The 246,092-nt window shown below is 40.0% G+C and overlaps 5 protein-coding genes across 9 annotated transcripts; 2 read left to right on the plus strand and 3 right to left on the minus strand.

Annotated features, from left to right (window-relative positions):
• Positions 1-30,622: 30,622 nt before the first annotated feature.
• On the minus strand, positions 30,623-58,621 carry kcnj3a (potassium inwardly rectifying channel subfamily J member 3a). The gene is made up of 3 exons (XM_073473717.1): positions 57,944-58,621; positions 56,131-56,347; positions 30,623-31,218 (listed from the first exon to the last, which is right to left on the minus strand). The coding sequence occupies exons 1-3, from the start codon at positions 58,619-58,621 to the stop codon at positions 30,623-30,625; spliced, it is 1,491 nt and encodes a 496-aa protein (XP_073329818.1).
• A 15,316-nt stretch (positions 58,622-73,937) lies between these two features.
• galnt13 (polypeptide N-acetylgalactosaminyltransferase 13) lies at positions 73,938-118,137 on the minus strand. Of its 2 annotated transcripts, none has more exons than XM_073473787.1 (12): positions 117,816-118,137; positions 110,644-110,914; positions 100,011-100,179; positions 97,770-97,936; positions 96,641-96,848; positions 94,990-95,160; positions 94,166-94,283; positions 92,396-92,576; positions 90,122-90,261; positions 86,990-87,088; positions 86,179-86,313; positions 73,938-74,720 (listed from the first exon to the last, which is right to left on the minus strand). In XM_073473787.1, the coding sequence occupies exons 2-12, from the start codon at positions 110,783-110,785 to the stop codon at positions 74,580-74,582; spliced, it is 1,671 nt and encodes a 556-aa protein (XP_073329888.1). In that variant the 5' UTR covers positions 110,786-110,914; positions 117,816-118,137; the 3' UTR covers positions 73,938-74,579. The 2 variants fall into 2 exon arrangements, with proteins under 2 accessions (XP_073329888.1, XP_073329890.1); XM_073473789.1 differs by having other exon boundaries at positions 118,045-118,129.
• Positions 118,138-126,985: 8,848 nt separating this feature from the next.
• rprma (reprimo, TP53 dependent G2 arrest mediator candidate a) lies at positions 126,986-127,294 on the plus strand. The gene has a single exon (XM_073474384.1). The coding sequence runs from the start codon at positions 126,986-126,988 to the stop codon at positions 127,292-127,294; it is 309 nt and encodes a 102-aa protein (XP_073330485.1).
• A 32,800-nt stretch (positions 127,295-160,094) lies between these two features.
• On the plus strand, positions 160,095-179,342 carry prpf40a (PRP40 pre-mRNA processing factor 40 homolog A). 2 transcript variants are annotated; one of them, XM_073473904.1, is made up of 27 exons: positions 160,095-160,144; positions 163,560-163,640; positions 163,791-163,934; positions 166,364-166,447; positions 167,091-167,109; positions 167,213-167,232; positions 167,370-167,411; positions 167,575-167,685; positions 168,321-168,441; positions 168,725-168,749; positions 168,951-169,166; positions 169,387-169,492; positions 171,563-171,627; positions 172,008-172,172; positions 173,186-173,294; positions 173,381-173,531; positions 173,697-173,830; positions 174,035-174,149; positions 174,519-174,610; positions 174,791-174,907; positions 175,893-176,030; positions 176,146-176,241; positions 176,335-176,421; positions 176,800-176,890; positions 176,990-177,051; positions 177,132-177,287; positions 178,736-179,342. In XM_073473904.1, exons 1-27 carry the CDS (start codon positions 160,142-160,144, stop codon positions 178,823-178,825), a joined length of 2,640 nt encoding a protein of 879 aa, XP_073330005.1. In that variant the 5' UTR covers positions 160,095-160,141; the 3' UTR covers positions 178,826-179,342. The 2 variants fall into 2 exon arrangements, with proteins under 2 accessions (XP_073330005.1, XP_073330006.1); XM_073473905.1 differs by lacking the exon at positions 163,560-163,640 and having other exon boundaries at positions 160,102-160,144.
• A 178-nt stretch (positions 179,343-179,520) lies between these two features.
• Positions 179,521-242,172, minus strand: fmnl2a (formin-like 2a). 3 transcript variants are annotated; one of them, XM_073473563.1, is made up of 26 exons: positions 242,059-242,172; positions 219,942-220,025; positions 216,441-216,521; positions 211,195-211,271; positions 207,271-207,354; positions 205,183-205,338; positions 200,305-200,413; positions 200,031-200,107; positions 198,669-198,762; positions 196,581-196,655; positions 194,803-194,913; positions 194,118-194,267; positions 193,629-193,730; positions 193,086-193,401; positions 192,779-192,970; positions 190,781-190,905; positions 190,499-190,701; positions 190,132-190,366; positions 189,969-190,037; positions 189,799-189,879; positions 189,581-189,710; positions 189,221-189,384; positions 189,005-189,106; positions 187,350-187,445; positions 186,790-186,913; positions 179,521-182,691 (listed from the first exon to the last, which is right to left on the minus strand). In XM_073473563.1, exons 1-26 carry the CDS (start codon positions 242,170-242,172, stop codon positions 182,582-182,584), a joined length of 3,261 nt encoding a protein of 1,086 aa, XP_073329664.1. In that variant the 3' UTR covers positions 179,521-182,581. The 3 variants fall into 3 exon arrangements, with proteins under 3 accessions (XP_073329664.1, XP_073329663.1, XP_073329665.1); XM_073473562.1 differs by having other exon boundaries at positions 182,601-183,140; XM_073473564.1 differs by lacking the exon at positions 179,521-182,691 and adding an exon at positions 183,844-184,483.
• Between the last annotated feature and the right edge of the window lie 3,920 nt (positions 242,173-246,092).

The raw sequence follows: 246,092 nt of genomic DNA on the forward strand, positions 1-246,092 counted from the left end.
TTCTTTATTCACATTTCTACACAGCACTAATCTGAAAGAGGAAATTAATTTATTCTAAAATCAGGATCAGTGTAAATTGTTTTCTCACAGGGAAAGATATACGAGACAGCATTTAGGGTAATTCCTCACGCATAAATAGCTATGAGCCTAATTTGAGCTGATTTGGGTTGTTAGGTTTATGGCCTAAACGTGCCGAACGTTTGACGGTAAAATTTGGACTGGCCACAGAAATGTAAAGACACCATTCAGTTTGTAAAACTCCCCATATGGTAACACGGTAAACTGCTCTTTGAATATGATGAAACAATTAACCTCTCACTGCATCCCCCTCCTCAATAATATGAAGTAGTTTTTTTATGATTTAAATGTTTTTTATTTAACAATTAAAATCAATCTCTGATACAAAAAAATTGTTACACCAGAAAACGTCATTTTAACATTTTGGGCTTGGACATAAAAACAATTCGGTATTTACTGTTAAAAAATGTGTTTAACTTGAGTCTTATTTTCCCCACAAGAAAAAAAAAACATCATAAAAAATAAGAAAACCGTTAATGCTCTAAGGGAAGTCCAGGCTGTAAATGTGCACAATATTCCACATTATATACATGTCATTTCAGAGTGCACTCCAAGTGACGCAGTGTCAAATCTGTGTGACAGATTTAGGTGAACGCTGGTGAAGGGAGCCCTGCGTGGGGAGAGCGGCTTAGGGCTGACTCAAGCAGCCAGTACAAGATCTCCAGCAGGCAGAAAGGAGCCCTGCTCACCGCGGAGCCGCCGCCTGTCCAGCCCACCAACGCTGACAGCCAAGCAATAACCTGACACCATTGCCATCTTCTGACTACAGTCACACATGACTCCTTGTGTCAGCTTCACACACATGAACTTCAGACTAACTTAGGAGGCATTTTCTAAGACACTGACAAGAACACAAAACATTTTATAATTCTACAAGGACAGGGTCGAGCATAGTCTGCAAATTTAAAAGAAGCATACAAACATATGTACATATGCAATAATCTGCAGACTGATTTGGTTTTTAAACTTAATGGTCTTTGGAGTTTAAGGTAATGAGAACTGAGACACTGCATCAGACACTGCGTATTTGGAGGTTTTAGATGTGGAGCTTGTGTTTTTCTTTATTTTTAATGTAATGTCTCCCTCTTTTGGTGGTTGCTGTAGAAAGAAAGCAGGACAAGAAGTAACAAACACCTTCACCTATAACAGAACTTGAAAATATGAAGACTTAGATCATAGCAGCCCCTTAATAACATTCTGATTTATAAACTGTTCATCAGTTCTTGTAATTATCAGAATAATCACTGTGTTTATGTATTTTTTAATGTGTATGCAGTGAACTTTGTATTTAAATATTCTATTTTTTTTTCTTCTCCTAAAATCACTTGAACATGGGGGCATTTTAATTGAACACATGATGAGATGTCATAGTTTTCTTTAGTTCTTTGATGAAAGTAAAGGTAAGGGTACGGTTCCACTGAGAGTCTGATGCTGGTAAATTTGTTTTCAAATCTGGGAGCTCCCTGACATCTAGTGGACAGAATCTAGACTGCCTCCAGAGTAGTACAGGACAGCACGTGTTTCAATGGCCATACAAAATGTTACATTTACAGTACATGTATGGCTCAAACATTCATACAGACTACCAGGACAGCCCTATATTGCTTATGGTTAGTGATTACTTTTATTTCCTTTAATAAACTTGCACTTAAATAGGATCAATGTCCTATAATATCCACACTTCATAGTTATTTTATATTATGGATTTATGAATCAGCTTCTGCGCCAGCAGCATTTAAAGACAGAGAGCTGTGCTCTGCTTTAAATATCCAAGTGAGCCTTTATAGTATATTACTTGGAGAAAATATTAAATAAATAACATTACAGCTCTTTTGATGGTTTGGGGGAAATCAACTTACTACGAAACTAGAGCTAGTGTTGTTAATTTGTGCTTGCATAGGTTCAGTACCAATATGGGTATATATCTGTTTGTTACCTCTGCCAAGGAGGTCATATTTTCACATGCATCCATTTGTTTCTTGGTTGTTTACTTGGTTTGTCAGCAGAATTACACAAAAACTACATAGCAGATTTCCATGAAACTTGGATGAAGGATGGGTCTCGACCCAGAATAGACTCAATTAACTCTGGGTACAGGATCCAGAAAAAGGATTTTTTTTCTGCCTTTCTTCAAACTGTGAGATATGGCATTTTTCAACATTTTTGTTAATTTGTCAATTTGATGAAAAAAATTAGGCATATTTAGGTGGCTGGTGTCTATGAGTGAGACCCTAATAAAAATCTGGATCTAGCAGATTTAATATGTTTTCATAGAGGGCAGTCTTTTTTCAGCCACCATACAGCAACAAATAGGAACAGAGACCTGAAACTACCACCAATGTGCAGCTGAGATTATGGGGAGTCAGAAACGTACCAACAATGATTAGGCTTGATTCAATCAAAGGGGACTGTTGGGTCTTGGAGGTCCATCGGAAAATAATAATAATAATGTTGGTGTTATGATGTGGCCTCAGTACACACACTTCTGCATCTTTGCTATGTAAATAAAAAAAACACAGAAAATAAGTGTTGATTTTATTGTACCTTGAGATTTAGAAGTTGTGTGTGTAAGTAAGTTGTTCCCTCCTTCCCATCATGCCCAGTAGACTAACCTAAATCAAACTAAATCAAGTTAGACCACACAACCACAAACTACTCCCTGAAATATTACCACCAAGTTGAATGAATCTCCAACTGACTCAACAACACCATAGGCTTCACATTTAGTGTTTACAGCAGAGATATTTGTCTGAATTGGAATTTTATATTACACAGATGTTGCTATTATTCTGTTCACATTTTGAACAGAAGACCTTAAATAGTCAACAACATTGAACACTAAAGCTAGATCCAGTAGATTTAGAACTGAACCTTTGCCAGAATCAATACAGGAGGGTTTTTGTGCAGCCAATTTCAAGATTGGAAATGAGTAATTCAGGCCAAGAGGTTGCTAAATAGAGGTAGGTTTGTGCGGGCCAATAACTGTTACTTACTGAGACATCTAGGTTATAGGCTTAATAAGTATACTTTTCACAGCCTTTGGAAAATTACCTGAGAAAAGGGAGCAGAGCTGTTGGTTGCCAAGCAATTATAAACATATTATGAAGCTCAAAGGCGTATTATCAAGGCAGCAGGTTGAAGGTCTCTTGAGAGTGTAAGGAATTTAGGCGTAATGTTGACCTAAAAAGTTCAAATTAATATTTAGGTGTTTTAAGAAGGAAATACTGATGGACTGATGAATTCTGTCAGCACATCAAAGTCCTACATGACCTACTGCAAAGAGTGCAAAGAATATTGGCACTTGAAAGTGGCATATATTGTGTGACAAAAAAAAATGTTTTCTTCAAGGATAACATTTTTTTCCAAATCTATTTTAAAGCAACATTATATAGCAATTCGTATTTTGTGCAGTTTGGTTCCCACCACGGATTCTGAGTGCCAAACAACTGTCGAACAATACAAATCCCAGGTTTCTGTAACAATTTCTCACACATAATGTAGTATTGTGTTAACTACAAACAAAACTCAGCACCATCATAACAATGTTATGCCTCATAAGTGTATGTCGAACTAAACACGCATGCTTAGCCATTTTTGCCTGCCGTGGCAGTCAAAGTTCACACAAATGTTGCACCCAACTTAGGACAGTGTTCAAAAACTAGGGAGTCAACAACTTTGGTAACGCAGCCAAACACAAGACATATAACTTAGCAAGCCAGCCAATATTACTTACTATTCAACAGCACAAGTCCAGCATCTGTTGTTGGCTTCTTGCTGTTTTTAATTTAGTGGAGCTGTCGACAACAACTGAAAGTCAGTCTGAGATTTACTCGTTTCTTGCTCGGTCACTGTCTCTATTAACTCTCTTTTGCCCTCTTCGGCAATGTTCTCTACTGTCTCTTTGCCTCGGTCACAATGTACATAGAGGCTGCTGAGCCCACTTGTGTTGCCCGCTCGCCCGGCTCCGGTTCTGGTGTCTATTCTGGCCCCGGACCTGAAAAGCTTCTCCCCCTAGTGGTCAGAGGCTGCTGTAATAGCAGTGTAAACACCAGCAAAGAAGTGTTATTTTAAGGTAAAATAGTTGGATAATGTTGCTTAAACACAACATTGACATGCCAACATACTCCATCTGTTAAGTTAGATCGTGTGATTATGCACAACATTTACATGGATGTTGTGGCGAAATTGTTGAAATTTTAACCCCATCATTAGTGAAAGGTATCCAGGGTAATAGTGTTCTCACTTATATTACTTTTTTTCAATAATAACTGATTAAATAAAGGAAATCTGCAAGGATAATCCAAAAAGAACATACAAAGGAATGATATATCTAAGTATTAGCCACCACCGCCTGAGATATAACACCCTTACTAGAGCTAATCCAATTCAAGATTTTCCTTTGCTGTTGATGGGATTAGTTAACTTTTTATTATTAATCCCAGAGGGGAAATAGTTTGGTTCGCCCAACCACAAAGACAAATAACAAAACAGACAAAAGTCAGACAGGTCACAGCCGACAGCAGAGGAAAGACAAACCAACACACATTCAGAGGACACTAGTGAAGGCCAGGGGCATGTATAGCCAATGAATAAAAAAAGAAAATCAATTAATAAACCTTATAAAATGAACAATAAAAAAATACTAAAACTTTAAGATGCTCATATTTGGAGTATCTTGTCATTCATAACAGGACACTCAACTAGGACTGCAATGATTAATCGATTAGTCGATTGACAGAAAATAAATTGGTTGATTTGTCTGATCAACTGATTTATCATGTTAGACATAATCATTCTCTAGTTCCAGCCTTTAAAGTGTGAGGATTTGGTGTTTTTCTTGGTCATATATGACAGTTAACTGTATCTTTAAAATGCACCGCAAAAATCAAAAGACATACTTGTGAAAAAGTAAAGATATCATTATAAAATATTACTTTAATTAAAGTGAAAGTCGGCCATACATAAAGTACTTGAGTAAAACACTTGAAGTACCAAAAGTCATTTTCTGTCAATAAACATACTTAGGTATAAAAAGTTCAAGTAAAAGTAAATCATACAGTAAATATATATGCACAATATATTATATATATTAATATATACATACTATGGTAAGGTTCAACGGATTATTGGCCTGCCAGTTAACAAATCCAGTATTAAGCATTTTTCTGATAGTTTTTTGTTGGGGTTTTTTGTTATCTGAAATAAGTTAATGAGTGAGATTGTAGTAGAGTAAAAGTACAATATTTGCCTCCGAAATGTAGTGAACTATAAAGTTGCAGAAAATCGAAATACTTGAGTAAAGTACAAGTAACTAAAATAAATGCACTTAGTTACTTTCCATCACTGCCTTTCTCCAAAACCTTTTTTTTTTTTAATGAATCAAGGGTCAAACCTTTTAACCAACCATTAATATCCACTATTCAAAATTAGTTAGGGATATTGGGATATTTTAGTGTTTATTTTGTGTTTTGTGAATATTTTTGACATTTATTGCATATCCATGCACATGCATATATGCACCCATATCCCAATATCCCTAATTTTGAATAGTGTATATGTTTCTGTAAGAGACTGCATCAACGTTACTACCAATGAAAGGTTACATACATACAGACATACAACAACCTAAAACAAGGCAACAAGCTCATTAAAGCTTCCTGTTGACCACACAGGACTTTAGTTTCAAGGGGCAAACAACACCACGGCATTAACATTTTATAGACGGTTGAATCTCATTCACATTCTCAGAAAAGTATTTAATTAACTTAAGTGGAATTAAGTTATAAAACTTCACCAGGCTAACATGTAATCAAACATTTAAGCTAACTTTAAGCTACGTGATTTCGTCCTTCTTGAGACTTTTGCATTCGGTCTTCACAAACCTTACATAACTTACATAAGCCAAAATAGGTCGTTTAAAGTACTTACCGCCGTTTTTTAAACACATTTCCAGCCTCCTCCAGAACTCTTCAGTCCCCATCGAAAAAATATCATGAACATTGATTTTGAGCCAGTTGATAACCGGAAGTGACATACATCCTTGCTCACCTTGCAAAGTGCGTCACCAAAATTGACATTTACTTGTCAGGTTAATTAACGTATTCAAATTGTGATGTTTTATTATTATTATTATTATTTTTATATATATACATTTGCCAATTGGTCTTGGGGTAACTCTTGGGAAAAAACAGTGACAAATTACACCAACATACATTTAAACATACAGTATGCAAATTTCAGCCTATTGGTGGTACTGGAGGTGGTACTGTGACAAGCAGAGCTGTCACCTAGATCCAAACGGTTCATCCCTCTAGAGCACATTTTTGTTAAGAAAATCTATTGTATCGACATTTCTTGTTTTAGCTCGTCAAAAAGCATCAGGACCCATCCTATAAGGACCATGATTGTCCACAGCATTTTGATGGAAATCAGTTTCAAATCATCTTATCAAGAACCATCATGTTAAAAAACAGAAATTGTCTTTGAGGTATTTGAATATATCCTCTGGAAATAATATCCATACCAAATGTCAATGGGCAGGTTTGCATGATCTCTTAATCCTCACCACTTGTAAAGTAAGTGTTTTTTTCTGTTGTAGATACCATAATACTGAGCGAAAGCCAAGTGATAAACTACCTCCCCTCTGGAGTCTCTTGCTCCCCACAGCCTGAGGTCTGAGTCACACAAGAACTTCTCTCGCCTGTCTCTCTCTTGTAGTAATTGCTAGGCTCAATTTGTCCTACAGAAATCACAGTTATAAAAAAACTGCAGGGACAGCCCGGTGCTAGCACACCAACTCCCATGATAATACACCGGTTTGGGTGGTGCCAAAAGCATATGTATAAGGAATGGTATCAGACACTATAAGGATGTTGCTACAGCATGGTAGAAGGGGGGACATAAGTGAACAAACGGACAGTTTATAAATGACCAAAATGCATCACCCTTGTTAACCTGCTGTCCCCCCCTCTCCATCCCCCAGTAGCAGATACAGTGCATGGGCAGAGGAGTTTTTTGGTTGAATACATGAATCTGCCTGACTCATTTATCCTTTTTCTGACTGAGGTTTGTGAAAGTTATATGGCCCCGACCATGGTTCTGAAATAGCTCAGTAGCCTAACTGTGCTGTGTATTGATAAATCCATGGCTCTGTCCATGGTGCTAAAGTAGCAGACAGATTTGTAATTGGCTATTTTCTTTCAATCCGGCCCTTCAGTCAGTTTTCTCTCGGATCTATAATGTTCCTTAAACTATATACGATAAATACCCAATTCCATACTATATTGTCACCTATACTCTCTTGATTAGTGTCACCTTCACTCTGGAAGAAGCTGCATGTATTGCATGTGATGTCACTTGGTGGCTAAGTTGCATTGTGGGTAATGTAGACACCAGGTTTTAAAAGGTAATTTGATCATTTGCTTTCAAACTGTCCATAATGAGTACAACAGTGTTATAGGAGTGCAATGCTTGCCGAGTGGAGTGCTTTTCTAACGTGGTTCCTCCATTACCCACAATGCAACTTGGCAACAACAACTGGATGCAATTTATCAGATTACATGCAGCTTTCGCTTTGTACTACTTTTTTCCACATTTGCAGTAGTGCTCCCCACAACCTGTAAACACCCTTTAATGTGTAAAATTAGTGGAGTTGCCCTTTAGTTTCCACATATACACACACACAAACACACTCACAGAACTGATCAACTACCAACAAAATCAGCATATCCAAATGATAGCATTCATATTGCCTGTCTCTTTCTTTATACTTAAAAAGAAGATCCAGCACACTGCTCTTGCTCAGTATCACAATTTATTCTACTGTTGTTTCTGTCCCTCTGGATCTTCCTCAAGAGTGTTTCAAACTATTTCTACAACAACACATGTGTAGGTTAGTTTCTCAGTCTCAATCTCTCAGTAATTATCTCTGACAGGTGTATTCAATCTCCTCACATTTCACTACCCACAAAAGAAAGGTAAACATGAAGTGAGATACCCCAACACATGATCTACAGTATTTACAAAAATATTTACATTATGCTTAACTAATAAATGAAAACATCAGCTCTACAGCTTTCATAAGTCATTCAGAGTTATTTATGTAATTATATGAACTGGTTATATCTCGAGTGTGCCATATATACGTATGTTTGTACAATCCAAAGAACTCCAGAATTTATTTATTTGGCCATAATTTTCTTTTTTTCAAGACACTTTCAATGCACCTGCATCTGAGTTGTCTGTATTTCTTCTTTGGTAAAAATCTCTGATTTGAAATAAGTTAAGTTCATCTGAAAAATTGTTCTGAGGTTCTGTATTGCTATATTTAGAGAACCTAACAACCTTTATGTGGACAGGAGTGCTGTCAGTCACAGTACTGTCTGCATTCAGCAGACTCCGCCAGCCACCACCTCCGTCTTCAACATGAAAGTGGCTGGGAAGAGTGAGATAGGTGGAGAGACTCTGGGGGACTGCAGGTAACATCAAACTGCGGTCACCAGCAAAGCATCTACAAATGATATACCTCAAGCCCAGAGGGAGATGAGAAAAGGAAGACAGAGGCAAGAACAAGACTGGCCTTCACTGATATTAAGTAATATTTTTATTTTTAAGTGATAATTCAGAGAGCAGGGATAGATGTCACTGATTTACCTCCACACCTAGAATGCAACACATTTTTTCTTGATAAAGAAATATAAAGTGCTACTGACAGTAATGTTTGCATTATTAATTCTTACAAGAAGAAACTGAAAAGAATAATACTTCAACACTGCAGAGATGTCCTCCAGTCCTCCTTCTGTGCATTAGATGGCACTATTGTCCTTATAATGTGGAGGATAGTCCTACAATCAAATCTGAATGTTCTAAAGTCAGCATTACTGCGACGAGCAGCCAGCGTAACTGATATCAACAAGTTGAAGATGGTTTCTATTTTTAAACATACTGCATGCTGTGAATGTTATTATGATATGGTGACAGTTTTGGTGTCATTAATGCAAGTTTCAATAGCGACGGCTGACATGTTCACATAAAGACTGCAGAGTAAGGGAGAAACGCTGTCAACACCAGAAGGAAGCCATGAATACAAATGGTTTGGAACATGGTTGTCACAGATTGCTGCAGGAAATTAGCATATTATTATTGCAATAATTAAAACAGTAAAACCTCCTGTGAAGATTATGACACCAATATGAATAGATGATGTTGCTCATGTTCATCATTTACTCAGAGGCACCTAAGATGCATCTGAATAAATTTTGATGATGATGTATCTTGAATAGCCTCTTTTCTTGTGATACCTCCTGCCTTTGTAAAGGCTGCCGGGTTTGCCTCGTGTACCTGGACTTAATATTGCACAAGCCCCAATGTTGTCATTTTAAATGAAGATGCATGATGCTAACAGGCTTACATCCTGCAGCCACTTTGCCTCCTTGGTGTACTGAAGGATTACCTTGCATTCCCTGTCTTATTATACATGCTATAGGCTCCCAGTTCTCTATAGAGCTGCAATCGTAAACACGCCGAATGTCTTGATTGTGCTCATGTATTATCTGTTATTATTTGATCACAGAGGAGTGGGCTTTAAAAAAGACAGATTGTGGTAATCCCATTTGCTTGGAAATATCTTTGAAGGTAAATGAAAGTGTCAAGACTGCCTCATTATAAATGATTCAGAAAGCGGGAGAAGAAGTAGGAAGCCACAGGAATATGGTGTGCAGAACATAGAAATAAACAGCATACATAATAGAAGAAGCACGGAAACATATATACATCTCTGTGATGTACCTAAAGATTACAACTAATCTTTTCTAAAATTTCATTCAATATTTTATGTGAAGACAGCTAGTTAGATGGATAATAAAATTGTACAGAGAATTTAAATAAGTTGCAAAATTATTAAAGGGTAACTCCACAATAAAATGTGTCTGCAGGTCTTGGGGAGTACCACTGCATATGTGGGTGAAAAAAATCCTTTTGCGGCTCCAGAAGAAGCTGCATGTAATGTGCTGCATGTGTCTGATAAATTGCCTTCAGTGATGTCACTATGTGGCTAAGTTGCATTGTGGGTAATGTAGGCGCCGGGTTTTGAAAAGGAAGAAGAATGTGTGGAATAAAAAGGCAATATCGATTTTGATCATTTGTTTTTAAACTATCCATAATGAGGAGTGTAATACTTGACCAGTGGACTGCTTTTCAAAATCAATAATACAACATAAATACATTTTATAAACTCTCACATAAAAAGGGTAGCACAATATTTAGACTTGGACAATGGATGTTTTTCTTTTTCACAAAAGTGCTTTTATTTTATGGAAGATGTAAGGTTTTTGACCCAAGACCCTGTTGAGTGCATGACAAACACACTGCATTAGGTGTGTGCAGCATGTCCAAAACGACAAAAACACATGTTGTTCATACAGGCTGCATGATTGAAATGCCTGCTGCTGTATGAAGGAAGGTTCTGACAATTCATGAATCATTCTTCCAGACTGATGTCCACCTGGGGCGATATATTCTGAATTATTCCTCCACAAATTGGGAGATCAGTTTCAGGTGTACAGTATGAACATCAGAAAAACACTTTCTCACAGCCCCTACAGAGCATGGGGGCCCGCGCTCCACATCAAAATAGAAAGTCTCCTGCACCTGACAGAGCTCGTCTGACAGGAGAGCTGTGTCTCATTAAAGGTGACTCATTATCTGATCTACTAGGTGTGTGTATGTGTGTGTGTGTGTTTACCTGCTGTAACACGTGTGTGCACATCTGTGTGACATGACATTTTCCCTTCGAGCATACATGACAATTACGGTGGCATTATGCTTTCTCCAAACATGCTGTGGGCATCAAAGGAGAGGCCAGTTTTATAAATTGCCCATAAAGTAGCAATCCTCTGACCTTTACTGCATGTCTATTGTTGTAACTCACACACATCTAAAAATTAGACAACCTCTCTCTCTTCCTCTTGCTGTGAACTTTCCTCCTCTATATGTATAACTCTATCAGTTTAGAGAAAACCTGTTCAGACCCCCTCCCCCCAGTTTTTTGATTCAAAAGAGTGGCGTGGATATGTGAGCAAAATGCCACGTTTCTCATTGGAGTGGCTGTAAGGATGATATTAATTAGCATAATTGCAATGACCATGTGGACTGAGATTATTGTGTGGCTGCTAGGCTGTCTGTTCTATTGTAGCTCCTCTTAGAGCCTGTGGATTGCTCATTGACTCACCCAGCAGTAGCGTTTCCTAGCAACGCCTCTTGAATGTACTGTACAGTACTTCCCCATCTCATGGGCGCCTTTAATAATCTGCTTTGCTATTTCCATGTAAGCTTTGTCAAAAAGATTTATGCTGCATTCGAAACTGGAATGTTTTGCCGCTGTTCTCTTAGTGCATGGCAGTAAAAAAGAAACGTGTGCATTCATGGGATAACATGCAGTTTACAGCATGGCTTTTTCATGCATGACAAGAGAACAACATGTATGCAAAGATGTAAGAGTTTACACAATGAGAGGGGAAAATGCTGACTAGCTTCCCCAGCTTTGACTGAATCACCCCAGAATGATAGCAGTGTTCTGCTGAAGAATGGCTTTGACCCGGGCAATTTCATTAACTGTGGTAGCGCACTCCTGATAGACAGTTTTAATAAGTGAAGATAATTTCACTGAGGGACCTCGTTGTCATGACGAAGCCGGCTGAATGCATACATCATGGTGTTACACAATGAGGCTATGCTTTGGCCTCAATCAGGTATATTCTGCTGCACATTTCTACTAATATCTAAATGTAATAGTCCAGGTTCACAGGTTCACAACCGCAGGCAGGAGTGCAGTGGAAAAGCTGCGAGCTGAGGGCAGCCGGAATTGTGAAAGGTTATCTGCTTGCAGGTGATGAATCCTGGCGTTACATGTATTGTTGTTGCCTGAGTCCGGCTGTGAAATTTATGGCCCATATAAAGGCTCCTCATCACGTGGCTGACAGACAGTATATATTCTCCAGGACAGGAGATCATGACTCCTGATGCCTCGTGAAATTGTGACTGAGATCTCTATGAATCACCGTGCGGAGAATCTGTCTACATGTGGGCTGTAGACCTCAAAGCTTTGGTCTTGGTTTGAATTTCAATCCCCTTGTGTTTTTGTATTTTTATTACCCGACCTCTCACCTTTACAACCTTCTCTTTAAGCTGTGTGATAAATTTGAAATCCCTTATTCATATACCCTGACCAGCCCCTCCATGCACAAGCATATCAACTGCTACAGTCTCAAACTAACTCGACATGTATAAATATTAGGGTGCACAGCTTCTCAGCATGCAGCAGGAAGCCTCTCCGGAGCGCAACATGTTTACCCGCCTCGTGTTCACCTCTTCACATTGTTTTGTTTTATTCATGTCTCATATTGAAGTTCCTCTCCTGTCACCCATAGCTAACCTAGACCTGTGATCGCCGCTTGACTGCAGCATCCAACATCCCTGTGTCAGACCCGGAGTTAGCCCCTCTAATTCTGTTTCAGTTCTCCCTCTCATCCTCCCTCTTTCTTTCTTTCTCTTCACCTGTTTCCGTCCAGTGCTTTTCCCTGAGGTGAGGAAGATGTTGTCTCCCATCTGGCTGACTTCACAGCAGACTGACAGTCTGTTGCAGTCCTCTTGTGACTGCCTGCTGCATATAGTGTTCAGCCCACTGCCAGGAGCCCCAACTGAATTAATCCAGGCATATTTATTTTTAATGCAAACACAGACAGACACCTGACACAATCCTACTTTGTCGTATTAAAAGGGCACTATGTAGTTTTGGAAAATGAATTAAAACTAATAAGTTTAATATTTACAATATTAATAAGGTAATAATACAAACCACTAGCACAGGAGCTTTGGACCAGGACAGGCCAAGGCTAGCAGGTTAGCATGCTAACATTAGTAGATATCTTTGCAACACAACAGATAGACGTCATGATGTCATAACTGTTATTTCGGCACATTGATAATTTCATTTATTTATTTATTTTTACATTTTCAAATAAAATCTTTACTCGTTGCACCTTTATGGTCAGTTTGTTTATTCAGATATGAAAGCAAAGAGTTTGTTTAGGCCTAAGAAGATCTTTCTCTTCTCTCATAGTGCACCTTTAAGGAAGAGAAAGTCTACATTGGTGTTGGTAAAGGTAAAAAAGCACATTATTTGCTGTCTGTATCTGAATGGTGGATTTTATTAAGTGTCTGGGATAATAAAGGATGTTAACTGAGTGTGCAGTGCAGTTTTTTTTTCTTTCCTTTGAATCGACAGTCATCTCGCAAGCTTAATCGCTCTTTAGCGTCAGTGACTGCGGGGAAGAAATGTGACACTGATATTACCCCACTGAGATAAGATTCTCTTCAAATCTGTGCCTATATTTAATTTGTTTAGCCCCCCTCGACTTCACATTTGGAGCCGGAGAGTTTTACAAGGGTTTCTGAAATCCTGTGACTAATGGCTGAGCATATGGCTCCCAGCATTAGTAAATGTTTCCCCTCAAATATTCTCAAAACACATTTTCTTTTAATTCATGTTCATAATGCAACAACTGGATGTTATGGTGCTGCCATGAACCGAAGAAGAGAATTGTAAAACGAGAAGCCTTTTCCTTGAGGGTAGATTTTTATATGTAAATAATCTGAGATCAAACTGCTACAGTAAAACTTGCAGCATAACACCTTGCAATCCAAACCGAGCAGTATGTCTTGATTAAGCCATTAAGAGGCACATTTCCCGGACCTGGACATGTCTGGTGTTAATGAGCCACCTCAGCTGTCCACTGTGGTTACTTTCAAGGCCGTGTGGCTCTCTTTGGGCGAGGATAAAATGAAATGAGGAAGCGTGAGTCAGCAGTGAGACATCGCAGCGAGGTGATTAAAGGTAGTAGTGAAGGCCCTTCCTGGGAGCAGAAGATTAAGACGATGCCACTCTCTCATCTCCCTCAAAGCCCGAGCCATTTGATGTGGCCCCTACAGGCTGCACGTCCAGAGCCAGCATTTCTCGGCAGCAGATCACAAATGAAAATACACATATTCAAATATGTTTTGATGAGAGTGGCTATCATTAGACGATAAATTGAAAGATTGGCTTGGCACATCACAGAGTGCATTTGAAATTCCTCCTGCTGAGAATCTGGCGAGAGAGAAGATTTTATGTCCAGTGCCAAACGTTTGCAAATATATAAAGTAGCGTAGCTCTTCTGACACTGGTGTATCAGCTATTTATACAATCTGTGCATGTATTACTCCAATGGCAGAGGAAGCAGAAAAGGCATAATTAGAGCTGAAATGTTTAGACAATAAATCATTTAGAAGATAGACTGAAAATTAATTGGCAACAATTTTGATAATCAATCATTTTAGTCATTTAGTCATTAAGCAACACCCCAAAATGACAGATGTTCTCTAGTTTCAGCCTTTTTTAAATGAGGAAATGAGAGGACTAGCAACAAGCTGTCAGTTTTTTCGTTTTGTCTTTGCCTCAACGCGTCTTAGCCTTAATATTAGTTTTGTTGTTTACACTTTTAATACAGTAACAAGGCTCAGAATGTCCTGTGAACATTACCTGTACCCCTGGAGCTCCTCTACCCATCAAGATATTTGCCCCTTGTTGGAAACCTGTGGATGCACAAGCAGATACATTCCCAAAAACATGTAAAGTAAAACTAAAATACAAAGTGATGACTCGTCCAATGGGACACCCTGACTTTTCTGTCCATATGCTTTAACATTGAATATCTTTTTCGTTTTGAGCTGTCGGTCGGAAAAACACGTAATCAAGACGTTACTTTCGACTCTTGGAACTTGTGCTGGGCATTTTCATTACTTTCCGGCATTTCATTATTTAAAGGTGTAATTTGTTAAATATAGCCAGAAGTTGAAGGTAGCTACAAAGAACAGAATATCACCAGAGTAACCAATAACTGCTGCTCTTTGCTAGCCATCCTTGGCTGTAGCTAGCCACTGTTAGCTAGTTAACTCGTGGCTCAGTTAGCCATGGTGCCAGCAGCCCTAGAGTTTGTGTGGACCAGGACCTCAGATCACAGGGGTGATCAGGTGACAGGGCTTAGCTCAACTGGATTTGGCAGCCTGAGAGTGAACATGGCTGGACACCAAACTGGGACTGAACACAGCCTCCAAGACTGCCGGAGGTCAGTTTGAAGAAAGGGGATACGGTACAGAGGTGATTTACAGCGGTTCTGACCAGGACACACACGTGAAACACATCCAGTTGCCTACAATACAGCACTTAGAATTACCATGACCTGGATGACTGAGAACCTTCATCAACATGACCAGGACTATGACTTCGGAGATGATAAGACACAGCAGACGGGGATAGGAGAGGGGCGCAGCGGGAGAGAAGCGGCAGAGAGTCCGACATCAGCAGCAGGTAAAAACGGCACGTAGAGCTGAAATATTTTCATATCTTGCTCAGTGAATTGAGGATTTTTTTCTACTAATGCAGAGGTGATTCGTGGAAAGCTTTATTTAGTTAATGTCGAGGTCGAATGAAGTGTGTTTTATGATGACTTAATGAGGCAATTAAACTCGTCTTAGTTCAGTAAAAGAGAGAATCTTGAATTCAGAAGGTCTAGTGTTGTATTTTTCTGTTGAGCAAGGAAAAAGAAGAAAGTGTATTTAATTTTCTGACATATTGTGAGTTTATTTTTTTCATTTATTATGCCAACAGCTGGCATATAGGCCTGTCTGCAGCTGAAACTAAGGGGGCTATCAGACCATCCCCTCTTCAGGTACAAAGTGGTATTATGAGACAGTAAGGACCGGGGCTTGCTGGTTGGCATGCTAACTTCAATAGATATCTCTGCAACACAGTAAATAGATGTCTTAACGTCAACACTGTTGTTTCTACACACTCTTTTGATAATGTTAGTTCATTTTTGGAATGTTTTTAACTAAAATTCTGACCACATCTTACAAATTTCTCCTTTAAGCGATTAATGAATTAAGTGAAGAAGTAATGAACAATTAAATTGATCATTAGCGGTATCCCTATGTGTCATCCAGACCTTACAAACTTTCTATAAACCTCCTCAGTTTTGACTTCGCCTGGTTTATCTTCAATAGACACAGTTCCAGAGGTGACAGGCCTTAAGGACTTAAAATTCATAATCCTTCTGTTGGGAGCCTTTTCCCTATTTGGCGATAATTTCCCCCTCATCAGAGGGAGGTCAGAGCCTGTTCAGAAACCTACACAAGCAGCTTCATGAAACAGCTTGTTTGTGAAATTCTGCTCACGTGTTTGATTTGTGATCATAAAATGTGTATGTGAACATGTACTCTGTGTGTACGGCACAGTATGTGCGTGGGTGTATGTGTTGATGTGCATGTTTAATGTTGTATGAGTGAATGTATGAGCAAATGTGCCTGAAAGGCCTTTATACATATTCCACTTCCATATGTCCCTCATATATTTCTCAGGGGGTTAATCACATTAGAGTGAGTCACACTTGACCTCCCTTGCAGAGGATTTAAATAGATCATAAATACTGCCGCGGTGTGATCAAATTACTGATATGTTGCGAACATGTATGTTTGATAATGTGGCATTTGGATGGCAAAGTGGTGAAATTGTACTGTCCTTTAATTCATGTAATATATTTCAGAAGGACGATTATTCCTGGTCATTGTCGTGATGGAGCAAATGATTGAGATAAAAGCTTGTTTTGAAGGCTTTCATACAGCCAGGGTCTCCCTCCTTCATTGCGTTCGCTGATTTCCTGATGCAGAGATGGCCATTGTACTGTACGTAGATGATGCCATTAGCACAGATACATTAAACATGAGCCATGAGCCCGGCGCTGGAATAAAATGGAACAGATGGTAAGCATATTTTGAGCTGAGCCAGAATGAATAATTCCCCCAACTGATGACACAGCAACGCCAGCAACAGCTTTGAAAACTCCCAACTTGTTTTGAGCAAAGTTTGTATAATCAAGTTCATCGTGTTTGTCTCTGTGCCACAAACCTTGGCAAACACATTTTTAATAGATGTTTTTTTGACAGATCTAAAAATGCAAAAACATGTCAAAGTGTGAAAAAAAGAAAAAAGAAAATTTACAAAATCACAACACCCACAAGCTCATCCTGAAATCTAATCCCTTTAGTTTGCGTTCCCCTCACTGTGATGATCTTTGGTTTACCTTTGTAAACAAGCTGCTGCTGTGTGTGACATTCTGCTTTTACAGCAGCTTAGCTTTCCCAGGTTCAGACGCTGGATGTTTGTCCTTGAGGGGACAGTTGCCCTCAGACCTACCTGTCAGTTTGAATAAGAGGTGGCAGACCATTTTTGCGGTAGATTTCCTCGAAGTACTCAGGGTATAATCCATTTCCAAAAAAGGCACTGTGACTTAATAGAATTTTTTTCCCCCTGCAAAGTGAGTATAATGTTTTTGTACTATTTCATGTAAAGCAACCCCCATATATTTTTGCTTTGACAAATCACTTCTTCATGGAGTCAATGATGTGGTCAAGCACATTATGTGTCCAGGAAAAGCCCTGGCTTTTGTCACTCCACTGGTCACTAACAAATCAGGATGTGACCTTGCACTGGCAACCATTTGCTTTCAAAAGATTACTACTGTCCATAAATTACTACTCAGTTCATGGCTCTCACGAGCATCAGCATCAGCTGCTTCTATCTCTTTGTGAAATCTTATTTTGTTTGCTGTTTATTCTGTTTCCCTCCTTCTCAATGATGATGGGCTTTGACATTTGATGAAAAGGCAACCCCACCAAACCACCACGGTCATTAGTTACCCCCGCGTGGGAATATTTTTCGCACTAAAGTTTTGTTTGACTGCATTATGCATTACAGTTGCTGAATGATTTATTCCGTCTGACAAGTAGCCCATAATTGAATGTGGCCTTCAAACGCAATGCTGTGAAAGCTCACACTCACCCACGTTCGACTTCATCGCCTCCAGGAAGCCTATACTCCCTTTTCTACCCCAATTAAGATTGTTTCACTGTGTTATTACTTTCACTCTCTAATAATGAAATACTGGGAAGATGGGAAACAAAAATAAGGGTCAAATGTAAGTTTGAGCAAACCAATTAAGTGGTGTTTTTATGCTTCTCGTGAGAGTTTTTGTTTTTATTAGATGGGCCGTTCAGTCATTCAATTGTATGGACTTACACGTGTGTTTGCTCTACTTCTGTATTTTTCTTCTAAGCCAATTAAATCGGGAAACTATTGATGTGTAAGTTGAATTAAAATACTTTGGTGAGTTATCTTTGGTAAGTTGCCTCTTGATATACCTCACACGTACGGGGACCTCATGTCAAAAGTGACCTTACCTTCCTCGGCTTATCTTTATCTTGATTGTCCTAGCGCCTGTCACCTATTGATCTCCTTCAAAAAATAACAGCAGGGGGAGGAACATTAAGCTCTTTTGTGCTTACATGACCCCGACAAGAAAGTAAGACAGAGCAGGAAAGAAAACAGTGCTTCATTCTGCAACATTTAGTCCAATCAGCTCCCTGAGGCTGAACGCCGATGGGAGGCTCGGCTCCTGTGGTGAGGGAAAGTGGAGGCTGTAAGCGTGCTCTATTTTTCTATAGCATCAAAAATGCATGTGGGTGAAGTGCATTATGAATTACATGCAGGGCTACCTCGAACATATCTGTATAGCCTATAAGCACGCAGTTTACTGACAGACTGGAGTCTTTATCATGAAGCATCCAGTGTGGATTATTATGGAGGATTTTGTAATGAAAAATTCATCTGAAGAGACACAAAGACCAGACTCTGTTATACACATGTTTGCTTTGATAATGATTTATGCCCAATTTCTTCAAATTCAATCAGCAGAATACGTTTTGGCAATGTACATACTGTACAATAAGCTGAAACTTAATATTTCTTTGGATTCAATTTTTAATTTTATGTTTTGCCAAGGTGATGCTCATGGTCTGGTGTGGTTAAGGCACAAAAAACACTTGATTATGGTTGGGAAAAGATCATGTTTTAGCTTACCTGCCACAAACCAGCTGAAAATTGGCCTGACATCTCGTCAAAAATATCTCGTTATGTTGCTGCAATCTTGGATAAAAAATGTCCCTACGTCTCATCAAAAATATCCATTTTTTTTGCCACTAACATGGCCAAAAATGTCCTAGTTTAGATCCGGTTTTGAATATCTTAATGTCTCATTAAAATATTTGGTAATGTTGCCACTTAAATGGCTAGAAAATGTCCGACATCTTGACACAAATATCAGGTTTTGTTGTTGCAGACATAGCTGGAAATTGCCCTGACATCTCGTCAAAAAAATCTGGTTTGTTGCCACTGAATGTTTGGACGTCTCGTTAAAAATATCCAGTGGTTTCACGCTTACAAACTCCATCTACTGACTTGAATATCAGCTCATATATACGTCATGTGAATGTGATGTGACACTTGTTGAAGACATTTTGATACGTATAAAATATACACATTTGTTAATGTATCAGTGGTTTGCAGAAATGTAAAATGTCAACATTTTATTTGTTGTTTGATTCTTCAGTAGTGATTTTACGTTGTTGTTGTCTGTACAATTTTGTAATAACTGCAGAGTAGGTGAAAGAAATGGTAGAGAATACAAAATGCAGTTGTAATAATAGCCATCAGCCAAGTGTTAGTGTGCAGAGAGTTTTTTGGCAGGGTGTAAACACCTAACTATCTGAGGAGGAGTCCAACACTGTACACTAACAAATGGAACAGAGTGTCGACTTCTGAAATATTCATCCCACTGCCACAGCAGACACTGAAACGGCGGCGGCAGAGACAATGATGAAGTGAACGACCAACAGCAGGACAGAGACTTTGCCCAGCCAAGCGAAGCCACCCTTGAATCCACCGTTGGTCTCACTCCTGCTGTTCAAAATACGGAGAGGAGCCATGAATCAAAAGCTCGCTTTTATAGAAAACATGCAGTACACAAAATAAATCTACACTTAAATTAAAACATGGCAACATGCGGACAAATGTATTCTGGTTGCAGTTGCTAGGTAACAAGTGCTTCGGGGGAAACCCTCATTATGAAGTATTTTTTACGCGTCATTAATTGCTAATTTTCAGATAGAAGTATTTGAATACTCATCTTAAATACTATTACCCACATTGGTAAGAGCTGGTGAGCATTTAATGTTATGGTTTTTTTTCACAGTTTGGATCTTTATCAAGCGAAAGGATGTTTTTTTTTCCATTTGGGATGTGTTGTACGGCTGGATATTGTACTCCAGCTAGATCAAAAACCATCATGTATTGTATGTCACGCTTGCAGAGGAACAGAGGCACACGGTTACGTACAATCTCTTTCTCATAGCTCCACACTTATCAAACAGTTGCCTCCACAGCCAGAGCTGAGGATGCAACTGCCGAGAATCCACCACCCTCGTCTGAACAGGCTTATTTTTAGCAGGCAGGGATTGTGAGAGAGCACTTGTTTTATTTCAGTCCTACTGGCTCTGCCTGAAGCACCACAATTATTTGGTGCCCTTCGAGTATGCAGAGTCATTTTCCTCAAGCGTACATCCAACACATGGATGGACAAAAGGTGGTAGGATTTATGAAGGTTCACTGCAGCTCAAAGACACATTCCTCGTGGCCGTGGATGAGCCTGTTTTTTCTGCTCATTCTGTAATATCACTCCAGTGAGTTAATGATGTGGTCATTTGTCATAACTAGTATCTCACCAATATGGATTCATTAAAGTCTTTTTTTAATCCTAGGCATAAATAATCCTTCAGTGCCAGATTGCTTTACTAATGAGAGCCAAATCATCACAACTGGATGACATGCACAGGCTTCCCATGGCTATATCGAGAAAAAAATAGATCCTCCACACTACCCGTGCTCTCAAAGCAATATTTTTGGCAAAGGAGGGCGACAGTTGCTCACTGATCTTAAAGCAAACACGAAATGGAAGGGAGCAGATAAAGCGAGCATCAGGCAAACAGGCTCAGTTCTCTACAGAGAGAGTGGGCTCGGTGTGATGTGTCCTCCTCAGCTCCTTTTTCCCTGCGCTGTTGGCGACTAAAGCAGAGATAGATTTTGACTCAGGTGCAAACTGAGCTGTTTTGCAGACGCCCACACCAGCCCGTTATCTTACAAATACAATACACCAGAGACTAGGCATCTGTTGTGGCTGTGCGTGTGTGTGTATCTATGTGTGGGTGTGGGTGTGAGGATGTAAAAGTATTTGTGTGTCTGTCAGTGTGTGGATTTTTAAAACAGTGGAAGACAAACAGATGATCGACCTTTTTCTGTTGCCATATATAATCCAAACTTCTGATAATACACTGGGGAAATACATACATATATACACATGTAAAAATAGGATTGATCAATGTGTAAACGTCAGCGTGTGACTGTCTTGATAGTGGCTGCATTACGCTGTGGCAGCTGTTTCCACACTGAATTAACAAATGTATTTGTATTGCCAGGATAGGAGCTAAGGGATAAAGAGGGAAAGTGTAAATGTAAAACAAGTCATGACAGAATCTGACAAGAGACAGAAATATCCTCTCTCCCCCTCTGGTGTTCTCTTTTACACTCTCTCAGCCATTTTAATCTCCCCCTTAATACCATCCCTTCCAGACTCAACTTTGATCACTGTCATTTTGCAAACTTACAGGATTGGAAGGATTGAGACAAATGCATTATTCATCCCACACACCAATTTGGGTCTCCTCTGCTGCCTGTAATGCACTTCTCTCATCTCCCTGTCAGTTTTGTCTTTTGTTTCGTTTGCTCAGTCGTAGGACGGCACTGATCTTCGGGGATCTGTAATGGACTGCAAAGTTTAAAAGGGAAAAATTACGGAATCACATAATTTAATATTTTAGAAAGAATATAAATAAATAACACATTCATAATTTGTAAAATTATACTGAAATGTGTTGATTTGGTCGATTTTCAAGGAGCCTATTGCACCTTTTAGTTTTTTTCCTTTCCCACAGTTTTTTATATAGGTTCTTGTGCATGTAAAAGGTCTGCACCAACAGAAGCTCCTCGCTCCCACAGAAAACACTGCTCATGAAAGGCCTCGCCAGTAGCCCCGCCCTTAATTCTGCGACTTTGTGACATCACACTTTATCACCATGTCACACATTTGCATAATTTGATGTCTTGCAACTACTTTGGCACGTAAGAATTAATTCAGCACAGCTGCTCTGTTGTTGTTAGCGATGCTAGCTCAGGCATGTGTGAGCTGACCAATCAGAGCAGACTGGGGGCGCCTTAAAAAGAGAGGAGCTAAAACAGAGCGTTTCAGACAGAGGGGGGAATACATTGCTGCAGCACTGGACTATATGAGATAACAGATTTTTTTTTTAGCATCAAATGTGCAATATGTAAGAATTTTATTTATAACTATCAAAAATGAACTGAAATTATCAACCGAATGTGAAGAAATAACAGCTTTGACATTATGTCGAGGACATCTGTATATCCTGTTGCGGAGATGGTGACATGCTGCCCCCTGTTTGTTTTGAGTATGAATTTGACAGGTGGGCAATTCTTACATATTGCACCTTTAAACATTTAAAGCTGAACGTGAAGCTGAACGTGAATAGTACTTAATTTAGGAAAAAAATATAGACACGTGTGAATTTTGTAATTTCATTCCCACAAGTATGGCCCCTCTCCAGAAATGTAGCTTCAGTTTATGTTCAGTGTCAAAAAGCATGTTGAACAACAAGCCATTATACCACCGTCAGATTTGTTTCATGGTGCAGATATTGTCTAACCACCGTCACGATCGCCTTGAGCTGCAATGAGCACAAAGCTTCCATGCCCGACCTGCACCTCAGTAAATCACACCCAGAGCTCGTGAGTCAGGAGCCGCTGCAATAAAATCGAATTGGAAATCACTACAGAGGCCTTGGAATGTTGATATACTCTCTCGTCAGATGGACTAAAGACTAATCTGACGCCATGTAAAAGCACTTGCCACAAGTGTTTGCCAGTGACAAAATCTGACTGTCAGTCCTACAAGGTTACATTTATACACAAGAGCCGGGCTCATACTGACAGATATTATAGATCTACTTCAATATGTGATAAAAACACAATGACAACAGGAGTTCTTTCTGAAGTCCCACACATCCACTGGCAATCTCGGAGAGGGAAGGAAGAATTTTTAATAGGATAAAAGAAACACGCCTTCATCCATGGGTAGAGTGCACAATGTATGTGCAAACATTTCTATCCATGATTCAAGTCCCACCGCCTTAGTTACTGTTAAGCTTTCAGTTGTCAACCACACACATGACAATGGGACAGATTTGCTACTAAAATGTTCAGTGGGCTATATTTTTTAAACAATGGGTCCTAGTATCACCTGTAGTCACAGTTACAGTAGCTAATAAAGCTAGCATTAGCTCCGTGGGTTGTTCCTGGCTAACTTTTCAGTGCTGCCAGCTGATTCTTTTTAAAGGTGCACGTGTAGTTTTAGGAAACACATTTTGATTGAATGTTTTTTTAATGCATAAACAAACTAAATATACAAACTCTCTTTGTTTTCATGACTGAACAAACTGAATAAACAAACTGACCTTAAAGAACAACACAGTAGCTTCAAACAGTGTTCTGGGGACCTTATTTCGCTCTGAGAACAGCTTGTTTATTCAGTTATGGAAAAAATAAATATTTCTGAGTTTATCACCTCATTAATATTGTAAATATAAAAATTCTGAGTTTATCACCTCATTAATATTGTAAATATAAAAATTCTGAGTTTGAAGTTCTTCTCCAAAACTACATAGTGCTCCTGTAAAACAAGAACCATGTAACAAGGTCTTAAATTAGCTCTTGATGATTACTGAAAGTAAGCAGGGTTTTAATTTTTTCACACTCAAGTTTTTTTCTTTTTTCATTCTATGCACAACTATTTCTGTCTCTTTTTCTGTGTAAAACAAAGTGCAACACTATGAATCCTCATATTTGAATGTTGTGTTCTGCCCCTCTCTCCAATGGCCAGCTTTTCATCCTTTCTTCTAGCGTTGCGGTTCAGAAAACACCTATAAACACTTTGGCTTTCTAATACAGTTGGCACACATGTGCACAAACTCCTTTTTTTTAAGCAAGCCAACCATGAAGCTGCATGTTCAAGAAAAAAAAAATAAGTATCCTTACTCCTCGATGGTCCATGTAGAAGACGTGGAGTGCAGTGTAGAGCTAGTTAGCCCCACAGTATTATTGATTAGGAAAAGCTTAAGGTTGGACTGACATTTTATAGTAGGTTACTGTTACATAATGCTGGTTGATGGCCTAGCTGACATACTTTATTGCTTGATGAACAAATTCCCCGAATCCAGTAGAGAACAACAGAGCTGCCAAAATTTGTTAGGAGTGGAATAAAGAAAGGTTTTGTAAAGATGAACAGATTTTATGTCAAATTCTTTCTTTTTTTAAAAAAGATAGGGGTATTTTGCAATGACAGTTTTACTTTATTCTGGTGGCTTTTTGCAGGTTAGGGTTAGGCATTAATATTCATCAAAAAACACAACAAAAAACACCACCCTTAGAGATTCAACAGTCAACAACAAAAGATAGAAAATCTGTTTGTTACGAAATTCGGTTTCCCAAATCTGTCCCAAATTAACCTCTCCTCAACCAAATCAATAACGGATCTCTGCAAAAGAGAATACACCGAGCATCTCCGAAATTGTCTCAGCTTCCTCCAGTGGTTATGCACACAGGATCAATGTCTGGAAGTCAAGCTGCTGGCTACCGGTAAGCTAGCTGTGTCGTCTTTGAAGTGTTGTTTCCTTTTTTTCTCAGAACGTGCTCAAGTAGCGGGTGTTGTGAGAAGAAAAGTACTGGGAGAATCGCCAATCCTGCTGTTGATTTCAGTGATTTAAATTGAAAGTTGATCAATTTTCAAATTAAAATTAAAATTAAAATTAAAATCAAAATCGTGACATCCCTTAAAGTAAGCACTCGTTCCAAAAACTGACCTGAATTTAACCCTATTCGTTTTTCAGTGTTTCCAAAGCACGCTCCCTAGCAAGCTCATGAAATGGCTGACATTTATTTTGTACAATTTAACACCTCTAATGAATCTTGACAGATATTTTATGTTGCTAGTTTTAGTTCATGTTTATCATAAGATAATAGCTGGTTAGATTTCAATTGTGGTTAGCTAGCACAAGCAACACTTCAGCTACCATAACCTACATTTACCTCAACCTAAAAGTGGAAGACCACGGGTGGAGGATCAGAGTGGACATGAGCACTTCGGTGTGGGGTTGAGGTGTAAATACCTGAACCATGACCAGGTTTCAGCTCTGGTCTTGCCTGATAGCACGATACTGTAGGCCTATGAATGAAAGCAGATAGTGGATGAATGCAATGGCTACTTTGAACACTTGTATACTTTCTGCCAGATTTCTCTCCCTGCAGGAGGTCAAATGAGTTTCTTTGAAAACTGCCCATTCAAGGAAAAATTTATCTACCCTCTTCCTGGACATGTTGTATAATAAACTGTTCTGTTAAATGCAAATGATTTGCTTGCATATTTTGCACTATTGACCAAACTTTTTTCTTGACTTGAGTTGAGCAGCTGCTGGCATTCATTGATATTCACTTGATGTCCATGTTTATTTGAATGTTTTAGCATGAGATAACATTAGGATGCTCACCAGCAAAAGAGAAATGATTAACACATACCACACTTTAGGTGTATACTTTGTTAAGGAAACAGTCCACTTGCCCTCCAAGATTTAACACCAAAAAAAATGGATTAATGCTGTCCCTATGCCACTCCCCAGAAATATATATAAATATAAATGTAGTCAGTAAGTAATCAATGCACGTTATGTCTTAAATTCACTGAAATGTGTTTCAAATATAGTTGCCGCTGCTGGACAGCACTTAGAAAGGTTGATCCAGATTAAAGTGTCCCAACTCTCTTTGTCAACAGACCATTCACAAGGCAGCCATTATCCTCTGACGTCACGCTCAAATGTTGTACTGCTGTGTTCCAGGTTGTCTTATAAATGTAGGAAATCTGACAAATTGTAATCATTTCACCACTTCCTAATATATCAGCGACTGAAATGATTGGAAAGTGAAATTCTGATGGAAAGATGATGGAGACTGAAAATCTGGAGATACATCGAGCCATATTTCAAGGTAAAACAACAAATTTGTTAATCGTTAGCTAACGTTAGCATTCAACCACCTATTTGCGAATGTTACCGTTTGATTACGTCCAGTGCATTTCACTTTCAGGCCTAAATAAATGTGTCAAACGTGCTGCTAATAATCCAGAATGTATTTACACTTTTCCTGTCCGATCATTTCACACTCTCAAACAGTGAAGTTAGCTAGGAAGTGGTTGAATGCTAACATTAGTTCCTCCTCTAATAGAAGCTGATGGGTTAGCAATATGTTGTTTTACCTTGAAATTTGGCCCAATGTCCCTCCAGATTTTCAGTCTCCATCATCTTTTCAGTTGCAGAACAATCAATAAACGGTCAAATGATAACAATTTGTTAAATTCCCAACATTTATACGACTTACAACCTGTAATACAGCTCCGTAACATGTTCCCAACCAGAGTGTGACGTAAAAGGAAAATGACCGCCTTGTGAATATACTTTACCTAGTTATGGTTGCTAAGCTATGATTGGGCAATTACTCACCAGGAGGAAGGGGCTTAGCAAAAGGTCAACCTAATGGCTAATTAAAAAGCCTTTAAATAAATGCAGTATCACACATTTGACTTCTTACTAGTAACCTTGGATGGCAAAAGGCATGTTTTTTCCTTTTTGAAATTACATGATGGGACACATCTTGTACTTGAATTGGTAGACTGGGCTTGTTACATTAAAAGGGAAACACAGCAGACCACTGTGATGGTGTGAGGACATTTGTCTAGTGTTTCATGCAGTGCAAAGTCGCCAACAGTTCAGTCGTATGTTGCACCGTTTCTCATTTTTGATCCGTCATGTATCATCCCATCTTGGCGCGAGAGGTGAGAGAAGCCAATCCAAACAGCCAGTCAGCATGCCATATTTAATTTTGAATGTTCAATGAAGTTTCACTCTCGTGTCTTTCAAATCACACATTATTTGGAAATTCCTACCTTAGAAAACTGTTTCTCGGGAGGTGAATAGATTTGATTGTGGGGCACCGAGGGGAACCATTCTGTTGGATTCAACAGAAGCTGTCGAAATGCTGCCATTTTAATGCAAAATTGTTTTTCATTTGTCCTCTCATCAGCCAGCAGTGCCAGCTGTTTTCTTTACCACTGGATGAGTCTTTGTCAGTTATTATTTGTCAAGGAACCCGATGATGGAAATTATCAAAACATCTCTCCAAAAAAAATGACATTTTTTCTGGAAAGCTAACAAGATTTTAAACTCTGAATAACCATTTTCTTGCCTCCTACTACAGTCCTCCCACATTTTCCAACTACACATGACTCAATTATTTTAGCATTGTAATGCTATTTCTGTGGAGAGGCATTAATGGCTCTGCTGGAGAGACCGCACATGACAGAAGACAGAAAAAGACAAAGTGACATCTAGAGCAAAGATCTTGGTGATAAAGGGCGACTGTTTTCTGGCAGAGCAAGCACTGATTTAAGGTGGCCTTAAGGGATTTGCACCTGCTTACCGAGGAGTCAGAGGATAATGCCATCAGCAGTTTTGATATTCTGATCCATCCCATGGGTTTATTTAAGAGTTTCAGAAGAAAGGTCTATCTCGGGATAAAGACAGAATTAACCCAACTGCTTGCGATACTGGCGGTCATGGCACTGACTTTATCTCAAGTCCTTTAAGGTATCTCTTGAAATACAGTTATTATTTACACAGCGTATTTGACAGCAACAAAGAGTTCACTGTGAAATATGAACAGCAGCAGTGATTACACAGGGTATGATCAAAACAATGAGAGCGGCAGAAGAAAAGACTTCTGGCTGTGACACTGGCTCTGTGTCGATGTGGGATCCTTTATCTGGCACAGTTTTGGTCCAGATTTAGAAATAGATCACATCAATTTGCAGCTGTGCATGTGTTGTCAATAAGGCAAGATAAACGTACAAAAATAGCACGAGCAATCCAGTGTGAATGATGTGTTTTCGCAAAAGGCCTGCAGACTGTACCACTGAATCTGAATAGATAGAATCGTCTGCATCTCTGCCCCTGAGATTTTTACAGGGTTTTGGTCCAGTTATCTACGAGGGACATGTTCAGCATCAAGCGACATTGGGAGTATATCAGTGTATCATTTTTACTTGGGATTGCTCAATAAATGTATACATGCGCATGTGTTCTGTGACACTTACAAAGAAATAATTGACAGTTGTTAATATGTAGCAATTATGGTATAGATTTTCAGGTATGTAGTGGCGTTGTTGTGTACATTTTTACATAAGAAGGAGATCGATTACACTTTCATATCTGCACGGTGAACATTAAGCTACAGCCAGCAGCTCAGCATAAAAACTGAAAACAGGGAAACAGCTAAGTCAACACAATCTGCGCATTATACGTTGTTTTTACACTTTATGTTGTTTTTGTATGATTAAACAAACAATATAATGTGTTAAATGCACAGCATGTAATTTCTGCTTCCAGGGGTCTCAAAACCAAAGACATAGTTTGATGACGTTGTGAAGTAGCACAGGATCGGGGGAGTTGTTGTCTCCATTGTTAAACAACCACTACTGCTGATGAAAATCTATTTGACATGTCTCAGTGGTAAATGTTCATGTTTGCTGACTCCCTTCCTCCCTCTCTGATGTATCACCTGCCGTTTACCCGGAAGATTAAGCGACTGGCGAAACTCACCGTTACCTTGAGCGAAGCTTATTTTCGGCGATCTGAGTCCAATGCTGAAATCCTATAGGCTTTGTGTAGAGGGAACCAGGGTGATACTAACTTTTGGGTTAGCCTAAAAGTACGTCAGCGCTACACCACTCTATGCTAGGCTAAGCTAACCAGCTGCTGGCTGTAGCTACAGACGTGAGAGTGGTATCGACCTTCTCATCGAAACCTTGGCAGGACAGCCAATAAGAGATGAGCGTGTTTCCCAGTCACAATTGTTTTGTGCACATTTGAATACACTTTTGGTGATGACCAGACTTACTACATGGTTGCATAGGCTTATTCCAGCTCTTTACAGTGAGCATTGTTGGCCTTCCATAATTTTTACCACCCCCGTTATACTGTAAGTATTTTTATAACATTTTATTGGTCTGAACGGGTAAAGCATGCATTATATCTAGTCAAAGTAGCAAGATGTTAAACACTTATGTTAGATCTTTATTCCTGAAGAGATTGGGTATCATACAATGTCTTTGATGCATTTAGAGAAAACCAGATTTCATGGCATGGATTCAGTAAACAGAATGAATGTGGGGCTGTGGTAGACCCTGTGGCTATATAAAGATTATAGTCATTATAATATTATTGCTTTCATCACAGAGGAGGGAGATTATGGGCCCTTAAGACAAAGGTTATGATTTCCTTACAGGACCACCTCTAAATCTAACCAGTAACACCTAAGTTGAAATTCTAATGGTGTGTTTTGTACGACCACACAGGCCTACTGTAGATTAAGTTGATTCTGTTATATAATGAAATAAAGTGATTGCACAGTACTGAACTACTGCTCTAAGCAGTTAATTAATGACAAAATGCCCATAAATGCTTTCTAATATCACTGCGTTAGTATATAATGATTGTGCTTATCAAGTACAAGTATCGACTCTTTCAACTTAAGTGTTACTTTAATAAGCAAAGTGAAAATTGTGGAGCATTGTGCCCAGTTCAGATGGGTCATATGATGCCTGTGATGCATTTTCAAACGTGAAATGCATCACCGAGCAACATATTCTGTATTTGATCAACTAATAAAGTCATAAAATCGCACATGGTAAAATAGTCTATATATGAAATACCAAAAATCCAGCTGTGAACAAACAATGAGAATGGAAACAAGGTAATATATTTAAGGCTAAACATCTTTGTCTATTACCTTCGTATAGCTAAGTCAATAAGAGGAGCATGCAATCAACATAACATTTGCCACAATTTTACATTAAACAACAAAAGCAATCAACTCAAAACAAATGTATGTGCCTTTCGTCACCACAACTTAGAACCATGTAATGTTGGTTTTCCACGTGGTAAATCATATGGCTTTGTGCAATTTTTCCACTGTCAGTAAATTCACTAATGAAATTGTTTTTGTAAAATAATATATCAATAAATGTCATGCCGGAAATTATTGAGATTCTGTTCTACATGCGCTGTTTCTTACATGCCGGATTGTTCTAATTGTACATCATCATCCTAAAAAAAAATATCAGAGGTCTTCCGTCATAGCATGTACACTTACATCCAGGGACAAATGTGCTCAATTCCATCACCCTACTTTATATAAGGTATTTGTGCACATATTCTACATTTCTTTTAATATAAGAATATTGTCCATTAATAAATTAGGAATAGTACAAGGACTTCAGGTAGGGAAATAAAGGTGGATGGCATAAGTTAAAATATGTAGCCTGCTTTATGTAAAGCGATCTGAATTCATCTTTCTGAGTTTGGGCGGCAGGTGTCCGTCCATCCTGCCCCCTCCTCCCCCAGCCAGTCGCTGCAGCTTGGGAGGTAAGTCTGCCACTGACTTACTCATGGGCTCTGTGTTGATCTTGGAGGCCTTACCAGCCTGCTTATCATCAGAGACACCGGGAACAGAGCTGATTCGCTGCAGCTTCATGGGCAGGTCTCCGAAGCTGTAAGTCATCTCCGAAGTGGTGGAGCTCATCCTTAGTAGCTTCTTGGGCAGGCCATCCCGCCCTGACATCTTCTGGAGCTTGGTGGGCAGCTTGGTGGTGCTGTCATTGTCCTCCAGGGTCTCCAGGCAGTCCAAAGAGCTGTTCTTCTCCCCGCTGTTGCACAGGGACGGAGCCATGAGGGGCGAGGAGAGGAGGAGAGCCTCCTCTTGCTCCTTCACGCTGTACGGAGGGGTGGGCACCTCGAATGTGGCGTGGAACTGGGAGTAGTCCACCTTGAAGAAGCCCTCCTCCAAGGAGATGACCGGGAAGAAGCGGTGTCCCCACAGAACCTCGTCCTCGGTGTATGACGTCCTCGCTTGGCAGGTCATCCCTGTCAAAGAGAAAAAAGAAAACGGGATGAATAGTCAGATTTGCTTCTACAAATTAATGTTGAAGCATCAGAAATGAGGACAAATTATGAGTCATTATGTTGCAGAAGCCCAGCACAGAGATTTTAAGATGAAACGTTTCATGAATGTAGTGTTAAAGGGGCACTACGCAGTTTTGGAGAAGAATTTCAAACTCAGAAATATTTATTCTTTCCATAACTGAAGAAACAAGCTGTTCTCAGAGGAAAATAAGGTCCCCAGAACACCGTTTGTAGTTTCAAGCAAAACAGTATGAAACTGTGGTGTCCTTTAAGGTCAGTTTGTTTATTCAGTTTATTCTGTCATGAAAACAAAGAGAGTTTGTTTATTTAGTTTGTTTGGGGCGTAAAATATAAGTCAGTGAAGATCTTTCTCTTCTGATCTTCTCAAAACTACGTAGTGCACCTTTAAACAACAGAGCCCTGACTTAATTATATGCTTGGCACCGTTCCATAAGAATCAACAATACGGCATCACCAGGACTCTTGCCATTTTCACATCACAAAGCAAACAAACAAAAGTGCCTCAATAAATGAGTACTTACAGTATTACTGAGCCAGCTGCTTAAATAAAAATCCTAATTGATTTTTCGGTTTCCAAATGCGACGTTTACGAGCAATTTCCAGCCTAACTTGAAAAATAATTAAAAGTACAGCTGAGTTATCTGCTGCGTGTGTTTTATAGTTGATAATTATTTACAGTTTTATTCAGCTGGTTAAACACATTTCGCCACACTGAGTTCGCTCTCTGAAAACTGTTCCCTGTAACGACAGGCAGCTTGGCACAACAGTTAATCTCACAGCCGACGTGCACTAAAATACTTCACATCTCAGGATCAACTCTTCTGCCAAAACACTGACAACGTTTCTCAGCCAACAGTAACACTTTGTCACTCATTACACAATGACCTCAAACACTGACAACAGGTAGGATTGTGTCACTATTGTCTTTGAAGTATTTTCACTTGTGTTTTTATCATAAACCAAGATTCCATTACTAAAAAAGTATTTGCCACGGAAATTAATCAGAAAAGCTCAAATATGCTTCAACAGTCTGTTTTCGGACAGAAATAAATACACAAAGAAACTAAATTAATTCCAGTAATGCAATACAAAGCTACACATACTGACTATACATACATACATACATGTGGAGGTATGTATGTATGTAGGTATGCATGTCCTCTCCTGTAATCCACCTGGATAAAAATCATATTGCAGCCTGATCCATCTCTGATAATCTTCTGCAGACTCTGCATGTCCACACACTGCATACACTTCGTCCAAGATGGATATCTGAAAATGTGGATGGTGGTCATAAACTTTCCACCTCTATGAGGAATAGATTTCTTATATGAGTAAGGTGGAAGGAAAAGTGACACCATCCTGGGATGAGCTATAAACCACCCTGAGCCAGGAAGAGAACAGTGAAACACCACACCGCATTTTTATGTCTTTTTAAATTTCTTTTTAGATGTAAATGTAGCAAAATGAGGCAAGAGACACATTTAACAGTTTTTACTAAAGATGTGTAAATTTGGAGTGTAAATACACTAATTGTCGGTGGTGGCTGAGTTCGAAAGATGTGGTCATTGAATGCATTTTGTGTCAGAGCAATTCAAAGTGATCCTCAGCTTTTTTTTCCATATTGCTTTCTTGTTTTGAAAAAGTGAACAATTGCGGAAATTGTACAAAACTGTATTCATAAGAGACCAGATTCATTCTGAAATTACTGTTCATAAAGAACCGGAAATGTACATGTCATATATTCACAGAGTAAATTCAATATCAATATGATGTCGAGCATGGTGGCAGCACAAGTGGTTTAGTGGTTAGCACTTTGGCCTCACGGCATGAAGATCATGGGCTTGATTCCTAGTTGTTGAAGGACCTTTCTGTGTCGAGTTTGCTTGCTATTCTCTTCACAACGATCGAAAACATCACTGGGTTATTTCTCCAGTCAGTGCCTTGACTTAGGCCTTGTCCACATGAACACAGGTATTTTGGGAAACTGACAAAAAATATTGTAAGCAGCATCATTGAATTGTGCATTTCTCCATTTGTGTCTTTCATATTATAAACAATATAACATCCATTTTGTCACTGTACAAACTCAAATACTTAAATACTTGAACAGATACTCAGGGCTCCCATTTGGTAATGATGCTACAAACACTGGAAAACGTCTGTGTCTATGTCATCGTTTCCAAAAATCTCTGTTTCTGTCCGTCCAGACGCAAACACCGAAAACAGAGTTTCTGAACATCTCCACCCTGGAAGGAGTTTTCCAAAATGTCCAATTTCTGTGATCTAAAACGGCCTTCACGTGTGTCCGAAAGGCAAAAAACAGGGCATTAGTCATGGATTAAATGTGGAGTTGGTTCCCAGGTGCCGTACGAATGCTGCCCACTGCTCGTTAGGGATGGGTTAAATGCTGAGAACCAATTTCTATTTAGTTCTTTCTGTTTTGTTTACCTGAGGCTCGACATGAATGCATACAAATCGAGCAGAGGCTGACGAAAGACAGGTAACAACCCATAACATTCAACGCATTTAATGGAGAAAAAAAGTACTGTTTGTTTCAGTTCGTCTTCCCCACAGCACCTCTTATGCTACTTAACAGTTCAGTCCACACCTTAAGCTTGGCTCGTAGCTACAAAAGATAGGGGATTAAGATAATCAAATTGCTGGAGAGGCAAGCCCACAAGAGTATCGGCTGCTGGCAAAGGCTTCTTCAGAAGGTCTAAAGCTCACACACAAATTTCTTAAGAGCTTTCTGACAAGAGAAAGGGAATCTAATTTAATCCAAAATACAAAAAGTAACATGAAGAATCTGTTACGTAATATTGTTCAGCTGGAGAAAAGCCTGAACGAGCGTGACAACTTGGTTAACAGCGTTAAATTCTGTCATTTGGAGATTACAAATTAAAACAAAATATCCTATTTCGCATGTTCTGTGCTTGTGTGCATACCCGTAGCTACGCTCTGCAAATTCGGCACAAGATAGAAGATTATGATACACTTTGAATAAATTCTCCCCTCACAGGGGACTCTGAATTAAATCCCTGCTTAAAAACTCCCTGCATGTCCTCCGAAAGCAAATTAATGCAATTAGCAAAATCATAAGGTTTGAATTAATGATCAGCAACCGTTTTTTTCATGCAAACTTATTGGATGCTTATTAGTGATTGCTCATCACCATTATTCAGCAGCTGCTATCATAACTGCCTATGTCTGTATCATAATACACTGCTAACAGCGAAGCCCTATTCATCTTAGCGTAGTTAGCGTTCTAATGAATAACACAATGTTCATTTCTTATTGAAAGTGAGCTTAGAAAATCTGTAATTAGGTTTACCTCTAAAACAAAACACAAAATTGGTTATATCAGTCCTTATTTCAGTGCGGAGGAATGGCTGGGGGCACTCATGTTAAGGCTTGTTGAAATCCATTAGGAAATCAGCGACCGCAGAAGGTAATTATCACAAGTTTTAATTACCAGCTTAATATTGTTCTTGCAGCGACAGTTGGGTCCAAAACTAAGATGAAGAGCTCATTCACAGCAAGACACCGCTGCTGCTGATGGCCAGGAAGTGATCACCAAAAAACCAGAGGCATCTGTGATTCCGCCCGATTCCCAAGGTCATAAAATAATTCACTGATAACAGCTCTGTACACAATCGCAGATGTGCAAGAGGCTGAACATCAAGTGCGTTTGGGGTATTCAAAGTATTACTTCTGCACTAATGCTTCAGAGTCCCGGAGCCTTTAGGCAAATGGAAGTGAGCTGCAGTGAATAAAGCGGGGGATGCTAATGAGAACTTTAGGGCCAAAGCGATTGAGATTTAAGTGTGAATGGAAATCTTATTGCAGTGTGAGCCTTTTAGGCTGCCTCCAGTCAAAACACAGTCCCCATTTGATCATCAGCAGGCTTACATACACTGATTCTGAGAAAGCCGCGGTGTAAAACGCTTTCTGTTTCGGTTTTATAACAGTGAATCACCACCAGAAGTCAGCCTCACCTGCTTAATCAAATGGTACAGTCGATGCTGCTGGGTTAACTGGACATCCATACTGTAAATACAGGATTAAAACATAAATAGCAACTTTACTGTTGCGTGATAGGGAAAAAAAAGGTTTGAACAAGTGTGCCTGAGGCAAAAGGTTGCTACAGTAATACAGAAGACCCAAATAGCCTCATCTTAAATCTATTAATAATGCTCCATTGTTCCTGCAGATGGTGTATGAGCTACTGTAAGACCTCGTGAACCCTGCAGGCCTGAGGGCTGAACCTGTTTTCCCTCCTCTGCAGCTACTCAACACACAATAAAAATCTCACTGATGTGATTGGTGTAATCAGCTGCACCCTCCTTCAAATCCAAACAATGCTATCGGTGCACTCGACTTAATCATGGTCACTAATATACATTTAATTTCCATACATTATTCAAGGCTTTAATGCCTGAGCTGTGTGTAATTATAGACACGGTTGCATCACATATGTGCAGTTGTGTTGCTGAAGACCAGCTGTTCCGCAACACCCACATTCATATGGCACACGAACTTGTGTGCCTCGGCTCATACTGAGGCCACGACACAGTTCGGTTTGTGATGGCAATTTAAATGTTATGGAGAAGAAAATGTGAGACAGCGACCTCAAGATGATAGCAGAGTACAGTTAAACAGCTAAAAATAGAACAAGTGTGAAATATTAAACCATGATTTCTGATGTTTTACAGTTATTGAATGTTTTTTTCTTAAAATAGGAATCCAGTCAAATGAGAATACCCATGTCGGTGTGTATTTCGTATTACTGGTAAAGGCTTATGTAACTCTAAAAAACAAGCCTGCCCGGGACTCAGTGTTTCTATGGAAACAAAACTGTAGGAATGTGTGCATGCGACAGCCATAAACCTTCTCACTGCTGAGTTTGGTCAAAAGTAACAGTGACAAAAGAAAACAAAAGTCTTTCTCTTTTGGATCACGACAGCAAAAAGAAGAATCCAAACTGCTCAAAATGGATTTTCAATTGATGGCAGGATCATATCATCCATATGACTCCAGAGTCAGACCGAATAGATTTAACTCAAAACTGACTTTTACAAGACAAAACCCCAGCTCTGAGTGCCTTTCTTTTGGTTCAGTGGGTAAATCATATATGTTGGTGATTTCTTATCAGGGAAAGGCGAGGTTAGATTTAGTAACCAAAACTAAATCTAGGTGTGAAAAAACTGTTACAAAAATTTAAACTAGACGTTAGAAAAAACAAACTAAAAGGATATTGTGCATTTATAAAACTACCTATAACTAAATAAAAATATACAGGAAATGTCTTTAGTTTAAGTCTTTGTCAATTTGGTCAAGTTTGTCAACAGAACAAGCAGGAGGAGGCAATGGTGCATATGTGTATTGAGACTGGGATATCTACATGACTGTGAGTCAATAATCTGTCTGATATCTCCATGTTGTTCAGAAAACACCATAATTAACGTTGTTCAAGGACCATCATTTAAACCTACCAATCACACTGCTGTGATGTCATAGCTTTGCGACTCATGATGGTGTTGTTTCCTGGAACATCATAGATAATGTTCAAGGACCATTGAAAGCAATGAACCCCATTTCAAGCAAGCCCTTGTGGTTGAAAGGACAGAGAATCCTGTTGGGAACATATTATTATTCTACTAAGTTCCCTTATTATTCTCTGTGTGTTTATAGTTTTCTATTGAAGTTAGGTTTAGGCAAAAATAAATATACTTGCTTAGGTTTAGGGAACTAAAAATACCTGCTTTGGTTTAGGGAACTGTAGCAACATTAATTATTATGTCCAAGTAACAAAACAAACACAGAATTACCAGATTGTGTGTGAGTCAATTCCCTTCTCTAAGTGCTATTTTTGTATTGTAATTCTCAATTTCTTAATACTTGTTCGGACAAATGCCTTCCATATTATAATAATATTAAAAAAACAAAAACCTTTCTAAAGAACAAAAACTAAACTGAATTGAGCAAACCCACACCGAAAAAAAGAAACAGATTTATTGAATACTAAAAAAAAAACTATAATAAGTTTGAAACTCATATTACAAATGCCATCTTTATTAAAGCACAGAGCCATTTTCTCTTCCTCTGTCATTTATCGTTCTTACAGTATACTGCAGCATTTTATGTCCATGTCATCTTCATGACACCTAGTTCTGTATCATATCAGCATTGTGTCATAAAACCTAAAACTGCAGGGAATAAAAGACAAAAACACATCCTGAGTCTGCTGCTGGGAACATACAATTGTATCACATCACATCAGTGGAAAGGAAACACCTCGGATGTGTGGCGTACAGTGTTGTCACAGGCAGTTAGGGGTGTTAACAGTTAACGTACATCACGATGTCAAAAAGTGAAACCAAACAGACACACACATGTATTGTACACATTTTGATGCTCTGTACCAGGTGCACATGGCTGTATATCTATTTTAAGATATTTTACACAGTGTTTTTGCCTTTATTCAACATAACATAGAGAAACAGGGTGGTGACAAGTACACACCACTATATCTAATGGAATCCAGTAAATCAGCCAATAAAGATGAGAATAAACATGACCTGAAAGTACACATTAGTATTTTAATAGATATTTTGCAGCTGTTTTGTTTACGTCATGTACCCAGGGCCGGATTAAATGGACGAATTACTCTAGGCAGACTGCATTTTTTTGCAGTCATGTACTTACAAGAAAAGTATATCTGACATTGTGTGTGTTTAAAAAAGATTTTTTTAAAGTTTTTAAAATGTATATTACACATAATTTAAAGTTGGCAGTTCTTTCCTCCTCTGTTGGGCACCCCTAGTGGCAGTAAAGCCCTGGGCATGTGCCTAGAATGCCTATGCCAGGATCCTGCCGAACATGTACCTCCAAAATATGAATTTTTAATGACCCCTAAGGAATCAGATGTTTCTCTTGCTTTTTTTAAGGCTCTTCAAAGCTTTGTTAAAAGCTTTGTGAGAATGCATGCCTGAATTTCATCCAATGGCTGTATTGGCCTTCGACATAGGAGAGTATGTTTAATCCTTCAGGTTACCTGAAAACTTCAGAATGATCAAAATTGCAGATATTTTAGTTTTTTCCTGGATTGAAACGTTACTAGCTCTCAACCATGACAATCAGCACATAACAAAAGTTGAAAAAGACACAGAATGGTATTTTGATTTAAATTAAGAAACACTTTAATAAAACCTGAAAGCATTAGTCTATTAATTGACAGTAACTTTAAATCAAATGAATCTGCAACAATGTGAATTATCGGCCAATCATTTGAACAATTTTTAAAGGAAAAATGCAAAAAGTTTTCTGGTTACACTTTGAGTTAAACATTTCTGGGCTTAAGACTGTTGTTGAAAAAAAACTGAATTGTTACACTTGGCTCTGGATGTTTGTGGTTGGCATCTTTAACTATTTTCTGACATTTTATAAACAAAAAATAATAATTGTCTTGCAGGAAAAGTCAGATTAGAGGTGTAATTTGTACAATATGGCCAGAAAGACAAACCAAGACTGTTTTGGAGATCTTTATTTAGTTAATGCTGTGTACGATGAGTTAATGTTATGATTCAGTGTCTTTTTGTTGTGTTTTATGTTGAAATCAGGCCCTGGTGTGTCTCTTCTTCCTTTTCAGTTTCTCCTTTGTGTTCTTCCCTCTGTGTTTTTCCCTTCGTTACCTCACCTGTCCTCTTCCCTCCTCACTCTCCTCACCTGTTCCTCGTCTTGTCATTAGTGTGTCTGTATATAGTCTTTGTCCTCCCTCTTGTCTTTGGCAGTTCGTGCTGTCATCCGTCAGCCTCTGTCTGTGATGTCCCCTGTTACTCTGTCAGTCTGTCTGTTCCTGGTGTCTCCCATTTGGTATGTTTTTGGGTTCCACCTCTCATTTTGATTTGTACTTTGCTTTTTCTTTGCACTTTGCTTTTTAAACCTTTTAGTTGCTACTTTGCATTTTGTCTTGTTTTCTTGTGGGTCTAGGATCCCTTGGTTTTTGTATTTTGTCAGTTTTTGTTAATAAAGCTTGCTTTTGTTTCCCCCATTTCCTGACTCCTGTGTGTGTATCTGCATTTGGGTCCTAAGATACAACCTCACCTTAACAGTTAAGATGCCAATTAAACTCCTTAGTTCGGTAAAAGAGAAATGTGAGACTTGAGAGTTTGGTGAGGAAAAAAGAAAATAGTGGAGTGTAGAGTATTTCCTTTCTTGAAATTTTGGTTATTTTGTTCATTTATTACACTACAAGGTCAGAGAGCTTGTAAAATGTAGCCAGCTGAAACTACAATTGCTATCTGACTACCGCCTTTTTGTGGTATTAAGGGACGGGTAGGACGGGGCTAGCTGGTTAGCATGCTATTTTCAATAGCCATCTCTGCAACACACTACATACAAGTCATTGTTATGACATCAACACTGTTGCTTCTTCACATTCTGTTGATAATGTTGCCCCTTAAATAGATGATTAAAATAATGTTTTGGTGCAGCTCTAATCAGAAGCAATACCATAAAAGCAAATCAACACATAATCGGATTAATTTGACCTTCAAGTAATGAACAAAAAAAAACTAGAGTTAAATCACACCAGGTCTGTTGGAGGAGAGAGGGGGGCAGATGAAACCAGGAGGAGCAAAACATCATTGGAATCAATGAGGAGACGATTCCTCATTCAGCCCATTAGTGGAGAAATTTGTAACTCTGTGGATCCATTACACTTCTAATTCCAGTAAATGGTTATCTGTTCCCCTCTGTGACTCAATATGAGCCAATACCAATACATTTTAAATCCTCAATGGAGTGGCTCCTCTAAATAAAGCGCAACACAGTAAGAGATTCCGTACTTGTTTTAACAGTGTTACATATGCTTCACAGTCAAACAAACACTGTTGTGTGTTTGACTACAACGTACACGTACATTATATTTCACACCAGAGAAAAAAATCTTTGTGCAGATGATGATTCTGCAAATTACTAAATCACTAGTCTGTCAGTCTTCTCAATAGGCTACAGTGAGGTTATTTGAAGGCTCAGTTGAAATTATCTGCTATCAGCCCCGGTGTTTCAAAATAATCAATCAACAGAAGTGGTGGAAGAAGTGCCAGAGACCTTTTCTCAAGTAGAAGCAGATAAAAAAAAAAAAGACAATGAGTAACAACACCTGGGACACACAGCATGTGTGGGCAGCACAGGTCACGCATGTCTGCAGCAACGCGTCATTGGGAGATTCTGCGCCCCTGCCAATTTTTTCTGCATCACAGGAGTCGTTCTCAGAGAAAACAGACGATCAAAATGATCTGTTGATAGTTGTATCGACATAATAGCAGCATTTCACTACAGTTTGTACATGTCACAGAAACAAAGAAAATAAGAAACGTATCAGGTGAAGGGCAGTATTTTTCCAGTCTGCTCTCTCTCTCTCTCTGAACAACGGTAAAAGAAATTCACATAATCACAGTTATCGATCCTTATCGAAGACACTAACTCCATGTAGAAAGATAGGGCTGGCAGTAGACAGCAGTAGACAGCAACACTGTCTGTGGAGACACTACAGGCGTATGAACCACAGCAGCTCAGCCAAGCACATAGAAGTAGGCAGTGTGTCCCATTTATAATGAGAAAGGGGTCCGTTGTTTTGATAAACCTATAGAAAGTTACCGTCTCTGCAGTTACCCTCAGCTCTAGACACCATTTTAGCATCTGTCAGCTGATGGTTTTGGTTTTCTGGCCTGCAACTTTACTGTTTGATAAACTCTAATCTGAGGTTGGGTAGGTTTCCGGCTTCAACCGGTTCGAATCTGTGCCACCTGACATTTGTCACGTGTAACGTCAGGTGAAGAGAACATCAACGTTTAATCTTTTATCATATTTGTCTTTGATTGTATGGAAATTAATGAAATCTTAAGGTGTACGTACAAATTACAATCAAATTACGAAGAAATAACTGCTGGACGTGTTGCACAACACAGAAATTATAGTAAACATCTTAAGACAAAACCATTTAAATGCAGCAAAAATCTTAAAAATGAAAGGATATGTAAAGGCAACACTTTTCAAAAATAAAATATCATCTGACACATTGCAAATAATGTTATATGTCAACCTGTGACAGCTCTTCCATGACATCTCTGACTATAAATACAGTATACAGGATAAATGATCTTTCCTGACTGGCCAATCTGCCACAAGTGTGAAATCCCCTTAGAAGTCCCTCATCGCTTAAGTTCACCAGGCAGTTTTATTGCTCTGCTCATACTGTGTGCGATATCCATGTGACAGCATGAGCGGCATTAGAATAATCCTCTGCTGAATCCACAAGTTCAAGACAGACATAAAAAAAAATGCATCTCATTAACGGTAGATTTCAGAGGAGAAAAGAAAAAAGAAACATTTCTGCTCTGGTGTGCAGGTGTTTTACATCTCAGCAACAATTATGTTTTTGAATTAAATCTCCAGGAATAATCCAAATATGAAAATAAAAAAAAAAATGACTTTGGAAATGACTACGTAGCACTGAGATGCCTGTCTGGAGATTACAGGTGCTCTATCTGCACTGTACAGCGTATGCAATATTTCACACACTCCCAGCTGATTCTATTATGGGCTGAAAAAAGAGGCAGCAAAGAGGCAGGAAGTGTCGAAAATAAACTTTGAGATTTAGATGCCCAAAAGCCATCTCAGCTTGAGACTCTAAATAAATGCACTTTTCCTTGATAACACAGAGCTGGTTTGCTTCTCTGGTCTGACAAAGTGAAGCCGCCGCAGACTCAGCAGAGTGACAGCAAAGATAAAATGGGTTCTTTTGGGGGGCTGGAATAGAAAAGCACTGTAAACTCGGAGGCAGCCTGCCAGTGTTTCTTGATAGTAGCTGAAAAAAAAACCTAAGCGGTATTCACAGACAAAGAAGCTCATCCAGGTTTGCAGAGGCCGGAGGATCATATCCGTTTGGCGCCCGGATCAGTCAAATTCTCAGCTGCAAATCTGCACTTGAGGACAGAGGGGCAGATCTGAGAGCAGAGGTCTGTTTATCACAGCTCTGTCAAACCATTTAGGCAGGGCCTCAATCTAGATTTTTGCGCAGAAGAAAAAAAAATCAGTGCTATTATATGATTCAACAACCCACAGGCACCAAGCAAATGACACTCAAAATTGACTGCTATGTGAAAATGAAGGTTTATTCAAATGACTTCTCCAGATGAACTCTAACAATGCGAGTCACCGGAAAAAGGAAGGTGGGCGTCGAAAAGTTCTTCGTGAAAACCTCCTATTTGGTGACAAAATTACAAATAACCCCCCCCCCCCCCCCCCCCCCCCTCGTTCTGTCTGGCTCTCTCTTTCACTCAGTCACACAAATGACCACACACAAATTCAAAATCACTCACCAGTGCAGTGCTGTCAGCAAAGTCCCCTGACAGTCTATCACGGCTGTGGAAACAGCTCAAGTGTTATGTATGAGAAGAACGCTAGCGAAAACAAGCATGAGACTCTGGACGCTGCACACACAGAGCACCACCAGCACACAGCACCGTCCAAGATTTCATCCTGATCTCATTGTCGGGCGCTCACTGCGGCCAAGGCTATGCACAAAATGCCACCGCTACATCGCTTGATTGTGAGGAAGAACAATTAAATTATTCTGTATTTTTTTGTTTGTTTGTTTTTACAAAACAGGAAGCAGAATTTCCCTTTGTCTTATTTTTAGGATTTGTGTTACAACATATGAAGCTGTTGCGCTGAATGTGCTGATGGAGAAGCTGAAGAAAAAGGGGAAAATAAGGATGCAGTGAAGAGAGGAGAGTTCAGTACACAGGTCTGAATAATATGGTTCCTAGTAGTTTGGCTGAATTGTTATTCTTTTCAGTGAAATGTTAAAAAGGATAGAACAAATTGTACCTATAAAAGAATAAAAAAAACTCATTTTGATACAGACACTGCTATTGTTGCCACAAGTCCTGTCTGATCATCTGTTTCTATGGTGACCACCATCAAGTGGTAAAGTGTAGAAAAATGCAAAAGCATTCAGTGACCTGCTTTTCAGAGTTTGATTTGAAATAAGCCCCCTCCCTCTGTTAAATACTGTTTGGGAAGGTGACGTCCAGTCGTTTGCTCTGCTTTATTCCACCCGTACAGCAATCGCCATCGGCTGAGCGATGAGAAGAAGGAGGAAGCCGACGGAGGGAAAAGGCAGGAGAAGTGCGCTGCTGTGGGGGAGGGGAGAGCCTGGATGCTGAGGCAATTGCTTGAGTGTGGAGGCTGTTGGAAAGGGAAGGAAAGGGAAGGGAAGAGGAGCAGGGGCTGCCAACCATCTCCACACAAGGCAAGGTGGGGTGTCAGGCAGGCTAGAGGAACATATGGCTGTAGGCCATTAACACAGCCAGGAGAGCGCATATTACCAAGTGAAGGCAATTCTGAATACTGTTGTACAGGGAGCCAGTTGAGCAAAACGGCAATCTATGGATTTCCTTTAGGCCAAACGAGCACTATTGGTCATACAGGAAAAAAGCCACTGGGGATGTGTCCAAACCTACCAGGGCTGTGAATGATTTTCTCTTTATTATAAATCGAGCGAGAAATGATCAGAAAGCCATTTTCCTTCCATAAAACAGACTGAATGAGTGAGAGCTATAATCTCATATTGATCTAAGCTATTAAATCTACTTAAGTCATGAAGAGGAGTTACGCAGCTGAAAGCAGGGAGACAAGAGAGGGGTTTTTAAGCCTTAAGAGATCTCTGGCTCAGATGGTGCTAAGGAGAGGTAACTCGCTATTAAGAAGTAAGTGTCCCTATTGTTTCTTTCAAGTTTGTCACTTGAGCTGGAGAGCAGATTATTCCTGTAAACTCAAGCATGTCTGAGTGACAAAAACATTAAGAGACTTCCCGGAGGAAGGCTGGAAGACGACATGTTCATGTGGCATTGTGTTTAGGCCGCAGGATTGATTCACCTGCACTTCAGGGACGGTTGCAGCTCCACCAATCAATGCTAACACTGCAAGTGCATCACAACCTTTTTCATAACCTTGTAAATATCCCTTATTATGCTCATTTTAAGGTTAATACTTTTATTTTGGGTGTCTACGACAAAATCATAATGCTTTAAACCTTTGAACTCTGCAATATAAATGGTCCACCAGTGCCTGCATTGGTATTTTTTCCTATTGTGATGTCATTTCTTGGAGTATCTTCAAATGCTTCGTATCCCTGAAATCGATACAACCTAAGCTAAAGGTTTTTTGAAGGCAATAAACATTTATAAATGAATTTACTGTATTGAAATTAATTTACAAAATATAAAAGTCAGATGTTTTTTTTCCTCAGATTTTTGAAAATGTTTATATGCTTAAAATGTTTAAAAAACACATTATTTTTCTCTCTCTAAATGAACAGTTTTAGCGCCTGTCTCTTCAAGGCTCCCACTCCTGAAATGCTCAATCTGCTCTAATTGGTCAGCTCTCACAGGCCTGAGCAGGAAACACCCGCTGTGTTTCCGCGTCAGCTCTGCTGTTTATGTGAAATCATGGTCATGTCGGGGATATAGCTGAGCTCTGTGACAGTATAGCAGTGACATCACAACCTTACGGAACGGCATGTTTTAAAGTAACGTTTCTTAATATGTGCATTTTGACACTTTGACTGTATTTATATAACTGCATTATAATCAAAATGGGTTAGGGTTAGGGTTTACACAAGTGGAGTCACCATATTATCTCAGTTATGAATGTATAACACTTTGCCCTTTGAATGTCCAACCATCATCTCGACAGGGGTTAATACAGGTCCACAGTTTGTGTTATTAATTACCATAAAAGTGTCCTCCTCACAACAACATGGCATGCACGTCCTCTGAGACAAAGGCAACTGAGACCTGGTCAATTATTTCTATCTCCTCGTGGCATGAGGAGACAACTGAGGCATTGTGGGGAATGGGAAACGTTTCTGGTGCTTTTCATCACACGAGTTCATCCCAGGTCTTCCGCCACACCTCCTCTCCCAATGATTTATTGCCATCCAACAGGGACTTGACAAATCCCTAAAGACACAATTACCGTGCTCCCCCTTGGGAAGCCTGCACAGTTCATCTAAAAGGGATAATGAATCCAGGATGTCATAGCTGGTGCGCTGCAATGCCCATTATGTGGAGTTCATCCCCAGTGCAATTACTGTATGTACAGTAGACGTAGCAGGTAAATCTCACCGATGTGTGGAGAATACCCGTGTTTGTTTATCTGAAATTAGTCATGCTAATTTCAGTTATTCGATACAACAAACTAGAACAGGCTGCCTTCATGGAGAGCGGAATGGGTAGCTGTTCAGCAGACGCCAATATACAGGGGGTGGACAAAATATCCCGAACACCTTTTAATAAAATTACACATCCTTGCATGAAATCTTTGTAAAGCTGATGAAGTTCGGTTCATTTTTAGACTGTGTGAGGTGTTGACTCATCTCTGTGGTGATTTTGAGGGTGTAATGTTTCTTCTTGTTGTAATGAACTGAATTACAGTGAAAATATAACCATTATGTATGCGACAACATCACAAAAAGTTAGAAGAACCAACACCTCTATGACAGCCTGTCTCATAAAATGGAACATTAAGCAACATAACGTCAGTATTCATTGCAAGTCTATTGTAACAGGCTGCATTATATTATAGAGATCTTCATGATATTGTGTCCATTCTTTTGCAAATGTACAGTATGTGGCATAGCCTGGAAAACATCAGAATCAGAAAGTGTACAGAAAGAATACAATCTTGACATGTGGAAGAAGTATTCAGAGCTGTTACTCAAGTAGTAAAACCACAAAATAAAAATGCTCCATTTTGAGCAAAATGTACTTTAAGTTTAAAAAGTAAAACTCAATTTCTTCTATTAACATGAATTATGTTTAATAAATGAACATGTGGTTTGTATGTAAAATCTTAATCTGCATCTAACCAACAGCTGTCGAACAAATGTAATCCTTTGGGGCAACTGAGACCGTCAAAGTTACGCCCACTAAAAGTGCTTGTTTTTGCCACTGACAAGCTGAGGTTGTTATTTGTGTCTGAGTGTCAGACAACATGATGGAAATTATTCTTAAGTGTCATTCTGAAATCTCGCACGAGGTGAGTTGTTACAGTTGTTGCCTCATCTAGGTTGTCAAAATCATTTTAAATATTGAGCCATGACTTGAAATAAATTCTTGCTGGCATTTTTTTCAAAGTAAACCCTAAACACCTCTCTCCAACTCTGACGTACGTTTCTACCATCGCCTTTCTGCGACAACTCACCTCTCATGAGATTTCACAGTGACACTTGTGTTTCTGATTACAAAAAGGTTCTTATTATTTAACAAAAAGGTCTGTCTCTGTTGCAATCATTTCCATAATGTTATCAGACTACCTCAGCCTGTCAGTAGCAAAAACAAGCATTTTTAGTGGATGTAACCTTGACGGTCGCCGTTGTCCCGAAGGATTACATTGAAGCCGTTACAGCCGTGTCGCAGCTGCCAGCTGAGGCATTCTACAGAACCTATTGCAAAACTTTTGGTTAGTATGAATCATTAACACACCTAAACAAGTAAATACAGGACCCAGGTTTTAAAAAAATAGCAGAATTCCTCTTTCCCCATGCTAATTTTGCTTTAATTCAGCACTGGTGAAACTTTAGTAACTTTTGATAAACATAATAAATATTAATAATAGGCTGTCAGCGTTGTTTAGATAAAGATTACCAGCAAAGTGTATCAGTATATTATTGAATTCAGATCCAGATTTTTTTATCACTACACCTCTTTGTGACACTGCAAACATTACTCATGTTTGTCATGCTGCAATATTCAAGGCAGGCAGGTAGTAAGGAAAACATACTGTACTGTTAATACAGTCAAATGAACCAAGAGTGAAATACATCTCAACAAGAGAGCTGTGAGGTATCCAAGCACGTGGAGTATCGCAGGTGGAGCTCAGCAGGGACACACACTTCTCTCCTGAGTTCTCACCCTGAGCACATTATATTTAATTGGAAACTCCTGCTCTCACCTGATCTGCAGCTTCCCCGCTGAAGCCACTTTAACCCTTCGACCCCGCAGGGCTGTGGCAGAGAGCACGACACCGGGAAGGGACGACACGCTCTCGGTGTAATGATCCAGAATGAATAATGGTCAGTGTATCCGGGGGACGGTGCAGCCTTTCACAGCTGGCTCATATCCGGGGGTTCACTCGCGCCAGTGTTTACCGGAGCTCTGGAGCTCCCGACGTCAGGCGACCCCGGAGCTCCGGGGCTACGGCCTCTTACTCAAATGATTGGAACTATTAGGCCTCGGGCGCAATAGAAACCTCTCTATTTTCATTTCAATTACTGCTGCTGATGATAAAACATAGATCGGGCCATGACATTGGCTGCTTGGCTAATCAGTGGCAATAGATGTTTCCAATTAATTATGCTGGCTGGCTTCAGTGCGAGACAGAGTTTGCATCAAAGCAATAATCACTCTTAATTTCATTTAGTAAATATAAGCTTTATGTATATTTGTTGCACAACAGCAATAACTTAATTGAGGCTATGATGATTGTATTATATAACCCTTTTTTTCCACAACATAGGCCAGGTAACTGATTTTTTATTTACCCACCCGGTGGCAAGACTCTCAAAGAATTACTATATGTAATCATGACTCTTTATCTCTACGGTCATGTTAAATATTTTCTGCCTCTTTTCCTCAGTCTTTAATACTACACAGGTCCAAACATCTAAAAAATACAGCTGCAAGAGTTCAAATATTGAGCACACAGGTAGATGATTCATTATTCAAAGCCGCTCCAGTCAAATACTGCATCTATGCACACATAAACACATGAATAAACATTACCAGTTGATCCAGTCTATATGCAACCAACCCCCTGCCGCCCACACACACACTTTAAAATGAGCAGATAGCTGGGATATTCTATTTTTTACCCTATAGCAGTGAATCACAGGAAAGCCTTGTAGCGCTATGAAAAAGAGGGGGCTGATAGAAACGTCTGAAAACAATCAAAATCAACTCATGACTTTATCGAAGAGAAGAGAGTTTTTGTTCTTTGTGCCGTAGTTTGCCTCATGACCAAATCAACAGATGAAATGTGACATTATGTTTCATGTACAACACAGACAGTCAGTGGAAAAACATATACAAACATGGAGATTATTAGTTCAGTAAGCAGAGAGCAGAGAGTAATTGTTACCTGGAGTCAACAGAAAATAAATGACTTGAGACTCAACTTGGACTTGAACAGGAACAACAAATCTGCACACATATGCGGCTTAAGAGCCTGAATCTGTTCTTAACAGAGATATTCTGCAAACAGCAGACAGACGGACAGGGCTGGAATGTAACAAGGAGGAGAAGAAGAACAAGAACAAAAAAGAAAAAGATGAAGAAGGAGGTGATGATGAAGAAGAAGAATTGTGTTCCATTACATTTATTCCACTGAATATCAGTAATTATAATACAACCTCAATTAATTTTGAGGAGTTGGAATTTGTTTGAGACGTATCTGGCAGAGAGCGCCTGCACTACAAATGTGCTGTGTCACCAGAAGAGTGAAATAAAATCTCAGAGCAAACAAATATAAGCACTTAAATAAACAGCGTAGTCTATCATGAAGTAACTTTCTGCCTACAAATCCTGGAAAACACATCTAAGTATGACTTATTTGCAGAATTTCTGAATTCCACTGCAAGTGCAATGATCACACACACCACACATTTGCATGAAATTCAAATCACTCTGAAAAGAGGAAAAAAAAAAGGTTTATGCTGATGATACAGTTTATGAATAATTGCTTTTCATAGCTGATGAGTGAATTTAAAAACACTTCTCAGAGCTTGTGAAGATCTTAACGCTGTGTTTTGCCACCATGTTAGACCCCAACAACACTACACAAAATGTCAGGGACTCATGTGTTGACAGACTTGCAATGAAAATGAGTTTCCCCGTGAAATAAATCATCAGCTCTTTTTCTTTTTTGGTGATTATTTCTCTAATCTGGAAACTGCCTCGTCTTAAATTACATAAATACACATTCGATCTTCAGCATACACGAGAGGTTTGGGTAACTGCATCCTGTAAAAAATCCAACCCTGGAATTCATGAAATTAATTTAGTTGCAATACACTGATTGGCTTCACGGTTGGGAGAACCTAAACGTCTGTTACTGGCAGCTACAGTTTATTTTGGGTCCTCCAGAATCAGCTCCACTAATGAACAGATTGCCTCTGGCTTGGTATTTAATCCTTTGTAGTGGTGAACAGCATTGCTGGTGTTAATGGGACATTTATCTAAACTCCTGATGTATTTTAAGACTGCACGTACTGTAGTACGTCTGAATCAGATGATGAGTCAAAGTCAGGTCATCAGCAGCTCTGTGGTGGTACAGTCTAAATAACCCTGCAATGCTATTAAAATACCGTTATTTCACTATTTGTTTTTCACATGTTCATGATGAAGAGGCCGTTTTGTCACATAAGACTTTTTACACAAGTCACGTTGGTGAATTCACAATGGCTAGATTCCATTTAGCTGCTTCCTTTCATGATCCTGCTATCGTGCATGCCGGCTCACTTAGGCCCCGTTAACATGACAACAGACAATAATAAATTCCAAGTTCAGGGCGGTAAGGGTGGCGTTTTCAAAAGATTACACCCTGGAACCCATTTTCAAAAGTTTTTGTTTCCAGGCCCCCGAAACGCTGTTGGCGTATGAACAAATGGCCAAAACGCAACAGAAGTTGACCATTTTATGCAAAAACCTCATGTGAACAGCCCCTTCAAGTACATTTCCATCAACCTGTTTTTATGCACAACTTTAATTTGAAGCAACATGTGACTTAAACGTCCACTGAAGCTTCCACACCACTGGAGAGACTAAAAAGAATGCAGGCAAAAACATCAGGTTTGTGTGTGGAGTAGGGGCGGAAATTAGCAAGTAATTCTTGATACGATATGATTCACGATGTGTGCCCATGACAGTTATGGTTTCGCGATACAGCGATTATGATTTTCGACCTGAGACGAAACAAATCAAATTCATACTCATAACAAATAGGGGGTAGCTGCTGTTAACTAGTTAGCACAATATAGATATCTCTGCAACACAATATATAAGCATCAAAACGTCAAAACTATTTTTTTTCACATTCTGTTGATGATTGTAGTCCATTTTTGTGTTTTCAACTAAAATCTTACATATTGTGCCTTTAACACACACACACACACACACACACACACACACACACACACACACTTACTGCAACTTCATGTCAAGTCATGTCCATGTGATCCATCATACCAATGTACAGTTGCCATAAACTGGCAAAAGGCTGGAGTTAAAATGTTTAAAAGAAGATTCATTTTCCCTTTTTCTTCTTATTCTTTTCAATCCGTGTTAATCAAGTTAACAGAAGTTTACACAACTGGTGTTACAGAGAAGTGACTCTGATAGGTCACATTGTCAAGGGAATCTCTTGAAAGCACTGCATCTTTTGATAAAAAATATCAATATTTGGCTCCAGTGTACTGATAATCTTATCACGAGAGAAAGCAATAAGATATATTGCAGCATCAACATTTTGTCCCGACCCTGGTGTGGAGACTGTAACCTTCTGAAATTAATACATGAGACAAACAGAAACACCATATTTCCATCACTTTTTCTACATTGTTTTCCGCCTTTTGAAGTTTGATTGGCGCTTTTTTAATTATGTCATCATGTTCCGCATTCTTCCTACAATGGTTTGACGGCACTGGACTGGAAAATTAGTGCCACGAGCTGTTTCTCTCGAAGAGCCTACTCATAATCATCACATAACAGTAGCTGGAGAAAACATGCATTAATTTGTATTTTATTTCCGCAATTCACAGTTATAATTTTTCGTTTAATTCATGCATTCACTACAATCATGGCTTACTGGAACACTTGAATAGAACAGAGCCATCGTTATGTAGTAGTAGTGTAGTATTACCTGTGCTATTCCTACTATGACCAGTCAGCATGTCTGCTGTGAAATAACGGTTGCCCACACAGGTGTCTTCAATCATTCTATCTGATTTGACAGGCTGAAGTTGGGTGGAGCTTTGCGAGTGATAACAGGGAAAGCTGTCTCGCCCTAAACGGTGCTACACAACTTAAAGTGGAGTCAGGCAGCTGTCAGTCAAGCTCAGTTCATACACGCCCACGCAGTCCCGAGAAGACGTCTAATTAGGAAACAAGTGAAAACGTCCGTGTGGTGTTTTAGCTGAAAGTGGCTGAAGACGAGATCACCCTTTGTCCTAAAAATGACACTCACATAAACAGTATACTGATAATATACTATCAATATGTTTTAAGTTGCCAACGTGTGTTTGTATAGGAGTCAAATTTATGGTCCAGCATGTGGTTATGTTTAGGCAACAACAGTACCTTGGTTTCAGTTACATGTTGATCAAGTAAACATGTCGTGTACCTCAAGTCACTTCTGACTTTCTAGGTCTTTGAGTGCCTTAAAGGGGCAATATGTAGTTGTGGAGAGGAAATTCAAACTCAGAATTTTAATGTTTACAATATTAATAAGGTAATAATAGAAACTCAGAAATATTTTTTTTTTTCTATAACTGAATAAACAAGCTGTTCTCAGAGGAAAATAAGGTCCCCAGAATGCTGTTTGAATTGATTTGCTCCTGGATATGAAGAACTTATTTCCTCTTAATTGTGTCCAGATATATACAGAGTAAGAATGCATGATGAAGTTACATCACGTACATAATGTAACATAAGGAACCAAAGTAACATAGAAACATTTGTAACTGAAAAGGTACAGAAGTAACATATATTTAATGCTAAACCAAAACCTTTTCAGAATCCTAACAAAGCAGTTTAAGTCCCTAATGAAGGTGATGATGAAGGTCCGGTATAAGAGCCATGTTAATCCAGCTTGGTTTAAGGCTGCTCCTGGCTAATGTCTGCTTACGGGAAAAGGAAATGGACAAAATGAGACTTAGGCTGGCAAAACAACATGAAATCAGAGACTATTGTGCCCACAGAGACCTGTCTCCACCACAACATCTCAGATCAAGCTGTTGCACTCGACGGGCGGACCGCGTTCTGAGCCGAAGGAGCGCAGGCGTACGAGAAGAGGTGGACTCTGTGTTTATAACATCGATGCTTGGTGCTCACACACAGTCAAAGGAGATGGACAGTGTTTCCCAGATGTTGAACATTTGATATAAGGATGCCGACCACATTATCATCACCATCTGGTTGCTGCTGCTTACATAAACTCTGATGCAGATTCAGAAGATGCACTTCGTGTTTACGTATATGTGTATATAAATGCTGTCTATACTTATGTTCTGTAATTTGTGGAGCATGAAGGAGTTTTCAAACTTTCATTTCGTTATGCAACCCTGTGTTGTATAATGACGAATAAATTACATTGTACACCTGTCACTGGTAGGCTGCAGTGGTCATGTTGTTTTGAGAGCCACTGGCAATTGACTTATTCAGTCATTGTGGTGTGAGGATGTGCTGGTGTGGCTCTATCCTGGTGCAGCAGTTTGATGTTATTAGTGCAACTACAGCATGCTGCACTTTTTCTTCTTCTCCTCCATGCTGCGCTTGGTCAGTAAATGATTTGGCTTTGTATTATTGGCTGGATTTATCGTGTGGTCTGATGCATATCATCCCTAATGCATATATTATAATTCAAAGAAACAGTATTGAGAAAAACAGAAGAGAAACTGTGATCAGTGTGTTCAACAGACCATCTCACGACTGAGCAGATGTTACTGCACTGCGGACTCTGTGAGAGTTAAGGCAGCTTGTTGTTCAACCTATTTCTGCAATATATAACTCCCTAATAACAAAATTTTAATTTCTTGCACACAGTGTATTTATTATTAATTGGCATTAGCGCTCCACACAATATGAGCCGGGCTGCACTCGTTCCTTGTTTTTCACTCTCGCAGTGTTAAAGTCCTCTTTTGTTATCCAAACACCTGTCATGCCTGCAATGCACAAACAAGGCAGAAGTAACTCAGCTAGGTGTTATTGTGCTGAGAGTCCCATCAACAAAAGTAACAAGAGGATAAATCACTCACACGCAGAGCCTGACATTCACATGCATAAAATGACACTGTAGTAACAATAAAGGTACGTGTTGGGGGGTGGATTGTGTTGCTTATCGTGTCAGGCATTATACCTGTTAGTGCTGTTACCTCAACCAATAACTTCACTCTTGTTTGTGCCTCCCCCTCCCCTCCTTCCAGCCTGTTTTTCAGGCCGAGCAGCCTGTACAGTACATTAATTGCAACGTGATGTAATGCCAATTTATCCTCAGCAGCACAACATCTCCCCGCAGCCGCGTTAGAAAACCAACTCGATACCACAAAGCCACAACTGGCATCACTCCAGGAGAAAATATGCTGCTACCAGACATCCTACATGTCTCATTTGGAACGTGCATCATACTGAGGTGGTGATCAAAAGCGCCTTGGGCTCCTGTTCAAAAGGATTGAGGAACAGCTCATGCCTTTTTATACAATGTAGAGGTTGTCAGAGGTTACAGCAAAGAGGAACAATTCTAAGTTCCTACGTGCTCTCTTCCAACATACACACACCTCTGTTTTCTTTTCTTGTGCCTAACTTCAGTCAGTCCGAAATATTTGGCGTGTGATCTCTGGGAACAAAAGGTTACTATGTCAGAAAAGGGTACACAGTTTTGTCTGTTATTATCCAGCAAGAAGGACAAAAGAGCCAGTAATTGTGCTGATTTAATGTGCAGCGGAGAGTATTTTAACTCGTGTTCCAGACAGTGCTTTTTTCCACAAGTAACAACGATAAAAAAAACACAGATCTGGGGAGTTGGGCAGCTTCCTCGCTAGTAAACAACAAGCCTCATAAATATTTCATCTTATTCTTTCTCTGCTGTATCACCTGTTCTGGCAGGCGCTCGTACAGTAACGCCTCCGTGTGCTTTTTCATATTTCAGAGGAGATCTTCCTTAATACCAGGTGATGCTGTCGACAGAGCGATTTCATTTCATGTTCCAGCATCAAATGTTTGCCCCGGTTTATTACTGAAATCATTCCTATACCATAGGAATAAAAAAAATAAAAAAAACAACCTAAGTTTAGGTGCAGTGCTGCAATCCTGAATACTCAAGGAGAGGTTGCCATGGAAACAGAGTTACATTGGCCAGAAATGAAAGCGTCTGAGGATTTAGACTTTCACTGTACATAAATTTTTAACCATAGATTGTTTCTACATCAGGCTTTTCCACCGACTTCACATGACCACGACCGGCTCCTCTGTGTGTCTGTGAGGCACAAAGGTGGGCCAAACCATCCAAACCAGTTTAATTAACGCTGATCGGATCACACATGCTCCTGTGACACAAACGCCTGCTAATACACCAACGATAATCCAATCACATCGCTGCACTGCATATTTTCATACCTTAAAATCGAGGCGACCTGCACACAACAGCAGGCTGCTTCAGGTTAATTAGCTGCACAATTTAATTACTCTAATTCTGATTTCTGCACCACATGTTTACTTGTTATTAATTAGCTGAGTCAATAAATAATTAAGTGAAATAAAAAAGAAGCAAAGCAAGAAGCTGTAGTAGAGAGAATCGGGCGTACAAACGCAGAACGACTGACATATCTCACACTATACACTGATACTTCATGCTTTAAAGGGACACTATGTAGTTTAGGAGAAGAAATTCGAACTCAGAATTTTCACATTTACAATATTAATGAGGTAATAATACAAACTCAGAAATGTTTATTTTTTCCAGGACAATAAGGTCCCCAGAACACTGTTTGAAGCTAAAAAGGTGGCAGAGTCCGCCAGACAGTATGAAACTGTGTTGTCCTTTAAGGTCAGTTTGTTTAGTCAGTTTATTCAGTCATGAAAATGAAGAGTTTGTTTATTTAGTTTGTTTAGGCCAAATTAGATTTCAATTTCTACATAGTGCGCCTTTAACATCCATGTGCACCATGCACGTCATAACCTCAAGAAGCAGATAACGCTCAGCTGCAACCTCAAATAAAACTGCACTAAATGCCTCTCTAAACCATCTATTTGCAGCTGAATATCTTTTTTGCTAATTGCTGTCTGCAGTGTCAGCCTGTAAGCCTCTCTGTCACATCTCCATATGCTGTTTTCTCTGAACCAACCCATTACAACTGTTCCCTCCGCAGCCCTGAAGGAGCTCTCCCCTACACTATATCAGCTGTGTCAAATAAACGGTTGAATTTAAAATGACCACAGTGGAAGAATTTCACCCGGGGCATTACTCATCTCGTGGAAATGGAATTCCCTAATTCCAAAGGGACCTTAGAAAGCAAATTATTATCCCCTCTGAGAACAGCAGCAGCCACAAGGTAGGTGCTGTGCGTCCACAAAGGCAGAGGAGTGAAATTTGTTTCAGACGAGGAAAAGAAAATACTGCATATATAGCCCTAACGGTGACCTGCCAGAGTTTCAAAGTGTTTGACGTTCATATTTAGCTTGAAACTTTAATACACAGATGAATAAATGTCTTCACAAAATCAATCATCTATGATCTATATACAGTATAAATGCTAACCACTGCTATAACAAGCTCCTCTGCATTTTTGACACCAAAAATCAATAAAATGCAATCAAGAGCTCAGTAGTGAGTCCATTTGGGTGTCAGCTGTCAACACTGATGAAAGAGCTCGAAATTTTCCTAAGATTCGTTGCTAAAAACGATGTTGCGGCACCTCAGGATCATCGAAAAGACAATAAAACATCCTTCAGCCTGCAGCACCTCACCATGCAGTAAAACAGGCCTGTTAAAGTGTTGTTGTGTACTCACCTGTAGTCTCTACTATCCCTTCTAGTATCACCACGATTTCAAACTGCTCTGTTTGCATGGACCTCTGGGAGAGGTCGTAGAAGGGGCTTTTGGTGTCAATCACATGGCAGATCGTGAGTGGTGAGACGAGAAAGAGCTGGTCTGCCCCGGTGCTGAAACCCACGTCCAACTCCAACTGATCCAGCGGAAGAAACTCGCCTTCGGGCGTCTGGCGAGACTACGGAAGCGTACAGGAAGAGACAGAGACAAGAGATGTTTGGTGGTGGGGGGAGGAAGGGGGTAAGACAGACTTCTCTACAGCTTCTCAGGAGGATTTGTGCGAGGCTTTTACATTTTCTGTGCAGTGCAACAAAGCAAAAAAACTTACACTACGTCTATAAAGGCATCTCTACTGCAAGAACATCCTCCTCAGCTACGGTTGCTACTAATTCATTTTCAGATTAATCGATTAGTTGTTTGGACTTTAAAGTGTCAGAAAATGTTGGTGAAGATGACGTCTTCAAATGTCTTGTTTTGTCCTCCACAACCCAAATGTATTCAGTTTACTGTCATGGAGGAGTAGTGGTGTCACGATATCACGATATTCACGATAACCGTGATATTGAAACATGAGATATTGATATCATGTTTATGATAATATTGGGTAAGTAATCTAATGGAGATGTTAGGTCTTGATTTACAGTTATGGTTACAGACTCTCTCCACCTTCCTACACTCGTACTTTGAGGGTAATGTTTTTTGCCAGAAAAGCGAGAAAAAAAACATTAAACAGAGTTAAAGATGAAGTCGATGATGGTATTCGATCGGCCACGATAATCGTGTGGTGAAAATAAAGATTAGAAACATGTAGAATGCTTCTAAAACATTTTTAATTACTTGTGAAGGTGCTTGGTAAGATTGCAGTGTGGCTGTAGTAAAACTTACACGGCTTAGTTTATACTTTTTTTATTTAGATCCCGACCGATCGGCTGATCACACATACTGTATATCGGTATCAGCGTAAACGTTGTCGATATCAGACGATATTAAAACTTTTTAGTTTTTTTTAAGAACAGTGCAGAAAACGATTGTGGTGATTCATGATTATTACATTTCAAATAAAGTTCGCTGTTTCAGTGCACTGGTTAAGGTTAATGGTTAAACTGTAAAATATCTTTGTCACAAGTGTTTGATCACCACACTTGAGGGATCACTGCAAAAACTGTGTGTATATCGGCCAACGTATAGATATCGGAATTTGTCGGGCTCTACTTTTAATCGCCTATACTATCAGTGTATTGTATATTACCAAAATAATTGGACCATTAGCACGTTTTCTATAGTTTTACTGTAAACTTTTAAGAAGCCAGGAGGTGGACAGCAGGGAAATCCATAGATGATGATCTCCTAACAAAGACCAGAAGCACATTTACACCAAGCTGTGACACTTAATGAACATGTTCTCCTCAAAGTCTGACGTAGGGACACATTGTTGAGGCGAAGGCCTATAAGGAAACTTTATTGATTATTTGTCCTCTATCACTTGTGCAACATATGTAATTTGTGACATAGAAGCTATGGCTTGGTCAAAACCATTTGCTGATGGTTTTATGGTTACCTACAGTCTGATTTGCCTTATTTTAATGCAGAAAATGTGAGTGAAGCTTTGTCTTTTGAAGGATACCTCTTCATGAACAGTTTGGAGTAGGCTTAAATGTCAGTATGTGGGCCTTTCAGTGTGAGTTTCCTAAAAAAAGAAGAAGAACATGGACTGGGCCATGATGAACAATGTAAAAATATTGGACTCCTCTCGTCTAAAAGTGGCATCACTTACTTTGAGCAATTTGCAGCGGATCTGTGCAGAGACCATATGGCTGTTACGCAGGTTGCCGACCCTGAACATGAGAGTTAGTTTCCCATCTCGCATAGAAATCGCCGCATGTTCACTGAACATCAATGTCTCGGCCCTTTTCTTGGGCTGAGACATCTTGATGAACATGCAGCCGATCAGAAAGGCATCGACGATCGATCCGAGGATCGACTGGAAAAGAAAGAGAATGATCCCCTCGGGGCATTTGTCTGTGATGTATCTGTAGCCATATCCTATAGTGGCCTCGGTCTCTATGAAGAAGAGAAAGGCTGAGGGAAAGTTATAGACATTGGCCACACATGGAGTGTACTTGTCGTTGTGTGCTTTGTTGAGGTCTCCTCTGATGTACGCGATGAACCACCACATAGAGGCCATGAAGAGCCAAGCGACTGTGTAGGTGAGGATGAAAATAAACAGATTCCAGCGCCATTTCAAATCTACGAGTGTTGTGAATAAGTCTGAGAGGTATCTGCTGGTTTCACCACCCAGGTTCCCATGCTGGACGTTACATCGCCCGTTCTTGTCCACGAACCGCTGCCTCTTCTTCTTTTTCTCCGGGGGAGGCTGATTGAATCCAGACCCGCTAGATGAGGTGGTCACTACCTGATAATCGTCCCCAAATTTCTTTCGAAGTGCAGACATACTACGATGACAGCAGCGAAAGAAAAAACAACAACAAAGGATTCAATGATGGAAAAAAAAAAAAAAAAAAAGTCTGGGTTGTAGTTGCTGCAGTCGTCAGTGCCCGTGCGCAATGTCTCCTGTTTTGGGAAATAAGGCGATAAAAGTGCGCTGTCTTCGTTCCCAGTTAGTCTTGCATCGTCCTCTTTCGCCACACACCACTGTTGCTACACTCTACAGCCATGAAATATCAAGAACGGACGAGTAGTGTACAAACCCCGATGGTAGAAGCCATATGAAACAATAATAAAAAAAAAAAAATACGAGACGCACAGGATAAGGTATCCAAACGCGCCAGTCGCAGTCCGGGTTTCACAGGTTTATCAGTTGCTGCGTCGTGGATTACTCATCGCCCGTGAAGGTTGGGGCTGTATCGACCTGCTCAAAAATGTGCTCACAGAGTAAGTTCTCGTGCGAAAGTTCACAATCCTTCAGCGGCCCGTAAAGCACCAATATCTCTGCGTAATTAGGAGGAATCCAGGAGGAAACGTCTCTGTGCGCACTTGCGGCTGCAGTGTTGGAGTAGATTCGGTTTCCAGTCCTTTCTTTTGCGAGCTGTATACATAGGAGATGAATTGCATCCAAGCATATGACTGTAAAAAATGTCGAGCCGGAGGAAGAAAATCACTGTCCCACTGTCGTCATTTTTGGCTGCGCGCATCGACGCTGATGGCCAGGCTCTTTTCAGGGCACCGTATCCCCCCCACCCTCCTCGCTCAGACAAATGTCGACTGGATTCTCATGGTTCAGCGGTGGAGATCCAACACATTGCTTTTTTTGGCTGGTTAGATCCTTTCTTTCCCTTCGATTTCCCTGCGCGGCTCCTGCGCACTTCCACGTTTCCAGTGATGCACTCACTGTTGCCTAGTGGTACTACAAAGACAGACAATTTGGTGGTGGAGAAGCAGGAGGAGGAGGAGGAGGAGGAGGGAAGAAGAAGACGAGGGTTTGCCTGATTTGACAGTTTTTCTTTTTTTTCTTCTTCTTCTTCAAGAGATCAAATATGTGAAGCTGCAGCCAAGATGTCATGATGACTTTCAGCTAATCACCCTGTACGCCACATTTTAGCTTCTGATAAGAGAGTGAAGAGGCCTCTCTCTCTCTCCAAATCTGTAAATACAAAAAATGGGAACTGAAAATAATAGAAATTAACACCTTTATCTCCACATTTTTTGTGCTTGACAAATATATTTCCCAATTTCCTCCACAGGAAAAGCCCTCCCATCTGTAGTGGACATTTACAAATGCACCATGTTATGTTTGCTGCTTGTTTTTCTGGGTCACCTGTGCTAAGAGCCACGGGTGACCCCACTCCCATCCCACGGGTGACTGCACCCACTTTACTCGGTGAATGCTGCACACAAGAGATCTTAACAGAGTAACAAGTTCTGCAGGAAAAAGCTGCTGACAATCACAGCGAACAGTATTGGATCTCAGGGGGGCCACAGAGCTGTAAACCGGGATGCACATACTCAGAATTCACTCATCATATTACCGAGATCATGGCCACAGAGGAATACACCCACACCATAGTTACCCAGGATTACACGCCATCTCTCAAAACACACATGAGGCAGGCGGAGGAACATACCACCACCTCCCTCTCTCACACATATTTACCTCTCTGCACCCCTTTCTTTCCGCTCCTGATGTACTAACACGCAGGCAAAAAGAACAATTATCACTTAATCAGGAAATCGCAGATGACTGCTGCTTTGAAATCAGCCAGTTTTAGTTGGAGTCATGTTTGGGGATCAGTTCTGATCATTTTCACCCCAGAAAGAGTAAATAAATATCGGTTACACTTTACAATGAGGTGCATAAAATTGTGAGTAGTTACTAAGGAGCGAGTCAGGAATGAATCAGGAATGACTTGATAGTTAATGAATCGTTAATGAATAATTCCTGAATAACTGTGATTCAAATAATGCTACGTTATTAGAAAACGGACTGGGAGATACTATATTAACAAATCATTAGGTAATGATTAGTTCATAAACATCTGTAAATAGACATACTGACAACTTTCTTCTTGAGTTGATTTCCTGATTAACTATGAACAAGTCGCTAATCTAATCATTAGTTACTCTCTTTTAAGTACCTTAAAGAAAAGTGAAACATAATACTGAGTAGTTATCTAATACTCATTAAATACTAATTACTTAATCATTAGTTACTCTTTTTGTGCACCTTCACGTAAACTGAAACAATTTTACACAGCATTACTTAATGATTAATTAATTAGTATTAAATGAGTATATTGGGTAACTACTCAGTATTCAGTTTCACCTTACTTGGAGTTACACATGAAGAGTAACTAATGATTAAGTAATTAGTAATTAATGAGTCATCACTAGCTCGTGACAGTTTATAGTTAATCAGGAACAGCTCATGCAGAATGTGGTCAGTATGTCGATTTACAGATATTTATGAACTAATCATTACCTAATGATTCATTAATGTCATATCCCCCGTCTGTTCTCCAGTAACTTGTCATTATCTACTAAATAGTCCTTCAATCACAGTTATATATAGGAATTACTCATCAACGATTTATTATCTATCAAGTCATTCTCCTCAGTAACTACTCACATTCTTGTGTACCTTATTGTAAAATGTTCCCTAAATATCACTACAAAATAAATGCTCTCCAATTGGCCATCCTTACTTCTGATTCAAGCTTATTACTCATGGACGAGACAGGGTTTTCTTTTCTTTACACTCTTCTGTCATGTCATGCAGCATCTGTTGATCCTTCAAATGTCTACAATAGCTGTTTAAAAACCATTTTTGGATCCATTGTCTGAGCTCACAGGGATCAATATGTCGTCGAGTCAGTCTGGTTCCAGGCGAAATCTACCGCTCCTATTATCCTGTAGCTCCCTGTGGTTTACGCATGATATTCCACGTCCAGTCTGAGCCAAGCGTGCCCTACTGTAGCTTCTAAAAACAGCACCAAGGCCTGACATAACCGTTTCCAAATGAACGATTGCATGGCAGCTCAGTGCAACGTTGATGTGCCTGAGAGTGTTGTCTGCAAGGCTCTCTGATTCAGTCCTCTCGAGGCGGACAGACAGGAAAAGATTTCCCCAACAGTCACCAGGCCATCATAATTGCCAGGTGAACATTAGCCACAGCTTCTTGCAGGACTCTATGCTTTTTATAATGAGTGCAGGGGGACACGGGTCATCCACCATGCATTCTGGCCCTCATTAGGAGGAAAGGGCTATTCACATATTTGCAGAGCAAAAATAAGGCTATTAGCTTGGATGGGTCAACAGCCAGTGAGTGCTAACTATGAGCTGACATTTTTTTAATTGCTGTGTTTCGCAGATATAGTCAAAGTTTTTCCACCACTCTTGTCAAAGTGTCTTTGCTGCACGTTCATTTAGAGAAAGCAATTAACTTCAGGATGCAGTGGGTTGTTTGATGACACAATCTGTCTGCATTACTGTCGAGTGTTCTTGAGTCTCAAAGTAACTTTAAATCAAAGTATTTCTCTATAAGTTTAGATATTCACGCCTAAATACGCTGCAGTCAAAGTTGAAAAACAAAAACATCTTTAAGGTGTTGTTTATCAAGAGTTTGACTGTCAAACTTGCAGCTAATTTGCTTCATCAGGACTGTGTGGATGCGGATTGATTACATTTGATTGACAGCGAACAAACAATCCACCAGCTGTCATCAGATTCTGATTCAAATGATGCTGGTGCACAGTAAGGAGGTGACATTACCGCCCTCTTCAAACCAGCAGAAAGCACATAGAAGAAACAGAAAAAAACACCAACACTGCAGAAAATTGTGTGTTCATGTAGGATCCCATCGCTCATGGTGAGAACTTGATTAGGAAGATATTTTTTTTCAGAGCCTCTAAAGCTAAATGTTGTTATTATTTTACCTTTAAAGGGGTCCTGTATAATAATTTGAAGCAATTTACATGTACCAATCGCTTTATTATTGGCCATATGTAACCTGTATGAAACTTTCTACGTCTCTCTCGGTTGCCTATACAAGCCTGTGGACAATTTGTTTAAGTTGTTTCATGCTGCTGGACTGTCGACTTCTTTGTGAAGGACTCGGGTCGGATTTCCTGCGATTTCCTGGATGTGACTTTATGAATTAGTGCTTTGTCTCAGTGCCTCTCTCTGCTAATGTTAGTTTAGAAATGTCCGCTAACATAAACTAGCGACTGGCTTCCAGCACAACACAGACGTTCACAGAACACCTTTAAACAAAGCTTGAAAATCATTTTGATCATACACTGACTTGTTTAAGAGAGAAAGATGACTGTCTCTCCCACTCTCCTCCCCAAATGCCTGTTATTTCACTGTATAACTTGGGTGAGAAGGTACGATCCCCCCAAGAAGAGTTTAGGGCCTTAAGTCACACACTACCAACGATGTCGGTGAAAGTGGATCATATTTCAGGGAGAAAAAGTTTTCTGGTTTTCCTTCTGATGTCCTCCAGCTGCTCTTGGACTGGATGTGGAGGTACCAAAAGAGTGTTGGCGTTCACAGTGCTGGTTTAGTAGCTTTGGATCACCAGAAGGAAGGCCTTTTTTTAGATCTGGAGCGGGTAATGGTGACGGGGAGCAGCTCTGGAATGGGCATGTGATGCATTTGTCTGACTTTGGCAGAAAATTGTGTGTTCTTGTAGGATCCCATGACCTACGAAGTAAGAAGTTGAATATTTAATATATTACATATAATTTTTGCAACTATTCCCTGTGATTTACAGCGCTTACTGATGGACAGATAGCCTTACTTGTTGCTAACTAACTGCTGCTTTACTAGTTTAGCTCAGTTAGCCATGCAGTTAGCAGACTTGGAGCTCAGAGCACCGGGGGAATGTTGGTGTTTACAGCGCTAGCTCATGAGCAGGCCCGGAGCGGGGAATGCTGATGAGGAGCAGCGCCAGAATGGCACCAGTACTGGAGCTGGCCAGGCGGGAAATGAAACGAGGCTCAGAAGCCTCTAGGGACATTATGACAGAGGCAAAGAGACCCAAGAGGAGGTTGATAGAGGAAGCATAGAAGAAGAAAGAGAGAGTGACCCACCAGGTGGCAGGAGACGAGTAAATCTCGGGCTGGCTTTAAGTTGTTGGCAAGAGCTTCGTAAATTAAAAGCCGGCAAGACAGACTCCAAGCTGGCCCTCTTGCTGTTGGATTAAATGTAATATTAGCGACAGTGGTGCTTAAGTGAACTGCAATCCGAAACTGTAGGGGCAGAAATATTGGCAAAAATACCAATTTTTCTTTCTTTAAACGAGCAGCAGAAAACAGTATGTAACAAGCCTGATTCAAATAAGACTCCATTTCCATGTGGATTAATTTCAGGATCAGTAACAATCACTGCGACAATTACACATTATAGCATGTGGTGTAAAGAGAATGTCTCTAGAATGATCAGCCATAAGGGAGTCTGTAGAAAAACCGTATTTGAACCATCATTCAAACATTCCCAACCCCACAGAAACACTCTTTTAATTCTGCTCAACACACAGGCTTTGTCACTGACAGCTTAATACAAGAAAGAGGTTAAGGTCCGGGCTTGTTCTTGTCACACACCAGGAGGCAGCTGATGTGTAACACTGTGAAACACTAAACTGGAATATGCAGATGAGTTCTTATCTAATAACGGCTGCTTTTGGAAAAGCTGCACATTTTATGAAGAGGTTATTTTGGCATTGTCTCCAGAAAACCACCTTTTTCACAATGAAAAAACATCTTACAGCTCCATCATTGATCAGCGGGCTGTAAATGGTTCTCACATAAGTGCATGTCAAACTGCCGTTAGCCAATGATCAGAAATACTTTGCTGATCTTCTGTAACCCATTTCACAAAAATAGCCCAGGCAAAACCTGATGGGCGGGTGGGGATGGAATTGATTTATTAATCTAATCAGACCAATGTAGGACACGAGATGCATTTGTCCTCCTCTCCGAATCAGCCAGGATAGCACTTGAGGTCATTCTCCGAGAAGATCAGCCAATCACTTCAGACAATCTTCTCTAAATTTCCATCTTCCTTTATAATCTCTACAATCAGAGAGAGAGCAGGGACAAGCGCCTCAGCTTTGATGCTGACTTTGATGGATTTGTTCTTCTATTCACCCAACATCAAATTTACGACTTCCTCACTAAAAAACTCTCTTTAATCTTATTTTGCTGCCACAGTATTGATTTTCCAATTTCAAACAAACAATCCTCTCTGCATGAAAGACATGACTTTCTCCCATCTCCCGACGATTAGGTTTTAACATGATCTGAGGCATGCTCGCTGGATGCTGGAGCTCTAACAGGCTCCCCTTCATGCTTGGCATGTAATGTGAAACCATGTGGTGGATGAGCAGCATCTCTAAACCAGTGAATCCACGGGGGTACAGCAACTGGGTCAAAATATGGAGCCTCCAAGGGACATATGAGATTGTCAGCATCTTGTGGTAATCAAAGGACATTACAGCTGTTTATGAGCGACTGTGAAAGAAACAGCAGCATTTAACCACAAAGTGAACCCTCAATGGAGGCAAAATAATCAGATGAAGAAGCATTATAGACACAATCCTGAATAGATGCACTTTCAAAGCAAATGGAAATATTGTTCTGGTGTAGCCTGTTGGTTTTTCTTCCCCCCGCTGAAGCCAGACCTTATTAGTTGTCGTTGTGGTCAAAAATAGCAACCGAACAGGAGTGTGTTGTGGAGCAGCTCCTGGAGATTGATGATTGATTACTATACAATTACTGTTGAAAGCAGCAGGGCCCCTCCTACTAATCACTGCTTTCGTCGCTAAAAGGAGATTATCACATAGGAGAAGCTTGTTAGAGCCACTTCCTCCCTGCAAATCAATAAAAATTACTCAAGAGATTGCAAGCATACATCAGAAATGTCTCGGTTGAATCCCTAGGCTGCCTCGGCACAAATGAAGACAGGTACTGTACATTATTCTGTGTTTGTGCGTGTGGGGGTGTGCGCCTCCTGTGGCAATAGATCTGACCCCCACTGAGATACTGGCCTCAAACCATGTCTAATTAAAGCTGCTTTTCAATGCAGGCGCTCTGGAACTTCAGGTCCCCTCAACAATTAAGTGCAGGATTTCTCCTCTGGTCTCAAGTGAGACGAAAAGGCACATCCAGGGGGTTGATTATCTCCCCCTCTCTCCCCGACTCTGCCACTACCCATTATTGGATTCACTTAGTTGATGGAACCCTATATATCGAGCAGGAAGAGGCCGGCATACAATCAAGCACACGGGAGACACGTGGAAAAATAGGACAGAAAATGTATAGCATCGTATTTTTAAGTCGAGGCACGAAAGCATTAAGAGCTTCTTGTCACAATTGGTCAAATGGAAACAGGTTAGAGAGAGAATCACATAACCAGAAGGTAAGAGGTTCAATTCCTGCCGCTGTGTCCTTGAGAAATGGCCTGGATAATAGCATCGGTGGAGAAGGTAAGTGGGAGCTTTGGTTCGAGAGCAATGAAAAACAAGAAAAAAGGAGACCTTCAGTGTTTTCAGCTTGCCTGGGTTTATATACTTGTATGTAAAACAGATTAAACGTTACATTAAAATATTACTGCTTATAAACTTGTTTTTTAATCATTTATAGATAGAAAAAACAAATAAAATCAAACTTCATTGATGTACTTCAATGCAGCATTGCTATCTTTTATTATTAAGCCTTGCGAGGCCGTAAACATAGTTTTTTTTTATTCTTTGACGTGCAAGATGCAACACAACGGCATGTGGCTGCTAGCTTTTTTCAATCTGGTTAGGTTTAGGAAAACATGGTTTGAGTTAAAATCCACCCATTCACAATTTGATAAACAAGCTTCTTCCATGTGTAGATTTTTCCAATTTCTTTCCCTTAATGGCTAAGCTATGACTGTCATGGTCCTGTCACTTAACTTTCTAGCTTTTGTAGTGTATTTTGACCCTTTTTCCAGTGTTTTGTTTCCCTCCTGTTTTCTTTCCCTCCACACCTGTCTTGTATTTGTTTAATAAGCCCAGCCATGTTACCTGAGTTCTTCCCCTATCTGCTTTCCCTTCACACCTGCTCTTCACCTCCCTCATTAGCGCTTCCCTCTTCCAGTGTTTTTCCAGCTTTTTCCAACCTATCAGTACCTTCCCTGTGTCCAGTGTTTTTCCTGTTCATTACCCTCACCTGTGTTTCTCTGCCTCACTCCACCTGCACCGCATCATTTAGTTTGGATTTAAGTCCAGTCTTTTGTTCAGTCATCGTCGAGTGATTTGCTTAGTTTCCATTATCCTGCCGTTCCTGTTTCCCTGATGTTACTCCGTGTTTGCCTGTTCTTTGTATTGCTGTTATCAAGATTAAAACCTCATCCATTGTGCTTCCTGGCTGCCAACAAAAAAACACGATTGGTCAGTTTCAGCACCAACACGGCATCAGATCTTGCTGGGTTTTAGAGCCACGTAGCCCTGGTCCACAGGCACACCACGCTGTTTTGCAATGTGCTTTTCCAAGCTGTCTTTCTGTGCCATGTATTGATAAATCCAAGACGCTGTCCATGGTGCTGAAGTAGCAGATGGATTTGTAAGTGTGCCTTTTTCTTTCAGTCCCGCCCCTTTTGTCAGTTTCCTCTTGGATCTACAATATTCTCTAATATACATAAATATCTAATTTACATATCTAATAAGACGGACCACTTGTAGTCTGTCTTGTTAGGAGGGTGCTCCCTTTGGTTCCCATTCAATGAGTCATTGAAAAAATTACAGACGTGAAGAAATCAGAAGATTGTCATTGCAAAACACATCATGGATGCCCCTAGGCTACTGTTGCTTCTAAATGACAGACACTTACACAAATTAGTCAGCCAAAATCACAGTAATTGTCTTGTGTTCATTGCAACATGGCTGTTTGCCCAGCCTGCAGCGTTCCACTGTACCAATGACCTCTGAGCTAGCTTTGTCACTTTCACACCCCAATGCTGCTTTTAAATAATTTGACTGAACACTTGGCACGGAAAATGTAATTATCATCATCAGCTGCTTCGGATTTGTCTTCATTTTCTGAATTTCTGTTCCCAGAACTCTCCAGTATCACAGACAGCGTTGCTCTGCTGCAGTGAACACGACACACGCATGCTGCGCCGTCATGTTACTTTCAGTGGAGGAAAGTAACTAACAAGGATTAAAGGAAGGAAAATTTGTGAGCATGAAAAGTTGTCCAGGAGGAACTGAGCACAATGTAGTGAATTCAGTTTTATTGTGAATTTAAAACTGCTCTAAGCCTGAAATCAGGTCGTGCCCTAAACTAAGTAAATATACACAAGTACTGTTTTTAAAGGGTAAATCCACCAATTGTAAACAATTTTACATTAAAGTGTGTTTACAGGTCTTGGGGAGCACTACTGCATATGTGAAAAAAACTAGTATAAAGCCTTTTGTGACTCCAGAGGAAACTGCATGTAATCTGATAAACTGGCTAAATTGCATTGTGGGTAATGTAGGTGCCAGGTTTTGAAAAGGAAAAAAATGTGACATAATATCTCTGGTTTTGTTTAGATTGTGATCATTTGTTTTTACACTGTTTATAATGAGTCCAACAGTGTTATAGAGTGAAATGCTAAACCAGTGGACTGCTTTTTTAAACCTGGAGCCTACATTACCCACAATGCAACGTCGCCAACAAAACATTTACAAAATCGCAAGATTTTTTTTAAATTTAAAATCTTCAAATCTTGAAGAAATTACAAACATATTTAACATAAAAACTAGAACAATATAAACCTAGGTCAATAACTCAGTAACTTCAACAATGCATGTAAGTGGGACTGACAGGGTGGGGCCCTCTTACAGTGATGTCAAATCGTCCATCGCTTATTTCTGAGGGAGAAGGGTTTTCAGTCACTGTGGATGCCACATTTTGAGACATTTCTCTGGGGTAAAGTTGCTGCTTCTTCCTGATCTTCCCACTCTCCTAGAAGTTATTTATTATAGTTGTTACAAAATGTGCCAATAAGAGTGCCCGTCAGGGCTCCCTCTTCCCCAATTATTTTATGGGACCCCAAACATTTTCCAGGCTGCCTCTCCTGATGGTGAATTCTTTACATTGTTGTACTGGTGCTTTAACCTCAGGTTTTGAGTCCTTCTTCACATCTGGTTGCTGTGTTGTAAAGCAACACAAAGAAACTTATATAACCTTTTATATGCATTGATTTATAGTATCAGCAACACAGAATGAAGCCAAACAGGAAAATAACCTTCCTTCGTTCGTCAGGTTTCTAAGGAGCCTGTGAACGTTTACAACAGAAACACAAGAAAAATGTTCGAACAAAGAGCTGTAGGATGAACTTCAGGGCTTAACTGAATAAAATGAGGGAATTATACAGCATGTTATATGGTCCTTGGTCTCTGAAGAACCAAGGTGTGCATTTAAGACACAGTTATACAACTCCTGAGCTTAGATGAGCTCATGCTTTATATAGTCGAGAACTGTACAGCCTCCATGGTGTGAAGCTCTGATCATGTACTACCTTCGAGAGCCACAGGGAGCCACAGATAAGGCCTCCATTAGAGCTGTTATTTTAAAGCATCTCACCCATTAATGGACTCCCCTGGCCCCGCCACAGACCCACTATCTTATCCTCCCAGGCCCAGTTAACCAGCCTGGGTTTTGCTTACAACAGGTGTGAGACTGTCTAAAACCACAGTCAGCGTCCCTGCTGAGAGTGTGGTGAGGCACCGATGTGTTGTCAGCGCCACAACAACAACTATTAATACCTCTGCAGTGGCAAGCTCGGAAAGGTTTGCAAATATTTATTAAGAAGAGAAACGAAGTGAGGGAAATGAAAATATACGGTATATATACAGAAACACTGAGTTATTAAAAAGGGAATTCTTTTTTCTGTGTCTTGGAGAATGTTAACAGCTTTTCTGCATTTATTAATATGTGCCATGAACAAAATAACTTTTAACGCAATATCGCAATTTTTCACTTTTTCTACAGAGATGTGACTTCAAATGATTCTGTAAACATTTATTACACATTTACATTACATACATTTTGGGAAATACACTTCTTGGTTAGCTTAGCTTAGCATAAAGACTGGTGGGGTGACAGCTAGCATGCCGTTTTCCCACTTAAATAAGAATAAACAAGATATAACAGGCTCTAGGGCTCTGGCACTCCAAGTTCAAGGCCATCGGTGAGCATCGGTGGCATTTAGTTTTTGTGGTATGTCCTGAAATGTTGGCATTCGTCTCTGCCTCTTTGCCAGTGTGATTTTCATCATTTTATCATTTAGAAGCGATGATGTTGGCGAGAGTGGTGTTGGAAAACGCTGCTTTATCATAACAATTGTTTGCATTTGCACTCCTGAGGCTTTCGGTGTCTCTTTTGAATAACGAAGACAGACTACCACTTCCTGGTGGTATATAGAGGTATTTCCTTTCACGCAGAGGCAGAACGGAGGGGCTAGCTGGCCGTCAGCTGAAGTCTTTACAGTGCTGAAGTCGAACTTCGTGGCCACTAGATCGCTGATGTTGGTTTGGTGTGTCTAAGCACTTGGAGGTGCCTCAATAGCAATTTTCAACAGAGCCAGGCTAGCTGCTAGACAGACAAAACAACCAATTCAAAGAAGTCTTCTTCTTCTTCATCATTTTTTTTTAACAGTCTTTATTAGTCATTTCACAGATGTCACCCTATGCTCTTTGAACTGGTGAAGGGCATTTTGACCACTTTTATGCTTGAATAAATCATTAACCAATTGATGAAAATACTGAGAAATGAAACAGTAGTGAAAGTAATTATAAGTTCTGAACCTTTTAATATTCACAACTCTAATTGTCATCTGGGTATTCCCTGCTCTCCATCCCCGTTGCCCTCTATTGACCCTCTAGCTTTCTCTTCCTTTTTTCATGTCCCATTCAGAAGGAGTCATTTTGCCTTTCAGACTTTAACAAAGCCAGAGTCACTTGAAAGGTCAGGCCTTTCTTGCTTCAATGTACAGAATAATGAGCTGTGTCAGAGGTACCTTCATCAGCTGATCCTTCAGCAGTGGACGATGTCAGGTGTCTTTACAGATACTGGACAAAAGAGGAAGCTATCACCCATCACAATCTTATGGCATCCTGTTGTACACGTTACCCGGTCACCGCAGAACAGAGGCTGTAATTTACCACATTTAAAAGCCCACACACTGAAGCAGGGTAATGACATGTACGGGGGTCTTAAAAGCTTCAAGAACAAGGTTTATTAAACAACTGATGTGTTGGTGTGATGTGCCAGTGTTCACATTTCCATCAGCTGCTTGACACTGAAATTAAATCCATGTTCAGTCAAAGTTCTTTTTCTACAAAAAAGGCAAAATGTACAAACAGGTAACATCACTTTGCAACCAGTACATTGAAACATTACATTCCTATTTTAACACCATGCACTTTAAGATAATGAAAAACAATAAATGTGTGTGCGTAACACAGAAGAGGTGATTGAATTTGAGTCTGAATGCCAAGCAGGTACTCGGCAAGGATTCAGTATTCAAGCAGCATTGATAGTATTTCACCATTAGTTGCTCCCTCATGTATGCTCGCCTAAGGTCCTTTAGGTAGTCTGAGAATTGGTTTCGTGGGGCTGATGATGATTTCCAAAACACACCGCAATTTCAAAACCCAAGGTAAGCACTCGTTTTTATTACCCCGATTCCGAATGAAACATACCTTATGATCTTTTTACCATTCAATGTCTTTTTCTCTGAGGAGTGTTCAAGTTTTACAGCATCTTAGAAAAATAATTGGTTCTGTATGTACAACAACAATAATGGTGATAGAAACATGTTAACAGCATTATGTACAATAGCATCTGTTGCCTGATCCTGATCGACGATGTAGTGAAGGGTACCTGTCGCATTTGCATGGGTGATGGGTGAGTATTGATATGCTGAATATTGACTAAATGTTTGATCAGGAATTGATGACATATGAGATAGTATTTAATATTAATATGCAGTAGTTCTTTTTGTTGACTCATGATGAAAAACAGATGTGAACACGTAATTTTACAGGCCAGGAAGTTTCATAGTAAGTAGGTTGTAATTACCAAGCAGCAGATTTCTTTGAGATTAATAATAGTTCTTGTCATTTCTTTAATACTTTCTTTAACCCCCAAATGGTTTCTGCTCAACTTTTGCCGATCATGCCATTTTAATTTACAACTAGTTTCTGTCTAATTTCTGCAGGTAAGTAAACTGAAGCACTTAGTTCTTCTAGTAGTTATTACATCAATAATCAGGCTCTCTCTCACTCTCACACACACTTTTTTTATATGTAGGCACTTAAATGATTGTAAATAGTAACCTTTTTACCCTGTTCTCAATATTTTGCTAATGTATTGTGTGAGTGGTGTGAAGATATTACTAGGCCTCAATAGGTAATTTAGGAATTAAACTTTTAAATGGGAAATTAGTAACTTGATTCTTGATTTTGAAGTAGTATTTGTTAGTTATTAGCAATTTATGGTGGCAAACAACTGTATAAAAAATGGAAATGTATATGATTAAAAAATAAACTTCAATTTATACTTCAATCCAAGTTGGACAGAAACTAGTTGCCAATTAAAATGGCATGATCAGCAGAAGTTAATCAGAAACCAGTAGGAATTTCCCGGGAAATGTATTGAAGAAATTACCTGATATTAACAGCTTCATGGAAAATTGCCACCCACTTACCATGAAATTTGCAGACCTAAAATGAAAATGAAGCACCACCAAGAAGACTTTACATTCTCCTCTCTCATCACCAAAATAAATAAATCATCTAAAAACCAATTAACCAAATACAAAACAACTTTCTAAAGGCACACGTCACTATTCAGCTCCAAGACTTCATGATCTCTCATCATATTAAAAAGAATTTGAACATCTTACTAGCAGGAATCTGATAAAGGTGATGTGTTTTCGTTTAGCGATGACACTCTCAGACAACCGTAATAACACGGTGCAGAATACAGTCATCATCATTTAGGGAAAACTCTTACATTCATTTAAAATCAATTACATCCACTCGGAGCAGATTCTCGATTATTTTCCATTTCCTTCCCCGCAGCCTCTCTTTCGTTTTGTCAACCAGCCTGATGTAAATAATCCTCCCAACAGTTTGTCGATCCAAACAGCTACCTCACATTTTCATCTGTGCGTCTAACTCTATATGGAACATCATCAACAACATCATTCAAGTCATTTTCTTGCCTTGCAGTCTATACATTTTTTAGATGATGGTTTGAAATCTTCAGCTTATTGCTACAAACTAAAGAAACCCAATAAATCCATAAAATCCGTAATAAATAGAGCCCAACCAATGAAGCCCAACCAATGATATCTGTGAAGGGTATCACAGATATTATCTGCCTAAATGTCAGATGATAACTAACAAGAATTTGCAGTAGAGAAATGCCAAAGATAGACCGCTGATGAGTAAACCTGCTTGGTACATAATTGTTGGCAATTCTTGAACAACCAATTTTTAAAGGGATGTTAAAAAAAACATTGTTTAATTTGTTTATTCAAACCGAAATAAAAAATGTCTCATCTGTGATTCCCGTGCTCCCTCTGTGAGGTTTGACAATCTGAGCCAGCTAACACTACCCAGGCTGTTTCCTTTGTTTAACGTTGGAAGAACACAGTACTGAGCGGGGCCGCGATCAAATACAAATTTATGGGTCCTTTCACAGGCTGGATGTTGTGATGAGATAAGTGACTTAAAAAGGTGTAATTTGTAGAATATGAAGATTTGAAAGTAGCTCCAAAACCATCCGCTGCTCTGGCTGCAGGTAGCCACTTAGTTAACTCAATTAGACAGAGTCCCTCGAGTTTGTTTGGACTGGGACGTGTGACGTTAGATCACAGGGGGAGTCACCACGGATGACGGGAATCTCAGACTATCACCTCTTGCCGGTACAAAGTGGTATTTGCGAGACAGGACAGGCTGGGGCTGGCTGGTTAGCATGCTAACTTCAGTGTAAAGTATATCTCTGCAACACAGTACATGGACCTCTTTGACATAATGTCAGCACTGCCGTTTCTTCTGTTGATAGTGTTAGTTCATTTGATGTATTTTTATATTTGATATTATTTTTGTTTTATATTATTGATGTTCTATAACATCAAGGTTTGAGGCACCATTGACACTGCAACGCAAGTGTGTTTAATCCTAAAAACTACACAATAGCTGTAGTATCAATCGAATTCAAATTTCAGTTTGACTTTAAAACCATATTTCATTGTATCTACAGCACTGTTATGAGATATTTAACTGTAAAATATAACATCAGTGTCTGCTTCCCAAATCCAGTACTGGTCGGGCTCTATTAACAGCATCACTTCCCCGTTATCTTAATGTAACACAGACACTGATATGGAAAGAGGTGAGCAGCAGTTATAACAACAGTCTTGCTTTTAAGATTGTACCTACAGTGAGAACCAAAGCACTGCATGTACTGTTCACAGCACGGGGAAGGAAGGTCATTTACAGAGCAGACCATCGCGGAGACGTGCCTTGCAGGATTCTTGTTATAGATGTTCTTCGGTTTGTTTGTCCAGCAGCTAAGCAGCAGTCTGAGCAGCACAGTGGATGCAGGGCCAGCAGCTGGCTGACTGGAGAGTGCTTCGATTTCAATGTTCTCCATAAACAGACCTCTCACACATCGTTGTCCCTGCCTGGACATGACGAGGTCCCCAAAGCCACAGCTCGTCATGGCTGGGCCAGCCTCTCTCAAACCTGTAAAAGGAGACACTTCCATAATGGAAGATAAGCCGCTGCTGCTGCCTGGATCTCTGCATTCACTGGCCAGGCTGACACAGGAAGAGGCGTATGATGTGCGTGGTAAGAGCCACCTGGTGAGGGTGTGGAGAGCCAGGACTGGTTAGGATGAGAGTGGTGGGGGCAGAGGCGAGGCGAGGGATCAGACGCTCAGGGTCATGTTACGGAGCAGCCACTGCTGAGAGCGGCTGTCGTTGCAGTCTCTCAGGGTGGGCACCATCTTGTCCTCCTCAGACGGCATGTCCAGACACTGGTTGCTGTTCACATGCAGCAGCGTGAGTCGCTGGAGAGAGGAGGATGAAGAGAATTAGACAGACGTAAACATGTCCACATTAATGTAGAAACTCAAGCAAATAATCCAGCACTTTATAATGTTTTTAAAGGGGCTCTATGGTACAATTTGTAGCGATTTACATGTTTTAATCACTTTTTTGTTGAGGGGTTTGTAACGTGACATGAAAAACGAGACCTTCCCCATCCCTTTTGGTCGCCTATACATGCCTGAGGATGATTTGTTTGAGTTTTGGCTGCTGAGGTCAGTGTATCTTTTTGACATTCAATTTTCTTTTCAGAAACAGGTATTAAAAAAAACAAAAATTGAGCGGTTATTTGATTTTAGTTAAATATTATTTGTTTTCTCAAGATCACAAGTTATCTATGTCATTATCAGGTAATAACAAAAGTTGTTTTCCCAAGAGAACAAGGTCATTTTCTCAAGATCTCATTAAAAAGTTCATCCGGTTCTCTTTTTTTTCTCCACAGAGCAGTATGTGTATCTAATGATCCACTCTTATGAATCTTATGAAGTCATTTTCTCATAATAAATTATCTCGTTATCTCAGGAAAAGAGGGTGGGTCCTAAGTTCAGTTCCCATGACTGAATGTGCAATCCTACATTTGGCTGGCTTTACTTGTCAATGACCACATCTGGTCTTAGAATATGAAAAAAAAACCTTTTAACCACAAAAAAGAAAAATGGCTTGTATTTCAATTCTAATATTCTTATTTTTAAAACGAAAATCAAATAACCACTTTGTTTTTAATACACGATAAGAAGATTAAAAAGACCAAAAGACACTTTGACCAGCTGTATAGTGGATTTCTTTGTGAAGGACGCTGCTAACAGTTAAAGTTTAGTTAGAGCCCACTAACGTAAACAAACGACCGGCTTCCAGCACAACACAGAAGTTCTACAGAGCCCCTTTAATATATTGTCTGTTTTTGAGAGTTAGTGTTGAAGTTTTTCAGTTATAGTTTCCCTCAACCTGCCTCATCGACTGTAGTCCAACTCCTCTGTGGAGAAAGTTGAATCCACCTGGATGACTAAGACAAACCTTCACAGACACACTTCAACTATTGATTTCCCACATTTCACAAAAATACCTCTCGACACGGTAAACGGCCTGAGCTTGTTACACTCGGTGACTGTAGCTGGAGCAAGAAAAAAAAAAAAAACAATAGGAACATCAAGAGAGCAGGATGTTCTAGTCGAGAGAAAGTGAGAGTTGAGCGCCTTATACAACACAACACGCAGTGAGGCTGCTCGGAGAATTGATGCTCCTGTTGGTGAGGATACTGTTATCACTGCCACTTTATAGGGAGGATTTCTCTGTGAGCGACTGTTGAGCAGACAGTTTTTTTGTTGATTTTTAACAGGGGGGATGGCTCAATACGAGCACCACCCTGCCCCCCACACCACCAACACCAACACACACATCAATGTACACCTCCCGAAGGATGTTGTTGCAGGAATGCTTTACACCAAAAATCTATAATAGAAACCTGACCATGATCTGTAGTCGTGTCTCCTTTTAAATATTTTATTACAGAGGTGGTTTGATCTGCTGGATTATTTTCAGCAGCAGAGACGCTACTCAGGAAAAGTCAAACTTAAAAATAAAGATATTCTGTTAAAATGAACACCCGTACGAATAGTACAGGTGTACAAGTACATTTAATATCCCATACTTTTACTAAAGTATAAAAAGAGCACAAGTGAAATAACAAATACATATATTTACATGCATGTACATAGTGTAATCTTTAATCCAACTGATGATAAAATTAATTAACTTGGGAATGGTTAATGCTCTGACGCAGCATACAATCTGCAAAGTAACTAGTAACTAAAGTTATCAAATGAATGAATGAATTGGTGAGTAAAAAGCACAATACGTGCAAAATGTGAATTACAAGTATAAAGTTGCAGAAAATGGGGGGGATATGTGGGGATAAACATCTAAAAAAAAAATGGCTGATTTTTAACAGTAGGCGCTCAGCATACTGTACTGTCTAATGTTAGCCAGGTAGCGTTAGCGACTTTAGCTAGTGCAACAAACAAACCGCCTGAGGGGGCAGATGATTCGAACAACAGCGGTGTTGTAACTTGCGAAGGAAGGGGGAGATGGAATGCTACATTTAGTGGCTGAATGTGATCAATAACACCTTTAAGTACAGTACTTGAGTAAATGTACTTAGTTACATTCCATCACTGATGCTACTGAATGATCATAGCAATATTATAGGAATACTACAGGCACAGTGAGTCTATGATCTTCATGTTCTGTGACTGCACATTGACGATGACACTACTATAAAGTGTTTAGGCAACAATATAGCATACGATATGGCATCTATAGTATATAATATTATAGATGCAAGGAAAAAAACTGAGAGAAGAGGAAGGATTGAGAGAAAAAAGGGCACAATTACAAATCAATCTGCTATTTAAACAGCACGGACAGCACCATGGATTATCAATACACAGCACAGTCGGGCTCCTGATATTTCAAAGTTTCAGGGCCAAAGATTCTAACTTGCACAAACCTCAAGGGATATAGGATCAATGAGTCAGGCAGAATAGACTAATATATTCAACTAAACAACCCCTCTGCTCCAGCACTCTATCTGCTACTAGTGGATAGAGAGGGGGCATGACAGGTTTACAAGGAGGATTCATTTCGGTCATTGTTGCTAACAAGGTTGATGGCATCTCCCTCAAATCGTCTAATGCTATTTAACATCAGAATAAAAAAAAATGTCCAACAAAAAAAGCCTGAAAGGAACTCGTTTCTCTACTTGGACTGAAACCAAACAGCTGCATAGGTAATATCGTGGACATTTCGGATAATCTAATGAGTTGTTGTAATGTAAATGGATGGCTAGTAGCACCAATCCCACTGATAACCAACACCCCAGTCTGCAGCACAGAGCGGTTTTCTGTCCCTTTCATCCCAATTTACACTCCACACATTGTCGCCCTGTCTGTGCTCTGTTTTATCACATAAACCAGAAGAGCCAGAAGACAGGAACAAGTGCTTTTAAAATGTCCAGACTGGAGAAGCACACCTGTTGTGATGAGCTGAACTCAAGCGTCACATGAGCCTGTACCAAAGAAATCCTCCGTGGCTCCAGAGCTCCAGAGAGAACACCCCCCACTAACAACTGGAAGACAGCTCTCAATGGCCTTGATTAACCATTTATGTTCATTCCCTCAGAAGTAACACACTTCCGCAATTTCGTCCCTCACTTGAGTTGCTTTTCTGGTCCTAATGATCGCATGCAGAGAAGTAGAGAAACAGAAGTTGGTTTGTGAGGAGAGGAAGAGCTTCTGCTGAGGAAAACAATGACACGAGAGAAAGTGGGAAAATTATGTTAAAAATGATGTGTGTAGGATTTAGGGGAATTTAGGAGGATCTAATGGCAGAAATGGGATATAGTATTTATAATTATGTTTTTAATTAATGCCTGAAGCTAAGAATTAAGACAGTAGCCCAGAAAAAAACAAACAAACACCGGCTCTAAAGCATCCTTTGGCGTTTTCTTTTTTTTACATTTTAGTGGCCACCTAAGGGGAGGGTGAGGTGAGGGGTGTTCAGCTGGTTTCAATATGTATCCAGACCTGCTAGATGCAACTAAATCCTACACACTGGACCTTTAAGTGTTGTGATGTTTGTAAAAGAGTGGATTTTAAAGGGGCTGTGTGTAACAATCTGAAGCACTTTACATGTATTTATATCTTTTTGATTGGGCATGTAAGGGCGAATTGCAACGTGACATGAAAAATGAGACCTTCCACATCTCTCTCAGTTGTCTACACAAGCCTGTGGATAATTTGCTTAAGTTTGTTTATGCTGCTGGACTGTGGATCTATTTGTGAAGGCGGGGTTTTCTTCGACAGTCCAAAAGGATGTTACTTTATGCACCTTCAAGTGCCTCGTCTCAGTGCTGCTCTCCGCTAACAGCAGAACCCCTTTAAGAAGAAAAACTTGCAACCTACATGATGTAGATGATAACACAATGTGATATAACTACAGTTTCACCAGTCTGCACGATGTTATCTTCTAAATTTAAGTGGCAGAACACACATATGAAGAAAAAACAAGTCAACAACTAAAATACAAAAAAAATGAAATGTCAGGAGAATGTGTTATGATATGGCTGCTGGTCATTTTCAATTTTTTTGGAAGTATGCTAATATTCATTTTTACTGGCTAGACTTTATGTCAGAGATCAGATATTTAATTTCAGTGTTATGTATTTGCCAACAGGGTCAATAAAGCAAGAAAGATATTTATTACACATACTACTAGCAGGTAGGGAAAAAAGCAATAACCCCGAAAAATCTAGGTACATAGTCTCCAACAATCCCTGATTGGAAAGAAATAGTTCGCGAATTTTGTATTATGGAACGAAAAGCTAGAGATCTTATTTGAAGTGATTTCTTTACTTCATATTAATTTTGTTTTGAGAACCGTTTTATTTTCTCTGCACTAAGGGAACGAGAATGGACAATCATACCTACAGGACCTGCAGACCTTGTTACTGCAATGTAACCCAGCATCTTTTCACTTCCTGTTTTACATGATGTCATACATTTTACCTTTCCTTTGATGAGCCTCTCTACTGTGCCCTCAGCTGTTTTTTTCTGTTTTTGCCACAAAAAAGAAGGTAAGAAAAAAAAAGGTGGCATTAAAACACGCACCCTGGCACAATTTCTCTTGTGGTCGAGTCGTAATTCTTCATTAAAACCAGATTATGCTTCGACTGTTGACAGAGGATATTCAGACTAATGAGCACACAGAGACACTCGGGCCATGTTTGATCTTAAGCTATAAAACAGGAGGGCCTGACATGCTCTGCCTGGAAACAAAGAAGTGCGCGCACACACACACACACCAACACACACACCTTTCTTGAAGTACACATCGCAGACCGCCCTACAGGCACATTTGTTCAAATAGAGCAAGAACAAAGAGAGCAGGTGGTGTTCGACCTTACACACCTGTCAAAAAACTAAAAGGAACAATAAAGTGGCTTTACAACAGACATTTTACTTTTACTTTTTTTATTCTTGCTTTATTAAAAAAAATGATTCATTTTTTTAACAGCAGCCTTAACTCAGACTGAGGTGTTGCTCTCACTGCACAGTTTTAATAAGAAAATTAGAAATGTTAATTCTTTGCAGAGTGTGCAAATGACACATAGTATAATCAACAGATACTTTCTCTTTAAAGGCATATTCATGCATGGAGCTTCTCCCTGCTGGAAGTAGATCTACATTGCATTTATTTATAGATCTTATCTATAAATCATGAGAACCTGGCTTAGGCAATAATGAGAGTAGTATTTTTTCTTTCATTCAAAAGATCCAAACCTATTCTCGTGGCAGAGATGGAGACGAGGAGCGTAACGACGGTTGGGGAGAAGAGCCATCCACATTTAATGAAAATACTAGAAATGAGGAGGTCCTGTCCTTTGCTCATCATTATTTCACGCCTCCTTTGGGGCAGACAAAAGTCCCATCTCAGCCTCCCAGCAAACCAACCAGTGTCTCTTGTGCAAGTGTGTGCACAGCTGAGACTGGCTAATTAAATGAGGACGGTTACTAACCATGAGGAACATTACCCTCCGTGTCACCAGGCAGCACGCTCGACTTGCAGAAAGGTACGAGAGTTCCTGTTTGATGTGATCTTTGTGCTGACTCTGGAAGGAGATCGAGAGGGATGTGCGGAACAGCGGATTTCTTTTTGTCTCAGGGCAGATTCAGGCAGCAGTCTCATTTGCTGTAATGGTGCTCTGCTCCTGTGTACGTGCTCTCCTCTTGTGCAGGCTATGCCACGAGCACCTCCGAGTATGAACAACAAATCAGGCCATCTAACAGCAGGTCACTTTCCTGCCGCAACTCTGACACACACCAGCAGCCCCGGGAGCTCCTTACCCAATTTACCCTGCTTGGACACAAAAACTGTGGCATGCTACAGTGAAATTGCTCTTTAGCTTTTTGAGGAAAACAACAGTACAGGACTGAGGTGCAAACTCTGTATAACTCAGCAGAACAGAATTGGAGAGAAAATGACGGGAAGAAGCAGAAAAATAGAAACAGTAATGCTGAGCCTACAAATAAATGGAAATAAGCAACCAAGTGGTGAAAAGCACTGATTTGATTTGGGATTCGTTGCTTTGATAACATCTACGTGGCACACTGTGTACACAGCTGCTTCTGGCCAATAGGAGAGTGGCCTGAGAGGCCAGGGCCGTGAAAGGCCGGTTCACAATGAAGGATCACTTCAAAGCAACTTGTAAACAATAGCGAGCCCATTTCAATCAGCCCTGCACGTACATAATCAGCTAAAAATAAACACGTCCTCCTCCATCTCAGGCATCATTCACCAAACGCTGGCAGTCCACGGGCCAGCCGGTGAATTCTCACATCAAAATAAAATATTTATGTTGGAAAATAAATGTCAAATGAGATCTAATTTAGCATGAAGACTGGCTAAAGGTCTCGAGAGAGCATCTTATACACAGAAGCATCATGATGGGATATCTGTAATTGTATGATGTGCCTCTAAAAGGTCACATGTAAAAGCTACTTACTTCTTCCTAAAACAATTTTCATGCCCATTCTGACCAACACCTGAAAGATCATAACAACCAGCTCTGCATTTATCTGCTCTCACTGACAAAAATGAGATAAACAAAGAATACTCAGCTACGACAATCAGCTACAGAAAGTCTGAACGGGTCAAAACAATCTACACTACACTCACTACACAGCAGCTAAAACTACCACCAGCTTGTACTCTCAGCCTGATGTTTACCAACCTGCTCACCTACAGCAGACAGGAGCTTAGAGAAAATAATCAGTGGGACTGAAGTAGAGGCGTCTGGCCACCTCCAGACGGGTGTAGTTGTGGAGGATCCAGTTCTGTACGGGACTGTTGTTACAGTACTCCACTGTGGGGCCATAGGTGCCGTCCTCCAGACGGCTGATGGTCAGACATGATTGGGTGATGATGTGGAGGAAGGTGTGCTTCTGCGGTGGGCCGGGAGTGAAAGGGACAGATGGTGGTGAAGGTAAGTCTGAGAGTCATCAGGTATCGTTAAATTGATCCATCTGTTGTTCACAGCCAACTTTTCCAGTTTAATAAAAGGTGATTGTCAATGACAGTTAATTTAAACAGAAAGTTGTGTTTTTAATCTAAGGTGTTCAAAGCCTTCACAGATGACCTTTAAATTAAATTGGACAATTCTGCTGCATCAACGTGACAAATATATCAAATATTTACTGCAACAGGAAACAACAACAACATTAAACTAAAGCTACTGGATGTAACAACTAATCAAAAAGGGGAAGAAAATATCAAAACATCTGAGCCAAATTTCACCTGAGACAATTACCGCACCGATAAATGATAAAGCGTCCTTAAATGAGACAATGCCTTCTTCACCTTTTTGAAGATAAAGCCTATTTAAATTTTGTAAAGCAAAAGTAATATTTACCTTCTCTATTTTTGTTCTGTATGGTTTTTGACAGATTGTGATTGTGTTTTGTCTCACAATCAGTGGGAATGGTCATTTTCGCTTTACAATTTGAAACTATAAAAAACAAAGATTTGTTTGTTGTTGATTTGTTGGGGTCTGTACCAAACACACATGTTTTCTTACATCTGGAGAACAGGATTTACAGGCCAGGACATCTCTGCATATCTACAGCACTTCATTATAATGTTGTTTGCTACACATTTTACCATCATATAAATTCAAAATATATATTTTGAATCATTGTGGAGCCCCAACACTTACTCACACTCACCAGAAGAGCCTTAAAACAAAACAAATATGGACGACTCGAGCCGTCAGGCAAAGTTCAATGTAATGAAAGCAAGCAAGCTCTTTAATTGATATTCGGCTGCCTTAACAATCAATTATCAGTTTATCATTAATAATATATGAAATATGTTGGACGTTTTCCCATTCCAACAGTTTTAACCACTGACTATGGTGAAATATTGATCTATGTTTGATGGAAAATCAGAGAGGGGGTTAAAAGTACATAAAATAAACGCCAAGTTATTGAATAATAAACTAAATGTAAAATAATGACTTCATTTTAATTGTGGTTGTCTGTAATCTGTTATCACACCAGTTTTTTCGTATTTTATTTCAAAATATTTCATAGGCAAGTATTTGTAATTTGTGATGTAGTTGTGCCCATCAGGTTGTTGATTAACACATTTTTAATCAATTAAATTCTTAACGGCGATTAATTGATTAATGACTAATCGTTAACACCCCTAAATGAAAGCCACATTTAATGGACATGGTGTTAAATCGTCAATGCACAGTATTTTAATACTGACAAAACAGCTGTGCAGTCAAACTGTCTCTGACAGTTAACCCTCACAAGTCGTGAACATGGGAATCTTTCTTGCCTCTACCATCCACTCCGTGTGACCTGAACAAGACTTTGGTATAAAGATGCTGTTGTTGTTTAAACACATTTCAGAATTTAACCTTTTCTTTCACATGACTCCATCTTCCTACACACCTGTCCACCAGGTGTGAATTAGATAACACTGAAGAACACGAGCTTTAATTAATCTCTTTTGGCTGAGGCAACCTGACACCTCTCGACTGGAAAACTACAGTAATTAAACTATCAGTGTCTACAACACTAACACACTTCACATGTATACCAAAGTAAAAAGTGCAGCTGAGCATGTGGAAAATTCTGAAGATTTTAACTGAAACTCTTTGACTGCCGCTGTGTATGTATCCATATATTCACTGTGCAGAGTGAACACAGCTTATTTTGGGCTGAAACAGCAGAGCAGGTATTAAAGAAGGAAGTGCTGTCCGTCACAGTCGTGAATGAATACAGCAGGAATATGGAAAAGTCAGGTATTCATGTGGAAGTGAAACTGATGAGCAGATTAAATGTTAATGGTACTGTAGACGAGGACTCAGCCCTCTGTCTGTCTGTCACACTTGGGCTAAAAATAACCCCCAGCCACCGACAGCGGTGAAACCCCGATGCTGTTTACAACAGAGACCAGTCCTCTTCGTTTATGAATTATTCACTTTCTTCATATTAAGAATGCACCCAGAGAACAAAGTGTAATGACAGGATTTCTCCTTGGGTTTGTTCGCTGCTTGATGGAAAGGCCTTCAGGCTTCCTCACCTTGTCATATCTACATGTCAGAGAGAGGACATCTCAATCACTGACAGATAACACTGTATTCACTGCTCTCTTTTATAACTGTCCCCTGAATAGAAAAGATGCTTTTTGAGTTGTATAATCCATAATGTACTTTGAGTTCTGAGTCAACAGGGCTTGAAGAGAATATTTTTGTTCTCCTGTGAGATTCAAAATGTCTCTGTTTTCCATTTACGAGCCTGTAACATCTGTTTCTGCTTTTGATTGAATACTGAAATTATAAGAATATTACAGCGTGGATAAGCAATTCTTTATAAAGTAAAATGAGAGCTGGCTGTTCAATACGCAGTTTTTTTTGGCTGATATGATTTATTTTCATGTCGGTGCAACAAATGAATAAACTGACTCACTCACACAGTTGTATGTTGTGTCACACAACATAAAATGCCTCAGGGTTAGGTTATTTGTTTTTCATCCTCAAAGACCATCACTGTTGCTTTGTTTTGATTTAGTTAGTTTTATTTTTAGCTCTGACATTTGGTTTTACAGACTGAATATCAAGTTTCAATCATGACTTGGCTGCTTATTGTTTGATTTTTAAGTGGCAGATATGGAAGATCAATGTTGACTGTAAGCTAAATGTGTGCACCCCATTCATTTCAATGAGGGCAGATTAAGAAACAGACACACCTCTCCGTCTAAGGCAATACAGTTCAACAGCATCTAAAACTGCAGCCTTGAAAATGACCATAAAGTTGAATCAACACCTTTTTTTTACAAAAGCTGAGCATTATAACCCTCATGAAGGTAGGATTTAATGCAGAACTGAGTGCATTTCTTTACTGAATTTTGTGTGATGAGAAATTAAATATGTGGATAGTCCACATGCAGAGAGTTTAGTATTTATAACATTTCAACAGCTTAATGATAAAAGAAACAACATGTAGACACGGTGAAACATTCGCTGAACATTTGTTAATATAATGTTGAAAAACTGTGTTGTATAGGTTAGAGTAGTCAAAAAGACATGATTTTTAAAGGCCTGACCTAAAATGAAAAACAAGTTTGTAAAAAAATTTGCTAAATTTAAAGCAACATTATGCAGAAATTGGTATTTTGTCGATTTGGAGCCCCCCACAGTTTGTGAGTGCAACACTACTGTCGTGAATACAAATCCCAGGTCTGTAGTTGTACCATTGTAATTTGTCAGATGTAATGTGGGTGCTGACTACAAACAAAACTCATTACATCATCACAATGTTATGTGTTGAAAACGTGTATGTTGAAGTAAACATGTATGTAACGCTCCTACCCTCTCACTGAAGTTACATAGTGCAGAAACAAGTGATAGGGGGGCAGAGTGGCTGAGACAGAGACACCATTCACCCTGTTACAAGACACTGTACCATCAACATGATTTTAAAGCTGCTATTTTAAGGTAAAAAAGTTACATAATGATGCTTTAATGTTTACTCATGCTGCTGTTGCCAAGAAAAGAAAAGCCGTACCTCGTTGTAATGTTATAGCCTTGGTATTTTTAACTTTTATTGAAATAATCTCACATTTTGTGCCCTCAGTAGGTATTGTATCGAAATGAGAAACTCCAGTATTGTCATTCAACAAAATTAATCTGAAATTATGCAGACATGTTTATAAATAGTCACATATACTCTACATCTACAGAATTGTTGAACGTCAATTAATAAGCTGTTGAAATGTCACAAATACTGTGTAATCTCTCTGTAGGCGAACTCTCCAGAGAAAGTCTTCTAAACAAACTACTAATTACATTCGGATCAGAATCCATCAAAGATTAGACTTCATTTCTCTACAAAACGGCTCCAGTTCACATCAAGATTTAAAAGATCTATACTACTTCACAATCCACACGGTGTAACAGGACAACACAAAACTGTATGCACAGGAAACAGTGGGGCAATTTTTAGGAGCGATGACTTGGAAAGCTTACCTCGGAATCATATTCCCACTTGCCAACATACTATGTGAAAGGAGAAAACATGAGAGGAGAGACACAGCTGCTGGGTGGAAAACAGCGACTCAGCTTCTAGGCTGCTAAAAGACTGACACACAGCGCCATCTGGTGGCGGCAAACATGTACTCCAGTCTAACACAATCCTCACTGTGCACCCAGAAATCTCCTCATGACAGACATAAACGCAATCAATCTGCATTTCTTCAAAGTCATTTTCATTTTCAGCCATTGGGAGTGAAGAACACCCACCTCCAATAATAACAACGGTCTGTTTATGAATTAATTGGCTGCTTTGTGAATCCTACCTCGGCATCGTACTCGAACATCTGATTGCCCCTCATGTGGTGACACTTGAGCATGACGACAGGTCCGTTGAGGCGGGAGACGTCCAGACAGAGGTCGTCCGTCCTAATTTCTTTATCCGCTGTGTATGAGAACACCTGGAAACAAGATGTCTCGCTCAGAAAGGACGACATTATTCATCATTTTGCACTCAAGAAATGTAAACTATGATTGGTTTGAAAGTCAATGGGTATGTGCATATATCTATTTTTTATTTTACTTTGATTAACAGCGCAACGTCAAAGACGGCTTGCAGAGATATCGGCTGAAGTTAAGATGCTAACCAGCTAGCACCAGGCCTGAAAACCTCTTTTTTCACAGCTGTCCAAAGCTCCTGTGCTGGCGGTGTAAACACCAACAGTCCCCTTGTAGTCCGGCTAGCTGCACAGCTAACTGAGCTAACAGGCTAACAGTAGCTACAGTCATGTCTGTTTAAACAGAATACAGCGAGCAGCAGGTAGCGGTTACTCTGGTGACATGCTGCCAGTATTTATTGGGAGTCTGAAAGTCTTAAAGGTGCAATATGTAAGAATTGACCAAATCCTGAACTTGAATTGTGTTGAAATGATGTGTTGACTTTAATTCACTTTTTCTGTCCAACCTTATTGAGCTGAAGCTTTCTAGAAAATTATTATTATTCTACATTTCCATTTGCAGCTCGAAGAAAATGTTCTTAAAAATTTAGTACTACTTAGTACTTTTAGGACATTGTGTGTAGGCCATTTTAATCCAGACTACAAATAATAAATATTTTATTGAAGTGTTTCCCCTCACCTGGTTTCCACCCATGCCGTGACAGTTGAAGAAGCCGACTTTCTCGTTCTCCTTTCTCCCCATGTTGTCCACACACTGGTTGGTCTCAACATTTCTGATCTAGAGGCAGGGATAACAATTGAAAGATTACAAGTTACTTGACTAATACACATATTACATTTAACAATCATTCTGTGTCAGTTTTCACAACTTGGAACATATATTTTTGAATACAGTTAAAAACTTTGCAGATCTTGTGTTTCAGTGTTTTATGAACGTTTACAAGGCTAACACAACAACAACAACAATTGCCTTGAGTGTTAAGGTGTGTTTTATTTATGCCAGGCTACAATCCATATAATGTATGCATGGCTTGACAGTTCTCCAGGCTGCATGTCCAAACAGCACAACAAATGTATTATGCTCAATGCCAAACAGAAACCAGTCAGGTCTTCATTAAAATTAAACATATTTCTCATCAAACATTAATCATCTCTACAATACTTTTCCTGCAAATGTTCAGGACTCTTCCACTTCTTTGTTGCTAAGTTTCAGTTTTGGATTCCTGGGATCCTTCACCATTACTCTCACATTTTCATATAGCTAAACAATTATTTTGTTAATGGAGTAGTTGATTGACTGAAAATTAATTGGCATCTAGTTTGAAAATCAGCTTATAGCGGTTCATGTTTTTGATGATTTTCTTTTCCTTCTATTTATGATAGTAAACTAATCTTATATTTGACAGCTTGTCAGATAAAACCAGAAATTTGAAGACATTACCTTGAACTTTTCTGACATTTCACAAACAAAATGATTATGTGACAGAGTAACTTGCAGGTTGATCAATAATGGAAACAATCATTAGTTGCAGCCTAAGTTTTACAAATGTTTTATCTGGCTTCACTTGAGATGCTGCTGACGTCGAAGTCTGTTCACACACGAGTCACAGCTTGTTGGTGTTGTACAAGCTTTCTTTACATAAAATTTAGGTGACACACAAAACTGACAGTTACAGTTTTATCCAATTACTGAGTCAACTGTGACTGGTGATTCACTTCCAAACAGAGATCATAACAAACTTATCTTTATCACCATGTCTATCTGCCCGATTCCAGCAGACTTTACAGATATAGCATTGGAGCTATGATGTCTTTCTTTCTTTATTTCTTCCTGTATTTCTGTATTTTGGTATTTCTTTCGGTCTTACCCTCTTCCATCTTTCTTTCTTTCCTTCTTGGACAAAAACTGACACTAATATTTTTACAAAGTACAGACATTTTCACCAGATGGCTTGAATAGCTGTATTATCCCTTTCAGTGTAAGGCTTATTTTTAGCTTGCTGTAAACACCTTTACTATATTGTAACATATTTTATAAAATGGCCAAGACTGCTTTACTTGACATTAACATTTCTGCGATATGACCATTGTACATGCGCACACTGCAAAGTCAATGCTGAAGCGATATATTGTGCAGCTCTACTTCCTCCCTTCCTTCCTTCCATGTCTTCCTACCATATCTTTTAGATCCTTTTCACAGGAAACCCACCCACACCTACCTACACGCATGCATACTACAATTACACAATCTAAGCCGAACATTATATCCTTTATTTATTCATTTTTGTTTGTTTTTTGTTGTTTGTTTTGTTTTTCTCTCATCGTTCCTGGTGTTAATGCTCCTCCTGTTTTTTGTTACTCTTCTCTCATTTGTCTTGGCTTGTTTAAGTCCGGTTCTCCTTAATGGACATCTCTCATTATTTTGGACGTTTTATAGGCATAATGATTAATTGTTAATGAAAACAGTTTTAAGTTTCAGCTCTAAAATCATGTATAAACAGATATTGTGTCACCAAATTATCTGAATCCAAATTCTACTCATTATCTTCACGTTTAAAACTGAAATGGAGAAGTGATCTGACTGCCCAGCCTGAGAAACTCATCTTCCACTAACTTTACAGTCGACTCAGCTCTCTAATGAACTGATACATTCACAGAGCTTAAAGCTGAGCTGGCTCTATATGTTGCCCAAGCAACTTATTATGCCTATCGTGCAGGAACAGAACGTTCATAATTAAGTGATATAAAACCTAATGGTTCCAGCTGTTAAAGAAAGGCTGACTGTGTGTTCTGGGGGCTGAGAATCAGTCAGGAGAAAGTGTGGTTTGGAGGAAGGAAGCTGGGCTGCTGCAGTGGCGAGAGAGAGAGAGAGAGAGAGAGAGAGAGAGAGAGAGAGAGAGAGAGAGAGAGAGAGAGAGAGAGAGAGAGAGGGCTTGTGCTGCAGTACATCAGAGCAGCACGATGAAAAGAATCCTCTCATCCTCCAGCTGTATGAATGTTGGAGGATTACAAGCTCATTTGACCATGAGTTCTTCAACTGACATTACTTTTAAATGGCCTCCGTCTATCGCTCAGACAGCATGTCAGCGCCGGCTTTACCCCGTGCTGCACTGCTGTCGACACGGAGCCGAGGGCATCAAGAGGCAAATTCAGGTCGCTTAGAAAAAAATCTTTTTTTCTGTGTGAGGGGGAACTTTGTCATAGAGGAACTTTTATTATCTTGAAAAACAATTAACTATGAATTCTAACGCCTTAGCTGCAAATTATCCTACAATTCCCACAATCCCCTTTTAATTTTCTGAAGGAGCAGCTTTGTAAGTTCCATCTCTGGCTATTACAGTAATCATCTGATGAAATATGTCTCCTACTGGTTCAGAATTCTAGAAGAGATAGTCAATATTTTCAAAATAAAAAGCACAACTTGCTGCTTAACAATTTATAACCCTGCCTCAGAGATTTGACTGATTCTACTTTAAATTCATTTTTGTATACATGAGCTTTACCTCACCCATGCAGCATTCATAGCATAACTGTGTAAACATGTGACTGGGATCGATACTGAATGCACGAACATCCCCGTATTTGTTTATCATGCACGTTCGATACCAATAGCTGGGGCTGTTTGTTTTTATCTCGTTTCGTTTAGCCTTTGCTGGGTCCTGAGATTTTCTGACTTATCTCGCAGCAATCACATCGTCTTTCTGAAAACACAACCCAGAGGCTAACAGCACAAGGACATATCTGACTGAATGCAGAAGGAGGCAGCATATCTGTTGCATTAAGGGAGATCAGAGAAGGAGAAAGCTCATACTTCACCAAGTGAGTAGTATCTCCTTGGGATCTGTGAGTCTGGGTAGACATTCTCTAGATACCAGGAAAAAGGTTTGCACTGCAAGGCCTCGCGGAGGGCTTTACGGGAAGAGACGTCTCCGTAGTCCACCCGCATCACGCCTGCAGATTAAATACGAGGACAGAGAGTCAGCCACATGTTTCACTTGTCAGTTAGTACTTACATTAGGACTGCACAATTTATGGAAATGTTAAACCTTAATTGAAATGCTGTAATGTTAAAAAATACCATTCCCACTAATCATGAGTCATATCACAATCATAGTAACTTTCAAAATAATCCCAATATGATTGTTTTACCATATCCTGTAGCCCTAATTTATATCTTTGGGTCAGTTTAATTAATTTTCTTGAAATAATTTATGTAAAAAAAAATGAAAGAAATTTTCAGCTAATTTATTAAGAGCTGTGGCACACTTTTTTGTTCATTTTTGAAAAAAATGAAAAATTAATTTGATAACTGTCATGAATACCTGTTACAAATCACCCAATAGGGTTTCTTGGACATTCAGGACTAATTTAAACCTAATCCAGTGAAAAATAAGCAATTAGTGTATTATCAATTGTATTTGTGGTTGATCTCATACGAGATGCACTCACATCTCTGATCAAATGCAATAATGCTGTAACGAAAGGCAAAGTTAGGAGCTCTCTGAGAAAATCCTCAGATTGTTTGTGAATACAGCACCTTAATTCTGTTTGAGCTGGAATTACTTTTTGATCTGAAGTAAAAAAGGACAGACGTGTTTTCTTGCACCACCGAAACTAAACACCAGAGGGACCCTGTATTAAAAAGACACCTGACAACCCTACCTGAATATATAGATTATGTGGGTGGTCATGGAAGGACTTTCTATGTATTAATTCAGGATTAACCCAATTACTACAGGAAGGGCATGTAACGAAACCCTTTATACACTAATGGTCAGATATCTCCTTCAGAAATGCACAAATGCAACAATTGCTGGAATATTGCATGCTATGATGTGCCTCACTGCAGCCAAATGGGTACTGCACGATGCATCAGCCTCAATGCAACTGAAGACTGAGGAAGGATCAGGCAGCGACTGGGCACAGACACTTACGAACACATTAGGCAGATGGTTTCTCCCCAGAGTGCCTCGTAGCTTGCATGTAGATAGATCCACTGGGGTAATTCATCACAAAAGAGCGTGATTGCAATAAGGGAAAATAGAATACAATAATTTTGAAAAAGCCAGCCAACATGTAAGACTTGGAGCGTTAATTATCCATCACACACGAGCCAGACAATGCAAACGGCACCTTCTGCAATACCAACGTCTTAGACTTGTGTGAAAGAGAAATGTTGGGTGATAAAAGCTATGAGCTGAAGGCCAATCATCCTCCTCTGGCTCTCTATTTCCCCTTCCTCTCTCCAGAGGGTCTGAGCAACACATGTTGCAGATGATGAATAGCCTCTTTGATCTTGAAATCACCAGTGCAGAGGAGGGGACGAGGTGGGAGACGCACTTTTAATGGGATCAGTGGATGCCACTCCCAAACTCCAGCCTGAGAAACACACTGTGCTCCTCGGTGCCAATAAGTGAGGTCTGGCAGCAGCGTGGCCCAGATCATTCTCCCTAACGTCCTCGAGGAGAAGACAGTCATTGTGGGGCCACAATACGCAGAAAGAGACTCATCCATCACAATGCCCGGTTCAGTCTGCACACCTGCCCGTGCACCATCCTGCCAGACTGAGTGGAGGAGAAGGTCACAATTTGTGCCGTAAGATCGTCAGATTACGGATGATCCCTTATAGGTTTGTTGGCATCTAAAAACACTTAACCAGAGATTTCTGGGACACTGCTGTCTGCTAAAGGGTAATCATATTACTAAGTTGACAGATGGAGGGGTACTCATCTCTCAATCTGCACCATCGTATTGTTCTGGTTTGTCCATATGCGTTTGAGCTTTGTTGGAGATCATATTTGACATATTTATAAACTCAAATGCACCAAAAATGTGTCTGAAAGTAAGAAATAATTAATCCCAGTTTGGAAATGACAAAATCAGCATTTGATTCCAACATAGAAGTGAAAGGGAATTTCTTAAATGAGCGATATGAAGAGGAATGCAAGAGAATGAAACAATAAAAGAAAATAGACGTCTTCCCTTTTCGCACCCATTTGTTTAAATGTAATAACAGCGGAGGAGTCTGTTCATGAGGATTGTTTTTATCTGCATTTGAACAGCAGCCAGACGGTGAGCTCTGTACCTGGTGATATGATATAGAAGAAATCTTTGAAATCATCCATCCAGACTTCAGCCAGGCGCCTGTTGTTCTTGTTGATGACTTGGCCCGTTCCTCCAGGGAAGCTGTACGGGGTGGCCTTCCGGAAAACGTGGCCCACGTGAGAACATGTTACAATTTCCAACGAGCCGCCGCACTGCCAGATCTGCAGACACATTCAATGTACATTAATATAGTATGTGGCATGAAAGCAGGCAAAAAGAGTGTTGTAGTTTGTAGTCCTCAAAGCCAGAAACCAGTCAGCATTTTTGCACTTTCGGTTCCCTTGTCTCAAAGTCAGTGGGTTATTTGAATGGGTTTTCAGTAAAATGCCTGAAATAAATATCCCACATTTGAATTATAAATCATCACTTACATGTCTTAAAAACGTTGGTTGCTAACAAGTGGCTAAATGAGACTACAGAGGTTTCACGGACATTAAAAGTCATCACGCCAGACACGGAGACTCATTTGCTCACTAGTCCATCTTCACAGGTCAACTTTAGTTACTACTATACTATTACTGACCATCTGACACAACACGCTCCTTACAGAGAGTCTGCCTTTGAAGCTACAGCAGTTTTATACCAACAAACACAGTCAAGTTATTCACCATTTCATGTGTTTTCTCATTCAACATCTAATTATGATAATAGTGGCCACATGTTACCTTTAAAAAGAAAGCATTCATTTATAATATAGTCCAGGAGAGCAGGCGGTTATTAACACCTGGATTTTTTTTTGGTTTTATTTTTATTTTCTTTCATGTGAAGCTGCAAATCAATCACCATGTGACTGGCAGGAAACACACTTTGATGTGAGTAATAATTAAATCCTTTGGTTTTCTTTTCACTAGAACAGTAAAAATAGATATAATTATGACATTTTCATATCGTCCCATGCCTAGACTTGACATGTATCTTGAACAACCGCTTGTGACCAGATCTCACTTGCCTGCTAAAAATGCAAATAACTGTATACCACTGGGACAAACAGACAGGTCTCTTTTACACAAAGAAATAAATAACTTCATGTATAACATCTGCTGAATTTACAAGAAGGCCCAAATGATTTAGAATTTGTCACAGAGATCATTTCACAATTCAATAAAGTTTCTCCTGACTCAACAACTCACAAAATTGAGCGATTTTATAAGGGAGTCTGGGGAATCTCTCACCCTCTTCATCTCTTTCTTTTTGTTGACTGTGTAGTTTCTGTGGCTGCTTTAACCAAATTTAAAGTTTGAGTTTTGTGTGTGCTGTAGTGCAAGATTGTGTCAATTGTTGTTATTAAATGTTATATATGTTATCCTGGCCATTCTAATTAATACCAAAAAGATTCATGTCCCGCACCATTTACTAAGACAACATTATGTAGACTGACTCCTCAGCACCCCCAACTGTGAGTGACTTCCAGCATCCCTGGTGGAATCATGGGAGTTGTTGTCTTCAATGTTAAACAACCACCAATGCAAATACTAATCTATCTGATGTGAGTCAGGCAGAAATGTATTAACATTTTGTTCAAGTTACGTTTAGTCTTGTTTGTCGACTTCCCTCCTAACTCTCTGACCCTCTCCTTAAAAGTTATAACGAGCACATGAAACGCTCTATTATCTTAAGTAAAATTACTGATTTCTCTGCTTTGAACATTGTTGGAAACGCAGAAATGTAATTGCATGTAATCACTGACGTCAATCAAGTCTGGTGACATGATAGCATCATGATGTCATCCTCCCCCCGGTCTGTTACTCACTCTAAAAGACATTTCCAGGTTCTCTCCTCCCCAGATATCCATCCCTGGATCGTAGCTTCCAATTTCTTCAAAGTATGTTTTGTCTATAGAGAACAACCCTCCTGCCATGGTGGGAGTCCTGCAGGAGACACAACAATTAAGACATAAAGCAAACAAATCCTTTTCTCTTTGAGCGGTATTTATTAGTGTAACTCCGAGGAACATTCAGAATATAATAAAAGACCAATTTGTTTGACAATTTGAAACAAAGCCTTGGAGGGGTAATTACCTCTATCTTTTAATTCGCTCTATGTTAACGCCGGCCTTTAATTTAGGATATTGTTTGTTGCTGGGAGTAATTTGCATACGGATGACAAATTGCCAAAAAAAGAAAAAGCCAACTGAGAGCAGAGCTTCTATTTTTTTAATTTCCAAATTAAATGAGCTCATGCATACTTAGACTTCAACGGAGCACAAACACAACAATCAGGATGCTATTTAGGAAGTTGCTTACATCAGAGGGATACACAGAGGAAAAGGATCTATTTCTATCTGCAGATAAAAATGGCACATCTCTTAAGAGGAGTTCTTGTGAAGACATCTAGCTATCCATGTCTTCTCTGTAGCCTGCTGCCATCACACATAAACCCATTATCAGCTCAGGTGAGAAACTGAGAACTAACATATTTTAAAACTTACAAAAAAGTGTCTCTTCACCTTTTTCTGTGTAATTTGACCTCCTCTCTGTCAATTCTTAATCAAAGGACATTACACACAGTGGAAAGTCAGTCACAGATGATCTAGATTTAGCTTCAGAGGAGGAAACAAATATCTTCTTTGTGTACCTGACAGGAAGTGTTCTGTCCCCCTTGCGTCGATCCATCTCCCGCTGGGGAACAGGGTACCAGCGGAAGTTCAGCTTCCAGTTGAATCCACCGTAGGTCATATCTGAGCCTGCCATGTATTCAAACGTCTCGTCGCTGATGACATCGATGATGGGGCACACCACTGCCGTCCTGAGAGACACAAAACATAAAGCGCAAGATTCAAAACTGACATTAATTATATAGAAAATGCATTATTGATATGTTGAAAAAAATATATGACATACACGGAAAGGTTTGGTGAGGGATATCCACATGCCTGAATAATTGGAAATTATTCCTAGATTATAATTATCAGGTTATTAATTGTTTTCTCAAGCTTCTTATTATGTTCAATTTAATGTGATTATATTATTTCTAAAATGTGCTTTGTTGAAAACCAATTATAATTGTAGTTGTCTTATCTCAGTACTGTACTTAATTAAAGGTTCTGATTATGTGGCTTGTAATGAACGGCTGACAACCTGCTTCTTTCAGGGGTCACGCAGTCACACACATGTCTATTTTCCTCTGAGAATAGCTTGTTTATTCAGTTATGGAAAAAAATACATATTTCTGGGTTTGTATTAAATTTATTCTCCAAAACTACATAGTGCCTCTTTACCAAGGTATTAAAAAGGTAACACTTTATAATAACCATCGTAATAAATAATAAACGGTATATTTATAGGCAATTAAACTTTGGTAATAGTTGAAGTTGAATTTTGACGTATCCTGATATGATTCATATCTACAGTATATACGACAGACACAAACATGATGTCGACCAGCCCTCCTGTAACAACCTGTATCATCAATCTTGTGAATTCTGTTTCCTGCACCGCCTCATCTCAGTCTGCGCTCATACTTATAGACACCGATACATCTGCAGCAGCGTTCAGTAAAAGTGTAATGGCTCAATAATATAATATTCTGCGTCATATGATACTGATTTCTTCCTGAGGGATAATTAAAATGTCTGACCTCAGATAAGAGATGGATCGCAGGAGAATCATTATCAATCCATCCATCTGTTGATGTCACTCTCACAGGCAGCAGATTCGCTCTGTGTTGTTTTTCACAAGCAAGCCAAAGCTCGAAACGATAGTTTAATGCTCTGATAAATAACAGCAGCCACATAAACACTGTCACTTTGAAGCTGATGAAAACATCCACATCTCCATTTCATATTTGTCCCTAAACATGTATGTGTTGTAGCGAGTAAAACAAGTCCTTTTCCTCTTTAATCTTGACTTTACCAGCATAGTTGTAGCAGAGTTAACACAAAAACAGAGCTACAGTAATTGGACCTAGTTTCCCTCCGAGGCAGCAGCAGAGGCGGACGATGCAAAATGATTATCTTCTCCTATCAGCAGCGTCAGACTCGAGCATTGTATTCATAACTGATAGTCTGCTGTCCCATCAATATTCAGACAGAGCTTTGGCTCAAACCTCCAATGATGCAACTCAAGTGTAATGTGATAACAACAGTATATTTAATGTGTGCTTCAGGACTGACACGAGATTAAAATGATCGACAGTGAGAAGCTCATTAGCAGCAACTATTCATTGTTTCATATCAGTGCCTTAAATGTCAACATTACATTTGAAACATTCAGTTTTTTGCTCCCACCTGTCTTCTTTGATGCGTGCCAGCAGGGGCTCCAGCCAGCCGATGGTACACTCGCAGTGAGCGTCCAGGAAGGTGATGACCTGGCCTTTGGTGGCGGCTGCCCCTCTCAACCTGGCTCTGATTAGACCTGAACGCTGCTCCATCCTCAGGATCCTCACCGGCACCTCCAGTGTCCTCACGTAGTTCTCCAGCTTCTTCTTCAGGAAGTCTGAAACAAAACATCAGACACTTTTCAGCAACAATGCACTTGTGGGATAAGGACTTTTACATATAAATGAACGTCCTTTTCAGTCAAGCCTTTGCCAAACGTCGCATCACATCGCATTCAAAATACATGTTTATTACCTGACTGTCATTTCAGGAGTTGGAGGGGACGATTGTGAAGTCAAGCTGGTGACCGCAGTTCGAGACTACATTTCAACGTTTGTAATTGTGACTTCCCTGGATGTTTTCATTGAGACCTCAGGACATTTTCCAGCTATGTTTGTGGCCACAAACCCAGATTTTTTTAAGAAGACCTCAGGACATTTCTAGCTTTGTCTGTGGTGACCTAAGCAGGTGACTTGACTTGATGAAACATGATCTTTTCTAACCATAACTAAGTGGTTTTCTTGCCTTAAAGGTTTTATTTGTAAGAATAATCAAATAATGAGGCTCTGGGTTTCCCAACACATTAAAAACTCTGATGCTTTGCGATTGTAGGATGGGTTGGCCGCCATCCCAAAGTGTCAGTTCTTGACGAATGAGACTCAAAAATCAACTTTTCTTACAAATAGCACCTTTAACCTAACCAGACCATAAGTCTGGGTTAGTTCACAATATAAATCAGAAAACTGAATCTAAACTTGCAACATAAAGAAATGCAATCTTTCAAAATATCTGTGGTTTGCAATAAAATGTTCAACATTTATTTTGGCGAGTGGGTTGCCAAACAAGCTCACAAAAGCTCAAAGCTTTTTGACCCACTGATCCTGGTCCAGCCTGGATAATTTCCACATTGTTCACATTGATTGCCAGCCTCGTTCAAAATGTCTGTATGTCCTGTATGCTTGACCAGAGCGAAACCTTTCTCCCTGACAGATACCTACTGTATGCCAGCTGCTTGTTAGCTCGAGTGCAGACTACCAACCTCGCTCGCTGGCATCATCGACCAGTATGAGCTCCATCAGTAAGTGTCTGGGAGAGCGGTTGATGACGCTGTGAACTGTCCGCAGCAGGGTGCTCCACGCCTCGTTGTGAAACACGATGACGATGCTGGTGTTTGGTAGGTCGTCTGTATACACCTTGGTCTTACAGCTGATGGAGCACCAGGAAAGGAGAAAAAAAAAGTGTGTCAAATTAAAGTTACACAACCGATTTTTTAAATCTAAACTAAATTCAGCCATGGCTAATACCTTAATATAATAATTTATTTCCTAATACCTAAACCTGAAAAGATACCCAGTCTAAAAGTACAGTGGTGTTTTCATACTGCAGTCACAGTGGTTCTCTACGCTTGCAGCTCTTTATACTGTCTGAAAAGTGTCTGAGGAGAGAATCTGAGTGTGTTTTGCTGCTATCCAATGCTGCCGTCAATGCAGAAACATTGTCATATGAGATTTACTAGCAAATATCTCCAAGAAGAAAAGCAGTAAAAGTAAAACCAGTGTTGACAGCCATGTCAGCATGTCCTTGGCTTGACGAGATGTCTGTCAAACCCAAAGAGTGAGAATGTGGCAAACTTTGGACAGCGTTGCAGCGGATGATGTTGAATAAGGAATGAGCTGCGTTACAGAAGTGGAGGAGGTGGACGTTCAGGGCAGGAGGAGGGGTGGTGGGAGGTGGCGGAGGGTGAAAGAAGCCATCGGAGCAGACAGCGCTGCTGGTGCAGTCCTGTCTATTCAAAGTGACAGCGCTGACTGACACAACTAGGCCAGGAGGCTGCCTTCAAGACAAAATGTTATTGCCCTTCGGAGGCAGCGGCTGACAATTCTGCACGGCTCTGGATAATTTTAACCACATAGCTGGTGAAATTCTGCAAAGCTAAGGTGTGTTCTGTAATGAAGCTGATGTAATATTTATGTTAAGGAGCATGGAGCCATAAAGGGCCGAAAAACTGAAGGATGTGCAGCTGAGTATTCCCCTTTCCTCCTAATATAGGTCTTTTTTTTCACTAAATGATGATTCAAAATTATCTCCATATTTGCGTCTCCACGTTGCAAAAAGTCTCGAGTTGGCATTTTTTGGGGTGGTGTAGAAAAATGTTGTAACATAGGTGTGAAAAAAAGACATCCTGGTGGCCTATTTCTCACAATGTATGTGACTGGCAGGGCCTTCGGTGTCCCCTTAATGAAAGTGCTGAGGAGAACTCGTTCAGATGGAATATTTAAACATGAATCACTACGATAATGTCTCCACGAGAGGCGAATGCCACCGCATATCAGCAGCCTGAGATGAATGTGCTCATGTTTCAAACAAATTGCTCTTTGGGTCTTCATTAAGTGCTCAAGTGGATCTTGAGTGACAGTAAACAAAACCCTACTCCCATCCAAATGTCAGGCTTAATGTACACACTAGAGGAATTGGATGGATTCTGCCTTGAAACAGTGCCCATAATTAGCGACGTCTTTTCACATTAGCTGAAGTTATTAATACCAATAAAATATAATGGACTCAACAAACAGTTTAAAAGTGATTTTAATCATCAGTGTCACATTGTTTTGATAGTTTAAAGCATTTAATCTGCAGAAACAGTCTCCGTCTGCAACCCTGTTGAGGCTGTTATGTCAAGATAAATAAACCCTGCTGACCCACTGAACACGTCTGTCTGAATACTGGAACAGTTTCTAGCCAATGGCGTTAAAAGTTTGCACATTAAAGGGGCACTATGTAGTTTTGAAGAAGACTTAGAAAAGAAAGATCTTGATTGACTGATTATGTAATGCCTACACAAACTAAATAAACAAACTGACCTTAAAAGGACAACGCAATTTCATACTGAAACACACAAACAGTGTTCTGGTGACCTTATTTTCATCTGAGAAGAGCTTGTTTATTCAGTTATGGAAAAAATATTTGTATTTTTTGTATTGTTACCTCATTAATATTGTTAATATTTAATTTCTGAGTTCAAATTACTTTTCCAAAACTACATAGTGCCCCTTAAAGGAGGGAAAATCAAAAAAATAAAGAAATAAGGAAGCCAAAATGTCAGCTTTTTGATAAAGAAAACATGGATGGATGTGTGATGGGTATTGAAGGTATGTTTGCAGGCAGACTTGCAGACTAGTGTTATGTTGCTGTGTTGGAAAGTGGATGTGTGTGTGTAAATGTTTAAGGGTCAGTAGTGTGATTCACAGCATGCATCTGGAAGACGTCCAAGCTTACGCACCCATCCAACCTCACGTCTGGCAGACTCCTGTTCAGTGCAATCATGTCGCTGGCCATCAGATTGAACTGGTTAATCTTAAAGAGCTCCTTCATTTTCTCCTGGTCGTCCTTGGGGATGTTCACCGCCTTGCCCATCTCCCCCGGACCTTCGTGGCTCCGAGAGATCACCGCTGGAGCATAACGTGGGGAAGAAAGAATAAAAGAAAAGGATATATGATGAGAAATCAAACCCAGTATTGTTTTATTTTCCTCACAAAAGAGGTGAGAAATTAAGGTCAAACTGCACTGTAAAATAAATCACTTTGTATATACTGCCGAATCTTGATAAGGAAATAATAGGAGAAGCACTATAACGATATAAAAGCCCATTTAATTACAAATGCTCGAAATCTCCTCTACAAATGGGATTGAGAGTAATGAGCGCTGACTGACCTCCCTGACCCAGTCTGTTGGCTGTGTGCCCTGTCGAACCAGTGGAGGAAAAAAAGAGGTGGTGGTTTTCCAAGAACTCAATGAACTAAAAGTGCACAAGTTGAATAAATATATATCATAAAGATTGTGGGGTTTGACAACAAGCTTCAGTAAAGGAGAATGTTAAATATGAAGAATATGTTAGAAATGTACTTCTGCTGTTCTGAGAAAAAAAGAATCTTAATCTAATCGAAATTAGTCCAAGATGAAGGGAAACAATTACGTGTTTAACGTCTATTTAAAGTAATGAGCCTTTGTAAGATGTACAAATTATGTTGTGGACATTACAGGGTTTATTATCTGGCTCATAAAGCCAAGGAGAGTGCAGCAAAGCATGCTTGTTCTACCCCTGTACATGCTGTAAAGTGTAATTATCTATACTTGTAGCTCAGATCAAGTGCATGCTGCAAACTGGCATTTTATGTTTTAAATGAAAAACTCACTTTTTCAGTGCTTGTGTCTACCAACCCACAAACTGTTAAATCAGACAGCCAGGTCAGTTTTTCGTGGGCTGCCTCAAAATACATGGGATTCCACAAGCCATTTTAAAACTAAGCTTTTTCTATGCATTTTGGCCTTTGGTACACATACAGCCATTTTAGGAGACACTTTGGAAAACTCCTTCTAGGGTAAAGATATTCAGAAACTCTGTTTTTCAGTGTTTATGTATGGATTGACAGAAATGGAGATTTTTGGAAACGATTACGCAGGAACGTAGTTTATCAGTGTTTGTAGCATCATTGGCAAATTCAAGCTTGCTGTGTTATGATATTGGAGTATTTGAGTATGTACGTTGACCGAGATGATGTTATATTGTTTAATGTATTTAGAAAGACACCAACAGACATTGATAATACAATGATGAAGAAGAGAGAGTCTGTTGAGTCAGGCGGTAGCATGTTGCTCAGCTAATGTGGCTACTCGCAGTCTGGGGCGATGGTGGACTAATTGTAATATTGAGAGACAGTCAAAAGTAACTATGTGAACATTATGCCTCATTTGAAGCCAGCTAATTAACGAATAGCCAGTTTGATGCGGAGAACTGAGTTTATCGTGTTGATTTTTGTGTTTGTAATGTTGATGCAGCACTAGCTCAGCTACCGTTTTGCTCCAGGATCCTCACGTCAGGGTTTGTTGCTGCTGTGTATAAAATGTACTTGTTAGACATACCCTGAAGATAACGATACATGTACATATGAAAAAGAAATGGTCAAACTGGCCTGCTGGTGTTTTTGGTTAAGAAACGGCTCCTGTGGTGACATTAACAGTAGAAGTGAAGCTAACTGGAAGCTAAAAACACTGACAGAGCCGACCAGAGACACCATGGATCTAATGAAACAAGTCATTTCGTTTTACGTTGTATATACACAGTTTGGGCACTATGACAGTTGGCTTCAAAGCCTGGCGCTCTTCCTGAGGGCTTGAGAAACATAGTTCGCGGTGCTAGCCCAGGCTTGTGTGAGCTGACCAATCACAGCAGACTGGGTATTCGGGAGGGTGGCCTTTAAGAGACAGGAGCTAAAACAGAGCATTTCAGACTGATGCATTTGTTGAGCATTAAAGCATTCAAGTAGTAACACAAAATAAAAGTATGAACATAAAAATGAGCACAATATGTCCCTTTTGAAAGCACTTGTGTACTATGTATAGCAGTGTGTCGTATCCCCCTACATAACACTTACAGAATGCACACACAAAATCTGTTGCTATTCTCACCAGGCTGTTAAAGGCTGGGAGAAAATATGTTTCCTCACACATCGGTGCATGTGAAAAAGCCATTTCATACAGACGGTGCAGGCGCTCTACTTAAGCTCTCTCCTGGTTGTTGTGGCTCGGGATGAGTGGGTATTAAGCACTGAACACTGGCGGCTATATTTAATTCTAATTTAATCTATTAGGAGGTTTTGAATTCAGAGATTTGGGAGAATGTATTAATAGAAGAAAAAGTAATATGAGGGCAAAATCCTTTCTAGAATTACCACAGTCTTCTTTGCTCGATGCTCCTACAGTCAAATGCCTGCAACACATCAGCATTGCTGTTGTTGTAGCTGCTGCACAGAGCCAGCTCCCTTCACCCGGAGGTAAATAACCTTCTATGGATTTATCACTGCGCTCTCTCTCTCTCTTGCTCTCTCTCATAATAATCTCTCAGAGCAAAGGCAGTGATTTCCATGAAAGGGGGACACACAGTTCACATTAGCTGCAGGGCCCCAAGTTAAGAGGATTCCCTACGACCCCTCGTTGAGACGAGCTGGTGTCGGCCGGATTGTTAACCTCGACTGATCCTGCTCTTTTCTTTATATTGCTGCTGACACTCTCCATTTGGACACTGGTTTAAATCTGATGGACACAGCTCGAGAGCTGAGCTGGATGGTTGAGCAAAGTGTCCATCAGACACATGCTTAGCCTTTACTGTCCATCAGTCATAGGTTCAGATAAATCCTCTGATGCGGGTGAATTTTCAGGAAAAATCCCAGCAAACCATCAACCCCAGTCCTGTTCGCCCTGACTTTGTTTGCCTTCACCACAACATAAACAAGTTAATCCTTCATATTATTTTAAAAATGTAAAATTATACATATTTTAGCTTTACTGAATGAAGTGTGAAACAGCACTGTCAGATGTGAACAACTGTAGAGAGCAGAATACTTTGTGAATTTTGAAATAACATGTTGAAATACGGCAAACTGTCATTCCCAGTTTACAACTACATGTCTGTGTTACAACTTGAATGTTATAAATATATATGACAAATTAATATTTTTCAAGCCTGGAAAAACCCATATGTGATACGTGCAGTAGTCAAATATAACTGTAGTGTTGTCCAAATAATATGATTGGCATGTTTTCCATTTATGCCAAAGAACATCTCAGTCAAAACTGCAGAAGCGACAGGAATTGTTTCCTGCCATTACTATTTTTATTTTTACTTTGTAGGCTACACAGCTTTATTATGCTAACGTTAGCTGCCTGGCTCAGATTGCAATGACGGCCTGTCTGTCAGGCTGCTAGATATAGGCATGTTAGCATTGTCAGTGTGAGCATGTTAGCATGCTGATGTTAGCATTTAGCTCAAAGCACAGCCAAAGCTTATTTTGGGGTTTCAGCAATGGTGGAATGTAACTAAATACATCTACTCAAGTATTGCACTGAAGCACTTGGAGTTAACTTGAGTATTTACATTTTATGCTGTTTAAGTAGCAACTTACTTTGACTCCACTACATTTGAGAGAGAAATATTGTACTTTCCTACATTTTTTGACATTTGTCTAATAGTTAACCTCCTTTTTGCATTAAAAATACATGGTATCCATAAAGTACATGGTATGATGGAACGCTATATTACTTCTCTACACATATAGTATACAAAGTATCTCAAATAGGCTCCACATTGACAAATTACAACATTAAAATGCTCTTTCTTATAATATAATATAGAGTAAGTACATTTTACTGATAAGAATTTTACTCATTGTTTTAATTCAGCCGTTTTATTTGTAATGAGTTCTTCTATTTTTACTTAAAATGGCAATAGACAGGTTTTTTGCAATAACATATCATCATCAAGTAATTCTTGATTGTACAATGTAATGGCTCTGGAATAATGACACCATCTGCGTTGAGATTCTTGCTCTATAAACCTCACTTTCACTACTATTTTGTCTGCCACTGGGTACAAAATCTCCTGGGAAAATGAAGGCTGAGTGGCAACTCTGTGGATTCACAGCGGCAAAAATAATACCACTAGGAAGAACTAAGGTGGGAAATGTCATCTGTTTTCACTTGTATTCCCCGTTTTCTCTTCCACCACTGGGTTTCAAGGTGTACTTTATGTCACAGATGAAACAATTCAACCAGGGGATACATCAAGGATCCCCTACCTGCAAAAGGTTTTGTTTTCAAGCCTTTAAACTCATTTTTAATCATTTATCTTACAGAGTATTTGTATGCCAAATGTCAGCATTTTTACGCTACATTAGGCAGCCGATTATTTTTCTTATAAAAGCTTATTGCATCGGGTTTGAAATAATATGACTTTAATACGTGTTTGGCACATGCTCAAATTAACAACTTAGCTCCCTCATAACTGTAAATTGTCACTTTCACCCTCAATCAGCACTTTCAAATTTCTCCATCTGTGAAATGATACAGTCAAATTGAGTATAAAGTCTAGAAACACTCGCACACAAATATAGTTTTGCTTAGCAACAGACAGATCAGATGAGCCTTAGGAAACAAACTCGGTGGTATTTTCAAGCCCGACGCACACACACACACACTGACAGAGTGTTCATTATAAAAGATGACCACGATCATCTGGGAAGAAAACAGTGGCACCGTCTGTCCTCGGGTCAATCAATCTAATTCAGCGTCCCTGCCTGCAGCTTTATCCCAAGCAATTACAGTGAAAAGGTTCCCCTAACACTCACAGGTAATGAGTCTTCTGAGACACAATCACTCATATTTCAGGGCTGAACAAAAATAAAGTGCCACATGTCACGCTGTCCACCTGTCAGTTGTGAGATTAGCAACTCTAGACTCTCAAAATACACACACGGTACATGTTAGCCTTCTCTATACTATATTAAATTATTAAGATGTCTTGTGAGGGCTCAGCCGGACTCTTTGATCTTAAGATTCTTCTAGTCAGGGTGGACAAGGTTTTCCTTTGGCTCTTTTCAATCTCATTTACTTTGCAGGAAGGTCTGTGTGCTGGTGCACAGTTGGAGGCTCTATCACAAGCCAGATCCATTCTCTTTCCTCCGTAGTTTACCTCTACCTGTTCCCTCTGCTGCTCCGCACTGCTTCCTGCCTGTGAGTGTGACCCATCTGGCATCACATTATGTATCAGAGAAGCTCCTGTTGAACACAAATCTGCAGCAGAGCAGGACCAAACACCCTGTAGAGTGCTGCTACACTGCTCGGTTGTGCTCTGTCACCCTAACTGCAACATATTTTTCTATATGAAAACCAAGTACAACACCAAAGTTTCAAGCCAATTAGGCAGAAGTAGTGTGACATTTAAGTGTGATATCAGCAATGAGTGAGTATCATGAAAATGGTAAGCTTTCTCTGTGCCAACACACAGATTTTTGCAAGGCTCCATATTTTTCCACCCTGTCTCTCGTTAATCTCCTGATTCCACATTGGTACAAATTTAATGGACGTTTCTCAGTTTCTGTGTGGGATGTGTGTCCTAGTATCTGGCAACCCAGCCTGCCGAACGTCCCTGCCTGACATGCAGCTTGTCACAGCGCTCACTCAAGTCCTCCCAGGGCTCCAGACTTATAGTTCCCACTGGTTGCGCTGGTGCACCTAACCTTTTCATTTAGGTGCACCAAATAATACATTTTAATTTAAATTCCTGAGACATTTAATTGATTGTAAACAGTGAATAAAAGGTGCAAATACATGTACATACATACATGTAAATCACATGCATGAAAAAACTGCAATAATCTCAATTGTATAAAAACAAACACCTAAATTTGAGGTGCACCGGTGCGACCAATGAAAATGTTTAGTTGCACTTGACATATGTAACCAAAAAAGTTGCACCCTGGAAATGTGCTGTTACATTTCACTGAACAAGATCTTCGTGCACAGTCACCTCCTGTCTCTTTCGCTCATCATCTTCCCTCAAATCTTCAGACTGTAGTCCTGCATCGTGTTGTTCTTCCACTTCTTTTTAAAAGGTCTATCTGGCAATGACGGCTCTTCAACACACACATACACTCTCCACACAATGTTTGCACTTTATATTTTTTGTGATCTAAATTTTAGATGTCGACTTTTGATCGCTCTTTGTAGGCTACATTTCAAATGTTTTTATTCATTTTGCTGTGAGCTATATATTTAATACTAATGAAAAGTCATTCTTTCAAATCCTTGTATTTATTCTATTATTCTGTAGTGTAGGGTTGCCGACAACCCAGAAAATCTCCCTCTTTTCCACAGCCTAATGTTGGCAGGTATGTGAGAGGGTGGTCTATAAACAGTAATTCACAGAGAGTTATATTTATTACTTTCGAAAGCAGCTAAAAACAGCATTCTGCAGCACACTTTGTGGTGTGATCTTCACCTCAGCTCCTCGTGCCATTAATGCAACCTTCTGTTATCACATTTAAATTAACAGATTAATTACACCTTTATCTTCCACGAACAGACAGAATCATTTTATGGGCAAACATGACAAAATGATGTGCTTGACAAATCAAACCAATAAAAGTTGCTCATTTGATCTCACTGTTATCATCATTTCCTCCTGGTTATTAATGATTTTTTAATGGATACACTTCAACACCTCTTGACGATCAAGTAGCGCAGCAGACTAAATTAAAGTCATGAGGGGGGGACCAATATGTATTGCACTGATAAACATCGATGCAGGGATTCACAGCAGAAATGCACCGTAATCCACAAGTGAAAGTCCCAACTGTTACATTTCATTTTCAGAAATATCATGTGCTGCACACAGCTTTTCCTTGTAATGCTCAGCCTCTTTGAGCGGCTGATTGCAGTTACGAGTAAGAAACCACGTCACATTCTTCTGTCCTGCATGTTTTAAGGGTGTATCGGTGGTACTGTAGAGCTGTAAATACACGCCATTCTGCTGCAAATAATTACAATGTCAAATTTATTTTGTCTACATAAAAAAATCCACAGATCATTTTCAATCAATTTAACTGCTGAAAGTCTTCATTTTCAAATACAGAGGAAAAAATGTAACCTGAAACATTCGCCAGTGAATGTGTAGCCTTAAGGAAGTGAGTCATAGTCGACAGTTATTTTTCCTGTGTTGTAGGATGGCAAATAAATGAACCTTGATCCTTATTCCACTCACAAGTTCACTGTGAGAAGTTCACAGAGGCTGTAACTGTCTCAGGGTAGATCTCTACAAATCTCAGTCCAGTGTAACAAATGGTTGGCTCAAAACATTCCTGTTAAATTACGTCACCATCACCTTTGAGGAGGACAAAACCACCAAGTTTAGTGAGTGAATTCATATAAAGCAGAGTCTATGACAAAAGGGACACTCCACTTTTGTCATTCTGAAGAGAAAATAACAATGATGATGTCAAAATTTATCTTAGATTGTGATTGAGAAGAGAAACAAAGACCTTTTGAAACAAACTGCGTGAAAAAACATAGGAATCGTGCTGTAAACAAGATTCTATGGTAACATGGGTCTATGCAACATCCTTTCCTTTATATATATATATATATCTTGAAAAAAAGCAACCAATCCAAACAGCATTACCGCAGTTTGTCAAGCAAACATAAGATCTTAAATAAACATAATGACATAATGGACTGAAGCGACGGACCATAAAGTTCATTATGGCCAAACTGAAAAACACTGAGCTACAGGGCGGCTGCTCTAATCAGGAATTTAAAGCAGACATTCCTTAAAAGGTCATTATTGACCTGGTAATGATGACCAGTGTGGGATCACTGTCCTCTTGTCCAAAATAGATGCAATAATATGTATTATATTTGTAATATTGATAGTATTCATTGCTTTGTGTAGTGTGAAAGTCTCCCTCATAGTGCTGATGCCACTGAGCTTTTCAGCCTCTTCTAGCTTGTTTTGGCTTAACAGTCTTAACATTTGCAAGTGGTTTAATCAGAGTCGCTCAACTCATCAACCCGTGGGAAGAGGTTTACAGCAAAAAAGCTCAGACAATGGCAGACAGACGAAGCTACCGACAAAGTTACTGCTGAACAAATTCAAAATTTTAGCAGACCCAGAATTTTACATTCATCTGGTTGTCAGACACATAACTGAAAATTACTGTTAATGTGTGTTAATCCAGCTCTAATAACTTTTCCCCTATTGACCAAAAACTGAACACTTTGGACCTCCAACATATTGACAGTCTTTTGTCTGGTATACTGACTTTTTGACTGCACAATCATTACCTGAATGGCAATTTGTGTTACCTTTCAGAATTGCTTAAGGAGTAAACAAGCTCGGGTAAATTGATCTCAATCAAAGTCACCTTTAGGCTGAATGAACATGATTGAACTTGAGAAGATGAAACTACAACCAGCTGCAGTGTTGTGGAAAACCAGTGACTGAAAAAAAAACTTTGCAACGCTCAGTTTGTAGAAATGTAGCAAATCATCATATTTAAGTTATTTTAAAGGCAAGTGTAACAGTGTACGTTTGTAATGTAATCAGTCTCAGTGGCTGGCAGCTCTGCCTCATTCTAACCTGAAAAGCAGCTTAGCAAGCCTCTTAGAAACCTGCTTACTGCAGAGCATGTGAGGAAATGAACTACAGAGCTGCTATGGTTTAGGTTGACCTCACAATCATTCACACACACACACACACACACACACACACACACACACACACACACACACACACACACACACACACACACACACACACACACACACACACACACACACACACACACACACAGGTAATTTTATGCCCACAGTACACACTATATTAACTGTATCAATATCAATCCACTCAAATTAGGCTAGTGGAGATTCACTACATCACAAAACTCTGACAATTATGCCATTGTTTTAACTTTTTTGTCGATCGATAACCAAAATTTGTGTATTTTTTAACATTATGGTCAACAAAGGATTTCTACAGATTATCTAACCTACGTTTCTGACCTTTCAGGGAAAGGTTTTGCCCCTCAGTGAACTTCATTGTGTTAATAGGATTTGTGACAGATGATGATTGTGTTTAACATCCTGCTGCAACCATTGGACGTTTTAAATCACAGATTATAGTACAAGCTTGTTTGACTAAAGCCAAACAAAACGATGTGTTGTTGCTCATTTTAAATACATAGTGCAATGTAAAATAAAGGTATTTTTATTTAGAATAAACAATGTATGCCTTGTGTGCCTTCATCGATCGTATTTTACATTTTTTTATTGAGACCATATTCCACTTGTTCTAATGAGGTACCTACAATAGTAACATGTTACTATCTTTCAATATTTACACATTTTCTATCCAACATTCAAATCTGGAAGACAAACTAAATCAAAGCTTCATGTAGTTCTAAATTAACATTGAGATTTTCTGAATACAGAAGTTGTATCAAGGGATGTCTCACTGCTGCAAAACAAACTCCACACAGCCTGTTTCTGACTGTTATTAATTATTTATAATAATCCTATATTCATTTTGATTGGGTGTAATTATTTTATGAAAGGAATGATGGCTAAAAGTTAAAACATGTCCACCATACTTTTTTCAAGAGGGCTATGTGTGGTTTTGGTTTTGGTGAACTTCAGTACAATATTTAAATGTATCAGTAGAAACTTATTTTACAATAAAATCTAAAATCTGCACTTACAGCTGCATTACCACTGAATTTCCTGTCAATTATGTGCAGATGACACTTGTACCAAATATGTAGTGTGTGGTTTGGGATTTTGTGTCTGTTCTTTTTGATGTTAGATTGTTGATCAGTACTATTATTTTTGTTTTTAATTTCTTGTTTAAAAGCCTGTTAATTTCCCCCTTGAGAAAGAGATTCTGCATCGCAAGGCGTTTATCCTCTAATTAAAAAAATTGATTTACCTTTGGAAAAAGTCATTTACTGTGATGAACACAGGGCACAGGGTTTTACAACAGAGTCTCAAAAGTGGTAGAGGGTGTACAAGATGTAGTTTTATGTGGACAATTGAAAGTGTTTTTTTAAGGTCATTTCATGCAAAGATGATTTTAGGAATCCAAATATATATAGAACAAACACTCCGATATGTTTAATGAAGATATGGTTAACTTTTGATTTCATTATAGATATTAAACTTACAAAGTTATTACATGTTCAAAAAAGCTATCACTTCTCGACAGACTACCACCCTTCAACAAATCACAAATGGAACTGAGCTTCATTTTCTCTCCTCAATTATTCCCATTATTAATCAGCTAAAGCTCCAAAAATTAACATTTTAACTTCCTCTCAGAAGTCTGAAAATAGACTCGCTGTAAAGCCTGTTGTCTCCGAAACACTCTGGTTATAATGAGCAAAAGAATAATTTAATAGAAAATCATGAAAACTGAAAAACATATTGAGAAAGAGAGTAGGAAAGGGAGAGCGTGTAAAGTGCTTAATGGACCCCAGAAAACTTTAAGCCTCCTGCTAATGAAAGGTGTAGCAGCAGCAGTGCGGACTCACCTCGGAGGGCAGGGAGCAGCGAGCGGTCCTTCCTATCATCACATTTGTTACACTCGCTGAAGTAGAGCAGCAAGAACACGTCCACCAGCACCCACACTAAGGAGGTGGTCAACACCACCTTGCAGTAGACAAAGCGTCGCATCACCTCCCCGTGATGTCAGCCAGGCAGCCAAACAGTGCTCAGGAGCGCTCCGTCTGCCGATGCGGCGTTTGAACTCTGGAGACGGGCTGAGGAAACAGGGAGGAGCAGGTTTGACCGAGAGGCGTCATCCTACGAGAGAGGAAAAAAAGACAAAATGAGAACGGCGATCATGATTATTGTTTTAGTCTTTCTGCTGTGAATCAAGAGGAAAATCAGTGATCGATGATTTAAAACAAGCAATCTGTGAAGAGACGTGATGTCAGCAAGTAACCAAGTAGATCAATAATGTAAAAGTGATTAGTCATCACCTTCTCTAGACTTTACTTGATGCATGTCATCACTTTCACAAACCGATTACATGGCATTTTTCCATGTATTTATTTTACTTTTTATATTAGTGGACTGTCACATTACACAAAAGGTAAATTAAATCAGACCTACAGTCAGTAGTGTAGGAAGTGATGTACTCAAGTAAAAGTAGCACTACCAGAGTGTACATAAACTCTGTTACAAGTAATATTCATGCAGTTACATTTTTACTTCCACAGAGTGGCATATTTCAGAATAATGTGTTTGTTATTTATACATTAATGCGTTCAACACTTTCATGTTAAAGATGGAATGTAACTAAGTACATTTCATTACTAAAGTACAATTTTGAGGTATTTGTACTTTATTTGACTATTTCCATTTTCTGCTACTTTATACTTTGGCTTCACTATATTTTGGTGGTAAATATTGTACTTTTTACTCCACTATATTTATTTATAACTTTTGTTACAAGGTACTTTGCAGACTACGTGCTGCATCAGAGCCAAAGAAGTGCATTTTTAAATGCATTTATTTAATCATTAACCGGATTAAAATGTATATTGGATCCGATAATTGGTCGATCCATACAGTTTATACATAAATGTAATATATATGTATCGTTTACTTTTACTTGTACTTTTGATACTTAAGTACTAATTAATTAACATCAGATACTTTAAGGCTTTTACTCAGGTTCTATTTGTATGGGTGACTTTCACTTTTACCATAATATTTGAACAGGATATCTTTACTTTTAAGTATGACCATTAGTATGGTATTTTTTACAACACTGACTGAAGCTGGTAAAGGTGGTTTAATTACTTCATATATTGTATCTGCTGGGTAGCTTGTGAATTAATTTATAAGTTATTTCACTTATAATATAACATCATAATTTATTTGTTGATTATATTTTGTGTTATTAAACACAATCTGCAAACTAACTATGTCTAAGGTTGCCAAATAAATGTAGTGGAGAAAAAGTACAATATTCGCCTCTGAATGTTGTTGCTGTGCAGAACTATATTTCGTTTGCCAAGTGTGTATTATGAGAGTGACAAATAAAGAACTTGAGAACCTCATATGAGGAGAATAGTAGACAGAACGAAGTGGATAAAATAGGAAGAACGTGAAGAGAAAAACACGTTCAATACATACTGTATATACTATATACACTGACTGATTGAGGCAGAAACCATACCTGAAATCTGTGTTTGCCAGTAAGAAAATCTGATAAAAATGGGGCCTGGTGGTTTAGGAGTTAATGGTTTGGGGCAAAGTTAGATTTAGCAGTTCTTGCATCAGCTACATTTGAAAAAAAAAAACTGTTTCTTCGACAGTGTCAAATAAAACTCAACGTTTCCACTGTCAGTTACATTTAGTAAGCGGTGGCAGGTGGCCAACTCGGTTTGTTGTGCCACAGCAATCCTGGCATCATGTTACCTCGTATACAAATAGTCCCAGTGAGTTCCACAGCAGATAAACAGCTTTTAAATCTGTGAAAAAAGAGAGCAGAGCACTGCGTGGATCAGTGCATACTACTCTGACAGTTACAGCTACCTTCATGAAATGGGGTCACTGTTTTAAAACTACCTCACATACATCTTTGACATGCAGCAGCATGCAGTTTCTTGTTCATTATCTCCACATATGTATACGCCAGGCTACTGATATATCGGTGATAAACTTATAATACTGGCCCATATATTTGCTCTATTCTCACAGAGCCAGACCATCTCCACAGCTCTGTGTCAGTGCTGGAGAAGGGTCAGGCTGCACAAATTATCTTTCTGGGGATAAAAGCTCTGGTTTGTTTGTTTTTCTTGGTACACCAATCCCAATCGTCTTGGGTGGTGCTAAACCCAGAATGGAGCGAACAGAGGTTTTGTATTGGTGAAACAATCAAAATGGCTTAATCCCCACAAAAGACAAGGTAACAGCTGCTAGCTCATTTAAGTTTGCACCGTTACGGACCAGATTAGTGTTAGGGTAAGCCATTTTCAGCATGTAGGTTGCTAGCTCCGAGTTTCTTTCCTATAGCGATGGGGATTTTGAAAACGCTAACACGCAGATAGTGGAATGGAGGAGAATGCCGACTGAAGTAGTCGGCCAAATGCAAGCTTATACCCACTGTCTAGTACATGCAGTGAGTCAGACTATATTGGCACATGTGATTTTATCGGTTAAGATCTAACATACACACACCTAGACACAAATATATACAGTATATCTAACTATAAAGCAAGGAGTCTGTCTGTCTGTTAATCGCATTTCTTAAGAACCATTCATCAGATCTGCTTCACACTTGGCAGGTGTGTTGCTGAGGACCCAAGAAAGTGTATCAACATTAACACATTTTGAATAAACAGCGAACATCGCTATGGCTTCATAGCTCTGCAGACGGAAATGTGGGCTAACACATGATCCCTCTCACGTGATCTCATGGGGAAGCAGACATAAACAACTGGAGATTAGGGTGGTGCAACAACTTGCGGTAGTGGGGCATTGTAGTGAGAAAAAACAAAAGCAGTAGGTTAAACGAGTCTGGTTGCGTGCAGAGACGTGGTCAACACAGTTTAATACACTTCAGCAAGAACTAGAGGTGAGATTTTACAGGCCATATTAATAACATTTTTATGTAGACAAGTCATTTTTCTCAGAGCTACAGAGTTTGTAGAAAGGTGCAGAGTAAAAGTATCTCTTTTCCTTTAAAACATTATTATGATTGTGATTTAATCATTTTAAAATGTTTGTCAGGTGCAAAATGATTGTTTTGTTTATCTCTGTGAAATAACTCTGACGGCTGGTTCCTGCTTCTAACAAGGTTTGCCAGCCAGTAGTACAACGTTGAATGAACATTGACAAGCAACAGCAAAGTTAATGTTTGCTAGCTAATGTGTGAGGTTGTAGTGAGGTTCACACTTCTTTAATAGAGTTTTCTTATCTTCGCTCTATTTTATGGGTGTCACTGCCTTAGGTCACACTCAGACCTTTATGAGGGGGGTGGTCTCACCCAGATTGCCACATTGGACTGACCCACGACCCTCCACTTTTTCTCCATTTGAAGGATGAATGAATGCTAATTTCCCCTTCACAGACCTCTCCCACTTCCTACATGAGTAGTGCTGCTCGGACCATCTGGGAAGCTTTCATAGCAGAGGCAATTTGCGGAGGTTAGATGTCTCATTGGCATGGGATGTATGCCTCACAATATTTCTGATGAAAAACAACGTCATTTTCTGTCTGACAGGATTTCTACTTGACTGAAATTATAGTTTTTTTGTTGACTGAAAGGCTTATGAAAGTGTAATCAGAATGGAAATGGGATGATGAAAGGAATGCTTTCAGCCATAGAGAATCAAACACAAACACCCGGCAGCCTTTTAGACATTCAAACCAGAAACATAGGCTACAATATACATCACACGGTGTAGTAAATGTTCGCTGCTTGTACTCAGAATGTGACTATATTAAAAATAGGTTTTCGCATTCGAGTGTGCATTTGATTGCAAGAATAACTTAGCCTACCCTTTACTTGTACAACTAGTGGAAACTGCCTGCAGCATCTCCTGTGGGGAATCTGACAGATTTCCTTATCTTCCACTTGCAGCATGGTAATGATTTTGCACTCCACACACACACACACACACACACACACACACACACACACACACACACTCACACACTCACACTCACACTTTGTCCTCTTCGCTCCCTGTCTAAATGTCCATCACAGGGTCTGACACCGCTGCCCTGGGCTAATTCTTATCTCATTCAAAAACAAGGCAGCCTCTGTCCAGCTGCATGAAGAGCTCCACACTCAGATCGCAGCACAGTGGATGATCTCAGATACAGAATTCAAACACCATTCACTGACAGTTAGACATTAAATGATTAGTCAATCAAAAGCAAACTGATTGCCAACTAGTGTCAACAATATAAAAACATGGATACATATTTATTCTGAATATTTGAAATGGTTTCTATACTCATGTATCACAGTAGTGATACCCCAATACCAGCTGCTTTTTCGCTCTTCTCTCCAATAGCAAGATGACACATGCAGCACACCTCCTCCAGAGATTAAAGGTATATGATGTTGTTCTTAACACACTGTACACAAGTCTTGTCATATTTATCTTTTAATAAAAATAAATATAACATTTTATGCCCTCGATGTGTCAATTTTTCCCTGTGGTATCAGCTATTGATATTTTTGAAAGTAATGTATCAAAGTTAGAAGTAGTATCATGACAAAACCATTATGATAATCAATTAATCCTTTTTGTCCTTTTTCAAGCAAAAATGTCTAACATTTACTGGTCCCAGCTTCTTAAATGTGGGGATTTGCTGCTTTTCCTTGTCCTTTTGGGGTTTTGAACTGTTGGCTGGACAAAAGGACACATTTGTGGGAAATTGTGATTTCATGATTTTTGAATATTCGAATAGTTGTTATATTAGGAATATTCAAATTAGGGATTTATGATACACACCAATCAGCCACAACATTAAAACCACTGACAGGTGACATGAATAACATTGATCATCTCATCACAACGCGATGTTCTGCTGGGAAACCTTGGTCCCTCATCACAACAACACTACCCGATGGCAGTGGCCCCCCAGCAGGACAATGTGCCCTGACACACCACAAACACTGCTCAGGAACAGCTCAAGGAACACAATAAAGGGCCCAAGGTGCTGACCGGGCCTGCAAATTCCCCAGATCCCAATCTGATTGAGCATCTGTAAGACGTGCTGGAGCAGGTCTGATCCATGGAGGCCCCACCCCCCAACATACAGGACCCAGAGGATCCACTATAAAACGCCCTGGTGCCAGACACCACAGGACACCCTCATGCAAATATGGTTTTGTCTGAAAAACTAGATTTTCCATTGTTTTAACGCTATACCACCAGGCTATACGCTACAGTACTATAGATTCAAACAGCAGATCTTCGAATAATTGAATAATTGCCAAATACTGACTATCGAATAGCTTTTTTTCTTGAAATGCTCATCCCTATAAACGATTTATCTATTAACTGTGAAAATAATCACAAGATTAATCAATAATTATGATTATCATCATGATTAGCAGCTATTCTTCTATCCAAAGTAAATGAATGCAACCAGACTTCCACAAAATCATCAACAAAATGATCTCAGTAAAATTCTGCTGAAAGTCTGTACGTAGCACATCACCTCCACTCACATTGCTGACTGATCAATGATGATTCTGTCTGTTTGCATCTCTATCCATCTGCTTTGGTGCGTCAGTGCCACAGACATGTTTGGGTTTGGTAGGTACCACCAACCGCGCTGCCGGCAGCTCGCTGGAGTCTCGTCCGGAGGAGCCTGAGTCAATTATCATAACCATCTGCACAGATGAATATTTCCTGTCTGCTGTAAAGTACCAGTCCCTCCAGTCTTTACAAAACACTTTTTCCAGTCCCTTTCGAGACAAGTGTAAAGCCATCAGGCATTAAGCTGCTTCCTGAAGTGACAGCTAATTGTGTTGTTAGCAGCACTCTTTGTTGTGAAATGTCTGGTGTCGTGCCATGAGCTAATTTACGTTTTCCTCATTCATGACAACAGCATGCAAATGCAAGACTGTTTGCTCATCAGAGTAATATAACCAATTCAGATCAACATTTCGACACCGACTGTTGGATGGAGAAAATAGTATCAGATCCTGCTCCGCAGTCATAAATATGCTCACATGTGGCCAAGACTGTTTTGTGACGAGCTTGTGCACCCACCCCAGACAGGGTGTGAGCTAACACTTTTAGCTCAGTGCTAAAGTGAAGATTTCTGCTTTTAAAAAAGGTGTAAATAATATTTTTTCAAATAGGGATCTTGGGGCTTCTGGAGACTTGGATTACAATGGATAAGTGCATGGAGCAATTTTATGTTTGTTTTTTTACATTTTCAAAACAAATCCCCATCTACTTCAGTTGTTCAAGAGAATGCTGCGATGCCGTTTTGCTGTGAAGCTCCAGGAATGTTTTGTGGACGATGGAAGTTCACCCGACGTAGATAATGACCGAATGTGACATTTCGGTTGAACTTATCCTTTAAGGGATCAACTGTATGTGATTACCTCGTTCATGTGCACTTGTGATTCAAACCCGGCCATCTTCAAGTCACACACCTGCATCTCTACCGTGTCCAACATCAGTACCTTTTGGCATCAAGTGTTAAGAAGTGTTGACTTAAAAGTTGGCACACAAAAAAACAGATCACTTATACTTACATGCTGGGAAAATCATTGTTTTGGTACCAGTGCTGAATCTCATTTACCACATTAGCATTGGCACCAGTGGTGAAAAATGCCAAGCCATGCCAGGAACAGGAGGTGATTACAGAGCTGATCCCAGTAAGCCCATTAGGCCAATGCATGCAGCTTCTTTTATAACCCAAACAACACGAAAAGATTACACTCACCGCTGTGGTGGCTTTAAAAGGTGTGAGACTCACACCCACTGGCCATCTTTTCATTCAGGTGCATGCACACATCATATATTGACTTTGGACTGTTAATTGTGGGATGAGCCAGGAGTAAGATGGGGAAAACACTGTTATAACAGCAGGTGAATGCTGATAAACATACATTGATACACTGAAAGCATCATTAAATCTACTCGTGTGTTGTGACGGAGAATAGGAGCGTGACATTATTCGCCTCACGCAACATAAACGAAGATACTGTGCTTACCTAAATTATGGATGGAGTGAACCAGTGACCTGTTCCAGCCTCAGCCTCTCAGGCAACGTGTTGAACGCAGACAACATGACCCAGTAATACACAACACAATTACAGCGGCGGACATTAAACGGGATTAATTTCTCCTGCAGCGTCTCGAAACGACACCTAAGTTACACAGTCCATCTCAGCACGGAGTAGTCCACAATCCCTGTGTGATGCTGTCCGTCTCTCATGGTACCTGTTCGGACTCCTTGATATGGTCTGTCCCCGGCCGAGCCGCAGTGAACCGGTAAACACGGACGGGCTCCATGAATCTTTTCTCCCATCGGTTTTAAACGCAGCTGCGGTCAACACGTCTCCTCACGCACCTGTTCTCCGACTGGATATTATAAGAAGAGAGGACAGGCGAGATAATACTGAGCACAATCTAACCTCAGCTCAGACCGACCTGCGGCGGTCTCTGTTCTCCTCTCTGATTGGCTCAAAGCGACGTCACTCATGAAATCCCCATCTCGACGCGTCACGGGCGTCTGGTAAATGTAGGCGCGTGCACCATCACCACGAGCCAAACACAGTGATTAGTGCTCAGATGTTATATGATCAATTTCTTGTGATTATTTCCAGGTAGATGTCAAGCAGATATTTACGAGAGTGGGGTTTTTTTGTGAGGGGAGTCAAATCTTCAGCGTAATTATGTTGATTTTTGTGTTTTTTTGTGTTTTGTTTGTTTGTGTTTTGTTTAAGATTGTCAAATTAAAAAAGAGAGTATCCCAGCCTCAGTAGAAAGGTGTAGTTTGTAGTCCTAAAACCCGGAAATCGGTTAGCATTTATAAAAATACATTCTTTAAAATTGTTTTTCGGTTAAATGCCTGGAATAAGATCTGTGGGTAACACAGGCTGAAGATAAAACACGTTTTGTTCTACGACATAAAATACATCGTTAAATGTCCCACAATTTAATTATAAAGTGTTTGCGTGTCTTAAAATGGCGACTACAGAAGTTGTCACGGACATTAAACACCATCACGCCGAACACAGACTCATCTAATCACTAGTCCATCTTTACAAGGCCGACTTCAGTTGCAAATTATTCTAACTCTAACTTTACACTTTGTAGATTTATCAATGTATTGAAAATGTATATAGTAAGAAGCTTAATGGTGGTGTCATTTAAGTCATGTGGCTGCAGTGTAGCCTGTTTATAGCCTAACATTAGCTTTGGACTTCTAGCGATTTAATTTACGCCTCAAAAATCACTAAAGTGGTTTTCATCTGTGAAGATTATCTTGATCAACGTGTAAGTATCATAAACTTGTGTTTGCCACAGAGATTATTTTTGGCGATATTCCAAAATCCAATTTAAAAATCCCGTAGGCTTTTTGGCGAGGGAATCAGGGCGAAGCTAATTTCCGAGTTAGCCTACAAAAATATGTCATCGCTACACCACTCTATACCTCATATACCTAAATAAATTTACCCTTTTTTTTGTTTTTCAGAAATCTTTCCTTTTGCTTTAAAGGTGCAAAAAATTCACTGCGACTTTTCAGAACCTGGCACGTACATTACCCACAATGCAACTTAGCCAATGAGTTACATCACTGGAGGCCGTATATCAGATTGCATGCAGCTTCCTCTGGAGCCAAAAAAGGCTTTACACTACCTTTTTCACATATGCAGTATTACCCCCCGAGACCTGTAAACACACTTTAATGTGTTTAAACCAACTACAATACAGTAATAACATCATATTCTGACCTCTGTCACCTCAAGAACAGCCAAAATGATTATTAGGTCTCTTTCTGTAATAAAAAAAACATAGTAGAGTGTTTTTATTGATACAATAGAATCATGGATTTGTTAGATGTGTTAAAATACTTCTTGTACATTATGCTATAGTTTGAGTATACTTCAACCTACTTCCTGTTTTTATACCAAATGCAAATGAAAACAAACATTAATACACATCATGATGGTAAGACTTGAAATGTTCATTAACAGCCAGGCTAATTAACAGCATACATTACTTACAGCTCAGTATGCATGTGTATGTGCGTGTGGGTCTATAGGCCAGTTATTTTAAGAAGGGTCTTAAGTGAATCATGCTGAACAATGCTGCCATCTGCTGCTATCGACGAGAGGCCTTCAGCATTTTCCTCTGGGCAGCGAAGAAGATCAGATCCTAGAATTTAATTCACCTTCAGCATTTCATGACAACTCTGACGTTCTGTCAATGAAGCACAGTCACAGACTGAAAACTGTGTTTTATTTCAAGGTTTTATCGTTATTTCATTTGACTTGACTGTAATGCAACAGCAGACAAATACAATGCAGTGAGATCAATCTGATGTTCATTCGTAATTGCAAATAATATATTCAGATTAAACAAACACCAGATTACAAACATCCACTAGATGTCAGTGCATGTCCTGGTTCTTCTTTGTTCTAGAGGAGACCTCATGTCAGGGCTTTGTGCAGCTGGTTGGAGAAAAAACATCCAAGTGATGAACTTTTGAAAGTTTTCTTCATCTGCTTGTTGATGTTCAGCTTTTTTTTTTTTCCCACAGTGGACATGTTTACTTGTCACTGCAGGAAAATCATCTTCAAGGCTGAATTCTATTTAGCTGCGTCAGTTTCAGGGTCCTGGTATTGTTAATGCTGACTCACCGTTACTGAAGGCTGTTAATGAAAGGAACCGAGTCAATGTTAAGTCACGTCTGAGCTTTTCCACGACAAGTTAAAACAATTATCAAAATGTCAACAAAACACGTCTTCCAGCATTGTCTGTCAAAGACCCAGGGCCGGTCAGTTTGCTGTCATGGAAACTAGAGGGTGCACACAGTTAAGAGCAGCAAACAAACTACTTTTTATTGGTGAAATCACAAGCAAACGGTAAACTAACCTTGGTTTTCAGGTCACCATTTTCTTTTCCCAGCCCCCCTTAAATCAGAGAACTTTTCTCATTTCTCTCTCAAAATGGTCGGCAATTCAACTGATAGTTGGCAACCAATCGTCTGATCCATTATCTGTTGCAGCTCTACTGTAATGAGTCCTTGACATTATGTTTCACTATGGGTACTTTGATAACATGTTCTGTAATGAATAATGGAATCAAATGAATTGTAATGACGCCATGATGGCACATATGTATAAATAGGATCATAACATTATTCGGTATCAAAGTGGAGGCTTTATAATTTTATTTTTATTTTATTTTACTTATCTATAGTGCTGTGTCAAAAAGATTAAATCAAAAATAAGTTCCAACGACAGAAAGAAAAACTTGCTCTGACATCACAGGTTTGGAAAAGACAGTCTGTAACAGACATCATCTTTGTTTTGGGAGTCAAAATCCAAAAACCAAAAAGTCTAGTTATTATTAGTGACAATACCTTCAAATGGCTAGATTATTGTATTGATAGATAGATATAGTTATTACATTTTTGATTACAAGTAACAGTTTTGGGTGTATTGTCCTATACTGTATATGTGCTCTCTTTGTTTTCACCACACCACGTTCTACTCCTTACGAATGCAAATGTTAACATAAGTCTTTAAAATACATCCAAAACTCACTTTTATCAAGAGTTGTCTCCGTCTGTTTATAGGCCTGTACAAAAGTTTTTTTTAAAATACGTTGTATAGTGTACCTTTAAAGGTGCACTATGCAACTTTTTTACAGGCCTTAACAAACAAAAAGTCTGAGCTCCTGATACATGGAATAGCATCTTGAAATTAAAGCTGCAAGCAGCGATGAACGGGCCCTCGCAGGCCACGCGGGTCGGGCCGTGCTGCTGTCGGGGCGTGCTCCTTACCCGGACCCATTGCCCCGTTATTGTGCGCGCATGTCTTAACTGATAGCCAAAAAGCGGTTTTGTGTTGATAATAGCGCCACCTGCTGGTGATTTTTGGTGTGTGAGTTACAGATGCCAGTCTATACCGGCCCAATCAGTTTCATATCCATAAGTGTTATGGTGTGGGCACAGTGGCAATTATAAAATGAAACTGCCACCAGAGCGCCACCTAGTGTCAGATCGGTAACACCTTCGTCAGCTGTCCTCAGGAGGCCATTGGCAATCAGTGTACCAAGTTTTGTGTTAATCCGACCAACTGACGTCGAGATATAAAATACTTCAATTTAAATAGCGCCACCTAGTGGTCATGGGCCAAGATTTTGCACAGAGCCTTAGGGGCTCATGGGGAAGTAGTGTCCTTAGTTTCATGTCATTTGGACACACCAATGTGGAGATATGCAACACTTCCTGTTTTGACCCGAATCCACAGGAAGTTGTTATTTAATAACTTGAGTATTGTTTGGAATATCAAAATTCTTTTAATAACTTTTTGTCAGAAGGTTCCACTGATGCTGTGTGCAAAGTTTGGTGCAAATCGGTGAAATTGCCTGGGAGGAGTTCGAAAAAGTAGGTTTGCGACATTTCGCGAGCTAGCGAAAAAAAACGCTAGGCGCAAATGGGCGTGGCCTATATCAGGAGATTCAGCAAGATTCACTGAACGCGTGGATATAAGGTTTTTGAATGTGCGACAAAGTATGTGGGAGTTATTAGGCAAAAACGGTTTGTGTTGATGATAGCGCCACCTGCTGGTCATTTTTGGTGTGTGAGTTACAGGGGCCAGTCTGTACCACCCCTATAAATTTCATATCCATAAGTGTTATGGTGTGGGCACAGTGCCAAATATAAAATGAAACTGCCACCAGAGCGCCACCTAGTGTCAGATCACTAACCCCTTTGTCAGCTGTCATCAGGAGGGCAGTGGCAATGAGTGTAACAAGTTTTGTGTTCATCCGACCAACCGATGTCGAGATATAAAATACTTCAATTTAAATAGCGCCACCTAGTTGTCATTGGCCACATTTTCGCACAGAGCCTTTGGGCCTCATGAGCAAGTAGTATCCTGAGTTTCACGTCATTTGGACAAACCAATGTGGAGATATGCAACACTTCCTGGTTGGAACGAAATCTGCAGGAAGTTGTTATTTAATAACTTGAGTATTTTTTGGAATATCAAAATTCTTTTAATAACTTTTTGTCAGAAGGGTCCACTGATGCTGTGTGCAAAGTTTGGTGCAAATTGGTGAAATTGCCTGGGAGGAGTTCGAAAAAGTAGGTTTGCGACATTGCGCGAGCTAGTGAAAAAAACGCAAAGCACAAATGGGCGTGGCCTATATCAAGAGATTCAGCACAATTCACTGAACGCGTGGATATAAGGTTTTCGAAGGTGCGACAAAGTATGTGGGAGTTATTAGCCAAAACGCACTTTCCTTGATAATAGCGCCACCTAGTGGTGCACATTCACAACAACAACAGATTATAAAATTTTTCGCCAAGCCTAATGACTTTGCCAAATAAAATCGACTTTTCATTCACATTCAGGCAGTGAAAAATGCGATCATTTTGGACGAAGGAATAAAATAATAATAATAATAATAATAATAATAATAATCATTCGAAAAACAATAGGGACCTCGCAGGTTCCCTGCTCGGGCCCTAAAAACTGGCTTTTTGAGTTGCGTTTGAATTATGGTGAGGCGAGAACAAAAACAGCACATTGCCCATCCAGAAGTCCAAGTTCAATAGTTCAAGAATAAAGGACTACATAACCAAAATACATAGTTACATCTGAAAATTAAAGCTGCAAGCAGCGATGAACGGGCCCTCGCAGGCCACGCGGGTCGGGCCGTGCTGCTGTCGGGGCGTGCTCCTTACCCGGACCCATTGCCCCGTTATTGTGCGCGCATGTCTTAACTGATAGCCAAAAAGCGGTTTTGTGTTGATAATAGCGCCACCTGCTGGTGATTTTTGGTGTGTGAGTTACAGATGCCAGTCTATACCGGCCCAATCAGTTTCATATCCATAAGTGTTATGGTGTGGGCACAGTGGCAATTATAAAATGAAACTGCCACCAGAGCGCCACCTAGTGTCAGATCGGTAACACCTTCGTCAGCTGTCCTCAGGAGGCCATTGGCAATCAGTGTACCAAGTTTTGTGTTAATCCGACCAACTGACGTCGAGATATAAAATACTTCAATTTAAATAGCGCCACCTAGTGGTCATGGGCCAAGATTTTGCACAGAGCCTTAGGGGCTCATGGGGAAGTAGTGTCCTTAGTTTCATGTCATTTGGACACACCAATGTGGAGATATGCAACACTTCCTGTTTTGACCCGAATCCACAGGAAGTTGTTATTTAATAACTTGAGTATTGTTTGGAATATCAAAATTCTTTTAATAACTTTTTGTCAGAAGGTTCCACTGATGCTGTGTGCAAAGTTTGGTGCAAATCGGTGAAATTGCCTGGGAGGAGTTCGAAAAAGTAGGTTTGCGACATTTCGCGAGCTAGCGAAAAAAAACGCTAGGCGCAAATGGGCGTGGCCTATATCAGGAGATTCAGCAAGATTCACTGAACGCGTGGATATAAGGTTTTTGAATGTGCGACAAAGTATGTGGGAGTTATTAGGCAAAAACGGTTTGTGTTGATGATAGCGCCACCTGCTGGTCATTTTTGGTGTGTGAGTTACAGGGGCCAGTCTGTACCACCCCTATAAATTTCATATCCATAAGTGTTATGGTGTGGGCACAGTGCCAAATATAAAATGAAACTGCCACCAGAGCGCCACCTAGTGTCAGATCACTAACCCCTTTGTCAGCTGTCATCAGGAGGGCAGTGGCAATGAGTGTAACAAGTTTTGTGTTCATCCGACCAACCGATGTCGAGATATAAAATACTTCAATTTAAATAGCGCCACCTAGTTGTCATTGGCCACATTTTCGCACAGAGCCTTTGGGCCTCATGAGCAAGTAGTATCCTGAGTTTCACGTCATTTGGACAAACCAATGTGGAGATATGCAACACTTCCTGGTTGGAACGAAATCTGCAGGAAGTTGTTATTTAATAACTTGAGTATTTTTTGGAATATCAAAATTCTTTTAATAACTTTTTGTCAGAAGGGTCCACTGATGCTGTGTGCAAAGTTTGGTGCAAATTGGTGAAATTGCCTGGGAGGAGTTCGAAAAAGTAGGTTTGCGACATTGCGCGAGCTAGTGAAAAAAACGCAAAGCACAAATGGGCGTGGCCTATATCAAGAGATTCAGCACAATTCACTGAACGCGTGGATATAAGGTTTTCGAAGGTGCGACAAAGTATGTGGGAGTTATTAGCCAAAACGCACTTTCCTTGATAATAGCGCCACCTAGTGGTGCACATTCACAACAACAACAGATTATAAAATTTTTCGCCAAGCCTAATGACTTTGCCAAATAAAATCGACTTTTCATTCACATTCAGGCAGTGAAAAATGCGATCATTTTGGACGAAGGAATAAAATAATAATAATAATAATAATAATAATAATAATCATTCGAAAAACAATAGGGACCTCGCAGGTTCCCTGCTCGGGCCCTAATGATGAAACTTTATTCATGAATATGAAAATGCCAAACATGTTGGTTAATGTTGTAGACTATATCAAAGTGAGTTACTCCTCTCAGGTTGCCAGGTTGCCAGTTTTGTTAATGGTGACTTAACTAATATTTGTTTTTGTTTTTTAATGATGATGATGGAGCTCTTATTGCTTTTTATTTACACTGTAAACGGACAATGAGCATTTTGAGTGGTTGCTTCTCTTGCGTTAACAAGTGCTAAGTCAAACATATGGCCTTGGATTAGAAGACAACAGCAACAAAAACTTGTACAAAAGGAAAAAACATCACGTATGCTGCAGATTAAACACAGTGCTCCTTTCATTTGTAATGTACAATATATATTTTCTACATTTAATTTTGAAATATAGGATAATATAATCCATAAGTGTTCAGATTATATTACTTTTAGTTTGTACCCCAGTATATTATATGACTAATTCCAAAAATGGCCATGTAATTTATATTCAGTAACTGTTTTACATTTCAAAGTAATCTGACGGTCATTCTACAGAAACGTCCACCTCCACATTATTCCAAAACTCATTGACTCTATGAATACACATAGATGAAAGCTCAATGTCTTTTTTGAAAAAACTGGTTTTAAGGAAGGTAACACCAGTGAAAATATCATGTTCATATTCATGAAAAATGCATTTTACAAGATGGCTGCTGCAGGGCATCAAACCTCATGCTGTCAATCATGTAAAACTCACCAAATCATGGAATCAAATCCATTTGTAACCTCAACCAAAAACTTCAAATGAAATCTGGAGATAAACGTGAACTTTTTCTTCTCACTGAAAAGAGTCAGTGGACTGAACCATGTCATTTCTTCACAGATCTCCAGGAAAGGTCAGTGTGATTTTTATTTCAAAATAATGTGGTGACACCAGTGTGACGCGGCTCCAATGGATGATTACTTTCATTATACATTTTATAATATTTATTTGGAATTGTATGTTTTAATGTCATTTATATCATGTATATGATAGTTAAATATACATTATTGCCTTTCAAATGGTAGAAAAACATCAAAATACAGCACTGTCTTTCCATACATGAGTTCTGTGGTGCTTGAAATGTTAAATAACCGATTAAAACACAAATATGGCCAAATTAATGACCCAAGAGGCAGTAAATTCTTCGAATAACCTGTTGTTTTATTCTAAAATATGAGAAAAAATAAGTCTCAGGTGTCCATTTTTCTGTAAAGGCTATAGAGACAGAGAACTGGAAGACATACACTATCAGGCTGTGTACCCACAAACATGCACAATATACACAGAGAACAGAACATAATGTACCACATACATGCCTTGGTGCACATGGACATTGGTGACACATGCGCTCTGGTCGCATGGTGGCGCTCTTGCCGCTCCGTCCTGCCTCCGGAGCGCTTTTTAACGCAGGCGGGTACCGTCTGGCTATTTAACGGCGGGGCGGTGGATTCATTCCGCTGTGAAACTGGCTCCTGAACACATGAAATCTCCAGTAATGCGATGCCAAAGCAGCTTGTCAAACTCCAGAAGAGCGCTGTCTGATCTGACGGAACTTCTTCTCCACTTCTTCTCCACTTCTTCATCTTCTTCTTCATCTTCACTTCCCACTTGATGAGATTGTCTCCCGGGGGGCCGGCGCGTCTTTTCCCCCTGTCTGTCTCTCTTTCTCTCTCTGCCTGTCACATCCCTCGCATTGAAAGTTTGATTTTTTTTTCTTTGTTGCTTTTTTGGAAAGTGGGAAAATGAATAACACCGGGTTCAACCAGACGGAGGGCGGACTGCTCAACAAGACGGAGGAGTTTTTCTGCTGCAACTTTTCCTCCGTGGTGACTGATAACGGCTTCGTGGCCGCCGCTCCGGATGAGAGGAGCCTCTTCATCATGAGGGTGGTCCAGATAGCCGTCATGTGCGTTTTGTCGCTCACGGTGGTGTTTGGCATATTTTTCCTGGGTTGCAACCTTCTCATAAAGTCAGAGGGGATGATTAACTTTTTGGTAACGGACAGGAGACCGTCGAAAGAAACAGAGGCGGTCATTGTTGGAGCCTACTGACTGACTTGACTGATGGTGATGATGATGATGATGATGATGATGCCCCTTATCATTATGATTTGAATCAGATCTGACGAGAGAAAACTGCCTGATCAAGACCCCTCTGTTTTCATAGAGAAACCTCAGAAAAATAGTCCTGGAGGTGACTAAACCCTGAGGCTTCACCTCACTCCCTGTGGCTCTTTAACGCCCAACACAGACTCCTTCATCTCCAAGAGGTATAGAGCATTTTTTAAGCCTCTTTGTTTGTAAAGTGTTCAGCCAAGCACTGTTGTAAATTCAGTAGGATTCAGTGGAGCACCGTTCGTCAAGCAGCGTCCTTCAAGAGCTGCTGCGTAAAGATGCCCTCTCACGTTGCTGATGCGATGGAGAGATTTGATGTTGAACATGTGCTGTATGTTGTATGTGTTTTTGCATACAATATGCAATATATTCATGAGTGTATATATGTGGATTTTTCCTGGTGAGGACTGTGTGGGCGGTGAGGAGAGCCCAACATGACGTGTATCTTGTTAATTGGAATAAATTCATTCTGTAATTAAAGTTTTCCTCTTAATTAAGGTCTAATTTCTCCACCATGAACATCGCCCTCTGCCAAAGTAATTTAGATTGGAGATGCTTTGAACTTTCCAAAGAGCTATTTAATTCAGATATTGTGGCAATTATAAAAATAGCATGTTGATAAAAAAAAACTGATTCCATTAAATCCAACAGGAAATGAGGGTATATTATGCTTTTAATTATTTTAATTGAAATGAAGAATACCCTCTTTGGCATGCATGAAGAGTGTTTGATAGACACTGGGAGATTCTCCTCTAATTTGCTCCAAAAGTCGAAATCTTCATATTCAATCGTTTCTTTCAGCTGATCCAAAAACAATTTGAGTATTGGTGTTGTGTAAAAACTCCTTTTTTCTGGTTCCTTGGTTTTCCTTGGTCAGACTTTGATTCATGCAGCATTTTACAATCCTTCCTCCTTCCGTCAAAGCATCTGTTGTGCTCTGCTCCCGGCTCACCTGGATGCCAGCTCCCCTGGGTGAGACCAGCAGCAGCAGCAGCAGCAGCAGCAGCAGCTTCAGAAATGACTTGTCATGTCAGTTCAGGGAGGATGAAGCCACCGGGCAATATGCTGCTGTCTGATTGCCCACCTGTGCTCCGCATGCAGAGTTAAATAGTTTTGAATCTTGATTTCCTTTTTCTAAAAATGTCCTTCACCTCAGTTTCTCCCTCCCCCTGTTCTCCACCTGTCCTGCCTGATGAGGCCTTATTCTCTCTGGTTATGGATGGCTGCGGCTTGTCACACTGACCGCTGTCCTATAGGACAGACACTTGATGACCTCGTGTTGGATTTAGAAGAAATCCATTCAATCATCACATCAAGTGTTGATAAAATGTTTTACAAACTTAAACTTAGTGAAAATACTGTGTGAAAGGAGGTGAATTCAATCTATCACAAGCAATTGAGTGGTTAAAAATCTTAATTTTCAAACAGTGGCACGTACTGGCGGTCAACACAATTAAAACCTCTGCACAATAAAACATAATGCACTAAAGGGAAATGGCAATGAATAGTTCGGGAAGTCTGGGAAGCTTACAGGGTTGCAACGATATACCAATTTCAAGATATACCGCGGTATGAAAATTGACAGGTATTGTACTGTGCTTACCAACGGTATTCTACAATATCAGAGTTATTTAAAAATATATTTATATTTCAAGTTTCTATCAAGTTTCATGTCTGTCAGGAAATAATATTTTGTGAAATTATAATAAAAAAAAAAAAAAAGCAATTATTTTCATAATCTTAAGGGTCATTGTAACTAATAGTAACAATTACAATTGTCTAATACCATGAAACCGTGATGTTTTCTGGGGGAATATATTATAAGGTTGTCATAAGTGTCGATACTTGTATATTTTTTAGATACTTATTCGATACCACTTGTTTAAAGCAATATGATATCTGCATTTATTAGAATAAAAAAAATCGGAGCTATAAAATAAACTGATCTACAATCAGATTTTCAACTCGAGGCTGCACAGATATTAACTTTACAACAAATGTGTTGGTATTTGTTTAGTGACTTTTTCTGTACCACCACCACTGTGTGCAGGTTGGTAATTTTTTAAAAAAGGAAAAAAAATACTAGAATAGCACTCGGTAGAGTGCATACCTCCGCCACGGCCCAACAGTCCCCTTTACTTCAATCAAATCTAATCCAATATCAAATAAAACATTTTGTATTTGGATCAAAATGTACTCACTCATAGATACCAGCCACCTAAATACACCTGATTTTTCTCATCAATATCTTGCGCTATTCCCTAAGAAATTAAAAAATATATATTATACGGATCCACATCAAAAGTTGATGGGGTCTATACTGGGCTGAGACCCATCCTCATTCCAAGTTTTAGGGAAATCTGTTCAGTAGTTTTTGTGTAATCCTGCTCACAAACCAACCAACAAACAAATGGACTCGGGTGAACACATCACCTCCTTGGTGGAGGTTTATTCTCTTTTAGAGAACATCAGTCAATGGTCTCCACCAAAACTCATATTATAAACCCACCAAACACAGCACAGATTTTATTGCATGTTCTACTTGATAGTATTATATCTTAAAGATGTTTTTATTGTGTATATTATGCACAGTATACTGTACATTTCTGAAATTCTTTTCAGCCTCTGTCTGTCTCGTCTTGTTCAACCCTCCAATAAGAAAAAAGCTGCAATGACGCATGATGTCTACATTTAAACAAGTCCTGACAGAGCAGATACGATGATTCTTTACAAGTCTGCAAATCACACTGAATACATTTACACGCGTAACTAGCTGATACATTATGTATGATGGACTCATACTCATTACTGTGTATTTATTAGCCTCATTTTCACTTTACGCAGCATTCTGAACAGTTGGAATAACACTGCCTCTTATCTAAAATTAACACTTTTATAATGGAGGTATGGCTCTTAACACAGAGCACACAAACATTTCTTGCTCTCTAGGCTAATACCTGGAAAAAAATATCATCAGCCAGAGTACACGTTTATATAGAAGCAAGCATAGAAAAAAATTAACAACTTTAGGACAAAGCAAAAGGGGGAAAATTATTTTCTATATGTCACACCAAGCGTCTCTCTGTGATTGCTTTCATTAGGGAGTGCTGGGAATAGCTCCAAGGGAAACGTTGAGGCAGTTTAACATCCAGCAGAGAACAATCTTCTGTCTGCAGCTGAACCGTTGTTAGTGTATCCAGCTGTTTCTCACACACGTTAATTCAGACTGGACTCTGATCGATTGTGGGCAGCCTGATGTAACGGGTGGAGATTAAAGTAAAAAAAAAAAAAAAAAAGAGGACTTTATTGTGGAAGTATTTCTGCAGGATTTTCATGCAGAGAGTCAGTTTGTTGACGGACAGTTGTTACTGCCAACTCACACACCTGTCACACACCAACGCTCCGAGAGATTTAGGAGATAGCAACAGCAAACAGTCATCTATACCCCTGGTAGTCCTGCTGTCAACACACTGATAGTCCTCTGCAGGGCTTATGAGCAACTCCTCCCCTGATATTTAGGATTTTCTCTTCAAAAAGACTCGAGCCTGTTCACTAAAAATGTTTACCCAAGAGGCAGTAATTGTTCAAATAATCTGTTGTTTTATTAAAAGATTATGAGAAAAAGGAAGTCTCAGGTGTCATCTTTCTGTAAAGGCTATATGGACAGAAAACTGGAAGACATATAGTGGCAGGCTGTGTACACACAAATATGCACAATAACAATAAACACTCAATTCATAGCTTTTGCCTGCTGTTACAGTATGTTCTCACATTTCCTCTGAGAGGCAGACAAAAAAATCTGCTCACTTTTTCCTGCAGCATATCACCAATACAGCTCAGGTCAAAGCAGCTTCAGCGTACTTTATCCCATGTCTACTGTATGTGAGCTGTGTTCGACTGTGACAGCATCTGCAGGGTGTTGATTGTGGGCTAAAACAGGCTTCAGGTCCCTGCTTGCTCTCACGCGATTGGCTGGTGAGTAGAGGTCCAGTCGATGAACTGGATAGTGACTCGAAGCTGCAAATAGCAGCGAGGCAGCACCTTGTTTACCTCCTTCCTCACACAGCTCCTCATCCATCCTTCCTCCGCAAAGTTCTGCTACTTTGTGGGGCTTGAATGGGCCTTTTTCCTCCACTGTATCTCCTTTCATGAAAATAATATTTGATGAAAACCATATTGATTTTACACTGTGTTGCCTTCAAGGTCAGTTCTGGCTCGAGTTATAGCTTTGACACCAGTGGGAACTTAACTTTTGAAGCAGACTCAATAGAGACTCAACACAGGCTGTGAAATGCTGGAAACATCAGCAGCGATGCCTATTCAGTCTGAACCAAGCTGCCGCCGACATCATGTGGCGGCGGCATTCTGCGACAATAGCAGTAATGGTGGAAGTCAAGCTGTGACAAATCCATCCAGCAGACTGTTTTTGAAGAATGATTCCATTACTTTACATCTCTGATTCCAGTTATGGGATGAGTCATGGCTCTGCCATAGCGCTGATTGTTTCACACTCGAACATGACAGGGATTTTACATCTGAAGAGTCCTGCCATTAGCACTTTACTGTAATCCTTTGTGTGTGTGTGTGCGTTTGTGAGGGGAGATACTGTGGGAGCAAAAATCTGTTCACACTCACATTTTGGGGATTCACCTCTGATTGGTGGACAAAAATCCATGTTCCCATAAGGCAAACCATTAAATTTGAAGATAAGTTTGTTTTTGTCATTCTGTCCTCAGAAAATGAACATATAGACTGGCTGTACAAACAGCTTATTACGACACATATTTAACTTCATTGTTAGGCGGCGACCTCTAGAGACCGTAGTGATTATCATGGCAGCAAAGAAGGAACTCAGGTGAAGCAGTGTACAAAGCAACAAAGTCCTGAGAAAGGAGGATGGAGTGGATGGATGGGCCAAACAAATACAGGACTTTCATGAGGAAAACTGCTGTTTCGGGTCCCGTGTGAAACCAAAAGTGAGGTATTTTAACTTAGCATAGTTAACTTAAGTCACGTACATAGTGTTACTTAAGTTATCATTAGTAACCAATGCACATAAGTAATCTATGAGCGTTTAAGTGACTTTCGGCTTACTGTTTTCATTTTACATCACATCAGTTTGTTTCGGTTTAGCATCATGTTCAGCCACAACAGGTTCCTGTTTCCAGTGAAAAAGCTCCAATAAACTCGCTGTACATTAGTTAGAGATTAGCCCGTGAACACATTGTGGCGTCTAGCAAGCTAAAGCTAGGAGGCAGCTTTTCGTAGGTTCAAAGTTCAACTAATAATGATGTGAATGTTTAAAGGTCTACATGTCTGTAGGTTTAGGGTTCAGAAGAGAAAGATTGTCAGTGACTGATTTTTTTTTATGCCTAAACAAACTAAACAAACAAACTTTCTTTGTTTTTATGACTGAATAAACTGAATAAACAAACTGACCTTAAAGGACAACACAGTTTCATACTGTTTCACATTGTTTATATGTGGTGGACCCTGCCACCTTCAGCTTTAAACAGTGTTCTGGGAGCCTTATTTTCTAAAACTCTGAGTTTGAATTTCCTCTTCAAAACTACATAGTGCCCCTTTTAAATGTGGAGATTTCCACATCACTACATTAAATCCATGACAACGCTAATGTAAGTGTCCACTTAGAGAAACAAGTAAAAGAGATAATATGGAATATGGTTTACATATGTGACCTGACACATGCTGTTTAATAATGGTGTAAACTTTAAAATCCAAATTATAATATAATAATAAATCAATAACAACATGTTGAAAACATCTTTACTAGCTAAGACATTCTATAAATTTTAATGGTGTTATCCTATTTAGTAAGTTAGTTTTGCCAATTACTTAGAACTTAGTTGGGACTATATCCACATTCTCAGCAATGGATTTATAGCTGGTACAACCCAATCCAAATATTCCCTTCGGGAGTTGGTGGAGACTTAAATAGAGTTAAAAGGAGAATATTGAACCGACATTTGTTAGCTGGACAAACATTACTCCTAATAAATGTTTCACTTGCTGTGAAAAATGAGACCTCGCCTCTCTTGGTTGCCTATACAAGGGTATTGATTGATTTGTTTAAGTTGTTTAATGCTGGTGTACTCTGGATTTCTTTGTGTTTCTTTCATCTCATTGCCTCTCGTGACTCCGCTAACAGAGAGCAACAGTAAAGGTCTGCTAACATAAACTAATGACCAACCAGCACAACACAGAAGTCACACAGAGCCCCTTTAATTCAGGTTTAAGGTTTCAGGAATCTGATTATAATAAGGAATCTCTTCAAAATGAACTCTCTGTTGAAGCGATCAGATTATTTTATTGCTCTGTCAGTTCAACAAACAAATGTACTCATGTAATTACAGGGTACAACCAAATAATTTCCTGTTTGAATCATCTTTGCCTTTCTTTACACAAATGACACAATGCAGCATCATTACAGACCACCAGCAGGAACTCATTAATCACTGCAGTCATGCAAATGCATAATGAGTGTTTGCTGCTTCAAAAAATAATAGCTGTGATGATGTGATATTGACCCTGAAATCCATTTCAATTCTTGCGTGAGCGTGTTTCAGGCTGTATTGACCTTCTAATCATGCAGCTCTCTGGCAGCTACAGCGGCTTCAGCGCTGCCTTGTCTCTGAAAGTGAACTATTACTTTGCTCTTAGAGGAAGGTTTCTTCATACACCATAACCACAAAGGTAATAACCTTTTCAAGAAAGCACTCAGCGCACTGATGGAGTTTCAAGTGTTTTTTTTTTTTTCTTTTTTCTTCTTTTCTACAATAAGATAAACTTTCAAGGGAGCTCTCAAACTCATTTCTGAAGAATATATGTTCTAAATACACTTTGATAGGACGGACACACTTTCCCATTTAGTCAGTGTACTTTCTGGATCGTTTTTGTCTGAGTGAAATCAAAATCACTTAAAGTATTCCTCTGCCACCATGATTTAAAGACCATTAGCTGACCTATAGTACATTCTGTATCAACTATACACTCAGTGAGCCTAATGCCCCTTAATGCCCTGAAGTAAAACACCATTAACTGTCATCTGCTAAATCCACTTCGACTTCGCAAATCACATTTCAATTCAATGCATAGCAGCCTGTTAGCTTGGAGATAGCCATAACTAATGTATGGCAGGTGTGAGGAGCAAAGCTTCCTAATCATACAGCAAGATGTAAAATATAAATATACATTATACAGCCAACTGCTGGTCTCTGCTTATACCTTAGGCTGTCCATGTTTGATTACTACTGTTCTCACTTTTCTAACATCTGTACAACAAACTCATCCAAGCCTCTTGTTGTGGCTGTATACAAGATGCTAAAGGCAAAAACTACTCATGTACCAAATAGTCACAACAAGAGATACTCAGGACAAAGGCTGCAAAACATTACCTGATTCTGTATATGCGTACGTCTGAGTCCTATTTTTATTCTAAATATTACTTCACCAGAGCACCAAAGACCCACTGGCGGTCTCCTTCCTTTTATAGTTTGCTGTGCCGCATTTTTCCCGACCTGTCACCATGAGTCAAGTGTATTCGAACATGTATTTTTCATCAGACTGTTGAAAAGGTCTTTCTTTTGAAACGATGGTGCCCAGAGCTCTTTGTGTTGAGCTCTGACAGGTGGTTTCAGTGGCCACGGAGAGACCTCAAAACCTCGCCTCTACACCCGGCTCACACTGGCATCGCAGATACTGACTCATACTCAGGCCATATGCCGTCATCATCATCCTCATCACTTGCTCTCCGGAGACCTGACTGACACAGAGAAGCCATTAGTGACTTAGTTTCAACAGGGTTGTGTCAAAAGAAGATATCCATTATTAATTAGAGATTCACAGATCTTTTTTTGTCAGTTACAGTCCAATCGTGGTCAGGGCGAGAGTGAGGGGTAAACACACATCTTGGGGTTGTTCATCTTTTAATGAGTTTACAATTCCTCAACATTGGACTGTTTTGCCAGACACTTATAGTTTACCCATTTTTTGTTTTACCATGGAAAACCTGATTCTGATCCAAGATTCAATAAAACAATTACATTATTTGTTTTACAATGAACAAACAAAAAAATATAAGAAACAGTAAGAATGATTAGATATGAAAATATATACAGAAGATGTCCAGTGTGCAATATGCAACTATACAGTAGTGGTACCTTCTTCTTCTTCTTCTTTTCTTCTTCTTCTTCTTCTTTACAAAGTTATCATCATCCCATACCCACTTACTTCAATTCAATCCCATCCCACAAACCTCTTTGCTGAGCAGAGAGTAGCTAGAAGAATAATGTAAAAGTAGAAATATACAGTAAGAATTGGGAAACAACATAAAGTGAAAATAATTAATAAGCGAAAGAATATTCGTAAAAGTAATATGAGCAATTTTATGTATGAATAAAAATTTTAAAAAATGGAAAGGAAGAGTTAGCAGTCACTGAAATTCAAGCCACTACACTGAACTATTTAAGATTGCAGGTGGTAAAGCTAGTAGTCACAGCATGCACATAGATGCACATCCTCGTACACACATAATATTATTATATCATGATTATTATCATTATCACAATAGTTAATAATGAATTATCTTCACAAACATATATTTGTGCATTTTGCCTCTTACATACCACTGAACAACCAATTGTGAGGCAACACAAGATTATAATTCCTGTGTTTTGTGTGCAGGTCCTCTGCAGTACTCTTGGCTGAGCAAAGATACACTGATGAGAAGCGTTCTCTTCAGACCTGACTGTAGAAATCAGCGGTGACAGTTTGGACCTGCCTGCCAAGTAGCAGTGTCCTGCCTGCCTATGCAGCGCACTCCCGTGCCCCAGCTGTCAGCTGCACTCAGTCACAGTAACAGTAATGAACCACCTTTGGCTAAGTAATCCCTTACTGCTACATACGTTATTTCTTCCCCTGATCATCCTCCAATCACAGCAACATTTCTTTATATTAGTCACAACAACATGTATGCATAATGACGTTGTTTATTGTGCCAGGAATTAATAAAGTTTTTGGAGTGGAAATCATGAGCAGGAGATGGTTTTATAGTGTTCTATAGGAAACCTGAACACAGGAGCACCGAGTTCACCGACTATAATGTGGACACAAAGCACGAACAGCATTGGCTAATCTGATTTGCCAGCTGAGCAGTGTCCCATGTTTCAGATGCTATACCTTGGGAATTCATGCCTAATGGCGCACCTCCTGGTTCCGTCACAACACATGAAAGTAAGCTCGAGTGCTGCATGATAAAACCTCTACAGGGTCATGACTTATTGAGCTTCCTCAAATTGCTTCTCACGGTGCTGCAAGCTCTTCCTCCCTCAGGCCTGGTGCCATTATCGCCTGGTGCTGTCTGCAGGTGCTCTTCGGTCACATCGCTGGCTTCCTCCATATGCAGCAAACAAAAAATAATAACGCTGATGATAAAGTTGAATTGTAGGGTAAGGTTAGGTAAGTCCATTATTAAAACTTTACAATACTTTATTAATGACAATTCTGCCTTTGCGAAAGAGGACAATTACTCCCACGTTTGATCATATTTTATAAAAGACAGGGTCCCTAAAGGGGAGACTTGGTGAGCAAAGATAAGCATTCGCAATGACAGAAAAGATCTATCATAAAGCAGAAGAGATACAGGGAGACGGATCGAGAAAAGCCCAGATTAGAAGGAGAAGAAGAAGTTGGAGCAAATGAGTCAGAAAAGGAGATAACTTGTGAAAATGTTATTCTGTGCAAATGATGTTATCTGAGGCCAGAAAAAGAGCGTCAATCACTCAGTGTCACAATCATCCACTTTACTTCACAAGCTGCGTGTGTGACTTCACAGCCACTGAACAGGCTGACATTCGAAAATGTCACTAATCTAACACTGCCGGTCCCAGTTACTGTAGAGTCAATGTATGGGCAGCAGCCAAGGAGCCAAAGTGTTACTTACAGAATGTCGGCTGTGTCATCTCACAGCTAAAAGTGCCAAAAATAACAGTGAATAATCTTGAATTTTGTCTACAACTGCAGCCAACCCGATAACTCTTCTTTTGTGCAGATCTCCCTCTTGTTTTATGTGTGTGACACCTTTCTCTCCTGTGCTTATAAACCATGAATCACAGGTGCAGCTGCATCCACAGAGTGTTGCAGCGGTGTGTGTGTGAAATGACATACCAGCCTAGCCGAGCCACACCTTGCAACGCAACAGCTGTCGCAGAGGATCAGCCTCCAGCCCACCACACTCCAGGAGCCGCTTTCTAAAAGACCTCTGCTGCTCTGTTGTCCTCGCTGCTTATTCTTACAAATGAAAGGTCAGCTGCGTCACATGACCAATAAACTCCCGCCTGTTTGAGTGTGTCAGCTTGCATCAGTTCAGGTTGGCAAACAGTCCGGCAAAGTAGGTTATTCAGCGGATCATTTTTCAGCACAGTCGTTCCAATCTGCATATAAATAACACAATCCAAGTCCAATTTTGCGTGCAGGCGATACGCCAGTGATTCCCATTTAAGTTCTGTTGAAGACAGATGTGTCCAAATACCAGGCATGAAAAATGTCAGGCAACGGAACACGGTAAGCCTGAACATGATCTTTTCCTGACTCTGACCAAACCATGTAGGGTTTTTTGCCCAAAACTAAGCCGACCACAACATTGTAACAACATAGGAGTGATTATTCGACCACAAGAAATGTGAAGTTGCAACATGAAGAGCTGTAAAGTTTCAACGTCTCTGCACTTTGCAGAAACATACATCGTAAGACAGATGTTGAGCAAGAAACCACTGTTCCAGACAGCATTTCAACATTTGCAAGCGTGAAACCACTCGACATTTTTAATGAGACTTGGGAACATTTTCAGCTGTGTTTGTGGTGACAGAGCAAGGTGAGCCAAACATTATCTTTTGCTAAGCCGAGCCAAGCAGGTTTTGCCGAACCCTGAGCAGACCATAAGCACCAGTTAACATAAAGCTGTGACATGGAGTAAAGTAAAGGTTCAATGTATCTCTGGTTTGCAGAAACAGAAATTACCGACATTCATTCTGGCGATTGGGTTGACCTTTCCACAGTGATGCCACAAATGACATCAGTCTCCTTGAACATCTTCTGAATTCTAATGCAACGTTTTAATCATAATCACAAATATGCCATTTAGCCTTTAAGTATCTCTTATAAGATGTCATGAATGAGCTGCAAACCACAGCTCCTCTAAAGCACCAATCAAGCGTTTCAGATATGATTAGAGTAATCATGACGATCCTGTGTGACCTCAATCTATTTACATTGAGACTGAGCTGTAGAACCTCCCATTCAAAAAACAAAGCCTGACTGTGACACTGTGAATCAACTACAGTCGCCGCATAAAAGCTTGGCTCTCAGAGCTTTGCACCTGGCTAACGTCAGACATGCTTTGATCTATTCCTCTGCTTGCTTCCCCCTCTTTGTAACCATTAAACAGCTCCCTGGCCCCCTTTGAGAGGAAATTGATTAGTGATTAAAAAAGGAAAGAGGAGAAGCGGCGTCGTCGTGTCCAAACAGGCTCCCAGTTGTGTGGGCGAGAGAGAAGCAGTGGCTTAGACGTCATCAACAGGAAGCCAGAAAAATCTTAGAGTTCACTTTACATTTCAGTGGTAAAGTATCCACAATAGCATTTCCAGATTGTTTTTGAAAAAACCTCCGTTCACACCGAAGCACATGATGATATCAAAATAATCTCTTCTGCCACCGCCTCTATTGGTTGAAGACATTCGAAAGAGAGTGAGAGGACACAGCTCAGTTACTCCGCTGATATCAGTTTCATTAAGCCTCATCCTAGCATCCATCACCTGTACATGTATTGATACAGCAAACTCATCATTTGTAGTTCAGATTTACACATTTGAGACTGTTGAATGAGCGTGAACAAGTGATTTAATCATAGTTCATGGACGTCGTTGACCAAGCAAATACTAATTTCTGTGGTGCTTTTACTGAGAAATCATTTAAGCGAGGGCTGGTAAGTTATTCTAGAAGCATTTTTTGTTATACTTATAGAAAATCTCTCTTGTCACAGGCCTCTCATATTCCATCCAATCATTTCATTTGGCCGCTGTGATAAGATCTGACAGGCTACCTACGTACCTGCCTGCCTGAACGCACTCTGCCCATGTTGCACACAAAGCTAGGCAGATATATTGCTGTTGTTATTAGCGGGTATTATGAGGTAACACTAGTTGGACATGGCTGTGCTCACAGTACACAGCCACTGAGCCTGTTGTTCATCAACTAGCTAACTCAGTAGCAGAAAGCACACAGCCTCTGAGCCAAAGAAGAGAGCTGCTGCAACAGCAACAGTCTCCTTCCGGGGCTAACGTTAGCTCAAAGCACACGCACCTACAGTGGTGAGCGGTAACTGCTGGGTTGGGTAGCCTTTTTGGGCCGAGGCTCGTTTGTGACGGCTATTTTGCTTTGTGGCATTTAACAGAGTTGCTTATATTTCTATTTCATGAACTAAAAAACCTGATGAGAACTTGTGGAACGTAGGGAACATCTTGTAAGACCCTCAGTTTGCTTGTGTTTTGTCTGGTTGCATGTGTTTTCTTAAGTTGCAGTGGGTTTAGCTCTCAGGCCCACCAAAGCACCAATAGGAAAGGGTAGGTCTACATTTTACAATGATACTCAAATGCTTATATGCATGTTGAAAGTGGGAATAGCACACTAAAAAGACTAACTTTGACGCAGACTTTTGAAGGCTCGATTGCAGATTCTGATCCCTATCTCTTCTTTTGGAGTTGCACTGAGAAGGGATCTATCGTGAGTGTAGACAGGAGGAACCAATAACATTAAGTTCAGACAGAAAGACAGAATGCGAGCTGAATATTAGGCATGGCAAAGTCATTTATAAAGTCAATGGATAGACACAAATGGGCAGTACAATCTAGGCTGAGGCTAGACAGTGTCCCCAGGAGCTGAATTAATCCAATTGAGTGAAAAATGTGCACTTATCCCCAGGCTTTTGTAGTACTTAATAAACTTACTATGATGAGAGAGAAAAGAGAAACTGGGGGAAATGACCACAAACACACTCACAGCAAGCTAGCTCCCAGCTAACATCTGTACAGTCAGTTGGTTGTTTAGTGCCAATAAACACAGACTGCACAAACGTTTCAGCAGTCATATTCACACAAATAACGCCAGGCAAACATTTTTCTTCCAGCTCTCTGTCTGAACACACATTCATGGACATATGTGTGCTGTAAACAGACAACAGAAAGTTGTCGTCTAACTTTACTGCCCAACATCCCATCCCATCTGGACAGGCATATTTGCTTTCAGTTAAATCCTGACGACCAATTTTTTAAAAAGCTCTTTTTTTGGTAGGAAGAAATGCCAGCTTTGTGTGCGTAGAGCGGCAAAATGGACAGAAATTGATGAATTTTCAAATTTAGATGGCCTTGCTCATCCAGGATTGGCTTAAACCAGGCAGGTCTATGCATGTGAGGGAGCTTTAGTGTAGACGTACTCTTAAAGTGTGGAAATAAAGGTGTTTTGAGTGCTAACAGCCTGCCACGCTACCGCTGCTGTGAGCGAGGTGCGAGCACGTCATGGCTGTCATTAATCTGAGCCCCGCAGTCGCAGCCGATCTCAGCAGCTACAGCTGGTGTGCACCATTTTAGTCTGCCTCCGACTCTGACCTCCTCCCCCTCCGCCACCTGCAGAACTGATCACATCCCTTGACAACGCCTCAGGGCTTCACCTGACCGATGGTGCCTTTCACCACACCTCTCATCACACCGTTACCTGTCAATAGGACTCGCTCTGGTGCCTGACATGGAGCATCTGTCCTGTCTGTGTCCTTTTTAAGCCTGTTAAAGTCACTCTGCTGAAGCTTTTCTTGTCTTGAAGAGAACATGGACCAATACCCTTGCAAGAAATTCAATTTTCTTAGCACATCAATATTGTTCAATTTTGTTTAATTGGGCGTTTATATAAATTCGGAAATGCTACAGTATATTGCTATTTATTCATCCAGATTGTTTTGGAGTGAGCTGCTGAGTTTTGTAGATATCAGCTACAGAGATGATAATGGAACTAGATGGCACCAAACAATTCATTTGAAAAAACTCAATAGCAATTTCTCTTTCCAGAAATTATGACCCGGACCTCAAGATAATCCACAGACCTAGTTGTGAGCTGTCTTACAATAAACATTTTCGAAAAAAGCAAACTAATGTTACAGCTCAGCTGAGAAGGACGCCATTTATGTGTACATCCTGCATTGTCACGAGCACGAGCGTCTTGTCCATGAGTAGATGCGTGTTTCCTTCTGAGAGGTGATGTAGTTGGTTTAGTTGGTGTAGATCTGTAGGAAGAAAATAGTTCCTACATGAAACTGCTTGCAACAAGTTCTGTTGTCTGTGCATTATCTTGAGTAACTGGGTCATAATTTCTGGCAAGAGACATTGATGTTGAGTTTTTACAGATTATGGGGGGGGGCCTCGGGGGTTGAGCAGTTCCATTCTATTTAAAAGAAAGGAGACATCTCTACAACCAATACCTCCAGAGAAAAAACATTGTTTTCCCTTAGTACAACACTAAGTGCACTATGTGACGCTGTTTTCTAGCGGTTTTAAGTTGAAATATTGTAAACTTTTCTGTGCAAGGCACAGAGTTGCACTGAAAGTAGCATGTAAGTGCTGTTTTGAGTGAAAAGTAGCAGCATGCAGCCTTTGGCCCCGATTTTTTGATTTATTAATATGATGGCCAGTTGCACATGCAGCCTGGCTCCACAGGCTCACCACGCTGAAGCGTCTGTGCCGGTAGCAACAAGTCTCTCTGTGACTGGGGCCAAAGGCTGCATGCTGCTACTTTTCACTCAAAACAGCACTCACATGCTACAATTAAAAAAATATCCACTGAATCAAAATAAGTCTATAACACGTGTATTTTAACGAAAACATCAGACAGTTTAAAACTCCGCCTGTCGCTGCCTGTTGTGATTCCTGGGTCAGACCTCAGTTCACATGTTGCCAGAACAAACGCTCCCTGCCGCTGCCAGCTCTCACATTCACCCCAGTAACTTTTTATTTATGAGCCAGGATTAAAATCAATGTGTATGAATCCATGAGACTTTCCACTGCTGCCTGCCACGTGCTTCACTCAACTGAGAGCAGACAGGAATGCTGCGGTTTCACCAAGTGACTATTCAATGAGGCCGATTGATAACCGCTCAAAAGACTCTTTCTTGCTCTCTCACTGGCAAAGACAGTAGCCTATACAGTAGGCTTGTCAGGTTTGCCCAATTCAACATAAACTCCCCCAGCTGACAACCAGTAAAGGCTGAGCAGGTCCCTGTTGGAGTGACCCTGGGGCTTCACTATCATCACGCAATGCACACCAGAGGGTCCCAAAACAGGCATCCTCTGTGGGGGGCCTCTTCGTCATATGTCAGACACCAGCATTACTTTGGGTATTTGAGAGATTATTGGTGAGGCAAATTGGTATCCAAAGGTTTTCTCTAAATTTAGCTCAGTCAGTTTGGTGCCATGCCATGTTGGGTTATTTTTACACAGCAGATGTGATGCACGGGGAGTGTCATGGCACAAAATGGATGAAACCCACATGAAATGGGCCGATGATGTTGCCACCTCCTTTAATCTTTGCTAACCCAAGATAATACCAGCATGAAAGAGCCAGGAGGAAATGCACTTTTCATCTCGAGCGTGGTGTTGTACGTGCGTTTTTAGGACTAATGCCCTCTGACAGCTAAGTGACAGCAGTCACCCCTGAAGCCCTGAAGCGATGGGCATATAGGGGTTAGTGAACTCCGAGCACTCTCAACACACACATAAGTACATGCACACATACATACATACACAAATAAACTGTCTGAAAAGGTGACGGCTCTGACAAGGACCTCTGGGAGTGTGTGACGAGCTACCTCCGTTACGGTCTATTTCTGCTAGTCAGCTGATGGATAAAAGCCCCGAAAACTACAGGTGACATTTAGAAAATTGTTCATTTCATAAAGAAAATGTGAGAACAGATGTCAGCTGTCCGATTTCTGAGGTAGACACGGTTGAAATGGAGCTTATTTGAGCAGCAGCATACTGGAAGTTCCTCTCTCTTTTCCTGCATCTTTCAACGGTCTTCAATCCTCTCCTCTCTACCTTCCTCCATAACTGTGTGTCTCTCCGGGGTCCTCGGCCCCTCTGCCTGCTTTCAGCCTGCGTTTTGGTGACAGCGATGTCAAAACACATCAGCGGTATCCAGGTTTCAGTGCCACCAGGCTCGACCACCTGGCTCCGTGAATGCAAATGGAAAATCTCTGACACGGGCCACAGACACACTCATCTTTTCCCTAAAACCATGACGCTAAAACTGTTCCCACACCCAAGGAAATAAATGCATTGTTTTTGTAATCAGCGCCTGACAGACTGCTCGAGGCTAAGAGGAACATAAATTGAACTCTAATAATACCCATAAATGTGATAATGTGTTTACTGAAGAATGATGGGTCTGTAGATAGCAATGTACATAGCAACAAGACTCCTGGAGACAAGAGCCGGGAGAGATGTGAAAGATAGTGGAGCTGCCATACAGCAAACAGGTACAGTGATTAACTTGGCCATTAACATGCAGCACGTCTGCCTTTCTTTCCTCATCAGAGAACAATGCAAAATTTAAAAAAAAGACAATAAAGAGTGTCTGCATTCAATCATTCTCATTGTGGGTGAGCAGAAATTCTCAGGCCTCTGTTTGGAAATGAGACGAGTGCACACTGGTGATGAGTGTCTCAGCGCTGGTTAGGCTCATAATCCCCACTTGATTTTGTGGCATCCAATTTCAGGGGCTCGACTCGAAATACTCCTCTGTGGATACTGCCATCGCGGAGATCTATAAGAAGACAAAGGGAACAACTGCAGCTTTAAAACATGTAAATGACTTCGGGGGGTGAACACAGAAACAGAAAATTGGATGTTGTTCTATAAAAAGCACGAGGGTGTTACCAAAAAAACACAGCCTTTATTACAGGTGAGGGACTTGGGGGTGCAGACTCTGAAGTTGCTTGGGTAAGTTTGAGCGAAAGACTTTACACAGTGGGGGCATTTTTTGTGTGATTCATTTTTTTAACAGTTTTATCATCATGATACTTTCACTCACAGAAAAGAACACTACGTGGCAAAAACGCAACATTTTTTGGGGGGACAAGGTTGATATGTCTGAGCTTTCGCACCGTGAATGAAGGAATCAACTAATCATGTTGTGTGAAACAGACGTCATGCCTCAACTCGTGACAACGGTGGACTTTGACTGTTTATGTTTGTCATCACCCTGTGAATATGGAAAACATGGCAATAGACACAAAATGATGAAGACAATGTGGCGATGGTGACGTGGGATGAGGATCTGTGTACCTTGATTGCTCTTAACTGACTGCCATTTATGACATTGTGGTTTACTTTCTTTATTTGTAATGACTTTTAGCTTGTTTTATTCGGCTCTGTTTTTTATTGTAATTTTGTTTTGAAAGATGCGAAATAAATAAAGTTTCTATTACTATTTATGTTTTATGATTTGTGTATGTGTTTTAGCACCTTTCAGCTCTCAACTTTAGTGTTTTGGTTAAGTATCTGAGCTCTCATCAAACCTGTTTCCAGTCACAGCTGGCAGCCGATTACAGCAGAAAAAGCTCTGATAAACCCACTGTGAACTACCCGCTCAGCACCAGACTGCCGACAGACGATGTTAGCAACTAGCTGGTGAATGTAGCGGAGCGTTTAGCAGTGATGTGTTGAAAGGTTGTTCCACTGCAGACAAAATGGAATGAAATGGAAATGGAGGCATAGTTAGCTTCAGGAAAAAATATCTTTTGTTCTGAATAATAAAAACATTTATTTGGCATTTTTGAGAGTTTACAATGATTTGACTTTGATGAACATTGAGAATGCAAAACAGGAATGTACCAAATAAAACATTTTAAACTAATAATATATAGGTTAAAACATATGAAAAAAACTGTCTCCCAATTATGGATTATGGCTTTGCATACACTTTTCTCAGACACAATAAAGCAAAAGACATTTTTTTAAAACCTTCTAAACTTGCTGTCATTTCAAAATCTTTAACGGGGAACACCCATGATCTACATCCCCTGTTAAATATTTCTATTATCCATCGACAAACTCCACCTTAGCTTGAGAGCATTATTTTCCTCTCCTGATGACAGTTATACTCTGAATATCAAATCTAAAAATTGATCATCAGTTCAATGGAACATCTCTGTCCATGTCTGAACAACGACCATAAAGACATGTATAGTTTGACATGCTCCCATTTCTTACCAAGGATAACATAAATAGCTGTGAGCAGTATACTGCTTTTCTGGAAGGGTAAAGGGGGGGGTGACATGCTGCATGGGTTTGACAACTGTCATGTTATATTAGCCTTTGCATGCAGGCTCTGATTACTGGCAGGTTGGACAGATTTGACAGAAGGCAACTGACACTTTGAGATTCATGTTTGAGGAGCCAGGAAACTGGGCTGGAATCTGATAAATATCCAGCTGTGGCCTGTGTCTCTCTCAAACCTCATTTTTGTCTGGTCAAAGCTTCACGTGCAGAGACAACAAAGTGCTGTGTAAAGGATTGTTCTTTCCTTTTCAGTGCTTTACGACTGAGTCTCCAGCTCCTGACCTTTACTTCCATGTCCAGGTCCAGAGATAATAGGCATCACATCCTTCAGAGATTCGTATAATGGAAATGAGCATGTTAGTGAGACTTGTGAGTGGGACTGCAGATTTGATAAGTGCCTCTAACAAGGAGCAGCTGCCACTCAAACATTAACAACACAATCACTGGTATTGTATTGAAATTTCAATCAGCAGACTTGTTTTTGAGTAAGTAAAGGTGGTTACCTTAAATGCAACCACCTGAGAAATGTGTGCTGATATAGATGTTATTCTGACTGATAGCATCAAGCAAGAACACTGGGTCAATTACAGGGTAAAATGGGATATTATAGCAGGATTGCAGAGTATAAACCCCTCATTATAAAGACAAATTCACAATTAAGAGTTCAGTGGGGCAAAAAATGGCACAAGGTTACACAAATGTGCAAAACAGAAAAATCTCTCGTTACATGACTCATTCTTTACTTTCTGAACAAAGGGGTGAATAAATGTGTGTTGTACAACAGACAACTGAATGCTTGGCTTTCTTAAAAGCTAGTGATTATCCTAAAGTAAAATGCACGGGTAACTACACTGACCAAATGCATTATGTCTAATGATTATATTAAACATGTTGTGTTAACTTGTAATTTGTCTTCTATGTGATCAAATTTAAAATTTTCATCCAGTTGCACGTTTTTACAGGGCGGCCATTTTCCTCTGATGCTTAGCTCAGGTGGGAAGCTCAAATGCTTTTTGCAAAAGGTTAATGTCAATGTCGTCACCTTTGCTGTTTCAGGTTGCAAGTTGTGTAAAGGTAAGGAATCGCTGAAAAGAAAATGGATAGGGAAAATCGAGAGGGACATCAGGCCATATTTCAATGTAAACAACAGGTGAATGAAACAGTGTATTTGATAGCCCGTTAGCTACCATGAGATAATAGCTAACGTTGGTATTCAACCACTACCTATCTAAATCTTTCCATTTTGGGAATGTCCAGGCTTGAATTAAAATATGTCTAATATGTGCATTGACATTTCAGAATTAATTCACGCTTTTCCAATCATGTTGTGTAACACTGTTAAACTGTAATTGTGTAAATCTAAGTAGCCGAGCTAATGACTTATCATATGTTGTTGTACCTTGAATATGGCCCGATGAACCCCTGAATTTCCACTCACCATTGTCTTTCCAGTTGCTGTTTAATCTGGAAGTGGTGAAATGATAACAATTTGTCCCTGTTTTTATAGGCTATGACTTGTTTATGACACAGGAGAACAACATTATCCTTTTAACAGCACCTGAGCATCCAAAAGAAAATGGCCGCAGTGTGAATATGGGCAATTGCAAAGGTTTGTTGTATGTATATGTTTTCATGTTTTTATGTTACACTATAAATTCAGAGGCAACTAAGGGTTTACAGTTAGTGCGACCTCTTTGAAGTGGTCACTTCAGATTATAGACAGCATCACTGTGACGTCACGCTTAAAAGAACTTCAGGGGAAACAACTAGAAGTTAATTTGAATTGCAGAGATTTGGCACATTTGTTTATTTCATCCTTTGTCATTTTCAGATGAAACTAACATTTAAAGATATAGTAAAATCAATGGTCAGACTTATTTTACATTTCTGTTGTGGTTATTTTATGTACTGTGTTGTTTTGCTGGCATCTTTGTTAACTAACCAACAGTGACATCATAGACTGCTAGTCTGGGGTAAAATACTTCTGACTGAATAGCTTTGCTTAAATGTGTCTGACACATACAGTGAAACGAGTTTTTTGAGCCCACCTGTTTCCAAACTGTATTCAGTTTGTGATGGAGCTGAAAAGATGGTCTTTCAGTGCGCTGCTGTCTCTCCCTCGAGCCTGCTGTACTGATGAAGTCCCAAGACAGTTACTTTGAAACTGTTGGGTTGTCTGACGCAGACATGGTACAACAGAAAATAGGAAAGGATGACAGGGAAAGTAAAACAGAAAACCTGTTGTTTTGTGAAAGCTTTGTATTTTTGATTTGTCATAACAGGAAAAGCACACATAGCTAATAACGGCATAATGGCTGCATTCCATTAATTTAATTATCATTTAAGTTTCACAGTAAGCTGGCCAATTAGTGAGCATACGCAATACGTAAAGTCTTAAACTACTGTATCAATGCAGAATGCAGAAATCATGCTACTGGTTACACTAGTGAATTTTCCTACCACACGAGTTTCCTGTGGTGTCACTGGGGAATCAATTATGGGTGATATTTCCAGTGCTCTTTGGAAGTAGCGTGAGAAAGAAAGTATGACAATAACTGATGCAACAATGACACTTTCAAGGCTTCAGAAATGATAACTAAGTGGGCCAAGCAATAATAGTGTTCATAGTATTTACTCAATAAAGTCGCTAACCTAAATCTTCATGAATGAATGATACACTGCGCCAATCGCCCCTAAAAATGAGGATTAGCATCCTGTTAGCATGGAAAACTGTGGTTCTAGTTAGGTGACAGGATGTGCCAGAAGTAGTGCTCATTATTCACGCAATAAGGTGGATAGCATGTCTTCAAAATATCTGCTGTGACAAAGATACAAAATCAAAATTTTAAAAATCCAATAACAAGAGTCAAACCAAAGGTTTTTATTTTATTTAATATGGACGATGCAGTTTAACATTGTTCCAGACAGTTTTCTGAAAATGAAAAATAAAAAACAATAAAGAAACTAGATTCACAAAGTAGCTCTGCTTTAGATAGGCTTCACTAGCTAACAGTAAACATAGTTACATGAAGAGTAGGCTGTCACTAGTGAAAGGACAGCTCCCCACAGAAGTATTAAATTATATAATATTAATAATAATAATAATATCAGTATTTAATCTTACACATAGACTTCACAAGAGTAGAACAAGTGAAATCAACAACATCAACAGTAAGTGCCAACAGTTACGTAGAATGTTGTATAATCAACATGTCGCTAAACTGGCAGCAGAAAGAAAAACACAACATTTTTAAATAAAAGTAGTCAAAAGAGATGTTAGAAATTGAGTACTACAGATATTGGTCTATAGCGAAGTAACTGGGCTAAATTTGGAAAGGACATAAAAGACAGCTATCAACAAATGCTTGGTCAGGGATCTGACAAAATGGTGGACATAACAATGTCTGTTAAACTTTGATAAAGCCGTGTTAGTTGAGGTTGTGACAGCTGGTTTCTTCAGTGGCAGAGTGTGTGTAGAGAAAAATCCTACACAGATATTATTGCAAGGAAGATTTCATCACTTTTTTTATGTACTGCTGAATGTCAGAAGCCAAAGAACTTCATATCACATCATACTTTCCTGATTGATGGCTGATAACTGTTTACTGTCACCATTCATGGTGATATATGGTGCTGTGGGGTCATTACTCTCTCTAGAGACTACCTTTCAAGATGATAGAGTGGCTCCAGATATTTGTCTCTTGGTGGAAGGTATAGCTGATACCTGCTTTGATCTTATGTCAGTAATTGCCCACACGCACTGAAAGCGAGAACTGACGCGCCTCATAATGCTTTTGATGCGCATTCAGCCATTCAAAACAGTATTTAAAAACACGCGCATCAGATGTTTTCAGGTTGTCTAGCTCTCAGTGCACCACATAGCTTAGTAAAGCTGACATAGCCAGCTTTTCCAGGTATTTGAGATGAGATATCATCAGCCCAGTCGCCAGGATGTGATGTTAGCAGTTAACATTTCTGTAAACCACAGATAGGCTATGTGCTACATTGACATTTTTACAAAACATGCCATATCATGTTAGCATTATTAACTGACTTTCACATCGGTAGGTGGAGGGCATCGTGGTGGAATTCGGGTCCCCCAACCTTAACAAAGTAGTTATTTTAACTAAAACCATGATCGTTCCTTAACACTAACCAAAAAGTTCTTGTGTCTAAAGCTAACCAGCCCTTAACATAGTGTTTGCAGATCATAAAATTGAATAATTTGAAATGTATCCAGGACTTCAAACACGGCATCACATACTGTATATGTCCAAAGTGGCATTTTGTTTTGTATTTCAGTATATTGAGATGCTGAAAAAATAGCTTTAGGGAGGCAACTTTATCTCAAGAAAACACAGCTTGCATGTGGTTGCTGCATGTCTCATCCAATTTGTGAGTGCAACAATGAGTCTTCAATCCAAGGAAATAGGCATTAGGGGAATGGTATCTCATGAGGCATTTTACTGTTATTCTAAATTGGCTGTTTATACAATCTTATGAAATGAAAATCTTTCCTGGCCACTTTATTTCAACAGATTTCGTAAACACCCTAAAATCTTTTGGTGTATTTCCACAAGCAACTTTTAATCATCATAGATTTGATTCAGAAACTATTCAATAGAGGCCTAGAGGTTTATCAATTTTCATCCAAATTATATTCTTTTTAAAAAGACGAAATACTAAAAGTTAGTGCCTGAAATACCTATTGGCCCAGTGAAGTGGAAGTGAAATGGCTCAAGGCAAGACAGTGAAAAACAACTCAGCAATGCTCTTTTAATTAAATGCCTGTCTCAAGTCAGACAGGACAGACCCATGGTATCAGAGCTACTGAGAGGCAGCACAAAAGGATCGCTCCGTGTGTGAAGTCAACAGGATCGCACCAGCCTAAATGAGAGCCAGCAGAGAGATGGCCTCAGCCCAACTGTTTCCTGGAGATAAGGGGGAAGAGAGCATTTGGGATGGAGCAAATTAAATAAGTCAGGCAAACAGAGAGTGACAGTTTAACATGATATCTAATTAACAATCAGGGATCGCCAGATGCAGACACATTCAGAAGTGTCCAAATTAGCTGGAATGTTGCACCGAGGAATTGTAAAATTCCCCACATCGTTAGCAGCTACTTTTAATTGCCTGAAAAAAAAATGTATTCCGGAAAGCTTGAAAATTTCAGAAGTTTTGAGGAGACGTAATAGTCAACAGAAGTGGGTGTATTTATGTAACTGCAGCTCCAAATGCAATTATAAGTGCAAACAATGGATAAAATGTTATAGCGATGATATATATAGTATAACAGACACTTATGTTATTAGAAACTCTGGTTCTACATGAAGCTAAAAGTACCTTTTTTTGGTTAAACATAGAAAAAATAAACATATTATGAATTAATGAGACAAGAACAACCTCTAAGTGCCTTATTTAATACACAGCTGTGCCCAGTATAACCAAACAATTCATAGTCTGTGCTGATATTATAATGTGATTTTGCACTAATTTTTTCAAAATAATAATGACCTTTCACTACGTGGTGAGAAATTGCTTTGTGGATTGGAATAATTATGAAAACAGACCTCAGCAGAGAGTGAGAGAGAGAGAGAGCAACATCGGTTCATCACATTCCAGTGGCAGCTTAAGGCATCACTGTAATGAAATATCAAATGTGTCAGCGACTTAAAGTGGTGGGGGACTTTTTAAATGGAGCCACCCCACCTGAGCTTCAGACATTAGGTCATTATTTTTGTCTGGGCTCACGGTTTCCATCAGGTTTTTTGCCATTTGGTTCATGTGCAGCGAAACTCTGCATATTCATTACAGATTGGGAGCAGGTGCTTTCAGCTAACTGAATATCATAATGCTGTGTCAGTCACCACACCTGGGAGGACAATGGGTCTGTCTGACTCTGAGGGTCTCATGGATCCCAGGGAGGTTTTGAAAATGAGTATTCAATGTAGGTCAGAAATTGAATAAAAAAGTGTAACTGTATAGAAGGCATTAAATGGTAAATATATACAATCAATATATATATATATTGACTTTACTTTCCACATAAATGAAATGTGACATGGAAAATGAAAACCCAGTCCACTGTTATAATTGCAAAAGTAGGCTATGTCTAAAATAATGACACAGCAATATGTGTAAGTGACATTTAATTTAAATCTTCCTCTATACTGTCCATTTTAATTTTGTACTCAAGAAAGGCAACTCACACAATGACAACTGAAGTATATATATGTATATATATATATATATATATATATATATATATATATATATATATATATATATATATATATATATATACACATATATATATATATATGGTCAATATGTATATGCAAAGAATGAATTTTGTTAACCTCTCACAACAAAACATAAAAACAAAATGTTCTCTTGTGGCCCTAGTGGTCAATCTTGCATGTCTAATTAGTATTGCCAGATGTTTAGAAGCATTCCAGTGTGTTACAGAATTAGTCCTCTTGCGTAACAGATGTCAAACGGTTCCTCTGAATGAGCATTTTTGGGGGGTATTCATCCCCACTTTGTTAAGTCGTGTGGAACTCAACAAGGTGTGGTAAACCTGCCATGGCTGCCCCATTTTACAGTACACTTCCCACAGCGGCTCCCTCTGGGATCTTAGTCTCGTTCCACACCTGATGTTGGTCCCCCACCTGATCTCAGCAGTCTTTCAAAACAGCCACGCTCAGTTTCACACACAGATGCCACATCAGGCCCACGGATAGTTCTGATCGCGAATCATTTTCTTCTGATTTGTTTGCACTGTGCCAGGATGACTCACATGCATTTACAGCCATGAAGTTTGGTGAGTGTCATTATCTCCATGGAGTCAGTCTGTCTGATTGACAAGCAGGGTATTACACACAGACAAATGAGCACTGTAATAGCTAATTGACCGCCATTCATGTCCTGAACACAATGTTCTGTGTGCAGGGGAGGGGACTATATAACAGCAATTACATTCAGCAGTGGAAGTCAATGTGCTTATCGATTCTGCCCATTTTTCTCTTCCTTTGGGTAAGAAAGTCCTATGCTGTTCCTTGGAGATAGCAATAATATCAGATTGGTTTAAATGAGCTACTCCCTTGAAAGCAGTTTATATTTCAAAGCAATCTTGCCGGAGCAGTGTGGTGAGTGTGGTTAAAAGCCATAGCTGATCCAGAGATTACACCATAACCCACTTGCTCTTCGTCAAGATAAGCTGGAAAAAATCCTGTGGCTAAAATATTCATCCTGCGTTCGAGCATAAGTTCCCATGTCTATTAGTATATGTGATTCTGCGCTCACTTGGTGGAGAGCTCATGTTTTAATTAAACCTGTGGTGTTTAGTACAAAGCTGTAATATGTGGCTGCATAATGCATACGTTTAAGTAAAGTGCCTCTCACATACAGAGCTGCTGAACTGATTTAAATCACTGCACAGAAGGGATGAGATTGAACTTTATTTCATGATTATGTGAAGGGGTAAACAAGCAAGCAAAGAGACACACAAGAAGCTATGAAAAAAGAAAGAAGAAGCCATCACAAACTGGCCTGAAATCAATCCTGAGATTCACCTGAAAATCTGCATGATATTTTCCAAAACTTTTAAAATACTAATAACAGCAACCATATTACACTCAGATACCACTTCTTCCATGTAAGCCAAGTTATTTTCAAGCAACCTTGCATCCCTCCACCCGCATGATCACGAAAACACACGGCAGATATTCTTTAGGAAATTTGAAACGAAGGACATGAAGCATAAAGACCAATTTCGTTGACTGCTATTACACATAAATCCCCTGGCATCCTCTTTGAGATCCCACTGCCCCCCCCCCCCTTCTCCAGCCATTTTCTCTCATTATAGGCCACACACACAGCAGCCAGCGAGTGCCCACAGCTGGACATCAGTCCTCAAATGAAAACCACTCACCACCTCCATTCCTACCTCCGATGCATCAAACAAGAAAGTAGATTTTGTGCTGCATTCAAAAATGGAGCGGGCCTGATGTATTGCATTTAGCCTGTAATGACTGAAAAAAGACTGCATGCGTTGACATCTTCAGCATCTAAAGCAACTTAAATAATTTAGATCACGTTGGGAATGCGTTTCTGACATGCAAGAACAAGGTTTATTACATGTCTGAAGACAGCTTTTGCTTATGCACTGAGATAGTAGAGTGCTGAGGTCTGCCACACGAACAGCGCTCTGTGTATCATTCATGTGTGGTTAAAAAATGAACCGCCAGACCTCCATCTCGGCATCTCCCTTGTTTTGACACTTCTTTTCTCAACCATGAAATAAACCCTTGCTTTGGTAAAATTGTGTCAAAAGTTGTTGGAGGGGCTTTGTCGGTTTGAATTTATATAAATGTATCAAGGAATGTCTCAGTGGAAGTGCTAATAAAGGGGATTGTTACTTGTAGTTTCCCCAGTAAACATACTGACTTCTTCGGTTGTTGCAGTCCAAAGCGCAGGTTGCCCCTTCACGAGCAGCCAGGTGGCAAATGCTGCCTTGCCGAAACCAAGTCTTGCGTCCAAGTGTATGGAGGAGCAGCCCTCCATGCAGACACTCGGCCTTCCCACTCTGCCTAGCCCCGAGATACAGCTGTGAGCCGAAGAGGTCTGTGTGTTTACCGGGGTACTGCTATATCATCACCATCAGCGACGCAGACACACCAGCACACACGTATAAATGCTCTTACGTAGATTATGACGTAGTGTGGCCGTAAATCAGTCTTTAAACCAACATTTGCAAAATTTCAAAAAGTGAATAAATAAACATTTGAAAATGACCATTGGTAAGCAAATCAAACATCAATCAGCATCCATTTTGTCATTTCAGCCCTGAGCAAGCTAGTGTGTCTCTATGCATGTGTAACACTCTGTGACAGTCTGTCTTTATGTCCATCTATCCTTAACACACACACACACACACACACACACACACACACACACACAGTCACAAAGCACTTTCTGAGTGACAACCTGTCAACAGAAGCCTGACCATTTCATTTTCTGACAGACGACAATTCATCTCAGATCCTTTCAAAGTGCTTACATGTCCTCATAGACCACAGAAGAAGAACACATTCAGCACAAGCTTACAAGTGCTGAGCATAATGTCAGGTTGATCAGACGGGAGATATTCATATCTGAGCCGGGGAATCTTCCTGCATTGTCAGGTTGCTCGAAAAGACAAATCCTTTCAGAGATTTTCTATTTAAAGTTTTTAAAAAGAGAAAGAATGACGCAAAATATTGTGTCTGACATTTACTATGACATTCAGCAGGCATGTCTTATTCATACTTGTTTCTGCTGGGCTCTGACATCATGCTCAGAGGTTTTCTGTCATCTCCATCAGAGAAAGCTGGAAAATGTGGTGTGTATATGGTGTGTGTGTGTGTGTGTGTGCGTGCGTGCGTGCGTGCGTGTGCATGTGGGTGCATGGGTGTGGCATTGCGAAGGGGAAGTACAGTAGACCCTTTTACCTAAACGATTGAATATCCATGAAATCAGCAACTCTTTCTGAACCAGAGACTGTGAATAGCTGGTACTCAGCAATCAACAGCTTTGTGCGTTCTTGTGTGATAATTGCAATCCAGAGAGGAATTGTACCAAAAATAGTTTCTCGACTCTCGTTATAAATTTGCTGTGCAGAGCTCAAATGTAGCCGAAGTTCAAATTTGTGATCCCGGTGTGTGACGGAGGCAGTGCCATGGGAAGTTGCACATGAACCAGGCTGCATGTAGCATGTAGTAAATGGATAATGTTTGATTTTTTTAGACTCAGAGGTCATGCTTTCATTGATCATCTAGCACAGTGGTCAATAATCACCTAGAGGACGAATATGCTTTTAGACAAAACATGCTCCCCTAAAGCAACAAAAACTAGAAGAGTTAGGGGTATGTGCTTTGTGATGAAACTTATCTGTTAGGCTGGACAAATAATTTCCTGAGGGCAGAGGGATACAAAGACCTACCACACTATGCTCGTGTTTGCATGTATGTGCTACTAAAACAGTGGTCATAGTATTGATTGTGACTTAAGTAAGAGAGAGGACGGTCCTAAGCCATGTGTGCATGTAAATCTTTAACACATGAAAGAAAAAAAGAAAAAAAAAACTGCATGACTTTTTTAAACAACAATTTTCTTTAAAAAAAATCTCACATAAACCTTTATTTTGTAAGAGCTTTTTATCTAAAAAAAGAAAATATAAACAGTCTCATATAACCACATTTAAAGCTTTTATGACTCGTTATTTTCAGAAGGGAAATTGAAGCAGCATGCTGCAAATATAATACTGTGTGTTGTTGATTGTTAATGTGACCGTGGTTGACAGGAAGCCAATTGTCAGATGAGAGAAGAGTGCCTGTAAGGCAGGTCAGCAGTGTGCTGGACTCAAAGCTCACTGAGTAAAATGGCCAAAGGCAAACATTGACCACCTCATATATTGTGAATCAATCACACACACAACAGTGAGGCACAGGCAAACTGTGAGGATGTATAAATAGAACACCAGAGCATATAAATATACTCTGATGTATGTATCATAGCTGAGAAATGGTTTCAGCATCAGATCAACATAAATCATTTGCAAGAAAATGAAAGATAAATAAAAGATGATGGTAAGATCAATAAGAGTGTCAATCCAAACAGTTGAGCTAGAGTGATATTTGATTTGTGTAAGACATCTTTCATTGACTCCTCTCAGGAAAATATTTTTTCACTTGTACTCAGCAGTGAGGTCTGGACATGTTGTCAGCTACAGAACAGCGCCCCTGCTGGTGGCAAGACCTCTCAAGAGCATTAAGGGCAGCATCACAGCAAGCAGTTTCTTTTACTTCCATATCACATATTTAATGATATGTATGTTTACTTTTTTTGTTAGGAATGAAGTTGTATCGTATTTCAATTTCAGCCACTTAAAATTCTAGATCCTGAAACTTAAATATCTTTTTTTGCCAGTTAAATATCAGCTGTTCATGTCAGAGATTCAATTTCAAGCAACAATAAAAATGTTTTCCTAATTATGTTTAGTTGGATACAGAATTGTGTTAAATTGTCCTGAATTAATAACAAAAATTAAATTACTTACATAAAATTTGAATTGTTGAGATCGTAACTGTTATTGTTACATAATGGAACCCAACTTTTTATGTTATGTGAAATTATGTTATGTTATGTTATGTTATGTTATGTTATGTTATGTTATGTTATGTTATGTTATGTTATGTTATGTTATGTCGTGTTTGTTATGTTTTTTCCTGTGTCTCATTGTTGGTTGGTTGGTTTGTCATCAGTATTACACAAAAAGTACTGAACAGATTTCCATGAAACTAGGATGGAGGATGGGTCTCAGCCCAGAATAGACCCCATTAACTTTTTGTGGGGATCGAGAAAAAGTAACGGATCCAGGAGTTTTTTCTCACTTTCATTTGGGCATTTTTCGACACTTTCATTGATTTCTCAGTGAACAATGCATGGATCTTAGTGGAAAAAATCAGACGTATTAAGGTGGCTGATCTGAATTTACATTTTAAAAGTTGACTTTACTTTCAAGAAGTCAGAAGTAGAAGTAAGGTAGACTGTTAAATTTAAGTTGTATGAGCTAGAAAGTTTTAACAGCTTAAACTTATTCGTCTACTTACTTTGTAATTTGTGAGGTAATTGGTTTCCTCAATTTTTATACATAAGATCACTTTGTCAGATTTTACAGTGTAACTATGAGGCAGCATTAATAATTCATATCATAAACTTCACAAAAACCACATTAAATTTACATAGAATACAAATCATATTTCTTATTATATATCACATTCATTTCTCTGTATCAAGTATTTATATCTTAACTACTTTAAATTGACTTTCTCTTTCTTTTTGTTATAGAAATTCTGGTAGAAAACTACGATTTTAGTGAGTAAAAACTCAATAAATCACACTGAACAAACTAAAACAACTTACCATTTTATTCAAGAGCACCACGTTGAGGAGGCCACTTCAGCTTTTGGGATAGTGGGCAAGTTTAACAATTTCTTTAAGTAATTTTTTATTTTAATTACTCAGTATGACCGAAAACATTTGCAGCTATGCATCGATGTTGATTCATGGTTTGTTTTGTTTGTTTGTTTCCCAGAAGACAAGCGATGCACTGTGGTTGACTGACTCCCATCATTAGGTTGAAGCTCGATCCATCACTGCCCCTCACTGTCGCCTTGTTGTCGTTTTTGCTTGTTAAGAGAATGGATAGGGAATTCTCCAGCACTTGTCAGTAAATACATCAGAGTTTATTGCAGTCTACCTCGAGTGTGGGATCATCTGTTTCCCTACTCTTTGTTGCATGCTTCACACTCCAACAGCCCCTTAAATCCCAGGGACAACTTCACAGTAAACAACAGCACTGAGCAGCATATAGATAAGCTTCACATCACACACATCTGTGACAACCGTTTTTCTTTTTGAAAAGATCTTGAAAAATCGTTCAAAATGTTCGAGACAGTGGACATGTTATCTCCACAGAACAAGAACAGCAATAAAAGAAAATCAATTTGTTCATTAGGCCATCAAACTAATTTTCTGTTTGAATAAGCCTCATAATGGGTGAGCTGCTGCTTAACCTTGTTTTGTGTGAAAAATACGCGACCAGGCTGCAGGAGGGAGAGGACCGTGGCTGTGTTAATGGCACTTAAAGACGTAGAAAGTGACCACTCTCTAATTTCCCACCGTCACCAGGAATGATTCCAGCTACAGACAGCCAGGAGAGCTGTGTCACAGAAGCCAATAATTGGAAAATCACAGCCAGTTCTCCAAATGATCCCCAATACACCAAGGTAATTTAGCTGTGTCTGAACACCAGCTACTCCAGCTTCTGAAATGGACACCTGTTTCAACATCTGAAATAGCATTCATTTCAACAGTGTAAAGAATTACCTCTCTGTATCATGTGCAAGGACGGGCAGGGCGTAGGTTGCAAATACGTGGATTATCTAACACAGAATGTAATTAAGGTCACAATGACATTTAAGACATGACTTTTAACATAACTTCCTTATTATTTATGTGGTATAAGTATATAAATAATGTAAACAATAGATCTGTTCAGTCACTGTAACTGCCTTATTGTACTACATATACTGCACTAGAGCCCAACTGATATCTCAGTCGGCTGATATTAATGACTGATACTTGCCTGTCAAAGATATATCAGTATCGGCGTATGGGTTGTCCCATTTGTGCTTATGTGAAAACTTTTACAGAACATATTGCTTAATAAAGATGCCTGTGTTAATTTATAATTATTAAATTCCCTTGTGCAGCTTACTTTTTCAGCGCTTTGATGTCATTTTGGACAACAAAGTCTGTTGTTTAACTGTAATATATCTTGATTCCCTTACATACGAATCTTTTCACAAGTGTTTGATAACCACATTTTAGGGCTCTTGCAAGAAAATGTTTCCTTATTTAATCTTTAATCTTTATGTACTTATTCTGGGTATATAAGAATATTGAATATTGATGGCATGATCATTCTGGATGTATTGCATTGCTTATTTATTTTTTTGTCTACTTCGGATGTATTTTTCTATGTTTGTGTCTTTTCTGTCTAATCTTGGAGGTTGGGATAATTAAACATGTTTTGAATGTACCTATTATATTTCATTATCATATTTAAATTCATCTGACTATATTATAACATATTTTAAGTTTGCATTCTTATGTATTAGTACATGAGTTTTGAGTATCTCCAAGGTGGAGTGGAGGTCGTGTGGCTTGAGCAGCACTTGGCGACGTCTTGGCCTGCTCAGTCGTCCTCCTGGATCCACACTCTTCACATATATTTTATATAATTTACTTGTATCAAACATTCTATCGATGAAATTTGTAAACTGATCTTTTTGTTCTTTTCTGTACATGCAACATATATTGCATGCCTGTCCTTCCTGGTAGAGGGATCCCTCCCCTGTGGCTCTTCCTGAGGTTTTCCATCTTTTTTTCCCCTGTTTTTTAAATATGGCAATTTTTTCTTCACTTGCTTCGAGGGTCTAAGGACAGAAGATGTTGTTCAGTGTACAGATTGAAAAGCCCACTGACGCAATGTGATTGTGAGTTTGACCTACATAAATAAAATTGACTTGATTTGATAGAGTTTACTCATTTGTGAGGATGTTTATTAATGTTGCCTATTGTATATTATGGAACCTGCGTAGTTATACAGTAAAATCACAAAATAGCTGTTTTTTGCGCATTTCTGCACATTACTTGCGCAGAGTGACGCTTCAGAATCTTCACCTTTGACCTCTCGGCGCTGGGGAGAGAGTTGAGCCAATCATCGTGCTCGTTGTTGAGAGGTGCTCAAGTTTCTCGGAGGTCTTACCCTCTCGTCAACATGGTGAGTACAATCATTCAAAAGAATATGTTATTAACTGTAAAGTAAAAAATACAATAACTGACGAATGTGAATTTCTACTTATTCTGCGTTTGTTTAATAGCCGGCTCTTTGTCTCCGCGATGTTATAACAGTGTCGCACGTCCCAGAACATCACAGGTTAGCATGTCGTGTTAGCGCCGAGCTAACATAGCGGCACACTCATATCGTCATGGTTCAGACTATGTCCTGAAACCGATGCTAAGTATAAAATAAAAGTAGAGCCCACTAACAGGCAGTTAGGTTTGCTTACGTGTATTGTTAGTAAGTACGTGTAGCGGTATTTACACATTTAAACTTGAGACAGGTGAAAGGCGTATTTAGCTAGTTGAACAGTTAGCCAACTAGCTTTAGCTAACTCTCAGGTTAGCTGTACTGTTTCCACAAACCATTCTTCTGCGCCAGGATTTAGACAGGGTTTAGCCATTCAAAACGAGCAGCACTTTACAAGGTGGCAAGTTAACGTGATCCGATGCAAATGTGAGATACTTGACCATGTGTTCACGTAAAATGAATAAGGACAAACGACAGTGATTTGCCACCAGAGAGTCTGCCATACACTGCTAGCGTTAACGTTATAACTAGCGTTACGTGAGCAGTTCATAGGTGTTTTGGATACGTTAACGTCAATGCATTTGATCTATCGTGTGCATATAAAATCATATGAAGTGCAATTATTTAACCTTGATTAATGGAGCCCACAGCAATATTTATTCACATTATATAACATTTCTAGAGGACTCGACTAAAAAATAATTAACTTCTGGTTAGTTTGGGCAGCTAGACTTAAATGACACATGTAATTGACGTTTTATACTTTGAATGTAGTGTTTGATTGTATGTGTGTCATTTAGTTTATTACAGCCTGGATGTATGAAAGTATATTGGCAACAAAAGATATGTGAGAGCACTAAAAGTTAACCACCAGGAACACACACGGGCAGATATGCAAGCAGAATCAGTTTGTGGTAAGGAGGGAAAGACACCTGAGCCTGAACAGGTGACTTGAGCATGCAAGAGAAACTAAAACCTGGGACAGCGGTGTTTTTTAACCACCGAAAGGAGACAAAGAGCAGTGTTGCAGTCTCCGTTTATGCTAAAAATCAAAATGCTTTGACACTAAGTAATTAAGATCGCATTCATTTTGTTGGCAAAGTATCTAATCTTGGTAAGGGGTGGAAATCAGAGTAACTCATGGTATAATTCACGATACACTGTCCATAATAACAATGATATCACAATTTAGTTATTCTGCTATAAACATTAGAGACAAAGTAGCAACTTTTTTAAATTAGTTTATTTTATCAGCAATCCAACAGAAAAATCACAGATACCAATAATTGGGAAATGCTGAAAATCGGCCCCGATAATCGGTCTAACCCTAAATTACTAGTTACTTTGCAGATCCAGATTATTCAGTGTTTATAGGCTGTTAATTGTGACGTGTTACCAATCAGATAGTGTTGTGGGCGGGACGTTGTGAAAGGATGCTGCATCAGAGCCAAAGTAGCATATTTTTTAATTGGTATATTATCAGCAATCTGACTAAAAAAACACATGATATCGATTATCAGACAAATACTGAATATTGGCCCTATAATCGGTCTACCCCTAATCAATACATTGCAAGACAATCATCTAACGATGCATCACAATATGCGTCCAACCAAAGAGTACAAAATGTCCATAAAGAACCAACGTGCTGGAAATATGTATTTATTCAAGTTATTGTCGTGTCAGTTTCAAAGAAATTGACAACTGAGAATAACGAAGTATAGAAAAAGTGCATTGGCTTAGTGCCTCTTTACCACACACACTGACTGCAACTTGCCTATTTTCATGTGTGCTGTCATTCAATTGTTAAATAGTCACCAACTGTTCTGGAGGTCAAATGGTTTAAATGAAGAATACAACTTTGCCTCGCTAAGTTCTTTTGGTGTAATGAAGTAGTGACTCTGGTAAGTCATATTGTCAGGGGACCTATTAAGAGCACTTGCATCTTTTAATAAAAATACTGATACTTGGTGACAGTTTATCTATAACTTGTCCCACCCCTTGTATTTAAGCTATTATGATAGAGTAATTAGATAGTAATTTTAAAGAACTTAGTAGCTATAAATCATCACGGCCGTAGTAGCTTTGTTATTAGAGAGTGTGAAAAGTAGTGAAAAATATTTATGAATGAGGCTCATTGTCACTTCTGAGTGGAACGCTGCCCCCAGAAATCTAGTGAGCCTGATATATGGTGGTCTGGTTTACTGTGATCTGGTCAAACTGTGGGATTAGAAAAATACAAATGGATTGAAAACCATCATAATAATATTAATAAAAGATTATAATGGGCTGTGACTACATCCAGAATGACATCATTTTCAGCATGATAAGGCATATAGGCATAAAATATGTAAATCGCACGTTGTCCTAAATAGTTAACAAGTCGTCACGTGCTTCTTTACAGAGGAGCACTTACTGAAAGCTGAATTTGTGCAGACTGTAACTTTGAAAAAAACATGACCCTGACCTCCCGATGTGAGTGTGTCCTCTTGCAGCTTGCTAGTAAAAAATGGCAAGCGACCTCTTAAGAAGCTGAAGCTGCTGCACCAGCTGGAGGAACTTGAGGGGAGCAGACTCAGATTAAAGCTCACGCATGATTGGGTTTGCATGCTCAACTCTGATTCTTCACTTACATATCCATGCCTGTGCACTCTTTATGGTTGACTTGCAGATCAAGTTGAGGCCAGAATTTGTTTGCATGTCTCTCAGATCTTTTGTTGTCAGTGTACTTCCATATAGGTGTACCGAGCTAAAACAAATGCAGACTTAAACAACAGCCCTGCACTAAATCATGTCCAAGGTTATAATATTCTGTTTTTTTGTTAAAACTGTTTAGAGAGGTGTTGATTTCTTGGTTTTCTGGTGATCTAGGAGGCTGTAGTTTGTGGTGTTATTAAATTGTACTGCCTCATATGCGAGGTGTTTCTTAGTTTTTTCCCCCTCACACTCCTTTAATAAATATTGTGGAATGATATTACCTTTTTTAAACTCTGAAAATGGATATTCTTTTACTCCTTTAATCATATTTAACTGTAAGTGTGAAATGTATCATTTAACCTGCTGTCCTCATCATTAGATGTAGCGTTAATGAGAAACAGGTCGTGCATGTTATGGTAAAACTTTATTTTCACATCAGCTACAGTGTTAACTGTCATATTATAGCATGAAATTCTAATTTAACAACTTTTAAAGAAACTTAATGACATATCTGGAGACTCCGTGATGGTGGCTTTATTGAATTAAGCACGCTGCCTGCTAAATACGCATTACACCACCAGCTGCCGTGAGTTCACTAACTCTCTGTGGTGTTTCTTATTCATGACAGTCTTCATCGGAGGCAAATAATGGCCCGAGCCAAGCGCCACCTTATCCAGGTGTACCGCCCTCAGGGATACCTCCCCCATTTGTAAGTCAGTGACAGATATGTTTATGACAATTAGCTTTTCACCTCTTGTTTCCAGTCATCACACAGGGCTGTACTGAGAGTAGTTAATATTAAAGGTCTTCATTAATGTGTAATCTAATCTAATGCATCTTTCTCTATCCCTCCGCCTAGATGGGACCACCAGGAATACCGCCTCATTTCCCTCCCATTGGAATGCCCCCTATGGGACAACGACCGCCCAGCATGACACCCATGCCTCCTGGTATAATCCCCCCAGGTATAATGCCACCAATGGGGGCACCGCCAATGGGACAGGTGAGCACTGTATAAAGCTTAGGGGTCTGTCTCTTTGCAGCCTTTGTTTCTGCTTTTACTGTTACACCATTATTCATCATGTTCTTAATCTGGGTCAGACAAGGATTTACCACCTTACAGATCCCAAAAAACAAAAAAGCTAGATGGCAGACATTATTACTTTATTAAAGAAAGACACTTGGTGCTGGTAGTGGGCGGATCAATACAGAAATATTGATAAATCCAGTCCCAAATGTCTCTGTTCTAGGATCAAACTTAATATTAGAAGATCGATATCTAAGCTCAGTTATTAATGGTAAATGTGTATTTTACCATCAACAGGGACACAGTAGAAAGTAATTACGCTATGACCAGAATCTAGTATAAATAATACCCAGTTGACAGGAACTACTTCTCCTTCGGCCTGTTATAGTCACATACAAACTATCTGTCTCTATAAATCTATAACACACTGCTCTGATAGAGCTGCTGTCAAGTGTGGAGTCTTTTCAGAACAGAAGTGATGCTGCATGTGATATATATGTGAGGTACTGTAGCGACACCACAAACCTTGTCAAGCTTCTGAGATGTAGTCAAAATACAGAATATAATTAAGAAATGCAGTGACAGTCTAAAGAAGGGGTAAGAACGGTGAGGAACTGGCATTATCCAGGCTCAGAGAGACTGGGTGTAGCTATTGATGATGTTTATTACTGTCACTGATCGTGGGAAAGTGGTACACGTCTGTCTAGTTTTTGTGCTGATGTGTAAACAATGGGTGTTAGCCACATTCTTTAAAATATTGAGTGCTGTTTTATTAAGCCTTGTATAAAGTGTCAGTGTTGTATTGGTATTGGCGATACCAGCCTGGGTTTTATTGTGGTATTGCATCGGAAAACAAACAAGTGACATGGCACACCACTACTTGGTGCTGCTCCTTTTTCCATTGTCACTTTGGTTGATGTTTTTCAAACTGTACTAATACAGTAAAACCTTTTTTGTTTGTAACTGCTCTGCCACTGACAAAGTGATTCTGCTGTTATTGTCAGTTAGCAAATGTAAGATAGTTAAAGAAAAAAAAGTGTTTAATTACAACTTGGATTATCTTTGAATTCCCTCCTCAATGGTTTTAGAAGTGTTAATAACACTCAGTGTTGTAAAAAGTACCCAGAAGTCATACTTCAGTAAAGGTTAAAGTGAAAAGTCACCCATATGAATAGTACTTGTATAAAAGTCTTTAGATATCTGATATTACATTTTCTGGCAATAAACTTACTTATGTATCAAAAGTACAAGTTGAAGTAAATTATACATATATTATCATATATGCATGACACATGAATGATCAGGTGAAAAAACCACCAGGTTTGTCAAATGTTGAACATCCATCACAGTTTACAGACAGACTTTGACTTTGTTACCGTAGATGAGTGCACTCATGAATTTTCCTGTGTACTGAGGAAATGATGGGTGCATTCACTTTTGGTTTTACCTTGTAAAAATAAACCAATCTGGCAAAATTGTTGTTTGCTTGATTAGAAACCTGCTGGCCAGCTGACGGCTCGCGTTCCTTAGCATGTTGGATGTATTTTAACAATGATGTCATTCTGAGATCTCAGAAATGACCTTGAGTGCACATTATCATAGCTAAGAAATGTTGGTCAGAAATGAACACAATCAAATTAAGTCGTAATAAGTTTACCTTCAACTCAATCATTTGTTGTTATTAGAAAAGTAACTTTTGACTTCCCTTTTTTGTTAAGCACTTCTGCACTGAGGCTGATGTGTTCGACATTGAAAAATATCTATTAAACGAATAATAATAATAAACTTTATTTATGTAGCATTTTTTAAAACAAGGTTACAAAGTGCTTCACAGAAAGGGAAAGGAAATAAAAACAAACAGCAGCTAAAAACAACTCAAATGAAGAACAGTAGTTTTAAAGAAAGACACTAAAAACGACAGCAAAAGCATTATGAACATTTAGGGATAAAATAGAGTCAATCAATTCCTTCCTTCATATGTGACTCCACCCTCAGTAGACTGAATACTGCTGAGGTAGTTTTTTTTAATTAAATGTATTTGTTTATCTTTTTAAAGCAAAAATTGTCCACATTTAGTCAGCATATGTGGTCCTGTCATGCACATAAATAGGTGTGATATTGGGGGGTGTTTGATCAAGGTGCCAGCAACTCAAGTCTGAAAAGGTGGTGAGGCGTTGTAGTTTGGTGTGTTGCTGCTTCACAGATCACAAGCTGTGGCATCACACCATTAAATAAGCACAGCAGAATCAGTTTCAGTCTCACCTTCACCCCCAGTTGCCATCCGCTCATCTCACACACAGACGTACATACACACCAACACGCTGTCTCACACTGTGTCTTAAACTTCTGCCTGCACTAGGTGGTATGGAAATGCCATGAATATTTCATGATGCTTCTTTTATTAGATGCCAGGCATGATGCCACCTATGATGCCAGGGATGATGATGCCCCCTCGCATGCCAGCTGCGGCTGTTCAACCAACGGGACCGGTAACCCTCCTCACTACTTGTTCATACATCCTCTGCTTCACACATCTTTAAAAATACACTGCAATCTGTGAGATGCTAAATGATCATGTGCACAGGATCTGTTACTGTCGGATATGAAAACATTGTCATTCTATTTTTAAAAAATCACTATATTTTTAACCACGTGTTGGAATGAGACAGCCGAAAAAACACTTAAATACAGTGTGTAATTAAAATCAAAATGAACACCTGCGTCCAATGTGTCCCTGATTGTCACTTTTTGTTTTCACTTTGGTTCAGCTGTGAATCACTGTAAAAGTAATGAAACACATGAGCCTCTCACTGTTCATCTTGTGTTAATTTTTATTTTTTACTGAGTACTACACAAGTTATGCAAATGAGCAATCTGAAAGATTTATTGTGACAACAAGCAGGCGGCTTTAGAGATCCACTTAATCATCACAAGAATATTTTTGCATCTTGAGGGTAGGAGTTTTGCACTAATTAGGAAAGCTTTGTCAGTTACTGCTTATTGTGAATGATGAGTCTGTATTCCCAGCTGAATTCATCATTCAGTGGTAGAGATGCACTGGTATAAGCGTCCAGAGTTGTGAGTGTTTTCTCATGGGGAACAATCCACTAATAAAATTGTCTTTTTCCACAGCCTGGTGTTGACTCCACAGGTAAGAAGATCCTTAATTTGTCACTCACAAACTATATTTTTGCACATTTTTGTACTAATCTGAAAATACATATCCTGACTCGCTTCTGTTTTTATCCTCACAGCTGCTGCACCTGGAACAGCTGTAAGTGTAAACTAATTTTTCCTGCTAACGCAAGTTTACAATTTTGATTTCACATAATTGACTCATGTATTTTGTCTAATGTCTTTTCAATAACTGCAGTTTTGTCAACCTTTCGTTTGTTCCTTTGTCCCCTGCAGAGCACCACAAATGGATCTCCACAGGACGACCAGCCAAAGAAGGTTTGTGCATGTTGAAAGTGGAAAGATTATTGTGTTGGCGATCTTAACTAGGACCGATAAAAGCATTTAAAATACGTAGAGCCAAAGTAAGTGGTGTCTTGCTGTTTCTTTTTATTTTCAACACTGAAATGGTTGAATTATCTCTTGTTTTCATCTGCCTCAGAAGTCCCTGTGGACCGAACATAAATCACTGGATGGGAAGACCTATTATTACAATACAGAGACTAAGCAGTCCACATGGGAGAAACCGGATGACCTCAAATCTCCTGCAGAGGTACAAACCTTAATCACTCACATCACACCTTTAGCGTCTACTTTTAAAGTGCCCAAAAATAACCATTTGCTTACTGACTTACATATTCACTAGAGCTGCAACAGTAATAGATTAATTCATTCATTAAATTATTGTTTCAGTAATTTTCCAAGCAAAAGTGTCAAACATTTGCTGGTTGGAACTTCTTAAATGTCAGAATCTGCAGCTTAACAGCAGGGTTAACTACCTGAAACACTAACAAACGTGGCGTTTTCCTGTATCAGATATACCTCGTCATTCATTCTTAGCAACATACTTCAGGTATATGTTTTGTGTGTGTTTTTCTTTATCTTCTCAGAAACAGGGTACACAATTCTGTTTGAGATTAAATGTGCCACAAGTAGTCGATAATTAATTAGTTGAATTTGGGGTGTCGCGATATACCGGTATTGAATCTAGTTATGACTTACAAAATGAAATATTGATATTGTTAAAAATACATCGCCTGGTGGCAGTAAGGCACCTTAAAACTAGTTGCCAGTGGTATAGTGAATAAAAAGTTGTTAATTCGAGTCTCCCTAAATAAATGCAATTAAATTCTTGGATTGGATCCTAACATCACATTTCACTTTCCCTTCTATTTTCTCCCATTTTAGCAAATGCTGGGTAAATGCCCTTGGAAGGAGTACAAGTCAGACACAGGGAAGCCTTATTATTACAACTCTCAGACGAAGGAGTCCAGATGGACCAAACCCAAAGAGCTGGAGGATCTGGAAGGTAAAGACCTGCAGTCTGATGATGTCAAACCTGCTGTGAGAAATACTGTGATGGTCCTTACTGAGCCAGGCTGCGCTCCATGGCTGAACCTTTAACGGCATGATGATTGACATGCCCGCTGAGGAGGTTTTGGGCAGTACTGAAGTACAAACACAGGAAGCACAAATACAGGAACACATGATGGCTCCTGCTGCACATTTATCTCTGTGCCGTCCTCTTATCTGCAGTATGCTTTGAAATGAAAACAAGTACCCTAACAGCTATCTCCTTTTGTCTATTCCAGCTATGATCAAAGCAGAGGAAAATGGGTAAGAGCTTCCTGTTTACCTTTGGTTAGCCATCACTGCTGCACCATGTATTATAAACAACACATACAGCGGTTATTAAAAGTGATTTCTTCCTCCATCAAAAAGCTTTCTATTTTATTATTAATACGGCTGTGGACTTCAGCATCATTGTCCTAGTGTTCTTCCCATCATGTGGTGTGATTTGTCATGCTCTGAATCCAGAACGGCAGAGGCAGTGGCTCCAGGCACCACAGCAGCTCCTGCAGTGCAAGCAGATAATACAGCCACTATGGCAACCGTAATGGAGGCGGAAACTGCAACAGCAGTCTCAGAGGAACACCTGTCTCAGGCGGCCGTGCATCACACAGCTGAGGTCAAGACTGCAGATGCACCTGTGGCGTCCTCAGAGAGCATTGCTGCCACAGAGGCCGCAGCCAGGTAAACAATAATGTCTGACACAGAGACAGGTAATGTCTCCTGTACTCAGATATACACTGTATACATCAAGCCAAAGCCATAGAGTCACAATGACACTGGGTTCAAGTACACAGGAACCTTTCAACTTAGATCAGGCAGTCTGTTTTTGTGTTTCATTAATTTATGTGACAAATGTTTGATGCGAACACGACCAGGTTAATCTATCTTCTTCTGCCCGCAGTGTTGAAGTCGTAAAGGAAGAACGACCAGAACTTCAGAAGAAAACTTACAAGTGGAACACGAAAGAAGAGGCCAAGCAGGCCTTCAAAGAGCTGCTGAAGGAGAAGGTGAGTCAGGCTGTCAAATGGGGTCAACATGTATGTGAACTAGAGGCCACATGCTATAGGTGAGTGCATGTTCACATAACTTGACATTTAGCTTGCTGGCCTGGACATACATTAGTATCCATTAATGTGCTCTTATCTGTGCAGCAGCACCATAAAAACTTCATCTGTGGGTTGTTTGGTCAGTCCCCAAGATTGTAAAAGACTTCATATTGCTTGTGCCATCACAGCGACATAAACTGTACAGCTGATTGCATCATCACCTGGAGAAGAGCTCAGTTTGCAATGCAAAAAAGCCAAGAGTTTATGCTGCCTTCGAATGAAACTCATGGTTACAACATGAGAAGTCGTGTACACAATATACTTAGAGTTCAAATGGTTATGTCATGAGGTCAGCGGTGCTGTGAAACAGCGTGTAGAACCCACCCAGGCTAACAATTTAGCAAGCTAGTGAGTGGCTTACAAAGTGCAGAAAATGCAATTACATAATATAAACTTACCGTCTACTAAAAAAAATGAACTTCCATGGCCTCTGCTATTTCTGAAAAAGAAAGTAAAATGTGTAAAAACTTTCAGAAAATTCCCAAGGTTGTCAATACAATAAGTGAGGGTGTTCAAATGGAAACCTCTTCTCATGAACAGGGTAAACATGACGCCATTTGAAGGCAGCATCTATCCACACGATTCGGCATCAATGCAATTTATCAGTAATTATGGGCTTGTTGTTTTAAAATTGTTACTACATAAGCCATCTAGGTCTAGATAGCAAATGTTTAGTTCTTTAAGAATGCTGCTGTCTGTCTCTTCAATGCATTTTAGTTTGGTAATGATAATCCTGATACAGCCATGATACCCTCATGTTAAAGTAGTGCCTTACAACAAGTGCTCTATTTTATTAATAAGTGATGCCGCTTCCCTGATCAAAATCTGTCGACTTTGGATACAGAAGTCAGCCTCCTATATTTTCATCAAAGTAACTCCAATAAGTGTTTTGGTGATTGAGTTGTACACCCTTATACTTGGAAGGTTTGTTTGTCAGGGATGCTAATTATAAATTATTAAATTGAATTATTGGTGTCAGACCAATGATCTATATTTTTTTGGTTGTAGTTTCAGAGGAAGAAGTCTACAAATTGTAACACAACAAATCTTAGAGCTGTGAAATATAAAATCATCCATCTTTGCTCATTTCATTTTAGCCTTTCTTACCCCTCAGGTGTGTATAAACTACACGTTAGGACTTTTTCATTTCCCAAAATTTCAAATTATCGATAATCTTATGATCATGAGAAGCAGTTAATCATCAGTTATTGGCTGACAAAAAGTCCATCTCATGTGTGCCTATTTGTTTTTTAAGGTTAATTAAACCACGTCAGCAGCACATCCTTTGCATTTTGATCTGAATCTAATCCCTGTCCCTCCTCATGAACCCCTGTGAGGTCTTAGCACGATTGTTAAGCTTCGCCTCCTGTTGCTGTGGATGTGTTGTGCGTTCGGTCACAAAGGAGGCCTAGCGCCTCCCACCTTGAATGCTGCTATATTTAGGCTCATTTTAATTTTGTGCACAAAGCTCTCCTCTGAGATTGCTAGCCATTTCCTGCAAGATCTTAATGGCTCTGTCTTTATGATTAGCTTTATTGGATCAAAGGCACAGGGCTGGCTGGGATTAAGACAGTGAGAGAAAGTGGCATGCCTCAGTGAGTTAGAATAACTGTGACAACTGACAAGACAGGCACACGGTGGAGTCAGTTCATAATGGATGGCGGAGTCACTCGCTGGAAGAGGCAAATGGCAGAAAGGGCGCTTATAGAAGTCCTCAGTGGCACTTCTTTGAATTATTGCCACTCCACACCTCTTAACCCTGAATCTATTAGTAATTAAGAAAATGTGTGAAGGCAAAGCAGCACAGCTCCTTTTTCTCATCTCTCAGTCTCTCATGCAATAAAGGGCAATAAACAATCAGTTTTCCTTCATCTGTTGTTTGAAAATGTTAGAAATATGACAGCTAAATTTAACTTCTCAGTTCGTGAGTACAGTCCCTCATGACTTTGAATTGTATTCTCTGTATTTCAGGGTGTGTCCTCAAACTCCTCTTGGGAACAGGCTATGAAAATGATTATCAATGATCCTCGCTACAGGTACACTATTCTCCTGAGATCAGTTCATTTTATTTGTTTTGTCTTTTAAATCACATTTGTTTTATGACATTTTAGTACGTTTTACTCTTTTTAATGTGTTAATTAATTTAACTTTGATCACTTTTAGTTTGTTTTATTGTCGTGTTTAAGTTGTGTTCAGTTTTTATTGTAAAGCACTTTGTTACTTTGTTTCGAAAGATGCTAAAGTAAAGTTAGTAATGCTTTATAGTAATCATTAATAATACATGGTAAATGAATAGTTAATTAATCTCCAGTTGATATTTATTTCCACTTTAAACAATGAAATGTTTTATAAATGATTAATTAAGCAGTTATTTATTGTGAAGTTGTGTAATTCTCACTTTTCTATGTCAACAAAGTGCTCTTCCCAAACTGAGTGAGAAGAAACAGGCGTTCAATGCATACAAAGTCCAAACAGAGAAAGAAGAAAAAGAGGAGGCCAGAATTAAATACAAGGAGTCCAAAGAGACCTTTCAGAGGTTCTTGGAGAACCACGAGAAGATGACATCTACCACCAGATACAAGTAAGAGCTGCAGAGGTCTCACTCTAACATATTGTTGTTGTTTTTTTCTGCATTGACTTGTGCTTCCGTGAATTGTCAATATGATTATGCAGATGGGATCAGTGAAAGGTCATTTATGGCTTGTGCACGCCATCGTGCAGTCCTAGCACTGCTAGCTTCCACTTAAACTGCTTTGACCTGTTAGTTCTTGTCACATTGAATTGTGTTCACCCTAACTTAATGTTGCTAGGTCACAATTTAGTGAACAAGAGCACTTAAGGAATATTGTGATTTGTTGGTTCTGATGTTCATTTTGAATTTGGATCTATGCTCTATTTTATCCTCTTATCATTTTCAATTATTTTCACACACAAATGCAACAAAGATGCCAGAAGCTACAATGAAAAGAGCATCTTTTTTACACAATGTGTACCTATATAGTTGGTTCAGTTTCTTTTGTTCACATGCAGTCAAGAGTTATGTATTGGAAATGATGCAGACAACATTCAAATCAAAAGTTTGATCCTTGGTCTTGCATGTGACATCCAGCTCACTAAGGTTTGGCATTTGGGTGAAAGTCATCATGACGGACAGATTGATGAGTGACCTTGACAAAGAGCCAGTTTGAGAGTTCAGCTGGCACTGGTGTTGTTGTGGTGACTGGTGCAGTAATCTGGGATGGCACACAACAGGCAGTTGGACAGGATAATGGGGCTGTCTGATGGTGTTTCTGTGTATCTCTTTGCATTTAAAACCTTATTTCACTGCAGTCAACCACCGATTCTGACATTAAGTTTGGACTAGCCACAAAGGAAATAAAATGTTTTCAGTGCACATCATGAAAGACAGCTCTTTTTAAGAAGTTCAACAGTGCTGTTTCCTTGTTATTTACACAAGTTTCACATTAACTCAGATGAATTACATTAAGCATTATACCAATGCTTTAAAGGTAAATTTGGCTGGTGAAATGCTGCCCTCATGTGGTTAATTGTGTGAACATATATCCTAAATGCGTGTGTGTATTTGGAATCCAGGAAAGCAGAACAGATGTTTTGTGAGCAAGAGGTGTGGAGCTGTGTACCAGAGAGAGACAGGCTGGAGATCTATGAAGATGTGTTGTTCTACCTTGCTAAGAAAGAGAAGGTAAGGCTTTGGTCTTTAGTTCAGTCTTCAAGTTTCTTTCTGGCTTTGTTAACATCCTAATTTCGTCCTTTACAAATCGTTTTCAGGAGCAAGCCAAGCAGCTAAGGAAGAGGAACTGGGAGGCTCTGAAGAACATTTTGGACAACATGGCCAACGTCACATACCGCACCACCTGGTCCGAGGCCCAGCAGTACCTGCTAGACAATCCTACCTTTGCTGAGGATGAGGAGCTACAAAGTATGAGAGCAGAAATCTTTGTTTACCCACTTTTGTTTGAAACGCGTTGTATAAATGAGAAGACAAAGTTTAACCTGTCTTACACCACCGGTTCACTTGGTTCTATGTGAATAAGTGTAAATTATTTGAGTTCTCCCTGCTGATAGTGATGTTATCTGCTCGCAGATATGGACAAAGAGGACGCTCTCATCTGTTTTGAGGAGCATATCCGGGCGCTGGAGAAGGAGGAGGAGGAAGAGAAACAGAAGACTCTTCTCAGAGAGAGGAGACGACAGCGCAAGAACAGAGAGGCCTTCCAGGTGAGACGGACCGGGTGGGAAAACGCGTATCTGAAAACACTTACCAACTCGAAGTCACCACATCAGGGAAAGAAATGCCGGCTAGATTTACTTTTCAACTTACATTTCTCACAGTCACAAAAAGGGCTAACTCTGTCTGTAAAATTATTGTGTATCAGTGGCTGTTGTGAATGTCAATTTTCTAATTACATATTTTTCTCTCAGAAATTTCTGGATGAGCTCCACGACCACGGACAGCTCCACTCCATGTCTGCCTGGATGGAGATGTACCCGACACTGAGCTCAGACATCCGCTTTGCCAACATGCTGGGCCAGCCGGGTAAGGCAGCAGGCAGCAGCAGCACACGTGGCCTCACGCGTCTGCATGAGCTGAACGCTCTGAAGCACGTGGATGTGACATGCAGAGAAAACAGCACATGACATGAACACAGAAATAAAGCACACACAGCTCAGGATGTAAATACTGTATGAACCACGGGAGAGTATTGTTCCATAGGGATTTTATTTTTAATGCTATTCATTTTAGATTTGTTTATTTCTGTTTATTTACTACATTTCCCAAAAACAATCTGCATAATTGTTTTGTATTTGCTTCATTGTTTTTGCATTTGTGTTGTGGCCGGCTACTTTTCTTTCTTTTTTTTAAACATACTCTGCATTTTCTTAACCTATCCTGTCTATTCTACAGGTTCAACTCCCCTGGATCTATTCAAATTCTATGTGGAAGACTTGAAGGCCCGTTACCATGATGAAAAGAGAATCATTAAAGATATTCTCAAGGTAAGATTGTTGGTCCTCTTCTAGATTATGCTATTTGTATCTATCAAAGCTTCAAACTGTTCTCTGTACATCTGCTCAATAGAGTTTCCTTTAAGGAGGTTTTATACTTTCTCATTTTATGTCATACAACTTTTTCATCTTCTGCTTCCTTTTCTTGTGTGTTCTTGCGGGAACCACCAGGACAAAGGCTTTCTGGTGGAAGTCAACACCAGCTTCGAGGACTTTGGATCAGTCATCAGCTCAGACAAGAGGGCCACCACACTGGATGCAGGAAACATTAAACTGGCCTTTAACAGTGTAAGACTCAAGCTCTACATGGCAATATTCCTCACTAGATTTTCACAAATCCTATATATCCTCTGTCCTCTGGACAAACACAGATGCTGCTGAACAAGTATACTGACGAGATAACATTTCAAAGTTAAGCCAAAAAAGGGCAAACATTTTGAGTACATAGCTTAAGGTTTAAGTTGATGTACACCCGATAATCGGCTCCCTAAGCCAGGTTTATCTGTGTATTTGGTTCTCAGGCTTTTGTTTTGTTTTCATAATTTCATTCAGGGTTCCTACGCATTATGGAAAAATATAGAAAAGTATGGATTTGGATTTTAATAATTTCCAGTGTTTCCAGACTATTGGCCCCACTCCCATTCTAAAATATAAAATTCAGAATTTCTAAAAACAAATTGATCAAACAAGCAGACTTTTTTATGGTGTTTGAAGCAGGTAGCCGACACAGCCTCGATGTTTATCACTGTGTGAGAGAGTGATGGTCAGAGCAAATTTGATAGCAAGGCAAGAAGTATGGCATACAACTGAACGCTAACTCCTACGTAGAGCTGCCTCTACAGCTGTACGTCACAGCCTGCAAAACTAAGTGCCTGATAACTGTACCAGTCTTGACATCCGCGACCAAACTAATTTAAAGTAAAATGCGGAAATATCTCGGAAATTGCATATATACATAGCACCACAAATAACCAAATGTTAAGCTTGTCTGAACATGTCTGAGTGATGCAGTTATCAGAAATGTAAACAGACACTCTTTTCTGTGCAAGGACACCATAACTATACGTTTTCATACTTTGGTGTTAATCGATTTGTGTGAGCTACAGTTTTCCGGCAATTATTTGGCAACATAATAGCATACATAGTCAGAATGTATCATTAATGTTAACAGCTGGATTTAAAAAACATTTATTTACATAAAAAAATATGCTATTTTTACTCAGATGTCAAATGTCAAATAGATTATCCCATTTAGCAACCTTTTTCTGTTTAGTTACTGGAGAAGGCAGAAGCCAGAGAGAGGGAGCGAGAGAAGGAGGAGGCCAGGAAGATGAAGAGGAAAGAAGCGGCCTTTAAAAACATGCTGAAGCAAGCGACACCACCACTGGAGCCAGAAAATACATGGGAGGGGGTATGTGGTTCAACTATTTTCCATTTAGATTAAACTCCCCGCTATTCAGTTCTAATAAAAGTGATAAACAGTATTGTGTCTTTGCTCAAGTCATTGTACTCACTTAAAATTTCAGGTCAGAGAGAGATTCTTAAAAGAATCGGCCTTTGAAGACGTGACTCTGGAGTCAGAGAGGAAAAGGATATTCAAAGACTTCATGCATGTCTTAGAGGTAAGTCTGTCGTACCCAGTGGGAATGGGTTGAGAGTTACCTATCTTGGTGAGAAAGACGATGCTGATTTTTAACATGGCATGTATTTAACAGCATGAATGCCAACATCACCACTCCAAGACAAAGAAGCACTCAAAGAAGTCCAAGAAGCATCACAGGAAGCGATCCCGCTCCCGATCGGTTCGTAGTCCATTTTATTAATCTACAACACGGCTGCTACTAACAATTATTTTTTATCGTTGATTAATGTGTTGATTATTTTCACGATTCATTTATTAGTTGTTTGGTCTGTAAAATGTTAAAAAAAACTGTCAACCAGTGTTCCTAAAGCCCAAGATGATGTCTTCAAATGTCATGTTTTGTCCACAACCCAAAGAGTATTAGATTACTGCCATAGAGAAGTAAAGAAACCAGAAAATATTTACATTTAAGAAGTAGGAATCAGAGAATTGAAACTATTTTATTCCTTAAAAAATTACTCATCGATTGATTTTTAATCTACAAGAAATGCTCCGCATCATGCCTCGTTAATCTCATGGTTACTAACTTTGTCGACAGGGCTCCGAGTCTGAGGATGAGGAATACCACAAGAAGAAAAAGAGGTCACAGTCCAAGTCTCCCTCTGAACGCTCGTCTAGTGGAGAATCTGGTGGGTGGCTTTGAAAGCTGAGATGGTCTATTTATTTATCATCTTGTGGAAGAAGTGCAGCCGTATTGACATTTACTGACATTTTCTGCCTGAAACCAGAGAGAAGCTATAAAAAGTCCAAGAAGCACAAGAAGAAGGGCAAGAAGAGACGTCACAAGTCTGTAAGTATACAACCTATTATATATAATATAAATGTGCATGCTGCATTTGTATGTGCACTGACGGCGATTATGGCAAACAGGCATCACCAGACTCCGACAACGACAAGAAGGGAAGAGAGCGCGATGGGAAGCGTGAAAAGGACCTAGAGAAAGATAAAGAGAACGACAAGTCTCGGGGGAAATCACGCTCGGACTCTAAACAGAAGTCTCCTAAAAGGAAAGCGCCAAAGGAGGAGGTTGGTTTTGTTTATTACTATTGTGTACAGAGATTCCTTGGATATGAATAACAGTGTGAGTACACGTTGCCATGGTTAAGGAAACTGGGAGGCCTGAGGGAGCTTCACACTTGGCATACTTTGTGAGGAAGCTCAGGCAGTCTGGTAGATAAGCTGAAGACCTTGGAGACGCTTCATCTTTATAATAAGCACATATGAGAACTGGTCTCAGCTATTAGTTACAGACACTGTCTACCCCCTCCCTTATGGTTACTTCAAGGCTTTGGTACCATATAAAGCTGAGACAAGTGTAAGAAGAATTTTAGATTTTGATACTAACCTCTCCTCTGATATCAGATTTAAAAAAAAAAATTAACATATATTTCAGTAAGGAAATATATTTGTAAATTAAAGATTGACCTAGCAGTGTAAGTTTTCTTCATCAACTATATGTATTTTCCCCATTAAATCCTTGCAAAATGGTGTTTTAATGGCTCAGAAGTTGCTGAAATAGGGCTGTGCAATATGGTTTCATACTGTTATATATATATATAGCCAATCAGTATTGTGGGGACAAAATACAATAAAACCTCAAACCAAAGATGCTCATGTGATGTGTTACATCCGTAGTGCTTTTTAAAAAAAGAAACCCAATATAATCATATCTTGACCTTTTCCCCAGACTGTCATTTTACCATCAAAATCTATAATTGTTGCATCCCTAGTCCCCTATCACTCTGTACAGCAAGTATTTTTCATCAAATGGACAACACTGCACAAATGCAGGCAGGAAATCTGCATGAAGGCATCAAAACATCCAGTGAGGAGAGTGTATGTGACAGACCAGGGTCAGCAATAAGAATCCTGACCAAACAAAAATTTCTGTTTTGCATTTGTTTTTTTAAAAGTAACACTATATATTTCATTACAAATGATAGTATGAGCTTAACAATTTGAGTGAAAAGTTTAATCTTTGAAAAAGATCGGGTTAGACCCTCTTTTGCTTTAATGACAGTCTTCAAGTGCCCCATCCAGTGGGGTTGAGGTCAAGTGACCTTTGAAAGTCCATAACAATCAGGACTCCATGATCTTTGGTCTTCAAATAGTTCTTGCAAAGCTCTGAGGTCAGATCTACAGAGGATGCCATATCCACTGCCCTCCACTCAATGGAAATCTAATAAGTAGACCTTTGCATTTGGTAATTTCAAACTATTTGTTCAATGAATTAACAGAGAACGTGCTTTATTTTGATGCATATCGTAATCTTGATCACAATCTCATACTTATGTAGGTTGCTTCATATCATGTCGCACAGCTCTATGCTAAAATCTCAAGACGTGACTGTCAGATTGGTCTGTTTTATTAGCCATTGTTAAAGGAGGTAACCTAGAATTTCAAGATCGTCTTCTGAAAACTCACAATCATCTTTTTGAGCGATTCTGAGTCTGTGTTTTCTGTGTTGTGTTCAGGGCGGCTGGGATACGTCAGGCAGTGAGCTGAGTGAAGGAGAGCTGGAGAAAAGAAGAAGAACTTTACTGGAACAGCTGGATGCACCTTGATGATCGCACTGCTGCTGCCCTTAAATGTATTTGTACACTTCGACAACCATGCATTCCCCTCCGAGCTCATCAGACTGTACTGCAGTGTTCATACGGACTGTGTGAGAGAACACCTTCACGGGAATGTGCTACACTGAGCTTATACACTTACTTGGTTACTAATTTGATATCAGGAAACTGATCAGCTGATCAATCTCTAAACGTCAGGATGTCTTTTTGTTGCTTTTGTTAGCTTTAACTATTTTTTTTTTTTTAGTTGACTGTAGCTGTACATGTTTTCCATCGCCAATAATTTTTTATATTCAATTAAGCGTATCTAAAATGTCACAATGACTGAAACAGAGTTCAAGACTTTGTCATCATAACTGGAGCTATCCAGAGATAAAGAAAACATATTTTTGATTTGATCCCACTAAACTGCAGCTGTTCTTGAAGAATAAATAAAAGAAAGATTTTAATTGGAGCGTTTGTTAAAATTGAACTGTAGTGAAATGTAATAAAATACTGTTTCAATGGATTATGTCTGAATCTGGATACTTTTAAGAGATCAAAGGGCAAATTTTCACTTATTTACTTGTATTACTTTATGCAATTGTGAGAAAGACATTCCTACTACCAAACCCTCCAAAGAATCTGCATGGTCCTCTACCACTTGTAGAAGTTTCAAAAAGAGAAGACAAGTTAAACAATTTTATATTCAATGTAAATAGTTTATTTGATCATATTCATTGAAAATCTCATATCACCTAATTTTTAAAAAAGCTTGTTATTTTGTAATCAGCACAAACTGCCTAAAATACATTTCTGGTGAAAGTAAAAAAACAAAAAAAAAACATGCCAGTATTATCCAGTTAGAGATAGAGTCACTATTACAGACAGTGAAGTTGAGAAAAAAGAGATGAACGGCAGCACGTGCTTCAGTGGAGATAATTACAGGAGGGTGTGTGACGAGGCCACAAAACCAGCTGATCACAGGTCGACCAATGGAGACTAGTTTATTAGATTAAAAGTGTTTGATTCAAGAGTTTAAATCTGTTCAAATGTACCAACACTTACACATCAGAACATGTTTTCTGAGCTGGCTTTGACGCCCGTGTGACACACCCACGAGCAAGTTCAGTGATCCGCTGCCTCCTGCATGAGACATGATGATTTAACACTACTGTAGATTCATTTGGCTTAATTAAATATACAAAAATGGAAACAAAAAACTATAAGTTAAAATAACATTCAAGTTGTATAGCACAAGGCAATGAAAACTTTTGTTTAAACAATATGTACAATATTAACCATCTGGTGATGTGAATTAAGTAAAAAAAAAAAAAAAAAAGTTTTGTAACAAAATATCTGTACATTTAGGAAACTTTTTTTGTGTTGTGAACTTTGTTTTTTAATGACCATGGACACATTTAAATGATGATGATGAGCTTAAAGGAATCCTTTCAGTGGTTAAATACTATACATTAAAATTACAATAAAGTGAGTAGACACAGTAGCCTGGGATATAATTAATCTGTAAAAAACATCGACAGAGATGAAATGCAAAGGTATATCCAGTTTTGACAATGAGATAATCCAGTAGGGTTCATGCAGCTTGGTAGAAAATGTCTTTTACGTTGCTTTACAGGTTAATTTATTCCCGTTATTTGTTCCCAGAAACCAAACAAAACGCTGTGCTGCTACAGAAATGCAACAATTCCAAATGGACGGTAGAGTTTGAAGTTAGCAGGCAGCCTGCTTCTGTGGATGAAGAGCTACAAAGTCAGGCTTGATCTGTTAATGACTTCAGCGTGGAGAGGCCTGATATCTAAAATTCACATTAGCCCAGACTTGAATTACTGTTTTAAAAATATCTTTTTTTCGTGCGTTCTTCATCATCCATATACAACCCATATTCCAAAAAAAAGTTGGGACACTTTGTAAGATGTAAATAAAAACAGAAAGCAATGATTTGCAAACCATTTTTGACCTATATTCACTCGAGTACAGTGCCAGGACACCATATTTAAAGGTCCCATATTGTAGAAAAGTGAGACCTCCATGTCTTTTTGGTTATAAAGCAGGTCTAGGTGCTGTATAAACGCTGTGGTTGCAAAAACAGCGTCAGAGCTAATGTGGAGAAACAGTGGGCAGTCACTGCTCTTGCCTGTGAAAGCTGACCAATCAGAGCAGATTGGGCTTTGTGAGAGGGGGGCCCTTAAAGAGACAGGAGCTTTCAGACAGAGGGGGAATAGAGACATACTTGCCGACCTTGAGAATTTAAAATTAGGGCGAATTTCAAAACCTAAGTGGGGTTCTGAGGGCCCTACTCCCCAGATACTTGAGATTCAAGGACGTTTTTCCTGCATGACAATGACAAAATACTTAACAGCATTTTATGTCAATTTTACTTTTAATTCCCAGAAAAGAATGAAGAACAATTCATTTTCTAGTGTAAACTTGTGTGAATCTGTGGCATAAAGTAATATACATCACTTTTCATTCATTCTTGATTTTTTGCCTCAGCCCTTAGAGAGTCTGAACACCACTGCCCTGTTTGTCAGCCTCTGGATGGGGAATGACGCAGTGCAACCCCCACGATCGACAGAAAAATTGACTTGGCAGATTTTAAAGCCCCTTTCCTTTGAAACTGTACGCAGGAATGGGAATTTTTCTCTACAGGGCGTCTGAAATTTGTTTCAATTTTCCTTCTCCTTTCCATTTCTCTGTCCGTCTCTGTCTCACTCACTGAGGAGGATGAGGCATAACAATACAGCAGAGTACGCGCTGTAAAGTGACAGGAACTGGTAACGATAACTAAAAGGGGAACAACTGTGAAGAACTGTCATAAATCAGGAGAAATAAGGGAAAAAACCAGGAGGAAACCAGGAGAGGTCGATAAAAAACAGCAGTCTCCCGGGAAAATCGGATGGTTGGCAAGAAGGTATGAGAAAAAATTTCCAACAGACACCCAAAATAAAAAATATGAAACTGAAAATGATCATTAAATAGGACCTTTAATGTTCAAACTGATATTGGGTTTTGCTGCCTGCAACATGTCCCAAAAATATTTGGAGATTTTTTTGGAATAGGGGTTGTACATACTTTTGTACAAATATTGAGTTCAGTGATTTTCTGATCACCGTCTTCAAGCCTGCTCATCAGCCCTTTTTAGTCAAAGTTTTAAAGCTTTGAGATGTTAAAAAAGAAAGTGCAGGGCGAGCACGCATCTGTAGAGTATGAGGAATGGAAAAGGAGCACCGGAATGTACCAAGATACTAAGAGATGAAATATTTGTAACAGCTAAAGGGAACGCGTCCCGTATACATTCTACATTCTGTTTCCGAGGAAGCATCTCTTCACGTGGCTCTTAAGGCCACAGCAAGTCCACTTGTACACACATATTAAAGCCAGGTCAAGTTGTATTGCTCGAAGTGGGGAGTATTAAAAAAAACAAATCAGACAAACAGAAGACATTAGCCCACAAAAATAAGTTCAGGCACTTGGCTTGTCTAAGGTTTCTGAATCAACCTTTCCGACACTTGAAATTCAGTCCCACACATGTCTCAGTCCTTCATGAAAAGCTACGATACCACAGACATGGAATAACGTGTATTCTTATGTAATATATATACATACTCGTCTCTATGGTTGCTACAACTCGTCATCTTTCACTTATCATCCTTCAATCTGCATCCAACCTCCCGTCTCTCCCTCTCTTGACGTCACACATCCTTCACCATCTTCTCCTCCCCCAGCACATGCACTGTCCCCTCGTCACATGACCACTTCGCCGTTGTTCACCGGCCGCAGGTTCTGATCATCAAAGCGTCTCCTGACACTCCTCCGCACAGCGTCCGCTCGCCTGTAAGGCTGATTCCTCAAATCTGTGAAGGGATTGATGGGGGAGGGGACGGAGGGTGAATAAAAGAGCTGTCAGTCATCCTGTCAGGGCGGTTTTGATGAGCCCACATGCTCAGAGTGCTGGCAGCCTGTCTTTCAAAGCAGCATGAGGTCTACACAGAAAAAAAACCCTGCAGGTCAACTGTCTCTGGGTGTTACCACTGAGACATGTAAACAGAGATACTGTTAAGAGGAGTAACTTTTTTTTTTTTATCTTTAAACATTAAAATTGTCATTCTGGAGATAAGATGAGGAGGAAACAGAGGGAGAGGGAGGTTGATCCTAAATAAGAGGACAGTAAAACAGGAAGGGAGGTAATAAAGAGATGCTTGCCAGGTTTGGGACACATCCACCACTACAGGGGTGCTACTGGAGGAGTTCCTTACCCTCGAGTGGACATTGGGAAATTTAGTTATATTATTCTTCTTTAGGGCTAGATGAAGAGAAGACAAAATGAAGGTTAAAAGTTGAGGAGGAGGAGGCCGACCAGAGCGTGTCAGCCCGACATATTCACACTGGCTTTGCTAAGAGAGCGCCGCAAAGCAGAGTGGCAGCAGGCTGCATGGGGAGGGGGGGAAAGGCTGGAGTAGAGTAAAGGAAGACAGAGCTGGAGGATGTTAACTAGTTCAACTGGCAAGGAGGAGGATGAAAGCTTCTGTAGGTTGTCTTTTTTTCTGTGTTATAAACCCAGTCTGCTTTGCAAAGTGGCTACCAGCAGGACAGAAGAAGAGCCCGTTTCAAACGTCCACTGAAATAAACAATTATGGTTCCAGGAAACAGCGTTATTGTTACGTTCGACAGCATCTTGACTGAAAACCAAGCAAAGCATGCAGCATCCAGGGAAACCACATTATTACCACAAAACAGGTGCGAATGCAGTCAAACAACCTGGTTGCGTGTTAGTAGCACACACAGAACTGCAAAGACAGACTGCTGCAATGTAAATTAATATTTGTACGCAGGCATCATGCAGAATATTAGTGGCTCTGCCAGAGCACAAAGTTTGACAGAAGGGTGACCTGCAGGGGCAAGCACAGCATATGGGCTAGCAGGGATGCATTGTGGGAAAGCGGCAGGGATGAAGCAATCTGCATGCAAGAAGCTGTATCAGCAGCAGCGGCAATGATTTGTGATAATGAACATATACAAACATCCATTTTTAATTAAAAGAATGATTGAACACACACAGAGAAAAGCAAGTTATAATGCCACAGACACTTACACAACCATGACATGTAGGCGATGAGTGAAACCCTAAGTGTTTGTTTTCAGTCTGTCACCACTAGATGGCAGCTTAACTTTTCTGCTCGATGATGAAAAAGTGCACTCTCCACCAATTTTAATCTCCCGTCGGAGCAGATAAGCGTTTGACCTTGGAGACAGTTTCCTCTGTGACATTATTGTTTGCCGTGGTTGATAAAATAATGATGATAAATGAGGGTGTCACACGTCATGCAGGTGTGGAGCGAAAAACCACCCGACACCAAATCATGCTTAGGGGCGGTGGGGAAGAAAACACATGAACACTCAGACATGTGTGTGCGTCTCAGGTCCGGTTAAAAAAAAAAAAAAACAGGAGTGTGACCAGGCATGCAGGGATGGAAGGAGGAGAGAGAGAAGACATAAAACAAGAGGAGAGAATTTGTTCCAGCAACCTTAGAGAAGAGAGACAGTTCTATAAGCTTTAGTAATGGTACTCCTCATTGAGGGCGGGCTCGCAGAAGAACCGAGAGCCGCGCTTGGCGGTGCGGGCGGTAAAGGGCACGGTCTTCAGCACTGCATTGAGAACAACAAGGACAACAGCCAGGACAAGACAAGACAGAGACAATATAAGAAAAGCAGACTCCTACAGGGGTTTAGCACTTGTTAGCACTAAGCAAATACCCAACAACAGCATCAGGAGGGGAAACATGTCTGTAAAGAGGGTGAGGCTTTACTGAAGGGCCTGAAAATCACTTGGATTATCCCGGGACTCCTACTTTAAGTGTAAACTCTTTATGGCTTTGTTTGTTAGAACACAGCAAATTTATGTTGTTACAGAGATTTGGATCAACCCGAGTTTGTATTAAAGCCTTCAACACTAAAAGCACATTTACATTATTCCTCTGGCGAGTGGTGGAAAGATGTCGAGGACCTTAAGTTAAAGTAGGAATACCTCAAAGAAAAGGTATTCAGATTACAGGTAAAAGTATCAATGGGTAAAACTTAATACTAAAAAGGTACAAACTAGATTTAAGTAATGATTAACTAATGCATGACTCGTGATGATTTAATCTAGGATGTATTATGAATTTCTGTTATTCTGACTTTAAGTGATTAGATTACTTATGAATGTTTATTCACTGTTACCTCATACATTAACTGATATGTGACCAAATTAGCTGGATTCCAGCTCCATAAAACTTTATTTCAGAAACTTCTCTGAAAGCAGAACAGTTCCTCTTCTCATAAAAAAAATCTAAGCTTTTCTTTTCTTTTTTTAAATCAGACTGGTAGGAAAAGGTTGAGTTAGATCTGAATATAGAGAGTGGGTTAGGATAATGACAGAGAATGCATCGTTAGCGAATCTACACAACCATAAAAAGTCTGCTTGAGTCATATCTGAGTTTTTGTCTTTTATAAAAGGAGATGTGTCAGAGGAGCCAGACACTATATTCTGGAGAAGTGCATTTTCCTTTTGGATGTATGTCTCTTTTTGACATTATGAATATTTCATTTTCTGTAAATTATTATACAGGTGTAAGGAGAGGCTCTCTCTTTTCTTCATTATTTAGACTTCTTGTTAGTGTCCAGGTTTGATTTCTAGAACGGGAAAATCGGTAATGTTTTCAAAGACTGGTAAAAAACAGGAATCCATGATACATCCTGCATTAAATCAAACATTAAATCATCATGAGTCATGTATTAGTTGAGCATTACTTAAGCATATGATCTGTACCCTTATTATAAAGTGTTACTGTATTAACAACCAAATGTTCTCCAAGTATTGAAGGAAAAAAGGATAAAGAGTATTTTATTATTTTATAATGTATAACATTATTGTATTGTTATTATTAATATATTTGTATCAATATGTAAGTAGCATTTTACCGTTGTGGTTGGTCGAGCTGGAGTCGATTAAAGCGACTTTAGAAACTACCCGAACAGTAAATAATCTATATCAGTGCACTGGATTAGTTTGTCACATGTTCTGTGCGTAAAATCTCATTTTGCAAAGTAAATCGGATCTATTAGAGCTAGATTTATATCATCTTATATTAGATTTTTGCAGATATTTATCAGTGTAAATGTCGGCCGATAAGACACTGCCGTACAGACATGCTGAAGCTATGTTTGAGATAAACTATAAACGGTGTCTCTATTACATAATTTGTAACCTGAGAACACTGACATGGTTGTTTTTCAGCTGTCAAATGTTCCAATCAGTATGTATGTGTTATGTATTTTAAACTTTCTAATATCAATATCAATATTTGCCTAAAAAATCCTGTATTAGCTGGATTGCAGTAACTATAGAGGTCAAATATATATATATAATATATATAAATGCAAGAAGTGGAGTAAAATGACAATATTTGATTATGAAATGTAGCGAAAAAGACATATAAATTGCCATAATATGGAAATACTATAATATAGTATGTAAGTACAAGTTCTTCCATAATGTACTTGAGTAAATGTACTTCCACCACTGCCCTTCAGTAAACAGAAGATTGATTAATTCCCTTCTGGTTAATTTATATTCCAGGAGCTAGTCACAACCCGGCCCTGTCTACACACAGATGGCGTTACGAAGCAATGACAGAGCAGATAAGATAAGCAACGACCATCAGACACGTTGGAGCTGAGTGTCACTGGATTAGCTGGACTGTCAGTGCATGTTTGTACTCATGAGGTTATCACACCTTCAGTTCTCAAACATCTGACAGCTGAGTTTTAAAAAAGAGCCACAGTCGTCGTGTTAGTGGTTTAGATTCCCTTTGTTAATGACTGAGTGTAGAGCACCGGAGAGGACCTTCATGCAGAGCGCCCTGAATGTGTGTGTGTGGAGAGAGACTGCAGCCAGGCCCATGTGACGTTACCCGTGATGATGTCCTCTATGGCTCCGTCTTTGCCTTCGTAGACGTGTCGGCTGTCTTTCACCTGTTTCCTCCTGAGCTCCTGGATCAGCTCTTGCTGCTGCCGCTTGTTCTTATGAGATGGAGACTGAAGACGACACACACACACACACACACACACACACACACACACACACACTGAGTCATCATTTAACATCTTTTAAAAAGTCTCTCAGACGTGAGTATACTTTAGTCAACCAAGGATTCTCCCAACATCAACATCTTTCAGTACGCTCTGTTAACTCTTTGTGCATGTTTTTAGTAATTAGAGCAGTTAGGAAGTATAACCGCTGATCCTGAGTAGATGTGATGAGGCTCAGCAGGGTGTCGGGCTGTAGGACCAGATATAACTACCCCCGGCAGTCAGTCGGTGCTCAACTAATCCTGTGATCAGTAGTCTGGAGGATGAAGCGGAAGGGAAGGAAGTGGAACCGGCTTACCTTGATCCACTGTAGCCTCCTGCTCTAAAAAGCAGGGGGGACAGTTGTACAATAAGGGAGGCGGTGGAGAGTCGGGTGACTTACCTTCTGGTCTTCCTCCATCATAGCCTCCTGTTCCAGAAGTTTCTCCATCAGAAGCTGCTCCTGTCTCTTTCTCTGCTCGTTGTCCTCCTCCGCTTGCTGAGGAGATTACGAACAGATGTCATGTACACTCAGTAAAGAAATTGTTGAAATGCAGATATGTTATGTTATTTCTGATGCTACAAGTCTCTCATCCAAAACAAGACAAAAGGCATGAGTAGCGTGGCATCATTGGAGTTGTTGTCTTCAAAGTTAAAGGAGACCTATTTTGCTTTTTTGTTGTTTGTTTTTTCTTTCCTTCAGTGTTTTATATCACTTCTTTTGCAAGTAAAAGAGTAAAAGTTAAAAAAAAAAAAAAAGGGGAATACGGAGTTGCTGCACTGGACAGTATAAGAAAAACGGATGTGTTTTTTGAACATTAAAGAATGTAAACCCTTTTCTCGTAGTAACCCAAAATAAAATTATGAACATGAAATGAGCATGATATGTCTCCTTTAAACAACTACCATTGCTGACTAAAATCTATCTATGTCAGTTAGTATCTAAGTTTAGTCTCGTTGGCGACTTCTTTCCTCACTCTCTGACTGTCTCCCGGGAAGTTATAGTGACAGGCAAAAAAGTCAGTGTGGTTACAATGTTACATCAAATGTTCCTCAGAGAAAGGAGCTCTCTTTTTAAAAATATTCAATAGTTTCACCACATGTGTTTTGCAATCTGATCTTCTATTTCAGTGTCAAGACATGGTAAATTAAGTCATTAGAGTGGTTTGGAGTAGTAAAGAAGAAAAAGAGCAGCACTAAACAGAGTTGACACATGGGCAGCCGTGAGAAGCAAATAGCTGAAAACACATCGAGCAAGTCTTGGATTGAATCCCAGTTCCCGTAAACCTATTGATCGAACTGCTACTTTAAAGAATCATTAAGAAAAGAGTCACACATCATCAACAGAGATGATGTTGCGCAGTAACATATAATGTGATTGGTTTTGTTTGTTATAGCACTATAGTACAACATTCTTGTGCTTTTAATTGTAAAATTTTTAAACTTTTAAATTAATTTTTATATAGAAGAAAACATTGGCAACTATTTTGATACTGGATGAATTAGTTTGAGTATTTTATAAGAAAAAGAAGTCAAAATGATTCCAGCTTCTTCAGAACATATCCAGAACACCTCATACACACGACACCCACAAGCATTTCAAACTCTACCACACTGACCCTCCCCAGACGCTGTTGTGACTTAAAGGAGAACTCCACCAATTTTACACATCAAAGTTTGTTTACATATCTCGAAGATAAGTGAAATGTGTGGCTCCAGAGGGAGCTGCGAGGAAATAAACTGACTCACTTGAGTCAGTCGGTGAGCGTACCAGACCTCTGCAGCCTGCTCCTCATCTTTGCTTCAGGGTAGAGACTTGAGGCTATATTAGCTGCTATCAGCTATCAACAATCTGTCTTGGACTTTCACTGGTCCAGGTGCATTGTGGGTGATGTAGGAGCCATATTTTGACCAGAATGACTGGAATCAGTGAGACAATATCTCTGGTTCTGTTGCATCAATGTTGTGCTATAATAAGCGGTGAAGTATGTTCTTCAACTGGTTTTGTGTGTGTGTGTGCGTGCGTGCGTGCATGTGACAGACTTTTATACAACTCACCCTGTAAGCTTTAACAAATCGCACAAACACAGGGAAGAAGACGGAGGGCGGCGTCGTTTTGGCATTCTCCCCGAAGAACTTCACCGCCTCGTCAAAGGCGTCCTTTTTTAAAGACAGAGGACTTAAGTTAGACAACATTTAGATGACTTCGTGTACTTTGTCAGATTCAACAGATGGCACTAGGGCAAATTACACATCAAGGTGTGCTCATGTTACCTGTGCAATCTTGGCATCATCCTGCAGCTTCTTTAGCTTGCTCTCATTGTGTGCGATGAAGTCTTTAAGCATGGTGTTGTGTCCGTGCATGCTGTACTCTCGTTTGGTCAACTCCATGCCTCTGTTCAGCTCCTTGACGTCCAGCAGGACGTTCTCCAACGACACTGTGAACACGAGCAGCAGCAGCGTGAGTAACATGTGCAAACCAGGGTTATTATTGTAAACTAAAACTAAAATTAATATGAGCAGTGAGAAAAATTGTCAGAACTGAAATTAAAAGATAACGCCTGGTTACAAAACAAATTAAAGTGAAATAAAAACAAAAAAAAAGTCAAACAGAAACGGATCTGTACGACTCACCTGCTGCAGCTTTCTCCACGTAGTGCAGCTCATTGTAGAAGAGAGAAACTTGCGCGTATTTCTCCTTTACCACATTGGCTATGTAGTGTAACAGCGTTAACTTACGGTCCGTGGACTTGGTATCAAGTAGCTGTAAGGAAAGTAAAAAAGACAAAACTCTAGAAAACATATGTTAAGAAAAAGAAGAAGGATTTATAAAGTAAAAAAAGGCAACTTACCAAGTCTAAACTTTGCAGCTTGAATCCGTACACCGCTCCTCTTTTGCTGCTGTTCATGTAGTTTCCAAGTGCCAAGATAATCTGAGAAGAAGGAACAAGACACATGTGAAAAAGGAAACTATACATTAAATCAACATCACGTTCAGTCCAGACACAAATGATTCAGTCACCTCAAGGATTTTCTTTAGCTTCTGTGACGACTTGATGGACACAGATGCTGCAATGACGGCATGAAGTTGCTGTGGGAAAACAAACAGGACAACACAAGATCACTTCCACGAACATCACATACAGACTGCCTTCAATTAACGTCAAAGAGGTCCTGGTTCTCACCGGCGTGAGCATCTGCACGCTCTCGCAGAAGTTGCCGATGAAGGCCATGATGGTCATCTTCTGCATGAGCCGCTCTATTTTACTGAACTGCATCATGAAGCGGTCCTCGTCCGTCAGGCTCTCAACAGGCTTGCGCTCCTTCTCAAACTGCCGCATGACTTTGATCTCATTCTCTGTGGGCTGGAAGCGCATCAGACACTCCACAAAGTCCACCGGCAGAGTCCGTAAGTCGAAGCTGAAAAACAGAAGAGATAATGGACGTTAAAAAACACTTGTGGGCACTCAAAACACAGAAAAAAAGCACAAAATGCAGAGAAAGCACTATGGAAGGACTGGAGTCTTTCGGTTTTATTTTGAAGGGGCTTACATCTGAATGGCCTTGCAGATCTCTTCAGGAGTCTTGCCCACTTTCCTCAGTGTGATTGCCAGGTTCTTTGCTCTGTTGGAGTCCAGCAGTGTCACCTTGTTGGGCCCCTTCTGGATGACCTTCTGCTTGTTCATGGTGATGTCGATTGCTGGTCCCTGGGCCTTCGTCTTAAACATCTCCTCAAACTCGTCCACGTTTAGGTCCTGAAAGGCGGCAACAAATAATCAGTTCAGGTCTGTTATCAATGGAAATGGATTTGCTAAACTGAGAGAAGACTCTTACCTCGAGTATCCTCTCGTCATCGATCTCGTTGAAGACAGTCCCATTGATCTGGTTTGGTTTCAGGGCGACCCAGTTGAAGACGGGCATACGGAACTTTGTCTTGATGGGTTTCTTGATCTTGACAGCTACACGGGACACAGACATGTTAGCACAGCATCCTTATCTGCTATCAGAGTGCACACACGTACATTCACACACGTGCAGGGTAGACATTGATCTGGGATTGGTGACACACATGGAGTTCTCTCTAAAAACACACCATTCAACTTAAAGTTGAAAACTGGTGATGGACTATAGATCGGACAGATTACGGCTATTTGTGGCCAACTGAGCTAATTCATTGAAGTTGAACATAAGGCAGCCCCACAGAAAATTGTAGTCAGCCAGGAGGGACCTCCCAGGGACCAGACCAGCGTGGTGACGCAAACCTCCAGTTATCTTCTGTCGGTTATGTGTCTAAGCATGCAACCAACACTTTGATACATCCATCCATACAATCACAAACACACAATATCAAAACTACAATAAGGTGTGAAGGTAAAACATGCAGAATTTTGAAATTTGGTATTTTCTTTGTCATTTAAAAGTCTCATGTGCAACGGAAAAACTGCTAAATAAAGCAAACAGGTTTTTGAAATATGATGTTTCATATGTTTGCCAAGTTCATGTTTGTTAGAAGTGGCAAAAAGAAATAAACAGAAAAAATGATTTTGGGAAAGTGTATGCATTATTTCTAAGAGACTTCAAATGACACAAATGGGACATATTTCTGTCTTTTCTACTTTAAGTCAGAGTCTGAAAATACCAATTTCAAAACGTGTTATAAAGGAAGGGAATAGAGGAGGGACACAACACCGAGCATGACAAGCAAGAACCTACAGAAAAGTTTGATGGGTCCCTCTGGTTGGCAGAAAAAGAAACAATTCAAAAGACAAATCATTAAGAAATTGGCAAAGAGTTAGTGAGAAAGCTTCCACGTGCACATCTCAAACACACATCTCACGGTTTACTGACTGATGGAAGGGAATGTGCACCAATATCTACCCATCTACATACAGTACAGTACAGTACAGGCTGATCTGGTTACAGAAGAGTATACTTCAATGAGTCACATGAGGGTGTGGCCTTATCAATACTCATCATCTGAGCAGCAACATGCCTGAAACTGAGTTTTAAGGTTACTTTGATTTGGAAACCCATGTACAAACTGTCTTTAAGTATACATAAATTATAGCATTTTGCAACGAAAACCATTCTGACCTTTCAATTACCATTAACTGACATACTGTACGGTCTACCAACCAATGAACATTTGAAAAACCATACAAATACAAACTTAGGGCAGAAACAAGGTCCACGCAAGTAGGTGAATGCAAATGACAACACCCTGGCCAGCTTGCAGAAATGCGCATCTCCAGTGAACATACTCAACGTGCACTCTTTTGACAGGTGGAGGTAACAAACATCAGTCCTCAAAGACGTGACAAGGTGTCATAAAGCAACAGTGTGTTAAATCGATCTTGCGTCACTTGAAGCGTCTGCACATGTGTACTTGTGTGGACCATATTTCTGCCCCATTGTGGACCTTTACTGAGCAACAAGCCAATCAGCACATACAGCCTTCCTGCTGCACGTCGTGCCTCGAGCCTGTGCTTTCATCACATTCCCAGCCACAGGAAGGCTTTTACTCTGAAGCAGCTGCAGGAAGTGTTAGGTCGACATTAAAGTAGTTGGAATATAGTTAGATTCCCTTAAAAAGCGAGCAAAGCTACAGCAAGAGCTACTGGCAGTATGTTTATCTGTTGTACTGATACTGCAGCTGTTTATTATGGATATTAATACTGTGAATATGTTTTTACATGTGTGGGAAAAGTACCACTATCATATCTGTACATCAGCAGAGAAGTTCAGGTCATAACAAATCCTGCATATTATTATATATAAACTAATGCAAACTGCCATGACCATTATAGGATTTTTCCAAATATATGACCTTACCTGCTAACCCAGAGTTCATGATGACAGTCGGCGTCCCACAGCCGGGCAGAGGGGGGGCTACAGGAGGAGGCGGAGGAGGCAGAGGTACTGAGATCGCCGAGGCTAGCCCCGGGGGAGGAGGCGGTGGAGGGGGAGGTGGTGGAGGTGGGGGAGCTGGTGCTGCTGGAATGATCGACGATGGTCCGTTCGACACTGGCAGAAAAGAGAGAGATAAGGTAATCAAAAATAGCAGGAAGGTTAACCTTTTGGAACCAAATATCAGTTTAAAATAACAACTGCAAAATATCTGGACTAATATTAAACCTACATGTGCCGTTCACTGGCAGTGGAGGTGGTGGAGGAGGCGGTGGAGCAGGCGCGCCCGCTACGACTCCCACATGGTTTGGACCAACAGCGACACCGTTTCCTCCCATCATGACACCCGGCGAGCCCTCCACACCCGAGGGTGGCGTGGTCAGGATGGAGATGTCTCCGTCTCCCTTCTTGTGGATCTTGATGGTGCCTTGTTTCTCCAGTTCGTGGATCTTCTTCTCCAGGTTACTCTGCCGCTGGATGGCCTCGTCCTTCTCCTTCAACATCTGCCGCAGCGAGTGGACCTGCGTGCTGGTGTCTTTGTAGACTTCCTGGATTGGAGAAGGACAGAGAGAGTTTAGATTTGTAAAAATTATGAAATTATTATGCTTTATTCAACTGGTACAAATATGTGGTTGATTGGTATAAATATTAATTTGTAGTACAGGTGTTGCAGGATATGTGGATGCATGACTTTTGTCCTTCTATTTGTATTTGGTTTGTTTTGAGAGTGCTTAAATGACAACTTAAAGATGAACGTGAATGTTCAGTATCTGACCCTAATGGATTCAAGGTCCTTGTTCCTTTGCATCAGCTGCTTCTCCAGCTCCACGATCTTGGACATGGCCTCGTTCTCCATGTCCTGCAGCTTCTCCGTCATCTATAGGAAGAATAGCCAGGAGGAAAAAAGGTCACACGGTGTCATGAACTCATTGTTATGACAGCATCAGACCCAATATATCACAAGGAGATCCAGTGGGGCATTGATGTGCAGCATTTAATATACACGTCAGGATTATAACTAATTGTGAAGAGTTTAAAGTTATGAACATTCAAAAAGAGTGTATGAGAGTATGAGATCATAGTAGATCCCATTCTGAAGGGGCAGTATGTGATAACAAGCAAGTGTGACAGAGCTTCAGACAGACTGCCAATTCTCTGTGCCACCAACATCCTGACATGCAGGACATTAATATGTAGTGACAGAGGAGAAATGAGACTGACGAGTCTGCTTCTGTGAATAACATCAATCGTTCTATGTACGCACGTGCGACATGTTCTCCTCCAGCTCCTCCACGCGCTCCAGGGCAGCGTTTTTGGTCTCAGCGTCCTCCAGAAGGGCTCCAACATCAAACACATTATCCAAGTATGCCTGGATCTGGACCTGCAGCTTATCACTCTCTGTATGCTTTAGTTTCTGGAAAACATGCAGACAAATAAAGAGATATTATAAAGGGAAGACCAAGATTTTTTTTTTCCAGTTCAGTGCACAAGGGCAACATGTCATCCTGGTGGCTTGATTAACCTGCATCATTCAACTTCAATTACTCATGAACACACCTGACCATTGCACTTTCTCAAGGCAGGTGCCGTGCAAAACAATGATGCAACTGCAGGAGACACACATGCAGACAGCAAGATGTAGCCTATTTACTAATGACAAGTATCTAAATATAATATAATATATAAGTAAATATCAAAAGAATTTACAATTTCAATTTCTGCACAAAATATATAAATTCAAGCACTTTCAATGCCCCTTATCTAAACTTTCAAGGCCTTAATTCCCCCCCTCAAGTTCACAAACTTGTGTTTTAAGGACCATTGGGAGCCTCACATTACTGACTGGTTTTCTGTCTCGGGGGTGATGTAATGACCACCTGCTCTGCACTGAGCCGAGTAAAAAAGAGTCTGTCTGTCCATGTGTCTTGCATCGTAATGTCTCAACTCACGTCTAAGTAGTCGTCCAGACACAGCTTGGTGAAGTCGAACTGTAGATGAACTCTGAAGTTCATGTCCTCCACTGAGTGCACGACTATGTTGATGAACTGCATACAGGCCACCTAGGGAATAAAAACAGTTGGTGAAAGAGGACTTGACAAGGGAAAGTTTAACAGCACACTCTCTAACTTGCAATAATACATTTATTTGTGACATTTTGGTGACGGACCTAATCGGGCAAATAGTTTGTGACAATGAGAGGCCATCTTAAAAAGAGAGTGGCTATAATACAGCAACCAATCACATTCCACACAGGTAAGGTCAGGCATAAAAACATCAATTTACTTGAAAGTCTCCAAATATCATACACAGAGCAAAAAAGTTCAACACTCTGTAGAACAGGCCTATTAAACTACTTTTTTAGAAGGGCCACAATTTTCCTTTCAAGATTTAAGATTGTTATCATCACTCCGGTTGTACATGTAACCTCATGTGAAATACAATACAAGTACATAACATGAATATAAATACAGAATTATGTAGAATTTAAATAGAAGGGAAACAAATTCCCTTTGTCTGACCAGTAAAGATCAGATTTTAAACAATACACCTTTTACATTTCTAAAATTCTGATAGGCAAACACTAAATCAATGTATACAAAAAAAAAAAAAAAAAAATAATGTATGAAATTTAAAAAAATAAAATGGCCATCAGATCCAAATGAAATGCTGTAAATTCAAAGTAAAAATGTGTTAATGGTCTGTGAAAAGGTTTTATGCTCATTATCACATCTGTTTTCTTTTAACATGGCTTCCACTGAAACTGTGTGTATAAATCCTGATTATTGGGCCAGCTTGGCTGGCAGACTTAAAAGAATCTGAATGAATAAATGAACAAAATCAACCCGTTCAACTCCATCGGCTGCCTTAAACAGATCAGTTAGGATCTCCACACAGTGTCTAATGTACACACACACACTCCTCAGCCTGACAGCGGCTTAATGAACGTTCGGTAAGAAGCTCAATTTTCTCTGTGTGACATGGCAGCTTTGACAAAATCTGTTTGCTTTAGTCTGATGAAAGCCCACAGAGGGACTGTGGAGGGATTTGAGACTGAAGTCCTATTGAAGGCCTATTCAAACACGGCATCTGTTTGTTTTCACTGTCTCACATCAATTAAAAGACACACACTGGATGAAATCACGTCTAAGTTGGCACTTTCTTCACAGTGTCTTTTACTCTTATCTGCCAGGCTAATTAGCACTACTCCGCCTGGAAATGACAGACTTAGCATGGATTCCTTGCTCACAGCCACTCCTCCTTGATGCACTGCACCACACATCTGTAGTTTCTGCTCTGATGAGAGAAATTAGAGGGCTCACACACAGACTGATAGCCCTGTGAGCCGTCAAACTGGAACAAAATGAGTCTCTTCATGGAGTTATTTTTGACTTTGGACAAACATTTGAGGACATACGTGCTCAAAATGTTAAAAATATCTATATTTCTAACAAAAACTATGAGTCACGTTTTTATTTAATAACATCTGGACCTTTGCGGCTCCCTGTGCACCTGTCTAACCTAAAGATTACAGCTAGTCGTAATCACTGTCTCTAAACGTCTGACAGCGATAGTTAAGAAACTTCACTCAGGGCTTTTCCGGCTCAAAAAACTTTCAAACCATCTGCAGTTTGCAGGGTGATGAAGGATTTTCAAGGGATTGCAGAGCGATCAATAAGCCATTACAGAGAGCGTGTGTTCAAGTGTGTGCGTGTGTGTGTGAACTTACCATAAAGTCGATGTTGTTGTCCTCGTTCTTGAAATACTCCATTAGCTTTTCGAACCGCTGCGTCTCCATACACACCTGCACAACAGACGACATCTCACTTCAGTCCAGCTTTTAAGAGCAACTCAAAATGATTTTTGCATAAATGACACCAGCGACTTCTAAGACAAGAACATTCTTGTTGTTAAGAGGTTTTTTATTCGTTTTCACATCACACAAAACAGCTATTTGACGAGGAAAATAAAAAAAAAAACAACAACTTTGATTTCAGCTTTACTCAGGGTGTCTTAAGGTATCAGACACTTAAATGTAATGCTTTTTATGACATTTAATATGCACAGCTGACTGAGCTAACTTGGCTAACTGTAGCTACAGCTGACAGCGGCTAGCTTCAGTCACACTTGAAATGAACGCTCTCTATCCACAGTATTGTTTTGTGGATGAGTGTCAGAGCCAATATGTGAGGCATCATTAAGTTAACCTATGGTTTTGTCATCGTGTCTCTCCTCAGCAGTGATGACCCCAATATAAATAGAGATGTAAACAGATGTTAGAAAGGATCCAACAGTCAACTCTCCTGCGATGATTAATGGTAAGGCTGTTGAGTTTGTGCAGCCTTTAAATGTTGAACGTACTTTTAAGAAAATGTTTAATAACTGTTCTCGCATTCTCTTTCGTCTGCAGGTAAGGACAACTTACCCTCAAAAACAGAAATTGACTTGTAGGGTGTTGCGAGAGTGCGCAGCGACACTGCAGGCACAACCTTAAATGACCTCACACATCTGTACAAGGTTAGGACAGATACATTTGGCACTTAAGAACTCATTTGTCATGCTGCTTTTGGTCTTTTAAATGGCTTAATATGATACGGTTGTTTGTATTTATTGTTGTAATTTCTTTTTCTTTGTTTAGCTATTGTTGCCTGATTGTCATGTGCCTACTGCCGACTGTACAAGAAATTGGCCCCTGGGGAAAACAAAGATACCTTGAACCTTGGTGAGGATAAAAAATTAAATGACGTTAGCAGCTAAATACATCACAGCTTGCCATAAACTCAGAGAAAGAGAGAAAATTACAGAGGGATAATTAATTTGAAATTAGCAGTACACTGTACATCTGTGTTCAATACTGCTTGTGGTGCAACTTTTACCACTCCATTCTGGAGTTTTTCGTCCTGCCAGTGAAGCCCATTTGAACCAGATTTTGGGAGACAGAAAAGAACAGAGAGGGAGAGGGAGATGCTCTGCAGTTCAGACAGTTCATCTGGAGGGCAATGAAGGAGATGGAGCATGATAAAGTATTGAGAAGGAAGGGAGGAAGAGAGAGGAGGGGTGTGTGTGTGTGTGTGTGTGTGTATATCCAAAAACCTCTGAACAACGTTTCTCAGCCTGCAGCCTCTCCATCTCCATTAAACCCGCGATATCAAAGTCACTTAGCAAACTAGATGTAATGACGCTACATTTGAGTGTCACTTTACAACTAAACAACCAATCTCTGCAGGAAGGATACAGAAACATGTCCTCAGATGCTCCCAGCTGCCTACACTATCATTACACTAACCTTCATCTCATTAGACGAGCCTCTCCCTAAGCCTCATTCTCCAACTAATGCCACTGAGAGCAACACTCAATATTTCATTCAGGGGTGTAAATATTGCATTAACTGCGGTCGGCCCATTTTCGCGGGCCGTATGCTACAAAATGGGGCTGCCGTTAGCGCCCACTCCATCAGAAACCACCCTTTTTCTCCGGCAGCCAGAATACCTCATCCAGAGAGGCAAGGGTCAGACGAGGCTGTCCGTTACATCTTTCTCTCTGCTATTCTGAGCTTTGATGCGTCTGCCAAATCCCTTTGGGACACACGTAACTGTTTTCTCTGGACGCCAAGCGAGTCCTCCTGTTAAGCAACTAAACCACTGTCTGTAATCTGTGCACAAAAGAGCTCATTCCTAGATGCAGGAGCGCGGAATCTGCCGGTCTCACGTGCGCCTGGGGGAGCATTCCTCCAGGGCTGAGTCACCGCTTGAAACGTAATGACATACTCGTCTCCTCAGACCCCCGCTTCCCCCCTCTCTCTCAGTGCAGCTCGTACCTCCTTAAAGTTGTCGAACGCGGAGAGAATAATTTCGTGGCCTCCTCTCACGAGACAAACTGCCGCCAGGAGCTCCAGGACGAGAGCTTTCGTTCTGCGAAACAGGGAAAAAATAAAGGCAGGGATGGTTAGTAAATGACAAGCGCCAGAGCTGCGGCAAACCTGTACTTAAACACGGAGCAAACAAAGTGGAAAACAGGGTGATATAACATCCTGCCAGCGCTGAAACCTCTGTGTGCAGTGGAGCAGAATGTATCACAATTAATGTATTTTAAAGCTGTTTTTAATATAACTTTATAAAAGATGTACAAAATCAAGGATAAGAGGTCTACATTAAATAACTCCTCATTTTTATCTTATCGGATAGGATTAAAAAGCAGGGCCAAAAAATGAATACTTCAGGACTAATCTGTGTGTGTGCGCGTGTGTGTGTGTGTGTGTGTTGGAGCACAGAGGACGGCTACATCCTGTGCGTCCACTCTCTCCTCTTCATGCGAAGCAGGATCTCTCTATGTGACAGGTGATGCGGAGTGGTTTCACGTCCACTTTTGAGGAAATCCTTGAGCCTCGCAGGCATGAAGTGAAAACACACGCGCACACCGAGCCACACACAGAGAGAGAAGTGAGTCCTTCTGCTGGCTGTTTCAGTGAGCAGCTGCCAGTGCAGTGGAGTGTGCCAGCGGTGCCCTGACCCGTCTGTCTGCATGAATGTGCCCCAGAGCTACAAAGACACTCACTCTGGATCAGACTGTGCAGGTGCACTGAGGCTCATGTTGAATGCTCCATTATGGATTTTGGTCTTTGTTGGTGAAATACTTGGATTTGTTGAGCTTCAAATGTATCAAATCTGTTATTGTCTATGTTTGTTTGCAAAGAGAGACATAAAAACCTTCAGATAACCTGTAGATAAAGAGCAAGTGAATAATGCAATGTTCTTGCAGAGTTAACTGCCAATAAATGAACAATAAAGTATGCATTAATCCTAAAAAAGCAGCAAAAGAAGCTCTGAAAAGTTTCATCAAAGACAGAATCGGCAAGTAAACTCAATAAATGTGTTTGTAATGTTATTATAAACAATTATAAGAAGCTCATGTCTTATCACCAAAAAAGGTGTTTGTGATGCTATCAATATGCTTATATAGTCTTATAAAAGATAAGTCCCCATCTATTTCAAGTTTTAGGAGAATGCTGCAACGCTGTTTTGCTCCGAAGCTCCAGAAAAGTTTTGTGGACTACCAAAGTAGTTCAGTAGTTAATGTAAATATTGACTGGATTTTCATTTTTGTGTGAACTCTTCCTTTAATGTTAACAAGCATCCTATATGGACTGTCAAGTTATCTTTAACTTTATGCTTTTACTTACCTTGGGTTTTTATTGTTGAGACTTAGTGCAATTTCATTCACAGCATGTGGGTGTGACATGACCATGTTGAAGCCATACTGCAGGATGAGAAACAAACAGGAGGGAGTCAGACGGAGACAAATAAGCTAATTAACAGAGAAGAGGAGGCACAGAAGAAGCATTCCTCTGCATAATAAATGAAACATGGAGAACTGGCAGTGGAACAAATTGAATTTGGCTTCCGTTAGATAAGTGTGCTTTAGTCCAGAGGGACACGCTTCCTTCGAGGACTGACCTGGTAGTTCATGATAGCACGCAGGCACATGATGCAGACGTGGACGTCGTCTTTCTTGCAGACCAGCCTGGAGTTTTTCAGAGTTCTCCGACTCGGCAGCGTGTTGCAACTAAAACCAAATGATGGAAAGGATAAAAACAAATCAGTGATTAAAAGGAAACCAGGCTGGTTTTACTTAAACAGGTGTTGAGTGTATGAGCATCTGAGCACAAACACAAGTGTACTAGAAGTAAGAAAAACAGATGCCATTAGTGAATGAGCCTCCTCCACATAGTGAGGCTATTAAACTGCCCCGCCACCTTACATTAACACACACACAAAGACCATATAATCTACAGCCTCACCAGGGGCCACAGGATGCCACTCTTTCAATTGTTTTAATTTTATGTCCTCCACAAAGATATCACTTACAGCCTGCACAATGGAGGCCAGTCATTTGCATGCAGCTCAGTGATTGTGCAGCTTTGTGTGGACAGAAACGAGGCCTTTTCTCCCGGCGCAGCTCTCACAATAAAGAAAGAAATGCTGCAGCAGCAGTAATACTGAATAATATGCAGAGTCGGTCCGAGTAAAACAGTTTATTTTCAGACTTTTGTCACGAGGCTCCATTACCAGCCTGAGTCCTGGAGAAAAATGTTTCCTCGGGCTACTGATAGACACGCCGATTCGTGTCAGCCTGCATGTCTGAAGGCGTGACTCCTCTGTGAGTCACAACGTGGTGTTTGTTTGTCGGCTAGATGGTTTGGACAAAGATAGTTAAGTATTCTTTAATAAACTGGAAAACAAATATAAATGTTGTGCTGATATTTACTGTGTGAGTTTGTGTGTCACACAGCAGTAAAAATAACCTTAAAGGACTTCATTCGGGGCTTTTCCGCTCCCGATTAATCAACAGCCACACTGAGGCGTGGCACAAGCAGGAAATGAGTAACACTATTTCTTAATCTCACACCAAGGTTCACGGCAACGTTAATGATAAATGATTACGCAACACTCGCAAAATGTAATACCTTGACCTGCTTGGACTCGTCTGAAATTACTCAGCTAAACTTTACATAACACATCAAATACAACACAGTTGATCCAAGAGGCTTTACAGACAAGATCAGACAATAGGACAGGGGAAATACATTCAGGATGGTTTCAGTCAAAATAAGGACAATCAAAGAGAAACGGAAACAGATGAGTGAAAGACAGACACAGATAAAGGATCTCAGGTCTGTGACACTGTAATATGGGGACAGGAAGTCCCAGAGATAAGAAAGATTACGATCATTTCTTGTTAGGAAGCCAAGATCAGAGTAATATGGTGTCTCTTTTCTGATCTTGTGTAAAACATTTTCTAAGTTGGAGATGGAATAAAGAAGAAGTTACACCGATATTAGTAAGGTAGATGTGGTAGATATGAAGGTATGCTGGACATTCTGGTGACCTCGAGGTTTAAGTTTTCTGACTTTGTAATCGCAACACTCCTGGTTTGAGTCTGGTGAGGGGACGTATGTTACATGTCACTGTTCGCTCACCAATAAAAGGCATCAAATTAGTATTTTAAAAACGATTTAGAATTACATTACCAATTCAGCTAAGAATGGGCCAAGATTTTTGATTTTTCAAATAGTCGTTAAATCAGAAAAAATTGGAATAGTTCATGCGACTATGGTTATGTCTCAAAAATCACATATTTCCATTGTTTTTTTCCCTTGTCGTCATTACTGGCGCCTGAAAATAACGCGATACCACCAGGTATCTCGACATTACAGGCCTTGGTAGAACTTAGCTATTATTACCAGGCTCCAGTAAAACTTGTGTAGCACGGTCTCTTCCACACAAGGTCAGTATAAGCCTGTGCCGCTATATGCTTAAGTACATATAAACAGCAGATCTTCGAATAATCAAATATCGCTGAATAGTTCCCAGCGATTCCCAGCGAGTGCCTTGGAGTTGTTTTTGTGATTTTTATATTTATATATATATATATATATATATATATATATATATATATATATATATATATATATATATATATATATGTATATGTATATGTATATGTATATATATATATATATATATATATATATATATATATATATATATATATATATATATATATATATATATATATACACACACACACACACACACACACACACACACACACAACCATAATTCTGTACAAGACGTCCGAATTGAAGGAGAGAGAGAGGTGAGAGGTGCTGTCCAGGATTTAATGGTTGCAAAAACATGAAGACAAAACTAATTCTGCCAATTTTCTCAAAATGGCACGAGCACAACAAACAGAGGATCTTCAAAATCACACCACAGAACAACATCAACCACTACAACTACAATCTATAAAACCACAGGTCGAACACAGCTACGTATTTCTAGCTCCATGTAGCTCTTCACACATACCGTCTGATTTGAGAGCACTTTGGACAGTTCAGTGTGCTCATGGTCCTTCAAGATGGCAATTTGTAGAAGACACACACAGATCTTATTTCAACACCCAGTTACTGAGCTTACATTATTCAAATTCAAAGCTAATCTAAGCGTGACAACACAATAAAAAGGGAAAAATATTCTGTATAATGGACATGAGGAATTTTAAAACTGACAGTAGATCAGAGCAAATGCTTCATAATTAGTGTGACGTCTCAAAGATAATGTATCCAAAATACAGAAGACTTTCAGAGGCTACCTAATCTATCCCCAGTGGTCGTGTAGCCGAGTAAAAGCCTAAGCTTTTACAGGGCTTTTGTAGAAACTAGGCTAGCTTCTGCAGAGAATGGCATTTAGGGAGCCACACAAGCAGCACACAGGCACAGAGGCAAGAACAATGAGTGCAGAAAAACCCATTTGCTCCGAGGAAAAGGAGAACTCAGTCTGAAGCGCAGGAGGGGAGGCTGGCAGTACAAATAATTCACATCCCAGACACAGACAGCGGGACAATTAAACCGGGCAGCGCTAGCAGGGAGGTATAACGTACAATGAGGCAGGGGGATTTGTATGTGTGTGTATGTGTGTGTGTCTTGGGAGGGAGCAGGGATGCAGGGTTACGGCTGCAGAGAGCTCAGTCAGCCAGCAAAGTGAACCTGCCTGCTGTCGAAGACTGGCAGACAGAAGAGGAGATGACTATGGACGAACCGGAGGACAGAACAGAAGAGACAGTTAGCCTCACTGAAGACCTGTTAGACACACTTTATGTGCTCGAGGGGGATGACACAAGGAGGCCTGACTGTCTGGTGACTGTTAAATATCAGGTTGTTCCCATGAAAAACTATATTTTGCATTGATTTTCTGGTAATCTTTACAAACAAGACACACCGTTCATATCTATAACTGTCTACAACAGAGAGCAATACAGTGAAAAAGTTTTTTCTAAGCTACATTTTCTTTATTTTTTTTTCTTAAAGGGACAGTTCACCCCAAAATCGAGATTTTCCTCTTACCTCTAGTGCTATTTATCGGTCTAGATTGTTTTGGTGTGAGTTGCACAGTTTTGGAGATATCCGCTGTAAAGGTGTCTGCCTTCTCTCGAATATAATGGAACCAGATGGCCCTCGGCTTGTGGTGCTCGAAGTGTTAAAAAATACATTTTAAAGACTCAACAACGGTGTGATTTTCTAGACATTATTACCCGGTTACTCAAGATCATCCGCCAACCTTGTTGTGAGCAGCCATTGCTCTAACTACGCTAACTAACATTACAGCTCAGCTGAGGAGGACGCCAATTAAAGTGTGCATCCCATGACACAAGTGTCTCGTCCATGAGTAGATGCACACACAAGAAAAAAAGTTACAACATGTTGTTAAAGAACTGATGACTGAAATTATCTGGAGCAGGGGTCACCAACCTCTTTGAGACTGAGAGCTACCTCAAGAACAGACCAATATGGAGGGACGGATTCAAAAATAAATGCAAAAAAGGATAAATGGGTCGCCAAACATACTTATATGTGTGGGAAACACTGTTATACATTTAATAGGTTACATGTATTAGGAGACAGTCTAGGTTTAAGGAGCCCATGTTGGAGACCCCTGATCTTGAGTACCCAGGTCCTGATTTCTGGAAAGAGACACTACTGTTGACTTTATCAAATGTTTGTTTTTGCTGTTCAAGCCAAGTGCCATCGAGTTCCATTATATTCAAGTGAAGTCGGACATCTCTAGGCCCTATATCTCCAAAACTCAGCAACTCACACCAAACAGCATTACAGCTAAGAGGAAAAATACAGTATGTATTTTGATTTTGAGGTGAACTGTTCATTTGAGTACATCGAAAGAAAACTAAGGGGAAAAAAGTGCTGTGCTGAAACATCAATGGAATGACATGGAGGATTAGCAAAATAATGCACAACTGAATGGGATTTATGCTTCAGAGCATATATTAGCATGGGCTTATGAATTAACTGCTGTGAAATCCTCTGTGTGAAGGATTTGGAGTTAAAATGTTTGGTTTGGTCTTCATCAAAACAAAACAGAAAAAAAAGATTTGCTCCATAAAAGAGATCTTTTCCTTCTGCTGCATCGTCTGTAATATGAAAAATTGTATGTCATTATTGTGTAAAAACCAGCGTGAGTTTGACAATCCAAATTATCTGGACAAATGTTATGTTGCCTCCTGCTGCAGAAATGGGTCTTAAGCCTTTTAAAGTCTTACAGACCTCATGACCACATAAAGGAGCTGCTGAGGCATCATATGAATTGTGTGACTTCTCAAAATAATCACAATACGACCACATAGCTCCGGCTTAACACGGGTAACAATAAGAGGGGAAAAAAAGAGCCCTGAAAGGCAAAAATAGCTGTTACAACTGACACAAACACACACACTGAATGTTGAGTCTTCCTAACCATCAATAAGTGTGTGCATCGTACCGTAACGTGGAATGTCGCCCAGCACGTGTGATGCCGTTCCCGGTGATGGGTGATGGCAGGGTGCTTCCTCCATGTAGGTCCTCTATAGAGCGGCTCCAGGGTTTAGACTTATCCATCACAGCCTCAGGGTTGTTCTCCAAACAGTCTCCATCAAACCTGTCGCACAATGAAAACAAGACACAAAATAAGAAACCAACGCAGCAAGCATCAGGTTGGTATTGTAGTGGTGATATCATTTTTTTATCATCAGTTTTGCCTTTTTGACTGCTATCAGTCTATCAAAAAATGACATGACATTCACTGACGTCGCTGGCTGAAGTTTATCTGTTGTTTGCCAACATGTTTTTTGTGCTGGTACAGTCATGAGGTGCTGGCTCGTGACATCCCTGCCAACAGTGTGTAAGGCTAAGTACTAAAAAAGTTGTTTACATTGAGTCAGTGGTATTATTGGAAGTTTAAAAGGATTTTGAGGCAGTTGCTTTAAAAATAAGAATCTTTTTTTATGTGAAAGAAAGTTATTAAAGGTTATGAAGTAAATGAAGATTTCTTTCTCACCCTGGCACAAGAGGGGGAATAAATAACAACAAAAACAAAATAACAATAAAAAACATTGTTATCCACATCAGCTATTTGCCAAATTGTTATTAGCCTACATCAGTTTCACAAATGGTGAATAAGATTAACTATTTTTTTTATTCTTAGAATTCGGTTACTAACGCTGTGACTGAGACGGTAAATTTTACAGTTGAAAATAAACTTTATTTGAAACATAACAGTGACAGTTAAATATTAACGCTAAAGCAAGCTAACACTTAGTTAACATCAGTCTCTGACGCTACTTGTTCTAGCAAAAAAAAAGCTAGAGCAAACCTAGCTAAGACAAAATATGTTTATATCCAGAATATAACTTCTTTAGAAAGTCAAGATGTTATCCACTCCAGTACAAATAACGTTGGTTAGTTACCTGCTCGTAAAACCCACAAAGAAGGAGACTAGCTAAGACAACTACATTAGCCTACAATCATTTAGCTGATGCTTTTATCCAAAGCGACTTACAATAAAAGCATCAAACCAAGTGGCTATAACCCAAAAGTTGTAAGAATCATGCAAGTACATCAAATTTAGAACAATGAGATAATAAGAGACAACTAACATGCTACGCTAACCAGCATGTTGCCAGCACTGCAAACCGCTAAGGCCAAACCAAACAAGCCTCATTCATTAACAAGCCCCAATCTTAAAACCTGGAAATAAGTAAACATTTTTAAATGGGTTTTCTGTTTTTGATTAAATGCCTTAACTATGGTCCGTGGTTAATATGAGCGTAAGACAAAATACGTCAGTAAATACCCGTGTTTGAATTATAAATCTTATAAAAGATAAATTGCAGGTTAGTCCACAAAAATACGTCATCCCTGCAGCAGTCTATATAGTATCCGTTTTAAATCCCATTTACTGTTTCTCATATTTTGGTCCAGCATTAGTATTAATGAGTGCTGGCAGAGGTGAAAATATGCTCAACTGCAGTGCTAAAGCTAGAATTTCAGATTTTTGGTTTACACATAATACTGTAGGTAAGCAAAAAGGTCTCATGTTCTGTTGTACTTGGAAGAAACCTTGGAAAGAGCTGGTAGTTACGGCATACCTGTTATGATCTATTTCAGACTGGTCGTTTTAAATGCTGCTGCAGTGGTTCTGAGGGTAAACACACTTTTACTGCGAACCATTCATAATGTGGACAGACCATAATGACATATGGTGAAGTGGGGGAGTGAATTAGAAATTTAACTGCGTGGCTCTTTGGCCCTGAACAGGGACCTTGTGACTGACTAATAATCGCACCGTCAATCTATGAATAGAAGTCTATGGTTGGTATAATACACAGTACCAATGTGTCAGCAATGGGCCCCGAGTGACTCAGTGTTTCTGACAACCAGGCAGTAGCCACAAGTGATGGCAGTGGTGGTGGTGGTGGTGGTGTGTGGAGATGCATCAGCGGCTGTGCAGAATAGCAGCATTGTGTTGCTTGTTGGTCCTGCATATAGACTATTGTGGTGGTATAGAGAGAAAGAGCTGGTAGTGACTTACGTGACGGCATACTGTGCAAAAGAAAGATACTCCACCAGCACGTCCAGGCCTTTGTTGTCTTCATTTAAGAACTCTCTCACCCACCTGAGGAGAGATGGAAACAAGTTTAACTCAACAAAAGCACACAAACTTCTATAAAATCATGTGGTCAGTTTCTGTCGAGAGATCTCGAGCAGTTAGAGCAAGAACCAGCTGCCATTATACCTGTTTCTGACTTTAAAGGAGACATATCATGCTCATTTTCAGGTCCACTGTATTCCCCCTCTGTCTGAAATGCTCTGTTTTAGCTCCTGTCCCTTTAAGGCCCCCCCTCCTGAATACCTAGTCTGCTCTGATTGGTCAGCTCACACAAGCCTGAGCCAGCACCGCTAACAACAACAACAACAGAGCAGCTTCATTTGAGTCTTTCCTAAACTCATGTGTAAATAAACTACAGGTTATGAACTTATTTCTAAAATATAAAAATTTGAAATTATCGGTATCAGCCTCGAGAAGCAGGTCATTATCGGTTGTCGTATCGGCTGAGAAAGATCCACATCCTGCATCCTTACATCTCTACTAAATGCTGTGGTTGGAGGTAATATTTTCTCTTTTCCTTGTTTAGTGAGTGATGTTTTAATGTTAAACATGTCTAATATCTGACATGCATCACCATCACAGGTCTTTCAGTCGAAGGATCTACAGATTTAACACCAAGATAGTTTTGAGACTATTTATTTGAGTGGTATATAATGTGTTACTTCCTGTTTCTAACCCTCTCTGCAGCCTTTGGCCATACCTGACCTTGGTGTCCAGATGTTTTCAGATTATTCCCCCACTCTCCTTCAGTTTCTCCCTCACTTTGCCAAGAAAAATTGTAATGACCCGTTTGAAAAAAAAACTTCAAAGCTTCCTGGCTCAGCGCAGCAAACATATCACGCATGCATGTGTTTTCAAAAGCAGAGGCATCCACACACATATCCAGAATCTCATTACTGACTGTTTCCTCTACAACACACTCACACAGACACACAGTTTCTACTCTGGTAAAGACAAGCCCCCAGAATGATCAAAAGCCCATTCTCACCTTCCTTGCAGGCACTGAAGTGGGCCACCCATTCAGCACTCTGCGTGCTTTCATTTTTTATTCTGCACAGAAAAACCTCGAGCTTTTCACAGGAAAGCTCCCGCTACCTTTGGCATGTGCTGTTTTACCTCCATATTTATAAGCACCATAAGCTGAATCCCAGAACATCTTTATTTAATCGCATCCTATGAGGGTGCTCGTGTCTATTTATTGGAGCCCCAACTGCTTCGACAGGCCTGATTGCTTTGTGATTAGAGAAATTTGCAGGGCATAAACATAATGACACGCAGCCAGGCTTTTGAGTGGTACTGTGCTGATGAAGATGTAAGGCTAAACTGCTTTAAAAATCCACTAGCTGCTTCTTTATTAGCTCCCCTGTGGTGTAACTGCATGGGAGCGACCAAGGCTAACGAGAGCATCCAGTAAAGCGGTGCCTGGTGGGGCTCGTCGTGTTTTAAAAGGCCCCAGAGGTGTGGTCTTGTCGGGCCACATGGTAATCATTACGGCAGGACACTAGCTAACAATCCTCCCATTCACCACATGTTGTTGACCACTGAGCAACATGTGAGGAGCAGGAAGGCAGGCAGGGGGCCGGGGTTATCGGCAGCAGGGCTCATACAGGGACAATCTGCCTATTATACGCAGCCTACATGGTGCTGATATTCCTGTTTCACCTCTGAAAAGAAGTGGTAATCATTCACTGTCTGAACGGGTGACATCTTGCTCCCTCGCCAACCCCCCTCCTGGTACGATCTCAATCTCTCTCCCTGTCCCTCTGCCATTATGCTAATGCCTCATTGTCTAATCTAGATTAGGCAGATTATTTATGTAATCTAGTTTACCAATGTAAGGTCTCCCAAATGAGATAATCCAAGTAAACAGTGCCTCGACTGGTTTGCCAGACGGACATCCTCTCTGGCTGCGGTTGGGAGTTTATTTTGGTTGGAGGAGCAGAATCTGATCAGTGTGTGGAGGCGTGTGAGAGACGGTGTTGTCAGAAACACGAGATGAATTGTGTGAGACCGAGTGAATCAGGAGTAAAGTAATATGTGTGTAGGGGGGAGGAAAAGAGAAAAACAGAGGGATTAAAGGATGTACAGTAGTTTAGATAACGTGTGTTTGTGTTTGAGATCTTGTGACGGTTGTGTAATCAGCGTGCCTCAGCATCTTTGCTGTCACAACAGTCTGTGGACAGCGGACGCTCTCATGGCCATCACGGCTGAGTCTTCCTGTCCTTGAGGGGGTCTCCATGTCTCCTTTGACCGCCCACCTTAGACACCCCGCCAAGCTGCTAGCCCTCATCCTCATTCCTACTAAACAATCCCGGTGCTTTATATACAAACGATTGAATCTGATTGATCAAGTTTTTGTGTGGTTGAGCATGCGAGTACATTTTAAAGCACTCCTGACCACGCAACCAACTCTGCTTTCAACCATGTCAGCAAAAAGTGATGCTCAGCCATCTTTCAAGACACACAATTCCACTCTTATTGGAAAACAAGGTAATGATTTCCCTCGCCGTGAAATTATGCCATTAAAAGACCTCCACTGACTTATCATTGTACTTCTACAACATTGCTGAATTCCCGATGGACTCACAAAAAGATGTATTAAAAAATTGATGCAGCCAAACCACAAATATGATCTTTTTTTCCTCCCTTGAATTCCTCTTCCTTGTCAAAAACAAGCGCATACATCACCCACAATGCAACTGCTGAAAGTTTTGATAGTGGCTTATACAGCCTTGAAGGAGCAGGCTTCAAACTTCATGCAGCTCCCACTGGAGCCACAAAAGCCTTTATACCACTTTTTCAACCTATGCAGTAAACCTCCACAAGACATATAAACAGACTTGGGTGTGTAAAATTGGCGAAGTTACCCTTTAATGCCACTATTTTCTGTTGTTTCTGTCATACTGTGTGAAATAAGAATGGTTGAGAGAACAAGTGTGAAAAATATCTATTTTCTTGACATTTAGCTTAAACTACGGGGTCTATCAGACTATCGCCTCTTGCGGTACAAAGACGTATTAGAAGACAAGACGAAAACCAGGGCTAGCTGGTTAGCATGCTAACTTCAGTAGACATCTCTGCAACACATCACACAGGCACCTTTGACATATTGGCAACACTGCTGTTTCTTCACACTGTTGATAACGCTCACTTTTTGAATCTTTTAAACTAAAATTCTTGCCGTGTCTTATTCTCTATTTACCCATCACATAAAGTGAAATCATTTGTTATCTTTTTTAGATGTTGCATTGATAAATGAGGCCTGTGGATCCTACATATCCCAGAATGCATTAGGCCTCATTAATGATGCGGAGCAATCCATCACAGTGTATCAGGGTCTCCGATCACAGAGACAGGCCCCCTGATCTAAAGGGAGACAAAACACTGAGCCGTTGTTGTGATATCGATCTTTCCTTGAGGCTTGACTATACAACACTGAATCAATATCAGCTGCAGCAGGTTGAGGCCTGTTATCCTGGAATACCTGGAATTACACATGAATACTGCAGGGTTTTTAATCTGTTGTGAAATCATGATCTCTTTAGCAACCTCTTCAACAGTACCACTCATGTATCAAGTAGTTGCAGCTCAAGTACTGCAAGAAAAATGTGTTTTCCTTCCAGAGGCTGCTCATGTGTCAGCCGTACCAAACAATCAATCGATTCATCTTTTCTCCATCGCCACATGGCTTTCTGTGTAATATTAGGCCGGAGATGAATGGGGGATGGTGGCGGTGGTTAGTGTCAACGTCTCCGGGTGTCTGGAATGTCAGACTTTTTCCCCCCTTGAATCTAATATAACCAGGTCCGGGACATTCAAGCTTCACACAATCCTGCAGTGACTCACCCTATATGATTGGTCCGTAACGAAATTTCCAGTTCTCTCAGGACTTGGGTGGACTCCTGAACCCTCCGTCTGAATTTCTGAGGAGGGAAAGAAAAGGAGGGGAGTTAATATTTTCTCATACGACTAGAACTGTAAATCATCAAGTGGTAGCGCTGGGATGTTTTGGCTGGAGAGAACTTTTTAAATGACTGAAAGGTCAGAAAAACAAGAGACAAACCGCAGTGACATTTAAATGTGAAAGCAGACAAACCGTGCACTGATTACATAATAAAAAAAAAATCAAGGTTGGGATTTGGTTGTTAATAAGATTTCTTAAGTGGGCCTTTTCCTTGCCAGTAACGATTCAACAGGCTTAAAGAGAAGCTGACTCATTGGAAACTGTGAATATGGAACAGCTCCCGTTATCTTGTTTGCTCACATTGCTTCTTTATATAGCAGTAATCCCTCCTGCTAGCACCATGATAAAATCAAGTAACCTAATTGGTTACCTCTCAGGCCCTGCGAGGACACCCAGCCGCCACACAAACACACAGGTACACACACACACATTCTTTACTCGTTACTGTGGCTACAGCTTTAAGAGGGTGAGGGATGAGCATGAAGGCATGAGCTGCCAGGGAATGAAACAGAAAAACAACAGAGCAGAGAACATGAGCGGGTTCCTCTTTGATTTCAGCCTCTGACAGCGGGTGATCTGCAGAAAAATGAAAACAAAAAGGCTCTTCAGGCTGTTACACAACCACAGCAACAAAACAAGAAAAAGTGAATGACCAGTGGTGATCACACAGGAGTGGGAATCCCTGACGAGAGGGAGTGTGAGTGTTGCATCAGAGGAGGACGTAAAAACGTTATCACTACACATGTGAGGTTAAAAATATTCTAGTATGTCAAAAGGGAAAAAGGATCAAGCTTAAAAGTTTGGTTGTGTGCTGTCCAAAACGTCATCTCTTCAAAGATGGCTTTTTTGTAAATATTGTAACTTTAAGTAAATAACCACAAGATAAAACATTTCTTAAGGGTTTTGTTTCTTTTTCAAACATTCGAAAGTTAACTAAAACAATCAAGAGAACGTGAATAAATAGAAGTTCTGACATTATGCTGTCGGAGTGTTTTGTTTCAGAAGATATCTACTGAAGTTAGCATGCTAACCAGCTAGCCTCAACCCCTCCCAGTTCAAAGCTCCTGTGCTATCGTGTAAACACCAGCACCTGCCTGGTCCCAGAGCTCCCAGTCCGAAAACGCTAGCTGCACAGCTTACAAGCTAAAGGCGGCTACAATTAGCAGCAGTTACGGGTTAATCCAGGGATATGATGTCACCCATATCGTTTGAGTCTGAATTTGACAGGTGACCAGTTCTTACATATTGCACCTTTTAATATTTATACATGAAGAAGAAGAAGAAGGAAAGAGTTATTTCATATCAAAATGAAAAACGATTAGACAGTTAATAAACGAGTTGATCAAAAGTTGTGGTTTTTACACGTTTTTGTACAAATAAAACATGTTTATAGGTCAACTTTGGAGGATTTTATCTCCTTTGGACCATGTTCCTGCTGAAGCTTTAAAAATTTAAGAGACAGTCGTGACAGTAGCATCAGTCTCCAACAAGTGAGTAAGCCCATGTCATATCTTTTGACATCCTTTTCAGGCAGAAAAAGGCCCAAAAAACCTGAGTTACAGCACCTCAAATGGGAGGATTTGTTGCATTTCTCTGTTTTATATCATTGTAAATTGATAATATTTACATTGAGAAGAGAAGAGAAGAGAAGAGAAGAGAAGAGAAGAGAAGAGAAGAGAAGAGAAGAGAAGAGAAGAGAAGAGAAGAGGTCCAAGTATCCACCCAGGGTTGGAGGGCCTGGTCACTTTCCATGATGTGTTTGTATCACAGAGGAAACAGAGCTCAGCCCTGTGTTAACCTATTATTACTATCCACAGAGAAGAGAGCAGTTCCCATAGCCGGGGTCTCTCTCTCTCTCTCCAGTCTGTGTCTTTGGGCTTGGGCGGTGAGTGTTTGGCACATGAGGAGATGAGAAACAGAGTGTTTTTATTAGGGAGGAGCCCTTTGTGCGTTTGTGTGGAGAGCAGAGCATATTTAGGGGTACTGCGCAGGCTCCCAGAGGCACCCCGTCCTCCCCGTCCTCCTCCTCCTCCTCCTCCTCCTCCTCCTCCTCCTCCTCCTCCTCTTCTTCTTCTCCCACCAAACGCCCTACACTCCACACTTTAAGTACTACCAGCTGCAACACAGAAGAGAGAGCAGGAAGAGAGAGAAGCCGACAGTGGGGGGAGAGGGTGAAAGACGACATGAGGGGAAAGGAGAAGAAGAAGAAGAAGAAGAAGAAGAAGAAGAGGAGGAGGAGGAGGCGGGGAGGGAGCAGTGAAAGGGGAAAGTAAAAGCAAAGAGACAGCACGAAGAGTGTGAAGGGGGAGAAAGAAAAAAAAGAGAGAGGTTTTGGGGAGTGTGAGCTCAGGAGGGGTCATCCTGGAAACAAATCAATGGCTGATACATTCTTGGGGACTAGTTGGACTGCAGCTCTTCCTCCTTGGCTGCCGATTGGCTGGGAGCTGCCCAGAGGAATGCACCGGAGCCTGCCTATGGAAAGCAGAGGCAACGACCTCCAGCTCCCTCACAGCGGCACAAAGTGGCAATTGTTTTGAGTTGGAAGAAAAGGGGGATGGAGCAGGAATGTAGAAAGAAGCCCATAACTCTTTCTTTCCCTCTCTTGTGCTTCTTTTTTTTGTGTCTCTCTCTCATTCTCTACCCATCTCTCCCTCTAGCCTCTCTACATTATTCAGTCCTTCTCTCTCATGCAATTCCTGTTCACTTGTCGGCTTCAAGTTTCTGATCAAGGCGAGGAATAGGCAGAGGCAGCCATTCAAGGCAGACTGTCCCACGCGTCTCCGGCTCATGAGACTAAACATTCAAAACAAAATGTTATATAAACAACGAGGTGTTGGGACAGTTACTCCAATGTTGCCTCATCGAGAGTGGTTAGTTAGTCATGCAGCCGGAGACGAGTTGAATCAAAAGAGAGAGGAAGGATGTGGCTGAGATAAGCTCTAGTAGACAAACAACAACCTGAAGTGATGTCTTGTCTGTCCGAGGTCATAACTATGTTGAGCGTTTACACCGGAGAGGCTCAAACATCGTCACCAACTCCCTCAGTTTGACGTTTTTGGAAAAAATGCTTAAGTGTCTTGCTCAAAAGCATGTCAGCAATAGGTGAGGAAGCAGGGAAGATGTCAGGGTCGGCGACCTGTCAACAAGCCTTCCTCTCTTACCTTGACACTATCTCTGCCTCAGCACAAACTGCCACCATTAGTGTTATGTCTGGTTTAACCTGCGTCAGTCTCCTCTCGCTTCCTGCCTTTTTAAATCAGATCTCCTGTGTGAACCACACGAGTTCATCAGTCTCCTAGAACAATAGTTCTCATCCTTTTCCACGGGCCTGTCAGATGAAGCCTTCAAAAACTTCATCAACACCACTCGTCATGCTCCAAAATGTGCTCATTTGAAATTATTTTGAACTGAACTGCCAGCTTGCACCATCGACTGAAGTTAGATTGGTTTGGTGTAGTTTGCATTTGGCAGAGGTTATGTGTGAACCGTTGAATCGTCACTTTTAGCTATCTATTTCAATAATCTATCTATTACTGTTAAACCACCTAGCCATTACTTTAAGAGCTGCTACTGCTACTTTTAGCTATATATTTACTGTATCCTTTAGCCTACTTAGCTACCTCAACCATGAATTCATTACTTTTAGTTTACAATACCAACTGCTACTTTTAGCTAACTATTCAAGCTGGTTCGCTGAGCTAGCTATCCTAAACTTTAATCCGCAACTATCAACTATTTCAGTAATTTATCCTTTTAGGATATCCATTACTTTTTTGCTTACTATACCAACTGTATCCTTTACCATACTTAGCTATTTGACCATTTACCTATTACTTTTATCTAACTGTACCTACTGCTACTGCTAGATAACTGTGTCAACTGTTTAGATGTAGCCATCTCTTTTATCCTGAACTTTTAGCTGTTTCAATCATTTATTCATTCAACCAATATCTATTACTTTCAGCTAACTATATCAAACGCTACTTTTAGCTAACTGTTTCAACTGTTCATCCGGAGCTAACTTTTAGCTATCGATTATCCACTACTTTTTTAGCTGTTCGTTTCAACGATTTATCCATTACTTTTAACCACCACTGACTATTTCAGTCTATTCGGTAACACTTCAACTGTAACCCTGACCAAACTGTGTGTCTCTGTTCTTCACATCAGCAATAATACGGGTCTGAACAATATCACACCCAAGATGTAGGCCTACTTTATAACACATTTCTGCATCTTTAATTGAATCAAGCAAGGAAAATTTAATTCCACAACCATGCCTTGATTTTATAGGATTTTATGTGTCTCTATGCGTGTGGCACTGTCTCTTTTGCTACAGTCATTACAGCTCTGCTCCTGCTGCTCTGGCTGGCTTATTGTGATGTAAAATTTTAATTCCAGTCAGTGCAAATTGAATTATTCAGCGATTTGTTGTTATTCTGGCAAAGTCCATTGGTTAATTTGTTTATCACAGAGACCGGTCTCCCAGCACCACCACCACCCCCACAGCGCTCTCACCCTGGCCAAAAGACTTAATTTTGGCGATGCATGAGAGCTGGCTGATACTTTGCTTCATGGAGCTCCTCCTCTTACTCCCTTCTTCTCCTTTCCAAGCAGCCAGGGAAGCCAGAGCTGGCTGCTAGGATGACATAAGACCATTTTGATCATGTCGCGAAAAAAGCTTAAGCTACTTCTGATGTTTGCTTCTGCCATGCTGCAAGCAATTAGCACTATATCCAACACTTACATCTCTCCTCTGCCTCAACTCTTATGATTTTCTGTTCCTCTTCCTCAGAGAGAGGTCAGAGTGGGAGCATACTGTCAGCCACAGTGGGATTGGTAAGGATTCAAGGATTCTTGCTTAATGACACTTCAGCCGGGCAGATGTTTCTCAAACCTGGGCGTTCCAGATAAACAACCGTCTCCTTTATCACAAACTCACTCACACTGTTGACTGTTTTGTAACTAAAATTCCCGAGCTGCCTGCTCCAGAAGCCTTGTGTGCAATCTTTCCTCAGCTGTAGGGATATCCTGGACGAGAGATAGAGGGTCAGAGGGGAAGGAAAAGCTGCAGCAGTGGAACGGCCGAGCCAGAGGAACAGGATAGCACGTTGGTGAGGGCACTCACCTTTCTTGTGACTGCTGGGTCTAGATAACTCCTCAGCTTTTGGAGGTACGTGTGAGGCGGGTTTTTCACTTGGAATCGTTCCTGTCAAAAAAAAAAAAGGAAAGAGTGAAATGAGACACAGAGAGACGACATTAAAACAAAGGAAAAAGAAAAATCAAATTCTGACAAGTCTGAACACATCTCTGGTACAGGGTTAAAACTGTCGTTGAGAATACAGCCATCAGATTAAAACTGAACAGGCTTTGAGTAAATGAGTCATCCTTCAATTGTTGGGAACCAAGATTAAGTTCTACTTTAAGAGACTTACAACAATGATCCCTCTATTTCTGCTGTAGTGGACATGACAAGCCTTTGTCAATGACCCAGCACTCTACGGAGCATATTTTCTTGGAGGGCTTTGTGTAAATATGAGCCCATTCAATGATACTGTGTTGGTTCTTGTTTATGTAAATATATTATATTATTTCATACAGGTAGATGAGAGCATGAAACTCTTCAGATACCTGATCACAGTCTGGGAACACTAAGAAAGGTTTGACTGTTGACTGAGCTGACTGAGTCGTTCTGCCTGCAGGTAGTCATAAACGATTCTGCTGTTAATGATTGTGATTAGTAATGAGCTATAAAGCAAAACCTGAATGGGGTTTCTAGCCAAACGTGTTTGGCTGTGTGCGTAGGTGTCTTAAGTTCAGTACAGAACAGTTTTTAGGTCAAATCCCTCACCGTTGTGCTCTAAATATAAATACAAGCGATTAGAGCTGGATTTGGATCAGTGTGTTGAGCGGGAAACAGTATTTGGATCAGGCTGAGCGCCACACCACAGCAGCATGAATGGTTCTGTTTACCGCACTACGTTGAATCAGAGTATGAGACTTAAAGACATTTCATTCATGAAATGTATTCTTCATATGTCTCCTTCAAAGACGGTGAAGACAGATACTGACTTAAGCAATAAGCTGGGACAGCTAGGCTGTTATATATCATCCATCTTTGATTTGGATTTTCAGTGCATGCCAGAGTATGCAAGGACCGCGGCTGCACATCTGTATGTTGCTTGTTAGACTCGCTTCTCATGCGAGACATTTTCTCTCTACGTCAATGAGTACAGTTAGTACAGTAGGAAGTCACACATTCATTAATCAGCTCAGGGAGAGCTATTTTTAGGTTACATAGCATTACACAATATATTAGGGCTGCTCGATGTCGACCAAATTGGCATAAGACGAAGTCAACACATTGTTGGACGAGGTCTTGTCTCCTGTCATAATCGAACAGAGTCAGATCAACGTTCACAACCCTCCTGGCTTTCGGCAACTCTTAGGGGACACACTACTTTTTTGTGCTATCTGGTGTGAAGCCTTTTAAGTCATGATGATTGGCAGCGATCGCCCATCAGCCCAACCCTAGAATATATATCTCAATATTTTGAAATCTTCTCAAAAGCAATTATATCCAAAATCTGAGATGACATATAGTCTCATATCATGACAATGATATATCTAAACATTGTCCAGCCCAAACAGAAATACAATAAAATGGAATCCAACACAACAAACATCAAAAACAACAGCCTAAAAATGACCTTTCCTTCCCCAACAGTCAAAATTAATTAGGTTATCAGCTTCATAAAAGGCTGCATTTGCTTCAACTCTATTGTATTGGCTCACATATTATGAAGGTGTTCACATTATTGTGCTGCCTTCTGTATACAGATAGTGATCGGATCACATTTCTGGGCTTGCCTGTGTTATCAGTATTATCGCACGATTCACTGCCAGAGTGTGTCTGTCTCACAAAAACAGGAAAGACGACAGTGGCGTCAGGAAAGAGAGCTGGCTCTCATGGACGCAGCTGACACACGGCTCAAGTCTGCAAAATAATAAATGAGTACTGTATATTTCCTGTTCCATGCAAAGAAATGTGAGGAATGGAAGGGAGTCAATACATGAAGCAACAGCCGATATTACAGAGAACACACGTCTGGTTTTTAGGAGGACATATAAACGGGTTCCAGCATGCTCTGCAGCAGTTACAGTTTGTCTGGCGGAGCTGGTTTGGATTAAATTTCAGAGTTGTGCTACATTTCCCTCTCTGTACCTGAGGAACCAAGCACTGACTCAAGAGGGGGAAATCACTTCCTATGAAAGTGGGAAAGCGGTTGTTTGCCATCGGCTCTGCTGCTTCGAAACAGCCACAAGACTGCGACGAATTCTGAGAAGTCTCCGGATTTGACAGTGATGAGTTCATCATATCTTTTCCTTTATACTCTTTATACTTTTAACCTTGTGCTAACATCGAGAGCATCCTCCATATTTCATAAATTCTCATAATTGCCTGAAAAATGTTTAATATTTCAACCTCTGGTGGCATTTGCCGGGGCCTGTTTTTCAAAGGGGATGTACCTGTCATCTCTGCTTCCCTGCCTCCCTCCATCACTGCTGTTTCCATGGTTACATAAAGAGATTCACTGAAGCTATGACACAGAAAATATTCACTCCCAGAGCTGCCGGTGTTGTCAGGGGTATAGGCTTGTTGGGAAAACAAGAGAGGGATTAAGACGCTGGAGGGCTAGTTTAGCAACATTCTTTCATGTTTGACTGTTGAAATGATGGGAAAAATGGATCGTCTTGCACCATAACTGACAAAGCAACAAAGTGCTTAGCAAAGGAATTACAATGCTATATAGTTATAGAAAAAAATTCACATCTACAGTCATTTAAAACAAGGATAGACTTATTTGCGTTCGGCTCTGTTTCAGTACGTGAGAAAGTTCCTACAAACCGAGATGCTTGTCATCAAAAACACTAGGTAATGTTTTGGGAAACCGCTTCACTGACAAGAAAAGTGAAAGCAACTATTTTCACTTCAGTTCTGACAGAGGAACATGCAGTCCTCTCTGAACCGAAAGAGGATCTCTGGCTGCTGTCCTATGGCCTGGTGAGCTCTCTCTGGCACCGTTCCCTTCAGGTTCAGTGGCTATCAATACAGTGTGAGTGGGTGGTGGTCTTGATCTCGTCTCCGTTTTTTCTCCTCTGCTCAGGGAGGCAGAAAAACTCTCTGGCACGGAGGCTGCAGGCTGAGTGGAGCACTCAGACCACAGCTCGCTGCACAACGTGCACCCTCTGTTATTTCCTATGTTCAGCAATGACGCCAATAGCAGGCTGAGTTTTTTAACTGGCTAACTGATGTGTGCACCCTGCTGCGCCACTTAACCCACTTGACCAGGGAAGCCATGGCAGCGTGTAAAGACCAGGAGAGGCTTACAGGATAAAGGCAGGGCAATGGAGCATGGGTGCTGTGTGTGGGACAGACCCTCTCCAGGATTAGATCAGAATCATTTTGTTTAACTGTAAAGATGGCTGATTAGTTGATGAGTGCACCTGAGCTAAATTACTTCCAATATTATTTCTTTTGAGTCTGGTAATTATGCAGCCACGGTGCATCGAGTGTGACTTGTACAGCACTACATCACAGCATGTCAGATGAGTGACTGATGCCCACCTGATCACAGATGAGTTCCCACTTCTTCTCGTTGTCATACTGCCGCAACAGTCGCGCTTTGTCCGGAGGAAGATTCATCGAGTTCTGCAAGAGAGGAAAACATCAGTTAATTGGATGTGGATAATGAAACATCATCAGTCACACAAGTCCATTAAAAACTGACATCCCAGATTAACTAAAACCACTGAAGCTGAGAAACAGTATCAGGCTTTCTACAGCAATCCAAATTTTAGAGATTGAGAACTCATTAATGGAACCTGAGACCCAAAACATGTTACAGACCTGCACTAGTTTAGCCTCTCGCTCTACTTGACCATATCATTACACTCAACATCGTAATAACTAGATGAAAAAAAGAGTTATGGTAACCAAGGTGTGGTGTGATGGTGCTGCTCGGGAGAGGTCAACGCAATTAACAGGTTTCTTCTTCTCTGGAACAATGTGCACTGCAAATCTCACGGTGAACTGGTCATTAGTTGAATGAATGAATGAACATCGGTTACATACATAGTAAATGTACTTTGTTTCATACCGTCACTGGTAGGTAAAAAATTTTGACCAGAGGATTTTTATTTTTACTGCAAATATATATCTGTGCCAAATAATAGTTCTGTCAACTGGAAAACATACGAGGAGGGGTTGCAGTAATATACAGTTTTCAAGGTACACTGGTATAAAAGTTGATGATTATCATACCATGTACATATTCTCATCTATGGTATTAAATTCTACTAGTGTTACTAAAAATATATATATTTCAACATATATATCAAGTTTCTCAGTGTCAGGACATATGTTTTTAAAATAAAATACTAAAACTATAAATGAGCAGTAAGCAGAAGACATCACAAAATCAAGTATCATCTCAGATACAACTGTTGAGTGAGGACAAAAAAAATCATCATTCACTTTCCCTGACAAGATTTTCAGTCTAGGATTCAAACCCACAACAGCCGACTAAATATTTTCCATTTCCAACAACACAGCTACCAAATATCTGGCAGACACAAAAGCCACTAATGAGAAAATCCAAAAATATCCATTGTGAAGCGCTGCAGAGGAGTCAGCAGGGAAAAGGAGGTCTCTCCTTAATGAGAGTTAGGTTGCGACACTGAGGCAGCGAGGAGAAACAGCTAAGCTCTGCTGTTTGAGTAAGCACTTTGGATTTGAGAAGCAGGCGACCGAGTCCGACCCCGACATACTAAACCGCACCAACACCAATCAACTGACCAGACATCCTGAGACTCTGACTGCACTGAGAGTGAATGAGAGCGTGAGCAAGTAAGAGGATGCTCAGAACTTTTGTTGTTAAAAAGATATTTCTTGTTAATGATGCTCAGATTGGGGTGTGTTTTGTTCAGGACAAATCTAATCCGACCCATGTGTCGGTTGTCTGAAAATGAGTCCTGATCATCCTGAAACTGTTACACAACTCTGTTCTTTATCCTGCTTTCCTTCGTGTACGAACACCTCTGCAGTTGTCTAAAATTTGGCTTGATTTAACGCAAGCATGACTCACCCCACCCCTGTGTGAATTAGACAAGCTTGGAACAATTAAGCAGCACTTAAATCGTACCACCTACAGCATTGAGAGCGCATAACATGCAAATACGTCAGCAGAAAAATTAAAATAAAACATGTGACCCAGCAGGATATTAGCGAGGCACCAACAGTAACCACAAAGAAAAGCTCAAGAAGTAAATTACAGACATGAAAACTGCAGGCAGAAGCTGTCAAATCGATACAACAAGCATCAAAAGTGCTTCATCTGGCCTCTTCATCTGCAGCTTACATGTGGTTCGGTGAGACTTTTTTCCACTGCTGAGAATAGAAAAAAAAGAGGAAAATGTGGCCATCATGCACCGCTCAGCTTGGGGTTCATTTTCCCCTCTTCATACAATGGGCTGGATCATCTATCAGTGTGTGTTCAGCACACAGGGGGAGCGAGAGGAAGATGGATGAGGAACATCCTGGGATCCAGCCTGTTTCCATGAGCGAGTATCACCAGGCCAGAGTCAGACACTGACCGAGTAGTCTGATCCACAACTTAGGAGGGATTTTCTCCTTTAGATGGCATATCGGCTACTGAGTTATACAATCATCTATTTCAGTTAGAAAGGTCCAGTGTGTAGGATTTAGGGGATTTAGGAGGATCTATTGGCAGCTTTGGAATATAATATTCATTTTTATGTTTTCATTGGTGCATAATGACATGAAACTAAAAACTGCTGTGTTTTTGTTACCTTAGATTGAACACTTTATGTCTACGGAGGGAGTGGGTCCTCTTCCACGGAGTCTGCCATGTTGCACCACCATGTTTCTACGGTAGCCCAGGATGGACAAACCAAAGACTGGCTCATGAGCACATGACCCATTCATGTTTTTTGCGTTTTTTAGCAGCCACCATGAGGCAAGAGGTATTCAGTTGGATGCTGGACCTTTAATTTACATGTGAGTCAGGTAGTTGTTTGCTTCTCTTGCGATATTGTTGTATTGTTGCTCAATACCCTGACGAAGACTGTGTCATCAAAACATTGATAATTTAATTAAGTGTTTTCTTTATCGTGGCTACAAGTGTGCGACTATCTTCCTTAACACCTGTACTTTTGTCATGGTTAGCACCTCTCCAATCTTGGTGTATGTTCCTCTACTCTCTCATCTTCAGAGGCATCGAAATCAATCTGAAACACAACACTTTAAGGATTATTTGGTACAAATACCCAGGTTGTACCACGTCCAGCCTCTTCTACGAGAGCGACCAGGAGATGACATTAGTATTCAACAGATGCTGCGAGCCGGCTGATTGCTGACTGTGCTGACTGTGCTGACTGCAGGGAATCGGGAAGTCTCTATTGACTCGGTCTGGCTGCTAACCAGAGTTAGTACCCTCTTTCCTTCCCACATTAAAACACAATTTGACACCTGAGTAGACGGTCACATTAAACGACAGAAAGCCACTAACAGTCTCCCTATATCACACACTAAAGTAAAAACAGGCTTTTAAATTTTGCGGATGGTGAGCTCACATTAAGGGAGGGTGAATCGGTAAGTTACTTCTAGACTCCTGTGTTGGTATGTTTGGATACTGCAGAACTGGCTTGTGGTGATGATGTCGGTGCTTCATGTAGGTGCCGCTCTCCCGCAGGCTGGCTGGTTGGTTTGCTGAGTCGCTGTGGACTTCCTGCCTGGTGAGGCTCCAACTAAAGCAAAGAACCACTTCTACCAGCCCTCACTTCATCCCAATGCTAATGAGCTGTGACAGGCACTCAGCTCGCCGGGGTCAGGTTACCCTACGTCTGTCTACAAGCATACAATTTGTGTGTCTGAGTGTGTGTGCATCTGAGGTATTAATGGGGTGATGTTGAGAGAGGGTGTAGCAGCTTTTCACCAACACCTGATGGCAGGCCACCCAGATCAATACTCACACACACACACACACACACACACCTACATTTCACTCATCAAGATTAATTAAAGTATTACTACAACAATGTTAAAACATTATGACAAGTCTGACCAATTTAACAGACTCAGACAAATTGTGTAATTTCTATAATTATCCAATGGTTTGGCCACAGTAATTGGGGAAGCACTGAGTAAATACAAGCCAGAAAGACTGCAACTGATATGAGAAGAAGTTTGCTACAATCTAGAGACAAACGCACCCACAAATACATGTAAAACTTAAGTGCATATGTGAGCCGTGAGGAGAAAATATCCCCTAAAGCAAAACAGCAGAATGCACTTGCATGTTTCAAGGGAAGAAATGTGACGCTTCAATAACCCAAATGTGATAAAACTTGCACAAGTATCATTCAAAGGTATGTGATGAAATTGAACCTGCAAGAGTCATCAAGTAGAAAAGAGTTCCAGGCAGCAACAAACATTGTTGGAAACGAAGACAACTCGTAAGAAAACTCTCTCCAGACGGCAACAAAACTAAGACCACAAGAAGGGAAATGATGGAATTTACTGTGCTGGATGACCAGCTCCGCTCTGTGAAATGCGGGGCTTCAACACTTCGACATCTCCACCCTCACTACACGCTGCCAAACTGACATTTCATCTCCAGAGCAGCTGTCCCACATCTGTACTGTCAGAGAGTGAATTCCTTTAGAAACATTTGTAAAAAGCTAAAACTCAAACACAAACACTGGGTCGTTAAAAAGCATTTCAACAACACGATCTAAAATCTAAAATATACCTCGTTATCAGTTAACACCAACTACTTGTTTTTCAGCCACAACCAATTATACAAAAAGTAAAATGCTACATCCAACATTTGTGCGTACGCTCAAACATAAAGCCTGAATGGTGTGCACACTTGCCAGTGTCACACACTGTCTTTTTTGGGGGGGTTGTGAGTATACTTAAATATAACACATTGGCAGTTGACAAGAAAGGACTACTGACACTTTCATATTCATATTCAGTTCTGATGGTCATCCTGCATCAATGAATTAGAAGTTTAAAGTTTGGTGTGTCCTGCAGGTCCTTATTAAAACAGTTTACTGCGTATTTAACTAGTCTGTCCCTGCAGTATTTAAAACCAATGCATGAATAAAAAAAGTGCTGAAAACGTCCATAACTTGTTGTCGTGACCCATGTTTAACTAGTATTAGCACACAGGTTTTTAATGTGACGAAGTATTGAGAAAGGTTTCAGTAAAGCCACAATTCAGCCATAGGAAAGCAGTTGAGAAGACAGTGAGTCTTTGTAGTCTTCTGTATCTCTTTGACGAAAGAGAAACATAATAATAAAACTCAACAGAACAATGATTATTACGTTACTAAGGAGCTGAATAAGAAAAACAAGCACGGCCGTGCACACAGCCTGGGCAACAGTGTAGACTGTTAAGGTTTGGACCCTGGTCAGAGTAGTTACTCTCTGCAGTGAGGGTGCAATGAAAACACCTGTAATCACGTCTCACTACGCCGTGGTGCAACTACAGTATCTCCTCCTGAAGTCAAAAGGGTAAATCAGTAGCTCAACTTTAATATGGCTACTTCTATCAATCCGAGGTTAATGTTTAACTCACATCAGGCCACCAGGCTCAGGAATACAGACAGGACTTATTTAGTGTCCACGTATCCTCTCATTAGGCAGCTTGAGTCATAAAAAGAGTAAAAATAGGCAGCTGGCTAAAAGCCCACCGAACCAACCCACAACCTTCCAGGAGGTCTGTGGAGGCACGGCCCTCGCAGCACAGCTGGCTACAAAAGCAAGCACACACACACACACAGCCCACGTGAAGGGCCTGCTTTAGTGGTGGCTGCTGTGAGAAGATGTGAAGTACGTGGGCCCTCGGTCGCTTGTCGCAACTGACGATGACACACAAAGTGCTTTTCTTTAAAAACAGCTAATATGTCCATTTATTAATGTCCCGTGCATCGTGTTTTTGGTTCTTGTCTATCATCGCAAAACAAAATTTAAAGGTGCAGTATGTAGTTTGGGGGAAAAACTTTTAATCAGAAGAGAAAGATCTTCATTGACTGATTTTTTTTATGCCTAAACAAACTAAATAAACAAACTCTGTTTTCATTACTGAATAAACTGAATAAACAAACTGACCTTAAAGGACAACACAATGTCATACTGTTTTACTTTGTTTATATGTGGCGGACCCTGCCACCTTTCTAGCTTCATACAGTGTTCTAGGGACACTATTTTGTTCTGAGAACAGCTTGTTTATTCATGGAAAAAATAAATATTTCTGAGTTTGTATTATTACCTAATTAATATTGTAAATATTAAAATCCTGAGTTTGAAATTCTTCTGCAGAACGACATAGTGCCCCTCAATGTTCAATATGCACCAGGTATTTCACAGGGAATAAAACTGTGGTACAACAGAGAGAGTGGACTGTTCTGCATTCCCTCTAGCTGTACATGAGTTAACTTTCACATCCTGTTTTTTTCACATCATCACTTAACTCTTGAACATATAAGCAATTTTGACTGAAGTGCACTTTAAAAAAGCACTACACAGAAAAGGAAAGAGTGAACTTGCGGACGCCCCGAATGCAATGTCAAAAGCTGGAGGCGAATTGTCCTGTTGGAAAGCCTTCTTGTTACAACACAGAATCTAAAAACCAAGCCACCCTGACAATAAAAACTAACTTTCTTAAAAGCAGTTAAGGGATTGAAAACAAGCCCATGCTCCACTGCATTAACATCCTCTGATGTTTGCATTGTACTGACAAAAGTGTGGAGTGCAGCGCCTCTCAGCCACACAGCCTCCTCTTGGATATCTTTCAGGGATTGATTTGTCCTTGGGGACAGATGAGTCTGAGACACGCCCACGCTCTCCTCTTTCCTCCATCTCTACCTTTTTCCCTCCTAATGCAGCAACAAATCAAAGATCTCCTAATCTTTCAGACCGAGCCAACAGAACCAGATCATCAAAACTAATTTTCTCTGCGTCTCTTTCTGCTGTAAACACCCAGCTTGCATCATTCAAAACGATGTTCCAACCTCTAATTAATAACTGTTATTTAAAACCACTCACTGTCTTTTTAATGAGCATTACAGACACCGCACAACATGCCACAACAAGAAAACCTCTGACTGCATGGCTTATTGACGACTAGTCATAGCAAATATCTGCAAATTGCTCAATACTCCGGAAATGATGCTGCTGTACTGTTCTCTCTCAATACTTGCTTCATCAGTTACAGGAGTGTTTTGTGTTTTTGAGGCATTTACACATTAATAATGAGGTTAGCGCCGCAGGCTGCTCTCAGAGTTGTAAAACACCTCCCCAGGTGTACTAATATGTGACAAACTGCATGACATTCCAGCTTCTTCCTCCTCTCATTCACCCTGCAGGGGAGTGGAGGAGCCCTCCAGCTCACATATGTAAGACTGAAACCTGTCACATTCACAGAGGAGGCCGGGAACAATAACCGCCTACATGAGGGAGAAAGGAGTAGGACGGCCCCCGAGGCATGCGCCATCCCAAAACCGAGCCGTCCACCCCTCATTAGCGCAGCGTGGATCCATAATCCTTGGCGTTCTTTGAGGGCACAGGTGTCCTCTGTCTGTCCTCAGATTAGCTTTGTAATCCCCACGACCCCCTGCTCCGGCTCAGCGGCCTCCTCCATCGAGACAGTAGTGTTTGTGTTTGTGGAGCTGTTCGCTGGAATGGCGAGTTCAAATGTTTGAGCCTGCTGGCCTCTCATTTTCACCCCTTTTTACAGGCACATTCCTTAGAAATTCCTTTCATTTACTTCAGTGTGGCGACCTCACATCTTCTGACAGGAGTTCATCAGTCTGTAGCAGCTATTCTTAGCTGTGAAACATCGCCTCATTGGTGTAATTTTCCCAACATTGTCATCAAACCACTTTCTGAAAGAAAACACAGAGTAGAGCAGCTGCAACTGTATCAAAATCTGAGTGTAAAGCAAAGGTGTCTTCAGTTAAAAATCAGCAAAACAACCTTTTGGGCAAACCAAAAGGTTGGTGTGGTGTTTACATTGTGGGTGAAATCTTAATACAGAGTGGGCTTCAAGCTGGACGTTACCCCAAATACCGGAAACATTATGGAGATGATTTGGAGCAGCAGGAAGTTGTCCAAATAAAACAAGCGATACACAGAGGAGCCCTTGCCAGGCCAGATGTTGCGAGGTTGCGAAAGTGTCTGAAATGAGGTGGAGTCCATGTTTTTGTCGAAGCGAACAAAGAATCAGAAACGCTGTTTATCTGTAAGACAAACAACGGCTTTCAAGCCAGGAGTGGGTTATAGAATGAGATCACTGGTTTACTTGAAGTTTGTTATATAAGGTTTGAAGAAAGTTTAGTTACTTCCCTGGTGATAAACTTTATCTGAGTAGGTGGTGGTGGGATGAACAGGAAATGTATGAGCTCACAAAATGAGTCTGGCTAATTTAATGATGCTGCTAAGTATATAATCCTGCAGAGCTTTTAATCTGTTTTCTGTGAACAACATCCCAACATATACATCCACACACTCATCTGCAAAATTGTGATGTAGCATTATTTATCTGAGTTTTTCACATGTTGTCCCCTTTCGGATGTGTAATAAATTGATTATTTTTTGCATCTGAAGAGTCTCTGTTGTTTGTCAGTGTGTTTGCATCCCCTCGTGTGTTAGGGGAACGTTACAATGCAGCATGACATTATATAACAAATTTAATCAGATGTATTCAGGTCTGATCACACTGGAATTGTTCCTGTGGTGTAATACGTCAACAGCTTCCTCCTGCACTGTCGCTTTAATACAACATAAAACAAACTGAAACGAAAACTTTTCCCTGAAGTCTCTGTCTCAGGACAACAGAACAGTAGAAGAAGTGTAGTAAACAACAATGGAAACTATAACAGACTCAATAAGGGTGGAAAATACATTATTTTTAAAGACTACTACCTGAAATGTGTAGTTATTTTCATGCTTCACAAAACAGTCATTGTGACAAAAATGCAACATAAACTAATAACAGATTTAGACTTATTTAAGTGGTTTCTCAAGCACGATCTGGCTTGTTCTCAAACATGCACACTAATAACAGGCCTAAACATCTGCACTCATACTGAAAGCTGTGCTTTCGGTTTGTTTTTGCTGATATGGAAGACTATCTGACGGGCTTACTGATGTTTGGAGATATCAAGTTATTACACTCTCACACAGGCCTAGTCTCGTCTTTGCTTCCTCTCAGATCCTGGAGTAGTTTTGGTTGATCTGCTAACAACTCTGACGGAGGTAAATAGATGATTACCAATGAATAACTTAAACCCAGTAAGCGATCACATCCGATTATTCCCCTAAAATCCCAAACCATCATCTCTTCAGCGCTGAAGAGTACAGCACAAACTCTTTAGAAGACACATGCTCCGATGAAGGCCACTAGGCCGAAACGTTAGCATGTTGTTTGACATGGTCAGAATTAATTTGTGAAATTGTGATTTGTTAACTCTGTCCTGAAGGAGGTAGCGTGTGCTGCCTTTATCCCTTTGGATAGTTCAGCAGTTGCAATCATCAGAACTCACTTTTTCTAATGAGATAATGGATGCACTCTTAGCTGCAGGTTCCCAACACAGATATGTGCTCCTGTATCATCCAATAAAGAAAGGCTGAATGTAAACTTCAAATTAAATTATTAAACTCTATACATTACATAACCACTGATCACATCACCCTTTTCTCAACAACAACAAAAAGCAAACACAAAGCAATTACAAGCAATCCACGGGGACAAGCAGAAGTGTATCAAGCAGAGTGGACAAAGTGTGCGCACAAAATACTGCGTAATGCGTTGTTATCAACTGGTATCACCAACAATGGCTAACCTGACTATAACTGGTTTTCTGACTTGTTCTGGAATGTGGTCAACTGTCAACAGAACAAAGTCTTTCCCAGCTCCGACTCTGAGATGTTATCACTGGCTGATATTATTCACAAAAAGTACAACCAACACTCGCAAAAATAAACATAAAGAGCATATATTTGTATAACTTTAGCTGAGCCAACGGAGAGGCAACTTGATAGGTCTGCCACGGTAGCAGCGATAGCATTGGAGGGCAGATATTTGTGTTATGATTGCCCTAATCCAAACTGGTGTCTTCACTACTCACTACTATAAGAAACAGATACGTCTACTTATCTGTTCTGCATTACGACTTGTGTGTTATTACAGGCTTTTCATTGATAACTAGACTGGCACTCAGTAGAGCGCTCGATCTGAAATTTTATTTGGATCTGCATCAAGTTTCACGCACTCATTAAATACCAGCAACCTCACTACGTCTGATTTTTTTCCCATCAATATCGATGCATTATTCCAAGGAAATAACGAAAATGTCAAAAAAGCACAGTGTTAAAGAAAGTGAGAAACACATTCCTGGATCCGTCCCTTTATCCGGATATGCACCAAAAGTTAATATGGTCTATTCTGGGCTGAGACTCATCCTCAGTCCAAGTTCATGGAAATCCGTTCAGTTATTTTTGTGTAATCCCTGCTGAAAACCAACCCACCAACAAGCAGACATGGTGAAAATATGACAGAGGTAATTACTTGCTTATCTTTAGCTTTGAGCCTGTGATCCTGGGACCGTCATCTCTGTAATCTGCTGTATTACGTATTTCAAATGCATTTCTAAAAAAATGCCAGTTGAACAAACTTACTAAAAATAAGAAAAGAAAGCCATCAAAAAAACAATAGGCTGCCATGAATGAAAGTCCCTGCTTTAGTTTTAGTTTTACTGGAATAAGTGATTACTTAATCTAAACCCTAACACGTGAGCACTCCACACTGCTTTTGTTTCATGTGGGGGGTCCTGGGTGACGGTCCTGTCCAGTAAAGCCTGAAACAACAGACTGTTGCATTGTGTGGAGCTGTGATGGGGCCTACATTGAACTCCAGCACAGAGCATTTAAGTACATTCAAATGCAACAGGACCTCCCATTCGGCTCTGCAGATGTTCATTCTGGCAAGTCGCTACCCGATAATACCTGCCTTTTTGACTCCGACGGCTTCAAAAGCAACGTATGTCACGAGAAAGAGACATTCAGGAAGAAAAGCCTGAAAAGAAGTGGAGAATAAGGTGCTGTTCGTTACTACTCTGTCTGCTCACTTTTCTCCATTTGTAGGGGAAGGACACAGAGTCGATGTTGTACAAGCTTGTAAAAAGTCCAAACATGCACTAAAAAAACATCAGCTGATAGACCATGAGTCCTCGTCTGTATACAAGCCTCAAAGATCCACATTATTCAGCTCCAAAACAGGGACAACAGATGAAACCATTATGATGAATCTGCAGTTCAGCCTAAAATCAAACAGTAAACACACTCAATAAAGCTCAAGGCCAGTAAAAGAGAGGGTACGAGTGCCACAAGATAAAGCCGACCCTGACGCCACAACACACCGCTCTTTTGTCACAATGACACAGACATCTGAAGGCTGCTCTGGACGTGCTTTCTGATAAAGCTCAACACCATGAACATCAACTAATTCTTAACACTTCATAACAAAACACCCACTCTTGTCTGGTGCCGAACTTTGGCCCAAGCAATCTCAGTTTTAAAAGCGCAGCTGCCATCTTGGAGCCCGGACAGATCCTGGACCATAATGCACTTCTCTACACAGCACTGACTCTCCAGTTCTTCTGTGCAGTGACCCCTTGGACAACACTGGCAACCGGCTGTGACCAACATGAAAAGGACTCCGGCTGGCCTTTTCCAGGCTACATCTTCCTGCTTCTTACGCAGGGAGACCTACAGCAAAGATCCCCATGGCCAAGTGAGGCTGCATCCAAACTAAACCTTTTTCTCAGGAGTGACGTCAAGAAAGCTGCCGGGGAAAGTTTCTCTTTCTTTCATGACAACAAACAAAAGCTCAACTGCTCCGGATATTCTGTAGTACGACAGCGTATTAAGGCCATTGTAGGAAGAAGAAACTACAGAGCAGTGGGATGGGGGTAAACCACAATAATGTGGCCTCTCTGGCGTGATGAGGTTGATCCAACCTTGCAAAATGAAGCAATGAGATTCCTTGACAAAGAAGAAAAACTCATTTTTTACTTGCAAATTTATGACAATTTCTAACAATATTTTTGTTGTTTTCTCATAATTTGTGACTTTAATCTCCAGTTTATGGAGAAAATTCAGCTTTCTTGTATATTTGGGGTTGTGTGTGTCAGATTTTCTTTCTTTTCTCGCAAATTTAGGACTTAGCACTCAAACAAGGGTCAGGGACCGTCGTGATCAGGTATAATCACACTGAAAACACCCTGAAAGGTTTTCACAAAGTTTTAAAGTCAGCCTTTGCTTGCTCAATACTCTTGGTACTCCCTGCCACCCACGCAGCAGTGCAGTAAACCAAACCACCCCCAAATGTGCGGATGTCAAAACTGAACCGAGAGGAACAATACAGATTGAAGCCCCAGTGGTTTCATCTCAGCGGTGCCTGCATGTAGCCAAGAGACCTGTTCCCACATAATCAGCTGACCCTCTGCCAGCCAGGCAAGATGCCCCCAGGCTCAGCTTCGGGGTTTTGAGCAGCACAGTCTCGTTCGACACCGCAGCACCTCACATCCCTTCTGAGAGGCTGCGAGGGCCACCGACTGCCGGATCTCATCGCTCCCCAAGCATTTCATGCTCAGCTCTGTTACGGCTAATTGGTGGGTGAGCGTCCTGGGGCTCCAACACAGCAGAAAACACACATGCCCATACACAAGCAATGCACACACTCATATTTGGGTATGTGTGGTGGCCTCTCGCAGCCTGCCGGGTCTGGGTCCAGTGCCAGGCTCCGTCTTGGGCTCTCCACAGAATAAAGAGCAGCTCTGTTCCCCGGGCCTGCTGCACGGGATTCAGCCACAGTTCACCCTCTGCTCCTTAGACAATAGCCATTGTTCTGCTTTTTAATGAAGAAGAGTCGACATGGAAAAACTGGGAGGGTTAGCTTAGTCACTTCCTGGGTCCCGCATGGCAATGTAGGAGATGGAGGGATCACTGTGTTCACACAAGCAACAGACTGCCTCAAGTGCTCAAAGTCAAACCATCTGTCAGAATTAGGGATGCACCGATGCATCGGCCGACCATCGGCATCGGCCGATGTTCGGCTAGTTAACTGCCATCGGCCATCGGCAAAAAAAGATTACATTCACCGATGGCAGTGGCCGATGTTTATGTTGATTTAAATGTCGCATGAACGCTGTGCTCGGGAGGAACCTTTCTATTTTCCTTTTTTTGGGGGGGGAACATAACTATGCCCACAAGAGGGCTATTTTTCAGAAAAGAACTTGTCATGTTAATTACCGTAAGGTTAATGTCAACTAAAAATTGATATTAAAGGTTGTTTTTGTTTCATAAATTTGTCTCATTTAATTTGTGCTAATTAATAGTATGATGAAGAGCTGATAGACATTTAAAATAGTTCAGTAATGTTTCTGTGGCACCAAAAACGAAATAAATAACAAAAAGAAAAAACATCGGCATCGGCCATGTTGTTATTTTAAACATCGGCATCGGCATCGGCCCAGAATTTCACAATCGGTGCATCCCTAGTCAGAATGTAACCAGATTTAACATTTATAACTGTTTATCTTTTTATTTTACTTCCACATCAGCTTCACAAACGCGATCATAAAGTGTCCTGGTAAGGTGTTGTAAAAGTCTGTCGAACTCTACTGTGGTGACAAACACATGTTTTGTGTTATGGATGATGTTTTCATGGTGGTGTGGTCCAAAATCTCCCATACAGTGGGTGTTCAGGTGGGTTGAAATGTGGTGACAGAAAAGCCCATCGAATATGACTGTCAGCATTTTTGTTCCCAGAATTCAGAGACTCCTAATTTTCTTAATCATGTTTTTTCTGCAAATTTGTCATCCATCTGGGAAATCATCTATATGTCTGAATTAGTTTAAAAAAAACATCTTTCCACAAAAACATAATGTTTGAAACAATGACAAAGCAAATGTTTAAATCAGCACTATTCATTGTTTTTGGCTGCCTGGGGCTGAGCATCTAGCACACATTTGACACGCTTAGTCAAATTAAGTCGTTCTGGCTAATGTTATGTTGGCAAACAGCTGACTATTTGCACACCAGCAGAGAGAAAGCAACATTTACATCCATTGGAGTCGAGTTTCTCACCACCTGACAAAGTCCTGTAGCTCTGTTTCGGTCTCAACCAACAACTATGAAAAACATCTGAGTTTTCAGTTGCTAGCTGCTATTTTTGTCAATGTCCCATTTGATGCTAGGGAGGTAGCATACAGTGGGTTTATCTGAGATTGTTTGTAGCTGTCTGCCGACAACGCCAAAAAGAGCCATGAGAGTGAACCAAAACCGTATGTTGATGGGCCAAAAAAACAAAACAATGAGTTGAAAGACATCAAAACAAAAGCACAAAAAAAAGTGTGTCCCCTTACATTTGTCGTAATGGAGGCGTTTTTGGCATTCGTAACATGCGAGAGAGAAAAATGACAAGAAGTTTGTTTGCTGCTCCTCGCAATAACGTTATGTCTCCACGTCCCATTTATTATTTTCTTATTAAACCTTCCTAGGTGAACTCAAGACGCTCAGTTAACATTACATTTTTGGCAGCGGTGTTTCTTTTCTGCTGGCCACTATTAGCATATTTCATTCAATCATGGCGTTATCAGCGCTATTGTGTTTTTTTTAGCTTAGCTTCCTCAGAATCGCTAGCCAGCAAACTTAATTTCAAGCTTTTGAGGTTGAACACAGCTGAGAAAACTGTCTCCCACCAACACTGATGTCATCGGCCATTGCGATATTTTCACTGTGGACTTCGTCATATGCCAATTCGTTAGACATTGCCCAACCCTAATTCATTACTACAAGCGGCACCTTTCACATGATTCACTCATGTGTACGAGGCACTGTTTAAATAAAAATATTGATTAGTGCAGCCTATTTTTAACACTATTTAGTTTTGATGAAGTACAGCTGAATACTTCTTGGAAGGGTTTCATGCTGAAAGCACAGCTAGCTCGGACCTGTCAATGTGACAAATTAGACTTCAGCTGAACATGAAGGCTGCTCATGTGATTAATCTGGGGAGTAGATTTCAGATGCGGGGCCTCACAGCACAAATAACAGCAGCTCGGGGTGCCTCAGCAGCCTTTAAACAAAGCAGCTTAGATGTAATCTGGGCAGACTATTGAGAAGAGCAGCCACAACGACTAACGCTAAGCCTATAGTCCCCCATATGGCATTTAAATGAGCGATGACTGTAAACTTCTCTGCCTCCCTGACAGCAGTCGTGATATTCAGCAAACACTGCAGCCGTGAGATTGAAGTGGATGGGATCCTGGATGTGGGTACAATCTAATTTGATGTCAACTCTGTGGTGAGCTGACGCAGAGGAGCAGACATGAGGCCTGAGCTGAATTCCTGTAACACCGAGTCATTTTCCTGTGGTTCAACTTGAAGCATATAGACTGGCTCATGCTCTACATGTGACTCACAGGGATTGATTGCAGTCATTTCACATGCTTTCAGCCCGTACGCACTTATAGACCTGTGAGACAAAATTGCCACTTTGAAGCTTTGCTTATACCCTCTAATGGTCGGCTAAATGACAACGTTGGATTGATTAGGCAATGAGTGCAGAGCAAATTGATCTGCCGGGATGTTGATATGATCAGCCATAAAGTATATTCACTGAGAGCAGGGTAAACATCAAGAGGCTGGCAATGATACTGGCTAAATATCATGTGCAACCCATCTTCTTCTTGTCGACTTCAATACTATGGCAACCACAAGAGAGGTGAAGGCTTGCAAACACGCTTCCCAGAGTAACTACAGAGATATTTTCCCTGGGAAAACTTAAGCTCTCAAAACACTGCATTACAGTAATATTCACAAGACATACAAAGCAAAGAGCAGGACAAACACACAGCAAACCACTTACTGGAAAACTCATAAACAGTGAATAAATTCTAGTTTATACCAGCATGAAAATCTACCGCCCTTCGGGACTTTAAACCATGCATATTTGGGTTTAAACTACACCTCACTTCATGGCCAAGGTCACATGTGAATTAGCCTCTCTTATCGTGGCAGCGGCCGTGCATTACAATTAGCCTAAGTCTATTTCGAAGATCAGCCTGTGGCTCCAGGGATTCACGAGACACAGACTTCAATGGGAGTGTTTCATTTAGTAGAAAACGCAGACTCAGCCGGCAGTAAACCCACAACTTTCTTACAGATCACTGCATGTAACTAGCATAAATGTCAGACTGAGTCAAATATCAGACTGGAAATACTGAGATACACGTTGGCAAAAGCTGGTAGGCTATTACCACCGACAACCTTATCCCTGTGAGGTGTGTTAAAATGTAACCAACTTAAGCTGTGAATGAGCTTAAAGCCGTTAAAATTGTTTACATAATCCGGAAAGGAGAAAGATTTTGTTTTAGTTGCATTTGAACTTTAAACTGTCAAATTTGCAAAAAGACAAACAAGAAAACATGAATGTAGCCGAAAGAAGTTATTTCCTGATGAGAACGTCTCTCTTCAGACAGTAAGCAGAGTGCAGTTAGTATAATGTGTATTTGTGTGCGTAGAGGAAATCACTAAGCTTAGACAGCACTCCAGGGTGTGACTATTTTGGACCAACAGACCTTCAATAAACACAATTACTTGATGCATGTGGTGTTTGCAACTCTATTCCTGTTCACCATCATTTTCATAATGTGTTAATAAATTAGATTAAAGTTGTATTGTGTGCACCAAACTTATGCGCTGGTGCACCTCAATGGAAAACAGTTCTATGCACCACTGCAACCAACGTGACGAGAGAGCCTGGTGCCCTGTTAGACATCACAAACTGTGAAGCTGACTTTGGAAACAGAACAATCTCAACTCAAGGTCCTCTTACTCACGTTGTTCTTGAACTTCATCTGCTGATAAAAGACACATGTTCCTGGAGCTTTTTACCTTCAGTGGATTCTTTTCTGTCAACCACATTCTTCATGTTGAGTGGGGAAAAAAAGCTGACAAGCTGGTGGAAAATGTTTTTTTTTTATACTCTACAAAACTTAATGGGAGTGAATGGCTTCTTTCATAGGGAAACAAACAGGCCTGATATCTCCAATTACTACGATGAGGAGAGACAACCAGTAATTGCGTTGGGTATTACACATCAATACTTTTTGGCTACTGACAGAAATGTGCCTGTAGCTCCAAGTAGTCTTGCTTATCTATTCCTTTGGGTATTTTCTAATTTAAGTGAAGACATCTAGAAATTTAGATTATTGTATCATTGACGCACTGGGAAATTTAACATTTTCTTAATAAAAAACAAAAAGAAAACATGTCAGACTACATAATTGATAAAAGCTCTCGTACTATTAGGTTGTGTATCAGCAACATTCTCTTTCAATGAAAACATTGCGTATTAAAATGCTCATTAGGCCTGTCACGATAATCAATAAATCAATTAATCATACGATAAATTAAAATGAGCTCGATAATTTTGCCGGCCTCGATAATTTCCATTTGCATGCTTGTTTGTTTTCCTCGTGTCTCTCACTAGAACCCTCTTGTCAGTCACTAGCCCCATTCACGCAGCCGTTTGCATGCGGGGATACTGCGCCAATTCTCCGCATCCGCCTTTGTGTGAACGTTTCAGATGCGGTGAGGGGTGAAATTTCGCTGCGCCTCCGGAGGTAGTATCAGAGGCGAACCGAGCCGGCGGCGCGGAGCGAGGGCGTGTCGATCTGATGGTGTTGGTGTCTGATAACTCTACAGATCCTTCACTCAACAAAATAAAAATAAATGTCCCACAAAGCAACGTTACAGGACCAAACAACAGGAACGTAGTAACTGGTCGTGTCTTTGGCAACTTATGTGAGGAAAAAAATACCGCAGTTATTCGTGAAGAAGTGTCTGTCAGCCTGTCGGTCTGACCGACTCTTCGTCACATTTCTGCCCGAAAAACAGCGTCTGTCCCCGGCAAAAAACTTTAACTCACCAAGTGTCTGTCAGCCTGTCGGTCTGACCGACTCTTCGTCACATTTCTGCCCGAAAAACAGCGTCTGTCCCCGGCAAAAAACTTTAACTCACCAAGTGTTAGTCGCGCGACGGTCAGTTACTGTTGTCATGGTGACGGTCAGCCCTCCCGAGAGTGAAATAGTCAGACAGCGTCCAGTTTACTGATGGCGATTATGTAATTATGTAAATGATAGAAAAACGTAACTTTGTCACTTTCCAGGATGTATGGTGTGTCAGGATCTCAATCACAACACATTATAACAGCATCCATATGATTATAAACAGACAGCTGGTACATGTTTAGATTAACAGGTAAACACCGGGAAACACCTTGAAAAAAAACACATACGTCATCATCATCACGTGTACCGTCACGCCTCCACATCACTACAGACAATGGTGCTAACATTGTTGCTGCAGTAAGGAACCGTGGCTGGCCATGGCTCAATTGCTTTGGCCACAGCCTCCATCTTTATTTATTTTGGATATTTAAAATGTCTTTTTCACATTCCAATGTTAAATATTCTTTAGAAATAAAGGTTTATTGATCTTTGAAAGGATGTACTTGCGTTATTATGCCATTATCATTATATTAGTTGAAAAATGGTCTCAAAGCGACAATATTATCGTTTATCGCAATAATTTCTAGGTCAATTTATCGTCCAGCAAAATTTGTTATCGTGACAGGCCTAATGCTCATGAAATGTATAATGTTGCCATTTAAGTTCACAGAATGGACCATCAGAGGCCAACATCAGTTGCCGGTCAAAGAATCTAATCATTTGTACAGCTGATGAATTTAACACAACTCTTCGTGTAGGAATTAGCCTCATGTTATATGCGGAGTTACACACATATGTGGTCAGGTCAGATGATGGAAGTCATGCATCGACATATGAAAGGAGGCTTTTCACAACACGCAGCAGCACCAACCCAAACTCAAATACTGTACGTCCTTGATAAGAAATTCAAGGGTTTGGCGAGGTAAGTTCTTCAGTGTGGTCTCACACAGCACAAGCCTTTACTCCAAACGACTGCCTACTGAAATCCAGGACTTGCCTGATGATCAAGCATATTAGGAGTGGCAGGTAAACAATCCTGCTGCTGTTCTGTCACGCCCCAGATTGAGTGAGCACATGTTGAAGGCAGTCTGCAGTGTTGCATCATTTAAAAGGCACAATGTGTGATTTCAGCCGTTAAGGATCTCTCAATTTGAACGATGGATACAAAAAGATGCAGCTGGATGACGTGAAATAGCGTGGAAGTTGTCTTCATTGCTTAACAACCAACCACAGACAATTTTTGCACGGTGGCCATTTTCAAGCTCAGGGTGGCATTCGAAAAATGCTGTTATCAAAAGGAAAATGTTGTATGTAGGGAGTTGCGATCATCTGACAGCCTCCTGACTGATCAGCAACCAAAAATCCTGAGGGACATTGGGCCATGTTTCAGGGAATGTAAAATTAACAGCCCACACTGTCTTAAAATATATGATGGGTGCACGGAAGTGGCAGGAATCAGCAGCAAACAAAACTCCAGCACTCTCAGAGAACAAATTTTATGTTTTATAAATGAAGCGTTTCAGCACTAAGCCTTCATCAAAGACAATAGCTAACATTAGCTAACGTTAAATAAAGGAGTTCAAAATGTGTGTTGATATTTAAGAACTAATTTACAGTTTTCCTTTTATATCATGTAGCACGATCAACGTTAGCTGTTGTCTATCGTTAGCTCAAAGTTAAAAGGTATGTTGTTTTACCATGAAATATGGTGAAATTTTCAGTATCCACTACTTGTCCTGATTCTCTACATTTATACGAATCGCAGTACCACATTTAAGCTTTCCACCTTGAGCGTGATAAAAGAAAATGGCCGCCATGTGACTATGGTCTTTTGCCAATGAAAATTCTTTCAGACATGGCTCAGGCAGAAATGTTCACGGGCGAGTTGATGTATTCAAATTTTATTCGTGTTACATTTAGTCATGTTCACCGACTGCCTTTCCCCGTTTCCCCTGAAGTTATTGCAACAGGTGACCAAATGAAACACAGATCTAACTTAAAATTAAAGCTTTTACTTCATTTGAAAATTGTCGGAAACATTTGAGATAGTGTAAAGAAAAAAACTCAACAAAATATATAACAAAGGTGTTGTCCTTTTTACAACCTTTTTATATGGAAATGTTTTAACAAGAATCTCCTCGATGAAGAAGCAAACCAGCCAAACCGGATCAACAAAACATTTGTAGGTGTTGATGTGACAAATTAAAGCTCAGCGTTGGCAAACAATATGAGAACTGGTTAACGACTAGGTGAAAAGGTGTTGGATCAGCAGGGAAGAACTACTTAAACCTTGATCCATTGGCACTGATAACCGCTTATATGTTGAGTTACAAAGAAGAGGCTTGACGAAGCATCATCCAAATGATCGTCTCCCATTCAAGCTCAAGTGAGGTCATCACAGTCGCACCACTTGTGCCACTCACTCCAGCGCTCAGTGGAGCCAACTGCTATCAGGCACGGCTGAGACACATTAGGGTTTAAATGGTGGTAAATAACGCTAAACTCTGTGATTACAGCTCTAAATTCTTCTAATGCTGGAGGGCTTCCATCCCGCCAAAGAGCTGAGGCATCACGCTGGCAGCAGGGAGGAAGAAGGGAGGGAGCGCGGGTGTTCCTGACATGCTACGAGGATCGGCTTTTCTGACAGCCAGCCCCATGAAATCCTCGAGTTTGGTCGACTTTTTTTTTTTTTATCTTTCTGGAAAGCATAATAAGGATTAGTTTTGTGGATCCTAATCATTTTCTCACCCCTGACATTTACTCCTCAGAGAGTTTATGGACCCAGATTGTGAGAGGGGATACCTTTGCAGGAAGTAGGTGACTGATCAAGAAGAAGACTCAAATCCCTCTGTGGTGTGACGTCAAAAAACCTCCCCACCCTCAAGTCTTCTGAATGGGATTCATCAGTGTCTGACAAGCAGCAATCACACCCCAACTACACAACAGTGATTTGAGTTCCAACTCAACTTGATCCACTTTCTGTAATGGGCTTACAGGCTAAAAAGATCTGTGCCACCTCCAACATTAACAAAAACAAAGCTCTGCAACAGCTAAAAAAAAAAAAAAGGAGCCAAAGAAAGAAAATTAGACCCTTTTCTGTCATCTTAAATACAAGTTTGCAACACAAGAACCTGCTCGTAGAAGTCAAATTCCTTCCTCTGAGCAGCTAATGTTTGAGAGCAGTTGGCCAGGCGACAATCACGTTTGACCCACATTTTGCCAGCTCTCAGATTTCACCATCACTCCACTGTTCTTCTATTTAGGCCTTTTATTCACTGACTTGGGGAAAACTGTGTGCTGGAAACTCTCCTGATCAGCAAAAAGTGAAGTGAGTAACGCTTTAGCACCAAATCTCTGTCCTTTTTTTTTTACAACTAAATCCACACAAACAAACAAAGCCGCTAACATCAACATAAACACCTTTCCTCTTAATTCAGGTCTTCATAATGTGTCCATACTACATCAGATCCTCTTTTAAAAAGGGGTACTATGTAGTATTGGGGGAGAGAGAAAATCTTCAGTGATTGATTTTAATGCCTAAACAAACAAAATAAACACTCCTTTTGTTTTCATGGCTGAATAAACAGACCTTAAGGGGCACTATGTAGAAATGTAATCTTAGAATTTTAACATTTATAATATTAATGAGGTAATAAAGTCAGAAATATTTATTTTTTCCACAACTGAATAAACAAGCTGTTCTCGGAGGAAAATAAGGTCCCAGAACAGCTTGAAGCCAGAAAGGTGGCAGAGTCCGCCACATATAAACAAAGTGAGTCAGTTTGTTTATTTAGTGTGTTTAGTCAATAAAGGTCCGTCTCTTCTGATTAAAATTGCTCCCCCACCTGCACCTTTAATATTGTAAATATCACATTTCCGAGTTTGCATTTCTTTTCCAAAATTACATAAAGTGCTACTTTAAGCGCTCGAGGGATCTTTCAGCAACACCAGGAATGTTCAGCCGTCCGCTCCCAGGTAACATAATTGTTGACAGACGCCGTTGACACTTTATGATGTGACAGATGTTTCAAAGGACCTGGCATGCTGGGCACTTAGAGCTTCAGTAGTGAGCCAGCCAGTGTCTGGACTCATAAAGTTGAAGGGGGGAGAAGAAGAAGACAAAAAAAAAAGCCATAAAAGCAATAATTTGCTGTGTGTTATGACTGCAGGTGTTTCCATGCGACTACACTTGGAAATTTACAGAAGCAGGTACTGGAGGCTGCTGGAAGCATTTATTATCTTGTAGTTTGGAGTCAAAGGAGCAGAAATGTGATGTTTGATAGGAGGCAGGGGGCTGGTTTCAGATTTAAGTGGCTCAATAAGCTGCAACTTAAATTAAAAAAAAACAAAACAAAGGGGGGTGGTTGAAAAGGAGTGCAACAGATGCAAACCTGTGTGCTCTTTTAGGTCGGAATAGCCCTTTTTTCCCCCAACAAAGAGCAGGCGTGCTGGACTAACAGAGGTCCAACCTACACACACACACACACACAGCTGTCCATGTCCCAGGACACTGAAGCATGGAGGGAACAAAGAGACAAACATTCAAAATGACTTTCGTGTTTTGTTTTTTTCTTACCAACACGGTTGCAAATCTTTCCTCCAGTTCACCTGGATCAGGCATGGGCAGTTTCAGAGGCATGTTGTGTCCTCTGAAATCAGTGTGCTGGTCCATGCTCCCTGCGTTCCCCATGTTTCCTCTGTGACCAACAACTTTTCACCCCCACCCTCCTTCTCCTCTCCTCCTTCACTCTCCTCTCTTTCCCCACTTCTTCTTCTTCTTTTGAGGAGAAAGAAAATCTCCGCACGGCGATGAAAACAAACAAAAAAAAGACAAATATCCTCTTTGGTTTTTTCTTGCTCAGTCGCCCCTCACTTGCTCCTGAACAGCTTTTCTCCTGCTCACTTCTTCTTCTTCTTCTTCTTCAACATAAAGCGCATGTGAGGGAGGCAGCATAATGCGACGGGTCCCAGCAGCAGCAGCAGGAGCAGCAGGAGGAGGAGAAGCAGTAGAGGAGCCTCTGGGTGTTATGAGGCATTTTCACGGCGGACCTGGAAACTTGACTCGATCCCCCCTTCGCTGTTATCCGTATCTTGCACAATTTCGGCTCCACTCCCAGTCGGTAGTAATGACGACGAGCATGATTCACGCTTGTTGCAGTCTCCCCCCTCCGTCCGCCTGTGAGTTGTAGTGAGTGGAGCTGGCTCCTCTAATCCCTCCGCTGCTGACCGGCGCGTTTAAGGAGAGGAGGGGGCTCCACACACACACACACACACACACACACACACACACACACACTCAGGGCACACACACCGCGGCAGCACACACTCCCATACCCTCCCTACAATGAGCTCTTTCAGGGGTAAGCCTCCCACTTCTTCTTCTTCTTCTTCTTCTTCTTCTTCTTCTTCTTCTTCTTCTTCTTCTTCTTCTTCTTCTTCTTCTTCTTCTTGGGGCGTAGCTCCCAAAAGCTGTAGCCAAGGAGATGATATTTTTTTTATGTGTTGCATTGTGGTTCTTTGAGTCCAACAAACTTTGGGCAAACTGAGATGATTACATGTGCTCTGTGAAGTTATTAGCCTATTTACTCTATTGCATTTTATTGATTGTGGGGCTTTAGGAAATAACAGCAGCAGAAGAAGAGCTAAAAGTAGAAATGCCACAGTCTAAAAATACTCCATTACAAGTTAAAGTCCTAAATTCACAGTGTTTTATCAGCAAACTGTACTTAAACTGTCAAAATTAAAAGTACTCATTATGCAGAAGGCTCCTTTCACAGTTTTTTATTATAATAATTAATATTGCTTGTATAAAAAAAACACTATTAAAGGTGCACTATGTAGAAATTTTAATCAGAAGATCTTCATTGACTGATTTTAAACCTAATCAAACTAAATAAACAAACTCTCTTTGTTTCATGACTGAATAAAATGAATGAACAAAACAACTTGTCAAAAACGAGGATGGTGGCCGACCCGTCCTACAATCCCAAAGCATCAGTTTTTGATGAGATAGGAATGAGCCTCAAAATCGACTTTTTTTTTTAAAATAGCACCTTTAACATCATGATTATTAGAAAGGGTAGGTAACGGTGGGGTAATCATGATGTAATGAGGGACCACTCCCTAACTACTAAATATGATGACTCACTTTACTTGAGGGGGCACAGAAAGGGTAACTAGTGATTAAGTAATTAGGAATGAATGAGTTGGTACTAGTTTGTGCTGGTCAGTGACCGACTCACAGTTGATCAGGAACAGCTCATGAAGAAATAAGAAGTTATTTCAATTCACAGATACTAAAGAACTAATAAGTGCCTACTGAATCATTTATATAGTATCTTAGAGAAGACTCTATAATAACACCATTAATAAATAGTAAATTAATAGTTATTTCACTGTTAACAAACAATAAAATGCTTTATATAAACTATTTATGAAGGAATTGTGTATTTTAAAGTTGCAATTGATGTTTATTATACTTTGTAAATTTGTTTGTATGTTTCATACTCTTTATAAATACTTTAATTGTTTATTAACAGTCAGATATCTATTGACTAAAGTTTGATTAACTGTATATGTACCATTTATTAATGCTGGTTATTATAAAGTATTCTCGTAACTCCCAGTCTGTTCTCTTGTAATTATCTCCTAGTTCATAAAGATTCATTAGTTATTACTGATTAACAGTACTAAGCTTTTACTTAGTGGTCTGTCATTACCTTATGATTACTTTAACAGTACTTGCCCTTTTCTCGTAAGTGAAGTTTGTACTCTGTTTGTACAGTCCTTGAATCTGAATCATTCAGGAACTGAATGAAAATTGTTCCTCACTAGTTCTTTTTAACTACTCACCTTTCTGTGCATCATATTGTGAAGTGTTACCAAATAATAATAATGTAAATGTTAATGTACTTGTTCTTGCATCGATAATCTCAGTTTATATAATTTACTTCTTCTTAGACGGCTGCATTAGAGGCTTTCATTGGCTCTTTAGCAAACTGAGAGATAAATCTAATTTATTTCATTTCTTTTTCTAGGATTAGATTCTAATACTTGGAGGGACTGTGTGATACTCTTGTCTCTAACATCTCTATCCAGTCAATAGCCTTGGGACAAAACCTTTATCAAACACACAGACAGGTCTTTTGTCCAGATTATATCTAAGGATTTTTGATTGCTGCTTCAGTTTCAGTGTCCTGGTATTGTGCATGCTGGCTCACTGTCACACTGCCACTGCTCACTGGGACAGTTGAGTAGAATGAAGCCATTGTTACTGTTATTACTAACAACTAAGACATGTAAAAATGTCTGATGTAGAAAACTTGTGATGACTCAAAGAAATCCAAACTCCTTGCACAATCAACACTGCCACTTCATTTGTCCACTTGTATCATGAAGAAAAACTCACAACAATTATCATGTAACTACAATTTTATGATAACACAGTCACTGACACAACATCTCAACATGCATTAGGGTGAAATCTGATCTGCTGACAGGGTGGAGACCACATTACGCACACGAGGGTGACATCAGCATGCAGAGCTCTGGAGACGATCCAGAGGTTCTCCTGATGCACAGTGGTCTCATTCAGGCTGCTGGGGCGGTTCAACTGGGGAGGGTGTCACACCGGAGGTCGCTGGCTGGATGCACTGAGGATGCAAAACACAGCTGACTGACCTCATATGATCATTACGTGTTCAGAGTTAAGTTGATTTGCTCTGAAGACCCCTCCTCCTCCTCCTCCTCCTCCTCCTCCTCCTCTTCCTGTGTTGTGCACTGTATGTACTGTAGACTGCATGTTTATCCACTTATTTACTTAGAGGATGCTGCTTATTCAAGCTGGTTATACATCAAGAATGTAATTACAGCTGTGAGGAAATGAGCTTAAAGACCTAAAATTAGAATGCAAATACAAATATATATTGGACCAGTGTTTAATTACATTTAAATTATGGTTGAAAATAAGAGTTACAAAATGGCTAATGTTTATGTAAAGTGTGCATATATTTTTTCAGTCAAAATCCTACAGAAATTAAGTGGATTTAACTATTTTGTCTTCATTAAGAAAATGTAAATATACAAGTTTTATTCATTTCAAGCCAATTAACCTTTAAATTTGTAATTTTTATTGTCAGAGATCTTCTAACTTGAAGTCTTTTGACCTGAAATGATGAGTTGGGTGAATGGACTGTCCAGGGTTCAATCAACTCATTAAAGGGGCAATATTTAAGAATTTTAATTAAAAACTGTTTAAAATCATCAACAGAATTTGAAGTAACAACACTTTGACGTCATGATGTTTATTTATTGTGTTGCACAGAAGATAGCATGCTAACCAGCTAGCCCCAGCCAGTCCCGGTCTAAAACTCCTGTGCTAGCGGTGTAAATTCCAACGCACATCTGGTCCCCGAGCTTCCAGTCCGGACAACTAGCTGCACAGCTAACTGAGCTAACTAGCTAATGGCAACTACAGTTAGAGGCAATTAGCAGTAGTTTCTGGTAATATGCTGCTCCTGATTTGTTTTGAGTATGAATTAGACAGGTGGCCAGTTCTTGCATATTGCAACTTTATAATAAGTTTGTAACTTGACACTAACACATCAGTGT

This window comes from Pagrus major, chromosome 9, assembly GCF_040436345.1.
Source record: "Pagrus major chromosome 9, Pma_NU_1.0".
Taxonomy (NCBI): domain Eukaryota; kingdom Metazoa; phylum Chordata; class Actinopteri; order Spariformes; family Sparidae; genus Pagrus; species Pagrus major.

Bases quoted from the DNA above. Each gene is read 5' to 3' on its own strand.
- kcnj3a (XM_073473717.1), bottom strand. From the start codon at position 58,621: ATGTCTGCACTTCGAAAGAAATTTGGGGACGATTATCAGGTAGTGACC. The intron at 56,348-57,943 runs GTAAGTGATGCC...ACGCTTCCGTAG, and splicing joins TCCGCTGCAAATTGCTCAAA to TCTCGCCAGACGCCCGAAGG. The intron at 31,219-56,130 runs GTGAGTACACAA...TCTCTTTGACAG, and splicing joins AGGGATAGTAGAGACTACAG to GGATGACCTGCCAAGCGAGG.
- galnt13 (XM_073473787.1), bottom strand. From the start codon at position 110,785: ATGCGACGCTTTGTCTACTGCAAGGTGGTGTTGACCACCTCCTTAGTG. The intron at 95,161-96,640 runs GTGGGAGCAAAA...TGTGTCTCTCAG, and splicing joins GCACGCATCAAAGAAGACAG to GACGGCAGTGGTGTGCCCCA. The intron at 92,577-94,165 runs GTGAGTAACAGA...ATGTGTCTGCAG, and splicing joins ACCTGGAAATGTCTTTTAGA to ATCTGGCAGTGCGGCGGCTC.
- rprma (XM_073474384.1), top strand. From the start codon at position 126,986: ATGAATAACACCGGGTTCAACCAGACGGAGGGCGGACTGCTCAACAAG.
- prpf40a (XM_073473904.1), top strand. The intron at 168,442-168,724 runs GTAAAGACCTGC...TGTCTATTCCAG, and splicing joins AGAGCTGGAGGATCTGGAAG to CTATGATCAAAGCAGAGGAA. The intron at 173,831-174,034 runs GTGAGACGGACC...TTTTTCTCTCAG, and splicing joins AGAACAGAGAGGCCTTCCAG to AAATTTCTGGATGAGCTCCA.
- fmnl2a (XM_073473562.1), bottom strand. From the start codon at position 242,172: ATGGGGAACGCAGGGAGCATGGACCAGCACACTGATTTCAGAGGACAC. The intron at 193,402-193,628 runs GTCAGATACTGA...TCTCCAATCCAG, and splicing joins AGGACCTTGAATCCATTAGG to GAAGTCTACAAAGACACCAG. The intron at 187,446-189,004 runs GTGAGTTGTATA...TAATCTCCTCAG, and splicing joins GATTTGTTAAAGCTTACAGG to CAAGCGGAGGAGGACAACGA.